General features: G+C 41.8%; 1 protein-coding gene across 1 annotated transcript; it reads right to left on the reverse strand.

Moving 5' to 3' along the window:
• Positions 1-31830: 31830 nt before the first annotated feature.
• ITPKA (inositol-trisphosphate 3-kinase A) lies at positions 31831-174040 on the reverse strand. The gene is made up of 7 exons (XM_089680262.1): positions 173463-174040; positions 73889-73979; positions 52611-52824; positions 40985-41189; positions 37747-37848; positions 34552-34623; positions 31831-32712 (listed from the first exon to the last, which is right to left on the reverse strand). The coding sequence occupies exons 1-7, from the start codon at positions 173973-173975 to the stop codon at positions 32512-32514; spliced, it is 1398 nt and encodes a 465-aa protein (XP_089536388.1). The 5' UTR covers positions 173976-174040; the 3' UTR covers positions 31831-32511.
• Positions 174041-269692: the final 95652 nt, after the last annotated feature.

A 269692-nucleotide genomic window follows, 5' to 3' on the forward strand; every position in this document is an offset into this window, starting at 1 on the left:
AACGGTTGGACTTTTGCCTTTATATAGCAAAAAAAAATAAAAATCCCAGTGGTGAATAAATACCACCAAAATAAAGTTTTATCTGTCTCAAAAAAATGCTAAAAAATTAATATGGGTACAGTTTTGCATGACCGTGCAATTGTCATTCAAAGTGTGACAGCGCTGAAAGCTGAAAATTGTCCTGGACAGGAAGGGGGTAAAACTCTCCAGAGCTGAAGTGGTTAATTGGGACATTTGGCAGGAAAAAATATTTTAATAATGTTCCTGTCCCTGTTTGATTGAATACCCCAGCTGCATATATTACTTCAATAAGTAAATCACCAAATTTAATTGGTTTCAGTGGCATTTTGAATGGATGCTCATCTTTTTTTGAAGATGCAAGTTAGCTCATAACTATAAATGTCAAGCTGGGTCGAGAACCCATTTAAAAAGTTTACCTTGACATTTTGAAAGTGGACCTCTCATAAAGAATGGATTTCTTAAAGGAAAACCCCAGGACCTATCTTCGAAAAGGAGAGGTACAGTATGTGCATTATTTCATTTACTTCCATGCTGTCTTTTCCAAGATACACTTCTCTGAAAACTCTATAGTTAAATATTCCTGAGTGGGATTAACAGAGGGTTTGTGACAACAACCTAAACAATCAAGACAGATACTTTGATTGTGTATTTTACATACAAGGGGCTTTAAAGGTGCCAAATAATCAACTTTTCATATTTGCTTTTTATAAGAAATAGTTTGAAATTATGAAATAACATTTTTACTTTTTTTGTCATTATGGTAAGTTGATTATTTTGCACCTTTAAAGCCCCATGTATGTAAAATACACAAAGTATCTCTCTGAAAACTCTGATGAGAATTCAGTGGTACCAATAGCTCACTGCTCAAGGAAAAAAATAAACAATAAATTTGTAAAGGAAAAAGCTGAAAAAAATTCTACATCATTTTGGGACCAAAAGTAGACCAAAATTCTGGTTTCAAAAAGCAAATTTTTAAAAGCACAAAAAGTGAGTGCCACACCAATTACAGTGTCTGTCAATTACAGAAATGTACAGTTGTTAGTTCTTAATCTAGATGACACAAAATGTTGGAGCCAATTAATGTTGCAGGTCTCCTCACCTGATAGCTGAAGAACTTCCATATTTAACAGGTTATGTAGTCTCTCGACCTTTGCAAACCCATTAACCACTTCCAGTCTGGACACTTTTACCCCCTTCCTGACCAGGGCAATTTTCACCTTTCAGCGCTATCACACTTTGGATGACAATTGTGCGGTCATGCAGCACTTCACCCATATGAATTTTTTTATTTTTTTTTTGAGACAGATAAAACTTTATTTTGGTGTTAATTATTCACCGCTGGAATTTTTTTTTTTTTTGCTATGTAAATGAAAATGTCCAAAAATTTTGAAAAAAAGTGTTTTTCTTATAAAATTTTGCAAATAAATAATATTTCATCATAAATCTTCGCCAAAATTTATTCTGTTATCTTTTTAGTAAAAAAAATAAGCCAAATTAGTTTATACCAAAAATTATAATTTTTAAACTTTTTTTTTACATTTTTATTTTTTTTCATATTATTTATTTATTTATTTATTTTTTTAACATACTGTCACCCTAGCAGTACAGTGTACAGTGTCCCGGGGAGCACGCACAAGCAGGGTGCGGGGAGGCCATTTATAAATGCCAAAAAATAAAAAAAAGATCCTCCTGCGCTCAATGGGATACCTGGTGTCTATTACTCAGCTGCTGTCACTCAACTTAAACCTACAAGTGCATTTAAACAGTGAAAATAAATAGTGAAGCGCTTGAATATCATGATATTAAAAAATTATTTTTACACTCACAAATAGTGCTGAATATATACTCTTTGTAAAATGAAATACATGAGAAAAAAATAATACTAATACACATTAATACCCCCTCCCAGTGAGGAAAGTAAGGTGGTGCAACAGATTGTTTCCAAAATAAATAAATTATCGCACACAGTGAAAAAAATTATTTAAAGTGCATATACTAAAAATAATCCACAAAATCTAAGTGAATAGTAAATGAACCAGTGCATAAAACCACTCATAATATATTAATTAATCCACTTATATTGGTGTCATATACAAAACAAACAGTAGATGAATCATAAGTGAAAAACAGTCCATGCATGTAAATCTGTGTTTCAACATCAAAACGTGTTTTCCACTTCTAAGTGCAAAAAATTGAATCCTCCGAATGGCAGCAATGCCTGCTCACCTCCCCTCCTTGACCCACACAGGGCCAACTGGCTATTTCCATCTCAGTGGTATATCCCTTCTGGCAAGCTCCTTATCCTCCTTATTGTATCTCCTTTCTTGTATCTCCACTCCAAGATATGTAAATGAATGCAAATCTTTCCATAGTGTAGTAATTTTATTGATTAAAGATGTAATCAGTAAAGAATTACACTCACATTGTCCTTCTTTGATAACAAGCCTTTTTACCACATCCTATGGGTAAAGCTGCGTGACACTGGGGGATCCAATATGGCCGCGGCGTCCGGACAAGCGTCACCGGAAATGACGAACCGGCCGGTCGGGAAGTGGTTAAAGTGTTACTAAACCCAGGAACTTGCATTCAATATATCTGGTCTCCCACAGTACACAGAACATGGAAATGCAGTTATTTTACTAAATATAAACTGCTAAAAGCCTTTTCTCATCAGCAGTTAGAGAAGTCTTGTGACTTCTATCAGTGTCCAGCCGAGCACTGGTTAAACTTGTAGGAGGAGTTTTCTTTCTGCTCTAGGAGGATGTAGAACCCCTGACCTCTGTCTGGACAGTGCTGATTGGCCCTGTGCTGAGCACATGCACTCTCCCAAGGAAAAAAAAAAACCTTTCTAGCAATACACACTAAACTGAGCATGTGCAGAGTGTCTCCACACATATGTCTTATCAGGAGATAAGAGGGGGACACTGGAAGAAGGGAAGGATCAGAGAAGTCAGAACCAAACAGCGTTTTTACACAATGCAGAGAATTAACCCCTTAGCTTCAACAGTGAGTATAACAAGAATGATTTACTGTATATACAGACCTATTTTACTGTTGTGGGTTTAGTAACACTTTAATGAGACCTGTCACTCAGTCTAATACAAGTTTCCAAAGCTCTGATGAAGGGAGGATATATGGGACCTTGGTAATAGATATTGGGGTTTATTTAGTAAAGGCAAACAGACTGTTCACTTTGCAAGGGAATTTTCCCCAGAGCCTAGTGAATGAGGTGAAGTTTTGCTGACTTCCATCAACCAATCATGCAGAAGCAAAATGTTTTCTTCTTTGCACTTAATCAGTGTTCTTCATCTCATTCACAAAGCTCTATGACAGGGTTTCCCAATTAGGGTGCCTTTAGAAGTTGCTAGGGGTTCCTTGAGCAATGAGCAATTTCTGCCTCTTACGTTTCCACTGACGCCATTGATCTTTTTACTATCTGTAAGGGGGTAATTCTTCCCCATGACCTCGTGTAAGGATCATTCATCCCAGGGACCATCACACTAATGTATCAGTTGTAGATAAAGTCATTTTTAGCAGGGGTTATGAGACCAAAAGTTATTTTACGGATGTTGAAAAGGTTGAGAAAGGCTGCCGTAGGATAATGTGCCTTTAGTAAATCAACCCCATTATGTCATCTAGGTTAAGGACTAACAAGGGTATATTTCTGGACTCCACAATGAATGATATGGTGCTAACCAGGGCTTTTTGTTCAGCTGGAATATGACGCAATGCTGTTAAGGTGGCTGGAAGATAGCTTCGGGGATACCCCCAGGAGGGATGTAACCTCCAGTAGTTCATTCCCGGATGTGTATCTGGAGGTAAGCCTGTGAGATGTTGTAGCATGTCAAGAGGGTGGAAAACCATGTGTCCATGTGTGCATGGACACATAGGATAACATGCTGGGGGGTTTACTAGCTGTAGAAAAAAACGTCAAAAGCCAAAAACAGCCGCTGTAAAATGTCCAGTGTGCATGAGGACTCAGAAGAGGTTGCCTTAACAGGAATCGCACCATTTATAACAGGTATTGCTGCAGCTCACAATATGTTGGTCAAAGTAGATGTAAACTCTCATTGATTGACATGTGGTTTGCTAAAGTATTTGTGTCAAACAATTGCTGAATTTTTTTTTTTTATCCTTTTCAATTCAGTGTTGCTGATCTTTTGCAGCCTCTGCTTTTCTATAGTGCAGGGGTGGCGAACACGCGGCTCTCGAGCCGCGTGCGGCTCCCGGCCAAAATGAATGCGGCTCTTTGCCTCTTATCATATTTTGTATACTGTGGCTCTTTGCCAAGTTTCATGTTTCTCTTATTTTTACCTGTTCCTCTATCCAGCGGCGTGCTGTCTTCCAGCTTCTGTAGTGTGGGCACTGGGCATGACAGCCGGGTGCCAAGTGAGCATGCACAAGAAGCGGTGCTTTTTGTGAATGGTAAGGCGGTACCTGGGACACATGACAGATCCCAGAAGCCGCCGGACCAATCACAAAGCGCAAGTGCTTCTCGCTCATGCGCACTGGGCACCCGGCTGCCATGCCGAGCGCCATTAGAGAAGCCGGGAAGACAGCGCGCGGCTGGATCGAGGAACAGGTAAGATCAGGTTTTTTTTATGAATGGAGGAGAGAGATACATTGTATCTCTCTTTCTCTTTCCTAGCATAGAGGGGGAAAAAAACTGTTTGTTAAAAAAAAAGATAAATATTAAAAAATAAAAAATAAAGAAAAAATACCTAGATCAAGGTTTGATCTAGTTCAATGCCAGGGTTAGTGTTTTGGGTCAAGGTCAGGATTTTTTTTTTTTAAATTGGTATCAGTGTCAGTGTGTTTTAGGTAACAAAAAACAAAATGCACACTATTGTTTCTGGGCTGTACTGTGGGTACAAATAATAAATAACATACGCATATATAGTATCACTGCGATCCTCAAGAGCTGGAAAATTTATTTTGGGTTGTTTTTTGGTGGCAGATTATGGTAGTAGCAAGAAACACATAGATAAATTAAAAAAAAAGATTTTTTTTTTTACTATTTTAGGCCAGTTTTCCTTTGATAATAAAAAACAAATCAGGAGATATCCGTTACCATTTACCACCAAATGAAAGCCCAATTTGTCCTGAAAAAAACAAGGTATATTCCACCTGGATGTACAAAATAGTTGTGATGATATGTACCGTTTTATTAACACATATCAACCTTGCAAGATTGTGCTTAGGCGTTAAGATTTGTTTTACCCTTAGATGTGAAGGGGTTAAGTTTGGGGGTCATTCATATTTTTCACAGGAGTATTAATGTATATTAATGTTTATTACATTAGAGAGTTGCGCTGCACTAGTAATTTGTGAGTATAAGGTCAGGGATAAAGTTGTGGAGCTTATAAAAAAAATATACCAAGCTTTGAACATCTCACGGAGTACTGTTCAATCCATCATCCGAAAATGGAAAGAGTATGACACAACTGCAAACCTACCAAGACATGGCTGTCCACCTAAACTGACAGGCCGGGCAGGGACAGCATTAATCCAAGAAGCAGCCAAGAGGTTCATGGTAACTCTGGAGGAGCTGCAGAGATCCACAGCTCAGGTGGGAGAATCTGTCTACAGGACAACTATTAAGTCGTGAACTCCACAAATCTGGCCATTATGGAAGAGTGGCAAGAAGAAAACCATTGTTGAAAGAAAGCCATAAGAAGTCCTGTTTGTAGTTTGTGAAAAGCCATGTTGGGGACACAGCAAATATGGGGAAGAAGGTTCTCTGTCAGATGAGACCAAAATGTAACTTTACGGTCTAAAAGCAAAACGCTATGTGTGGCGGAAAACTAACACACCATCCCCACTGTGAAACGTGGTGGCAGCATCATGTTGTGGGGATGCTTTTCTTCAGCAGGGACAGGGAAGCTGGTCAGAGTTGATGGGAAAATGGATGGAGCCAAATACAGGGCAATCTTAGAAGAAAACCAAAAGACTTGAGACTGGAGGTTAGGTTCACCTTCCAGCAGGACAACGATCCTAAACATACAGCCAGAGCTACAATGGAATGGTTTACATCAAAGCATATTCATGTGTGAGAATGGTCCAGTCAAAGTCCAGACCTAAATCCAATTGAGAATCTGTGGCAAGACTTGAAAATTGCTGTTTACAGACACTGTCCATCCAATTTGACAGAGCTTGAGCTATTTTGCAAAGAATGGACAAAAAACTTTCACTCTCTAGATGTGCAAAGCTCGTAGAGACATCCCCAAAAAGTAATTGCAATAAAAGGTGGTTCTACAAAGTATTGACTAAGGGGGGCTGAATGCACGCCACACTTTTCAGATATTTATTTGTAAAAAATGTTAAAAACCATATATCATTTTCCTTCCACTTCACAATTATGTGCCACTTTATGTTAGTCCATCACATAAAATCCCAATAAAATACATTTATGTTTTTGGTTGTAACATGACAAAATGTGGAAAATTTCAAGGGGTATGAATACTTTTTCAAGGCACTGTATGTACACTCCTGCAATGGCTGTGTGACATTTCTCAAGGTGGGTTTCCTGATTGGGACAATAATGGACAATGTTTGCTTAACGTGTGCTGAAACAGACACTTGTCCGTCAGACAGAGGTGACAATGCTGGAGCACAGTCGGGAGAAAGGGAGGTATTATCTTAATGAAAGCTGAAGATTTAAAAATATTGAAAATTAGTTTAGATGTTACATTACCATGTTAATGCTCATATGAGGGTTTAGTGATTGGGTTTATACACGTATACTTAAAGTGGAACTTTACTCCACAAAATTAAATTTTTTGTTTTTACTTTTTTCAGTGGGCCCTGCCACCTACTTTCATTCTTGTCTTGGCTGGAATAAAGTGTCTTAATCCAGCAGCCCCCGAGAATAATCACGTTGCGTAGTCCACTAGGCCGGTGTTTTTCAACCTTTTTTCAATCAAGGCACTCCTTACAATTCTGCACAATCTAAAGGCACCGTATTCCAAAAGTTATAAAACTATTCTTTACACATAGCAAACTAAACATTGGAGGTGATGTATTCTTCCAAAACAAATTTGCACACTGGTGCTGACTATTTATTTCAGGTACTTATATAGTGCCATCAATTTATGCAGCACTTTACATATATATTGTACATTCATATCAGTCTCTAACCCTCAAGGACTGTACAATCTAAGGTCCCTAATTCACATTCATACATACACATACTATGGCCAATTTAGACAGGAATCAGTTAACCTATCAGCATGTCTTTGGAGTGTGGGAGGAAACCAGAGTACCCAGAGAAAACCCACGCAGGCACAGGGAAAACATGCAAACCTGAGGTAGGTGGTGCCGTGGTTGGGATTCGAACAAACGACCCTAGTGCTGCCAGGCAGAATTGCTAACCATTTAGCCACTGTGCTAGTATTCCATTGTGTCTCTCTGTTTCTCACTCTGCTAATGTGACCCCAGTGCTGACGGAGAGGGGCAGGGGAGGGGCAAACAAGAATGATGTGCATGCACTCAACGTCCTCCTTATCAACTGGTGGTGTCATTGGTTGTTAGGTCCCTGGCAGCTAGAAGGTCATAAAAGTGCACCATGAATACCTGTGGCTTTGTGTATTAAAAAGCAGGATTGATCCACCTGCTCGCTTCTATACAATTTTTGGGCAATTTTTAGGCATTTTGCCAAGGCACCCCTGAAGAAGCTTGAAGGCACCCCAGGTTGCCTGGACTCCCTGGTTGAAAATAGCTGCACTAGGCCATGGGAGCCCATTCAGGGCTGCCTGAACATGGAAGAGGCAGCATGGTGAATAGGATCAAGATGGCAGCACAAGACACTGGCTAGCTCACTGCAGGTCAATGCTGAATCCAATGGGTAGGTGAGTATGTTTTTGTAAGAGAAGCCAGCATACCAGGTAAGGGATGGGGGTGGGGTCAGGGGAAGGAGTAAAGTTCCTCTTTAACCACATGCCGCCCAGCCACTGTATAAATACGGTGGCAGGGTGGCACGGCTGGGCAAAACCACGTTTTAAAACATGTGTTTGTAAACAGGTAGGGGGCACACGCGAGGTGTGCCGCCGCCCTACCTGTCCCACCGATCACAGCCGCGGATGTCAGTGGCTGGGTCACAGCCGGTCGTTACCGGCTATGTCCCGGCGATCGGCGGCAATCACTGACAGAGAGCACAGCTGCAGTAGCTGTGCTTTCTGTCAGTTCCCTGACAGCTCCAGGACAAGCTGATCGGGACAGAAGAGTTTCTCTCTCCCGATCAGCGGTGTCCCGTGCAGTACACACTCCTGCCCCCTAGTAAAACACTCCCCTCACAAAGTTAACCCTTTCCCTGAAAAATAAACTTAACCCCTTCCTACCCAGTGCCATTAGTACAGTGTCAGTGCTTTTTTTTTTGCACTAATCACTGTATTGGTGTCAATGGGGATGTCAGTGACCCCAAGTCAGTACCCCCCTATGTCAGAATGTCCACCGCAGTCCCGCCATAAGTTGCTGATCGCCGCCATATGTCACTGATCGCCGCCATAAGTCGCTGATCGCCGCCATTATTAGTATAAAAAAAAACCTAAAAATCCCAGTATCTTTCCCGCCATTTGTAAACGCTATAACTTTCACGTAAACCAATTAATTTACACGTATTTATTTATTTTTTTTTAGCAAAGACATGTCGCAGAATGCATTTTGGCAGAAATTTATGACTAAATTTGATTTAATTTTTTTTTACTGGACATGTTTTATAGCAGAAAGTACAAAATATTGTTTTTTTTCCTAAAAATTGTCAGCCTTTTTTTTTATAGCGCAAAAAATAAAAACCGCACAGGCGATCAAATACCACAGAAAGAAAGCTTGATTTGTGGGGGAAAAAAGGGATGTAAATTTCATTTATGTACCGTATTGCATGACCGCGCAATTGTCTGTTAAACGAGCGCAGCGCTGTATAGCAAAAAAATTGCCTAAATTGCAGTATCTATACCAGGGGTGGGCAAACTTTTTGACTTGGGGGCCGCAATGGGTTCATATATTGGACCCGGGGGCCGGACCAAGAGTAGATGAATGATGTGTATGTGTCATCCATAGTAAGTATAGTAATATTCCCCTATAGTAAGCATAGTAATTAATCCCCCATATAGTAATTCATCCCCCATAGTAATTCATCCCCCATAGTAATTCATCCCCCATATAGTAATTCATCCCCCATATAGTAATTCATCCCCCATATAGTAATTCATCCCCCCTATAGTAATTCATCCCCCCTATAGTAATTCATTCCCCCATATTAATTCATCCCCCATATTAATTCATCCCTCATACAGTATTTCATCCCCCACAGTACTATTCCCCCCCTAAGTAGTAAGCCAAGTCCCCCCTGTGTCAATTCACTTACCTTTGCTCCGTGCGTTCCTCTCGCCGTGTTCCCGCGCCGTTCCGGTCTTCAGGGCGGACTGTGAGAGGAGCCTAGCTCCCCTCACGTTCCTCACGCTGCCCCGCCTACACACATTCTGACAGCCGATGTTTGCCACGCTCCGCGGGCCGGATTAAAAGGTCTGCCAGGCCGTATACGGCCCGCGGGCTGTAGTTTGCCCATTGCTGATCTATACCATAGTTTGTAGACGCTATAACTTCCACACAAAACAATCAATATACACTTCTTGGGATTTTTTTTACCAAAAACATGTAGCAGAATACATTTTGGCCTAAATTTATAACCAACTTTGAGTTTACTATATATTTTTTATAGCTGAAAGTAAAAAATATTGTTTTTCTTCAAACTTTTTGGCCTTTTTTTGTTTATAGCGTGAAAAATAAAAAGCGCACAGGTGATCAAATACCACCGAAAGAAAGCTCTATTTGTGTGAAAAAAAGGACGTAAATTTCTTTGGGTGCAGCATTGCATGACCGCGCAATTATCAGTTGAATTAGTGCAGCGCCGAGTAGCAAAAAGAGGCCTGGTCAGGAAGGGGGGTAAATCCTCTGGAGGTCAAGAGGTTAAGCACAAAAATATATTCGCTAAGAGCAGAACGTTTTTTCCCATGACTATAGTTCTTACAGTAATGTCATAATACTAAGCTACAAATGCTGGAGGGGAAGTGGGAGTCACAGATGGTTCCCACAGTCATCTAGTGTGATTGACACCAACTATATGTTCCTAAACACAAGCAGCATACTCATGAAAAGTGAAAACCTTTGTTGTGATTCAAGTACGTGTTACAGCTGTTACATGCATACTGTCTCTCTTGGCTTTCAGAAAATTGTGTAGGTAGGATTGGTTCAAGGTAACGGCACTTTCTTTTGTATTGTACAAAGCTAAGATGAATCAGTACACTGCCAGTATTTCGTCATTGATCCATTGGCAACTGGAGGTGGTTAAAAGCTTACAGTGAAATCTGTGATGTAATTGGAAGAAACCTGTATTATTGCTTAAATATGCAGAGTATTCTCTCTCTAGGCTTCTATAGGCTGTATGGAAGACTTCCAGGTAAGGAACAGTTAATAAACTGAAATAATAAAAGTGGCGCTAAACACATTCAATAAATGAAAATCATTCATCAAAGCACATTTATCAATATAAGCAGGGTCATGCATATGGGGGTACCACCAGAACTCCTTTTGGAGCTCAGGCCAGCAGGGGGTCCAGGCTGCTAGGTGAATTGGATTTGAGCAGGGAGCGTAATCGGCATGGCAGGACGGGCAATTGCTGGAATCGATCCCCTGTATGGCTCTCTCTTCCTCTCCTCCCCTCCCGCCAGCTTTCAGCTGCTGCAGAGAGAGCCATACAGGGGATCGATTCCAGTAATTGCCCCGCTGTCGCAACTATCACCCTCCCTGTGCACCATACATTTCACCCTCCTACCCCCCACAGTACTGCTGGATTCCCTCCTCTTCCCACTGGCAGCTATAAGCACACAATAGGATCCTTAAGGATGGAGAGCGGGGAAGGGTCCAGTAAATATGTCACATTTACCAGCCCCTTCCTATCCTGAATTCAAGTGGTAGCCTCGTTTAAGCTGTGCATGTGCGTGCCAGACTCAGGCACTCAATTATGTGAGTGAGGTTATTGTGATTATGTTTGTTTTAAAATGAATACTATATTATGAGTTTTTTTGGCATATGTGTATGTCATTACGGATACGGGGGAGCGGTGACTGCTTGTCTCAAGATCTTTCCGAGTTCCTGAAGTACCAAACAGTTTGGCTGCAGGAATTATTAGCAGCGTTTATACCACAAGCACATTAAGCATTTCTTGGAATATAGAGGTCATGGAAATCCGGTGAGTGAGAATTTTTCACTTGCATGGGTGGTGTGGAGAAGAGAAGAAGGCAGATAATATAATAACTCTCAGGGGTGAGGAGATACAGCTACATGATAAATATACAGCATATGAACTCACAATATATTTGGACTTATATTCAGGGCAGCTAACCTGACAGGGTCCTCCCAAATAAACACAGTTTACCATGCTTCAGTTATGAATGAACACAGTGACTGATCGGTACCAATCACTCATTGTGTTCATTCAGGAAAGGAAGGAGCTGGTAAATGTGACAAATTTATTGGATACTTCCCTCACTCTCCATCCTGAAGGATCCTATCGTGTGCTTGCAGCTGCCGGTGGGAAGGAGAGGAAAGAAACTGGCAGCAGTGCAGGGGTAAGGGGGGCACACAGGGGGGCCTGGACAGCAGGGGAAAATGTATGGTGCATGGGGAGGGTGATCAATTTGGTGAGGGGGAAATTACGGGAACTGATCCCCTGTATGGCTCTCTCTGCAGTGGCTGAAAGCGGGCAGGAGGGAGAGGAGAAGCCAGATTATAGCCGCTGCAGAGAAAGCCATACAGGGGATCAGTTCTAGTAATTTCCCCCCAGCTGTGCTGACCACCCTCTTTGCCCACATCTGATTCATCCAGCTGCCTGGGCCCCCTGCTGGCCTGGGCCCTTACAGGAGGAACGCTGGTACCCCCTTATCCACGGCGTGTGTATGGACAGACAGTTACTGAAGAGCAGGAAGATCAATAAACTACAAGAGTACTCACCATCGCCCATACAGTTCATTAAGAACTACAAGCCATCTGCTGCGGTGGCAGAAGGTACCTTTTGTTCATTCACAGATTGCTGTGAATGAATGATGCGGCTGGGCGGAGCCCTGCACAGCCACACTATTCTTAAATTGTGACAGTGGGTGTGGAGAGAAGAACCTCCACCCACTGTCACGGGGGGGGGGGGGGGGTACTGCTGGAGCATGTTACACCCTTAATATAGGTGTAACATGTACTCAAAGGTGAACTTATCTCTTAAAGAGGAGGTCCAGGCTCCTCAAAAAAAAATTAATAGTCATCAGCTATAAATACTGTAGCTGCTGACTTTTAAAATAAAGACACTTACCTGTCCAGGGGTCCAGTGCTGTCATCACCCGTGCTAGTTCTTCACTAGTCTCCAGGTTCCCAGTGCCAGCATTGCAAGTAAGGGAAAGCCAAAGTGAAGCCTTGCAGCTTCACAGCCAGTTTCCTGCTGCACATGTGCGAGTCGTACTGAGCCTTGAGATTGGACCCGAGGTTTTCGGGGACCTGTGAAGTGTCCCAGAAGACTGACCTCCAGCTCAGTTCACCGTGGTGAACAGAGCCAAAAATGGGAGCGGGTACCTGTTAAAACCAGGTACCCGCTGCCCTCTCCCTCCCCAAAAAAAGTACCAAATGTGACAGTGAAGGGGGGAGGAGGCAGACAAGCAGAGCTTCCCCATTTGGCCGGAGCTCCACTTTAAGGTAATTTAGTTTCACAATGTTAATATTATTTAAACAGGCACGGTAATTTGTATTTGGTTTTCTTATAGCATTTACCAAACACTGAAATGGTTAGTAAAGGCAAAATTACTCATTAACCACTTCAAGTCCGGACACTTTTATCCCCTTCCTGTCCAGGCCAATTTTCAGCTTTCAGTGCTATCACACTTTGATGGCAATTGCGCGGTCATGCAACACTGTACCCATATGAATTTTTTAGAATTTTTTTGCCACAGATAAAACTTTATTTTGGTGTTATTTATTCACCACTGGGATTTTTATTTATTTTTTTGCTATATACAGTTGTGTCCAAAATTATTCAACCCCCACTGAAATTGAGTGTTTTGGCCAGTTTGACATTGCTTTTGATCATTCAGTCATCTTGCTTACATTTACATTAAAGAGGCACTTGTAGGTCAGACAAATATAACATAACAGTTATAATGAAATAACCACAAATGTCTTTTCTGTGCTCACAGCATTATCAGTTTTATTCAACCCCCAAGTGACATTCAATCTTAGTACTTAGTACAGCATCCTTTTACAGTTATAACAGCTTTTAAACGTGAAGCATAGCTTGACACAAGTGTCTTGCAGCGATCTACGGGTATCTTCGCCCATTCTTCATGGGCAAAGGCCTCCAGTTCAGTCACATTCTTAGGCTTGCGCACTGCAACTGCTTTCTTTAAGTCCCACCAGAGGTTCTCAATCGGATTTAAGTCTGGTGACTGCGATGGCCACTCCAAAATGTTCCAGCCTTTCCTCTGCAACCATGCTCTAGTGGACTTGGAGGTATGCTTGGGATCATTGTCCTGTTGAAAGGTCCAACGTCTCCCAAGCCTCAGGTGTGTGACGGACTGCATCACGTTTCCATCCAATATCTCCTGGTACTGAAGAGAATTCATGGTACCTTGCACACGCTGAAGCTTCCCTGTACCTGCAGAAGCAAAACAGCCCCAAAGCATGATTGACCCTCCACCATGCTTCACAGTAGGCAAGGTGTTCTTTTCATCATAGGCCTTGTTCTTCCTCCTCCAAACATAGCGTTGATCCATGGGCCCAAACAGTTCTAATTTTGTTTCATCAGTCCACAGAACACTATCCCACAACTTTTGTGGTTTGTCCACATGGCTTTTGGCATACTGCAGTCGACTCTTCTTATTCTTTGGAGACAGCAAGGGGGTACGCCTGGGAGTTCTGGCACGGAGGCCTTCATTACGCAGTGTGCGTCTTATTGTCTGGGCTGAAACTTCTGTACCCACATCTGACAAATCTTTTCTCAGTTCCTCAGCAGTCACACGGGGACTTCTCTCCACTCTACGCTTCAGGTAGCGCACAGCAGTCGAAGTCAGCATCTTCTTTCTGCCACGACCAGGTAGCGTTTCAACAGTGCCCTTTGCCTTGAATTTGCGAATGATGCTTCCTAAGGTGTCTCTTGGTATGTTTAACATCTTTGCAATCTTCTTATAGCCATTGCCCTTCCTGTGAAGAGAAATCACCTCTTCTCTTGTCTTCCTGGACCATTCTCTTGCCTTCACCATGTTTGTAACCACACCAGTAAATGTCTAGAAGGAGCTGAGTATCACAGTCATTTTAAAGCTGCCTAATTGGTGCTTATTATGCTTGATTGCTGCTCGGTGACATCCACAGGTGTTTTCAATACCTGATGGAAAGCACCTGTATGAACCTCTGTTCTTCAGAGTGGTAGTCTTTAAGGGGTTGAATAATTGTGGCAATGAAGAAACCACATAAGAACCATTTACTACTGTATTACATAAACAATTGATGTCATTTTAGTTGCATTTGGGTAGTTACAACGTCCTTGTAGGATTTGATTCTGAATACAATTCCAAATGTACACTATAGTCCCTAAACCCCTTTACAGCATTGGGGGTTGAATAATTTTGGACACAACTGTAAATGAAAACGTCCAAAAATTTTGAAAAAAAGTGTTTTGCAAATAAATAATCTTTCTTCATAAATCTTGGCCAAAATTTATTCAGCTATCTTTTTAGTAAAAAAAATAACCCAAATTAGTTTATAACCAAAAATTATCATTTAGAAGATTTTTTTTATAAACGGCAACCCGCTCCTGCACAGCTCCCGTCCAGCCGTTTATATACATGGGCCGGACAGGAAGTGGTTAAAGCCAAATGCAGGCTAAAACTTTTTATTGTTCTTTGAATTAAATGGAGGGGGAGGAAAGGTTAGACCTCATTTATTTATTTGAGGTACTTATATATAGCGCCGTCAATTTACGCAGTGCTTTACATATATATTGTACATTCACATCAGTCCCTAACCCTCAAGGGGTGTACAATCTAAGGTCCCCAACTCACATTCATACATATACATACTAGGGACAATTTAGACAGGATCCAATTCACCTACCAGCATGTCTTTGGAGTGTGGGAGGAAACCAGAGTACCCGGAGGAAACCCACGCAGACACAGGGAGAACATGCAAACTCCAGGCAGGACATGCCGTGGCTGGGATTCGGACCAACGACCCTAGTACTGCCAGGCGGAAGTGCTAACCATTTACCACTGTGCTGCCCTGCATACTACAAGATATGCCTGTGTGAGGGCTGTGCTTACCTGGCAATCCCATTCCTGTCAATTGGGACGCAGAGGCTGTATGGAACAGCCACTCCTCCCAATATGACGTCAATGCAGGTGGTTGGCCCCGAAAGCAGACTGTGTTCATGGCTGAGCACTTGCACAGATGTCAAATTGGGAGCAGTGGCTGGGTCCATGGAGCTGCCATGTGAATTAGGCCATAGATCCTGTCAGGTTTTCATTGCATCATGTTCCCATTGGAGAATTCCCTTCCCTTCCTGTCAGAACAATTAGCAACGTATTTCTAAAAAACAATTGCACAGCTACTCATCCTGTGAAACTGCATGTACATTCACTCTGTGCAAACAAGGGCAAAAATTAAAGTTAATAGACTATTATCCCCCCAGGTCGAATTATTTAAAAAATAGAGTGAATCTGGAAAATACTGCATTGTGGCCACTAGATGGAGCTGATGATCAGAAGAAACAAACACTTATTTACTATGATTGTGAGCACCATCTAGTGGCTATAATGCTGTATTTTCCTGATTCATTCCATTCTGTATGAATAACAACATTCAACCTGGAGAAAAAATAGCCTAATCACATTTGGTTTTGCTCCCATTTGCGCAGAACAAATGTACCTACAATACACAGGTCTACAGGACAAATAAATCTGATTTTTTTTATAATATACACTCCTAAGTGATGGGAAATCTCTCTTAAGTACAACACAGACAAAAACATTAGATTGAACTCCTGAAATGAAAGCAGTGTATGCTCCAAAACAGTTTGCGTTTTACTAAATTGAATACATTTCAGACTTTTGTTTTTCTAGTATAATTGTGATCCTCCTCCTTACTCCCATACGTTGCTGGGCTTTGGGTGGATATACAGGAATGATGCCTGCAGGAATCATCCCAGTATTTTTTTTTTCATTTGGTGGTTGACTTTTACAAGCAGCAGGAAGGGATATCCCTTCTCCTGCCACTTTCTGTGGTTCTCTCAGGCTCCCCTGTCCCACCTGAAATCCCGCGAGTGTAGCAGTTCTGCTGGCTGACCATAGAGCTGATCGAAAACTGGAGTGGCTTTGATCATCTTTATGACGGGAAGGGATCAGCATTTCATCATGTCCAGTTTTGCAGTTTTAAACAAAACCTTAGTGGTTTGAAAAAAGCATTGGATCATACCAATCTTGAAGCTTTTAAAGGCAGAGGAGAGATCTGGGGTCTAAAAGATCCCAGATCTCTCAGTAAAGAGTACCTGTGTACCTGTGATAGCCTATTGCTATCACAGGGGATATTTATATTCCCAGTGATAACCATAAAAGTGATAATAAAAAGGTACAGTGTAAAAATGAAAAAAAAAAATTAAATATTTTTAACCATTAGCCGCCCGACTTATAGCTGTTTGGCGGCCGCAAAAATGCTTCAGCTTTCCGGGTGCACACCATTTGGCGTGCTCCCGCACATGCGCAGTTCACGCGGTAGCAGAGCCGCGCTGCGGTGCGATCTATCACCGGCCGTGTACCTCGGACACGGCCGATGACAGATCTGAGTACCGGCCCCCATTGCCGGTACCATGTGACCTGCTGTGACCAATCACAGCAGGTCACATGACAGTTGTATACAATGGATGGCTTTATTCATGCCATCCATTGTATACTAGTGCCTAGCTGTGAATGGTCACAGCAGGTCACATGCACATGTCATGTGATTAGCTGTGGCCAAATCACAGCTAAGCACAAAAAAAAAAAAAAAAAACCTGAATGAATCAATTTCATTCAGGTAAATGCTTGCTTATAGCAAAGTAATTCTTTGCTATAAGCAAATTGTGTAAAAAAAAAAATACTGATCACTTCCCCAAAGTAGTACAATGTTACTATGGTAACATTGTACTACTTTGGTCATAGTAAAATATGAAAAAAAAATCTTAAAAAAAATGTAATAAAAAATAAAAAAAATTAAAAAATATATATATATTTTTTTTTCATACTGTCCAGTCAGTGTCCCTGTTCACCGCCATGCAAGTTATATGGTGACGCTGTACTGCACTGGTGACAGTATGTAAAAAAATAAAAATAATTTTTTTAATTTTTTCATTTTCCGAAAAATTATGACTGTCTACTCTGCAAAAAGGGGTCATTTGGGGGATATCTGTACTATTCTGACATTCTTGGACCTCAAGAAATTAGATTGGCTGTCAGTACTTCAGGATTGATCAATTTTCAGATCTATACCATAGTTTGTGAACTCTATAACTTTCCTACAAACTAAATAATACATCCTAATTCGGGTTATTTTCACCAAAGACATGTAGCAGAATACATCTCGGCCTAAATTTATGAAGAACAATTATTTATTTGTAAACTTTTATAACAGAAACAAAGAAAAACATATTTTTTTTCAAAATTTTTGGTTTTTTTTTTTGTTAATTTAGCAAAACATAAAAACCCCAGCGGTGATTAAATACCACCAAAAGAAAGCTCTAGTTGTGTGAAGAAAATGATAAAATTTTAGTTTGGGTACAATGTTGTATGACCGCGCAATTGTCATTCAAAGTGTGAGAGTGCTGAAACGTGAAAAATGGCCTAGGCAGGAAGGTGTAAAATTGCCCGGTATTGAAATGGTTAAAAAAAATTAAAGCATCCCTTTCCCCCGATTAAAACAAAGGCAAACATACGCAGCAGACCAGCACACATACATAAACAGCGCTCGCACCACACATGTGAGGTATCACCGCGAACATCATATTGAGGGCAGTAATTCTAGCACCAGACCTCCTGTGTAAATCTAAAGTGGTAACCAGTAAAACCTTTTAAAGAATCACCTATGGATAATAACATTTACATGCAAAACAACACAAATCAAAAATGCTATTTAATTCATTTGAAATATACAAAGCAAACTCCCCCATCCATCCATGTCTCCATGCTTTATTTTTCTGAAAAATCACTTTGTAAAACGCCCCCTAGCGTTTCTGGCTGTGGCCATCTTGAGTAAGGGTAGATGATTAATGTAGCATTTACTTCTTGGAATCCCTTTGCCCTTAGCTCAGACATGCAGGCAGGAGGGTGTGCTTAGCTAAGAAAACCCCTCCCCCTTCTAAACACTCCTGGGATATATGATATAATTTGCAAATAAAATATAAATAGATAGGCGCTACATTTGCCCAAACAATAAACTTCATATAGTGCAATAAGTACAAGATTAGTACCACCTGAGAGTTATCTCAGTTTTGGTCCATGCAAAATCTTGCAACTGTCCCAAAATAGGGTAATAGAAAATTCCAAAGAGGATCAAAAAATGCAAAAAAAAAATTTAAAAAAAAGTAAAAAAAATATACATAAAAAATATATAAAAAATAAATGTGACTGATCTTCACCGCATGTTCATAACCGTGACGTGTAGATGAGTCACTCGCCAGATCCTTTGACCCCAGTTATGGTGGTCAAATGCACCTTTGCTTATATAGGGAACCACCCTTTCTTGTTGGATTCTCCATTTTTCTCCCTCTAAATCTCCATGGGTTATAGCCAGATATAAGGGATTCCAATAGGTTTTCCAGTAATATACTTTAGGTTGGTTTTAAATATTCCTCCCACGGGAATGAAGCCGGCCAGTGAATGAATCAGTAAAGTGAATAGCTTATCTAAGTGTAGTACTTTAATAGGAATCAAAATCACATAGACAAAAATATTCCACTCACTTGTACAGGTGCTTGCAAACCAGCACCAGTGTTTCAGGCATATATGTTTTTAAAGATGGCCGCTTAGCACTTCAAACCTTCCTTTCACTTCGCTATTACCAGACCTGGAAGTGACGTAATGCCACTCCGACGTACGTTTTGCCAAAAAAAGTGTCTTCAGGAAGTGACGCCTACCATATCCGGGGAGGTTCTTATGAGGGCACCTGGTTCCTCATTGGACACCAGTCAGCAAGAATACTGAAAGTTAATTGGACGGCTCCAGAAACATGGCCGATCCCATATATCAGTCAAGAAACTTAGTGCTTGCCACAACCTATACAAAAACTAATTAAACATGCTATGATATATATAGCGCCTACCTATTCTATCTTTATTTCTATGTAGCAATGATATAATTTGCCTAGGCATAGAATCCAGGAAGTAACTAAAGAAATGTAAAAAAAAAAAAAATAAGTAAATATAATATACCATCTTTTTACTAATGCTAACAGCATAGGGTTTAATAATAGTCAACGTTGATTGAGAGAGTGAAGTTCCACTTTAAATATCTTCATAATGTATTGTGCAAAGGCATATAGCTTACATCATAAGAAAGTTCTCAATAACCACAAGTAACGGCTGGAACAGATATTGGAGATGTTTATATCGTGAAACAATTTGTAGTAATGAAAGTGAAACCATAAGTGGGCGCTTACACTCTCCAAATACCATGAACCAAATAAAAATAAATAAAAGAGATATGGCGCCTTTCCTCCAAGCTATATAACTGCCTGTGTAGAACCATAATACCATTCACATACAGTGGATATAAAAAGTTTACACAACCCTGTTTAAAATGTCAGGTTTCTGTGATGTAAAAAAATCAGACAATCAAAAATCTGTGGGGTGATCTGAAGAGGGCTGTGCACAGGAGATGCCCTCACAATCTGACAGATTTGGAGTGTTTTTCCAAGGAATAGTGGGCAAATATTACCAAGTCAAGATGTGTCATGCTGATAGACTCATACCCAAAAAGAGAGGAGAAGCAGTGTCGGATTCATGAAGCCAGGTTTCAGTAACCGCACGTTACAGAGTGGCATTTTAAAGAGCACAAGTGAAGGGGAGACTAGTTTTAGGAAGAAGAGGAATAGACACTAAAATGTGTGGATTGCGGCTACTGCCAGAGGGCGTGGGGTGATGGGATCACTGGGAACAGTTAAATGAAGTGGTCCCTAAAGGTGCAAATACTCAACACCCAAAAAGACTGAGTGCTGGAATCAAATCAAAAGGTGCTTCAACAAAGTACTAGTTTAAGGGTGTGCACACTTATGCAACCATATTATTTTAGTTTTTTATTTTTACTCCCCCCCTTAAAGATTTTAGTTTGTTTCTCAATTGAGTTGTACAGTGTATAGGTCACATTAAAGGTGAAAAAAGTTCTGAAATGATTTATAATTGTCTCATATTTACATGACGTTGTAGTAGGGGTATGTAGATGTTTTATATCCACTGTATTACCAAAAGTGAAATATAGTGAAACCTTATGTATACGTACACCATATAGGTGTGTTGCAATATCTTTAAGAACAGGTGCGTTGCAATTTTTTTTGTGTAGCTGCCCCTTTAAGAGCACCTAGTGGTGCTCCTAGATGTGAAACTGTAAGTATACACTCCCCATAGACACCCCGCACTTAATCTCCAATATGGAAATACTGTTTCTGTGCCACCGAATCTTCCCAAAGTGCTTCACCTCCTGTGTCACCACAATACACTCACCAAAGATCCATGAACACTTATACATTCACTATAGGATTTGTTTTCTGTATTCTGCAAAAAATCTGGTTGATCCTGTTGTTCTCTATCTCCCCCTTTTGATCATGTCCCCAGTGCATTTGGCGATTTTACAGAGCAGTGTCGGCAGCTACTGCACATGCTCAGTTTTTAATGTCGTTCTATGCTGTGCATTTCCTCCCTATCGCATCTGAACAGCCCATGTGACTACAGAGACACACATGTGGGTATATACACAGTGGTAAATAACAGCCCACTCCCTCCCTCCTCCTCCTCCATGCCCACTAACCAGTAAACACAATGGGGCAGGATATTAAATCTTGATTGATGGAGGCTTCACCTCTGTTATTCTAAGACACAGGTTGGAGGAATGTGACAGCCTGTGACTGGCAGAAAGCCGCCCTCACCATGTTATTGCCAAAAATATTAAAGATTTGATATCAGATATATAATTGTAAAACAATTTAAAATAGTTTATTGATATTAATTTATTTTCATTTTGTATTCAAAAGGCTGTTTTTTTTTTCATTTTGAACATGTGACCAGCAGCAGAAGACTAGAAGCTCCTCCTGCTGATGTTTCTCAGGGAAAGAGATGGGTCATGTGATAGCTGTATATCGATTAGGAAAAAGATACTTAGATGTTTTTTTTTCTATTAAAATAATTACAGTGCCATCATCTACATACAGAAAGAGCATGGACCAGGGGCACACTGACCATTTGGAAACTCTGGCACTGCCCGAGGGCCCGGGGTCGGTAGGGGACCCCATGAGATGCCCCTGGTACCTTTTTCATTGGCTTTTTTGAGTTTGGGCAAGGACACAGGGGCCCCTTGATCCCCTATTGCCCGCGGGCCCCATTATTCCCTATTGCGTGGGGGCCCCATGAGTTGTCAGTCTCCCCCTGGCATGGCCAATGTAAATTAAACAGTGTGTGTTTAGTATCACTTTAAACTCCACATTTTAGTGTTAAAAATTAATTTGGGCTAACTACAATTTTTATTCTGCAATCTCTCTTTTTTTATAAAGGCACTAAAATCAAATCTGATACAAAGCTTTTTTTGATGCTACAAATGTGAATAAGCACAAATTTAAAATGTTAACCTGCCAATGAATAATAGAAATTTAGCAAAAAGCGACCAACAAGACTGCTTTAGCGGTTTCACTTTATCCCTCCTATTTTCTTTGAGGAAAATTGCTTCTACCAGTTTTATTGTTTTCTCTCTATTCATCCTATTTTCTCTCTTCAGCTCTGCTTTATATCATAGCAGTTTTGAAAGAAACCATCAGTTAATCCTTTTTCCCCCTTCCTATGCTAAATAGACCACCAAATCTGCAGCACAGCAGACTCCAAGTTTCCTCTCACTTTCCTCCATCTTGATAAGAGACCAGTTCTGATTCAATCCAATGTTCAACGGCTTTCTCTGTCTTGTATTTTCTCATAGTCATCAGTTCCACTGTAGTGGCTCCTCTTTCCTTTCTCTTCCTGACATCTTCTCCAGTGAAGACCAATTCTGCTTTAACTCAGCTGCCAAGCTCCTTCTCGTTTCCAGTCATCTTCCAACGTAAAGAAGAATTCAGCTGCAAATCCAGCCTCCAAGTCCTTTTTTCCCACCATCCATCTTCTACAGTGACCACATCTTCTGCAGCCCAGCCTGCAGCCAGGCGATTACTAGTCGTTTTTTTAGTAGAACTGTTGGCCAGTGTACATCTACCTGATCAAAAATGTTCAATATTGGTCAACTGCCAACTCATCTTCAATAGACCTTTACTTTACCCAATGGTCATAATCTGATAGTATGCAATCTTAATTTTGGTTGGACTTGGCTAAAATTAAGTAAAAAGCACTTTTCGGATTGAGTTATGAATGTAGTGTAGTCATTGGACTATATTAAAAGTGAATAGTACCTGCTCCTAATAACCCAGAACCATAGGAAAAAAATGTGCCCTCTTTAAAGTGGTTGTAAAGGCAGAAGGTATTTTACTTTCATTCATTCTATGCATAAAGGTAAAAAGCATTGTAAATGCAGCTTACCATGCTGTCACCCCATAGTCACCCGAGCCCAATCCTGATCCAGCGATGTGCACAAGAGCTGATGCCTTCTCACATCTCATTGGCTTAGAGCCATGGCTCCCGCTGCTGTCAATCACAGCCAGTGAGGAGGGGCAGGGTCGAGGGACACAAAGAGACGGCTCAGGAGCGTGCACATACAAGCAGCTTGCTATGGGGGGCACTGAGAAGGGGAGAGAAACCATGAGTGCTGGCAGGGGAAAGGAGAAGAGGAAGATTGGGGCTGCTCTGTGTAAAACCACTGTAAGTATGACATGTTTGTTATTTAAAAAAATTTTTTTTTTAGAACTTTAAGAGCTTGTTCACACTACCCTCGAATGATCCATTTTAGCATGTCGGAGGATGTCTGTTTTGCAATGGCCGTTCCCAATACTTACTATTTAACTGTTTTATTTTTTACCTTTATTGAAATGTCACAAAGTGAAATGAATGGGGTCTTCAGCTGTGGTACAGAAAAATGTAGACATACTACAATTTTTCACCTCTCTTTGTTGTGGTGTGAATGGGGCACATAAAAAACAAAAGGAGACTTGTGTTGAGGAGCTGCATGTTCAGCTCCACACATGGTGTGAACAGGCTCTTAACCACCTCCCATCCGGCAGTTGTATATAAACGGCAGTGCAGGGTCGGGTGGCCGTTTATAAATGGCCTCCCCTCACCCTGCTTGTGCGCGCTCCCTGGGAGCGTGTAGCACTGCGATCTGGTGCCCGCTGTGTCCTCCGGACACAGTGGAACACCGATCATCGGACGGGACCTCTGTACGAGGTCCTGATCATGTGATCACTGACTGGCCAATCAGTGATCACATGCAGAGTAGTAAGCAAGATGTCACTTGTGACATCATTGCTTACTATGTGTGAAATCTGTGAATGATCACAGAGGTCACATGGTACAAGGCTATTCACAACAGTGTTGTACCATGTGACAAGCTGTGACCAATCACAGCTCACTCAGTAGTTCTCAATGGCTGCAAGAATGCAGCTAGAGAGAAGGAGAAATCATTGCTTTTACATCCTTTATGGGTGTAAAAGCAATCAGTGTAAAAAAAAAAAATCTTCATCACCCCCCACAAGTAGTAGTGTCACCAGTGTCATACTGCTAGGATGACAGTATGTAAAAAAAATAAATAAATAAATAATAATATAAAAAAAATAAAAAAAAAGTTTAAAAATTATAATTTTTGGTTATAAACTAATTTGGGTTTTTTTTACTAAAAATATAACAGAATACATTTTGGCCAAGATTTATGATAAAATACTATTTGCAAAATTTTATAAGAAAAACACTTTTCAAAATTTTTGGACTTTTTATTTACATACCAAAAAAAATAAAAATCCCAGTGGTGAATAAATACCACCAAAATAAAGCTTTATCTGTCTCAAAAAAATGCTAAAAAATTAATATGGGTACAGTGTTGCATGACCGCGCAATTGTCATTCAAAATGTGATAACACTGAAAGCTGAAAATTGGCCTGGACAGGAAGGGGGCAAAAGTGTCCGGACTGGAAGTGGTTAAGAACAATCTGTAAACTGTATGGGTTGGTTGGTTTGTTTGATTTTTTTTTTTTCAAAAAGCTCTCAAGAATACAGAATTTCAGGCTTGTGAATTTCAAAGAGTATTGTGAAAGGATTAAAATACTTGGGTTAGAAAATAAACATGGAAAAAATAAAGTCAACACTGAATAAATGACAAGCATTCAGTACTTCCAGAAAACAATTTATCAGAGTCACCCAAGGATGAACCTGTTTATTACACTTCAGGTCAGTGGCAGCTTTCCTTTCTGACTTGCATTACATCGTATGAATTCATACAATCGTGAACACAATGTATAAGAAGGGTTGGCTCAATAAAAGAAAAAGTGAACAGAGGAAATGTGGGCCACAGCCACCAGCACATTTTTATACCAGCTAGAGAATTAAGAAAGCAACAAGTTGATTTGGTGTAGGCATCACATTATTGTGCAGTTTTCTTCAATGACAACCAGTCATGACTGAGTTTATGAAAAAAAAAAAGGAATAATTTTGTGTGGGCTTCTTTAGGCTGGCCATACACTATACATTTTTCTTTAAAAAATTACTTTAGATTTACCAAAAACCATATAATATGAGGTCAAACCTAAACAACACTTTCAATTGTATCCAATTAGACCAGCCCTTGCACTACATAGTTATTATTATTACATTGAGTTTATATAGCCCCAAAGGATTTGCTCAGCGCTGTACAGTAGAGGGGGGGACAATACATGAAACAGTACAGCAACAACAAACAGCACACGAGGGGTTAGAGGGCCCTACTCTTTCGAGCTTACCATCTAGGAGGGAGGTAAATCTAAAGGAAATTGGGCAGAGATTAGACAGAAAATTGTATAGTGGATGGCCAGCCTTAGCTTTCTACCTTTGTCTACAGATGAGACTTCATTGTCAGGATTCAGAAATTCCTGATGTAGAGAAGTTTCTCACAAACCATCTCCTGGCTCCCATGAATGATGTACTACAGGGCAAAATAATAAAACCCTGTAGTTGTCTACATTCCTTTTGTAATTGGGGTTTTGTTACCTGACGCTGTCAAAGAAGAAAACTGGGCAAAAGTTGTTTTTTTTCCCCATTCAGTGGGGCTCTACCCCCACTGCATGGGTTAACTGCTCATTTTGTCCAGGGCCTCCAGAAAAAGCTATACTTTCCAGATCCTCCCCCACGTCCTGTTCCTGCCAGTCTATTGGCGTGATGACGTCAGGAACAGTCCATTCACATGACTGCTAGCATAGTGGGATGGGCAGGAGCAGCAGGGCCCGATCTTGCCCTCCGAGGATCAGCAGATTAGGTAAATATATCATTCCCTAGACAAAACAAGCAGGTAACCCGTGCAGTGTGGGCACAGCCCCACTGCATGGGAAAATAACATTTTTGCCTGGAGTTCTACTTTAAGCACTTATTGCACTCTCAGGCTGATGACAGGGCAGCAACTTCAAGTGAACTCTGACAGTAAAGATAATTTATCATAGTATGTGAAGCTAAATACATATTTCACAATCCTGCTTTAGAATAATAATTTAGACCTGAAACAACACATCCATGCATAAGCTCTGTAAGGATTGATTCTCTTTAAATGACCTAAACTATAGCTGGATGCCTTTTCTTTTAGTAAAGCTCTATGCATTAAATTAGCAGGTTTTTTTTCATTATTTATTACCTATTTGAATCTAATTGTTGCCAATCTCCTCCAGCCTCTTTCAGCCACTCCCTGTCTACATGCACGCAGTCAAACTTTAGCCGCACATGATTGCTTAGAGCAGGCTACCTGATAATGAGGTACATCACACCTTCTAGTCTTCATCAGGAGTGCGCATAACAGGGCGAGGACCACAATTTATTTCCTCCCCACAGCATAGCAAGGATCTTCACTTTGTGCTTTTTTTAAAGAAACCTACAGATTTCACAATATTGAAAATTTTTTTAAATCACATTAAAGTGGTTGTAAACCTCAGACATGAAATATGAACAAAGCATATCCCTCTATAGTGTGTACGTTTCTCAATTAAGAGCACTAAGTGTCATTTCTGTCTGCTGCTTTGTTCCTCTGCTAGCAGCATGAGTCACTGTAGACAAGTTTTCCTGACACCAACAGAAAAATGTTGACGGGGAGGGATCTTTCAGCAGATTAACAGCCTCAGCTCTGTTCCTGTGAGCTGTGTAGGGAGGTGTGTCCCTTCCCTCCAATCAGCTTTCAGAGCTCTTCTCACTGCGTTCTGCAGAGTGTAGCTTTAGCTCCCTGTCCCTTTTTTTCTGAACTCTCACACAAACATTATAAATTCAGCACTTTGAACAGATGTAGAGAAGACTGCAAATAAACAGGTGCAACGTATTTAGGAGAATTTGTTTCATCTCTGTGTAGCACCTGAGGCTAGTTACTTCCCTGAGTATATGTAAGGGTTTACAACAACTTTAATATATTAAAGATGAATTTCATGCATGTTCATTTTTACATAGTTATATTGGTCCTGATTGGACCAGCGTAGGTATGTATGTGACATATATGTGGGAGCCCTGTGGAAGATGGAAACCAGTGTAGTAGGAAGTGCTACTTTAGTGATCTCCATTAGCTTCTAGGTCCCAGGACTAGCAGCTGCCCTGCTGTATTGTGAACACAGGAGGTCACTTGCCCAGCACAGATGCCATTCAGGGACCACTCTGCATTTTCTCAATGAATACAAAGCATTCTGTGATTGGACAATGTGGAGAGGCAGGGCACTGATGTTTTCACTTATTCCAGTCAGAAAACACTTTGTATTCATTGAGAAAATAGTACTCAATATTTTTGGAGTCAGTGGCTTGGAACATGCATGCAAGTCAAGTTGATCTGAGTTTTGATCTGCTGATGTGCACACCTATATTTCATCATGTTTTGACTTCAGATGGTCTGCTAGGCAAATGGCATTTTCAAAAGTTGTTCAGTAATAGCTGTCCACATATTTACGTTTATGCTCTAAAGAAAAAATAAAAAATCAGCAGTGGGTGGGATTCCCCCATAAAACAAATCCACAGAAAAAATCTTTGAGCATACAACACTGTTCTTAAAGCAGAGCTTCACCCAAAAGGGGAAGTTCTGCTTTCAGCCTTTGTCCCCCGCTCCCAGGTAAGGGTTGGCACCTTTGGGGAATGGGTACCTGAATTTGACAGGTACTCGCTCCCGCTGCGATCACCTAAGGTGAACGGAAGTGGAAGTTGTCCTCCTCCCTTCCTTGCCGTAGTCTTCTGGGACATGTGACAGTTCCATTCACAACATGCAGCGCTAGTCACGCATGCGCAGTGGGCACCCAGCTGTGAAGCCACAAGTTGTCACACCCAGGTGCCCACACTGAAGATGCCATAACCGGGGAGATAAGACGGCCAGGGAAACCAGCTGTGGTGAGGACACCACTGGACCAAGGGACAGGTAAGTGTCTGTATTTTAAAAGTCAGCAGCTAGTTTTTGTAGCTGCTGACATTTATTTTTTTTTTAAATCAACTGGAACTCTGTTTTAACAAGCAGTAAATGAGCTTTACAACATGTCCTCACTGACCTCTCTAGCTGCTTTTAATGTAAAGTTATTAATGATCAAAATCACAACCAAGAGTCTTATTTTATTGGTTCTGACAGCTGTCAGGCTTGTTCATGCCAGAACATGGTGCGTGAAACCCTCATTCTGTTCAAAATGCACTGCAGTTGCGATCTGCAGCAGGTGTAAAGGTTAACTTTGATGTTCCAAATGCAGTGCATTTGCCTACACTAGATTGCATTGTACAGTAATATCATTTTATCTGGTTGCTACGAGTTTTTTAAGGCAGTGCATGCACTACTTTTAGTGCGGTAAGGCGCAATTTCAGCCTGTTCAAATTAATGGACTGAAATCGCACTACTCCCTGATTGAATGTGAATTGAAGAAAAAAAAAAAAAGCTAAGATTTAATAGCACAATTATTAGGCAAGTTGCATTTTTGAGGATTAATTTCATCATTGAACTACTACAGTGCTCTTTGTCAATCCAAAATGTTAAACATTCAGGTTTGAGGTTTATTAAGTAAAAGTGAGGTTTTGGTTTTCTTAGGAGAATATCTATATGTGCACAATTACTGGTCAATTATTAGTGTGCAGAATTATTATGCAACTAAATAAAAAATTAAAATTTTCCCATCTCGCTTGTTTTTTTTTTCATCTGTTAAAGTGAGAATAATAAACAACCTAAAATTTGCAAATAAACATTTCTGACATTAAAAAAAAAAATCAGTGACCAATATAACCACCCTTCTTTTAAATAACAGTCATAAGCCTTCTATCCATGGAGTCTTTCTTGATCAGTTGATGATCAACTTTTTGTGCACCAGCAACCACAGCCTCCCAGACACTGTTCAGAGAGGCGTACTGTTTTCCTTCACCATAAATTTCCCGTTTAAGAAGGGCCCACAAGTTCTCAAGTAATGAAGGGGGCCATGTCATTATTCTTTCATCTTTAAGGCCTCTACTGGCTAGCCATGTAGTGGAGTTCTTCGATGCATGTGATGAAGCATTGTCCTGAATTTATATCATGGTCTTCTTGAAAGATGCAACCTTTTTCCTGTACCACTGCGTGAAGAACGTGTCTTTTAAAAACTGGCAGTAGGTTTGGGAGTTGATTTTGAGTCCATCTTAGGCATGAAAAGATTCAACGAGCTCATCTTTAATAATACCAGCCCATACCAGTGCCCCACCTCCACGTTGCTGACGTCTGAGTCAAAGTGGAGCTCTGCTCCCATTACTGATCCAGCTACGGGCCCATCCATCTGGTCGTCAAGAGTCACTCTCACCAGTCCGTAAAACCTTTGAAAAATCTGTCTTCAGATATTTCTTGGCCCAGTCTTGACATTTCAACTTATGTGTCTTGTTCAGTGGTGGTCGGGTTTCAGCTTCCCTTACCTTGGCCATGTCTCTGAGCACTGAACACCTTGTACTTCTGTGCACTCCAGGTAGGTCAGTTCTGGAAAATGACAGCACTGGAGGATAATGGGTTCCTGGCAGCTTCACTTTTGATTCTTCTTAAATATTTGGCAGTTAATTTGCGACTTTTTTTCTCAACATGTTTCTTGTGACTCTGTTGGCTATTTGCAACAAAACGTTTGATGGTTCTGTGATCACGCCCCAATATCTTAGCAATTTCAAGAGTGCTGCATCCCTCTGAAGGACTCATTTACAAGTCAGTTAAATCTCTGTTTTGGCCCATTTTGCCTGAGGAAAAGAAGCTGCATAATAATTATGCACACTTTGATATAGGGTGTTAGGCCACACCCTCCATCATTCCACAAATATATATAACCTAATATGCTTAAATCCAATAAGCATTCAAGTGTATACAGCTTGGAGTTGTAATATTTGCATAAAAATGATGGTCAAAATACTTGCCTAATAATTGTGTACACAGTGTTATGAAAATTATTTTCTCCACATTGCTTATAGGTATAGAGATGAAGAAGGGCTTGTTTTAATGCAGTTTTACTGCTTGTTAAGAATATATAAGTACTTTTATGTGCATGATCTGAGCATAAAGTCACTTTAGGCTAAGTGAGATATTTGGAGAGCAAGTGGCTACATAGATGTGATTTCCAGATGGAGCCATTACTTCAATTATAAGCAAAGAAAAGGCTGCTTTTCTCTGCTTATATTCTTCCCTGATGTTCATGGATGACAAATATTCACATATACAATAGAGGTAGTCATACTAGAAGTATGCAGTGGGTATAGAAAATAATCACCCCACCCCCCCTTTAAAATAATCACATTTTATTGCTTTGCAGCCTGAACTGAAGACTGTCACAGTTTTTGTTTTATCCAGCTGTATTTACTTAGTGCAACTTATAATATTCAAGTGAAAGATATATCATCATGTCTGAAAAAAAGAAAAATCAAAAACAGAATCACTGAGTTGGAAAAAGTATCACATCCCCTCCTAAAAATGACTTGTTAACTTAATCAGGTGTAGCTAATCACCTTCTCAATGGCACACAAAGACATTTGACTTTTAACTGTGATCAGATATGGTCATTGTGATTAGCTCAGCTTGAAAACAGCTTTCCTGGAGCATTTCTGTCCTTGGCAGCGCAACTGAGACAAACATTCAACTATGGGTAGAAAGGCACTGTAAACAGATCTCCGGGACAAAGTTGTGGAGAGGCACAAGTCAGGAGATGGATGCAAAAATAATAAGTAATAATAATAAGTCTATTATTAAGAGGTGAAATGTATTTGGTACAACACAGACCCTCCCTGGATCAGGACATTGCTCCAAAATGGATGAAAGAGACAGGAGGAAATTGGAGAGGATACCAAGAGGCCTACAGCAACTCTGAAACAGTTGCAGGAATTTATGACAAAGAGTGGTCATTGTGTGCATGTGACAACAATATCACAAATTCTCCACAAATGTGGTTTGTATTGGAGGGTTGCAAGAAAAAAAAGGCACACCTTAAGAAAGGCCGCATGCAGTCACCACTGAGCTTTGGCAAAATACACCATGAAGATTATGAGGCCACATGGAAAAAGATGTTATGGTCAGATGAGACTAAAATTGAATTATTTGGCCTCAACACCAAATGATATATCTGGCGGAAATCCAATCCAGCTCCCCATCCAAATAACACCATTCCTACAGTAAAGCATGGAGGTGGTAATATCCTGTTATGGGGAGGGTGGGTTCTCTGCAGCAGGGACTGGAGCACTTGTCAGCATAAAAGGAAAACTGGATGGAGCAAAATACTGTAAAATTCTTAAGGAAAATCTGCTGCCCTCTGCCAGAAAGTTGTCAATGAGAAGAAGGTTTACCTTCCTTCAGTGATTGAAGGAGAAAAAGATGAATGTCCTTGCATGACCGACTCAGAGCCCAGACCAAAACCCCATTGAAAATCTGTGGAATGACTTAAAGACTGCAGTCCACAAATGCTCACCTCAAATTTAACTAAACAGTTCTGAAAGGAAGAGTGGGAAATATTGCAAATATTTGCAGATGTACAAAGCTTGTATAGACATATCCAGACTAAAAGCTGTAAATAAAGCAAAAGAGTTCAACAAAATACTGACAGCAGGGGGTTATCTTTTTTTTCCAACACAGTGACTCTGTTTTTGAATAAAAAAAAAAAAAAAACACATTTCTGAAATGTTGGTATTATATCTTTCACTTGGATGGTATAAATTGCACTGAGTAAATACAGCTTGATAAAACAAAAACTGTGTCTGTCTTCATTTACGGCTGCAAAATAACAAAATGTGATTATTTTAAGGGGGGGGTGATTCTTTTCTATACCCTCTGTACATGCAGTTCTAATATGACTTCTTTCATTGTCCCCAGCTCATTAGGCAGTTTAGTCTAGAGAAACCTAATAAAAAATACAGGACAGTTATATTGCTTGACCAGTGTATGTCCATTATAACTGATTTCACTGCCGCAGCTCTAGAGGTAAAAATTTATAGCAATCTTATATCAGCATCAACCCTGTATGGGGTTTTTTTTTTTATATATTCTGAAAGGACTTTTTTTTTTAACAAGGATCAGTGTTCCTACACCATCAAAAGCTGCAAAGCATTGTAAAATGACATTCCAACCATTTAAAACCTATTACATCAAACATACAGCTTATAAAAACTTACTGGGCTAACAAATAGGCACACCTGACAGCATAAAACACCAATGATCTAAGCCAGAATCCTAAGTGTACATGTAGCATAGGACTTCTAGTAGTAAAATTGATAAAAATACACTCTGTACAGTATTAAAGTAGTATCATCAATTGCAAGGTAATATACTAGTAAAACTATAAATTATCTAAGTAAAGGCAACATTGGAAAAATCCCATGATTAAAGATGTGTTTCATCATAATATAGCAGTAAATTTTAGTCTTGGTGCAAATCTTGTCTTATCAAAGAGAGGATCCAGGAGTCAATGGGTATAAAACATGTCCATGAATCTGCAGTAAAATGAGTGTATGGAGAAGCTATGTATTTGTAAGCATTGTGATTCCAAAGTTAAAAACATCTGTAGTTCCATCCCCAGAGATAAAATCCATCCCAGTAAACGTCAAAATGTCATAAAAATCCTAATGTAGTGATTGGGTGCTTAGTTGCTTTGCCTTAATCAGGATGCAAGGCTCGACAAAATATTGATTAAATTGTCAAATCCATAAAGGTATCCATCTTCCCGGTTTCCTTCTTGCCAAGGTATACGGTGGTTCAGGGTTTGGCCTTCTGGCAGGAGTGTTGTTTTTCCAAAATCAATCAGCCATACATTACACTTTCCTTTCTTGTCATGTACAAACAGCAAGGAGCTTCCAATCACCTACCAAAAAATGTTCATACATTAGTGGCATTATCAACCGACAATGTATTAAATATAAATGGCTGTAGGTAGGTAAACTTAGAAAACGAAGGGTGAGAGGTTCCATTAAATAGATGGAAAACAAAATACCTGGATATGTCTTAAAACTGTGAATATTAATAGCAGACCTAAAGAAAGTGAATCCTAAACTGGAACCATAGCCTTACAATTATACAATTGTTAACAAGCAAGTTCTTATTGTAAAGAGACTCTGTGGTGGAGATTTACTAAACCTGGTGCCCCTGTCCATGGTAGCCAATCAGCTTCTAACTTCAGCTTGTTCAGTTAAGCTTTGAGGGAAAAAACCTGGAAGCTGATTCATTTCAATGTGGCGTTTTTATTATTTATTTTTTAGTATATCAACCCCTGTATGTCTCTTCTAAAATAAAAACTCTTCTGCCTGTCATTCTCCGTATGTTTTGGGTTCATGAATTAACTCTATTGCACATGTCTGAAAGTCATGTCATTCTGGGCCAAAAAATTAAGATGGCTGCACATTTATAAAATCACAACAGTGAGCTTTAGTAACGTGCATTGGGTTCCTCTCGCTTAGAGATTCCAAAGCCAGTGAAGCACAATAAAATTTAATTAATGGGAGCATAAAAAGGAAGTCAAATTCCTTACACTCTTCAAATCTTGGCATTCTCTCTGCTGTGATAAGTAAAGTATCATAGGTTCAATACCACAGCCCACATTTTATCAATGGGCTGCAAGTATTGTAATCTTGTGGAGTATATCTGAAACTAGATGGTCATATCCATTCTTGTTATAAATCATGATATATCAGGAAAAAATATTTGGGATAAAATTCTTTAAAATGTATGGATACAATTCTTTAAAATTATTAGTGTTAGTGTTGTGATGTAGAAGTGACGCCTCATTTTTTTCCCCAAAAATTTAAAAAAAAAAAAAAAAAAAAAGGTCTTTTAGTTTCCCCAGACAGTAAAAATACAGACCTTGCTGTACCTCCATCCCCATTCACCAACATCAATGCTGCAGTGATGTTGCAATGCTTCGGTTTGTGAATGGTCACACGCAAATATGTTGTTTATTATACATGCAGTGCCGATGTAAACAGAAGATGGAGGGGCAAAATCTCTTTGGCAATAATTGGCACCCAAAAAAGTGTCCACATCCTGTGCTGGCATAATGGCCACACGATAAGAAAATCGTACAAAAATGTACGTATGAGGAACGATCGGCCGATCATCTGATCATTAGTTTAGTGCTGTCAACAGCCGACTCCGACTTTTTGGACGACAAAAACCGAGGGTGCAAGCTAGAAAATGTTTATCGTATGTGAGCACAACGTCCAATTTTTGCTTAATGTGTACAGTATTCGTACGGAAATAACTGATTTAAAAAAAACGTGCATGATCAGCAGCAAGGAACGACCCTACACCACTTCTACTATAGTACACACCTACGGTTGCCTAAGTTTGCCTTTGTCGACTGAGAATTTTCTTACAAGTCAATACCATTCCAACTACATCATGATACACACTTTTGTGGAAAATCGGATGATCAGTTATCTGATTTTCTCATAGTATGTACTAGGCATTATTCAAGATTTTGTATTTTCCCTCACTGTGTCCTGTTGTCCACTGTTGCCAGGAATAAAACTCACTCACTGAGCATTAAAGTGTAGTTAAATGCTGCATTTTAGCAATAGTCCACAATGAAAGTATTATTTTTTCTTGGAATTTTAATACTCTATTACAAAACATTATTTTTACCCCAATAATTTAACTCTGCAAGCATATGTAATATAAAAGGAAGGAAAAGCTGATGGCCCCTCACCTCATGATGTTTGAAGAAATCTGAAGACTCTACAATTGCTCTGATCTCCTGCAGTCGATTCAGATATTTTTGCTGTGGAAAACAAAAAACATGCATATTATAAACATACTTTGACTTTTAATTGAAAGCAGTGTCAAGAGCAGGGTTCCTCCAGAGGTTGCTAGGGGTTCCTTGAGCAATGAGAAATTTCTGCCTCTCAGATAAGTTCCCACTGACATAATAGATCTTTTTAGCTATCTGTAAGGGTTTGTCCACACTTGACTAAATTTCTAACTCTTAACAAACGCTGCTATAGCATTAGTATGGGCATTAGACAGGCATTAATGAGCTTTAGTATGGACGTTAGACTGGCGTTTTACAAGCGTTAATACTCCCTAAACATCCTATGCAAGGTTTTAAAGCGTTTATAGGCATTTTACAGGCATTAAAGCCACACCGCAAATGCCTATAATAAACTGTAATGTAAATAACTTGTCGCAACCGCACTGTAAAACGCCCAACAAATGCCTGCCAGCGCGTTTGCAGAGCGTCACTATAGACTTGAATGGGAGGCATTGAAAGGCTTCAGACTCGTCATGAGGCTTCAATTTTGAAGCGACGCGACGCTAATACTTCATGTTTTGATAATGTGCACAGCACTGTGTACTGTCCATAGTATCATTTGCATAGGTGTTTGAGGAGTGTTAAAAATGTCCTTCAGATGCCTGCTTTCAATGTCAGTGTGAACTAGGCCTAAGGGTGGGTTTCTTCCCAATGGCCAAAGTGTAAGGCACATTCTTCCCACTGACCATCAGACTAATGTATCATGTGTTGTAGATATAATAATTTTAAACAGGGGTTCCCTGAGACCAGAAAGTTATTTTAAGGGTTCCTTTGTATTGAAAAGGTCAGGAAACGCTGGTCAAGAGCATCAATGATGTACAAACTTTACATCCGAATTCCAGCTTTTGCTACACTTTACATAGTTCATTTGGGCCAAGTTCTTGTCAACTTTGTCTGTCACTAATATGTGAGGCCGCTGGATGTGCTGTATAATCTGTATGTAGCTGAGACTACATACAGAATACAGCCCTGTGTTCCAGGTGCGAGCAGAGACCTTCCTGTCTCAGACCCGGAACACACAGATTCTGCCTGAGCGACACTCGGCCAATCATAGAAAGTAATGTATTCTAGCAATGAATACAAAGCGTCCTCTGATTGGCTGAGTCAGAGAAGTGGACGGATGAGGTCACAACCTCATCTAATCAGAGGAAGCTTTGTATTCATTGCTAGAATACATCGCTTGCTATGAGTGGCTGAGCGCCGTTTAGACGGACTCGGGTCTTGTTCAGAAGAAGGCAATCACTGAAAGTCTGCTGTCCCCAGCTGCGGAATGAATCCTCCTGTATCAAGACACTCATGAGGGAGCAAGTGCAATGGACTACATACAGCTGTCTCCTAGGATGGATCGTCCTGTATCAAGACACTCATGAGGGAGTAAGTGCAATAGACTACATACAGCTCTTTCCTAGGATGAATCCTCCTGTATCAAGACACTCATGAGGGAGTAAGTGCAGTGGACTACATACAGCTCTTTCCTAGGATTTGCCACTGCAAGGCTGCATGTCTATTCCTGCAATGGAGAAGTAATATAGTCTTCAGAGAGATCTCTGTATAAAGCCCGGCTGATTTATATTTCTGGTGAGTGCATAGTGGTGGAGGATTGTCACGGATGTACTCTGCACGGATGTCACTTCAACTTTTTGGTCATTATTGATTTTTATCAACACTGAAGGACACTTCACTCTTTGGACTTTATTTATGGTTATTTCCACTTATATGTTTGATTTCTAAGTCTACATAGCGATTTTGTTTTTCACATATTTTATTGTAGAATATATAATCGCTGCACCTTTATACATATTTATATTTTTGTGGATGAAGTGGGCTCACCTATTTGTGCTAGCTGCTCTCTTGTTTGTTGTTTCTAGCGCTCACTAATATTTGACACTTTTTCCATAAATATATGGATGAGAGAGTTTGGGGTGGAGGAACTTGACTGGCCTGCACAGAGCCCTGACCTCAACCCAACAGAACACCTTTGGGAGGAGAGGAGACTGTGAGCCAGGCCTACTCGTCCGACATCAGTGCCTGACCTCACAACTGTGCTTCTGGAAAAATGGTCAAATAATCCCATAGACACATTTCTAAACCTTGTGGACAGCCTTCCCAGAAGAGTTGAAGCTGTTATAGCTGCAAAGGGTGGGCCAACTCAATACTGAACCCTACGGACTAAGACTGGGATGCCATTAATGCTCATGTGCGTGTAAAGGCAGGCCGACCAATACTTTTGGCAATATAGTGTATGTAAAGTGTAACAAAAGCTTGAGTTCAGCTTTAACAAAATCAGACTTCGGTTTACTGGAGTGAGAACAGTGAACAGTAAAGTTTTATTGGATGCCATAGATATTTGTACTTTGCATTCTGCTCTTTTTCTTTCTGAGTATACAGTACCTTAGGGCAACAAAAGACAAACTAAGTCATAAAATCCTAACTTTTCTTAATGTCACAGTTACCAGAACACTGGATACTCCTAGAGTGGTACAGAAAAAAAATGAGAATCTTCCTTGAATGAGGCATTGGGTTTAATTTACTAAAGGAAAATAGACTGATCACTTTGCAAGGGAATTTTCCCTAACGTGGTGAAGTTTGACTCCATTACCTTGTTACGCAGGACGTTTGACAGTTCTTTTCTGATCCCCATGGCTCAGTATCTAGCCTAGTCAGTGCTTCCATGTAAGAGCTAACAAACTCATTGACTATTTATACACTGAAACTAATTGCAATTTAAAAAGCCACAGATGTGGAACATTAACCTCTAATTGGCATTTTAACCCGTGTGTGTCACCTTTGTGTGTCTGTACCAAGGCCAAACATTCCAGGGTATGTAAACTTTTGATCATGGCCATTTGGGTGATTTCTGTAATTATGATTTAAAAAGGAGCCAAACAACTATTTGATAATATATGATCATCATCCTTCAATAAAAAAGCATTTTTGGCATGATCAGTCATATTTTCAATATCAATGCCAAAATATCACAATTTCTGCCAGGGTATGCAAACTTTTGAGCACAACTGTAAGTGTTATATTAACAGTTTAAGTAAATAAAAACACACAAGCTTTCCTTTTACACTGTCTATCAAGGTAACTTACCGGTATAACTTTGTTGTCATCAATAAATTCAAGAAAAGCTTTATGAATTTGGTCTCTTGATTTCGTGGTCTTGAAGTTTGTGTTGCATGTCCCATCACCTTTCTGCAAAAGAAAAGAAATGCTTTCAGATAAAAGTTTCTTTCCCAGTAATTCAAACAGCTGTGGGTGATGAGCAAATTTACTCACACAAAACTGCGCTGACACCCCTAAAGCCTGTGTTCCCATTCTAGCGTATCCTGTGTGTCGAGCTTGCGTGGGTACAGTAGCCTACTCATTTGAAAGGGCTGCTCTACCTTATGAAATGCAGGGAAAAAGTCCATGCACCTTTCCTAAAATGCAGCTGCACAGAGCACCTTGTGGTATCATGCACTCAAAAAGCTGTGCTTTCCAATGTAAGGGGTGCCATTAACAATCAATGGCACCTATGTATGTCTGCATAAGAGCAGCACATTTTGGCTGCAAGTGTGGTACAATGTGTGATTTATACACCGTCCAGCACCTGCAACAGTGTGAACCTAGCTCAAGCCCCAAGCAGCTAGAGAAGGCCTACCTCCTCTATATAAACCAGAGCTAAATGTTTATTTTCCTATGCAGTGGGGCTGTGCCCGCCATATTGTTCAGGGGCGCAAGGAAAAGCTATACTAATGTAGTGCCCCTTAAACACTTGCCAACTAGGCACTTATACCCCCTTCCTGCCCAGGCCAATTTTCAGCTTTCAGCGCTGTCGCACTTTGAATGACAATTGCGCAGCCATGCAACATTGTACTCATAAAATTTTTATCATTTTTTTCACACAAAGAGCTTTCTTTTGTTGGTATTGCTGCAACACAGGCAGCCATCAAAGCCTACACATACCTTTTTATGACCACTCTGATATCACTACTACTCTGAATCTGGGCCTGCTTTAACATGCTAGTTTTGATACTCCATGATCGCTTCAAAAGTTGGTTCCCCTCTTCCCACACAGTCCTATAGGTCAAAGTTATTCTTCATAATTGCAAAGCAGAACAGGAAAAAGCCTGGCTGGCTTTGCAGTGCGACATACACATATACAATACCAGTGGAAGGATTTAGGCCACCACAATAAACCCGTACAATCACATTAGCTTGGATTTGGCTGACCTTTAAATTTGCCATGAAGCCTAAAAGTAAAGTTGACATTTTCAGAAAAAGATAATAATAAAAAAGGGAGAGCTCTTCAGAAACAGCAACAGCAGATACAAAATGCTGATAACCAATGCTAGCATTTTCCTGTGGCTCAAGTATGTGCAGCACATTTGAATGTAATCTGAAATGACTCATTACTTGGCTTTTACTAAACAGCATAACAAAGAAAACCACTTCAACATTTAGGCTTGGCTCAGACTATTGCAGCTTTGCGGGCCGTGTTCGTGCGGGCACGGCAGCCCATTCTTTTTCATGTAGGAAAAAGGTTCCTGCAGCATTTTGAACTCTCCAGCCAGGAAACCAGCAAACCTTGTTGCATTTTTAGGTGTGTGGGGGCACCATTAGGGCTCATGTACACGGGGCATTTGGAAAACTCTTCTGAACGATGGAAATTGACTGCTGGAAAATGTAGGTCAAAACAATGTCAGTTTAGCCGCGTTTATGTGCATTTGCGTTTAGAAGCGTTGAGCCCTTAAGAATAAATGGCAGGTGGTTGAGGGTGCAGGAGCAATTTCCACACTCACAACCACCCACAACAGTGTGAACTTAGCCTTACCCCTGGTTCACACAACAGTGTCCGCGTTTTGCATGGGTTTAAAATGAATGGGCTGCAGTGTCTCCCAGAACACAGGAAAAAAGGTCCCTGCACCCTTTTTGGAATTGCTGCCCGCACGGGAATAGCAAGTGCAGTGTGGTTCCCAGTGCTCCTGTGATTTCCAGTGTGTGCTGCTGCCATTAGGATTATTTGCACCTGCATGCATACAGCGCACTTTACCTTTACTGTGCGGGTGGTTGTGGCTGCAGGAACAAGTGCGGCCTAAGGCCTCATTCACATCTGCTGTTTTGGGATCTAAGGCAGAATTTCTGCAATTGCATTGCATAAATGGCAAAACACGTGTTCAGGTGCCATTCATTTTCTATGGCACCTAAAAGCGGTGTGGTTCTGCTGTGACTGCTGCGAGATTAATTGCGGCAAATCAGAAAGTGGAAAAGCTTGTTGCCCAAAAAAGGAGCAGGAGCTTCTTTTGGGTGACAAAGTTTGCCACGATTCCAGCATGATTTATTGCACGATTAAGTGCGTATTGAACTTTTCCAGTACAGTTCAAATTGAGATCACGAGCTGAATCGCATCAATTCTACCAGAGATCCCAAAATGCTAGATGTGAACAGGGCCTTAAAGATACCATCAAGAGGTGTGCTGTTTGTAAGTAGCCATTTTATATTAAGTAATAGTTATTTCCCGTAAAGCTGAAGAACAATACTGAACATTGCCTAGAGTCTACTGTATATGTAATTATCAAATATTTCATGAACTGTGTAAATCTAACCACATATTGTAATCATATGAAATGCTTGCCTTCTGAGCTGATGCACTCTTCAGCCTCTCTTCTTCTTTGTGGTGATGATTCTTTACAAATATGTTCATTCCCACCACAATGGCACTAAAGCTCAGTCACAAGCTAGGTTCTTCTAGAGTATCTCTTAGGAGAATGGCAAGGTCCTGTACTAGAATTCCCAATTATGTCCAATAACCATGGCCACTATAATGGCTGGAGAGGGGCAGATGCGGCTGGCACTGGCTCTCAGCCATGACCTAAAATGCTGTCAACGTGGAAACCAGGTGTATCCCAACAACATAGCTCAGGATCCTTCCTGAACATGGCGTGGCTCTGCCCTGTCAACTAGAAGTAAGCAATGGCCCACTATCAGCTGCCTCTGGATTGCAGAAGAACACTGGTAAACGCAGCCCTGTGATCCAAAAGAGAAGTAGCACATAAAAAGGTTTGGCTACACTTCTCTTTGAAAACCATGTCATAAGCTATTTGCCTGAAATTAATGAAGTAAACAATATTTCCGAATCTCTCAGGACCCTTTATTTGCGATTAAAGTAAGTCCAAGTGGGACATTATTTTTCTTTTCATGCTCAAGACTGCTGATACTGAAAGCACCTTCTGCTAACTGCTTTCCTTTTGGAAAGTAGTGTAGGATCTTTAAATGTGTGACAAAGTTATGCACATGTGATCCCTATTAATGAAATAAGCAATAGAGTTGTGTCTTCTGAAAAGCTTACCTTTATTCCTTCAATCCGAAAGCCCAAAGTGGACGTTGAACTGATGGTCTCTCTCCACTGCATGTATCGGGGTTTAGTCACACCTTGCTGGGCCTTCTCCTCCTCTGTGGGGGCATGGGGATCCACCTCAATCATTTTCTTATACATATCCTTTCTTAGTTTTGGCTTTCCACGGGCTTTCGTCAACTCCTCTTCCAAATATGTCCTGCAGGAAATAGAAACAACATGGTTTATTTTTTTCTGCGGTTTGCTGTTAAACTGGATGTGTGAAGAACATGATTTGTGCTTGAATGTACATTATAGTGACCCCATACAACACGTCAAACCTGACATCACTGGAAAGGTAATACCCTCATCTTGTTACCGATAGGGAGGGAAATGCAGCTGAATCAGGTAGTGCTATTTTTTTCAACGTGTCTTAACGTGGCAAATCTAACCTAATAAAGAAGGTATTTATAAGTCATTACTTCCATCAAAAATCTAAAAACAAAGGGGTTTATTACTTCATTTTAAAGTTGTGGGTAAAGACATGCAAATCCTCCCTTTGTATCAATGGGACAACTGTTCATGTAAAGCTCCATGTACACGGGACACTTCTGAACAACGGAAACTGACTTCTGGAAAACGTAGATTAAAAAACGTCTGTTTAGCCGTGTTTGCATAACGCGTTTATGCGCATTTATGAGCGCTTGCGTTTGAAGCATTTTTTTAAGATAACCTCAGGAGACCTTCCAAAATGCCAAGAAAGCACTGAAAAACAGTAAAAAAAATTAACTATTTCAGACATTTTGAGCGAAATAGAGAGAGCAGAAGCAGAGAGAGCAGTATTTGTTGAGATTAGCTGTCTTTTTTTGTTGTGGTGTTTGGATGTGTTCCAGCTCATTTCTGTGCAGAAATTATTGCAGCAGTGTCTAACATATTTTCTTTCATGCGAAACCTCAAAGTATGGTGTACCAGGTCCATTTGAGTACCAGGAAACCGCTTTGCATGCATTTTTCATAATGAAAAAAGGCTCTGGACAGCATGTGGAAATGGAAGAGTTAAAAAAAAATTCAAACGCAAATGTCTATAAACGTGGTTAGCCGCGTTTACAAGCATTTAGCCATGTTTACAAGCGTTTTGCGTTTGAAACGCTGATAAAATCTGCTGAACGCAAGTTTGGTGTGTTAAAAAAAACGACTGTAAACTCAACTGCCTGTAAACGAAGATGTGTACGTGGACACATAGGAAAACATTAGGGTGAGTTCAGGGGCTGATGGAAAAAAAACCGCAGAAAAGCTCCTAAACGTGAGTTTATCAGCTGCAGTGTACATGAGCCCTAAAGGTGTAAAGAACAAATGCCGCCTAATATTCCAGTAGTCACTTACTATAAACTGCATACAGTTGTTAGGCATCATCAATCGCTGTTAGGTTTACTATAAAGGTATGTTCTTTTAATCCCACTACTTTGGGCTACTCCATAGAAGCCATAGTTCCCTGTTGGCCAATTTATCTGGCTAATATGACACTATAGAGTAGTAAGGGGATGGTACTGCAACCTCAGGAAATGTTATATGATGCTTTAGTGCTGTAATTCTATTTATTCAGTGTTGTGCTGATGGTGTCCCTATGCATCTAGTGATATGTAGGCTGCTCCTGTGTACCAATCAACTACCACAAAGACCCTAGGATGTAAAGATAATAATCTGAGCTACTCAACCAGCTGCTGAATGTCACAGAGATTTTATTTTTTTTCTTTAATAAAATACCGCAACCAGTATAAATTACAGTCAAAATCTGCTAGAATAGATGTTAGAAACTTCCATAGGCCCTGATGAAGGGGATGAAGTGTGGCCCCTACAACAAATCGGTTCTTGCTGGGTGTTAATATTTGGAATAAAACCTTAATCTGGATTTAACATTGCAGGGTAGCACTTCTATTTCAGATTCAAATAATCTGAAATTATGGCCATAATGCACATTACGTCTTTAAAGTGGTTCTAAAGTCATAAGATCATTTACCTTAATGCATTCTATGCATTAAGGTAAAAAACCTTTTAGTGCACCCCCCCCCCCAGATACTTACCTAAATCCTGAATCGTTCCAGCGCTGTGCTCATCTGCAGGTTTCCTCTCCTCCCTCTCGCAGGCTTGGCTCCTGCTGCTGTAAGTCAAATCCAGTGAGGAGGGGGCAGGAGTGGGGCCAAGATGCTCCATGTGTCAATAGACACATATTTGCCACCATAGAAAGTGGCTTCCTATGGTAGCACACACAGAACAGGAGGAGCCTACAGAGCTGGTAGGGGGCCCCACAAGAGGAGGTTCTGGGTTGTTCTGTGCAATTGAATAGCTGTAGAGAATAGAGGGCTGCAGATAAATACAAAGTCCATAATTTATACAGCTTGTCTGAGCTTTCTGGGCATTGAGCTGAAGTTCCACTCTGCAAAGTTTAGTGAGAGCTAACTGGGGGTAAGTCCCCACCTTCACACAGCACACAGAGCTGAGTGTCAATCACAGGGTATGTGCTGAAGCTTCCTTCCCTGTCACCTTTTTACTACTTGCTATCAGGAACTCTTGCATATGAGGAATGAGGCAGCAGAGAGAAATTACATTTAGTGCACTAGTTTGAGACTAGTACACACTATAGAGGGATATGCTTTATTCATAGTTCATGTCACAGGTTTACAACCACTTTAAATGGTTTACCTCATCCTTGTAAACTGCCACATCTGTAAGAGATTGTTCTTTTGAAAAACAGACTTACTGGCTAGATCACCAGATTAAAATAGAAGAAAGAAAGCATAAAAAGAAAACTAATGCAGCCATCACATCTAAGAACTGGTAAGCTGAAATATAATAAAAGTTTGCTTTTGGGTTTATTACAGCTTTAATTTCTCTTGTAGGCCTCAAGGGCTTTGGATTGTAGAAAAGCATTGTGTACAAAAACCTTTAACAAGACATCTGAAAAGTTTTCTGCAAGCTTCGAACAGCTTTTCTGAAGCCTTTCTTTAGCACCCCTTTGGCTCCCATTTGGGAAGTTTAACACTGATCATATAAGGGAACGCATTCAAACAAGCTGGTATAGTACGATTTCAGCAGGCTTAAAGTGGTTGTAAAGGCAGAAGGTCATTTACCTTACCACATTCTATGCAGTAAAGTAAAAAACCTTCCAAGCACAGTTCCCCATGAAGCCCCCCTAAAAAACTGAGACAGATCTCGATCCAGTGATGAGCACAAGAGCAGAGGCTCTCTTGCTCTTCATTGGCTCAGATACAGCAGCAGAAGCTATTGGCTCCAGCTGCTGTCAATCTGAGCCAGTGACAAGGAACGGGGGCAGGGCCAAGCCCCGCACTATGTATCTTATAGACACACACAGAGCAGGGCTTGGGAACAAGCACACACAAGTTCTCCCAGAGTAAACTGGGAGCCCAGAGTGCCAGTGGGGGACCTGAGGAGGATCGGAGTGTATGACATGTTTGTCATTTTAATAAAACAAAGTTTTACAGTCACTTTAAGAACCACTTAAAATTTACTGAAAGCCTACCAGCAACTTTCATTATGCAACTCCTTGTTTATAGGATATATAAAATGCTGTACGTAAATTGGGCACTTTAGTGATCACGTCTCAAGTCTTAAAGCCAGTATGAAAACACTTATCTTTACAAAGCAAAAAAAAAAGTTTTAATTATGTGACCGGAGATTCCCTGACAAAGGTCATATTTTCATAACATTCTCCACAATGGTAACCTTCCTTATAAGGCACTTCTCTTTCTCCATAGTAAACTTCTTACTATAAAGGGATGTTCCAGCTATTGTTTCACATCTACTTCTGTTTACACAGGCTGCACAGAATACAATGTGACCATTATGCCAGATATGCTGACTTCCAGTTATATGTATGTTACAATACCCCTACTGAGAATCATCAAAACATCAACAGCTACACATGCCAAACTATTTCACGAGGCAGTGAGGAGAAGTGTGCAATGTGCACCCATGCCTTGTAATCCTGGGCTCCAAGTCTGCAATAGATTTGCATTAAGATGCCAAACAAATTAAAGGGTCCTGTACCCCTCCCCAAAACACTGTCCTCTGCCCCCCTTCACATCACCTCCCCCCCTACTGTAGTGTCCTCTGCCCTCCATAGCAGTGTACTGTGCCCCCCACAAACTGTTCTCTGCCTCCTGAAAGCAGTTTCCTCTGCCTCCTGAATGCAGAGTCCTCTGCCTCCTAAAAGCATTGTCCTCTGCCTCCTGAAAGCAGCGTCCTCTGCCTCCTGAAAGCAGCGTCCTCTGCCTCCTGAAAGCAGCGTCCTCTGCCTCCTGAAAGCAGCGTCCTCTGCCTCCTGAAAGCAGCGTCCTCTGCCTCCTGAAAGCAGCGTCCTCTGCCTCCTGAAAGCAGTGTCCTCTGCCTCCTGAAAGCAGCGTCCTCTGCCTCCTGAAAGCAGTGTCCTCTGCCTCCTGAAAGCAGTGTCCTCTGCCTCCTGAAAGCAGTGTCCTCTGCCTCCTGAAAGCAGTGTCCTCTGCCTCCTAAAAGCAGCGTCCTCTGCCTCCTGAAAGCAGTGTCCTCTGCCTCCTGAAAGCAGTGTCCTCTGTCTCCCCATCTCCCAAAGCAGTGTCCTATGTCCATTTCTCCCCCCTCCCACCACCATAGTGTCCTCTGCCCCCCCATAGCAGTGTCCTGTGCCCCCCACAAAGTTTCCTCTGCTTCATCTCCAAAAGCAGTGTGCTCTGTCCCTTTCATATTCCATTCCTCCACCCTCCACTGTAGTGTCCTCTGGCCATCCCCATATCACCCCCCCCCCCCCCAACACACACACAGCATTGTGTAGGTAGCACTCTCCTGATAGCATTCGTACAGCAGAAGGCAGCATAGTGCTGCCTGGAGGATGGAGCTAACTTTTCATAGTAAGCTGGTGATTGATTGCTAGGACCACCCAATGTCTTAGCAACCAATCATCTGCTTATTAACTCAAAAGGTTAGCTGAGGAAGCTCCCGTCCCCGTCCTCCATCCAGCACTATGCTGCCTCCCGCTCTCCGCTCCACAGTGCACATGAGAGCAGCAGAGGCTGAGAGGAAGCAGAGCTATGTTCATGATCTACCTGACGGCTGCCCTTCGATAGGTAGATCACGACAGACAGCTTGCCAACCGTTATAGAACAAATCCAGTTGAATTTGACTGACTACTACTAGCTATGTTAGCTTGCAATGGGTTTCCCTAGTAATGGTGGGACTATGGATATTCTGTAGTACCTAAGATCCCTTGTACAAACAGATTGATCATTGACATGGTGTAAATGGCGTGTTTTGAGAAATGCATTCAGTTGTATGGTTGTAGCTTACTTTTCATTATGGTCAATCCATAAACAAATCACTAGAGCAGTGGTCTCCAAACTGCAGCTGGAGGCCAGGTGCAGCCCTTTGCTTGCTTTTATCCAGCCCTTGGGGCACTATTTCATCCACTGATACCAATAATAGGATATAATCCCCCATGAAACCAACAATGGAGCACGATTCCTACCAATGACACCAACAGTTGGGTCCAATGACACCAATGATAGAGCACAACTCCTCCCAATGACACAAAACAATGGGACACAATTCCTCCCACTGACACAACGATGGGGCACAATTTCTCACATTGACACCAACAATGGGGCACAATTCCTCTCACTGACACCAATGATGGGACACAATTCCTCTCAATGACACCAACGATGAGACATTTCCTCCCACTGACATCAAAGATGGGGCACAATTCTTCCCACTCACACCAACGATGGGGCACAATTCCTCCCACTTACACCAACAATAGGGCACAATTTCTCCCACTGACACCAATGATGGGGCATTGCTTTTTTCCCCTGCTGATGTCAGGACCTTTTCTACTCCCAATGGCCATAGTCTGCCCCCCCCTAAAGTCTAAAGGACAGTAAACTGGCCCTTTGTTTAGAAAGTTGGAGACCCCTGCTCTAGAGTAATCAATATAACGGTCCTGCAAGGATATTGAAACACGGATCATCGGTGACAGACAACATTCAGTATTTTATCAAGCACTCTGTTTTTAACTTTAATCAAATGGCAGCAGTCATTGGAGTGAAATAGGACCACATTTTCAATATAGGTTATCTTGTTAATGATGGATTGCCCTATTAAATTCTGTGGAATCTCCAAACTTAAAGCTCAGTCTGTAAAATTCTGATATTTAGGTATTTGTTAGATGCTGGAGAGTGAAAGCTGAACTTCTTCCACTCTACCCCCCATAAACCAACTCCTCCATCCCTCCCTCCCTAACTAATCCGTGGCATAAATAAACCCCTAATTGGTCCTGAGTCTATTCCCTTCTCCTATGTACAGGAGGTGGGGTCCTTCTTTGAGTGTCCATGTCACCCCCTGAAGAGTGTGTGCAGGTGATGGCATCACAAGGTACAGGAGATGAAGAGCCAGCGCAGGCCTATCTGCAGTGCTGGATTACCAATCGCCAGGTCCCAGAAACAACATTGGCAAAGTGGAGAAATTGATTTTGCCAAAAAAATTTACACCTTTTAAACTATCAGAGCTTCCTATATCACTCAGGAACTTTATTGGTGACATTTGGGTTCTGGTGTTTGCACTTTGGCAGTGGCCATTATGAGGGTTTTCCACTGGGTTGGATTTGTATTTATTCAGTGCTATGAAGAATGCAATAGGAGGAGTTATAACACACAACGGTAGACAGGAACAGCCAAAAATCCCAAGCGGACAGAAACAGTGTTGGCTATAATAACAGGAAGAGTTGAAGTATTCAAGACATATACCACCAACACCATTGTGCTGGCATGTCTTTCTATTCATTTTGAATGGCACACCAATGTGTTTAGAGTGTGCTGTGCTGAAAAAAAAAGAGCTAGACCAATTTCCCCTCCTTGGGGCCCATAAAAAAAGAATGGGGAGCAGTAAGGTAGCGCATTTCGGAGCATGCTTTACTGCATTACAGCCTAATGTGAATGTGCCCATAAAGTCAGGGGCTGACTCAGTCAACCAGGTTCCACCTGTAAAATACCACTTGTGGATGTATTAAGACTTTAAACAGAATGAGAATATCACAGCTGTATAGTCAATGAGAATTATTATTGTGACGAACCGTCCCTTTGTGATAACATTTTGCCCTTTCTCTTCCGGTTTTATCCCCTTGTTAAGTGGTCTTCCCATTCTACCCTTTTTAAAGCTGTATATGTTTAGCAGCTGGTATGTAGACAGGCATTCTACACTGTTTGTTTAGGGGAATGGAGACTTGTAGTCTTTCACTTCTCTAGATTTCATGCTGTGCTGATTGCTGTTGTGTTGTAGAGTTTTGTTGTGGGTGGGGAAAACCAGGTGCCAGACTGTCTGGTGGGGGTGGGCTGAAGAGGGCAGTGAAAACTGCCAGCATGTGCTGTATATACTGAGCTGTGTTCAATAAAGATTCATTCATTCACCCTACACGAAGTTCCGACTCATGGTTTGGGATATCGGGGAAGGGTTTTCTTTGAGCTCTAATACCCACCTTGGCAGAGCACTAGAAGACTTGCCGGAAAAGGGGACCATTGGCTGAGACGCATCGCTCCGCACGAGGACGTCCAGGCGGAACGATTCCGCCACAATTATAATTACATAATTATATTTATTACAGTTTATTATATTTATTACATAATATTATTGAATATATTAATATGATGATTACAGACTATCAGGGACTGGGAAAATGCATTAATGAGATATCTGTGTTAACTTACCCATAGTCCTTTGGTTTATTTACCATAGCTAGTATTTATTAATAAGGGATTCCCTATGTAAAAGTATACAGGAAACAAATTACACAAACAGCCTTAGCAATCTGTTTTGCAAGTTATGAGGAGCGAGATAAGGAAACACACCCTATCACATGTAATAAAAGTTATGTCAACAAAGGAAAGTATCTACGTTTTCCATATTGTTGCAATCAAAGTTAAGTTGTAATTGCAGGTGTCAGCTTGATAAAGGTTACCATTTGTTCCTGAACGTGAACTTTATGGTTGAGTAAGTTGTAGGTGTGATCCTACTACACCCAGTCCAATTACACTTAAACTACTTGGATGTTATTAATATAATCATTATAAATTGGGTGAACTGGGTACCTGGGACTCACCAGAGAAAATGCTAGTGGGGGCCCACCTTAAAGAAGCACATGCAGAGTTTTATCGGGAACAATCCGTGTGTAATACTGTATGTGGGGCAGGCAAACATTGCGGTATTTAGAGACATGCTTAGTGGTGACAGGCCTGCACATTATACAGTGCTGTCATGCACGGGGAGACTGAAAAGTTCTCAGCCTACCCATGAAGCATTTGTCTTAGCCCAATTTTATTTTTGCTACTTATAGTACATATCTTTGCAAGGCTTCATACCAAATTTCTCACAAATAGCTTTTTTTTTGTTTCAGTTATTGAAGACTGAAGAGCAGAAGGTCATCATTGTCTGAAAGATGGAGAAAGTGAGCAAACGTGCTGTTATCCAATACCTGCTGAAAAAGGGAATGAGTGGACAGGACATCCACAAGGACATGATGGAAACATTAGGTGAGGATGGCCCTTCCTATTCCACCATTAAAAAGTGGGTGGCAGAATTCAACAGGGGGAACCCCTCTGTCCAAGATGCCCATTGAGGTGGAAGACCAGCAACTGCCTGTACGGAGGAAAACATCACAGCAATCCAGGATCTCGTAATGGCAGACAGACGTGTGACAGAACATTTCATCACAGAGAAAGTGGGCATATCGCAGGAACGTGTTGGACACATTTTAACAGTAATGCTGGACGTGCACAAGGTGTCAAGTCGGTGGGTCCAGAGAATGTTGACTGTTGAAAACAAATGCGACAGACAGCAGGTATTGGATAATAGCACGTTTGCTCACGTTCTCCATCTTTCAGACAATGATGACCTTCTGCGCTTCAATCTTCAATAACTGAAACAAAGAAAAAGCTATTTGTGAGAAATTTGGTATGGAGCCTTGCAAAGATATGTACTATGAGCAGCAAAAATAAAACTGGGCTAAGACAAATGCTTCATAGGTAGGCCGAGAACTTTTCAGTAAGCAGCCAGATTGCGGACCTGTATATACAGCCCTGTGTGTTTGTAAACACAGGGCTCTGCTGTTATTGGCTACAGCTGATAAGCGTGAGTCAGCAGGGGGCACAGGAGACAAAAGTGCACTTCTGTGACCCATAAGACAAATATGATCAAACTTCCCTTTTAACCACATAAAGTCCGGACACTTTCACCCCCTTTCAGTCCAATTGTCAGATTTCAGCAATATCACCCTTTGAGTGACAATTACTAGCCGAACAACACTGTACCCATATCCTTTTTTTGAGACAGATAGAGCTTTCTTTTGGTGGTATTTTATCACCACTGTTTATGTTTATTTTTTGCTATATAAATAAAAAAATTCAGAAAATGTCGAAAATAATTTTTTTGCATAATTTGTATTAAAATTTTGAAAATAAATTTTCTTTATAAATTTAGGCCAAATTGTATTCTGCTACATTTTGGGGGTAAAAATAACCCAAAACAGTATATATTATTTAGTCTGTGTGAAAGCTATAGAGTCTACAAACTAAAGGATATATATTTGAAAATTGACCAGTTGAGACCCTAAAATGCCAGACGCTGGTATAGCATAAGTCAGTGATCAGGATGCTGGTATGGGGATGATCAGGATGCTGGTATGGGGTATGGCGGTGATCAGGACATTAGCATAAGGTATGGCGGTGATCAGGGCGCTGGTATGGCAGTAGCCAGGATGCTGGTATGGGGATGATCAGGATGCTGGTATGGGTATGGCATTGATCGGGATGCTGTTATAGAGTATGAACCTAGGAACACAATGAACTAAAATGGACACTCAAAACTTATACTGTATGTATGTTTAATTTGTTGTTTTCTGTAAAAATGTTATAGGAGCTCATCACTGGTTCACTGTGCTTCTCTATGCAATGCAGGCAGATCACAGGTGAAAGGAGGGGCTGGCAGGGTGCTGTACGTAGCTTTCTGAAAACATCACAGCACAGCACCCTGCCTCACCACTCCTCTTAGAAGCCCTCAGTCTAGATGAAAGTATTGGGCTGGTTCTTGGGAGGAGTTATGAGAATATCAAAATGGCTTAATGGGTGGATGTCAGTCTGGACAAATGGGAGTTCTTAGGCAGACTGCATTTACATGTAGACAACCCTCATGTGATGCTGAGGCTCCATGATTGAAATAATTGAAATTCCAATAAATGAAAGAGACAAGCCATAAACATTAAGGCTGGGGAGAAAAGAACTAGGTGATACTAGATGTCATTCAGCCAGGAAACGAAGTGGGCTCTGTATTGACGCAGCTTGCAATGTAAAGCTCACAGTGTGCAGTGAAATCAGGGTAAGGAATTTCAATAAAGGAGAGAAGCCTGTACAACTGTGTAAGACTGCAGGTATGGCTAGAATTTAGCTTGAACTCAAAAGACAGCATCCCTGATAGGTATAACATCCAGTACTCTGTGCAGATCAATCATGACATGTATTATCACTTGTGACAGACCCTACTGGGACAGAGGCTTTTGGAGGGGACTGCAGGCTATCCTCTTGCCTACTGACCATGGGATCTGGCATCTGAGTAGGCTCTACTCTTTGGGAGGTGTGTGCCTGGGGGGACCTTTGGATTAGTTTTACTTTGGATTCAAGTCCAAGTCTCCTCGAAACACAGACTGAGAACTGGAGGACCCAGATACAGATGTGGGGGCTCTGTGCCCAAACCAACATTGACTGCTTCACCCCCCCTCCTAGACTCAGAGCAGATGTTAATATAATCAGCTCAAAACAACCTGATGCTGAGTCCTCTTGCTGTAATCAGTTTATTAAGGTGTTATGTGTTTACTATTGTGTATTGTTCCATTGTTAATTGAGTTAATTGAGTCACCTATTGTTTCTATCTGTTGGCCATTCCTCCTGGATGTTCCTAGATGATGGGATTAGTATTGCTTCAACTTTATCTCATTATCTAATCAGTGTGGGATGTTTATCCCATTGTGTAATATTTCTTTTATTGCTCATGTGGGGAAACATGAAATACCTGTATTTCTGCTCAGTAAAGAGTTCCACTTGCACCTAAGCTAGTGTCGTCTAGTCCTTGGGTGCAATGCCCAGCTATAATACCTTGGTCCTGTGTCCCAGTGGCAAGGAAGCAGTTCTCTGACAGAGGCACTCAAGCAGAGTGCCAGGCAGTCCATCACAATTCTGAGAAAGTATTATTTGAAGAGTACTACTTCAACTTCTATAGTATGGATAATGGAAAATTGCACACTATATCTACAAAGATATAGTGTACAAATATGTACACTATATCTTTGTAGAAGAGATCTACATGAGTCACAACTAACCTTCTTCCCTTAACTGTACTTACTATGGCGTTCATGTCTAAGGTAGATTATTTATGTCCTTGCATTACAATATTCAGTGACTCTGCTATTCACAAACAAAAGTCTATAAAATGTCATTGTGTGGGCAGAAAAAGGAAATGATAGAGAAGTTGATAAATACACATAAAACAAATTAGCCAAACATGCGTCAAGAACACGCAGAGCAGAAGTGAAAAAGGCTTTACTAGGCTCCCACCTGATACCCATTTTACAGTCCATAACACATGGCTCATCAAAGTTGTTGAGAAGGTCATCTAACTGAATGTAACTTTCGTCATCCCTCTCCGTTACTCCGTGATAGGTGGGAACACAGGAGGCCAGAATGTCCTTCATTAGCAGCTCAAAGCAATTCTTCTCATTTTCAGAATAACGTTTTAAAATGGTTCCCCCCGCTGCCGCTTTGAAGCTCCCTAGGAAAGAACATTCAAAATAGTTATTTGGACTTCACAAATACCAGATGTAATGATACATGTATTACATACTTTATATAGACACACCTTCACAGCGACAAATTGCCCAGTATTATCAACAATGAATATCCAATTTAATGTATTTATGACCAATGAGTGGAGTGATTGTGATCAGTGATCCATCTCTCTCCCCCTACACAGCAAGTAGCAGGAGAAGGCAGATCTTTATGGCAACTCAACATTGCTTTGTCAGGTGGTTGCTGTCAAATGACAGCAATCATTAGCTATGGGTCTATGTATTCAGCTCCCAACTCCTTAGGTGGACCCTGAACTCAATCAGTGAAGATTTGCTGTTTTAGCAAAAATCTAGGAGTTACTGCGCCTAAACAGTACCCTGAAAAACCTAACTTTTTTCTTGATTTCCCCCTAAAATATACCAGTGCACTTCCTGGTATGTGAAGGTGCCTAGACATTCCTGCATACCTCTCAACTTTCTGAGATGGGAAAGAGGGACACTATTGGCAAAAGGTAGTTCGGCAAATGATACACCCCTGCCACATGGAAAATTAAAACACCAAAAATGATTAGTTACACCTGGTGTTCTCACCACTTCTGTACCTTTCTAATGGCTTCCTAAATCTACAAACACAATAATTTTGAATATGGATGAAAACTTTAGCATTTTTTGATAGATACATAAAGCATTTTTGATAGATACATAGTTCATATTTTACAAGTATATACATGAGACCAAAATAAGGGATACATGAGGAGGAAATAGAGACAGAGAAACTTTGTTGCAAAAGAGGAACAGTCTTTCCAAATCAGACAGTTGGGAGCTATGATCCTGGGTCTATAGCCTCTTAGCTGTATATCTGTAATTTTAAATTACGTAAATTATGTCATTTAAATGAAAGGCACAGCTGACTCTCCCATTGCGAAGTCTCGGGGTACGGCGAACGCTATACATAACTCCTGCCCATTCCATCTTAAGGATAGCTCTGTGGACCACTATGTTTTTGTGAAAGGCTTCATTGCCAGCCAGTTGTTCATGTTGGCAACACTTTACGCACCTAACACCCACCAACTCACTTTCTTGGATGTGATCCTGGAATGGCTGGCAGACTTCAGAGAGGGCCTTTTAGTTTTAAGGGGTGATTTTAATGTTAGTCCTGAGACCCTCTCATTGATATGTCCTATCACCGACGCATACAGTCCTATGCTTTTCTTAAGCAGGTTCGTAAGGCACTTCAGATTTACTTGCTGGTGGACAGCTAGAGGGCTCTCCATTTCTCAGATAGGGACTTTAGCTACTACTCAAAGGTGCACGATGTGTATACTCCCATAGATATCTTATATGTGGACCGTGGCACTCTAGAGCTGCTGCAGTCAGCTGAGATTGGAAACATCATGCTTTCTGATCATGCACCGGTCTCTGCAACGCTCAACTTGCCTCATGGTACCTTGAAGTCTTGGTCTTGGCGGTTGACCAAAAAACTGCTGGATGAAGTTTCCATAGTAGCCAAGGTTACTGACACTATTACACATTATTTGAAGGAAAATACAATTGATGATCTTGCGGAGGGGACAGTATGGGAGGGTCATAAGGCAGCGGTTCGTGGAGATTTGATTTATTTGGGGTCTAAACTTAAAAAGGAACATCAGGCAGATTTCCAATGGTAGTTGACCGCATTGCAACAGGCAGAGCTTCCACATAAGCATCACGGTACTCCCAAGGCTCTTTGATGTCTGCACATCATCAGGGAGTTGTTCTCATGCCTACTGGACCACTGCATCCGTAGACAGCTACGTTACCTGTCCCAAAAATAGTACGGACATGGTAACAAATGTGGTCGAATGCTGGCCAGAGCTCTCAGGAAGCGGAGAGCCCATACTCGCGTGCATAAACGTCTGACCCCCCTCTGGAGATGCAGCTCTGCATTCTTCTAAGATAGTCTCCCTGTTCCGTGATTATTATGAGAAGCTCTATAACTTTGGAAGTTGAAGCTATGGTAAAATCGCTTCTTGGTGGGAAGAGCCCTGACCCGTATGGCTATACTGAGGCGTAGTACGTTAAGTTCCTTCCACTTCTACTCAGCCTTCTATGCAGGTACTTCAATTCTTTCGCCAATGGTGGCCCTACTCCCCCGGAGGCTCTGTTGGCCCACATCACCGTGCTTCCTAGAAAGGGAAAAGATTCTGTTTTGCCACAAAGCTATTGGCCGATATCATTGTTCAATGTGGACATCAAACTTTATGCAAAGATTTTGATTGAAGTGCCTCCTACTGTCCATTATACACCCAGGTCAGACAGAATTTATATCTGGTAGGGAAGCAAGAGACAACTATCTGAACTGTGCAGCTTATCCATTGGGCTCATTCCCTCCAGGACCCGGTTCTCTACCTTATTTTGTCCAAAGACGTTGAGAAAGCACTTGATTGCGTGGATTGGTATTATCTCAAGCCTGTGCTGGAGAATCTGGGTCTCCCAGTGTGCAGGTTAAAGTTAACGGCCTCTTCCCTTCCCAGTTCCCCATATGAAATGGTACGAGAGGGTGCAAGGGGTGTCCACTTTCGCCCCTCCTTTTTGACTTGGTCTTAGAGCTGTTCCTCCGCTCCATCCAGGCACATCCAGATATAAAGAGGGTCACAGCAGGACCCACCAAACAAAAGCTCTTGACATATGCCGATTATGTCCTGTTCCACCTTACTGACCAGCTTGTCTTGTTGCTAACCTGATGAGGGAACTTCAGCTCTTTGGCAAGATATCTCATTTCAAGATCAATTAAACTAAGTCTGAAGTCTTGCCCATTACTGTATCCAGGCTGCTAGTCTCTACATTATGTGGGGGTTTTCCCTTTCACATGGGCTAAGTCCTCTCTGAAATACCTAGGAGTCCAGCTTACTGACCGCTTTGAGACACTATATTACAGTAACCATCCTGCTCTTCTACAGTGGTGCAAAAGGACTTGCAAACCTGGACTAAAGCTGCTTTCAATTGGCTGGGTCACGTGAATATAGTTAAAATGAATATACTCCATAGAAAGCTTTTTCTTATGCAAATGCTGCCCATGCCTTTACCTAAACATTTCTTTCTGCAGTTCCACAACATGCATATTGATTTTGTGTGGAATGGGTGGAAACCACGAATGGTGCTTTATTTGTTACAACAGTCCAAATGGGTGGGGGGACTGGGCCTCACTGATCTTCAGAGGTACTATAGGACTATTGTTCTCCAGAGACTTTTAAACTGACGCTTTCATACCAAAACTAAAAACTCTGGGTTTCCCTGGAGAAATACCTGGTGGGACACAATCTATCTTTTGCTCCATGGCAGCCCTGTGAATACAGAGGACTATTGACAACCACGTCTGCCCTGACAACCCATGCCTTACGCATCTGGGATAGAGTTAAACTTTTCGCTCTGTATCACCACTTTCTCCATTGGATAGTTACTTGTGGTTCCCCCTGGGGAAAGCCTAACTTTTTTTTTTTAGATTTTGGGTTGCAGACAGTACCCTCAGTTGTGGAGTTGAATTGTAAATACTTATTTCCAGTCTATAGACTCTAGGTTATGCAGGACATTAGCAGGTTAGTTTAAAAAAAAAAAAAGTCTGTTCAAGAGGTGCAACAGCTCAGGTTCAAATTACACACACAGCTGAAGGAGTCAGAGGAGTGACTCTTAGGATTATATATTTGTATGTAAGAAAAACATTCACCAAATAAAGTTTTTGTAAAAGAAAAAAAAAAACTAATATTCACACAACAAAATATATAAAACAATTGAAAAAATATAAAGTTAAAAAAATTAAATAAAATCTCCCTCTTGTGAGTTTGGCATGCCTGTCTTATACAAACATGTTGTCATCAAACATGGCTTCATGCACACTAAATGTATTTACAGCTGCGGTTTTTGGCATCAAGCATTTTTTCCAGCAGCCAGTAAACTCCCCATCAGGTTATCCTATATGTCCATGCACACAGGCTTTTATCAGTGGTTTTTGGCAGGGGCTTTTTCAGGATAGAAAAAAACCTAGAACTACTGCTGTAAAAACGCTCCAACTTGTGAAAGACGTAACTATCTGGCATTTATGAGCGTTTTTGAGACTATTTTTGGACACTGCCATTTTTCTACAGAAAATTCCTAGACATTTCCTAGTGTGTTTTTCTGCTCTTGTTTTCATTATCTGACCTGTGCTGTATACAAAACAGGAACATTTCCCAATGTCCTTTGCTGCCTTCATTGTCTCAGCTGACTGAACTGTGTGCAAACAGGAAATTCCTTTTATGGGCATATGGAGGATACACTACGGGATATCAAATGATGGGTCCAGAGTCATTGTTGATGGCTGCTTCTCTCCTTCAGCTGTCTGTCTCCTCACTATCTTTAACAGAATCAGTAGCATAGCCTCATCAATTTTCTGCATTACAGGATACATAATGGATGCAGCAAGAAAAACAAAGATAGCTCCGGAACAATACAGTGCTCTCTCTCTGCTCTGAAAATGGTGACTAAATAACTACACAATAACTATTCAGAGATGCAGTTGAAGTTAAAAATAGCGAGAGGGATTTTCTTGCTGAAAAACACTAAAAACTGCTAATGCAGCAAAACACTAAAAAACGCTAATGAAAAAAGCAGTAAAATGCTGCAAAACTCATGCAATGCTACTGGTGTTTTTATCACGTCCAGTGTGCATGAAGTCTAAAACAGTCTCTGACCTCCTCACCAGTTTCTTGGTTTGTGGGGGATGAACCTCACACCTACTGGAGTTGAAAATTGGCTCAGTGCCAAAGAAAGGGCACCCTGAAGTTATGGAGAATCCCCATCACTGCTGTAGCAAGGTGCCTTGTAAGGATGATGGTGCCACAGAAACATTTGCCAATGTGGGAGATTTTAGCATATTGATACAAAAAGTAGAAAGCACTCTTCTCTGCAATCATATTCTTCAAAAAACTATAACCAGTTGTAATAAATTGTGTCATGTCCTTGAAAAAGGTCAAGTATATAGTTATTTTTAATGTCACTGATTTGAATCAGATTGTTTGTTCCTGTATTCAATAGCATGGTGTAGATTAATTGCTTAGTTTCCTAAGCAAGATTTGTTAGAGTAAATAATTAACTAGCTAAGGTTACAACTATAAAATGACAGATACTTCCTAATGCTATTTATCTGTATGTAACACCTGAACTATGCATAGACCTGGAGCAAAACAATGAAACTAATACCAAGTGTGTCTTGTCTGGAATGAGAAGCAAATTCCACAACCATCACAAAAAAAAAAAGCATTAGATGAAAAGAGAATCACAGAGCTTTGTACAATATGATTGATCAGGAATTTTCCTTTTTCTATCAAATCTTATCAACTAAATGGCATGTTATCCCCTTGGTGCCTAAGGGTAAAACAAATCTTAAAGCCTAACAACAATTTTGCAACTTTGACATTTGTTAGCAAAACCATACATATCATCACAACTACTTTGAGCATCCAGGTGGATTATACCTTGTTTTTTTTCCAAGACAAATTAGGCTTTAATTTGGTGGTAAATGAGAACATATATCTCCTGATATTTGTTTTATATCAAAGGAAAACCGGCCCAAAATAGTGAAAACAAAAAAACACTTTTTTATATTTAGCAGTATATTTATTTCTGCTAACATAACCTACCACCAAAAAACAACCTAAAATGATTTCTCCTGCTCCTGACGATCACAGCAATACCACCATTGGGCTTGTTCCCTCCTGGATTCGGTTCTCTACCTTATTTTGTCCAAAGATGCTGAGAAAGCACTTGATTGCGTGGATTGGTATTATCTCAAGCCTGTGCTGGAGAATCTGGGTCTCCCAGTGCACAGGTTAAGGTTAATGGCCTCTTCTCTTCCCAGTTCCCCATATGGAATGGTACGAGAGGGTGCAAGGGGTGTCCACTTTCGCCCCTCCTTTTTGCCTTGGTCTTAGAGCTGTTCCTCCGCTCCATCCAGGTACATCCAGATATAAAGAGAGTCACAGCAGGACCCACCAAACACAAGCTCTTGACATATGCTGATTATGTCCTGTTCCACCTTACGGACCCGCTTGTCTTGTTGCTAACCTGATGAGGGAACTTCAGCTCTTTGGCAAGATATCTCATTTCAAGATCAATTACACTAAGTCTGAAGTCTTGCCCATTACTGTATCCGGGCTGCTAGCCTCTACATTATGTGGGGGTTTTCCCTTTCACATGGGCTAAGTCCTCTCTGAAATACCTAGGAGTCCAGCTTACTGACCGCTTTGAGACACTATATTACAGTAACCATCCTGCTCTTCTACAGTGGTGCAAAAGGACTTGCAAACCTGAACTAAAACTGCTTTCAATTGGCTGGGTCACGTGAATATAGTTAAAATGAATATACTTCCTAGAAAGCTTTTTCTTAAGCAAATGCTGCCCATGCCTTTACCTAAACATTTCTTTCTGCAGTTCTACAACATGCGTATTGATTTTGTGTGGAATGGGTGGAAACCACGATTGGCGCTTCATTTGTTAAAACAGTCCAAACGGGTGGGGGGACTGGGCCTCACTGATCTTCAGAGGTACTATAGGACTATTGCTCTCCAGCGACTTTTAAACTGGCGCTTTCATACCAAAACTAAACTCTGGGTTTCCCTGGAGAAATACCTGGTGGGACGCAATCTATCTTATGCTCCATGGCAGCCCTGTGAATACAGAGGACTATTGACATCCACGTCTTCCCTGACAACCCATGCCTTACGCATCTGGGATAGTTAAACTTTTCACTCTGTATCACCACTTTCTCCATTGGATAGTTATTTGTGGTTCCCCCTGGGGAAAGCCTGACTTTTTTTTTTTAGATCTTGGGTTGCAGACAGTACCCTCAGTTGTGGAGTTGAATTGTAAATACTTATTTCCAGTCTATAGACTCTAGGCTATGCAGGACATTAGCAGGTTAGTTTAAAAAAAAAAAAAAGTCTGTTCATGAGGTGCAAAGATACCACCAAAAAACAACCTAAAATGATTTCTCCTGCTCCTGACGATCGCAGCGATACCACATATGTGTATGTTATTTGTACCTGTAGTACGGCCCAGAAACAAGTGTCATTTTGCTGCTTTTTTTTAATCCTGCCACTAACTGATACTGATACAAATTTAAATAATAAAAAAAAAAATACTGACCCTGACCCTTGACCTTTAACCATGACTAGACCCAAACACTAACTTTTAGGTATTTATTTTTGCGCACACTTTTTTTTCCTCTCTGAAAGTACAGAGAGAGATACAATGCATCTCTCTCCTCCATTCACAGTGGGGGTAGGATTCACAGTGATTGATCACTGTGATAGCCAGTCAGAGGCTATCACAGCGATCAGGTGACCCAGAATCAGGAGTTCCAGGTCCCAATCTTTAGAAAGGGATCCAGGGCTTTCAGTGAGACCCCGTTCTCTGTGCTGGAAGCGTTTCATGTAGCACGCTCTCAGCACAAAGACAGGTATGCAAATTAGAGGCCCCATGGAAAAAAGCCCAGTCCAGGGGGGATGCAAATTTGCATACGGTCAGCGTGAGGAGGTTAATATTCATAACATATGAGAAAGGAGGCAAGACTGTAAAACAATGTCACTGAAGACAAAGTAATCTCAGCTGGGACTTTATCACCTTCAAGCCATGATTAGGATGGCGATTATTCACTGGAAAAATGTCTACATTGTCCCAGTACTGCACTGAGGGTTATCCAGCCTAAGGAATTGCACCTGGTTAGGATAGAAACTGCTGTTGTGTTAGGGTTGGATGCATGTAGGCTGAGAAGCCAAATTTGCTCAGAGCTCATATACACCAAGTTATCAGTCTGCATTTGGACTGGGCATCAGAAAGAAAGAAAATCCGAGTGCCTCGAACCACCATGTTTTGGCATAATGTCTATAGGTCCTCAATGAGAACTCAAGCCAGAGATTCAAAAGAAATTATAGCACAGCAATTAGTCCCAAAAGGGTAACGGGTCTCAGGTGGTATAGGCCTATTTATTGCCAACCTTATTCTGCTAATGATATTATCTCCACATAGAGACTACCAGTAATCACAATCTAGTGTGCATTAAAGAAAGAAATTGAGTTTTATATTTAAGTTTTACTAAACCAAGGACCCTGCATTCACTATACCTGGTCTCCCACAGTACATGGAAATGCAATTATTCTAGTAAATATAAACTGTTAAATACCTTTTCTCATCAATAGAGCAGTTTTGTGACTTCTAAGTATCCAGCAAAGCACTGGTTACAGCTTGTAGAGGGAGTTTTCATTCTCCCATGATTGTCCTGTGAGGCTGCAGGAACCGTGACCCTCTGTCAGCACTCATTGGCCCTGTGATGATCAAAAAAAACTATATGGCAATAAACACCAAACTGAGCATGTGCAGCTTGCCCCCAAGGCTCTGTGCTATCAGCAAATGGATTGGGGACTGTGGAAGAAGGGGAGGATCAGAGAAGACAGGATGAAATATCCGTAGGTTCCTCAGTGTATATAACAAGCATGATTTACAGCATATACAGATTGATTTTACTGTTGTGGTTTTAGTAACATGTTAACAAAAAAAAAAGCTATCAAAAATAAATAGAAGGTCCCTGGAGATGGCTGCATATGCCCGGAGTTCCAACTTTCATTTGTTAAAATTTTGACATTTCCTGTTAGGGTCAAAGCACGACCATTGTGGGCATACTGGATGATGGAGATCCTGAGATGAGATGAAATAATGTTTACTCTACTGTCTATCAGATTATTGCGATGAGTAGGGAGTCATCTATTGGGTGTTCACTGTAATTGCAGCATATTTTTTATTCCTTTCAAACAAGAACAGGAAGTACTTTGTTAATAGGTAGGCACCCCTCCTTCGGTTCCCCCTCCCAGGCTCCACACCAGCAGCACTTCCTCACTCCATCATCCACCCAACACCCCTGTTGACCAGGCTCTTTCATATTTAAGAGCTGACCTATCTGTGACGATCGCGGTGTCAGACCCCTGCCCTTCTCACCAAACTCGCAACCGTAGGACTAGCCAATCTAAAACCACGATGTCACGTGCATAACAATGCCACGCCCAGCTACACCCTGCACACCGATTTTCCAGCTAATGGACCACAACCTGTGTACTTGCAGCCTGAGCGCGATTGTTACTGGGTCAGGTTAATTATGCAATTAACCCTTCACACTGCCACCACCTCCTTTTTGTACAGAGAAAGAGGAAACTCGGCAATATCAGCAATAACACTAGGATGATTGAATTAATCGTCTGTATACCACTGTCACCGTAGACAGGTTATACAGAGGGTTAAACTCACATAGTAGCGCTCTTCAGCGGCAGGAATTAGTAAGTTGCATTAAAGAGCTTTAGAAACAGTTCAACACTTTCAGAAAGAAAGATTTATTACGGAAAGGTCAAAAGGGTGCAATAAAAATATTTACAGAAAAAAGATGTAACCAAGATGTATATATGTAAATATACAGAGAACAATAGCACAGCAAAGAGAAACATAAAGGAGTTTAAAGGGTTAAAGTACCGTATTTGCCGGCGTATAAGACGACTGGGCGTATAAGACGACCCCCCTACTTTTCCTGCTAAAATTTAGTGTTGAGCTATACTCGCCGTATAAGACTACCCCTCTTCCAATGCACACCAGTGGCAGGAATAGTGCCCCATCATTGGTATCAGTGGCAGGAATAGTGCCCCATCATTGGTATCAGTGGCAGGAATAGTGCCCCATCATTGGTATCAGTGGGAGGAATAGTGCCCCATCATTGGTATCAGTGGCAGGAATAGTGCCCCATCATTGGTATCAGTGGCAAGAATAGTGCCCCATCATTGGCATTAGTGGCAGGAATAGTGCCCCATCATTAGTATCAGTGGGAGGAATAGTGCCCCATCATTGGTGTCAGTGGGAGGAATAGTGCCCCATCATTAGTATCAGTGGGGGCAAAAGTGCCCCATCATTGGTATCAGTGGCAGGAATAGTGCCCCATCATTAGTATCAGTGGGGGGAATAGTGCCCCATCATTGGTATCAGTGGGGGGAATAGTGCCCCATCATTGGTGTCAGTGGGAGGAATGGTGTCCCAACATTGGTGTCAGTGGGAGGAATGGTGTCCCATCATTGGTGTCAGTGGGGGGTGGAATAGTGCCCCATCATTGGTGTCAGTGGGGGGGGGGGAATAGTGCCCCATCGTTGATGTCAGTGGGGGGGAGGAATAGTGCCCCATCGTTGGTGTCAGTGGGGGGGAGGAATAGTGCCCCATCGTTGGTGTCAGTGGGGGGGAGGAATAGTGCCCCATCGTTGGTGTCAGTGGGGGGGAGGAATAGTGCCCCATCGTTGGTGTCAGTGGGAGGAATAGTGCCCCATCGTTGGTGTCAGTGGGAGGAATAGTGCCCCATCATTGGTGTCAGTGGGAGGAATAGTGCCCCATCATTGGTATCAGTGGGAGGAATAGTGCTCCATCATTGGTATCAGTGACACCAATGATGGGGCACTATTCCTCCCACTGACACTTGCTGACCCTGTTCTCGTATGGTGCTGCTGCAGCCAGCATATGTGGTTGCAGCAGCACCTCTACACTGACCACTTACCTGCTGGTCCTGCACTCGATTTTCGCGGGGCCGCTCGGCTCCACCCCCTCGCCGGTGATTGGCCGCCTGTGTGCCTTTCCTGAGCTACAGTTCTGGCGGCCAATCACTGGTGAGGAGGCGGAGCCGAGCAGCCGCACGAACATCCAGTGGCCGAACTGAAGGCGCAGCCGCGCTTCCTGGACCGGATCGTTGTGGGACCGGAACCAGGTAAGAAACAGCCACTGCCCACCCCTGTACTTAGTGTCCCTTCCATTGGGGGAAGGGGGGGGGGCGGCGGCGGCAATGCGCCGCCCCCCTAAAAAGTGTCAGTATGCCGTATACCGGCGTATAAGACGACCCCCGACTTTTGAGAAGATTTTCAAGGGGTAAAAAGTCGTCTTATACGCCGGCAAATACGGTACTTGCCAGTCAGCCTTGTTTTAAGCAGTTTCAAGTCATGAGTTCAAAACGGATTTCTTGTCTCTACTGCTAGTTTCTATGTTAAAAGCAGGAGATCTTCTTCTCTTCTCTCACACACACACTCCAAGCATAACAGCCTTTTTCTAGCAAATCCCAGCAGGGTGTCTCTTTGGAGTAGTATCCAATGGTCTCCTTTTGGGGAGGGAAGTGTAGGTGGAGCCCTAAGTTATGATCAGAAACTTTCATAGCTGCTTTTAAGATTCATAACTTTTCCTAGGTACATGTAACATTCCACCCGCGGGTAGGTTAATATGCAGACGCATCTGCAAAACGGTTAGATATGAAATATACGCTTGAATGGTTCAAGAGATATACTTTTCTGCTATTCTATGTATGCCAGCTAAGGGGTATAACATACTAGGAGAATGGCCTCAAACTGAGCCTTCCGAATACAGGCTCCATGTTTAGGTAATTATGTCCTAAGTGAAGATATCAACTTATATGAAAAGTGAGTTTTTAAAAGTAAGTCTGTTTTTACGACCCCTTGGAAGGTCTTTTGAAGTTCAGTGAGGGACTTGGTTTATACTTTTACAACCTCCAGATTGCACAGTTTCTTAGACAGCTAGGCACCCAGCTAGTGAGGTTTTATAGCTCCGAGCTTCCTGCTGTGTTTTGGCTGACTGTGACCTCTCTCAGCACTCAGGCCACATGTCACCCAACAGAGAGGGAGGGGAATGAGGAAAGGTATAGTAGTACAAGATGGACGATCCTTTGCCAAGATGGAGGTTCGTATCCTTCTCTGTGTGCATGCTTGCTATACTATCCACCATGCCAGGCCTCCTGAGGATTAGCCAGACTCTCCTTAGTATGCAGATCAGCCCCTCCTCACTCCCACCTACTGGCTTCTACAAACTTCTCAAAGTCTCCAGAGCAGAGGGAGGTATCAGAGAACTGACATGTAGAGCACTCCAGATTTAACCTGAAGTAACCTTGCTGACTTCCTTCCAGGCTGACTCATACCCAGGCTTATAGCAAGCCTCTAACAATACACAAAAAAAAAACAACACCTATCTACACTGGAGGACGTTACAGTGTATGCATTTGTAAGAGACATGTTTAAAGCGGAGTTCCACCCAAAAGGGGAAGTTCCGCTTTAAAGATTGGTCCCCATTAAGGATTTGCACCTTTGGGGAGCAGGGGGGGGGGGGCGAGTACCCGAAATTCACAAGTACCCGCTCCCACTTCCACTGCAATCGCCTAGGCAATCGGAAGCGGAAGTTGTCCTCCTACCCTCCCTTCCCGTAGTCTTGTGGGACACATGACAGGTCCCAGAAGACGACGGGGCCATTCAGGAAGCGCGGTGCTACTCGCACATGCGCAGTGGGTACCCGGCTGTGAAGCAGCAAGCTGTCACAGCCGAGTGCCCACACTGAAGATGACGGCACCTGGAATACAGGACGGCCAGTGAAACGGGCTGCGGCGGGGGCACCATGGGATCGTGGGACAAGTGAGTGGCTGTTTTTTTAAAAGTCGGCAGCTACAGTTTTTGTAGCTGCTGACTTTTATTTTCTTACAGAGTGAGTGGAACTCCGCTTTAAAAGCATATTGTAACCTCATTGTATGTGATTGTATTACAGTTTTGAAATGAAACATAATGTTGCTTCTGTCAGTTTTTTTAGATAGCTGTCGGCCAACCGTTAGTAGGGCAGCATATTTGCTTTGAGTTCTGCCTTATTGTGTTAAGTTTAGTTTAATGTCAGATTTATAACAACGTAAAAGCAGATAAGCCAGTTACTTATTCGAAGGACAAGAAAGAATATATAAAATAAAAGTACACATAAGTTTCGGAAGAAGGCATCTCAATGAAGGACATGCATGAATTCTGAGTTGACAAAATATAACAGCAACCCATATACATAGCATCATAAGCTAATGTATGGTTGCATATTTAGGAAATAAGGGTTACAATGTACCACAGAAGGCAGAACAACCCTGTCCTCGCAGGAGTACCCAAACCTTAAACAAAACAAAAAACAACTTAAGTAAGTAGGGGTAATCTTCATCATATAATGTAACTGGTCATATATATTGGCCCATAGGAAGTACAAGAGAAGAGAAAAGTATAATAAAAAAAACCACAACACAGATAGTAGTGTTAATATAGAAATCCCATTGGCTCTGAAGAAACCCTATAGTGTAAAAAAAAAAACAAAACACAGTACTGTGCAAAAGTTTTAGGCAAATGTGAAAATTTTTTTTGTAAATTAAGAATGCTTTCAGCAATAGAAGTGCTAATAGTTTATTTTTATCAATTAACATTAACCATAATTTGTGGTTGATTGTAAAAGGGTCTATAGCTGCATAACTTCCGGTACATATGCCATAGTTTGTGGACATTTCACACAAACCAGTTAACCGCTTCCCGTCTGCCCTATAGCAGATGTACTGCCACAGGGCGGCATGGGTGCGCAAAATCACGTATATACAGGTGAAACTCAAAAAATTAGAATATCGTGCAAAAGTTCATTTATTTCAGTAATGCAACTTAAAAGGTGAAACTAATATATGAGATAGACTCATTACATGCAAAGCAAGATAGTTCAAGCCGTGATTTGTCATCATTGTGATGATTATGGCTTACAGCTCATGAAAACCCCAAATCCACAATCTCAGAAAATTAGAATATTGTGAAAAGGTGCAATATTCTCGGTTTAAAGTATCCCACTCTAATCAGCTAAATAAGCCATAACACCTGCAAAGGGTTCCTGAGCCTTTAAATGGTCTCTCAGTCTGGTTCAGTAGGAATCACAATCATGGGAAAGACTGCTGACCTGACAGTTGTGCAGAAAACCATCATTGACACCTTCCATAAGGAGGTAAAGCCTCAAAAGGTAATTGCAAAAGAAGTTGGATGTTCCCAAAGTGCTGTATCAAAGCACATTAATAGAAAGTTATGTGGAAGGGAAAAGTGTGGAAGAAAAAGGTGCACAAGCAGCAGGGATGACCGCAGCCTGGAGAGGATTGTCATGAAAAGGCCATTCAAAAGTGTTGGGGAATTTCACAAGGAGTGGACTGAGGCTGGAGTCAGTGCATCAAGAGTGACCACACACAGACGGATCCTGGACATGGGCTTCAAATGTCGTATTCCTCCTGAACAACAAACAACGTCAGAAGCGTCTTACCTGGGCTAAAGAAAAACAGACCTGGTCTGTTGCTCAGTGGTCCAAAGTCCTCTTTTCTGATGAGAGCAACTTTTGCATCTCATTTGGAAACCAAGGACCCAGAGTATGGAGGAAGAATGGAGAGGCACACACTGCAAGATGCTTGAAGTCCAGTGTGAAGTTTCCACAGTCTGTGTTGATTTGGGGAGCCATGTCATCTGCTGGTGTTGGTCCACTGTGCTTCAATAAGTCCAGGGTCAATGCAGCCATCTACCAGGAGATTTTGGAGCACTTCATGCTTCCTTCCGCACACAAGCTTTATGGGGATGCTGACTTCATTTTCCAGCAGGACTTGGCACCTGCCCACACTGCCAAAAGCACCAAAACCTGGTTCAATGACCGTGGGATTACTGTGCTTGATTGGCCAGCAAACTCGCCTGACCTGAACCCCATAGAGAATCTATTGGGCATTGCCAAGAGAAAGATGAGAGACATGAGACCGAACAATGCAGAAGAGCTGAAGGCCGCTATTGAAGCATCCTGGTTTTCCATAACGCCTCAGCAGTGCCACAGGCTGATAGCTTCCATGCCACGCCGCATTGAGGCAGTAATTGCTGCAAAAGGGGCCCAAACCAAGTACTGAGTACATATGCATGCTTATACTTTCAGAGGTCCGATATTGTTCTATGTACAATCCTTGTTTTATTGATTGCATGTAATATTCTAATTTTCTGAGATTGTGGATTTGGGGTTTTCATGAGCTGTAAGCCATAATCATCACAATTATGACAAATCACGGCTTAAACTATCTTGCTTTGCATGTAATGAGTCTATCTCATATATTAGTTTCACCTTTTAAGTTGCATTACTGAAATAAATGAACTTTTGCGCGATATTCTAATTTTTCGAGTTTCACCTGTATATTCTGTGTGCAGCAGCCCCCAACCCCCCTAATACTTACCTGAGTCCCATCGTTAACTAGCAACGTGCACAAGATAATTGGCTTTCTGGGGACTCTCCCACCTCATTGCCAGTGAGTCAATGAGGTGAAAGGGGGGTGGGTCCAAGCCACGTCTGTGTGTGAATGGACACAGAGCAGTGGCTTGGGATGCTGCTTGCTCTGGGGGCACTCAGCAGGATGGAGGGGCCAGAAGCTACAGTGGAGGACCTGAGAAGAGGAAGTTCGGGGCTGCTCTGTGCTAAACCACTGAGCATTTATGACCTGTTTTTTTTTTTTTTTTTTTTAGATTGCCTTTAGTATCACTTTAAATTTGTGCTTTACAGTGATGAATATTCTACCTAGAACATTAAGATAATATATACTGCTTGTACAGTTTTGTAGTGATCTCTACGTAAAGCCAATATAATCCCTACAAGATACAAAATCAAAAGCGTAGAGAAGGCATAATAATATCCTAACGTGCTTATATTTATTGATATATCTGGACAATATTACCTTTTTCAGAGGTTTTGCAAGAGGTCACATGACCACTCTGTGTTTCTCCTTCTCCTTCAGTGTAGCAGTGACTGTGGCTGGGAGAAAGTTGGCAACAAAAGTTCCAGCAATGTCATAATCAGGTCCTATACTGCAGAAGAGAAGCAGGTCTGGCCTTGATTAGTCTGATGTAAGGATGGCCAGTCTCCTCTTTCATGCTGAGCTGCTAGAAGAAGAGGTTGTGTGACCACATGGCAAGAGAATAGGGCGACAAATCTTTGGATAATATCATAGACACTTTACAGCATTGCCATCCCTTAGGTAGGAAGGGGATCATTGGTGCTTTCACGGACGAGATCAACAGGCATGAAAACTAATAAACAAAAGAACATGACAGAGAGCTCAGAGTTCCCTATATATGCAGTGATTTGATTTTTACATTTGAAATTTCTACCTACACTTACAATTTAAATGGTATACTTCACAGCAAGCTTCTTAATGTTGCTGTATGTTAAGGAAAAAAAAAGTCCCTGGGACTAAAAAAACTTCCCTTTTCTGGAGAAAATACATGTGTCAGGTTCCCTGTGGTGCTTTGCATGTTTTAAGTTTAACTCCATCTTTCGGAAAAATACACATTTTGCAACACAACCAGAATGCCAGTAAATCAACAAATATTGTTTTTTTCTACAGTGTTCCTGGGGTCCCTCTGCCTCGGTAAACATGACTATAACTCCATGACAATCTACAGTTTATGTTTTTTAATATAGTCCTACAAAATGGACAAAAAAGAAAAAATATCAATATCACTTAAAAAATATTAATTGTATTTTAATTTCTAAGGTAATAGCATCTTACAATTAAAGTATAATGCAGGCTGAAAGATTATATTTGGGGAATATACTTCCAGTTTGCATGTGACCTCTATGATTGGAAACCTTTCTCATTTGTCCCAAATGATTAGCAGGTACTGGATCACTAGCAGATACTGGAGCTGTCGGTTACAGCAGGGTCTAAAAGAACACAGCCATGCACAGTGTTCACACCCAGCTGTCAAAGTGGAAATGTAAATGAACTTTCTCTCTGTACAGGGCATTCTGTAGGGCACGGATGTTAAACGGGCGGCCCTCCAGCTGTTGCCAAACTACAAGTCCCATGAGGCATTGCAAGATTGACAGTTACAAGTATGACTCCCAAAGGCAGAGGCTGGAGGGCCACCAGTTTGACACCCCTGCTGTAGGGGAACACTAATCTACAGACAAGAAGGCGGTTAAACAGTCCATACATGTCTTTGCCATCCCTAGAACGGTCGTTGCCATCCCTAGAACAGATACTGATTGTAATCTGCAACATATTGCTAAAATCTTTGTAATATGCTTAAAAACAAATAAAAACAAATAAATAAATAAATCACACTTTTTTTGCAGGTTAAAAAAAAAAGTGCATTCATTATTATTATTATTTTATTTTAGGAGCCTGTAAACCATTGCACCCACAGACCGTCTGTGTAGCGGTCTGCCTGCACCTCCAATATGGGCAGGCAGTTACTGAATGACAGGAAGATCAATGCTTTCATCAGCACCCTGGTAGTTCATTGAGAACATTGAGAACTACAAGCCACCAACTGCTATGGCTGATCGCAGGGACATCCCTAGGGTTGGTGTCATCTGGTGCGATAACACTTGCTGACACCCTCTACGACGATCCCCCCAGAATGGATCGGATCTGCAGATTGAGCATAATGGATCGGACTCTGATCCATTATGCTCCCCAATCCGCAGATCCGATCCATCCTGCGGGGATCGTCGGCTTTCTTTACAACTTACCTTTTCGTGGAGCGGGTCCGGTCTTACCCCGTATAGGTTACATACCGACGATCCCCGCAGGATGGTTCGGATCAGTGGATTGAGCATAATGGATCGGAGTCTAATCTATTATGCTCCCAAATCCACAGATCCGATCCATCCTGCGGGGTATAGCTCAACACTGAATTTATAGTTGGACTTTTTGATTTAATATTTGGACATTTGATATTCACTACATATACATTTGTGTTCATTTATATGCACTGGAATATATTATATTATTTATAGTATGTGTGGAACATTTTTAGAGATCTTTAAGATCATGTGTATTATTATATAACTAGCGCAGCACTATTTTTTTTTATATATCACAGTAAGCAGCGGTGCTCCCAAGCCGCTGCTTTGTGTGTCCATTCACACACAGACGTGGCTAGGCCCTGCCCTGCACTCTCTCCTCATTGGCTCACTGGCTGTGATTCACAACAGTGGGAGCCAATGGCTCCTGCTGCTGTCTCAGCAAATCAGGGAGAGACTCGAGACATCCAAGGCCCTCGTGGGGCTCAGGTAAGTATTGGGGGGTGGGGGGCTGCTGTGCACATAGAATGCATGCATAGAATCAATGAAACACATTGATTTGAACATTTTATTGAACAAAATACAGCCAATTTCAAGCTATCTGGCCATATGTAACAGGTGCTCCTAAGTCTACACCAGAGCCAGGAGGATGATTGCTGTATTAAACTGAATTTGATTGTGTTTTTATAGGATGGCCAACACTACCTCCTGATGCTCGAGATGTGAAACTTTATCAGAGGGAAGTTGGGTGAACAGGGGACTTTTGGTCCAGGGATGACCTCAAAATGTACCTTTGCAATGTATTCTCATGGCACAGGTATATAGATGATGTATTCATTCAACAGGCGATTTGGAAGTGCTGAAAGAATTCCTCTTAGCTCTCAAAAGCAATGATTACAATGCTCATCCCAAACCTCTTTTGAAGAGCATCTCTTATGGGTCGTATATTAGAATCTCAAGAAATGCAGTCGAGAGAAGGGCTTTGAGAGAGAGGACAAAGAACTTAGAGATAGACTAAAAAGACAGTGGTAAAAAACTATGTGAAGCTCATAGAAGTGAAATACAATAAGCAGATTGAAGGACTAAGAAATGAGAAGAAAGGCAGAGGACAACAACGTGAATTTAGTATTGAAATACTGTAACCGACATAAAATGATTTTGTAAATTTTACAAAAATTTTGGAATTTACTAAAGAAGGACTCTTGGCTGACTACAATTACCACTGCATGACCACTGATTAATACTGATTAATTAACTGATTAATCTATAGGAGAGTGAGATACTTTAAAGACAGATTAGTGTCAAGTGAGTATAAAATTCATAAAAAGAGGGTATTTCTAAACACCAGGGGACGTTTCAGTGCCATAAATACGCATATATATTATAACTGGTAAACTATAACTACTTTCCTTCAGGAACACGGTGTGAAGTAGACACTTTGCATATAAACGACTCCCTGTTCCTCAGTTAGCAAATATGCAAATTTAATAAAGTTTACTGCAGAAAGACTAGAAATATACTGATAACATTTTTAGCCACTTCTATGACCTAGGTTTGTGGAATCTTAGGTCTCTGGTGGCAAGCCATGTGGTGTTTGAACACCATGGAAAAACTGAAGGACTCTGAAATTTTTTTTGGGTTAGAGTACATAAAAGTAACATAGCAGGAGACATGGATAAATTATTCTAAGGCCTGGTTCACATTACTGTGACTTTAGAATCGACATGTGAGTTGCATGACAAGGGAAATCACATTGTTTCAACGGTGTCTGTTCACATCAATGTAACTCAATATGGAGTGATTTTGGAAAAGGTTCCTGTACTACTTTGGTGCGATTCTAGCGCGATTTTGGCGCCATACAATATAAAAAACTCATCAAAGTTGCATGCAAGTAGCACTACATAATCACACTGAAATTTACATCAAAATTGTATAGCAGTATTGCCTTACAGAGTGCATAGATCCACCAAGTGAGAGCTTTTGTGGAACTAGGATCAAATGGTGTTTTAAAATGTTAGTTGCTTTCAATGAGAAAGTGTCATTCTTTTATTCAGTGTTGGAAATAGGAGGATCTTATGCTGATAGTTATCATTTTTGGTTCTAATTTGTCTTGTGTCCCCCAGGTTTCCCTATATTTGGTGATCAGAAGAGTTCCACTCCTAGGGTTCTGTAGTAATAGGCAACTTTTGGTTCAGGAGCTGTAGCTAACGTGATGAAATAGATGGGTACATTTATTTTTATTTATTACAGGTACTTCTATAGCACCAACAATGTACACAGCGCTTTACATATATATTGTACATTCACATCAGTAACTAACCGTCAAGGTGCGTACAATCTAAGGGGTACATAGTGGCATATCAGTGTATGTAATTAAAGGAGTTCTATCATCACAGCAAACATTTATTTTATAACATCAGCATTGTAATAATACAAAACTGTTATTTTTGACAATGTAATATAAGTTCTGTCTGTCTGCTGGCCATCTCTTTTCACAACTCCCTGGATTCTCTTCATGCTTTTCAGGTTTTCCTCTGTTATTTAATTTTAATTTCTAAGGACTACATGTCCCTTGATACCTTGCTGCCAGCAAGCAGTGATATCTGTACTGACTCCACCTCCTGAAACTCCTCCTCTCATCACCCCTGTAGTCGAGAAGGCAGGTAAAATGTATGACACAACACTGCCTAATGAATATGTGTCACAGAATTCAAGGAAGTAAATGTGTGGGGAGCTTCACAAAGTTTGTTTACAAACTTCTAGATCATTCAGATTATACACGGGCCGACCAATTGGATCCAATCCATCTGTCCTTTTCAGGTGGACCCCGATCAGACCATCCATTGCCCTCTAAGGAGCAGCGGATATAAACAAACGTGTCTGTTTACACAAGCCTACATCACAACAAAATCACAGAGTTGCCTTGCCACCCATAGTTGACTGTTTGCTTCAATTGCATTACCAGGGACTGAAATGTTCCAGAAAAGCGCTTTTCATGCTGAGCTAATTAAAATGGCCACAGCCGATCACAGTTGAAAGTCAAATGGTTTTATGTACCATTGAGAAGGTGATTGAATTTACAAGTCATTTTTAGGAGGGGGTTGATCCTTTTTCCAACTCAGTGATTCTGTATTTTCAATTTTTTTTTCCAGACATGCTGGTGTTAGATCTTTCACTTGGATGTTATAAGCTGTACTAAGTAAATACAGCTGGATAAAACAAACTGTGTCTGTCTTCATTTCAGGCTGCAAAGCAACAAAATGTGATTATTATAGGGGGTGATTCTTTTCCATAGCCACTGTATTAAAGAGGGTTGGTCTCTTTGCATTCATACACAAATGCTCACTAAGCAATAGGTAAGAAGTAGCAATAGGACAGTAAAAATTCATTAATTTATGAATACTTGAAAAAAAATATAATTAGTAGTCTCTGCAGTATTTCTGGAGTCCACTTGTGCCAGTCACTGTCATTCTGCAGGCAGCCCACTGTCTTCCCAGAATATTAGGATGATAAGTGTTTTCCCATCTCCTCTAAATAATAATTCATCATCTAAAATAACGCCACAACATACTTGGACATCTTTCTTACCGTTATGACCAGCAAGCTGCACCCAGCGCCTCTTAAACGGACTGATAACAGGAATGTTCACAATGGTTCTAAGCTTCTGCCATGATTTATTCTGCAGGGAAAAGGGAGACAAAATGTTAGTCAAGTAAAAAATGCCAAGTTACAGTCTATGCTAAAAACACAAAATGTCCTGAAAGTTAGCAACATATGTAAGAATCTCCTACACATTACCCAGTAGAAGTGTCCAGAGAAATCATTATTGGATTTGTGATGGAATACAAACTAATACCTCCTGGTTTAATAGGAAAAGAGTTGACTTGAAATAAATAAGCACTTATTTTAATTATACAAGTCTTATAATTTAATGGGAAAATAGATTTTTCAGTTTCAATGTTCTATGGGAAAAAGCACATAGCAGCCATAAAGTGCTTTATTTTTTTATAGAGTGGTAAAGACTTCTGTCAGTCTGTTTTTGTTTTTTTCAGCCGACTGTGTCCTGCCAGGGAGATTTTCTGTCACTTCCTGTTCCGAAGACAGCAGGAAGAGAAAATAAATGTCTCCAAAGAAAGGGGAAATCTCCTCTTGTGCACCTCTCCATAAAACAGGCCAATACATCTGAAGATTTCTCTGTACCTATTGTTCATGTTACATCTACAGTACTGTATTTCCCATCACTTTTTGCACCCATTCCCATCACTTTTCTGGAGACAATGATCATCAGGACAGAGAGGGGTAAATCTCTCCAGCAGGGAAAGACCCATCAAGAAAAATTTGAACACAATTCTGACCAATTCCTACCCTACAAACATTAAAGAAAATGTTTCTGGTTTTACATACATTTCAAGAGTGTAGGAGAGAAAAATACAATAAAAAATTGGATACACAATAAAGATTACATTAACCTCCTCGGCGGTATGATTCTTTCCGATTTTTTGTGCTGAAAGCGGTACCATTATTTTGCATGGAAATATGTAGTTTTTTATTGTAGGTTGTAATTTTTAGGAATAAGTCACTGAAATCTGTACGAACAAGAGTCTAGTAAACATTCCGGATATGATAAAACTTGAAACACGAAATCATAAATTATAATTTAATAAATAATCATAAAAAATAATAATATTATAATAATAAATTTAATTCAATAATATAATCAAACCAAAAACACTGAAATTTGAAATACAGAGGCAAATTCGCACATTGCTGAGCAAAGTCGCAAAATCGTTTTCAGTGTCTGATGACGAATTTCCCCACGAATCATTATCACTCAATTCTGCAAGTGGTTCTGATTTACTATCGCTGTTCTAAAACCGCTTTTGACGTAAAGGGACGTTTTTTGAATGCCATGGACTTTTCTAAGTTTCCAGGCAGAAAGAACAATCAAAATGCAGGCAGGGCACAGGACAAAGCAGTAGGGACAAAATATATGTGAAATGCATTGAAACAGAAATGACAGCAAAAATTACATTTTTTAAAAATTTCTAATTTCCCGCCGGTTCCGGCGCCCGTACATCCCGATGTCACAGGGACCGGAACATGGAAGCCGGCATCAGCCGGAGGAGATGTGCGGGAACGCTGCAGCGGACACATCGCGGGAGCGAAGGACAAGGTAAGTGCTGCAGGGACCCCCTGAGCAACGCCGCATGGTAAGCCAGAGTGTAGCTCGGGGTTACCGCTCTTGGTATTGAAATTGTACCCCGAGCTACACTTGGGAACACCGCTAAGGTGGTTAAACAAGAATGGATTATGACTGTTTTGAAAGTAGAGGCCAGAGGGATAGGTAAATAGTTGGTAAATATCTGTGTTAAATTAAAGCAGTTCCAAAGGCTCAAGGCTTTTTACCTTCATGCATGAAGGTAAATAAAAACTTATGTGTTCGGCTTTCCCCACAGCCCCCCTAATGTTTACCTGAGCCCCATCGTGATCCAGTGATGTGCACAAGAGGTTTGGCTCTCTGAGGACTCTACCATATCATTGGCTGAGAAAGCAGCGGGAGGCATTGCCTGCTGCTGTCAATCACTGCCAGTGATCCAATGAGGAGAAAGGGGTGGAGCTGAGCCACAACTGTGTGTGTGTGAATGGACATGCAGAGCAGTGGCTTGGGAGCGAGCCTGCTTGGGTGCCCCCATAGCAAGCAGTTTGCTCTGAAGGAACCCAGCAGGAGTGAGGAGTGCTGGCAGGGGACCCAAGAAGAGGAGAATTGGGACTGCTCTGTGCAAAACCACTGCACAGAGCAGGTACATATGAAATGTTATTTTTTTTAAACTTGCCTTTAACATCACTTTAAGGATCATACTATGTGTTTAACCTGCAGATATGTTCCTGGGGAAAGGCACTGGTTGGAAGTTTTTGCAAAACTGACAGATCCATCAACAATTTTAAAAAATTCAGGTAAAAGCACAGTATTTTAAAGGCTTACTTGTTGTGTTTTTCCATTCCATAAACAATTTCCTTTTCACTTGCAATGTGTGACTGAACTTGCTACAAAACTTGACTACTCCAGGAAAAGTAATTTTCCTACCACATCCCCTCCCTCCTTACATGTCACAGCCCTCTCCTCTTCTGGAAGTGTCTAACTGTTGTCTGTGCCGGCCTAGCTCCTCTGCCCCCTCCCCATAATTCACTACATAACCTTTTATGCAGCAACTGGTAAAGGAGTGAAAGAAAAATACTATAGAAAGCTACTTGAGTCTGCTGTGGCTAATGACATGACATCCAAGAATGCGGCATCTAGCAGCAGTCTCAGGGTTTTCGGAGTGCAATATACTGCCACATACACACTGCATATATTACATTAAACAAGCAAATCAGCTGCAAATACAGGTGAGAATACATAAAAAGGAAAATGGAGAGTGGACAAATTATAAAGACCTTTAGAGTAAAACTTTGTTATTATAAATATTGTCTATATATGCTGCAGATTCTGCAGATCAATCCTACTTTTCTTGACCTTTAACCAGTGGAACCCAAAGTCATTAATACATGTGTTATTGAACCCATACTTCTGAATTGGCCTATTAATATAGAAGAAAATAAAATTTTAATTGCAACCTCATTTTTTTTTAAACTAGTTTTCTATGATATACCATAGTATAGTAGCCTAATGACCAAGCTAAACAGACCATCAAAATATATTACCTGCTTTTACAGCAGATTTCCACTGATATACAACTCGATCTCACAGATGTGAAATCTCACAACCAATGCAGAATTCTGAATTGTGCTGGGGGAAATAGGTTGTGGGAGCTCCACATACCCAGGTAAACGAGGCTATCCAAGGTATGTATGGATCTTTCTTCCCCAACGTTCAATAACTCTCTTGAGGTACCCAATACGTGTATCAGTTACCAGCAGTTTCATCCATTTTAGACTCGGCACAGCCAATTGTCAGCGGATGTATAGTACAAGCACCTGCAGACTAGATTACGAATACAATGCTAGTATAATGGTGATGTCACGTTGTGTCAGCTAATGGATAAATGGGTTTTGTTTTGGATTAATTCGTTAAGTTAATCATTTAATTTTGTCATTTATGTTGGAATGATTTGTTTTCAGAATTTGTTTTGTATATTCGGATTTGTTTCATATATTTATTGATCCGAATCGATTTGTATTTTCAGAAAATTGGCTATATTCCTTTTAATTCATTATTTAAAGGAGAAGTACAGCCAAAGCTCTTTTGGCTGTACTTCTGTGAATCACAGGAGTACAGCTTGTTCTGCACTCCTCTGACCCATTTTCAGCTGACAGCGGGCTGAAGTTACTCCGCCGGCCCAGGCTAGGGAAAGATCCTGACTTTAAAGTCGGCCTCCACCCCAGAGTCTGGAGGTACACCTGGCTCAGCCTCTCAGCAAAGAGCTGAGAGCCTGAGCCAGCCGCTCCCTCCCCCTCCACAGTCCAACGCTCAAGTGAGTGTGGGGGGCAGATTATAGACAGTAGTGACTGACAGTCACCGATCTCTGCTCAGAGCGGAGAGAACTCAGTGATCTCACTCTTAGAGGCGACGGGGGACAGATGCTGCATCCACCTAGGTAAGTATAAATAAGGAAATAAAAGCCCTACTTCTCTTTTAACCGATTGCCCTCCACAGGATTTACCCCCCCCCCCATCCTGACCAGGCCATTTCTTGCGATACAGCGCTGTTATTTTAACTGACAATTGCAACCCAAATGAAACTTCCATCCTTTTTTCCCCACAAATAGAGCTTTTTTTTGGCGGTATTTGATCACCTGTGCATTTTTTTTTCATTTTTTACACTATAAACAAAAAGTCCGACAATTTTGGAAAAAAAAGCCTGTATTTTTGACTTTTCGCTATTAAACATGCCCAATAAAACTACATTTTAAAAATCTAATTTCATCATAAATGTGTGCCAAAATGTATTCTGCTACATGTCTTTGCTAAAAACAAATCCCAATACATGTAAATTAATTGGTTTACGTGAAAGTTATATCATTTACAAATGGCGGTGCATATATATAGTGGAATTAAATTTTTTTTTTCTTACTAGTAATGGTGGCGATCAGCAACTTATAGTGGGACTGCAGCGGACATTCTGACACTGGGAGGGAACTGACTTGGTGCGGGGCAATCAAAGGATTAACTGTGTGCTTTTTTTACTATGGGGGATGTGTGTTTGTTTCACTGTAAGCACACTGCTTTGTATGACTCTGCTATGCAGAGCCATACAAAGCAGTGTACAGGAGCTGACAGGGGAGAGATCTGTATTGTTTACAAACAGGTCTCTCCCCCGTCAGAAATACTCAGATCACCAGGTGCAGGCAGGGAATCACCACCCAGGATCCGGTGATTGACAGCCAAGGCCATGAACGGCGGAGCGGGTAGGGCACGTGCGCACCCCCTGAGACTGCAAAATCACGTATATATACATGTGATTTTGCGCACCCATGCCGCCCTGTAGCAGCATTTCTGCTATAGGGCGGCGTGGAAGCGTTTAAGGAGATTGCTTATGCACTCAGAGTCATCCCTGCTAGTCCAACCCACAAAAAGAAATAGAATGAGCTGATTGGCCGATAACGCATGGAGTCACATGCATCCAGAAGAAGGAAAGAAATTAATTTTGGATTTATTTGTTATGTTAGGATTGAGAGATTCTGATGGATCCACCTCCATCCAACCCAAACACTATAAGTAGGAATCATCTTATTTCACTTGTATACCTTTTATTGCAATACATTTCCATTTCCTATGTAGTGCATTTTTTATAATAATGAAAATTGTTAATGCAAAATAACAACAAAGTGGATCAAAATCAATTTGGATCATTCATTGTCATTACATTATTCTGAATGCTTCAAACACTAACAAAAGGCCAAAACTATTGCATTGTGTCATCCGAATTACACAAATGAATTCCTTGTTTCATTAAAATTTTGGATCCATTAAAATTTGTTGCTATTGTGATCCAGAGATTTTCATACATCTGAATCTCTGAACAGCGAAAATTTTGTCTGAATTTTGATTCATAACAAAACGAATCGCAAATGTCTACTAACTAGGGTACGAGTACCGATACTTTCGGTCAAGTACTCGCCGATACTGAGTACCGATACTTTGCGGTGTGATTTTCATCAATACAAAATGTGAAGCAATTACCTTTACCAATTAAGGAGAGGAGAGAAAGCCGTTTCACAAGTCTGGGGATTTGGAAATCCCCGTGGCTCTCTCTCCTTTCCTTGGAGGGATGACAGTACAGGCTAGAAGCTTCCACGGAGATTTTAAATCCCCAGCTTTTCCTTCTATGACAGCATAGGTTTGGTGCAGGGAGGTTTCCCGCACCGCTCCTGTGTGAACTCAAGCCTGGGTTCAGACAGGAGCAGTGGGGAAACCACATGCAATTTGGACAGGAATCGCATTCCTGTTCAAATCACATGTATTTTTATGGTGCAATTTGCATCCACACATTTTGTATTGATGCAAATCACACCACAAAGTATCGGTTTCAGGTATCGGAAAAATTTTCACGGGTACGAGTACTCGTGAAAATACTCAATATCGGTGCATCCCTACCACTAACCATAGCAAAGGAATTGGTTCCCATTAAAGCTGCCTTTCTTCCATTGCTCCACCACTCCATTCTGCCAGTAGGAGTGAGGAAAGGTAGACCTGTCAAAGCCCCCAAACTAAACAAATAGAATACTGTTAACCCTGAAAGAGTAATTCCACCCAAAACGTGTCACCGTATCCTATTCCTACAAAAATAGTTTTGTTACATTCCCTAGTAGAGAAATTGGTCTCTCTCAGTTCCTCAATAATGAGAAATTTCCCAAGGCAGAGAATCAAAGCCGACAGAATTTCTAAATTTGTCCCCTTCGAATGGCAATAAAAACAAGTTTTGGCTAGAGTTCCATCTTAAAGGTGAACCTGATAGAAGGATGGTAGATGTCATTGTTGACTTTGTTTTTAAAGATGCAAGCTCTAATGCTGTCAACATGAATTCTGTTTTCAATAGCTTTTGAATCACCAACCCCAAAATTGTATGTAGTTTTGTAAGGTCTCCTTTGTCTGAATTCACATTCTTTACATGTGTTCCAAGTCAATGTCTTATTAGGTAATGAAGCTGGGATGAGGAGGCCAGTCCTGGAATCTGCATTTAATAACACTAAAGGAGAAATGGCAGCTGCCATATGTTGTTTCATCTCACAGGTTAATTTCCATGTTTAAATGGATATTTGTAAGAAACATCCATGTGAACCCAGAAAAATGAATGCCAAAGGCTCTAATGCAATTTGTTCGGCATTGCCAGCAGACAGATTACTTCTGGCAAGAATAAACCGAAATAATTAGTGCGCTTAAGTTTTAGAAATCTGGGACATTCTGTTCACCAAGCCTTAGTGGGAGCCCTTCTGTTATTACAAATTGTTTTGGCATTAAATTGACCCTGAAAGTGAAATAAGGCCACCTTATAAAAAGAAGAATAGGAATACTTTACATCTTTGGTGGGCAATGAGCACATTTTCACTCATCTGAAGAGTTACAGTTGCCACTGTATTCTGACCCTTCTGGGTGTGTGGGTTAGGGTGCTCCTCAACATGGTCACTTGAAGGGGATAGTCAAATCTAAAATTTTCCAGAATTTTGATGTTCAGTCCAGTACTATTACCATTTCAAAATATTTACTAAGTAGTTAAATCTTAAGGGGGCATTTTTTACATGTTAACCCATCATCAGGGCATTAAGCTAGGATTACACAAGATACCTTTATTCTTTAAATTTTTTTTTTCATTTAGTAAAAAAATGACAAAGTAAAGGGGTAACAAAAGCAACCACATGTGAGATACACATAATTTACTCCCATAAACACTACCTGCACCCTCTCTTGGTGCACTGGTGATATGGAAAAGCCTCTGTGACAGACTTTTTTTGGGGGGTAGGAAGATTTTAGGAGACATTCCCCAGTGTTGTAAGGCATCAGTTAGTACTTGCATAGTGGGGGGGGGGGGGGGGGGGGGTTCCTGTATTCTCTTGGTTCATATCCCTACTGCTCCAGGCTGCTATCACTTGTGGGGATCGGTGCCACTTTTTATTTATTTATTTTTAATCTACTCACCGCTGCTGCCGCTTTGAGTAAAAAAATCTCAATTTCACGGTTTCTCTTCATGTAACTTCAGTGCTTAATACTGTACATAAAAATGACCAGTGACATGTTTCAGATAACAATTAGTCTCACCGGTACCAGGATTGTTCCAAATTTTCAGAAGAATGCTTCCACCATTTGAATAAATCCCTTTAAAGAGCAATTCCAAGCAACAACTGGAATCAGTCAGTAAATTAATAATTTCTCTCCAGCAGGAGACGGTTTTAAAATACAAAATCCACTCAATTTATGTAATGTGAGCGTACTCTAATTTACATAGTTACATAGTATGGCTGAAAAAAAAATAAAAGTTCATCTAGTTCAACTATTAAAAAAAAAAAATATATATATATTATCCTATACCCACAGTTGATCCAGATGAAAAAAACCCAGCAAAGCATGATCCAATTTGCTCCTGCAGGGGTAAAAAAAAAATCCTTCCTGATCCCCCGAGAGGCAATCGGATATGCCCTGGATCAACTTTACCTATAAATGTTAGCATCCAGTTATATTTTGTGTATCTAGGAAACAATCCAGGCCTTTTTTAAAGCAATCCACTGAGCTGGCCAAAACCAACTCTTGAGGGAGTCTATTCCACATTTTCACAGCTCTCACTGTGAAGAAACCTTTCTGTATTTGGGGATAAAATCTCTTTTCCTCCAGACGTAAAGAGTGCCCCCCTTGTCCTCAGTGATGACCTCAGGGTGAATAACTCCACACCGAGTTCACTATATGGACCACTGATGTATTTATACATGTTGATCATATCCCCCCTTAATCTCCTCTTCTCAAGAGACAATAAATTCAGTTCCTCTAATCTTTCCCCATAGCTGAGCTCCTCCATGCCTCTTATCAGTTTGGTTGCCCTTCTCTGTACTTTCTCCAGTTCCCCAATATTCAGTTTGTGAATTGGTGCCCACTGGAACTGCATATTCCAGATGAGGTGTTACTAATGATTTGTACCGGGGTAATATGATATCTCTCTCTGGAGTCTATACCTCTTTTAATACAAGAGAGGATTTTGCTCGCTTTAGATACCGCAGCTTGGCATTGCATGCCATTATTAAGCTTGTGATCTATCAGAACTCCCAGATCCTTCTCCACCATTGATTCCCCCAGTTGTACCCCCCCTAGTATGTATGGTGCATGCATATTCTTAGCCCCCAAGTGCATAACCTTACATTTATCAACATTAAACCTCATTTGCCACATAGTTGACCAATTACACAGTGCATTGAGATAGGCTTGTAAGTGGGAGACATCCTGTAAGAATGTTATTCCACTGTACTGCTTGGTGTCATCTGCAAAGACTGAAGCGATATTTTTAATACCAGACCCTATATCATTAATAAATATATTAAAAAGTAAGGGTCCCGACACTGAACCCTGGGGTACACCACTGAAAACCGTAGACCATTCAGACTATAAATCATTAATCACTACTCTCTGAACACAATCTTTTAGCCGTTTTCTATCCATTTACATACAGATTTTTCCAAGCCAGTAGACTTTACCTTACACATTAGCCGTGTGTGGGGAACTGTGTCAAACTCTTTTGCAAAATCCAAGTATACCACGTCCACCACCACCCCTCTGTCCAAGGTTTTGCTAACCTCCTCATAAAAAGAAATCAGGTTTGTTTGACAACTTCTGTCTTTCATGAATCCATGATGTCTGTTGCTTAAAGTATTTTTTTTTAGGTCTTTTAATAAACTCTCCAGTATCTTTCCAACTGTAGAAGTTAATCTATCAGGTATACAATTACTTGGTAAAGATTTTGACCCCTTTTTAAATATTGGCACCACATTGGCCTTACGCCAATCCAGTGGTACTATGCCAGTCATTAAAGAGTCCCTAAAAATTAGAAACAATGGGTTTGAAATGACAGAGCTCAATTCTTTAAGGACCAGTGGGTGTATGCCATCCAGGTGCTTTATTCACCTTTGTTCTACATATTTCTGGATCATATCAGTTGTAAGCCAATGTGGATCATCTAGGGCTGTATCAATACCATGCCCATTTTGGACAAGAGTTCCCCCATGCTCCTTTGTATACATAGAGCTGAAGAAGGTGTTTCATAAATTTGCCTTCTCTTTGTCCCCAGTCACCCACTCTAGATTATTTTATAAAGGGCCTATATGCTTGGACCGGACCTTTTTACTGGTAATATTTGAAGAATTTTTGAGGGTTTGTCTTGCTATCTTTTGCAATCTGTCATTCGTTTTAAATTTTTGCAGCCTTGATTACCTTTTTATATATTCTAGCGATAGAGCTCCTTGAGTGAGGGAGGGAAGAGTGTGTTTCCAGAAGCCTGAGCTGTCCAACTACCTGACTCTTCTTGATATATCTACTTGGTACAGTATATAGGGGGGTTAGACAAAACAAAAATGGAATCTTAATCACGAGACTGAGATTGAGCTCTGCAGCAGTTTTCTTATTATGTGTCACAATCCTACAAAATGTCCTTTTGGTTCTTTCGATCAGTTGACCAGGTCAACCACGTTTATGCTCATCAGACGTTTTCCTGGAAACTGTATATACTATCATAACCTTTGATACTGTACCTCGCAACACTGCACATACATTGGCAACTTCAGTCACAGAGGCACCAGCTAAGCAGCACCAACAATCTGCCCTCTTTGACGCGTGCGCAAAGTAAGCTTTGACACAACTCTGTATTGCTAGCAGCGCACGCAGTGAAAGAAAAAAGTGAGGTTTCCCACCTGTAAGCTAGGTGTCTCATCAAACAGCGGAAGCAAAAGAATGTTACATGACTTCCGCTTTTAATGCAAAACGTCCTCACTTTCACATCTGCAAATCATGTAGCGTTTCCATTTTTTTGTCTAACATTTTCTAGTTATTTGCTATTTAGTGAGCAAATATACAGAGTGATTTTAGTTCTGTCCTCAGTTGCCACTATCATTCCAAAGCTTTCCTTGCTCTGCATGCGATGTAAACCATAGGACCAATATAAAATAGCTAATCAGATGACAAACAGGTGACCTGTGCCCTCTATTCATAACCACATGCTTGTTCTATAACAAAATGATCATAGTTATCCCATACAAGCAAACTTTTATTCTTACTCTACTCTAGTCCTGACCAAGTAAAACATCAGTGGCTAATGGACTATCGGTAATGGTAAAATATGCGAAGCACCAATAATCGTCCACAACTTGAAATTGTCCAACTAAATTACAAGAATAGTCATGTTGAAAACATACCAGTTTACCTTATTTTCCAGGCTTTGTATCACACTCATGTCCATAACCCCAGGATCTACCTTCTCAACCGCTCGTTCAGTCTCCATTTTTTAAACTCCCAATTCTGTAAAACTATACAGGCAGACGAGCAGCTCCCCTTCCTCACCATCGCATATTGGTTCTCTGTCTACGGGAGACAACTGACCTTTTAATATATAACAGTCCCCCAGAGTCTAGAGCCTAAATAGGTCTCTGCCAATTCTGTTGTCCTATTAATCAAGCATTGTAATTATGGCTCTCTATTGTCAGAATTTAAAATAGTAGAGGGGATAACTGAAATAAATTAATGTAGTTCCCAATAGGACCAGAAATCTAGGCCTGGGTAAAATCTGTGTCGGCTAACATTTATTTGGGATGGAGCAAAGAAGTTCTGAGAACTCGCATAGGATTCACTTACTTTAACCTCTTCCCGTCCAACCCATGTACATATATGGCTGAACAGGAGACATCTTGATGCGGGTGGACGTTTCTAAATGGCCACCTGCGTCTGAGGCTCATGCGCAGCTCCTAGAGCACGCACCTGCGAGCCTGGTGGGACACGGCGGGTCACATGACATGGTGCAGGACCAATGAAATCAGTCCTATACCATGTGACCAACTGTGTCCAATAAGGACACAGTCGAAATGTCAACAGAAGCTTCATGGTGTGGCTTCTGGCTTCTTCTACTCACACGGAGTTCTGTCTGTGAGAGGAGAAGGAGCCGTTAGCTGCCTGAGTCAGCAAGCAAACTGCCCTCCACCTCAGTGTCCCTGATCGCCACACAGTGGCCCAGTCAGTGTACATGATCGCCACACAGTGGCCCGGTCAGTGGCCCTGATCGCCACACAGTGGCCCAGTCAGTGTACATGATCGCCACACAGTGGCCCAGTCAGGGGCCCTGATCGCCACACAGTGGCCCAGTCAGGGGCCCTGATCGCCACACAGTGGCCAAGTCAGGGGCCCTGATCGCCACACAGTGGCCCAGTCAGGGGCCCTGATCGCCACACAGTGGCCCAGTCAGGGGCCCTGATTGCCACACAGTGGCCCAGTCAGGGGCCCTGATCGCCACACAGTAGCCCAGATCGCCATACAGTGACCCAGTCATTGTCCCTGATTGCCATATAGTGGACTAGTCAGTGGCCCTGATCACCATACAGTGGCCCAGTCAGTGGCCCTGATTACCATACAGTGGCCCTGACTGCCATACAGTGGCCCAGTCAGTGTCTCTGATCGCCATACAGTGGCCCAGTCAGTGGCCCTGATTGCCATACATTGGCCCAGGCAGTGTCCCTGATTGCCATACAGTGGCCCAGTCAGTGCCTCTGATCGCCATACAGTGGCCCAGTCAGTGGCCCTGATTGCCATACATTGGCCCAGGCAGTGGCCCTGATCACCGCCATGCCAACAGGTCCTGATCGCCGCCACACCAGCGGGTCCTGATCACAGCCTTAACAGCAGGTCCTGATCACAGCCATAACAGCAGGTTCTGATTGCCACACCAGCGGATCCTGATCACCTCCAAACAAGTGGGTCCTGATCACCACATCAGCAGGTCCTGATCACCACCACGTCATTGGATCCTGATCACCACCATACCAGCAGGTTCTGATCACCGCCAGACCAGGCCTGATCACCATTGTCTCTGAAGAGAGAGAGAGCCATTACAGCAAACTGTGAGTAATTTTCAGCCTTTGCATGCAGTTTACCTACATAAAACATTGCCAACCAGCTCGTGGTGTCCCTGATCTCTGCCCAACAGTGTCTAGTGTGAACCAACCGCAGTCAGCCATCTGTCCCTCACTGCAGTGACGTTAGACGGCTGTACTCCAGCATCATCATCCTGACCACCGCCATACCAGTAGGTCCTGATCACCGTCATTGTCTGTGAGGAGAGAGATCCAGTACAGCTGAGTAATTTTCAGCCTTTGCACACAATTTACACACACTCACAAAACATTGCCTGCCAGCTCACGGTATCTCTGATCTTTGCCCAACAGTAACCAGTGTGAACCAACCACCACCAGATATCTGTCCCTCACTGCAACACCATCATCCAGATCACTGTCATACCAGTGGGTCCTGATCACCACCATACTAGTAGGTCCTAATCTCAGTGTCAAAAATATGTCCAAAAAAATTCTACACAAGCGAGCAGACATTTCAAATTCTGAGTATGACAGATGAGAGTAACGGAGAACTTTCACTGTCAGACTCAGATTCTGTATATGAACCTGTAGAGAGCAGCGGTTCAGTCTCTGATTCAGAAGAAGAACGTGCTCCAAGAAAAAGAATGAGGAACTACAAGGAGCAGCAAGCAACCACCAGCAGCTCAATACCTTCCTCTGACATGGCTAGTACCAGCAGTGTATGTGCAAGTACTAGTACTCGGGTGTTGCGTTAGCCAACAAGGATTAGGGCCCATACTGCTGTCCCAGATGCACTTTTAAATCCTGTGTGGCTACCTTCAGGATCAGGAGCACCTATAATTCCCCATTCATAGCCCAACCAGGCATTCAGGCAGAAACCCAAAAAGTTTAAAGCCATTGATTTTTTCCATTAATTTTTCATGGCAGATTTTTTTTAATTCAGTTGTGGACCAATGCAATCCTTTTGCCCAGCAATTTATCACCCAAAATCCCAACTCTTCTTATGCCCATCCATTTGAGTGGAAATGCCTCACAGTTCAAGAGTTTAAAGTGTTTCTTGGCCTCACATTTAATATGGGACAAACAGGAAAAAAAAAAAAGAACTGCAGGCTTATTGGTCGACAAATCCCATTCATCACATGCCGCTCTATTCTGCCACTATGTCCAGGACCCGCTATAAAATAATTATGCGCTTTCTACATTTCAATGATAATTCCCTGTCCCCCCCCCCCAGAGATCACCCCGTGTATGACAAACTTTAAAAAATTCGGTCACTGATCAATTATTTCAACCAAAAAGTTTCTGAAATATATTGTCCTGAAAAAAAAACATCTGTGTCGATGAATCCCTAATCCAATTCACTGGAAGGATGGTCATAAAACAATACATTCCAAGCAAACAGACCAGATACAGGGTGAAGATGAACAAACTCTGCGAAAGGGCCACAGGGTATGTGCACAAGGACAGTCAGCTAGAGCCCCATGAATGCCCAGCCTATATGGGAAGTAGCAGAAAAGTTGTCTAGGACCTGGTATTCCCCCTCTTCAATCAGGGGTACCACCTTTACGTGGACAATTTCTATACAAGCCTGCTCCTTTTCCGCCACCTTTATCTCAAGAACCCTGTAGCCTGTGGCACAGTTCGACCCAACCGGAAGGGCTTCCCACAACAATTGGTTGCCACAAGGCTAAACAGGGGGGAGTCAGCTAGCTTGAGAAATGAAGAGATCTTGGCCCTTAAGAGGCGAGATAAACGGGATGTGTATGTCCTTTCCTCTATCCATAACAGCAGCTCATTGGAAATTCAAGGAAGACACGGTCCCATCCGAAATACCCAATGCATACACGAATACAAACTGTTCATGGGGGGAGTGGATTTAAATGATCAAATGTTACAGCCCTACTTACCCACCAGAAGATAAATCCACTGGTATAAAAAAGTATCCTTCTACCTTTTCCATTTGGCCCTGTACAATTCCTATATCATTTACCAGAAGTCCACAAAAAGACCTGTCACCTTCTTACACTATCAGGAACAGATTATCACATCCCTCATCTATCAAGAAAGCCCTGTACCTGAACAAATTCGCTCTGATGCAGTGAGCCAATCGCATGAAAGACATTTCCCCCGATATCCTCCCTCTACCCAAGCAGACCGCCATCCTCAAAAAAAATGTTGTGTATGCTCCAAAAATAGAATTCGATGTGACACGCGATACTGCTGTCCCCAATGTCCCTCAAAGCCTGGTCTCTGTATAGGAGAGTGCTTCCATATCTACCATACCTCACTACATTACTAGTGATGTATGGTGAAGATATTTCTCTTTGTCCTCTATCTGCCATTTCCCTGCCACGTTTCAGCCTGTTCCCTGGATTCATTTTCCTGCCTTCCATCTAATCTGACCTCGGCCTGTTAATGGACCATGCCTCTGCCTGCTGCTTGAACTGAGCTCGGCCTGTTAATCGACCATGTTTTTTGCCTGCCTCCTGGACTGATCTTTTGCCTTTCCACTTTATTAGTGGGATTCAAGACAACACAGGTGTCTCACATATGTGAGGGGAGCCAGAGTAGTGTTTCCAAGTTGGGAAAACTTTTTTGTTTTCTTTGGGTTTTTTAATTCCCAGATCAGGGTCTGGAGACCAGAGGCTTCAAAGAGATTTGGGTGGGAAGAAGCCTCTACCCCTTTGTCCAGTTTTACCTAACCAAGGCCCTAAGCTTAATGTTTCCACCTGGACCAATCATTTGACCACATCTCTGCTTGCTGTCTGTGTTGACTGTGGGCTTTTTATGGACCATGTTCCGGTCTTCTGCCTGGACCACTGCTTTGCACGTTTGCTCATCAAGTCTATACATGGCACTGGTATTGACCCATCTGCACATCCCACTGGCTAGCTTCCTGCAAGACACTGGTGCCACTGGTGCCCATCCTACTGAAACCACAGGTACTCTTTGGTTTATCTTTTGTTCGACTTCCTGATGAGTGAACATAGTGCTATGTGGGCAGCCACGTACCAGTAGGTTAAGCTGTTAGGAGCAGGATGTAGGTGAAGCTACACTATGCTTTATTGATATACAGTGGGGATCAAAAGTTTGGGCACCCCAGGTAAAAATTTGTATTAATGTGCATAAAGAAGCCAAGGAAAGATGGAAAAATCTCCAAAAGGCATCAAATTACAGATTAGACATTCTTATAATATGTCAACAAAAGTTAGATTTTATTTCCATCATTTACACTTTCAAAATAACAGAAAACAAAAAAATGGCATCTGCAAAAGTTTGGGCACCCTGCAGAATTTATAGCATGCACTGCCCCCTTTGCCAAGCTGAGACCTGCCAGTGTCATGGATTGTTCTCAATCATCGTCTGGGAAGACCAGGTGATGTCAATCTCAAAGGTTTTAAATGCCCAGACTCATCTGACCTTGCCCCAACAATCAGCACCATGGGTTCTTCTAAGCAGTTGTCTAGAAAACTGAAACTGAAAATAGTTGACGCTCACAAAGCTGGAGAAGGCTATAAGAAGATAGCAAAGCGTTTTCAGATGTCAATATCCTCTGTTCGAAATGTAATTAAGAAATGGCAGTCATCAGGAACAGTGGAAGTTAAAGCAACATCTGTAAGACCAAGAAAAATATCAGACAGAACAGCTCGCAGGATTGTGAGAAAAACAATTCAAAACCCACGTTTGACTGCACGATCCCTCCAGAAAAATCTGGCAGACACTGGAGTTGTGGTACACTATTCCACTATAAAGAGATACTTGTACAAATATGGTCTTCATGGAAGAGTCATCAGAAGAAAACCTCTTCTACGTCCTCACCACAAAAATCATCGTTTGAACTTTGCAAATGAACATATAGACAAGCCTGATGCATTTTGGAAACAAGTTCTGTGGACCGATGAGGTTAAAATTGAACTTTTTGGTCGGAATGAGCAAAGGTACGTTTGGAGAAGAAGGGGCACAGAATTTAATGAAAAGAACCTCTGTCCAACTGTTAAGCATGGGGTTGGATCAATCATGCTTTGGGGTTGTGTTGCAGCCAGTGGCACAGGGAACATCTCACGAGTAGAAGGAAAAATGGATTCAATAAAATTTCAGCAAATTTTGGATGGTAACTTGATGCCAGCTGTGAAAAGCTGAAGTTAAAGAGAGGATGGCTTCTACAAATGGATAATGATCCTAAACACACCTCGAAATCCACGGGGGATTACATCAAGAGGCGTAAACTGAAGGTTTTGCCATGGCCTTCACAATCTCCTGACCTCAACATAATTGAAAATCTATGGATAGACCTTAAAAGAGCAGTGCGTGACAGACAGGCCAGAAATCTCAAAGAACTGGAAGACTTTTGTAAGGAAGAATGGGCAAAGATACCTCAAACAAGAATTGAAAGACTCTTGGCTGGCTACAAAAAGCGTTTACAAGCTGTGATACTTGCCAAAGGGGGCAGTACAAGATATTAACTCTGCAAGGTGCCCAAACTTTTGCAGATGCCATTTTTTTGTTTTCTGTTATTTTGAAAATGTAAATGATGGAAATAAAATCTAACTTTTGTTGACATATTATAAGAATGTCTAATCTGTAATTTGATGCCTTTTGGAGATTTTTCTATCTTTCCTTGGCTTCTTTATGCACATTAATACAAATTTTTAGCTGGGGTGCCCAAACTTTCGATCCCCACTGTATAATGTTTGCTGATTTTTGTGATACACAGGTTGCAATGTCCGGTAATCAGTCCAAACACTGAAAAGGTCTTACAAATGTATGCAAGCCCATACTCAGGAAAAGTAGAAGAATGTGTTTTAATGTGTTATTCTAAGAATGCCTATGCAGTGTGTTAGAAATATCTTATTATTCGTAACATTGTGTAAAAAAAATAAAAATAATTTTTTTCCACATTTTCTAAAAATTTGTCTTCAGAACACTCCCCATGTCTCTTTCCAAAATGGGGTCATTTTGTAGGTGTTTCCACTGTCCTGCTGCTCCAAGATAGGTAGTCAAGAAATTAGATGTGTAATTTTTGCCCTTAGTATGCCTAAAGGTGCTTATTGGATGTGGGCCCCCTCTATGTGGCTAGGCTGTGAAAAAGTCTTGCACGTGTCATCATACTCAGGAAGAGTTAGAGAATGTGTTTGGGGTGTAATTTTAGGTATGCCTATGCAGCGTATTAGAAGTATCTCATAGATTGACAACTTTGCGTAGAAAAAAACATTTTTCATTTTCTTTTCACATTTAAAAAAAAAAAAACTTGTGGCACAAAATGAAGTCTTCAGAAGACTTGCAAAATGTAATAACAAAAACTAAGAAAAACATTTTTATTTCAAAATTTTCAGTCTTTTTTTTTTCATTTTTCTAGAAAGGAATAAAAAAACCAGTGGTGATTAAATACTACCAAATAAAATCTCTATTTGTGTGAAAAAAATTCAAAAAATTTCATTTGGATACAGTGTTGTATGCCTGGGTAATTGTCATTCATAGTGTGAGAGCGCTGAAAGCTGAAAATTGGCCTGGACCGGAAGGGGGTGAAAGTGTCCGGACTTGAAGTGGTTAATCAAGAGTCCTGGCAAAAAAGTAAAACAAATAATTTAGTCCAGTCAAAATGCGGTCAATTTTTTTCGCAAGCACGGTATAAATTACCTAAAATGTTTTTATGTAAACTTCCCATGATCCCCTTCATACCTGATGAGGCTGAATGTAGACATGCTGGTACTATAAGTCAATTACGTACCATTGCATTGAAAAATGTGGCCATCCTTACATGTTTTAAGCAGTGGGAGGTTGGAGGGGAAGGTTTTGTAGACAGCTGACAGGAGGCGGAGAGCATGGACTTAATGGTTGGGTAAGAATGCAGTGGGTAGAAGCCAGACAAAATGCAGCCTTGGTATAGTAGTGTCACTCTCCTGGCTTTATAGCCCTGGTGCCCAACCTGTGGCCGAAGGGCCACATGACACTCTTTGGTACTTGCTGTGTGGCCCCTTTTAGACCCTAGCAGTCAGTTGTGGAAGCAATCATTAATAATGACAGCGATTTAGTAGTTTTATGTAGAATGTCTCTAAACTCTACCTCCTGTATTGTATCTTCAGTCTCCAATCATCTCCTCTACTATGTCTGACGTATCTGACAGTCTCCTGTCATGTACTGAATTTTATGTGTGGACCTTTGGAGCCATCGGGGGCCAAAGTTGAGACCTCCAACACCTTGTAAGTCAACAACCATAGCCTTTAGTAGGGTATGTGACTCAGTATTGCCCAAACAGTGAGGAAAGGTGACAACATACAATAAACCATGTCATGGGGCTCCAGAAAAATCAAAGCATGCCAATGGAAAAAAACAAAAATCTGCTTTCATGGCTTCTGGTTCTGACCAACCCCACCTCACTACTGGTGCATCCCTATGCTGGGCAGCCTCACCAACCATTAAATTGAGACAGAAAAGGGACAAGAAGTGGGGCAGATACAGCAACCATGCAGGCTTTCTTGGTGTTCCCTAAATTGAGTGCCCTGATTTTCTTGCATTTGAGGATACTCTACAGGAGCACAGACCTGGCAGGACCAACCATCGTATGCAAGTCTCTGTTAGATATTTGTATTTTGACACACATTTCTTTTTAAATATACACAAAGAACTACAGCTAAATGTCAATACCATTTTCAAAGTGTGGTGACCTTTTAAAAACCTTGTTCTATGTACAGTTTGTGACTACATTTGCAGCTGGGGACAGCCATATTTGCTCAGTTTTCTGTTCATTTTACCATCTCATGGAATACGTTTTTCTGACTTAAGACAACTACAAGCCATGTAATCATCCCTCATCCATGCTAAACCACCTGGATGAATGGACCGGCTCTGCTGCATACTGTGTTCTGACAGCTGCAGCAACTAGACAGTGGCTGCATCATTTTTCACCTGGCTTTGATTTATCAATTGAAGCTTGTTGAGCAGCAGGGAGCCAACCACACTTCGAATTTTGCTTGATTCAGCAGGAATCGGACATGATTTGAGTTGTTTTGGCTAGCCTTAAAAGGTGGTTGTAAACCCTTACATATAGCCAATAAAATGACCTGCCTCAGGTAATGCACAGAGATGAAACAAATCCTACATAAGTTGTACCCATTTATCAGCAGTATTCCCTTCTCTGCATCCATTGAAAGTGCTGAATTTTAAAGCTCGCCTGAGAGTTCAAGAAAAAGGGGGTGGAGAGCTGAAGTCAATGCAGAGCTCAGCGAGAGCTGATTGGAGAGAATGGACACATCCCCTTCCATACAGCATACAGGTGCAGAGCTGAGGCTGTCAATCTGCTGCTCTCCTGTCACCATTTTACTCTAGGTGTCAGGAATACTTGTCAGAAGTGAGGAATGGAGCAGCAGACAGAAATGAAACTTAGTGATCTAAATTTAGACAAGTACACACCATAGAAGGATATGCTTTGTTCATATTTCATATCTGAGGTTTTACAACCAGTTTAATGGAACTTAAAACCATATTCCTGAAACATGCCTGTTATACTTGTATGGAAAAGTATCCTGTTCTCTGTTTCCTTTGTGTGAAATCCCTGGTGTTCCTGTCAGTCCCTGACCACACTAGGCACGACAGCACAACATGGTCAGTTTTCTAGCTGTGCTGCACCTAGGCCTGCTCTCCTCCAATGCTCAGGCCTATCCTGGCAAGCCCCCTACTACACACACAGCCATATATACACACACATATACATATATATATATACATATACACACACACACACACCCTGTTCCAAATTATTATGCAAATTATATTTTTCTCATTTACCTAAATAATTGATGTAAATAACAGTCAGCATAATTCTCATGTTATCAACTATTAAGAGTACAATTCAAATTTTATTGAACAAACCTCCTAATGATAACAGTATTTTTTTTAAACATAAAACACTTCCAATGCACTGTGTTAAATTATTACGCACAGTAAGTTTCAAAAAACTTTATAGGTTGTAAAGAACTGAAAATTGTCATTTGTTGTGTTTGCAGCATATTTACTGAAATCAAAAGCTATTTCAAACTTTTAACAACATTTTAACTTTTTAAACATTTTAACAGGTCACGTTACATTGTAACATAGGACCCCTTATTTGATAGCATCCTCACAAGTCTTGCATCCATTGAACTTGTGAGTTTTTGGACAGTTTCTGCTTGAATTTGTTTGCAAGATGTCAGAATAGCCTCCTAGAGCTGCTGTTTGGATGTAAACTGCCTCCCACCCTCATAGATCTTTTGCTTGAGGATGCTCCAAAGGTTCTCAATAGGATTGAGGTCAGGGGAGGATGGAGGCCACACCATGACTTTCTCTCCTTTTATCCCCATAGCAGCCATTGATGCAGAGGTATTCTTTGTAGCATGAGATGGTGCATTGTCATGCATGAAGATGATTTTATTACGGAAAGCATAGTTCTTCCTTCTGTACCAGGGAAGAAAGTGGTCAGTCATAAACTCCACATACTTTGCAGAGGTCATCTTTACACCTTCGGGGACCCTAAAGGGGCCGACCAGCTCTGTTCCCATGATTCCGGCCCAAAACATGACTCCACCACCGCCTTGCTGACGTCGCAGCCTTGTTGGAACAGGGTGGCCGTCCACCAACCATCCACTACTCCATCCATCTGGACCATCCAGGGTTGCACGGCACTCATCAGTGAACAGGACTGTTTGAAAATTAGTCTTCATGTATTTTTCTGCCCAATGCAGCTGTTTCTGCTTGTGAGCATTGGTTAGTGGTGGCCGAATCAAAGGTTTATGCACAGTTGCAAGACTCTGGAGGACCCTACACCTTGATGTCCGTGGGACTCCAGAGGCACCAGCAGCTTCAAATATCTGTTTGCTGCTATGTAATGGTATTTTAGCAGCTGCTCTCTTGATCCGATGCAAGGATCTGGCAGAAATCTACCTCAATGTGCCTTTATCTGCACTAACCCGTCTGTGCTCTGAATCAGCCGCAAATCTCTTAATAGTGCGATGATCACGCTTACGTTTTCGTGAAATATCTAATGTTTTCATACCTCATTCAAGGCATTGAACTATTTCACTCTTTTCGGCAGCAGAGAGATCCTTTTTCTTCCCCATATTGCTTGAAAATGGTGCTCTGCTTAATAATTTGGAACACCGTCCTTTAGTCATTTTTCCTTAAATTGGGCTCACCGGCCAATCTAATTATCACAGGTGTCCGAGATTGTTTTCAGTGATCAAAAAAGCCCTGACACACAATGCCATCCATGAGTTAAACTGAAAAACAAAATATTGCATCTTTGTGACACTTAAATAGAATTTGCATAATAATTTGGAACAGGGTATATATATATATATATATATATATATCTCCTCATCTTGTATAACAACCCATACAGTTTAAAATAGAAATGAAAGGCAAAACATGTGTGTGTGTATATATATATATACACATATATATATATACACACATACACACACACACACACACACACACATATATATATACATACACACACAGACACACGTTTTGCCTTTCATTTCTATTTTAAACTGTATGGGTTGTTATACAAGATGAGGGTTTCATATAAATTTTAATGCATTGGTTTTTATTCATGACAAGAAAGAGGCATCTGCTCAGTCAAAAAGTATCATGTTGTTTGGTAATACTATTACCCCATCAAAGCGGAGCTCCACCCAAAAGGGGAATTTCCTCTAATGCTTTATCCCCCGCTCCCCATTAAGGATTGGCACCTTTGGGGAGTGGGGAGCGGGTACCCGAATTTGACAGGTACCCACTCCCACTTCCACTGCGATCGCCTAAGGTGATCGGAAGTGGAAGTTGTCCTCCTACCCTCCCTCTCCGTAGCCTTCTGGGACAAGTGACAGGTCCCAGAAGACTACGGGGCCATTCACAAAGCGCAGTTTTTGTAGCTGCTGACTTTTTTTTTTTTTCTAGCTGGAACTCCGCTTTAAGTCATATGAAGTTTGATTGTTAATGATGGGTATAAATCAATAATAAAAGGTGATTTTCTTGTTTGCACCCTACATATACTTTGCCTGCATTGGCTGCATTTATCATTCACTTTCTATTCTATTTCCAAGTAAATGAAATTCAGAGCCTGAACAATAGAACAACTGACGCAATATTTCAGGTATGCTTGCAGAGTTCACAATGGTTTCTGTGGGTATTACTTTGTATAGTTTTGTATTTGTACTAGAATTAAAAGCAGCACAACAACTACTGCATACACATACTTTCCATCGTTTTATACATCAGGTTTAGTAGCAAAAGAAAAAAAAAATGTTGAAAAGTACTTTAACCTGTGCTAGGCATAAGCAGAATTGCAACAAATTCACTTCAAAGTCGGTCCCCGCAGCAGTTTATACTTCCCTTTCATTCATTCTTGCTCTATTCTGATTCTATGCAAGGACAATGCACAGATGCACTTTAAAGTCAGCCCCCACGGCAACATTTTCTAATGTCCCTTCACTCCTCGGTTAGTCTACAAGAACAACACACAGGTTTACATTCAGGCAGTTTTTTTTTTCACTAGAGTTTATTTAAGGGTTTCATAAAAAAGAATAAATACAGTATTTATGCAATATAGCTGAGGTCTCCAAACTGCGGCCCTGGGACCGGATGTGGCCCTTTGCTTGCCTTTATCAAGCCCCTGGGGAACTATTCCCCCCACTGACACCAATGATGGGACACTATTTTCCCCACTGATATCAAAGATGGGGCACTACTCCTTTCATTGGCACCAATGATGGGGCATTATTCCTTCCACTGACACCAATGATGGGGCACTACTCCTTCCATTGGCACCAATGATGGGGCACTATTCCTCCCACTGACACCAATGATGGGGCACTATTCCACCCACTGACACCAATGATGGGTTACTATTCTTTCCACTGACACCAATGATGGGGCACTATTCCTCCCACTGATACCAATGATGGGGCACTATTCCACTGATACCAATGATGGGGCAGTAGAAGAGGTCAAGTTAAGGGGTTAAGAGGGCATTTGCCCAAAATGCTATTACTCCACGATTCTGACCTAGATCAGAGCAGGGCATGAAGTCAGTGTTGGCTGCTGGGTATTATATAGCTACTCACTGTCCATTCAGACCTGCTATTATGCCTTCTGGCAGAGGGATGTCTTCCAGCACAGGGAAAGGTTAAAAAACAAAAGAATGACATGGGTCTCAAATGTATGTCCCTGTACAGACTTTTTGACGCTCTCAAAGCCTCAAATACGGATTTAACATTTACAAACCTGTTCTTCTAGATTTAAGTAACTTAATGTACTCCCCAAAGAATTTAAAATATTGCCAGAGAGCTAACAGCTGATAGTAAAATGTTCCCTACAGGCTTTGTGTAAAGCCAACAAGTTTTGAAACAAGTTAGTCACGTTTAAGAAGTTTTTTCTGAAAGAAAAACGTACAAATTATCACCTACATTCCGCACAATAACTGATCAGACTGACCTCAGTGAAAGGGTCTCATGCACACAGGGCGTCTGTTTAGTCCCCCTGAACTCCAGAACTCCTGACAGGAGAAAAGCTGACCAGGCCTTTCCTAGCATGTTTTGTTTACATGTAACAATCACCGTTTCTGATAGAAAATTTCTTAGAACCCCTTAGAACATTAAATATTTTTAAAGCAGAGGCTCTGGACAATAAATTGGTGGATTATGCTTCTTTTTTATGTTACACGGTATTTGTGCATTGGTTTTTCAAACGCAATTTTTGGGGAAAAATACACTTTTTTGAATTTTAATGCAATACCAATTTTTTCGGTAAAATATAAAAGATGTAGATAGATACCAAACATGTCATGCTTTAAAATTGCTCACACCTGTGCAACAGCAACAAAAAAAACATAAATTTTACTATTCATAAGCAACGCTGAAAAAGCCTTTACAGGCTACCAATTTAAATTTACAGGTCTAGTGCTAGAATTACTGCCCATGATCTGACAACTCTCGTGGGGAACGATCGCTGTTTGCATGCATGTGGGACCGTCATGTGCATTTGCCTTTGCGCACAATCATGGAGGGGCGGGGACAGGGGGCACTTTAAGTTTTTTCATTTATTTTTACACTGTCGATTTAAAAACTTTTTTTTAAATATCTTTTATTGCTGTCACAAGGAAAACATCCATTGTGACAGCAATGGCCATGTGACAGGTACTCTTTATGGAGGGATCTGGGTCAATAAGACCCCAAATTGCACCTCTGCTATTAAAATCATTTAATCACACCAAGATCAGTGTGAGTAAATGATTTTCTTTTTTAAAAAGGATGTCATTTGTAGCAGAGTAAACTAGAAGTGACGTAAGGTCATCGCTTCTGGGTTACTATATCATAGAGCACAACAAAGCTTATGTGGACTGCTGGTGGGATGGGAGATCCTGTTAAATTGGCAGGGGAACGTCCTCTTCCACTGCTTGTACTAGCCATCAAGCGGCTAGTAAGCCGCTCTGATTGCTATTACAAGAGTGACATCTGTCGGCTCTAAAAAATGGTCTCGGTAAAGCCACTTGAAGTCCAGTGACATTCCAGGTAGGTGACTGGTCAGCAAGACGGGGCAAAAGCTGCGCATTGAGGTAAGTCAAGCTTTGAGCATCATTAGATTCCATATAAACCCTTCCACTCACATCAAGCTTCAGGTTTGCAGAGAAGCAGTAATAGGAGTAATCATAAGACAGAGGGCTTGGTCCTGTGTTCCTTTAAAAATGGTTGTAAACTTCTGACATGAAATGTGAACAAAGCATATCCCTCAATAGTGCTTGTCTCAATTAAGAGCACTGAGTGTCATTTATGAGTGTCCTCAGAACAGGAATATAGGAGAAACCTTCCAATGACTACACTAGTTCTGGTGATGACTAGGGATTCCCTTACTTTGGATTTCCTCACTTCAAGTTGTGAATACAGGACAGAAAGTGAAAGGAAATCTCCCCAATTGACAGGAGTTATAACCCTCTCTTACTCTATTCAAAATTAAATAAAATTGCCTTCCACTTAGTTCCACTTTAAGGGACACAGGATCAGAAAACATTCTAAAACAATGGGACATCCCAGAGCGGTCCAAGTGAGGTGTGGAAAATAAAGAAAACACGTGAACATGCCCATGAACAAGAGGGTAAATCTTAGGGCTACTCAGGTCTTAAAATGCTGCCTTAAGGACTTCACACCCAAAGCTTGCATGAGCAGAGGCCTAAACAACCACCTGGCAAAACTCAGAGAATCTAAATCTTTACAGAAAACCAGGTGATGATCTTGCAAGTCTGGGAACAGATGCTTGACGCTGAACAGCCTAAGCCTTAATGATCTAGTACAGTGGTCTCCAAACTACGGTCCGGGGGATGGATGCGGCCCTTTGCTTGCCCTTATCCGGCCCTTGGGGCACTTTTTCTCCCACTGATACAAGACACTATTCCTCTCACTGACACCAACAAGGGGGCATAATTCCTGCTACTGACATCAACAACAGGCACTATTCTTCCCATTGACACCTACGATGGGGCACTATTACTCCAATTTACACCTAAAGTTGGGTATTATTCCTCCCACTGACACGAACAATGGGGCTCTACTCTTCCCACTGACACCAACAATGGGGCACTATTTCTCCAAGTTACACCAAAAATATGGCACTATTCCTCCCCCTAATACCAAAGATGTATTGTTTACTCCCAAAGACGCAAGACAATTTCTACTCCCAATGGTCACAGTCCGGCCCCCGTAAAGTCTGAAAGCCAGTAAACTGGCCCTCTGTTTAGAAAGTTTGGAAACCCCTGATCGAGTAGAACATGCTTTGACAGGAAATGGCAAAATCTTATCCTTAAAGTGCCTGTAAACTTCAGATATGAACAAAGCATTTCCTGCTATAGTGTGTACTTATTCAATCAAGAGCACTAAGTGTAATTTCTGTCTGCTGCCTTGTTCCTCTGCTATCTGCATGAGTCTCAACTGACATGTTTTCCTGACACCAAGAGAAAAAAGGCGACGGGTTGGAGCTCCAGCACATAATCTGTGATTGACATCCTCAGCTATGTTCCTGTGTGTTGTGTGAAGTGCGGTATGTCCCTTCCCTCCAATCAGCTCTCACTGATCTTTGCAGACTGTAACTTCAGCTCTCTACCCCCTGCTTTCTGAAAGCTCAGACAAACTGTGTAAATTCTGGACTTTGAGGTAGAAAAGAAAGAACTACAGATAGACAGGTACAACTTATGTAGGGGGATTTGTTGCATCTCTTTGTATCACCTGAGGCCAGCCACTTTACTAGGTACATATATGTAAGGGTTTTCAACCACTTTAAGCAAAAAAACATGAAAGATGAGCGGTTTAAGCCACGTAGAAATGGTGAGAGATAGACTGACCCCTATGGAGCCCTCAGTAATGACTAAGAGGGAGTCAATTTGCAATATCTTACTCCTTGCCCCTGAGTGCTCCTTCCATCCATGTGACTGCTCCTATGAAGCCTCCTTGTTCAGGCACTATGGACTGTGGTTGTACTCTGCCTATTCCTTGCGCAATGCAGGATTCTTCGCATCAGAGGGAGAAGAAAAGAGCGCTGGGGTAGGGGTAATGTAAGTAATGCGGTCTCTTCAACTCCCCCAGACCCAACAAGCATTTCATTTAGATTCTGTCTAATTCCTGGAGCTGGGGTTTATAAACACAATACCAGACATTCACAGTGACCACAAATGTATTCACTTTGTATTAAATCTTAGCACTACCATATTTCATATTAAATGTATCAATCGCACCAAGTCATTCAGCTCAAAAACCCACAACTACCAATCTGAATGACCTTTACTAATGTAAAGGGAAAAACAAGATGCCGTTTTTGCTGTGGGTACTGCGTATGGCACTTTTGACTTTTCTTGTTTTATTTAATAAGCCCAACAGTACATCACCTGAGCCTTATGCAGAAACATATAAGCAACAGCATTAATGTCATGTAACACCCCAGTGAAATTTTAGCAGCCAATAATTTTCACATCTTCTTCTAAGTAAAGTATGCTTGGCTAATCAGATACATCAAAGGGTGCAGCCAGAATGAGTAACCCAAGGAATGCAGTCACAAACAAGATAGGACTTCTGAAATAATAAAGAAAATTATTTATTTCTTGGTAATACAGTACTCATCAACAACTGTTTGCAAAGGAAACCATGCAAGTATGTACCAACAGATATGCCATCCTTAAAGGCTTTGTTTGCAACAGCAGTTGAGCTGCACACATGGCTGCAGATGGGTGGTATTACTGCAATGTAGGGGGCCTTACATTGGAAAGGCATCCTCCCACTTGTTTACATCATTTTTGATAGAACTTGTCACAGGTGAAATGTCATTATGTTCTATTGACAGCAGCACAATGTGTTGTAGTGTATTGCATCGCATACACCCCCCCAACCTCACAATCACTCTGCCTTCCTCCACTGTATGATATGTTATGACATGATATACTCTGCTGTATGATATGTTTATGTTATGACATGATATACTGTGCTGTATGATATGTTTATGTTATGACATGATTTACTCTGCTGTATGATATGTTTATGTTATGACATGATTTACTCTGCTGTATGATATGTTTATGTTATGACATGATATACTGGACTGTATGATATGTTTATGTTATGACATGATTTACTGGGCTGTATGATATGTTTATGTTATGACATGATATACTCTGCTGTATGATATGTTTATGTTATGACATGATATACTGTGCTGTATGATATGTTTATGTTATGACATGATATACTCTGCTGTATGATATATTTATGCTATGACATGATATACTGGGCTGTATGATATGTTTATGTTATGACATGATATACTGTGCTGTATGATATGTTTATGTTATGACATGATATACTCTGCTGTATGATATGTTTATGTTATGACATGATATACTGGACTGTATGATATGTTTATGTTATGACATGATATACTGTGCTGTATGATATGTTTATGTTATGACATGATTTACTGGGCTGTATGATATGTTTATGTTATGACATGATATACTGTGCTGTATGATATGTTTATGTTATGACATGATTTACTGGGCTGTATGATATGTTTATGTTATGACATGATATACTGGGCTTTATGATATGTTTATGTTATGACATGATATACTGTGCTGTATGATATGTTTATGTTATGACATGATATACTGGGCTTTATGATATGTTTATGTTATGACATGATATACTGGGCTTTATGATATGTTTATGTTATGACATGATATACTGGGCTTTATGATATGTTTATGTTATGACATGATATACTGGGCTTTATGATATGTTTATGTTATGACATGATATACTGTGCTGTATGATATGTTTATGTTATGACATGATATACTCTGCTGTATGATATGTTTATGTTATGACATGATATACTGTGCTGTATGATATGTTTATGTTATGACATGATATACTCTGCTGTATGATATGTTTATGTTATTACATGATATACTGGGCTTTATGATATGTTTATGTTATGACATGATATACTGTGCTGTATGATATGTTTATGTTATTACATGATTTACTGTGTTGTATTTTATGTTTATGTTATGACATGATATACTCTGCTTTCTTCCTGGCATCCTGGCAGCATCATTTTGGCAAAGAAAACGCCTGATGCTTGTAAAAGTATAAAACTCATTTAGACGTGTTTAGCCATGTTTGGCAGCGTCAAGCATTTGGGCTTTAATTCGTTTAATTGGCCAGAATAATTACTTTCAGTTGCCAGAATAAATAAACGCTCAAGCGCCAAAACGCACCTAGCGCTAACATGCGTTTAGACGCATTTACACGTTAAGAGCCATGTGTTTTTTCTGCCAAAACTCTGCTACTTCTGGATGAACTGGCAAGTGTTTTTTTCCTGCCTCGAAACTCTCCTGCCACTGAACACCTCTAAAGGTTTGTGTGTGCATGGACACATAGGATAACATGCAGAGGAGTTTAGAGGTAGGGAAAAAAAAACATTGTCAGTGCATCCAGGAGCAGCAGAGTTTTGGCAGAAAAATCGTATGGTGCTTCTTAACCTCCCTAGCGGTATTCCCGAGTGTAGCTCGGGGTAAAATGTCTGTACCAAAAGTGGTAACCCCGAGCTACACTCGGGCTTACCATGCGGCGCTGCATAGGGAGTCCCTGCAGTGCTTACCTTGTCCTTCGCTCCCGCGGTGTGTCCCCTGCAGCGTCCCCGGCTATCTCCTCCGGCTGATGCCAGCATCCGGCTTCTGTGTTCCGGTCCCTGTGACGTCGGGACGCCGGCAAATTTGAACATTTTAAAAAATTTCATTTTTTTCCAAATTTTACATAGCAAAACATTGCTGTTTCAACCCATTTCACATACATTTTGTCCCTAGTGCTTTGTTCTGTGCCCTGCCTGCATTTTTACTGCTCTTTCTGCCTGGAAACTGAGAAAAGTCCATGGCGTCCAAAAAGTGTCCCTTTAGGTCAAAATTGGTTTTAGATCAGCTAGAGAACAGCGATAGTAAATCAGAACCACTTGCAGAATTGAGTGATAATGATTTGTGGGGAAATTCGTCATCAGACACTGAAAATGATTTTGCGACTTTGCTCAGCGATGTGCGAACTTGGCGCTCTATTTCAAATTTCAGTGTTTTTGGTTTGATTATATTATTGAATTAAATGTATTATTATTATATTATTATTTTTTTATGATTATTTATTAAATTATAATTTATGATTTCGTGTTTCAAATTTTATCATACCCAGGAGGTTTACTAGACTCTTGTTCGGACAGATTTCAGTAAATTATTCCTAAAAATTACAGGCCTACAATAAAAAAACTACATATTTCCATGCAAAATAATGGAACCGCTTTCAGCACCAAAAATCTGAAATAATCAGACCGCTAGGGAGGTTAACACATGCCCCTAGGAGCAGCTGTAAAAATTCTCAGTATGCATGAGTGGTAAGAATGTGGAACTCCATTCCACAGTCAGTGGGAAGTGTTGATAGGTGGGCATATTAGCAAATGCAATGTACGGGGATATGGGAAATCGTATTGATTTAAGCACACACGTACCCACAGAGGTTGAACTGGATGGACTCAACCTTACCAAATATGTAACTATGTAAGAAGGTATGTAGGAATATATTTACAGTTATGGCCAAAAAATACTGGCACCCCTGCATTTCTGGCAGATAATGCACCACTTTGCCTAGAAAATTGTTGCAATTACAAATGTTTAGGCATTCTCATGTTTATTTCTTTTGTTTGTATTGATATGCCACACAAACATAGAGAAACAAAAAGCCAAATCTGACACATTCCACCCAAAACTTAAAAAATGGACTGGACACAATTATTGGCACTTTCTCAAAATTCTAAGAAATAATTGCATCCTAATGCAGGCCATACATGGGCTGAATCCCGAACAAATTTTCTTTAGAAAATTGGACATTTTGTAATCCAATGGTGCCACGATTGATTTCGAAATCTAAACCAAGCCTTTAATTTCAAATATAAAACCGTGATTCTCGTGAGATACTATGGTGTATTTTATAATTTCTAAAGTAAAAAATAATATTAAAAATAATTAACTAAAAATAAAAAATATAAAAAACATTTTTTGTATTTTTTTTTTAATTTTTATATATTTTTATACGCATAATAATTTAATATTTCATGGATTGTGTAGTGGAAATAAGCACAGATTTGCAGTAGGATTACTTATGTATGCTATATAAAAACTATACTGTTTGAGATATATATATTTTTTATTATATAGGGTTTATATATTTTGGGAGCATGACACGCTTTTGTATTTTGAAGCCTTTAATTTCACCTCTTGTTGCTACAGAAAAGAATAATCATGGCCAAGAATTTTCTTTTCTTTCCAGGTCACAGCTCATGCTCATTTCTTTTTCAGTTACATTTCTTAGACAATTCTCCCATCATTGATTAGAAATTAGTTAATTTTTCAAAATGTTTCCAACTTGCCCAATCACTCAGATTCGATGGTCCCTCAAAAATCATCCGTTGCTGTGACCCATTAATGGTGCAAAATTCAAATGAAAATTCTTAGAAAAGATTTTCAAAAGAAAATTCTTTCGGAATTTCACCCATGTATAGCCGGTTTCAGTTTGTGATGCTCTTGTAATTTGTCATTAAACTCACCTGTATCAATTAACAGGTGCTGACAATATAGAAATCACTCCTGTACATATAGCACTATTTATAGTAAGTTTTGGGTGTATTTACTATTGCATATTTGAGAGTCTTTTACTGCAAATTTAAAAGAATATATATAAAAATAACAATACTGGAAGCTGTACTGTTTCCCAGTAAGCTGCAAATATAATGCAGAAGATGAAAAGTACATATCTGTATCAGAAAACAAAGAGGAAGTGGTTAGGAGGATTGCCAATTCTTGAAGGAAATCCCTTGTTTTGTGGCATGGCATGTCAAAATGTATTTCTTAAAAAACAGACATTGTACTGACCTATTTGTGTAAAATAAGTAACATCTCACCATCATATAATGCTGGGGAATACATAACCACAACTAATAATAAACACAAGAATCTTTTAACACTCTTTGAATCATTGGTGGTTTAAAAACCATACCAGAAAGTGTACACACGTCATACTGCACAAGGTAAACAGATACGACAAGCTGTGGCAGCAAAACATTGCACCATGAGTGGCATCAACCTTCATTCATCTGTTTTCCCAGATCTTGGCCTTGATCAGAGGCTGCAAGGACATGACTGCAGTGATGGTCTCCGACAGTCCTGTTTTCTTCTCTACAGCCACAGATAAAACAGAATATAGCACAGAATGCAGATATAATGCTCAGGATACTTCAATAACCCCCAATTGGGTTCTAGGTCAAATCCACTGGGCCCCTTCCACAGCCACTACCAGAAAATCATTTTTGAAAGAATATCTGCACCATTGACCTCTTTAATGCAGTAGTAAAGTTTGCCTAACCACTTCAAGTCCGAACACTTTCTCCCACTTCCAGTCCAGGTCAATTTTCAGCTTTCAGTGCTATCACACTTTGAATGACAATTGCACGGTCATGCAACACTGTACCCATATGAATTTTTTTAGCATTGTTTTGAGACAGATAAAAATTTATTTTGGTGGTATTTATTCACCACTGGGATTTTTATTTTTTTGCTATATAAATGAAAAAGTCCAAACATTTTGAAAAAAAAGTGTTTTTCTTACAAAATGTAGCAAATAAATAATCTTTCTTTAGAAATCTTGGCCAAACTGTATTCTGCTGTCTTTTTAGTGAAACAAAAATAACCCAAATTAGTTTATAACCAAAAATTATAATTTTTCCCAAAAAAATTTTAAATTTTAATTTTTTTTTATATTATTTATGGGTTTTTTTTTTACTTTTTTTTCTACACCGATTGCTTTTACACCCATAAAGGCTGTAAAAGCAACAATTTCTCCTTCTCTCTGGCTGCATTCTTGCAGCCATTGAGAAATACTGTGAGCTGTGATTGGTCACAGCTTGTCACATGGTACAAGGCTGTCGTGAATAGCCTTGTACCATGTGACCGCTGTGATCATTCACAGATTTCACAAGTAGCAAGCAATGATGTCAGGAAGTGACATCTTGCGTACTACTATTCATGTGATCACTGACTGGCCAATCGGTGATCACATGATCGGGACCTCACACAGAGGTCCCGTACAGTGATCGGTGCACCTGATCGTGGTACCGCGTGCTCCCAGGGAGCGCGCACAGGCAGTGAATGCGGAGGCTGTTTATAAATGGCCACCTGCTCTTGCACTGCTCCCGTCCGGCCATTTATGTACATGGGCTGGACAGGAAGTGGTTAAAGAAAAATATGGTCCCCTGCAGGTTAGTGTCACAATGTGCTAGTATGCACCGACAAAGGTGCCCCTGTCCCTGGGTTTTGTTGCTGAGGGCTTCCCAGGCAGTTCAGGGTATACTGGTGCAACCTTTGATAGAAAAGATGTCACTCTATGCAGATCATACCCTCCTGTACCTTAATGACGCTCAACAGTCTTTGTCAGCAGCCTTGGAAGTTTTGAATCTCTGTATTTCATCTTGGGTATTAAAATTAATTGGTATAATTCAGTGTTGTTTTCTTCGATCCATCCAGTGCCTCCTCTGAGCTTACCTGCCCCTCTCACCTGATTTTATTTATTTCAGGTACTTACATAGCGCCGTCAATTTAGCGCTTTACATATATATTGTACATTCACATCAGTCTCTAACCCTCAAGGGGTGTACAATCTAAGGTCTCTAACTCACATTCATACATACACATAGTAGGGCCAATTTAGACAGGAGCCAATTAACCTACCAGCATGTCTTTTGGAGTGTAGAAGGAAACCGGAGTACCCGGAGGAAACCCATGCAGGCACAGGGAGAACATGCAAACTCCAGGCAGGTGGTGCCGTGGTTGGGATTCAAACCAAGAACCCTAGTACTGTCAGGCGGAAGTGCTAACCATTTAGCCACTGTGCTGCCCACCTTGTTTTAAAGTGTTACCATACCTACAACTGTAAAATCAGTCTGTATATGCAGTAAAGCATATAGTGTTGTACTCACTGTGGAACCTAAGGGGTTAATCCTCTGCATTTTGTGAAAACACCATTTGTGCCTGCCTTCTCTGATCCTTCCCTTCTCCCAGTGCCCCCCTCTTATCTCTTGATGAGATATATCATGTGGAGTCACTCTGCACATCCTCATGTTTAGTGTGTATTGTTAGAGAGGTTTTTATCTTGGGAGAGTGCATGTGATCAGCACAGGGCCAATCAGCACTGTCCAGACTGAGGTCAAAGGTCCTGCATCCTCCTAGAACAGAATGAAAGCTCCTACTACAAGCTTTAACCAGTGCTCGGCTGAACACTGATAGAAATCACAAGACTGCTGTAGCTGCTGATGAGAGAAGGTATTTAGCAGTTTACATTTACTAAAATAATTGCATTTCCCTGTAGTGTAGTGTAGGAGACCAGAATGCAGGGTCCTGGGTTTAGTAACACATTAAATATCTGGGCAAGTATGTCCACAAGGATTTGGTGTCTTACCTGGAAGACATTTTTCAACAGTTCCTTCAAAAGCACACAGTGTGAAAAAAGTTGTCCCTGGCTCCTGTGGGTAGAGTCAATATTATTAACCACTTTCCTTGTTCCGGGTGGAGTCATATGGCATTTGCCTGAGGGCACAATCTGTCACCTGCTGTGTCCACCAGACACAGCTGATGACAGATCACTGTACTGCCCCGCTGCATGTGATCACTGTGACCAATCACATGACAATCGTATACAATGAATGGCTTTCTTTCATGCCATTCATTGTGTACAATTGGGTTGCTAGCTGTGATTGGTCACAGTGATTACATGATACAGACTGGCCACTCACAGCCCATCTGTACCATGTGATTAGCTGTGGCCAATCACAGCTAATCACAATACTTACCGAATGAACTGAAATTTACTGCTATAAGCAATCATAATGTGTAAAACTATCATTACTATGGTAACATTGTATTGCTCTGGTCACAACATGTTAAAAAAATTTTTTTTTGTTTTCTTCTGTACGGTTACCAGTCAGGGTACGTGATCGCCACCACACCAGTTATATAATGACACTGTACTGCACTAGTGAAAGTATGTAAAATAAAAGTGAAAAGAATTGTGACTTTTTATTTTAAATTTCTTCATTTCCAAAACATTATGACAAAAAATTACAACTTCGCAAAAACTTGTCATACCTCTTTCGAAATACTGTCTGTCTACTTTCTAAAAAAAAAAAAAAAAAGATAATTTTGGGGATATTTGTACTGTTCTGACATATTTGGGGCTCAAGAAATTAGTATCCATCAGTGCATCAAGATTGATTTTCAGATATATATACACATACCACAGTTTGTGGATGCTATAACTTTCCTACAGACTAAATAATAAAATTAATTTGGGTTATTTTCACCAAAGAAATGTAGAAGAATATATTTTGTTCTAAATTTATGAAGAATATTTATTTATTTGCAAAATTTTATACAATAACAAATGTTTTTTTTTTTCAAAACTTTCTGTCTCTTAATTTATTTAGCAAAAAAAATTAAAAACCTAGTGGTGATTAAATACCACGAAAAGAAAGCTCTGTGTGTAAAAAAAATGCTAAAAATTTTATTTGGGTACAGTGTTGCATGACCGCACAATTGTGATTAAAAGTGTGACAACACTGAAAGCTGAAAATTGGCCTGGGCAGGAAGGGGGTGAAAGTGCCCGGTATTGAAGCGGTTAAAATGTCCAATCTTCCAAAAATTTTATACTTACTCAGACATACTCCTGTACCTATACCTCATGCTTTTTTTCAAAACTAGACCAAGCCATCACCTCTTATCTGGGTGGGTTCTGTTCCTAGAGTGGCAAGGTATAGTTTGCAGCTCCCTTTGTCTAAGGGTAGCTTGGATTTACTTTCTTTGAAGAAATACTATTGGGCGGCTGTCCTTGTTATAATCAGGTAGGGGTTTGCCCAGGTGCAGTGTAATGTCACGGTGAATTTGGAGGCTTCTGCTGTTGTCAAACTTCTGTGAAGAGGGAGCAAGGGCATAGCTTATCGGTGCTGTGTGTGCCTATGGATGCACACAGCCCTGATCAGAAGTGTGCCTGTATGGGTGTCCCCTTAGCACACAGCTTGCTGAGGAGCACTCGGAAGAAGAAAAGAAGGAGCGTAAAGTGCCTGTGGGGGACTCTAGAAGAGGAAGTAAGGGGCTGCTTTGTGCAATGGCATTTCTAATGGCAAGTATGACATCTTTTATATATATATATATATATATATATATATATATATATATATATATATAGATACACACTCTATCTCACATGTGTACACCCCTCACATTTTTGTAAATATTTTGTTATATCTTTTCATGTGACAACACTGAAGAAATGACACAATGTGACGTAGTGAGTGTACAGCTTGTATAACAGGGTAAATTTGCTGTCCCCTCAAAATAACTCAACACACAGCCATTAATGTCTAAACCGCTGGCAACAAAAGTGAGTACACCCCTAAGTAACAATGTCCAAATTGGGCCCAATTAGCCATTTTCCCTCCCCGATGTCATGTGACTCGTTAGTGTTACAAGGTCTCAGGTGTGAATGGAGAGCAGGTGTGTTAAATTTGGTGTTATTGAACTCTCTCATACTGGTCACTGGAAGTTCAACATGGCACCTCATGGCAACGAACTCTCTGAGGATCTGAAAAAAAGAATTGTTGCTCTACATAAAGATGGCCTAGGCCAGGGGGGGGGGGCAAAGTGCGGCTCTCCAGCTGTTGTGGAACTACATTTCCCATGAGGCATTGCAACATTACAAAACTGACAGTTACAGCTATGACTTGCAGAGGCATGATGGAACTTGTAGTCCTGCAACAGCTGGAGAGCCGAAGTTTGCCCACCCCTGGCCTAGGCTATAAGCAGATTGCCAAGACCCTGAAACTGAGCTTCAGCACAGTGGCCAAGACCATATAGTGGTTTAACAGGACAGGTTCCACTCAGAACAGGCCTCGCCATGGTCAACCAAAGAAGTTGAGTGCACGTGCTCAGTATCATATCTAGAGGTTGTCTTTAGGAAATAGATGTAAGAGTGCTGCCAGCATTGCTGCAGAGGTTGAAGGGGTGGGGGGTCAGCTTGTCAGTGCTCAGACCATACGTCGCACACTGCATCAAATTGGTCTGCATGGCTGTCGTCCCAGAAGGAAGCCTCTTCTAAAGATGATGCACAAGAAAGCCCACAAACAGTTTGCTGAAGACAAGCAGACTAAGGACATGGATTAGTGGAACCATGTCCTGTGGTCTGATGAGACCAAGCTAAAATTATTTGGTTTAGATGGTGTAAAGCGTGTGTGGCGGCAACCAGATGAGGAGTACAAAGACAATCGTCTTGTCTACAGTCAAGCATGGTGGTGGGAGTGTCATGGTCTGGGGCTGCATGAGTGCTGCCAGCACTGGGGAGCTACAGGTCATTGAGGGAACCATGAATGTCAACATGTACTATGACATACTGAAGCAGAGTATGATCCCCTCCCTTCAGCGACTGGCCCGCAGGGCAGTATTCCAACATAACGACCCCAAACACACCTCCAAGACAACCACTGCCTTGTTAAAGAAGCTGAGGGTAAAGGTGATGGACTGGCCAAGCATGTCTCCAGACCTAAACCCGATTGAGCATCTGTGGGGCATCTTCAAATGGAAGGTGGAGGAGCGCAAGATCTCTAACATCCAACAGCTCTGTGATGTTGTCATGGAGGAGTGGAAGAGGACTCCAGTGACAACCTGTGAAACTGGTGAACTCCATGCCCAAGAGGGTTAAGGCAGTGCTGGAAAATAATGGTGGTCACACAAAACATTGACACTTTGGGCCCAATTTGGACATTTTCACTTAGGGGTGTACTCACTTTTGTTGCCAGCGGTTTAGACATTAATGGCTGTGTGTTGAGTTATTTTGAGGGGACAGCAAATTTACACTGTTATACAAGCTGTACACTCACTACGTCACATTGTAGCAAAGAGTCATTTCTTCAGTGTTGTCACATGAAAAGATATAATAAAATATTTACAAAAATGTGAGGGGTGTAAACAACACCTCCCTTATTGCTGGTTAATATTTTAACATTTTTACAGCATTTCAATTATTGCCTGCCAGGCTTACCCCTCAGGCTTTTATTGTATACAGGAATAAAGGGAAAGTAAATACAGCCTATGGGTAAGTTAACACATTTCTAATAGTGTTACATTAACCTTCCTTTATTGGCTTGCAGTTACCTGATCAAACAATAGCACCAGGTTGTGATGACACAGAAGCCATAACTGGGAGCTTACTGCAGAAGCCTGGTCAGAGCTGGTTTCTTACTAAAAGCCCAGCAGGTGTTAGCTGCCGAGTTTCCTTTCTTCTTTTGTTCGATAAAGTCAACCAAGGTCATTTTCAGAGCACATCAGTAGAAGCTCTGCTCATCTGTACCCGACCATACATACTTTAAATTCTGTGTATTAATATTATGTAACTAAGAGCAAAATTTTTTTTTTTAGCTTTGGACAGAGAGCAGAGGGATTAGAACTCCCATTGTTTTTCATTGCGGTCTGTTCACTTGTTAGCGAGATTCATCCTATTTATCCTTATCACTTGAAAAATGACTGGGGTTATAACCCTCTCATACGCTATCCAAAATGAAAAAAAAGTTTTGCCTTTAGTTCTACTTTAACTGGAGCATCTGTGGCCATATTATTAAAGAAAAAAACGAAAAACACAACTACCTAAAAAACAGCCTAAATAAAAAATTCAGTGGACAGCATGTGCAGCTCCTTCATTTTTAAAATATAGAGAGATGTCGGGGGGCGGGTGCAAAACAAGCATTTTCAGTGTAGGGGGAGTCCACTGCAAGGATCAGTGATGTGCAATTCAGATTGCCGGGCAGGTAGTTCTTTTTGCCTTTAGCCCTGCTGCAAGCAAGCAGCAGGGCTCATCTGTCAGGGGGAAGCATTCGGGCGGCTTCCACACAGCCCACAGTGCCAGCCGCCACCACCCTGCCCGCTATATGACCCAGGCTCCATTTGCCCATGAGCGGGCCGGGACCAGTCAGTCGGTGCCGGCGAAATGTCGGGATGCGGGTATAGAGGAGGGAGGAGAGCAGACACGTCCGCTCCCCTTCCCTTTCTTGTCCTGATCCGGAGGTGCTGTGACATCACTTCTGAGTCCCCGTTGACAGATTCCCGGCCATCGAAGACAGGAAGGAATGTAATGCAGTGCGATGTGCATTACTGCATTACATTCAGAGGAGCACAGGGGACACATGCAGGGTCTTTTAGACCCTGGATATCTCAAAAAAGAGAACCTGTCACCAAAAAATCATCACATAGGGGACTTTTTATCCCCTATGTGATTAAAAAAAAAGTAGAAAAATGTTTTTATTTTTTTTTTTTAAATGTAAGTTACACCCAAGCATATAACACCCCCCCCCCACCCGGGTTTTGCCAAGGCCCCCACCTCTCCATATGTACGCATGCACAAACGTAAAAGCAAGCACTGGGACTCCCACACATGATTGCGATACAATCATGTGTGGGCAATTGCGATACACATGTTACATATCGCTCAGCACGCTAGAATATGAGCAATCATTCCAGCACCAGACCTCCTCCGTAGCGCTAAACTGATGACCTATAAGAGGCTTTAAAAGCATCACCTATAGAAAATATAGGGTACTAATGTTTGTTGCCATTTCACGAGCACATGCAAATTTAAGGTTTGACATGTTGGATATCTATTTACTCGATGTAACCTCGTCTTTTATATTTTACAAAAAAATTGGATAATTTATTGCTTTTTGTAACCTAAAATTAACTTAAGTGTATTTTTAACTTACTTACCTTTGTGATAATATCATGTGACATAAAAAATTGGAACTAACGCTATCTTATTCTCCAGGGTCTCGGATTTCAGAAAATATATCAGGTTTTAGAGTTTTGTGTAATCTTCAGGCCTTGAATGATTTTTTAAATGTGTGACACTCCCCTTTCGTCACAAGCAGCCAATCGGTGCTCATTACACTGCAAGGTCTCTCCCCTCCCTGCTAGTCCCCAGGGGAGGAGGAGACAAACAGCGCAATGTTAAAAATATTAAACGTTTAAGTCTCCATAAAGCCCTTTTCATTTTTAAAAGCCCCATTCCATAAAGCACCTCCGATTTAAGTACGGTTTGGTACAAAAAAACATGAGGAACAAGTAGATTGGGACACCAATTTAGTCCTTGGAAAAGTAGTTTTTTTCAAAAATTTCCACACCCCTGAAGGGTAGTTTTTTTTCTTGTGCCTGTAATTGCTAACATTCGTAAATAGATAGGAAAGTATATAATATTTATTTGCGTTAAACCTTTTTTTACTTTTATCCAGTTACTTCCTGGTTTCTGTGCCTAGGCAAATGATGCCATACATCCCAGGAGTCTTCAGGAGGAAAGAAGAGGTTTTCGCAGCTAAGCACACCTTCCTGTCTGCAAGCCCCAAACTAAGAGCAGATGGATTCCAGGAAGTAAATGCTACGGGAATCCTCTGCCCTTACTCAAGATGGCCACAGCCAGAAATTCTTGGGGATGTTATTCAAAGTAATTTCTCAGCAAAATAAAGCATGAGAGTTGGATGGATGGGTGATTTTGCTTTGAATCTTAAAAATGAACTAAACAGCGTATTCAGTCTCTGGTGAACAGATGCAGTGTAGTTCCACTTTAATTACTTAAACGGCCTCCAAGTCAAAAAGTTCACCTCTGCTCCATGGCTGTCCTCTACATCGAGGACCACCCACCAAGGGAGAAGAGGAAGATCCACCACCACAACTATCTTATGTAATTCTGGAAAAGGTAAGTATTAAAGAAAATCATTTTATATACAGAAGGGGAGTGAGTCTGGCAGTTCAGGCTTTAAAGCAGAGTTCTTAGTCAGTTTTGTATTTATTAAAAGTCAGCAGCTACAAAAACCTGTATAAAAATCTGTACAATTCAAGAACATGAATCAGCAAAAACTTGCACATCATTAGATGTTAGACTGCATTATTTGTCAAAAGCATATTGCTTGAAAAAATGTCCAGACTATATAAGAGGAGGGGTGAAAGGAGGGGAGGAGGGAGGTTTACCAAAGGGAGAGTGATCCCATGGCCCCCAAATAGAGTGGAAATGACCTGAATGTTCACCAGCTAGCTGCTGACTTTTAATAAAACACGCACTCACCTGTCCCGGTGTCCAGCGATGTACTCACCCGCGCTGTCCTTTCTCTGCTTCTTCTCTCCTCGGCATCACAACTGTGGGCACCAGGCTGTGACAACTTGTGGCTTCACAGCCGGGTGCCCACTGCGCATGCGCGAGTCACGCTGCACATTCTGATTGGTCTGGCAGTCTTCTGGGACCTGTGAAGGCTCCCAGGAGATTTCAGGAGAAAGGAGGGGGCCGAACTTCTGGCTCACTTTGCCATGGCAAACTGGGGTGGAAGTGGGAGCAGCTACCTGTCAAAACAGGTATCCGCCCCCCCAAAATGTGCCAAACACAACAGTGTCGGGAGGGAGGGGAAAACAAGCGGAGCTTCCACTTTTGAGTGGAACTCCACTTTAAGGGACCTTTAGGCCCCATGTACACGGGACACTTCTGAACGATGGAAACTGACTGCAGGAAAACGTAGGTAAAAAACCGTCTGTTTAGCCATGTTTGCATAACATGTTTATATGCGTTTGCATTTAGAAGCGTTTTTTAAAGATAAGCACAGGAGAACCTCCCAAATGCCCAGAATGCACTGAAAAGTGGTAAATTATTAACTATTTCAGACTGTTTCAGAGAAATATGGAGAGTAGAAGCAGAGACAGCAGTATGTGTTGAAATTAGCTTAGGTGTGAGTTGCTCATTAACATTTCTTTTGTTTCCAAGGGTGGGAAGGTGTCTGGTGGAGTGAGTCATTAAGGCCACCTGGCAGGGGGTCTTCATGAGGAATTTGAGGTGTGAATGGTCATTAACATATCTTTTGTTTCCAAGGGTTGGAGAGGTCTGAGGTGTGAATTGGTCATTACAATGTGTGCCAAGCTTGGTAGGAACATCCTGTGTTCAGTGTTCTGTCCATCTGAGCACCTTGAAAACGCTTTGCATGCATTTTTCATGATGAAGAAAGGCTCTGGACAGCATTGGAAACTGGAATAGTTAAAAAAAAAAATTTCAAACGCAAATGCTTATAAACGCGATTTTCCAAGCGTTTTGCATTTGAAACGCTGATAAAAATCGACTGCTGAACGCAAGTTTGGTGCGTTAAGAAAATGACTGTAAACTCAAATGCCTGTAAACAAACATGTGTACATGGACACATAGGAAAACATTAGGGTGAGTTCAGGGGCTGCTGAAAAAAAACGCTGAACAGCTCCTAAACGTGAGTTTATCACCTGCAGTGTACATGAGCCCTTAGACTCTCATCCCACCTTCAGTGCCCAACTACTGATTACTGTGCATAATGAGTGAGTTAAATCATAGGCATAGGAGGTGGTTGGAGAGGAACTTCACAATTACCTTTCCTGTAGTCAGTATTTGTATATTTGAGCACCCAGCTTTTGGGAGTTCTAATCAATTTAGGTACAGCTACCCTTTTGGATTTTACATGCGATTATTGCTAGATGCTTTTATAGCCACTAGCAGTAATCACTCCGTTGGAGGGATTCTCCCAGCAACAACTGTGTTTCGGGAGGAGTCAAGCAATTTTCTTTCCTGCAACCCGTAGTTACAGGAAAGAAAATTGATGCATCTATGGCGGGCTTAGGAAATGTGGCATTCCTGTGATGTCTTCCATACATCCTTAACAAGCATTTCCACTGAAGAGTATCATTTTGTTACTAGAGCAATACTAAAAGGACACTGACTGTAATGAGATTATTCAGTTTCTAATCTAAGAAATCACCAAGGGTGTATACTACTGTACAATATGAAAAAAAAAAGAAAAACAGGTGTATCCTTTCTTCACATCCTGTTTGTACCACAAAAACAGCTGCTGTTAGTTATAATGTAACACAAGGTATGCCGGAATGGTCTCTGCTCACCTTCCAGGCTTGCTGACACAATTTTGTACAAAGGTTACTAAAAAAGTCAAAATCCAAGTAATACAATTGTAGGAAAATCCACCTTTGCAGAAAATGCACACAAGAAAAATAAAAAACGCCTGCCAGTTTGTTACCCATAATACACTTTTTTCACTAGTGTAGGAGGAGGAAGGCAACAGCAATGCTGTCTAATGTCTTTTGATCGTTTGCAGAAAGGTGGATCCTGTATGTCACAAAACCTCCCCTACACATGATGGGTGGATGTAAAGGAATTAATAGCCAAGGGACCTCCTGCCCCCAGCACAACTGAAAATGTGTAAGCTTGAGACCTTCTAGCATACATGTACATTCTGACCTCTGTGAAATAATTCACTCAAAAATTCAAACATACCTGACAGTAATTTTACTTAACCACTTCAAGTCTGGATACTTTCACCTCCTTCCTGTCCAGGCCAATTTGCAGCTTTCAGTGCTATCACACTTTGAATGACAATTGCGCGGTCATGCACCACTGTACCCATATTAATTTTTTCACATTTTTTTGAGACAGATAAAACTTTATTTTAGTGGTATTTACTCACCACTGGGATTTTTATTTTTTGCTATATAAATGAAAAAGTCCAAACATTTTGAAAAAAAAAGTGTTTTTCTTACACAATTTTGCAAAAAAATAATCTTTCTTCATAAATCTTGGCCAAAATGTATTCATCTATCTTTTTAGTAAAAAAAAAAAAAAAAAAAATAACCCAAATTAGTTTATAACCAAAAATTATAATTTTTCAAAAAATGTTTTTACATTTTTATTTTTTTTTTATATTATTATTTATGGGGGGGTTTTTTACCACCATAGTGACACTGTACTACTTGTGGGGGGTGACGAAGATTTGTTTTTCTTTTTTTTACATTGATTGCTTTTACACCCATAAAGGCTGTACAAGCAATAATTTCTCCTTCTCTCTGGCTGCATTCTTGCAGCCATTGAGAAATACCGTGAGAGCTGTGATTGGTCATAGCTTGTCACATGGTACTGTTGTGAATAGCCTTGTACCATGTGACCTCTGTGATCATTCACAGATTTCACTAGTAGTAAGCAATGATGTCATGAAGTGACATCTTGCTTACTACTATCCATGTGATCACTGATTGGCCAATCAGTGATCACATAATCGGGACCTCACACAGAGGTCCCGTACAGCGATCGGTGTTTCGCTGTGTCCTCCAGATACAGCAGGCACCGGTTCGTGGTGCCGTTCGCTCCCAGGGAGCGCGCACAGGCAGTGCATGCGAAGACCATTTTTAAATGGCTACCCGCTCCTGCACTGCTCTCGTTCGGCCCATGTACATAAACAGTTAAAGAAATACATGTTTTCTGGCACAGAGGTCGTGGCACTGTGAGATCCCGATTATGCACTGTGAGATCCCGATTATGCACTGTGAGATTTTTTTTGTGCCATTGCCTCTGCAAACCTAATAGCAGGCAGAACTGTAAGGTTAGGGTTAGAGCCATTACATTGCTGGATTAAAGTTATGGCTTATAGTATATTCATGTGAAAGCCAAACCCCAGACTCCGCTCCCTGCCAATGTAACAAACTGGAAGCCTGACAACCATCATGCACATTGTCTATGAAGGTTCTTGCTTCACCAGGCCATGGCATAGCTGGTAGTAGTTAGTCACATTCAACTGGACTTTTTTTGTAAAGTTGAAGACATTTCGTAGGTTACCATGTTACTTCTTCAGTCTCAGTTTGTGCCAGGAATACTCCAGCATTTAAACTGCTCAGCCATAACTTTATGACCATCTACCTAATATTGAGTAGGTCCTCCTTTTGCCACCAAAACAGCCCTGACCTGTCAAGGTATTAACACCACTAGACCTCTGAAGGTATGCTGTTGTACCTGGCACCAAGCCATCAATAATAAAAACAAACCAAATCATTTCCTTGCACTAGCAAAAACAGAAAATAAAGACAGCTGCATCCACTACACAATCTAGATCACAGGTGTCAAACTGGTGGCCCTCCAGCTGTTTTCAAACTACAAGTCCCATGAGGCATTGCAAGAGTGACAGTTAGAAGCATGACTCCCAAAGGTAGAGGCATGATGAGACCTGTAATTTACTACTTGTAAAAAAAAAGGGGGTGCACTGTCTCTTAAAAATTCCAAAGTGAAATTATGCATACAATATTAACCATATTATTATAGAGATAATAGATAATGTAAGCTCAATATATGCAATAATTTAAATTAATAAAATGAGGTTGTGCCAAAACACCATAATCAACTTTCCAATTTTTTTTTTAATAAATAAAAAATAAACCTAGAAGAGTATATATATCCATATAGATGGACAAATGTGTGAATGGACAACAGTAAGCTAGATGCCTAAATATGTCAAAAACACGCAAACGTAAAAGGAGTACAGATGGGCAAATGTACATATGGACAAAAGTTAAATGAACAAATATTGCAAACAAGGTTGAAGATGAATAAGACAACCAAACGTTCAAATGTTCATACAGATGAATAAATATCCTGGTGAACATTCTAAAATCAAGATGGAAAATCCCAAAGGAAAAGAAGACACACTTTAAAGTGTAAGATGGAGAACATTCAGTGCTGCAGGAAAAGAGGGTGCCAGGAAATCCCACCACGCATATTTAAGGTGAATTCCTTACCAGAGACACTGATCCCACATAGAGATCATGAAGCGCTTTGCTGTGCCACAGCACAAAATATTTAGACATGCCACTCCATCTGGATACAATCCTGTATAAGTGTGCTCAGTACAGAGGAGTTAAAAAACAAGGGACCACCATAGTGTAGTATGTTAAAACCATTCATATGGTAATGTACTTACAATAAAAAAACAATCACAAGCATATAACAAACAATGAGCATCACTGGACTCCGCCAGCATGCATAATAGCATCACATGTTTGGCCCTGTCCTAACGCATTTCATTGTAAACAGCGTCTTCAGAGCTTAGAGGCAAGATGCATGATTTTGAAAGTGGAGTACAGGGTTATATCACATAAACCTTTTAAGTTTGTGTGTTTTTGACATATTTAGGCATCTAGCTTAGTATGGTCTATACACACATTTGTCCATCTGTACGGATATACAGGTGAAACTCAAACAATTAGAATATCGTGCAAAAGTTCATTTGTTTCAGTAATGCAACTTAAAAGGTGAAAACTAATATATGAGATAGACTCATTACATGCAAAGCAAGATAGTTCAAGCAGTGATTTGTCATAATTGTGATGATTATGGTTTACAGCTCATGAAAACCCCAAATCCATAATCTCAGAAAATTAGAATATTGTGAAAAGGTGCAATATTCTCGGCTCAAAGTGTCCCACTCTAGTCAGCTAATTAAGCCATAACACCTGCAAAGGGTTCCTGAGCCTTTAAATGGTCTCTCAATCTGGTTCAGTAGGAATCACAATCATGGGAAAGACTGCTGACCTGACAGTTGTGCAGAAAACCATCATTGACACCCTCCATAAGGAGGGAAAGCCTCAAAAGGTAATTGCATAAGAAGTTGGATGTTCCCAAAATGCTGTATAAAAGCACATTAATAGAAAGTTATGTGGAAGGGAAAAGTGTGGAGGAAAAAGGTACACAAGCAGCAGGGATGACCACAGCCTGGAGAGGATTGTCAGGAAAAGGCCATTCAAAAGTGTTGGGGACTTTCACAAGGAGTGGACTGAGGCTGGAGTCAGTGCATCAAGAGCCACCACACACAGACAGATCCTGGACTTGGGCTTCAAATGTCGTATTCCTCTTGTCAAGCCGCTCCTGAACAACAAACAACATCAGAAGCGTCTTACCTGGGCTAAAGAAAAACAGACCTGGTCTGTTGCTTAGTGGTCCAAATTCCTCTTTTCTGATGAGAGCAACTTTTGCATCTCATTTGGAAACCAAAGACCCAGAGTATGTAGGAAGAATGGAGAGGCACACACTGCAAGATGCTTGAAGTCCAGTGTGAAGTTTCCACAGTCTGTGTTGATTTGGGGAGCCATGTCATCTGCTGGTGTTGGTCCACTGTGCTTCATTAAGTCCAGGGTCAATGTAGCCATCTACCAGGAGATTTTGGAGCACTTCATGCTTCCTTCCACAGACAAGCTTTATGGGGATGCTGACTTCATTTTCCAGCAGGACTTGGCACCGGCCCACACTGCCAAAAGTACCAAAACCTGGTTCAATGACCGTGGGATTACTGTGCTTGATTGGCCAACAAACTCGCTTGACCTGAACCCCATAGAGAATCTATGGGGTATTGCCAAGAGAAAGATGAGAGACATGAGAACGAAAAATGCAGAAAAGCTGAAGGCCGCTATTGAAGCATCCTGGTCTTCCATAACACCTCAGCAGTGCCACAGACTGATAGCTTCCATGCCACGCCGCATTGAGGCAGTAATTGCTGCAAAAGGGGCCCAAACCAAGTACTGAGTACATATGCATGCTTATACTTTTCAGAGGTCCGATATTGTTCTATGTACAATCCTTGTTTTATTGATTGCATGTAATCTAATTTTCTGAGATTGTGGATTTGGGGTTTTCATGAGCTGTAAGCCATAATCATCACAATTATGACAAATCACAGCTTGAACTATCTTGCATGTAATGAGTCTATATCATATATTAGTTTCACCTTTTAAGTTGCATTACTGAAATGAATGAACTTTTGCACGATGTTCTAATTTTTTGAGTTTCACCTGTATACTGTTCTAGGTTTATTTTTTATTTATTTAAAAAAAAATTGGAAAGTTAAGTATGGTGTGTTGGCACAACCTCATTTGTGATGTTATCTTTTTATTTATTTAGATGATTGCATATATTGAGCTCACATTATCCATTTTCTCTATAATAATATGGTTTGTCAATATGGTTAATATTGTATACACAATGGCACTTTGGAATTTTTAAAAGACAGCACCCATCCCCCCCCCCCCCAAGTACTAAGCCATCAAAACCAGATCCTTTAGGTCCTAGTTGCGAGGTGGCGCCTCCATCGAATGGACTTGTTTTTCCAGGACATCCCACAAATATTCGACTAGATTGAGATCTGGAGAATTTGGAGGCGAAATCAACACCTCAAACTTGTTGTGTTCCTCAAATATTCTTGAACCATTTTTACAGTGTAGCAGGGTGCATTGACCCTATTAATGAGGCCACTCCTATCAGGGAATACCATTTTTATGAAGGGGTGTACTTGATCAGCAACAAAGTTTAGGTAGGTGGAACATGTCAAGTAACATCCAAATGAATGGCAGCACCCAGTGGGGTTGATTTACTAAAACTGGAGAGTACAAAATCTGGCGCAGTTCTGCATAGAACCCAATCAGCTTCCAGGTTTGTTTGTTTTTTGTCAAAGCTTAATTGAACAAGCTGAAGTCAGAAGCTGGTTGGTTTCTATGCAAAGCTGCACCAGACTTTGCACTTTCCAGTTTTAGTAAATCAATCCCAATGTTTCCCAGCAAAACATTGCCCCAAGCATCACACTGTCCCCGTAGACTTGCCTTCTTCCCATACTACATCCTGATGCCGTCTCTTCCCCAGGTAAGTGACACACCCGCACCCAACCATTCACATGATGTTAAAAAAAAAATTGTGATTCATCAGACCAGGCCACCTTCTTCCATTGCTTCGTGGTTCAGTTCTGATGCTCACATGCTTATTGTAGGTGCTATTGGCTGTTGACACGGTCAGCATGGGCACCTTGGCTGGTCTGCAGCTATGCAGTAACATACATAAAATGTGATGCCCATTTTTCTGCTTTTAGCATCAATTTCAGGGACATGTTTGCTTGTTGCCTAATATATCCCATTGACTTTCAAATACCACTGTAATGATAGTCAATCATTGTTATTCACTTACCCGGTCAATGGTCCTAAAGTTATTGCTGATTGGTGATACTGAAAGACAACATAATCCAATCACCACTGAAAAAAAAGTGTAGATGCTGATTTGCAAAAAATTGGCCATCTATATCAGGAGGGAACAAGAAGTAGGTGTGAGGTCTGCAACACCATCAGTCTTCAATACATAATGCAATTTTAACATCTCTACTACCGTGGAGACGGAGATTGAGCTCTGCAGTCAGTCAATTTTGCAGCAGTTGTTGACTTATTCTGGGTCACAATCCTGTGCAATGTCCTTTTGTCTCTTTCAGTCAGTTGACCATGTCGACCGCACTTATGCAATGGTTTCCCAGAAACTGTATATGCTGTCATAACCTTTGATATTGTACCTCGTGACACGGGAAATAAATTTGAAACTTCCGTCACTGAGGCACCTACTAAGCGGCACCAATAATTTGCTCTCTTTGAAGCTCAATAAGCTCTAACATGAGTCTGTATTACTAGCAGCACACGCAGTAAATTACAAAAATGAAGTTTCCCACCTGTTAGCTAGGTGTCTCATCACACAGCGAAAGCAAAAGAATGTTACATCACTTCCACTTTCAAAAAGAAACATGTGGCCACTTTTACACCTGCAAATCATGTACGGTTTCCATTTTTTTTTGTCTAACGCTTGTGTGTCTTGCTGACACCAGAGTATGTAACTAGAAAAGAGTGATTCTACAACCTGGATACCTCCCATCTTGTTCTCAGAGAATCAACTTCTACATACAGTGCTCTATGGTGACTGGATTAAGGGGTCTTAAAGCTGAGGCACCTTCCTGAAACACATTGAAACTGAAAACATCTTCAACATTACAGAAGTCCATTTGAATGTGACCATCTACTACTAGCTATTATGTGCATTCTACTACAGAAAACATTAAAAAAATATTAGTATTAATGATGGTAAGGATGACAAAGATTTAGCAACTGGTCAGTTAAGCTACTATTTGCCCAAGCCCAAGTGCCTGCATTGGAGCAATATTTTTCAAAGGCCGGGCCCAATCCTCCCTCTTGCCAGGCCATAGCTTAACAGCTGTCACAGTCACAGCCAGCAGTTAAAGTGTTACTAAACCCAGGACCCTGCGTTCACTATATCTGGTCTTCCACAGTACATACAACATGGAAATAAAATTATTTTAGTAAATATAAACTGCTAAAATACCTTTTCTCAGCAGTTAGAGCAGTATTTTGATTTTTAACAATGTCCAACAGAGCACTGGTTAAAGCTTGTAGGAGGAGTTTTCATTCTCCCCAGATTGTCCTATGAGGCTGCAGGACCTCTGACCCTCTGTCTGGACAGTGTTGATTAGCCTTGTGCTGATCACATGCACCCTCCCAAGGAAAAAAAACAAAACACCTCTTTAGCAAGACACACCAAACTGAGCATGTGCAGCTTGCCCCCAAGGCTCTGTTCTATCAGTAGATGGATTGCGGACAGTAGAAGAATGGGAGGATCAGGGAAGACAGGATCAAACAGCCGTTTTATACAATACAGGGGATTAACCCCTTAGGTTCCACAGTGAGTATAACAAGCATGCTTTACTGCAAATACACTTGATTTTACTGTTGTGTGTTTAGCAACACTTTAAGGCTCTATGCACACTGGATTTATAAAAGCTGCTCTTAGAGGAGTTTACCGTTTTGCCTATAAAAGCAACTAATTAGTTATCCTGTGTGTCCATGCACACAAGGCAGTGTAGAAGAGTCTTTAAGCACAGCGTTTAGAGACAAAAAAAAACCCTTCTGTTGTGTGGTTTTGAGAGCATTTTTCTGGCAGAAAAAGAAAACAAAAAAACGCTAAACGCTCCTAAAGGCTAGAACAAAAATATGCTCAAAATAAGTGTTTTTTTTCTGCCCAGAGCACTGGCATTTATTTAAGCCAATGTGCATGGAGCCTAAGTGTGTCTGCATTGCTGTTAATGATTGCCAGCTACTGCTGTTACAGCCTCGTAGTTCATTACGCCATCAATTACAAAGCCACACCATTCACAACTGTGCCCTGTGTGGTAACTTCAGAATGTAGTCCACCGCTTGCTGTTGCTGGCCAGGAAAAGAGATGAACTTTGGTTTAAAAAAAACAGGCCACCAAGCAGGCTGTAGAGCAGCCAAGTGAACCAAGCTGGGACTAGAAAGGGGGTCTGAGAGAGAGCAGATGCTGAGCAGGAGGAAATGGACAGAAGAGCAGTAAGATAGGACTGAACATCAGCAGTCCTCTCACAATCCATGGCATGACTGTCTTGGTGAATAGTTCCAGTGGTAATTATGTAAACGTTTCCCCAACTCTGGAGAGAGATTTGAATCCTCACACATACAGTAGGCGGAATCTCTTGTTGTCATTGAACCTGCAGCAGTCACCTCTTCCACTACTCTACATGTCATCTTGCTCTGTGCCCACGGTGCACCTAACAGACAGCCCTCGATGTGGCTGTCAGAATGTTCAAATAGTGGCTGATTAGATGCAGCAACCGGTCAGCTGATAATTTTCCAGCACGCTAATTTACAATCGACAATTGTAGAATAGAGTCAGACCGGCACGGCCAGTGAATTTGGTTGAGATCATCAGTAACCGGCCAAAATTTGCACAGTGTATCGTTAGCCAGTGTGTAAAGGTGTAAGAATGGGTGACAACGCTGGCTAAAAATTTATAGGGTCTGCATCATTGTTGTCACTTGTCTACAGAAAGGTACATAGTTAGTCTGGCTGAAAAAAAGAAAAAAGTCCATCCAGTTCAACCATAAAAAAAAAAAAAAAAAAAAGTTATAATCCTATATCCACAGTTGATCCAAAGGAAATCAAAAAAAACCCAGCAAAGTATGATCCAATTTGCTCCTGCTGGGAAAAAAATTCCTTCCTGATCCCCCGATATTCCCTGGATCAACTTTATCTATAATTGTTAGTATCCAGTTATATTCTCTGTATCTAGGAAAGAATCCAGGCCTTTTTTGAAGCAATCCACTGAGCTGGCCAGAACCAACTCTTGAGGGAGTCTATTCCACATTTTCACAGCTCTCACTGTGAAGAAACCTTTCCGTGTTTGGAGATTACATTTCTTTTCCTCCAGACGTAAAGCGTGCCCCCTTGTCCTCTGTAATGCCCTCAGGGTGAATAGCTCTACACCGAGTTCACTATATGAATCACTGATGTATTTATACATGTTGATCATATCCCCCCTTAATCTCCTCTTCTCAAGAGAGAATAAATTCAGTTCCTCTAATCTTTCCTCATAGCTGATCTCCTCCAAAGTACGGTAGATTCCAATGCATTTTTCTAGCAGAATTTTTTTTGTGGATTAAATGGGTGCAAATGTTAATATAAACATGGCTGAACACATTGAAAGAAATGCTACAACAACATTCAGATTTTTGCTCATAGATATACTTTACTGGCTGACTGTAGGTGTGATGTCGCAAGTGCAGCCCTACCTCCCTCACATTAAAACCCAAGCACCTGCTGCTTACACTGTGTACTAGGCAGTACACAAGACTGGCATACTACTATCGTAGGACACATGAAGAGTGTCAATAAAAAGTGGATGAACCATGACTATTGCATAGGGTTGGGGTTTATTCACAAGGTAAGGCATGTTAAACTCTCCTAAAAAAAAAGTTCTCACAGTATAATTTCCAATACTGAAAATGTGTAGTCATAAGGACAAAGAAAAAAGCAGAAATGACTTTCTTATCAGTTCCCAAGTACGGTACAAAGTCCTCGGCCACATCTTATAATTTCCAAAACAGCACATTTTATTCAGTGAATTAAGGCAGTAAGAATGCAGCTTGCCAGGTTCTGTGTAATCAGGCCCAGCCTCTGGACAGCTAGGTAATGTCAACAGAGCTTATTACCTTCTTATCTACATAGGGCGTAGTATTTGCCTTTAGAAAAAGCCACATCCTTCAGTAATCACCCTCTCCACTGAGTAAGCCACCTTAAATGATAGGATTACCTTCAGGTAGACACGTGTTTACAAAAAAGCCTAATCTCTTCTCACTTTCACAGTTTTGCTTATGCCACAATATTTTGACAAATGGCTGAAAGATTCTTAATGACCACATGTAATGTAAAGTGAATTGTCAAGATAAACTGATAAAGGGGATCTGCAATTAATAGAAAGTTCCCAGGTGCACCTGGAATTCCTCCTTGGATTAATAAAAAATAAATAAATAAATAAAAAGTTTTTAAATAGATATGCAAAGGACTTCTTTAATGACATAAAACATGCATAACAGTTTTGAGTATAATTTAAAATGCTACCTTCAGTTTTTAAAACTGATTATTTGTGAAGGTGCGTGTGCCATGGGCTCCCACTTTCCATCCTGCATAGATGGGAGGACACAGAGTCCCAACATCTCACAAACAAGTACTTGGCTGTGACAACTTGGCCTTTCTAACCACGTGTGCGCAATCCACTCTCACTCAAGCAGCGTTCAGCATTCTACAAGTGAGAGAGTAGACTGAACATTGCCAGATGATCGTTTGTGGGGTGCTGGGGTTGTGCATTCAACTTTTTTTTTTTTTTTTTTTAATTCAAATCTTAAATAAAGTTTTTTTAGAGTTTAATAACACAAAAACAAACCAAACACACACGGCAGAAGACAAAAAAAAGCACCAAAATAAAAAACCAAAGCAACAATAGAAGAAATAAAAATTCAAAATACACAATACTTAGGCCAGAGCAAAGGATGTATCTCAATCAGCCATACAGATACGAAAGGTTCATAGCAAATACACCTATGAGAAGTCATATGAGGATCTAAGAGAAAGAAGGAAGCATAGTGTCTATTTCAACCATTGGTACCTTAAAATTACACATAGGAGTTTCTAAAATAATTAGGTACATTTTTCATAGGAGATATATTTATTTAGATCCGCTATCCATTGAGACCTTACATTTACACATAGGAGTTTCTCAAATAACAGGTATGTTTTTCATAGGAGATATATTTGCTTTGATCCGTTATCCAGTCGGAAAGAGCAGTCAGGTGAGGTGAGGTCCATTTAAATGTGTTAGTAAACCCCAGACGCTGCATTCACTATATCTGGTCTCCCACAGTACACAGAACATGGAAATGCAATTATTTTAGTAAATATAAACTGCTAAACACCTTTTCTTCTCAGCAGTATATCAGTGCCTGGCCCAGCACTGGTTAAAGCTTGTAGGAGGAGTTTTCATTCCCCTCTGTCCTATGAGGCTGCATGACCCCTGACCCTCTGTCTGGACAGTGCTGATTTGCCCTGTGCTGATCATATGCACCCTCCCAAAAAGAAAAAAAAAAGAAAAAAAAGTTGGGATGCTGTGTAAAATCTGCATAAAAACAATGCATGGATTTGAAAATATTAAACCCCATACTTTATTCATAACAGAAAATATATCAAATGTTTAAACTGAGAAAATATACATTTTTAAGAAAAAAAATAAGGTAATTTTGAAATTGATGGCAACAACACATCTCAAAAAAGTTTGGACAGGGTCATGTTTACCACGCTGTAGCATCCCCTCTTCGTTTAACTACACTCAGTAAATGTCTGGGAACTGAGGAGACCAGTTGTTGGCGTTTTGAAAAAGGAATGTTGTCCCATTCTTGCCTTATATAGGATTCCAACTGCTCAACAGTCCTGTGTCTTCTTTGTCATGTTTTACATTTCAAGGTGCACCAAATAATTTCAAATGGTGAAAGGTCTGGACTGCATGCAGTCCAGTTAAGCACCCAGACTCTTCAACTACGAAGCCATGCTGTTGTCATAGACGCAGTATGCAATTTAGCATTGTCCCGCTAAAATATGCAAGGCCCACCATGAAGATTTCTCCAGATTCTTGGAATCTTTTGATATTTTGTACAGTAGATGATATATTTAATGTTCTTGCAATTTTACAATGAGGAACATAATTCTGAAATTGTTTGACAATTTTTAGACAAAGCTTTTCACAGGTGAACCTGTGCCCATCTTTACCTCTGATACACTCTGACTCCGTAAGATGCTCTTTTAATACCAAATCATGTTAATGACCAGTTGCCAATTAACCTAATTAGTTGTAAAATGTTCTTTACGCTCTTCCTTGTTAGTACCAATTACTTTGGCAGCTTTTTGTTGCGCTGTTCCAACATTTTTGACACGTCTTGCTGCCATCATTTTCAAAATTACTTTATTTTCTCTTAAAATTATACATTTCTCAGTTTAAACATTTGATATGTTTTCTATTTTAGTGCCTTCTGTTTCCAGTTGGCGAGATCTCCCTTCACTTCCTATCCCACAGTCACAGCAGGAAGTGAAAGAGCATTTCTCCAAAATGAGGGAAGGTACTTCTCAGACAGTTTTCACAAGAACTATTTTCAACAATTTCCAATCTATAATTGTTCTTTTGGGAACTTAAAATTTCTAGATTTCAAATCACATTCTTAGTTAGTGACAATGGACATTAGGACAAAAAGAGGGTGATATTCCCCAGCAGAGATACAGACAGTAATAAAAACATGACAAAGGTGCTAATCCTTCCCTACCCCATTATAAATTCAGATATAGAACATTTGGTTAACATACAGCCGTGACTAAACGTTTTGAGAATGACACAAAATTAGTTTTCACAAAGTCTGCTGCCTCATTTTTTATGATGGCAATTTGCATATGCTCCAGAATGTTATGAAGAGTGATCAGATGAATTGCAAATTCCCTCTTTGACATGAAAATGAACTTAATTCCAAAACAACATTTCCACAGCATTTCAGCTCTGCCACAAAAGGATCAGCTGACATCAGGTCAGTGATTCTCTCGTTAACACAGGTGTCAGTGTTGAAGAGGACTGGGGACAAGGCTGGAGATCACTCTGTCATGCTGACTAAGAATAACAGACTGGCAGCTTTAAAAGGAGGGTGGTACTTGAAATCATTGTTCTTCCTCTGCTAACCATGGTTACCGGCAAGGAAATGTGCAGTTATCATTACTTTCCACAAAAAGGGATTCACAGACAAGGATATTGCTACTATTAAGATTGCACCCAACCGTTTTTCAGATCATCAAGAACTTCAAGGAGAGAGGATCAATTGTTGTGAAGAAGGCTTCATAGTGCTAAAAAAAGTCCAGCAAGCACCAGGACCATCTCCTAAATTTGATTCAGCTGCGGGATCGGGGCACCACCAGAGCAGAGCACAGAAATTGGCAGCCAGCAGGTGTGAGTGCATCTGCATGCACAGTGAGGTGAAGATGTTTGGAAGATGGCTTGGAGTCAAGAAGGGCAGCAAAGAAGCCACTTCTCTCCAGGAAAAACATCAGGGACAGCCTGATTTTCTGCAAAAGATACAGGGATTAGACTGCTAAGGACTGGGGTAATGTCATTTTCCCTGATGAATCCCCTTTCCAATTGTTTGAGGCTTCTGGAAAATATCTTGTTCGGAGAAGAAAAGGTGAGCACTACCATCAGTCCTGTGTCACGCCAACAGTAAAGCATCCTGAGACCATTCATGTGTGCAGTTGCTTCTCAGCCAAGGGAATGGGCTCACTCAAAATTTTGCCTAAGAACACAGCCATGAATAAAGAATGGTACAAAAACATCGTCCAAAATCAACTTCTCCCAACCATCAAAGAACAGTTTGGTGATGAAAAATGCCTTTTGCAGCATAATTGTGTACCTTGCCATAAGGCAAAAGTGATAACTAAGTGGCTTGGGGAACAAAACATCAAAATTTTAGGTTCATCCCCAGGAAACTCCCCAGACCTTAATCCTAGGTTCATCCCCATTGAGAACCTGCGGTCAGTCCTTAAGAGGTGGGCAAACAAAAAACCTCCCACAAATTCTGACAAACTCCAAGCAAACTCCAAGCATTAATTACACAAGAATGGGCTGCCATCAGTCAGGATGTGGCCCAGAAGTTGATTGACAGCATGCCAAGGTGAATTGCAGAGGTCTTGAAAAAGAAGGGTCAACACTGCAAACACTGACTCTTTGCATAAACTTAATGTAATTGTCAATAAAAGCCTCTGACACTTATGAAATACTTGTAATTATACTACAGTATACCATAGAAATATCTAACAAAAAGATCTAAAAAAAAATAAAAAAATAATGAAGCAGCAAACTTTGTGAAAATGAATATTTGTGTAATTCTCAAAACTTTTGGCCACGGCTGTATAAACAGTCTGTGCATCCTCCTTAGCAGTAGTGCTCAGTGATTGCACTTTATTGTTCCTTTCACATGCTCATGCTTACTGAAAACAATTTGTTCTTTGGCATTACTCCTATGGGTCTACTCCATAAGGGTTTGAAGTCGGGAAGAACACCCAGTATGGGAAGTGAACACATATACTGTATGCTTCCCAGAATAGGAAGGGGGGGGGTAACAGACAAGCAACTCAAAATCATCTGATAAAACAAGGTTAGTAACAAAACACAACTGATAAAGTCAGCTCAAAGCCACTCTTGCTGTTGGCTGGCCATCAAATCATAAGTAACCATGTCGTACTACCTCATCTTCTGGCCTAGGGACTGGATAAGAGCTCTATAGAGAGTTCAAACGATTAACTGACCACCTATTGATCCCCAGACATTGACTGAACCCATTTTGACCTACAGCCATGTCATCAACCCCTTGAAGAGTCCCATCGACCATTGGAGGTCAATATTGACATCTCTGCCCTAGATGAAGAATGTTGAAATCTATAAACAAAATACCCTCATAAAAATACATGAACACAAGTGAAGATGTAAAAGTTACACCAAATTGCTTATTCATATTATTATATTATTATTATTATACAGTGTTTATATAGCACCAAAGGGTATGCTCAGCGCCGTACAGTAGCAAGGGGGACAGAACATGAGACAAGACAGTAACAATACAATACACGAGGGGTTCGAGGGCCTTGCTCTTTCGAGCTTACAATCTAGGAGGGAGGGGAAGGTGATACAGGAGGAAATGGCTGTGGGGGATGGAGTGGTGGGAGGAGTGGAGGAGGTTAGTTGTTAGGTGAGGTCAGATGATAGGTGAGGTTGGGGTAGGCTTCCCTGAAGAGGAGGGTTTTCAGGGTGCGCCTGAAGGTGAGGAGGGTAGGTGACAGTCTGATGGATTGGGGTAGGGAGTTCCAGAGGATGGGGGAAGTCCTAGAGAAGTCCTGCAATCGGGCATGGGAGGAGGAGACCAGGGAGCCAGAGAGTAGGAGGTCCTGTGAGGAGCGGAGGGCACGTGTAGGGTAGTATTTGGGTATCAGGTCAGTTATGTAGTTTGGGGCGGTGTTGTGAATGGCTTTGTAGGTCAGAGTTAGCAGTTTGAATTTGATGCGTTGGGCAATCGGGAGCCAATGAAGGGATTGGCAGAGGGGGGAAGCAGATGTGGAGCGGTTGGTGAGGTGGATGAGTCTAGCCGCTGAGTTTAGGATCGACTGGAGTGGGGATAGCGTTCGTTTGGGTAGGCCAGTGAGAAGGGAATTGCAATAGTCCAGGGGTGAGATGATGAGGGAGTGTACGAGTTGTTTGGTGGTGTCTGGGGTGAGGAATGTGCGTATCTTGGAGATGTTACTGAAGATGGTACTAGGAGATTTAAAGTGCTTTTGTTATTCTGAAGAATAACTTTCTCCATCCCTTTCTTCAGAATAACAAAAGCACTTTAAATCCCCTAGTACCATCTTCAGTGAATGTACCATCTTCAGTGATTATCCCAGCACCCCGGAAAGGTTTGACTACTGGCACTGGCTATCAACTCTCAGTGTTACTGGGAAGATCACCCAATCCCCGGCTACACACCTGATTATACCTGAGGGAACAGGGCATGTCCAGGAGCTTATGATACAACGCGCTTTTTATTAGTGCTTCCGGTGAGTGCGCATTCTATATGTTTATATACATTCATCCAAATGGAATCAGTATTCTGGGACCATATAGAAGTTTTTTGAAGATATCATCAGCTTTAAGAAGTTCATACCATTTTGGACATTTTATATATTTTTGTACTTGTCATGACTATATGTTTCTCATAGATATTTGCATTATTTTTATATGTTTATTTTCTGAGTAACATTTCTCAGTATTATTTGCGTCACAAAAGGCATCAATCATACACATGCGTTTGGGAGACGGTATTCAATATTCATTTAGCGCTGCACTATTTTTTATTGATTAAATAAACAAGGCTAAAAGCAAACATGAAGCTCTTGCTTTTAGCCCATCTACCATTTTTATGTGATCACATGTCATATTTCAGTACATACATCTGAGAAAAGATACCAGTCCAAATGGTCAATTTCCCAATAATGTACAGTACATATCAGTTTACTTACCCTACTAAGTACAATGTAGAAATACATAAAACTCATCCGTAATGTGGATGGTGAAACGATTTTGTTAATGTCACAATTAAGAGTCATTTGCCTGTGGTCAAACTCTGTTGGTTACCAAAGCATGTAGTAATAGGAATTGGCAGTCAGATACGAGCTATGCAAATAATCTCTGATTATCATGCACCACAGCAGAAAAAAAGTTGCAAGTTGTCCAGTCATTAAAAACTCACACTTCACATGCAAAAGATCACGCAACCCAACATTACCAGGAGCACTGCATGTATTCTTTTGTCATTAAAGACTTCAGAGTTTAGTCAAAACATTTTTTTTAATCAGCACAAGGTCAGTAGTTAAAATCAGTGTGAGGTGTCCCTTGTGCTAATGGTTTAGTTTAGTTTTTCCATACTCCTGATCCCCACCTACCATCGTAGCCATATTCTTCTGGTGTGCCGTTAAAAGAGCTGAGGAACCTGCGATGGGCATTCATCAAGAGTGCCAATTATGCCCATACTTTCTGCCTCTTTCCTTCAGTCAAAGAAGATGGCTTCCATGAATTAAAAGTGATCTATGGACAGAGGAGGCGGACCTTTCATTCATCTCCCCTTTCTCCATTCATAGATCACTTGAGACTCCGTTCACACCTATGCAGGTGCAATAGAGCTTGCATGTTTTTGCGCATTTCTGTGTGTCATTTTTATGGCAGCTGATTGATTTTAATGGACTGCCCTATGCATAAAAAAAACAAAAAAACAACATGATATGCATGCCCCTTTTGAAAAATTGTGCTGCACCAAAACGCATGGTACTTTGTTACGCTTTGTGGCACGCACAAACACATGCTCGCTACTAGATGCGTGCCAGGTGCCGTTAGGAATTATTATAAACACCATGCATATGCAAAAAGGTTGCAATTTTTTATACATTGCAGGAAAGCATGCAATTTTGTGCTCATTCCCACAATGCACAATTGTGAACCAAGCCTTAAGGAATGGTAAGCTATAAAATATTAAATATTTGTTTTTGGGTTGAAAACTCCTTTAAGGGTTTTGATCTGTTCCAACAATGACCTGGAACTATAAAGGCTTCCAAAATTAAAGTGGTTCTACAGCCGTAAGGTATTTTACCTTAAAGTGTTACTAAATGCACATTGTTTAACCCTTTCATGCCTAAGGGTAAAATAAATCTAAATGCCTAAGCACAATTTTGCAACGTTGACATGTGTTAGTAAAACCGAACATATCATTACAACTACTTTGTACATCCAGGTGAATTATAGCTTTTTTTTTTAGGACACATTGGGCTTTCATTTGGTGGTAAATGGTAATGGATATCTCCAGATTTTCTTTTTTATTATCAAAGGAAAACTGGCCCAAAATAGTAAAAAAAAAAAAATTAGTTTTTTTAATTTAGCTGTGTTTCTTGTTACTACCATAACCAACCACCAAAGAACAACCCAAAATAAATTTTCCAGCTCTTGCCAATCGCAGCGATACCATATATGTGTATGTTATTTGTGGTTTGCACCCACAGTACAGCCCAGAAACAATAGTGCACATTGTGTTTTTTGTTTTTTTAGCTAAAAACACACTGACACCAATTTTTTTTTTTAAACCATGACTTTTGACCCTGACCTTTTGACCTTTGACCCTGACCCAAACACTTACCCTGGCACTGAACTAGATCAAGCCTTGATCTAGGTATTTTTATTTTTTATTTTCTTAAATTTACCATTTTTTTTTTATACAAACATTTTTTTTCCCTTTATGCCATACGATACATGCTATACAATTTATCTCTCTCCTCCATTCATAGAGAGAGAGAAAAAAAAAAAAAAACAAGGGTGCCAGGCTGTACAGTGACTGATCACTGTGATGGCCAATCAGAGGCTATCACAGCGATCATGTGACCCAGAATCGGGAGTCCCAGGTCCCGATTGTTAGAACGAGACCCGGGGCTCTCAGTGACACCCCAGTCTGTGCGCTGGGAGCACGTTGTGTGTTGCGCTGCCAGTAGAAAGACATGTACGCAAATATGCGGCCCCACGGAAAAAAGCCCAGTTCTGTGAGGCCGCATATTTGTGTTACGTCGGTATCAAGGGGTTAATTTACAATCTCCCTTTTCTTTCTGTATGTGGATGATGGCACTGCATTTATTTTAACTAAAAAAAAGAAACCTTTTCCTTAAAACGATTTACAGCTGTCACATAACCCAGCTTATTCCCAACCGGTCTGTATAGAAACAGTGGCAGGAGGAGCTTTTATTCCTCTGCTGCCTGTATCACAAACAGCCTTTGGGACACAGCGTAAAAATACATCATTCATATCAATAAACCATTTTAAATTATCATACAAATATATATTTGAAATCAAGTAATTTTTTTGCAGTTACATGACGTGAGCAGATTTCTGTCAGTCACAGGCTGTGTCACGCCCCTCAGCCTGTGTCTTAGAATAACAGGGAGGTAAAAACTTCATCAATCAAGATGTAATATCCCACCCCCATTATGTTTAGCTGGTTAGTGGGAGTGGAGGAGGAGGGGAGGGAGTGGGCTGTCATTTACCACTGTGTATACACCCACATGTGTGACTCTATAGTCACATGGCCTGCTCAGAAGTGATAGGGAAGAAATGCTCAGCATAGAAACTCACTGAAAACTGAGAATGTGCAGTAGCTGCCAACACTGCTCTGAAAAATACCCACTGCATTGGGGACATGAACAGAAGGGGGAGAAAGAGAACAGCAGATCAACCAGATTTTTTGCCGAATACAGAAAACAAATCCCATAGTGACTGAGTGAGTATGGACAGCATGTAATACGGCATTTAGTGATAGTTTTTTATGATGTGGGTTTAGTGACACTTTAAAAGTTGTTGCAAACTCTTACACATACCCAGTCAAATGATTGGCTTCAGGTGATACATAGAGATGAAACAAATCCTCCTGCATAAGTTGGACCTGTCTATGCGCAGCCTTCTCTTCATCCATTCAGATTGCTGAAATTATAAAAGCTTGTCTGAGAGTTCAGGAAAAAGGGGGTGGAGAGTTGGTATTACACACTGCAGAGCTCAGTGAGGAGAGCTCTGAGAGATGATTGGAGGGAAGAGGCACACCCCCTCCACACAGCTTGCAGGAACAGAGCAGAGGCTGTCACCATTTTTCTTAGTGTCAGGAAACGTTGTCAGAAGTGATTCCTGCTGATAGCAGAGGAACCAGGCAGCAGACAGAAATGACACTTCGTTCTCTTAGTTGAAACAAGTACACAAGCAGTGGGAGCCATTGGCTACCGCTCCTGTCAATCAAATTCTATGACGAGGGAGCGGGGGGCAGGGTTGAGCTTCACTGTGTCAATAGACGCAGACAGGGTGTCTCAGGAGCAAGCCCTCACAAGTGCACCCATAGAAAGCAGCTTGCTATGTAGGCACTCGGCAAGGGGATGAGCCATGAGCAGCAGTGTGGTACCTGAGAAGAGGAGGATCAGAACTGCTCTGTACAAACCACTGCATAGAGTATGTAAGTATGATATGTTTGTTTTTTGTTTTTTTTTAAGCTGGAATCACTTTAATTAGTTGCCAAAAAAATGTCATCATTGTGCACAGGGCGTGTGTAATACATCGAGTCTTTCTGCCTTGCTTCCAGGACCTCCCCTGACACAGTACTGGGCAATTCAGCTCTAATCAATTAAACCGGAATTCCCCAGTACACAAATAATGTTCTGACAGCTGGAGTTGTCACAGTCTGGCAATGTCCATCAACAACATTGCTCAAAAGAAACAATGTTTTATTTTGTATCTGTTTATCTACAGATCAAAGGGATGAGCTTCAATCTGCAGATGAAGACAGCAACCTGACAAGTAGAAAAAGTCTTTGTTTTTTGTGGTTTTTTTTGATGCAATGCTCCTCTGTTTAACCCCTTATTAACTGTTTATTCTAATCAGCCCTAATACTCCTTTTTCTCCTACTCCATACAACTGTTATTTTCCTGACGATTTGTTGGTTTCTATTTTATTACCGAATATGATTTAAAAAAAAAAAAGTTATTCGTTAATATTTTTACACCTTTATCATATATTTACAAATTTCACATTTTAAAAAAGCGCAAAATTGAAAAAAAAAAAACTTTTATTGCATTTGCAAATGACTTTGCAATGCTTTGTACCACAATCATAATTTTAGTGTCTTTTAAAAAAGGATAAATTACACAATAATATCTGCACTTTTTATGTGCAGTAACACTATTGATTTTTAAACTAATACTGCTCAAAAATAGAAAATGTGCGTTTCGTTACGTTTAATGATTGTGAAAAAAAAAAAAATCAAGACTATATTCACGAAAAGAAAGCCTTATTTGTCCTTGATAAAACAATATATATGTATTACGTTTTTATCTGTATTGAATTGTCATGTAACTGTACTGTCTGCCCTCATGTTGTAAAGTGCTGCATAAACTGTTGGCACTATATAAATCCTGTACTATAATAATAATAATAATAATAATAATAAGCAATGACAAAGTTATTGCCGAATAAACAGGTGCATAGCAGAAATGTAAAATTGCTCTGGTCCATAGGGGGTGAACAGGTGGGGGAGGCAATGTGGTTAACAAACATGATGCACATTCACACATAAAAAAATAAAGAGAGAGCCAAGTAAATATCATGAAGGAATGTATTTAAGAAGTCACTACCTTCTATTGCTTATTCAAACATCAGAACATTTCCAGTCATACCCTAAGGGCTGGTTCACACTTGACTACAATTTCTAACTCTTCAAAAATGCCCCCTTAGTATGGGCGTCAGCCAGGCATTAATGAGCTTTAGTATGGGAATTTTACAAGCATTATAAATGCTCCCAAAACGCCCTATGAGCGGTTTTGAGGCGTTTTACAAGCATTAAAACTGCACCACAAATGCCTATAATAAAACTCTAATGGCATTAACACCCCAAAAACACCTGCCAGGGTGTTTGAGGAGCATCGCGATAGACTTGAATTGGAGGCATTGAAAGGCTTCAATTCCTCCTTGACTCGACATGAGGCTTAAATTTTGAAGCGACGCCAGCACTTCATGTTTTGATAAAGTGAACAGCACTGTGTGCTGCCCATAGTAACAAAGATTCATAAAGTTATACAATTACATGAAGCCACATTATTTTAATATGCTCATTACCAATATTACAAAATAATATTTTAATATGCTCATTACCAATATTACAAAACAATATTTTAATATGCTCATTACCAAGATTACAAAACAATAATCAAAAGAAAAAAGCCTTATGCATATACAGTGATGGAAATAACTATTTGATCCCCTGCTGATGTTGAATGTTTGCCCACTCACAAAAAATGACCAGTCTAAAAATACAGCAGGTGTACTGTAACACTGAGAGACAGAATAGCAACAAAAAATTCAGAAGAAATGCATGTCTAACAAATTATGCACTGATCTGCATGTTCATGAGGGAAATAAGTATTTGATCCCCTTCACAAAACATGACTTAGTACTTGGTGGCAAATCCCTTGTTGGCAATCACAGAGGTCAGACGTTTCCTGTAGTTGGCCACCAGGCTTGCACACATCTCAGGAGGGATTTGGCCCACTCCTCTTGGCAGATCCTCTCCAAGTCATTAAGGTTTGAGGGTGAAGCTCCTCTTTAAGAAAGAATTCATAAATTTGAGTACCTGTTAGTACAACAATTCAGATTCAGTACTCAGCAAGGCAATCAGAAAAAGGAATTCACACAAAGCCATGTAATATATATACCCTATCATTATGTAAAATTGCTTCACAACTAGTAAAACCACTTCTGCACTGAGCCTAAAAGGCAAGATGTAACCGTGTCGGAAAACATTGGAAGTGTACTTTTAGGAAAATAGTGAAAATAAAATACTTCAGATAAGAATTTAAAAACCATAAGGGCTGTGAAGATTTTATTTTCTCTCATCACAACAACTAGGAGTGGGGTTACCGTACTTGCTGGGAACCACACAATCATGTAAGGAAATCTACAGCATAAAGAATTAGGCTATGACAGCTTTATCAGATATGTTTGTGACCATGCCTTCACATACTTGATCAATATCTAAAGTGTTTAAAAGTGTTACCCAATTTTGAACAGAGGAGAACAATTGTTCCAAGATAAAACCACCGCTGCCCATGTCACTCTTGAAGACAACAACCTCATTCTGTCCTGTAAGCTGGTTCTCATGGGACAAAAAGTTAGGATAAAATTTCCCCAATGGGCCCACAAAGAGCAACAGAGGATGACAGAGCCTCTAACCCTTCCAAAATTCTATCCAAAACGGTATGTCCCTAATGGAAGATTCATTCCTTTTTTTCCCTGATGACTACTGTCACTGAAACAGAAAGTGAGAGGAATGCATATTTTTATAGAATTGTCACCAGAACAGGTCATGAGGGCAGTTCTGCCAATAGGGACACCTGTTCCAGCCACAACTGTATTAGAAGAGAATTTTACTCATTCCCCTTCACACCTATGCAATTTCACCTGTCACATGACAATACAAGACAAGTGGAATTCCATTATTCTATGGAAGCCATTCACACCTATGCAATGTTCTTCTGTGCATCTTGGAAATGAGTGCTTCTTTTGGTGCAACATAATGCATTTTTCAGCCCTATTGACTTCAATGAGAACGCATGAAAACACATGAAAAATATATGAAAAAAAACCCATAAAAAATGTATTAAAAAGCAAACACAATCATGCATCTATCTTAACCTCCCTAGCAGTCTGATTATGTCCATATTTCTGTGCTCAAAGCAGTACATTTTTTTGCATGGAAATATGTATTTTTTTTTATTGTAGACCTGTAATTTTTAGGAATAACTAAAATCTGTCCGAACAAGAGTCTAGTAAACATCCCGGGTATGTTATAATTTGAAACATGAAATCATGAATTATACTTTAATAAATAATCCTAAAAAATAATATAATAATAAATTTAATTAAATAATATAATCAAACCAAAAACACTGAAATTTGAAATAGAGCGCCAAGTTCGCACATCACTGAGCAAAGTCACAGAATTGTTTTCAGTGTCTGATGACGAATTTCCCCACGAAACATTATCACTCAATTCTGCAAGTGGTTCTGATTTACTATCGCTGTTCTCTAGCTGGTCTAAAACTGCTTTTGACCTAAAGGGACGCTTTTTGGACGCCATGGACATTTCTCAGTTTCCAAGGCAGAAAAAACAGACAAAATGAAGGCAGGGCACAGGACAAAGCACTCGGGACAAAATGTTAAATGGTTTGATACAGTAATGTTTTACTATGTGGTTTTAGTGATTTTAGTGAATGTCACTTTTTGTCATTTTCAAATTTCCCGCCGTTCCGTCCCCGTACGTCCCGACACTCACAGGGGACAGAACCCAGATGACAGATGCCGGCATCCGCCGGAGGACAGTGTCGGGGACACTGCAGGAGGGACATCGCGGGAGCGCAGGACAAGGTAAGTGAAGAACAGATCCCGAAGCAACGCCGCATGGTAAGCCCGAGTGTAGCTCGGGGTTACCGCTTTTGGTACTGAAACTTTACCCCGAGCTACACTCGGGAATACCTCCAGGGAGGCTAATGTGGATCTCCCAAACAGGAGACAGATGACAGAAATAACCTGAAAGACTCTTAGGGTTCATGTACATGGGGAGTTTGAAAAACTTTTCTGAACGCTAGAAACTGACTACTAGAAAACCTGGGTTAAAAACGTCAGTTTAGCCACGTTTACCTACCACGTTTAGAAGCGTTTTTAAAAGATAACCTCAGGAAACCCTCCAAAATGCCCAGAATGCACTGAAAGATAGTAAATAACTATTTCAGACATTTTGTGAGAAATAAAGAGAGCAGAAGCAGAGAGAGCACTACTTTCTGATGGGTGTTGCAACTGTAGCAAATGTGGCTCGCGAAACATGCTTGGCACTGTGGGAGGAGCTACATAGTGCTGTAATGCCTCTAGATGCATTCTGGAGTGCACACAACACTACCTTTTTGCTGTGTTTTGATGTGTTCCAGTACAATTCTGTACAGAAATAATGCAGCACAGGGGGCTGCCCAAGATGGCCGCGATCTAAGCTAGCTCTGCTTACCCCAGGCACTTTACCTCCTCTCCTCCCGGGTAGAAGGAGTCCATCATATCCCCACTGGCGCACACTGGTGTCGGAGTGTGCAGGGGAGAGATCTGTGGCCATGGCCCCTCCAGATCGGGCCAAATCAAAGCAACAGACTGATCCTAAGCCACAGCACCGGCTCCCAACCAAGATGGCGTCGGCTTCACCTGTTGATGAGACCATGCAGCATTCACTAGGGGACTCAGAGGATTCCATTGACAGCTCTTTGCAGTTCCCCTCTGCCCTGCAGCCACCTCGTATGGATCAGGACTCGGTTCTTTTGGGTAAGATTCGGGGGATTGTCCGTGAGGAACTTGTCGAAATATCTCATAAATTATCAGCTGATTTACATACAGAACTTAAATGTGGGTTAGAGGGCTGCTCTTTTAGTACACAGAATGGATGATGTTACTACAGTTCTGGATGGCCATGAGGGTGATACAGAAATCATTCAGGATGAATTACATTCTCTTAAGAATCAGCCGGAAGAGGCAGAAAATAGCGCTCATCGCAGTAATATTCATATCAGGGGCCTACCTGACACTATTACAGATCTCCATGGCTCCGTGTTATCCCTATTGCAAGAGCTGATCCCTGATGTTCCACTGGATTGTTTGGAGATAGATAGGATACACAGGGCCCTAGGCTGCAGACCACCTGAGGGCCCACCTCAGGACATCATATTGAAATTTCATTATTACAAAACAAATTAACGGGTGATGCAAATGGCTAGAGAAATGAAAGCCCGCTCGTTTCAGAGTCACCCCTATCAGATTTACTCTGACCTCTCGCAGACTTCCTTAACGAACTCTTCCAACACATTTGCCTAGATTACTTTTCAGCCCAAGACGATCTTCTAGTCGAGAAGCTGATAAAAGACCCCAAGCAATGGCCCGGCTTCATTTAACTTTCCAACCGGTTGGGACGGGCTGACCTGAATGACCTTTTGCAGTTGGTTTGTTCTTTTCATTTGCTGTCCCAGTGGCTTCTTATTGGAAGTTTACCTGTTGGGTGATTTTGTGCGGGGGTTCGGGGGGTGAGGTTGGTTTTTTTTTTGTAATTTATCAGGTCCATGCCCTCAACTGGGGTGGTTTGGTGTAATGCTATATATTTTGAATTGGCTTAGGGGGTCCTGGAGTTGACGGTCGACTGAGGACATCTAGTTGCCAAAAAAAGTACTGTGGGGAAATCTTTGTATTGAAGGAGAATACTGCAGTCAACGCTGGTTTTATTTCTTCTTTTAATGGGACTTTCATTTTTTTTTTATTTTTATTCTTTGGCTGAAACTCGGTTTTAATAAACAACAGAGCTTATTTTCAAAGCTATTGTCCTGAACAAGCCAACCACGATGCTATCGGAATTTCTGCATGTGTTCCAGGTCAGTGAGAGTCTCAGACTATAGATGTTACTGAATAAGCCTGACAGCCAGGCAATCAGAATTTTCAGAAGAGGTTAGAAATGTCAGGGTACACTACAGGTTTCCTTTAATAGAACTGATTTAGGTATTGTTGCTGAATATTTGTTTGCAGACATGTAACAAAGACTTTGTTTTGAATGTACACAAACTACTCAAATATGGAAAACATGATCATCAAACATAATGCTTCATGGATCACTGCACAGAAACCAGCATGGATCCTGGAAGATTCTTGTAGGAATGCAAAGACTAGTGAAAGGACAGGGCTGGCTGATTAGCTTCCCTTCCATCAGGAAAATGTCACCAATCACCTACAATACAACATGTGAGAGCATTGTTGTATGTATTTAAACTAGGAAAGAAGGCTACATAAAAAATGTAAAAATATTTTATTAAATAGTTAGTTCACCTTTACAAAAAACTGCCTGGGCAGAGAAGGTTTTTTTGTAGATATAAAACAAGCTATGCAGCTCTGACTAAAGCTGAATAACGCCCCTGCTATAGGTGTAGGCCATTTACGTACTTCATGGACGCTGACTGGAAAACTCCCAGGACGTTGCTAAAGGAAGGCCCAGCTATTGTTGCTTACATTCACCATCACAGGAGTAGGTTCTTTCTCCAATTCAAACCTCCTCACAAGCGTGCTCTCTCCTCTGATGCAGTAGCTCTGAGCTCAGAGTTTGAGAGCTCGCTCCGGTGATGGTGGAGGGAAGCAGTAATAGCCGGGCCTCCCTTAGCAATGTCTTAGTAACATTCTGGGAATTTTCCAGTCAGGCTTCATGAGGTACGTAAATAGCCTACACCTATAGCAGGGTCATTATTCAACTTTGGTCAAAAGAAAAACACAGTTTATTGTTCTCTCCAGCGACCCCTTATCTGCATTAGCAGCTTTTTAGTAAAAGTGAACTGTTTAATGAAAGGCTCCTGAAACCACTGACTAAAACAGGCCAACATTAAGGCCCCATGACCACTGTGCCATCTAGCTGCTGCGCAGCATTTGTTTGCACCCTCAAATGTGAGTATCACTCAGTACACTATGGCGGTGTGTCCCTAATCACTACCACCCATTTACAGTGTCCCTAATCACCACCACCCCAGTTACAATGTCCTTGATCACTGCCACACCATTTATTGTCCCCAACCACTACCACCCATTTACAGTGTCCCTAATCACCGCCACCCCAGTTACAATGTCCCTGATCACTACCACCCCATTCATTATCCCTAACCACTACCACCCATTTACAGTGTCCCTAATCACCGCCACCCCAGTTACAATGTCCCTGATCACTGCCACACCATTCATTGTCCCTAATCACTACCACCCATTTACAGTGTCCCTGATCACCACCACCCCAGTTACAATGTCCCTGATCACTGCCACACCATTCATTGTCCCAAACCACTACCACCCATTTACAGTGTCCCTAATCACCACCACCCCAGTTACAATGTCCCTGATCACTGCCACACCATTCATTGTCCCTAACCACTACCACCCATTTACAGTGTCCCTAATCACCCCCACCCCAGTTACAATGTCCCTGATCACTGCCACACTATTCATTGTCCCTAACCACTACCACCCATTTACAGTGTCCCTAAACACCACCACCCCAGTTACAATGTCCCTGATCACTGCCACACCATTCATTGTCCCCAACCACTACCACCCATTTACAGTGTCCCTAATCACCGCCACCCCAGTTACAATGTCCCTGATCACTGCACCCTCAAATGTGAGTATCACTCAGTACACTATGGCGGTGTGTCCCTAACCACTACCACCCATTTACAGTGTCCCTAATCACCACCACACCAGTCACTTGCAGCCCCATACACAACTGCAATGTAATGTGTGTTCTGTCAGAACCAGCATTAACTTTTTCAGTAACTTGGTCTACGGTAGCTCTTCTATTGAATCCGACTACATAGGTCTTTGCTTCCTGCATGCATCAATGAGACTTGGCTGCCCACGAACCTGTTGCTAGTTTGAGGGATTTCTTTTCTTGGACTACTTGTGGTAGGTCCTTACCACTGCAGACCCGAAGCATCCCACAAGTGCTACAGTTTTGGAGTTGCTCTGACCCAGTGATCTAGCCATTACAATTTGGCTCTTGTCAAAGTCATTCAAATCCTTAGGCTTGCCCATTTTTTCTGTTTTCAACACATCAACTTCAAGGACAACATGTTTACTTGCTGCATAATATATGCCATCCACTTTCATGTTCCATTCTAATGACATAATCAATGCTATTCACTTTACCTGTCAGTGCTCATAATGTTGAGGATCGGTGTATATTGTTCTGCTATTAAAGCTAGCTTATGAATGACAAATCAAGTAATCAACAGCATGATTCAGAATCACGCACACCTATATTGAATGATGACATAAGCCCATTATTGTGAAGCTGATAAACATTTATGGACAGGCAGACACTATAGTATTATCCTAGATAAGAAAAGAAATGACTGAATCTGTTACAAAGGAATCCTCTATAATCAACACATTCAGCAGGAGGAAGTCAATGAAAGTCAATTCATCACTGCAGAAATGATCATTTGTTGTTACTACTCTTCATGTTCTACTGCTACTGACAGAAGATAAGCAGCACTATGTGAGTCATTTATAAAAGGGGGATTGAGAAGTACATCTAGTACAGAAAAAATGTTTCCTTTTCATGAGAATTCCGACCTTACCTCCTACATTCTTCATAATAACTAACAAAATAACTTGATGTTTACAAAACTCAAATCCCTCCAACTAAAGCAAACCTACAGATAAATTACCCTGATTCCTGCAGGCTCCAGTTTCTTCCTCTCTTTTCCTACATACTTCCTCAGTCACCGTGTTTTCATAAAACAGAGCAATATGTAGTATCAATTTAAAAAAAATATTCATGCTAATAGAAAACATTTTTTTAAAGTATGGCCACAAATATGAAATGCTTGTTCAAAGAGAAGTATGGGTTTAAAAAAAAAAAAAAAGAAAAAAAAAGAAACATTTATAGTCATCTAGGTGGATGCAGAATCACGCACAGACCTATGTTTAATGATTATGACATAAGCCCATCAATGTGAAGCTGATAAACATTTATGGACAGGCACACACTATAGTATTATCCTAGATAAGAAAAGGAACAACTGAATCTGCAGATCGAGAACCAAGTGATCACATGACTGCTGATCGTTCAAGTTCTCAGTTTTCAGTGAACAGAGAGAAGTGAATGTCAGTCACCGGCTCTCTGCTCTTACCCTCCAGCGCTCACTGGAGCACTAGGCTGTGGAGGGGGAGGAAGCGGCTGGTTCAATTTCTCGGCAGCATGCCAGGAGGCGAAGTTAGTTGCTGGTCAGGTATCTGAGAGGTTCCCAACATTACTGTCATGATCCCTGCAGAGTCTGGACTGGCTCCTGGTACAGCTGCCTGAAGAAAGCACTGTATGTAGCTGACAGTGGGGTTTAGCCGGTTATTGGCTGAATCTGGGTCACAGGGGTGCAGAACCTGTGAACTACAGGAAAGAGCTTTGTCCATACTTCTCCATTAAAACCTCTAGCGTATGCTGTGCACATCACACTTGTCTCCATCTAATCTGAGCAGTGGTTATGAAACAAACCAACATTTTTATTACTGTCAGGACTGGTTCTAGCTCCTCCCCTGGCTGAAGCCAAAATTATGGGCATTCCTATGGAGGAGTTACAGTCAGCACTGAAGCCCCCTCTACATCCTGCAGCCCACCATGTAATATTGCAGCCCAGTCTGTGCCTCCTCTCCATACATGTACATAAAACACTAGCTTGACAGAGCCCAGAGCCTTCTGCTATTTCAAAGGAGATTGATTATCAAACTGTTGGATTATTCTGTTGTAAATTAAAGTGGTTGTAAAGGCTCAAAGTTTTTTACCTTCATGTATTCTATGCATGAAGGTAAAAAACCTTCTGTGTGCAGCTGCCCCCCCCCCCCAATAACCAGAGCCCCATTGCGATTCAGAGATGTATACGACAGCAGCAGTCAATCACAGCCAGTAAACCAATGAAGAGAGAGAAGGGGCATGACCGAGCCACGGCTGTGTGTGTGAATGGACACCCAGAGCAGTGACTCAGGAGTGAGCCTACTTGGGTACCCCCATAGCAAGTTGCTTGCTCTGGGGGCACTCGGCAGGAGGGAGGGGCCAGAAGCACCGGCTGGGGACCTGAGAAGAGGATTTGGGCTGCTCTGTGAAAAATGACTGCACAGAGCAGGTGAATATAACAGGTTTGTTATTAGTTAAAAATCAAAAAGTTGCCTTTAATATCACTTTAGAGCTGCTGCAGTATTCACAAGGAAAAAAAAGAACAAAAAGAAGTCAACAGCTTGATAATCTATTGTCAGCTACATACAGCATATGGTGCTATGTTTCAGTAGCAATATGAAGAATTCCCATCCCACTCACACTGTACTTTTATGAATGAATATAAGGCTTCCCCTGATTGGCTGACAGAGATCGTGACATCATCCGAAGGCCTCACTACCCCAGCCAATCAAAGGAAGCCTTTGGTAAAAATACATTGATAAGATACAAACCTTCCCGTAAATGGTTGAGCAGTGCTCAGCCTGACTCTATTCTCCAGGGAAGTCCTGGTACAGCTGCCTGAAGAAAGCACTGTATACTGTATGTAGCTGGTACTACCCACAGTTTATACAGTGCTGCCAGAAGCTGCATTTCTTAGTGAAGGAAATAGATCATTTGGGCCAGCATGGCTCAAACTATTTATTTTAATTTTCTTTTTTCTTTTCATTATTATTACTTTATTTGTTATTTAAAGTAATAGCAAAGTGTGGCCATAGATGACTTGTTTTTCTTTTCAATCAGCCAAAATACATGAACTGATTCCACCATTCACACAAGTGAAGTGGAAAGGTGGAATGAGGATAATTGGCTGACGTAGAGATCGTGACATACCCCCCAGCGAGACATTGTATTCTGCTGTCCGAATAACCTGATCAGCGGCTGCAACCGATTGACTTCTGTTGAAATTGACTTCTGTGGAAATTCAGCCAATCCCTGCTGAACCAGCCAAATTTCAATCCATCTATGGCCAGTTTTAGGCTTTAACCTTAAATGTATTTAAAATGATCTGTGCTGCAAAACCTTAAAAAAGGACACTTGTGTCAAGAGAGGGGTTAAAAGAGGTGGTGAGGAGGCAATATAAAGCCTCTGTCTCCTGTCAAATGACCTCTGAAGAATGATATAGTGCAAATTGCCCTTCAGAGATCACCGCTAGTATAATCAAGGTCTAAATGAACTCTGAAGCATCTTAAAACTGAACTTTATTCATGTTGGGTACACCTGGAAGAAAGCAGCGTTTTCCTGGCATTATCCTTAACAGATTTAGAACAAAAATGCAAGTAAAGTGATTACTTTTGATATGAATATTTGTTTCAGGTCACTGGAAATCAGTGCAAAGCATGTCCGGGAAATACCATGTTCAAAAGATCAGCAATGGCAGCTCCCGTTTAACCCTCATTAGGGATTCCCCTATCTATATTTCCTTTCCAGAAAAACATTCAGAAAAGCATTTTCATCATCGAGCTCTTTCAAAACAAGAAATATTTTAGGAAATAGGGGAAACAGAAGAGTAGAAGCACAGCATAAAATGAAACCATCTCAAAAAACAAAAAGGGATCCACGCAAATTAAAAACAATAACATACCTCTATAAAGCAATTTAAAGAAAAGATCTCGAGTTGATTTTTAATGAATGTTCTTCGCGAGGGAACAAAGTACATGTAGCACATTGTTCTATCTTCCTTGGTGCTAAGGGTAGCTATTAGGTCAGGCAGGGAATCCCCCTATGGCTGTGTGAATACGCTGCTAGCAAGGAGATGGCTGCTTGGACAGACAGCACTTTTCTCCATCTCTAAGCACTTACCCCCTTCCCTCGACATTTTAGCTGACAAGCCCCCTCTCCCCTGCATTCCTCGTGAGGCAAATTCTAAGACACAGAGAAAATGAGCTGTCTCCTTGTAAACTGCGTTGTTGGTCAGTCATGAGGGAGGAAGGGCACCCTGTTTACGATATGTGCCTTCTGTACCATGTACTTGTATAAGAAAGCATCCTGTTCTCTTTGTATTGCTTTCTTTTGTGTGAAATTCCTGTTGTTCCTGCCAGTCCCTATTAAAAATGGACCACATTAGGCATGAGAGCACAGCATAGTCAGTTTCTGGCTGTGCCAAGAGCTAATCCAATGACCAGGCTTCTGCTGACACAGCCATTCATTGGGGACATCAGTGTACTGCTGTTTCTCCTTTACCAGCTCTCAAAACTAATTATGTAAACGGAGAACAGAACAGAGTATGTGATCAGTTATTTAAAAAAAAAAAAAAAAGGGGGGGGGGGGGCTATATTTATGCTTTTTATATGTATACACAAAAGTGTTGCCTTTCATTTAAAAGGGTTGTTTTAAATTTTAACAACACTCCCGCTCAAGAGAAGCCAATTGTTAGACTTAAGCGAGAACAGCTATAGAACTATATAGCTTTAAAACGGCACCATTAGCTAACTAGCGTTAGACAGGACCTAGGAAGATGGGCTAAAGTACTATGTGTACTCTGCCCCCCCTGGGAAACAGAGCACACTCTTAAACATCAAAGTAAGGCTTATGCTTTAAAGAACAATTGTGTCTTTAATGAATTGCCTACTATAGAAAAGAATAGGCAGGACCTTTTTTTTGGATAAAAGGCTGTGCCTCTTTGGTAACAGTTGCAGAGGGAATATCACAAGGACTGGGGCTGAAGGTAAGTATTTATGCCAGTAGACTGCACTCAAGTGGGACAGGCAAGTACACCTATATTAAAGGCTTTTTGAATATTTATTGAAATTCTGCATGGTCGTTGTCTATTTAAACTACCTACAACAAGACATATTCTTGTACAACATACATGAAGCTTCAAAAGATGATGCGCCAACCTAACAACTGGTAACCTCAACTCAGAAGTGCAGTAGATTAGAGGTGATGAAGACTTTCAATAAAGCTCATACTATATAAACAGTACCTCTGTTTTGGATAAAACATTTACTACTGCCTGGTTATCCTGCGGCTTAAACAGTGCTTTCTTCCAGGGAATTGTAGTTATCCACAGCAATCCGGCATGACAGCCTAGCAGAGGGCAAGGACAGGCTGTACTACATAAGGCCAAGGTAAAGGCATGCACTTATCTCCCAACAAGAGGTTTGTAAATACATATTCGTAAAGTAAAAACCATCCTTTCATCATTTTCATATTAGAAGGTTGAGAACACATTCCAAAAATGAACTATGAGTCACAAAGTCCTGACTCCTGCCCCATTTAAACAGATGAGAGATTTGCGCTCGCACTCTCGGGAGTTTCAGTAAGATAATGAAGCTTATTTGAAGACCCAAATGATCTAGAAGTCAAGGTCATAAGTAGTAACTTTTGTCATTGGCATACTGGAAGCAGTAAAACTACTGAAGACATTCCAAAAACCATTTAACATATGTATTCTGTTTTTTAGAGGGACACATATAAACAATTTCTTCATTAATATATACTGTACAATATTAATTAAAGCATTCAATTTAAACTAAATGCACTCTAGTCTCATTCCAACACCAACATAGATATTTGAAAGTAGTTGGTCTTTGCGGGCACATAGTATTTTTTAGTGTGGGACTGATCTTGAGGACCAGGACACGCTGCTCTGAAAACAACTGTTTACAATATAGAACAAACACCTTGCTAAAGTGCTTCTTAACTCAAAAGGTTTACTTAACATAATGTATTCTCTGCATTAAGGTAAAATAAAAAACACATCTTGTTCTAAAAACCAGTCTCTTTCACCATCAGAGGAACTTCCAGAACAACCCCCAGATTTTGGGGCACCCCTATTGAAAGGCATTCATCTGGGGCAATGGGACAATGCCTTATACACTGGTAGTGTGTAGAAAGAATAGAACCCTTACAGTGTTGGTTAAATTGCCCCCCTACCGTTAGCTAGAAAAGATTATTGCTGTCACGTTACTGGCTTTCCCATATGGATTTGGTCCTGGAAATTTGAAGGCACCATCAAGTGGAAGGTCAATCAGCCGCAGCTCAAGGCAAGCACTAACAAGCTCTGGAGGAACCCTAGGTTATTACAAGGAACCCTGGATGACAACGGCTGCGCTAAACACTTATTATTCCTGTCACCAATTCAGCACTGATCTGGCTGCAGCCCCGCTCTACTCCCTTTCTAGTCTCAAAAGGAGACATTGAGGGCAGAGGGAGCCACATGTTCCTGCTGCTGGCAATCAAACTCCTATGAGGAAGGAGTGGGGGAGTGGGTGTCCAGCACTGTATGTGTCTATGTACACAGCCTGGTTGGAGGCTCACCTGCATAAATGCTCCCATAGCGCTCCCCATATGTACCGCTCTGTGCAATATTATTGCATGGAGCAAGTAAGCATAACCTCTTTTTTTTTGTTTTTTTAAAGCCTTAAATATCTATTTAAAGCTGAACTCTGAGAGAAGTTAACAAAAATCCTCCCTTGCAATGATGCTGCCCTCTTCCCCACTAGTCTAGGGGACCAGAAAAAGCACTTTATGTACCCAACCCTCCACACTGCTAAACTGGTCCACACAGCCTTATCTTTCCTATGCTTTGGTGGTCGCAGGTCCTCGGACTTCATAAAAGAACAATGCAGAGCCCAAAGCCTTCTGTGGATATGAAGATGCCGAGGGACAGCTCACCATCGAAGCATAGGGGAGCACATGAGAGATCTGGCCACCATAAAAGCAGATGATCAGGTAAGTACAGATGCTTTCTCTAGCCCCAAAGTCCTAAGGAAAATGAGCATTTAACCCTTGCAGTGCAGGGGCAGCCCCACAGCAAGGGAGGATTTTATCTTTCCCCAAAGATGGCTTTAAAGCAGAACTCCAAACAAAAACAAGATAAATATGAACTATTTTTTCTACTGTTGCAAAATTCACCTTCAATTGAGAGATATTCTTTTTCTGCTGCAAGATGTCCTCAGTCTGGCCAGCATCATTCAACCCACTTCTTCCAAGTCCAGTATATCTGGAACTCACCCCAGTCTACTTTCAGGGCAGTGAAAGCAGAAGCAGCACAATGATGAGCTCATCTCTAGGTCACTCTGCTTTCTCCTTCTATAAGCATGCTCTTATATGCACATGCATAGTTTGGCTCCTTATGCTACTTCTTCCTTCCACTCTCCAGTCCTGCTGTCCAGTTTATGACAAATTTTCTTTTGATTTGCCCACACAGAACAATGAGCATGTGACTGAATGTCTCTTTGTTCCACACTTTAGTTTGCTAACAAGAAGAAGAAGAGGTGCAGTGTAAGTTTGTGATTTGGAGCTTTTACAAAGATGGGGCTCACTACTTGCCACCATGTGACAGAGCCAAAAACACACGTGCTGTCACATGGGAAGAAGAGTCATATGCTCCTTATAACCATACATCTGTGCATGTCACTTCATTTTGCAGAACAAACAGAAGCCAGCATCAAAGAGAATGTTTTGCTTTACCCTGAATCCTTATTAAAGTAATCCATGCCATTCCTCTTGCTATCCCATCGTTGCAGGCCTTTTATTGCTCCTTCTCACGTGTAATACCTAGATAGCAGCTGTGAAAACTCTGCTGCTTTCTTACTGCCTATTCGCCAGCAGGTGGCAGGAAGGTAACCAAGCCATATTGTTTAACTGCAATAGAAAAGAGTATGGTCACCAGCTTGACTCTAGTGTCTGACGGGGCAAGTCAAAACCTAACCAAGCTTAAATCCCACCCCCATTCTAAGCCTGTGAAAAGGAAAGATGTCTATACTTATCTATTCTGAAGAAGCTCCAGTCCAGTCACATGATCTCTCCAGCATCAGCTTCAGTGTAGAGGAGAGATCGTCAACAATGGCTGCAGAGCCTATGGGTGAGGTCACCCAGAGGCTTACCAAGGGGCATCCATTATCAGCTGTCCCTTCTCTACACTGAAGCTGGCGCTGGTGGCCAGTCATGTGACTGGACTGTCTTCAGAACAGGTAAGTACAGACGTCTTTCCTTTTACACGAGTAGATTTAAACTTAGTAAAACAAATCTTAATGCTTAAGCACAATTTTGCAACGTTGACATGTGTTAGTAAAACCGTAGATATCATCACAACTACTTTGTACATCCGGGTGAATTATACCGCGTTTTTTTTTCAGGACAAATTGGGCTTTCATTTGGTAGTAAATGGTAATGGATATCTCCTGATTTTTTTTTTATTATCAAAAAGGAAAACTGGCCCAAAATAGTAAAATCATTTTTTTAAATTTAGCTGTTAGTTTCTTGTTACTGTATAACAGAACAGCACTCACCTACCTATCCCAACAACCCAAACAAATCATTTAACAGTCCTTCCCCTGAAGTATACAAAAAATATTACAAAAATAGTGATTTAGTTAAAACAAACCCATATACAGTGTCATTACACCTAAAATCAAATTAAAGTCAATTTACAGTCCAAAGAAAAAAATCTTGCAGGTGATTTCACAATCATTGATATCCCCGAATAAGATTGATGGTATACTCCAGAAAATCTTCATATACCTCAAAAACAAAAGATTCTCAACATAGTGTATTATCCAAGATATTATGATATAGTGCCACGCGTGTCACATGCACACAAACTAAAGTGCCACAGCAATCATGAAATGTCAGAACTCCAACACCTCTATAAATAAATCCACTGCACACAATATAAGAAGTGCATAATTACCCTAACATAAATAAAATCAGCATAGGGTCCATAATATAGATGAGAAAACCTCCAGGCTTTAGTCTAAAATCTTCTCCACACACTTCCCATAGACATTAAAATTCAATGAGAACAGCTTCCATATAATGAGGACACCATGCCATGATTCCTCAGCAGTAGCAATATGGTCAAATCATACCACTCTGAAGGAGGGCCAGGTGGTAGATGGAAGTTTCCAGGATGAGAACAGCGGCGTGTCCCGAAACCCCAAGAATGGCCGCCACGATACTTCCGGAAAAAAAAGTTGATACGTCACCAAGTCACGTGCCCCGGATGCGTTTCGTCACATCAATAACATATCAATGATTGTGAAATCACCTGCAAGATTTTTTTCTTTGGACTGTAAATTGACTTTAATTTGATTTTAGGTGTAATGACACTGTATATGGGTTTGTTTTAACTAAATCACTATTTTTGTAATAGTTTCATGTTACTACCATAACCTACCAAAGAACAACCCAAAATACATTTTCCAGCTCTTGCCGATTGCAGCGATACCATATATGTGTATGTTATTTATGGTTTGTACCCATAGTACAGCCCAAAAATAATAGTGCGCATTTTGTTTTTTGTTTTCCTAAAACACACGGACACTAAAACCAATTTTTTTTTTTAAATCCTGACCTTTGACCCTGACTTTTTGAACTTTGACCCTGACTCAAACACTTACCCTGGAACTGAACTAGATCAAACCTTGATCTAGGTATGTTTTCTTTATTTTTTATTTATTTATTTTTATAAACTTTTTTTCCCCTCTATGCCAGGAGTTAGAGAGATACAATGCATCTCTCTCCTGCATTCAAAGAGAGAGAAAAAAAAACAAAAACAAGAGGGCCAGGCTGTACTGTGACTGATCATTGTAATAGCTAATCAGAGGCTATCACAGCGATCATGTGACCCAGAATCAGGAGTTATTAGAACGGGACCTGGGGCTCTCAGTGGCACCTCAGTCTTTGTGCTGGGAGCGCTCAGTGCGACAGGCACACAAATATGAAGCCCCACACAAATATGAAGCCCCAAATATGTGAGGCCGCATATTTGTGTTACATCAGTGTCAAGGGTTTAGACAAGAATGATGGATAGCAAAAAATTGCAAACAATTGGTACTGCAAAAAAAATCCTCAGTGACATACCAGCAGAGCAAACTAGATATTCACACAATGAAATGAAGATATATTCCCATCACACTGAAGATCTATAGACTATAAATAATTTTTTAGCGCTGTATAAACAAAGACAATGATCATAAGAATGTTTCAATACATTAAAATTGTTCAGATACAGCATGCCAAGCGTGGTGCATTCAGCTACATGACAGGTGGTTAAACTTCAATCGCTTCTCTAATTTGCCTGTGCTAATACGGGCTGTTCTGTTCCCTCAAAGAATTGGCGTGAGTATGAAGACAACAGATTGTCAAGTAGACGCTTTGTTGCTGGCTATATACAAATAAAATGGAAATCTCTGCTGAACTGAGGAGTTCCCTGAGTTCCCCGACATTCAAATGCTCTCAGTTTACAAATATTTGAACAGTAGCGGCTCATGGCACAATCGTGCATATGCAGCAAGTGGCCTGCATTGGAGGCAATGAATGCATTCCCATCAGCAGCAATAGGAAACCTAAATGCGATTCCAAAACGACAAAACAATTTTAACTCCAGGATTCTTGGATATACTTCGGGTAAAATTTATAAAAACATTAACATTATAAAAACTCTGCTCCTAGAGGAGTTTAGCATTTTGCCTGTAGAAGCAACTAATGTTATCCTATGCGTCCATGCACATTAGATTGTCTAAAAGCATTTTTAAAAGTTCAGCTTTAGAGGCAGAAAAAAACCCTCTGTTCTGCATTTTTTATAGCATTTTTCTGAATAAAAAAAAAAAAACAACACTGAATGCTGCTAAACAAGCTCAAAATTAGCATTCTTTTCTGCAAAGACCACTGGCGTTTTTTTAGGCCAGTGTGCATGGAGCCTTAAAAAGGGACACTATAGTCAAAGGCATTTAAAAAAAGTACTCTACATATTGCAGCAGTTTTAAAAATGTGCTGGCTTTTAAGAGGTTAATTCCAATGAAATATATGCCACCTGGATGACTTCTCTGTTTTATTTACCATTTACCCGCTTTGAAACCAGGCCTTTTCTGACACTTTTTGTTTCCATGTAAAAACCAGTATTTTTTGCTAGATTACTTTGAACCCACAACTATTATATATATTTTTAAAGCATAGGCTCTAGATAATAAAATGGTGGGTGTTGCACTTTTTTATCCTGGAAAACTGGATGTGATGAATGCTCATTTCTTCTGGTTTCCTATACCATAGAGGTGATCAGAGCTGATCCGGTCTCTGATTACCTCTATGGTCATCCAGCGGAAATGCTGGCTGGTTGCTCAGATCTCCAGTGGGACAGGAGAGCCTGAGAGACGTGGAAGGCGGCAGGAGGGGATAGAGCGTCTTCTCCAGCTGATTATAAAATTTAGCCGCTAGGACTGCTTTTACAAGCAAGTTGATCGTTGGCACCATCCCAGTATAACCACTTGAAGTCCAGCGATGTACGGATACATCACTGGTTGTTAAATGGTTACTAAGCACCAGGACTTTCGTTATACTTCTGGTGCTCTGAAGTTGGACCTTCGGGTCTCTAATCATGCAGCTACTCTATCTGCCCTTCCTCTCCTCTTGCCAACCATGGAAGGCTTTTTACTATGCACTTCTAAGGCCAGAGGGTCTAGAGTACAGTGATAGCAAGGACAGACCATGTAAATCCTGCATGACAGGTTTTGGAGAATTCTACAGGCAAAAAACAAGAATGGTGAGTTGCGGTCAGGGAACCAAGGGAAAAGCCTAAAACAGTGATGGCAAACCTTTTTAAGCCTGAATGCCCAAACTGCAACACAAAACCAACTTATTTATTTCAAAGTGCCAGCACTGTAATTAAATCTAAATACTGAGGTTTTAGTTTAGAAAATTGAACTCATACAGTTGAACTAATTAACATCTTTTGTCTTAAAAGAAAAATACAATAACAGAGCTTTCAATGATACAGTTTTTTTAGTGAAAAAAATAATTCTACATTTGCATGTATTTTTGGATATGGGATGCTCTACTTATAATATGATTATATGTCTATATTAAAGACTGAAATTGTATGGGTAAGCCTTACTCCAGGCCCTTTCCCTGCTCCTAGAGGTGTTGGATTAGTAAAAGTCCGCAATGACAGCGGATGCAATGCTGTGCCCTTAATAAGGATGAGCTGACGCGTTTCGGGAGATGAACCCCCCTTCCTCAGAGCTCAGGGCTCCCAAAACGCGTCAGCTCATCCTTATTAAAAGCACAGCATTGCATCCGCTGTCATTGCGGACCACATTTTCTGCTTTTATTTCCGTTGGTTTGTGAGTATACATCCATTTGTTTATTCAATAAATACGTGGGTTACCACGGTAATGCACGATGAGAGTGCGCCCTTGTCTGTTTTTGTTCACCAGTGTCCAGATTTCCCGATCTTTGAAGGGCAGCACCTCTCCATTTGGCATTCTCAATTTCCTATAATCTGCATGAAGATTTGAGCGCTGGTTTCGTTTGTTTGACTTTACAAAGAATACCCAATCACATGCAGTGTAAATGTAAAAAAAAAACTGCATTTTTGCTTGCAAAATGAAAAAAAAAAAAAAAACTGCATTTGTTTGAATGATGGAAGCTTCCCTTCATTTACTAAGCTTTGGAGCAACAGCACTTGCAAAGTGCTCAGTCTATTTATCATTAGTAAAGCAATGGAACTCAGCATGGCACGATTTTTGAAGTTTCTTGTACTACTTTGGTGTGATTCCAGCACAATTGTGGCCCCACAGAATGTGAAAACCACATCAAAGTAATATCCAAGCTGCACTGCACAATCACACTGAAAGTCAGCTTGCAGCAATGTGAACCTAGCCTAAATAATTGGTCATTCTTCTCCTAACAATCAAGGTTTATTTAAGAACAACTCTCTCTCAGTGCATGCCTTCAAAATATTCTTTATAGAGCCAAGTACCAACTATTGGCATAAATTAAAGTAAAAAAAACCAAACAGTATTTAAACATGATGAACAAACATTAACACGCGTTTCATGCCTCCTGTGCAGTGGCTGGTGACAGCCTGCCTCCCTCCCCCATCCCATTTATCAGAGCTAAAGAGCTGTCATTCTATTGACTGGTAACTATTCTTCAAGTGACCTGGATCCAGTGACATGAAGCGAGGGGAAGGGTACTTCTCGTACCTGGCAGCCAGGCACCTTGGTCCTTGACATCTAGTCTAAGATTCAGCTTGCTATGGAGGAGTATGTGCAGAGTGAACATTATGACATCATGCACACAACGGTTTTGCTCCTTTTTTTGCTTTGTACCTACAGGTAAGCCAATAATAAGGCCTACGTATAGGTATGGTAAAACGTATTTACCTGTGTTGCCGCTGAAGATCCGATTTCCTGTTAGAGGTGGCTACATTTGTTCTCCATGGTCTCACTGTATGTAGGAATGTAGCCACCCAATGCGATTTAGAGTGTGCTATGAGTAGTGCACATAAACAACTAACATGCATGGATCATTCCAAACATTATGAAGTGGGGGGAGAAAAGGCGTTTGGGAGCTCACGGAGGACAATTTCATGAAAAATAGATTACAGGGCCATTATATAGTGAATGTGTGTGGATCATTTTTGGAGAAGAAGTATATTGTCTATCAGACACTTTTCCCCTAACCTGTGTACAAGGAAGCACAACAAATCCCAGCCAATGTAAAGGTTCTTCATCCAGCCCAGAGTCCCCGAGCACATATCTGAATGGATCAAATGCCAACAACTGCAGTGTGCCAAACCAAGCTAATTACTGTGCATGTCAATACACCTCACACTACCCCAGCAAACTGTATGTTCAAGGTGTGTCTTACTGTATAAATGATGCTGCTGACAACAGGAATTCCAGCTTATTCAGTGATTGTTTGAACTATATCCTCAAATGCCGAAAGTCAACACTATATATTTATATATTTCCTTAAAGGGTTACTAAAAGGCAGATTTTTAAAAAATTAAAATAAAAAACATGTTATACTCGACTGCAGCCTTGATCCTCCTCTCCTTGGGTTTCCTCCTCAGGATCCTGGCTCCTCCTCTTCTTTGTGTGTCCCCATAACAAGTGGTTTGCTAGGGGACACACTCTGTGTGCTCACTCCCGACCTGTGGGTCTATGGAGCCGCGCTCCATAGACAAACACAGCGGGACTTAGCCCCGCCCCCCCACTCTTCACTGCATGTGATTGACAACAGCAATCCTGCTGCTGTTTGCTTCCCGTGTGTGGAGGAAGCAAGGGGAGAAGAGAAGCAGCCATGCACAGAACTCTTCTGTGGAAAGAGGAAAGCAAAACTTAGCGTTGTTCACAGAAAAAAATTGGGAAATCTTCCATTGGGGGTACCTATCGAAGAGAGGAATCACCCTCACATTGGAAGCTTATCTCTAGCTTCTTGTTGCATCTCAACGTGCAGCACAGAATTTAGTATCATATATACAGAATTTTTTATTTTTTTTTTATTAGGGATGTGCCGATACCGAGTATTTTCACAACTGCTTCTGAAAATGCTCCCGATACCGTAAACCAATACTTTGTGGTGAGATTTGCGTCAATACAAAGCGCACCACAAAGTTTAGCATGCGATTTGAACAGGAATGCGATTCCTGTCCAAATCGCATGTGGTTTTCCCACTGCTCCTGAGTGAACCTAGGCTTGTCCCGGCAGGGATACCATGCTGATCGGAGAGTGGGCACGTGGGGATGTATACTGTGGAGGCAGATGCTGCATATTCTCAGCGGTAGGAGAGGAATGAAAGCGGCAGGGATTTGAAATCCTCTATGCTTTCGCTCCTCTCCTTGCAGGGATGACAGTTCCAGGACAGGGCTAGAGGGCTTTTCATGTCCATGTGACGGTGCTGACTAATCAAACGCCCTCTAACCCAAACTGTCCAGTTTGGGTTTCTTTCCTCTCCTACCAGTGATAATACGGAGCATCAGCCACCAGGTATACATCCCCATATGCCCACTCTCTGCTGCAAGAAACTTCCCTGCACCGCTCCTGTGTGAACTCAGGCTGTGACAGCCTGGGTTCACAGAGGAGCAGTGGAGAAATCGCATGCCATTTGGACAGGAATCGCATTCCTGTTCAAATCGCATGCTATTCTTTTGTATGGATTCAAATTACACCGCAAAGTATCGGCACTTGCAAGTATTTGACCGAAATTATCAGTACTCACCGATAAAAAAAAAAAACTGTATCAATGGATCCTATACATATATATATAATTAGCATCCAAAAATGTGATCTATGATGATGAATATATACAACCAAAATAAGTGTTCTGGAGTGCACAGTGAAATCTTTCAAGGCAAAGTGGTGAAAACATTGGTGACTTCTGTGACCATGTTCATCATAAGGAGATGAGTGTAGATTGCACTAACCGGAAAGCGAAATTTAATGCGCATTTGAGTAATAACCAACTCCTGGTCATCCACATATGGAAACTGGATCTCAGCGGGGATCGTCTGGCTTGCATCAGCTAAGCAAGTATCACACCCTCAGGATCTCCAGGTACCAGGGGGAAATCAATCTTCTCACCAGCAGGGGGAGCCTGTCTCACCATACATGCAGTAGCCACCAGGTCATCCATTTATGCCTTGAAAAGGGGGGGGGGGCTCGGGAGTAACGAGCCAGAACACAGAAGAATCTGATAGTCTAGTACTTTATTGGAAACCACGGGGGTATAATGTACAAGCATAAACTCACATGTTGCAGTTGAAAGCTGGCAGGGAGAAATCAAAATGGCCGCCGGCCGTCCACGAGGGCCGTGCGGTGTGACGTCACAGGATTAAGGGCACCTCTCTAACGCGTTTTGTACTCTTGCACGTTCTCAAAGGGCTTGTACATTATACCCCCGTGGTTTCCAATAAAGTACTACACTATCAGATTCTTCTGTGTTCTGGCTTGTTACTCCCGAGCCCCCCCCCCACCCCTTTCAAGGCAAAAAAAAATAAACTGTGCACTCCAGAACACTTATTTTGGTTGTATATATTCATCATCATAGATCACATTTTTGGACGCTAATTATATCTTATCATCCCTGTTATGTATATAATCAAGCAATGATTAGTTTGTTGTTGTTTTGATCATCGCATTTAAGATCACGTTTGATTTCTAGATTTCTACTAGCGCTGCATGTTCTATTTATATATTTACTATGGAGGCTTCTGGTGTTCGCCTTTCATGCTAGTCGCTCTTTAGTTTTTATCCAGCGCTCGTACTTTTTCTATATATACACATATACATACACACACGATCTGTTCAGCCACTCTTCTCATTACATTTCTTCTATTGCCTGTGCCCATATTAATGCCACTCAACCATATATCCACACTCCCCCTGCCCTGTCACCAGAAATAATCATCATAGCCAGCAGAGCAGTGAAGTTCTGCCAGCATGGGACTGTAGGCATATGGCTGACAGGCAGAAATATAGGCCATTTGTGCTCAAAGATTAAAAGAACATGACAGGAAAAGTGTCTGGACAGATCTTTACAAAGCTACAGAACTTAAGAAGACCAGATCTGGTTTAAATAGCATGACACATATATCCCGAAAAATGAAAGTAAATGGTAATGTCATTTATTATTTATCATTTGCTGGCATATAGTACCAGGTATGGGCAATTGCATACAGAGCCCAGGGACATGTGCACACAATCAATATACGATAGTAAAGTTGGCCACACACTGATAGCTTTTTGTCCAGTCTTAAATGTATTCATCTATGCTATATAATGTGAATGGACCAATCTCCGTTTCTGCTCATTGTATTTTTGCAGCCAGATAATTTTCCACCTGGCTCCTTTGACTTTTCAATCCAGGGAGGATGGGTGGGAAGAAGACACGAGGAAACTGGTCAAAATTGTCACCGTTCATGGCCCCCCTCCCAAGCTGTAATCTTCCGGTGATGCAAGAATTAATACAAGAGCTGAATCTGCCAGAGGCACTTATCAAGAGTGCTAACTATGCCCGACCATTCTGCTCCCCTCCTTTATTCATATCAGCTGTACTATGGCTCCAATTAATAAAAAGTGATCTATGAATGGAGTATAGGATGAGGAATGAAAGGTCTGCTTTCTCCATTCACAGATTGCTTTTCATTGATGGAAGCTACAGTACAGCTTATATGAATGAAGGAGCGGGGGCAGAAATAGTCAGCACTCTTGAGGAGTCTCTGTGACAGTTTCAGCATTTGTGTGCGCTTCCATAGCACTAGAACAGGGGTCTCCATACTATTGCCCTCCAGCAGTTGAAGTACTACAAGTCCCATCATGCCTCTGCAAGTCTTGCCTGTGGCTGTCAGAGTCTTGCAAGACCTCATGGGACTTGCAGTTCCTCAACCCCTGGAGGGCCATAGTTTGGAGATCCCTGCACTAGAAGATAAGAACTGTTCGGGTAAAGGGGGGGGGGGGGGCTGGGGATATGGAGCATTTTGAACAACAGCTAGGAGAGCTGGCACCAACACAAGGGACATTATTTTGTATTGAACCAATTAAATTGTTGCCTTTTTTCAACCTAACTGTAACCTATAGTGAGTGATAACATGAAAACAAACAGTGACAGAAGGAGGGAGAGGATCAATACACTTCAATGCAAAAATGACTAACTAGTTCTCACACATATCAAACAAGTCAGTGTGGTGTAATCTAGCCATCTTCACAGACGACTGGAATGTAATATACCTGGAATGACCTTACCTCCTAGTACCACATCCTCTGCTGTAACCTGTCCTGATCATTTTATACAGAATAGGAGAACTTCAGTACCTATCATTGCATGTATGTAGATTTGGTAGCACTGCTCCTACTTCCCCCACATGGCACTTGTCATGTATACAATGCATGTTTTACAACAACAGACATCAGGATTCCACCATACATCACACCTTTATTTCAGACTAACTCCGTCATCATATAGGATTAATGAGAATGATGATTTTTTTAAGTAACCAAAAGAAGATTATTTGTCACCAACTAGAGAGAACTTGGGTCAAAGAATACGTAACATCAGAAATGGGAATGTAGAAGTGCTTATTCATGTTGCAACTACTTATTCCTTTATACGGTAGCCTTATACGCGTCGATAAATGATCAATTCTTTTTTTTCTAATCAATGTTTCCCAATAGGAATAATCCCACCAAGCATCTCTCACCTGCCCAGTAATGATCAGACACTGCCGCACCTCCCATCAGCTCTTGGAGGCTCCAGTATGTGCTTTGGTCACACCTCTTGATGCGTTTCATCTTTGTAATGGACTTTCTCCAGGGATGAGGCGGCCTGGGCATGTCACACTACTTATACCTCTAAATGACACACCTCGCTTTCTATTTAAAGTGGTTGCAAATCTCAAGACAAGAAATATGAACAAAGCATATCCCTCTATAGTGTGTACTTATCTCAATTAAACTCAAATAGAACTGTGTGTCGTTTCTGTCTGCTGCTTTGTTCCTCTGCTATCAACATGAATCACTTCTGACAAGTATTCCTGACACCAAGAGAAAAATGGTGACAGGGGAAGGAGCTCCAGCAGATTGCCTGCCTCAGTTCTGTTCCTGGGAGCGAGCTGTGTGGAAGGTGGGGGTGTCTTTTCCTTCCAATCAGCACTCGGAGCTCTTCTCACTGAGCTCAACAGTGTGTAATGTCAGCTCTTCGTTCCCTTTTTTTCTGAACTCTCAGACAAGCTTTATAAATTCTGGACTTTGAACGGATAGGGGGAAGAGAGGATTGCAAAAAGACAAGTACAACTTATGTAGGAGGATTTCTTTCATCTCTGTGTTTCACCTGAGGCCAGTCAAATCACTGGGTATGTGTAAGGCTTGTTAGATGTTACTGCACTTTAGACTTCCTCACTGCCTTCTCACCTCCTTTACAGAACATGAATTACAACTTAGTACATTTACAGGATGTCATACTCGAGTCATGTCATTATATGTCGTACAGCAGTCAGAAATGTCATCATGTACACATTGCATGCTTTACAACAAGAGACGTCAGGATCCCACCATACAGCACACCTTTATTTCAGACCAGCCCTGTCATAATAAATGACTAATGAGAATGATGATTTTTTTAAATAACCAAAAGAACATTATTTGTCAGTAACTAGAGAGAATTGGGGTTAAAGCATTCGTAACATGAGATATGGTAATGTAGAAGTGCTTATGCATGTTGCAACTACTTACTCCTTTATACGGTAGCCGTATACACTTTGATAATTGATCAATTTTTATCTAATCAATGTTTCCCAATAGGAATAATACCATCTATTCTCAACGACCTCTTTGATCGAAATGCCACACTTAGGGAAGTGAATTTTGATCGATAATCAGATGGTTTGATCATTAGTTATCTCTTAATCTGATCAATCAAAATACAATTGATATCCACACCAAAGCATCCCAGTCAGGGCCGTGGATAAGGGGGTACCACCAGTCATCCTGTACGGGACCCAGGCAGTTGGGTGAATCAGATGTGAACAGGGAGGGAGATGGGTGCAGCGGCGGGGCTATTACTGGAACCCATCCCCTGTATGGCTCCCTCTGCAGCTGCTGGAATCTGGCTTCTCCTCCTCTCACTCCTGCTGGTTTTTAGCTGCTGCAGAGAGAGCCATACAGGAGCTCTTGTTCCATTAATAGCCTTCCACACCCAAAACCCTCCCTGTGCACCATATGTTTCCCCCTGCTGTCCAGGCCCCCGTGTGCTCACCACCCCCACAGTGCTGCCAGCTTCCCTCCTTTCCTTTCCTCCGGCAGCTGCAAGCACACAATAGGATCCTTCATGATGGAGAGTGGGGGAAGGGTCCAGTAAATATGTCACATTTACCAGCCCCTTCCTTTCCTGAATGAACACGAGTGATCTGTATTGATCACTCACTGTGTTCATTCATAACTGAAGCATAGTAAATTGTATTTTTTTTGGGGGGGGGGGCAGGGGGCCCTGTCAGTTTGGCTGTATGGGGCCCTGTGATTTCTAACAACAGCCCTGATCCCAGTGCAGACAGGTAATGCAAAACAAAGGAAAAATCTTCAACCCTGGCCAATCGACACAGGGCAGATCTAATCTGATCTGAACTGAGTCAGAATCAATTGGAAGGGAAGCCATTTCTTTTGCCAACTCAATCATTTTCAATTTTGGAGAAGGCTTTCATGTTATGGTAGATGTTGATGTTGTCTGACACAGATCAGCCCCTGCAGTTACTTACTACAAATTTACAGTGTTCTGGTCAGAGTCATCAATGGGTTAGGGGCGACTGAAAAATTGCTTCTTCCTGCAACAGATCTAAAACATCATTCCCCAGATTGCACTTTCATCGATTGGTAAGAAAAAAAAAATGATACATATACTGTACACATGTGATACGATTACTGTTACTTTAAGAAGATCCAGACGATGCAAGGAAGTGTTCATCTATTTATTCTTACGGTTTAACCTGACTGACAACTTTCTTTCCAGCCTATGTCTGCAGCCTTAGATCATACAGCAGCCTGTCTAGTTTGAAACAGTATAGATAGCAGTTATCTGAGGACTAGCACCTTCTACCACCCAAATACAATATCCTCTATGCAAATGAGACGTCATTTGTCAGTTCTGTCACTTAGTGACCTTGGGGTGTTCTACATCAGAAGAGTATAACAATTAGCACTCCTGTGCACACATAGTAGGTGTATGCACACATAGTAGGTGTTGGTGTACGCACACGCGGTAGGTGTCGGTGTATGCACACATAGTAGGTGTTGGTGTACGCACACGCGGTAGGTGTTGGTGTACGCACACGCGGTAGGTGTTGGTGTACGCACACGCGGTAGGTGTTGGTGTACGCACACGCGGTAGGTGTTGGTGTACGCACACAGTACGCCAGTTCCTGTTACACACACATACAATGTACAGGTTACATAATCTCAGGCATTGCTTGTTACTTGTGTGCAATGTATGCCAACTGAACTGTATAGTATTACTGCTAACTCAACAGTATTTGGATATGGCCAATCCAAAAATATTTATATATAGTTTATATAATAAACACCAATATATCTTTGCTTGTCTACAAAATACAAATGCCAAAACAAAAATAAATTGTTTTTTTAATGGCCAAACATTGGTTCTCTACCCTTTGATCGCTCCAGATGTTAACCCCTTCCTGCCCAGTGTCATTAGTACAGTGTCAGTGCTTTTTATTAGCACTGATCACTGTATTAGTGTCAATGGAGATGTCAGTGGCAGTTAGTCAGTTCCCCCCCCCCCCCCCCAGTGTCAGAATGCCCACTGCAGTCCCGCAATAAGTCGTTGATCGCCACCATTATTAGTATAAAAATAAATAAAAATTCCAGTATCTATACCGCCATTTGTGGATGCTAGAACGTTCATTAAACCAAATAATATACACTTATAGGGATTCTTTATAGCAAAGACAAGTAGCAGAATACATTTTGGCCTAAATTTATGAAGAATTTTTTTTTCTAATTGGATATGTTTTATATTGCATTTTTCCCAAATTGTCAGGTTTTTTGATTATAGCGCAAAAAATAAAAACCATAGAGGTGATCAAATACCACTGAAAGAAAGCTCTATTTGTGAGGAACAAAATGACAAATTTATGTACAGCGCTGCATGAGCGCGCAATTGTCATTTAAAATAATGCAGCGCCGTATTGCAAAAAATGGCTTGATCTGGAAAGGGGGGGGGGAGTAAGTCCTCTGGAGGGCCAGTGGTTAAAATTACCTTTCCTATTAAATCTGCAATATGGCAGTCTGGAGGTGTTCTGTACACAGATGGTGTACAGAATGCCCCTAAATATGTAATTTCCTGCTTGAGTGATTAGCTTACTGATTTTCCCAAAAGTTTGCACTAAGATACAAGTCAGATTTTAGGCATCCCCTGCAACAAAAATGTCATTTTTGGCGAGATAGTTCCAAAGAGAAATTACATCTAAGCCCTGCTTCACACGGTTGCGACTTGTCATATGACTTGACAGATCCAAGTCGCATGACAAATCGCACCCTATTGCTGGCTATAGAACCATTCAAATCAGTCTGACTCCAATTTGCACTAACTTTAAAAAGGTTCCTGCAATATATTTTGCAATTTCATGTGCAACTTGCATTAGCATCTGTGCATAAAGTCACACAGATATTGTCAAGCTGTACATGAAGTCGCACTGATCGGCGGCTTTGAAATCAAGCTAAAATAGTGTGATTTCAAAGCCGCATTTGGTGTGAACCAGGAGTAAAGGAATGCAGACATTGCCAATTTCCTCATTAGAGCCCTGGAAGTGCAGCCGATTGATAATTGTAAAATCACTCCCATACAGATTCACAAACAGCCAGTTATTTCTTCTGAAAAACAAAATGTGGGAATCTACCAAGGTTTGTTAAAATCCTTGCAATGCTCATTGATAACCCTGAGGGGAATGCGGAGTTACTATTTAAGCTTTGACAATAAAACCTGGCAGCTGATTGGTTTCATTGCAAAGCACCAGATTTTGCACTCTCCAGTTTTAATAAATCTTCATAAAAGTGTCAGTATGGAAACATACTGCAAACTGCCACATGCCATTTGATCTGATTTTTCAATTTAAAGTGTTACTAAACCCCAGACCCTGCATTCACTATATCTGTTCTCCCACAGTACACAGAACATGGAAATACAATTAGTTTAGTAAATATAAACTGCTAAATACCTTTTCTCATCAGCAGTTAGAGCAGTCTTGTGACTTCTATCAGTGTCCAGCAGATCCCTGGTTAAAGCTCGTAGGAAGGGTTTTCATATTGCTCTACAGCTGGTCTCCAAACTTTCTAAATAAAGGGCCAATTTACTGTCCTTCAGACTCTGAGAGGGCCGGACTGTGGCTGATGAGAATAGAAAATGCCCTGGGAGTAAACAATGCCCCATCTTTAATACTCATAAGAGGAATATTGCCCCATTGTTGATATGAAGAAATAGTGCCTCATCATTGGTGTCAGTGGAAAGAAGCGTGCCCTGTCATTGATGTCAGTGGAAGGAATTATGCCCCGCTGTTGGGCATCAGTGGGAGGAATAGTGCTTTGTATTGGTGGGAGGAATAGTAAGCCAAGGGCCGGATAAAGGCAAGCAAAGGGCCATATCTGGCCCCCGAACCGCAGTTTGGAGACCACTGCTCTAGGATGCAGAACCCCTAACCTCTGTCTAGACCAGCAATGGGCAAACTACGGCCCGCGGGCCGTATACGGCCCGGCGGACCTTTTAATCCGGCCCGCGGAGCTAGGCTCTCGCGAGGCTCCTCTCACAGTCCGCCCTGAAGACCGGTGTAGCATGAAAATCTGTCTCCTATGAGGATCTGTCCCCCTCGACGTATCTGCGCATGTGCCGGAGATCGCCGATCAGCTGCTAATGCCTGAAACTGGCGTGCGGAGCAAAAGTAAGTGAATTGACACAGGGGGGACTCGGGGACTTAATATGGGGGATGAATTAATATGGGGAATGAATTACTATATGGGGGATGAATTACTATATGGGGGATGAATTACTATAGGGGGGATGAATTACTATAGGGGGGATGAATTACTATAGGGGGGATGAATTACTATAGGGGGGATGAATTACTATATGGGGGATGAATTACTATAGGGGGGATGAATTACTATAGGGGGGATGAATTACTATATGGGGGATGAATTACTATAGGGGGGATGAATTACTATAGGGGGGATGAATTACTATATGGGGGATGAATTACTATATGGGGGATGAATTACTATGGGGGATGAAATACTATATGGGGGATGAATTACTATGGGTGATGAATTACTATATGGGGGATGAATTACTATGGGGGATGAATTACTATGGGGGATGAATTACTATATGGGGGATGAATTACTATGGGGGATGAATTACTATATGGGGGATGAATTACTATATGGGGGATTAATTACTATGCTTACTATGGGGGAATATTACTATACTTACTATGGATGACACATACACATCATTCATCTACTCTTGATCCGGCCCCCGGGTCCAATATATGAACCCATAGCGGCCCCAAGTCAAAAAGTTTGCCCACCCCTGGTCTAGACAGTGCTGATTGGCCCTGTGCTGATCACATGCACTCTCCCAAAGGAAAAAAAAAAACTCTAGCAATACACACTAAACTGAGCATGTGGAGAGCGACTCCACATGATATGTCTTATCAGGGGATAAGAGGGGGACACTGGAAGAAGGGGATGATCAGAGAACTCAGGATCAAACAACCTTTTTACACAATGCAGAGGTTTCACAGTGAATATAACAGGCATGATTTACTGCATATACAGACTGATATTACTGTGGGTTTAGTAACAATTTAAAGAATGCTTAAATATGTTATTACATGACAAGGAGGTGACATTGCAAGATAAAGTACATGTGTAACCTTGACTATGTTCTTAGAAGTGGAATTTTAGCAGACAGCAGTCGCTCCAGATGAAATGATGCAGCCAACATGTGAAAAGGTGACAGAACCTGGCTGACACTTCTATAGACACCCCCAGCTATTATGGAACTACAACATCCAGCCTGCCCTGTTCATCTGAGAGTCACAAGTTGAAAGAAATGAGATGAGACAGATGAGATCACTGACCTCAGGCCAGCCTGATATACAGCAATGACAGAAGATGGCAGTGCCCAGGCAGCACTCAGACCATCTGTGATTTTTCAGATATTCAGCACTTACAAGACCAAGTCTTGGGAGGCTGAGACTTTTAGTCCCACAAGTACTGGAGAGCTTCTGTTTTCCCAATCTGGACATAATTTCTAAATTCAGACATCAGTTCTAAATCCGAGATGACAAAAAAAAGGTCACTGTGGCCACTAGTTCTTCCCACCCGGCACCCCCTGGAAACACGTAGCTCAGCAATACTGTGGTTAGCATGGGCAGGCTGGGACACATTGCCACAACTGCTATAGGGTCACAGACTGCATCTTCCAGACAGTGTTCCCAGGATGGCACCTGTCCAACCACAGCCAGTGTGACATATTACATACAACAAAGTATCGTTGGGCAGGCATCACTCACACAACCTCTGCCTATGTCAGACTTTCTACACTCAAAATAAAGCAGAGCTGCTGGTTTCCCCAATCTCTGCTACAGGGATCCTGCCCATCTGACAGCATTCAGGCGATACATTGTCACTGACACCGCAGCATGTCCCCACACAGCTTCCCCTGATAGTCCAGCTCAGTAGCATAGAGAGTGTTTGGCAGGGCAGGCTGTGATCCAGGTGTCAGATCTACTGCACAGGCACCGGCTGTCTCATCTACTCAGTGTTCCCAGGGGGACCTAGGGGCACCTGTCACACCATGGCCAGCCCATCACACCACACACAGTGTGTATTGTCAGATGCTGGCAGTGCCCAGGCACCACTCACACACAGCCTGTGACTTCCCAGCTATTCAACACTAACAAGACTAAATCTTGGCAGCCTGACACATCATGTTCTACAAACACTGCGGGCTCCAGGTTTGCCAATTAAGGGATGGTTTTAGTTCTTTGAGGAAACTAAGGGATTCCAGCACCAGCCAATCTGGGTGACACAGTGTCACTGACACCTAAACCATGCCAGGGAGTACTTGTCCAGCACCCCCTGATAACCACCCCGATAGCAGCATTGAGAGAGTTCGGCACGGCAGGCTGGGACCCAGGTAGCTGTTGTAGAGTCACTGACTACCCCCTTCTAGGGGTACCTGTCCAAACACAGCCAGCCCATCATATCCCATACAGTATGTATTGTCCGGAGCTGGACAACCACAGCCTACCCATCGTATCCCATACAGTATGTATTGTCCGGAGCTGGACAACCACAGCCTGCCCATCGTATCCCATACAGTATGTATTGTCCGGAGCTGGACAACCACAGCCTGCCCATCATATCCCATACAGTATGTATTGTCCGGAGCTGGACAACCACAGCCTGCCCATCATATCCCATACAGTATGTATTGTATGGAGCTGGACAACCACAGCCAGTCCATCATATCCCATACTGTATGTATTGTCCGGAGCTGGACAACCACAGCCTGCCCATCGTATCCCATACAGTATGTATTGTCCGGAGCTGGACAACCACAGCCTGCCCATCATATCCCATACAGTATGTATTGTATGGAGCTGGACAACCACAGCCAGTCCATCATATCCCATACTGTATGTATTGTCCGGAGCTGGACAACCACAGCCTGCCCATCATATCCCATACAGTATATATTGTCAGGAGCTGGAAAACCACAGCCTGCCCATCATATCCCATACAGTATGTATTGTATGGAGCTGGACAACCACAGCCTGCCCATCATATCCCATACAGTATGTATTGTCCAGAGCTGGACAACCACAGCCTGCCCATCATACCCCATACAGTATGTATTATCCAGAGCTGGACAACCACAGCCTGCCCATCATATCCAATACAGTATGTATTGTATGGAGCTGGACAACCACAGCCTGCCCATCATATCCCATACAGTATGTATTATCCGGAGCTAGACAACCACAGCCTGCCCATCATATCCCATACAGTATGTATTGTCCAGAGCTAGACAACCACAGCCTGCCCATCATATCCCATACAGTATGTATTATCCAGTGCTGGACAACCACAGCCAGCCCATCATATCCCATACAGTATGTATTATCCGGAGCTGGACAACCACAGCCTGCCCATCATATCCCATACAGTATGTATTGTCAGGAGCTGGACAACCACAGCCAGCCCATCATATCCCATACAGTATGTATTGTCAAAAGCTGGGCAACCACAGCCTGCCCATCATATCCCATACAATATGTATTGTCAAAAGCTGGGCAACCACAGCCTGCCCATCATATCCCATACAGTAGGTATTGTATGGAGCTGGACAACCACAGCCTGCCCATCATATCCCATACAGTATGTATTGTCAAAAGCCGGGCAACCACAGCCTGCCCATCATATCCCATACTGTACATATTGACAGGAGTTGGCCAACCACAGCCTGCCCATCATATCCCATACTGTACATATTGACAGGAGTTGGCCAACCCCAGCCTGCCCATCATATCCCATACTGCATATATTGGCAGGAACCCAGAGCCTGCCCATCACATCTCATACTGTACATATTGGCAAGAGTTGGCCAACCACAGACAGCCCATCACAAACAGTACATATTGTCAGGAGCTGGCCAACCACAACCAACCCATATCATATACAGTGTGTATTATCAGAATCTGGCCAACTACAACTATCCCATCCTATACAGTACGTATTATCAGGAGCTGGCCAACCAAAGCCCATCACATCTTCAGCAGCAGTCTCCAAACTTTCTGAATATAGGGCCAGTTTACTGTCTCTCAGACTTTGAGGGGGCCAGGCTGTAGCCAGCATGAGTAGAAAATGCCCTGGCATCAATGTGAGCAAACAATGTCCCATCATTGGTCTTAGTGGAAGAATTGTTGGTATTATGGGAAGAAATAGTGCCCCATCATTGGTGTCAGTGGGAGGAGTAGTGCCTCATTGTTGGTGTCGGGGGACGGAATAGTCCCCCTTCATTGTTGTCAGGGGAAGTATAGTGTCCTGTCATTTTTGGCTGTGGGAAGAATAGTGCCCCATCATTTGTATCAGTGGTGCCTCATTGTTGGTATTGGGGGACGAAATAGTCACCCTTCATTGTTGTCAGCGGGAAGCATAGTGTTCTGCCATTTTTGGCCGTGGAAAGAATAGTGCCCCATCATTGGCATCAGTGGTGCCTCATTGTTGGTATTGGGGGACAGAATAGTCCCCCTTCATTGTTGTCAGTGTGAAGTATAGTGTCCTGCCATTTTTGTCAGCGGGAGGAATAGTGCCCCATCATTGGTATCAGTGGGAAGTATAGTTCCCTGCCATTTCTGTCACTGGAAGGAATAGTGCCCCATCATTGGTATCAGTGGGAAGTATAGTTCCCTGCCATTTTTGTCAGTGGGAGAAATAGTGCCCCATCATTGGTATCAGTGGGAAGAATAATGCCCAGTTTTTGGGATCAGTGGTAAGAATTATGCCCCATTGTTGGTGTCAGTAGAAAGAATAGTGCCCCGCATCAGTAGGAAGAATAGTGCCCAATGGCCTGATAAAGACAAGCAAAGGACCACATCTGGCCCCCGGGCCGCAGTTTGAGACCACTGATCTACAGAATGTATTATCAGAATCTGGGCTTGCAGTGCCCGGGTGGCATTGACAGACAACTTGGGACTTTTCAGGACTAGCATGGCCACATCTTGGCAGGATAGCACTTTAGGCCCCATTTGCACCTGCATGTGCTGGGAATGAACACAGCAATGTGCATATACATACTCCTTCCCAAAGTGTGAGATGTGCTCGCGGTGCCATAGCTGTTGCAGGTGGTCACAGGTGGGGGACGGCGTGTAAATCGCACCAGATCCCAGAACCACCAGCAGCCAAAACGCTCTGTCCTTCTGCAGATGTGCAGGGCTGTCATTCATTCCTAATGGCGCCCCCACACATCTGGAAACGCAAAGCACCGTGCGATTTCCCAGGTGCAGGGAACTTTTTCCTGCGTTTCCAGCAGCCTAGTCAATGAATGGGCCCCTGCAAACGTCGCAGCCAAGGAAGGGGTATGAACCTTATATCATTTGGAACAATTCGATACAAAACGTTCCACAAATGCGTGGTAAAAAATAAAGCCGCAAAGCTCGAGGAGTCTGGGAGCTTCTTTGGCGTGTTTGTTCTGCATAGGGTGGTCCACTGAAGTGAACGGAGCGCCCTGTGTGCGTCGTGCAGATAAAATGCACATGTGAACGGGACCCTGGTCGCAAAGATTGGGGGGGTCCCGGATTGTACATGTGATGTTGGCACCCCAGGTAGGACATGTCCCAGCCCCATGTAGTGTGCTGTGCAGGGCACACTGAGCCTCCCTCCCCCGCACTGACCAGGCTGTGCTCCTCGCTGTGCTCCAGGTCCACGTTCCCTTGGCTCTTGCTCTCGGAGTCGCTGAGCAGGTCATCCTCGGAGTCCTCCAGGGCAGATGACGACCCGGTGGAAGAGAGGGACGTGCTGGACACGGACAGCTTCCTCTCGGCCAGTTTCAGCAATCCCTCCGTCCTCATGCCGTCCCATACCGGTAGGTCCAGCAGTACCGGGCTGGGAGGCGGCGGCTCCTCGGAGCTGGTCACCATCAGCTGGGGGATAACGTGGCTCTGCCAGCTGCCTCTCCTCAGCTCCTCGGACACCTCCCCGTTGCTCCGGTGCCAGCTCCCGCTGCGCATCCTTCTCCTTCTCCGGGGCTCTCTCTGTCCGTCCCGCTCCGCGGAGCACCGAGCCTCGAAGTACAGCCGCAACTCCCCGACACTCAGCCGCTTCCGAGCGCTGGGAGAGATAGGGGGCTCCCCCGAACCCCCGGCATGGTTCATCCCGGTGCCACTGGTTACCTCTGTGGGAATCATCCAAAACTTGGTTGGCGGGGGGGGGGGATCGCAGGCAGCGTGCTACACGGGGCTGGTTAGAAGAAGTGACAGTTCCAGCCTGGCGAAGGCTGCACAGGAGACGACAAGACTACTTACTACTCACTTCCTCCTTCACAACCTGGGACTGGTGTATGTGTGTGGGGGAGGGCACAGCCTGGGTTCCTGTACTCACAGCTTACTATACAGGTCCTACAACTCATCACTGTACACAGGCTCATCTCACACAGTCCCTCTAGGACAGGCAGCTTCAGCCACAACCAAAGGCTCAACCTCTTTTCCTGTTCTTAGATACAGTAAGGAAGGGTTGGAACACCTACCACACATTTTTATTTTGTTCCCACTGGGGAGATTTCCCTTCATTTTTTGTCCCATCGCCAAAACAGGAAGTTAAAGGAAATCCCTGCAAAGAGAAGGAATCTCTAGTGGTCTCCAGAACTAGTGTCCCCATTGGGGAATTTTCCCCTTCACTTCCTGTCCCATTGCCAAAACAGGAAGTTAGAGGAAATCCCTGCAAAGAGAGGGAATCTCTAGTGGTCACCAGAACTAGTGTCCCCATTGGGGAATTTTCTCCTTCACTTCCTGTCCCATTGCCAAAACAGGAAGTTAAAGGAAATCCCTGCAAAGAGAAGGAATCTCTAGTGGTCTCCAGAACTAGTGTCCCCATTGGAGAATTTCCCCTTCACTTCCTGTTCCATTGCCAAAACAGGAAGTTAAATGCAATCCCTGCAAAGAGAGGGAATCTCTAGTGGTCACCAGAACTAGTGTCCGCATTGGAGAATTTCCCCTTCACTTCCTGTCCCATTACCAAAACAGGAAGTTAGAGAAAATCCCTGCAAAGAGAGGGAATCTCTAGTGGTCACCAGAACTAGTGTCCCCATTGGGAAATTTTACCTTCACTTCCTGTCCCATTGCCAAAACAGGAAGCAAGAATCCCACCCATCAAAAGTGAGTTGTCACCAGACCTCCTGCCCCATTGGAAGATGTTCCCTTTGGTCCTGTTCTGGTGACAACCAAACACTTGGGATTTTCTTTCCCTTTCACTCTGAGTCACCATGACAAATAGGTGGAATCTCCCAAACAGGAGCACAGACAGCAATAAAAATGGACAGGGTTTTATTCTCTCTACGCTTCATCCAAATCTAATGGCCCACTCTTGTCTGTGCATTGTAAAATAGAAGGCTCTGTTCACACTGGGACACTTTCCCGCAGTAAAAGGAACCTTTCCAGCATGACAAAATCACATGAAAAATAGTCCCCTCTAATTCTCTATCCTGCCAATTCTGACATTTCTCTCCTACATGTAAAAATCTGTCATTTTTTGCTAGAAAATTACTTAAAAACCCCCAAACATTATATGTTTTATTTCAGCAGAGGCCATAGAGAATAAAATGGTGGGTGTTGCAATTTGTGTACGTCACGCAGTATCTGCGCTGCAGGTTTTCAAACGCAATTTTAAAAAAATACGCTTTAAAGAATTGTATTACATACAAACACTATATAATACCTAATTGTTAAAATATTAAAGATGATGTTACTCGGAGTAAGTAGATAGTGAACATGTCATGCTGTAGAATTGCGTATTGCCCATGAAGCCGCACCAAACTATGGTACCTGAAAATCTTCAAAGACGAAGCTTTAACTACTTCCCGCCCTCCCTATAGTAAAATGACGGCCGGGCGACCCTCTCGTTCCTCCGGTAGGGCATCATGTGACGTGATGTGATGAGCAGGGGCGGACTGACCATTTGAGGACTCGGGCACTGCCCGAGGGCCCGGGGTCAGTAGGGGGCCCCATAAAATGCCCCTGGTACCTTTTATAGGCTTTTTTGGGTGTGTTTTGAGTGTGGGCAAGGACACAGGGGCCCCATGATCCCCAATTGCCTGGGGGCCCCATGAGCTGTCAGTCCGCCCCTTGTAGTGAGATCTGTCACCTGTGTACTTCGGACGCGGACGATGACTGATCTGTGTACCGGCCTCGTTGCCAGTACCATATGACCTGCTGTGACCAATCATAGCAGGTCACATGACAGTTGTATACAATGGATGGCTTCCTTTCATGCCATCTATTATATACAAGTGTATCTAGCTGTAAATGGTCACAGTGATCACATGCACAGACTGGGCCAATCACAGCCCATCTGTATCGTGATTAGCCATGGCCAATTATGCAGGCCATAGATGGGGAGAAAAATGGCAGATTTTTCTTTTAAAAAACGAAAAATCGGTCGTTCAAGTGGCCGACGTTACCATCAATGGTAAAAAAAAAATCGGCCAATTTTCATCCCGTCTAGAGCCGGCAAAAAGTGTCCCTGCAGAGAGCTCTGCTATTTCTTTAACAGTTCTCTGACAGTTCCTTGACATTTATAGAGGTTGCAACAATGTATCTATTTGTTTCCATTTAGGATACAGATGTTTTTATTTGGAAACAAATAGATACAATGTTGCAACCGCTGTAAATGTCAAGGAACTGTCAGAGAACTGTCAAAGAAATAGCGGAGCTCTCTGCAGAGACACTTTTTGCTGGACTGAAATTCCTCCTATTTTCATCCTCTTCTTCTTCTTCTTCATCCTCTTCTTCTTCTTCTTCTTCATCCTCATCCTCTTCTTCTTCTTCATCCTCTTCTTCTTCATCCTCTTCTTCTTCTTCATCCTCATCCTCTTCTTCTTCTTCTTCCTCATCTTCTTCTTCTTCCTCATCCTCTTCTTCTTCATCATCCTCATCCTCTTCTCATTCTTCTTCATCCTCATCCTCTTCTTCTTCATCGTCCTCATCCTCTTCTTCTTCTTCATCCTCATCCTCTTCTTCCTCATCCTCATCCTCTTCTTCTTCCTCATCCTCTTCCTCATCCTCATCTTCTTCCTCATCCTCTTCTTCCTCTTCTTCATCCTCATCCTCTTCTTCCTCTTCTTCATCCTCACCCTCGTCTTCATCCTCCTTCTTCCTCATCCTCATCCTCTTCTTCTTCTTCATCCTCATCCTCTTCTTCATCCTCATCCTCTTCTTCATCCTCATCCTCTTCTTCTTCTCCTTCTTCATCCTCATCCTCTTCTTCTTCATCATCATCCTCATCCTCCTCCTTCTTCTTCCTCATCCTCCTTCTTCATCCTCCTTCTTCTTCTTCATCCTCACCCTCTTCTTCTTCTTCATTCTCACCCTCTTCTTCTTCATCATCCTCACCCTCTTCTTCTTCATCCTCATCCTCTTCTTCTTCCTCATCCTCTTCTTCATCCTCATCTTCTTCTTCATCCTCATCCTCTTCTTCTTCTCCTTCTTCTTCTTCTTCTTCATCCTCATCCTCTTCTTCATCCTCATCCTCTTCTTCTTCTTCTTCTTCTTCATCCTCATCCTCTTCTTCTTCATCCTCATCCTCTTCTTCATCCTCATCCTCTTCTTCCTCATCCTCATCCTCTTCTTCTCCATCCTCATCCTCTTCTTCCTCTTCTTCATCCTCATCTTCTTCTTCATCCTCATCCTCTTCTTCATCCTCATCCTCTTCTTCTTCTCCTTCTTCTTCATCCTCATCCTCTTCTTCTTCTTCTTCTTCATCATCCTCATCCTCTTCTTCTTCATCCTCATCCTCTTCTTCTTCTTCATCCTCATCCTCTTCTTCTTCTTCATCCTCTTCTTCTTCTTCTTCATCCTCTTCTTCTTCTTCATCCTCTTCTTCTTCCTCTTCTTCTTCTTCATCCTCTTCTTCTTATTCTTTTTCTTCTTTTTGTCTTCCTCTTGCAGGTCACTGCTCATGCGCAGATTTTTTATCGGTAAAAAATCGGCCGATTTGCCCACTAATTGCCGCGAAAATCGGCTGATCGGCAAAATCGGCCGATTTTTTTCCAACTTTACCGAAAAAAAAACCCAGCCAAAATCCCGAAAAACGGCCGACCAAATAGCCCACTAGCGATCCGAAAATCGGCCGATTTTATTTTTGGCCGAAAAATCGGCCGATTTTCGACCCATCTATGGCCTGCATTACAGTTAATCACAACAAAAAAACCAGAATGAATCAATTTCATTCAGTTAAATGCTTATAGCAAAGAAATTCTTTGCTATAAGCAAATTGTGTGAAAAAAAAAAATACTGATCACTTCCCCAAAGTAGTACAATGTTATTATGGTGACATTATACTACTTTGGTCATAGTGTAATATGAAAACAAAATCTTAAAAAGGAAAAAATCAATCAATAAAAAATTAAAAAAAATTAAAAAAAAATTATCAATTTTTTTTGTAGTGTCACCAGTCAGTGTCCCTGATCACACCCACACCAGGTATATGATGACGCTGTACCGCACTGGTGACAGTATGTAAAAAAAAATAATGTAAATAAGTTTTTTAATTTCTTAATTTTCCAAAAAATTATGACAAAAAAATAACTTCAAAAAACTCGCCATGCCTCTTATAAAATACGTCAGACTGTCTACTTTGTAAAAATGGGTCATTTGGGAGATATCTGTACTTTTCTGACATGTTTGGGCCTCAAGAAATTGGATTGGTCATCAGTACTTCAGGATTGATCAATTTTCAGGTATAGCCCATAGTTTGTAAATGGGCAGCACAGTGGCTAAATGGTTAGCACTTCCGCCTGGCAGTACTAGGGCCGTTGGTTCGAATCCCAACCACAGCACCACCTGCCTGGAGTTTGCATGTTCTCCCTGTGCATGCGTGGGTTTCCTCCGGGTACTCCAGTTTCCTCCCACACTCCAAAGACATGCTGGTAGGTTAATTGGATCCTGTCTAAATTGGCCCTAGTATTGATATGTATGAATGTAATTTAGGGACCTTAGATTGTACACCCCTTGAGGGTTAGGGACTGATGTGAATGTACAATATATATGTAAAGTACTGCGTAAACTGACGGCGCTATATAAGTACCTGAAATAAATAAATAAAATAAATAAACTATAACTTTCCTACAGACTAAATAATAAACACTGATTCGGGTTATTTTCACCAAAGACATGTAGCAGAATACATCTTGGCCTAAATTTATGAAGAACAATTATTTATTTGCAAACTTTTATACCAGAAACAAAGAAACTTGTTTTTTTTTCAACATTTTCAGTCTTTGTTAATTTAGCAAAAAATAAAAACTCCAGTGGTGATTAAATACCACCAAAAGAAAGCTCTAGTTGTGTGAACAAAGTGATAAAATTTTAGTTTGGGTACAGTGTTGCATGACAGCGCAATTGTCATTCAATGTGTGAGCACGCTGAAAATTGGCCTGGGCTGGAAGGGAGTAAAAGTGCCCGGTATGGAAGTGGTTAAACGCCTTTACAGGATACCGGAACAAAATGCAGGAACAAATGCAAACAAATACTTAGATGTTATAGACATTTTAAGATCCAATATGACAATAAAAAACAACAGTCCTGGCTAAGTATCCTAACTACAAGCAAGTGGTCCTGTCTATGCCACTGGACAGTGGGGCAATATATAGTCTTCTGGTGTTGGGGCCCTGGTTTTCCTGTTGGAGCGCTCAATTAGAGCACAGCAAACTTGGTGGCTAGGTAGTCTTTCACACAGAAGATGGTCCTGACTGGTCCCCCCCAAAACCAGGCGAGAGATCACACCACACACAAAGGTCCCCCCCTCAAGCTAGCACCCATTCAGAATCAGCACCCTGCAGCCTCTTCCATCCGGTGTTAGAAGTTCCACCTTCAGAGGTCTTGAACATGGCTCCACAGCTCAGGTCTGTTCTTGTGGCTCTGCCCCTTTCTCTTGCACCATCACTCAAGGAGGGAGGGGGCTGTGGAAGGGAACTGACACTTCCAGAAGAAGTCAAATTTGCTAGAAAGTTCAAAAGGCAAATTGCAAGAGAATTAAAATCATTTATGGAAAGCAAGCATTTAAAATACTTGGTGCGCTATTTATACATTTTTGTATACAAGATTTGAGCAAATTTCACCCAGGGTTCACTAAATTTTCCAATTTAATCCAGCCATAAACATATGCGAGTCCTGGGTTAAAACTGTGAATAAATTAATAAATGGACCCCTTAGTTTTTCTGTGATTTTACTTGATAAAAATAAATGGCTGAGTCATGGTTTTACTGCCCCTTCAGCTGCCCTCCTAAAGTGGACAGTCAGAGGAAGCGGTTTACATGCCACAGCCATGATGCTTTACGTCACAGCTGGGGCAGACTTAATGCAACAACCTGTCCAACTCAGCTATTCAAGGCAATGGGACCATGCTGCTGTGCAAGAAATGCTTGACTTCTGGTTGCGGCACATTAGCCCTATTAAAAACTGCTGTTTGTCTCCTGAATGCATGACAGAGGCTGCTTAGCCATTCTCTAAAAAGCAATCCACAACAGAGTATGAATTTAGCCTATTGGTTAACCACGTTTCCTATAGTAAAATTACTGCTACAGGGCGACAGGGCTGCGCAAAATCACATAAATACACATGATTTGCATTCCCGGGTAGGGGGCGCTCATGCACCACCCTACCTACGCCACCATTGGCGACTAGGCATGTCAATCACCGGGTCCCGGATGGAGATTCACCGCCGGCACCTGGCAATCGCTGTGCAAAGCTGACAGGGGAAAGACCACACAGGTCTCTCTCCTATCAGCAAGGACATGTTGCTGTGTATTTTTCTGCACAGCAGAGAAATACACAACAGCATGTCTCCCTAGTAAAACACACACAGCACATTATGTAAAACAGCACACAGCACACAGTTAACCCTTTGATCACCCCAGATGTTAACCCCTTCCTGCCCAATGTCATTAGTACAGTGTCAGTGCTTTTTATTAGCACTGATCACTGTATTAGTGTCATTGGGATGTCAGTGGCAGTTAGTCAGTTGCCACCCAGTGTCAGAATGCCTGCCGCAGTCCCGCTATAACTTTCACGTAAACCAATTAACTTACATGTATTGGGATTTTTTTTTTAGCAAAAACATGTCACAGAATACATTTTGGCCTAAATTTATGAAGAAATTTAATTTTTTAAAATTTTTTTACTGGATATGTTTTATAGCAAATAGTCAAAAATATTGGGGTTTTGTTTACAAAAATGTCAGTCTTTTTTGTTTATAGCGCAAAAAATAAAAACCACAGCGGTGATCAGATACCACTGAAAGAAAGCTCTATTTGTGGGGAAAAAAGGACATACATTTAATTTACAGTATGTACAGTGTTGCATGACCATGCAATTGTCAGTTAAAGTAATGCAGCGCCGTAGAGCAAAAAATGGCCTAGTCAGGAGGGGGGGGGGGGGGGGTAAATCCTCTGGAGGGCAAGTGGATGTTTTCGATACTTCTTGATATGTCACCACATACAGCAATGGTATAATTTATTATAAAAAAAAAGCTGATATTTTTTTCTCTTCCCCAGTGATATCTAGATACTAGACTATTTTGCGCCTTAGACAAGACCAGCTACTTGCACGCCCCCCACCCCCCCCCCAAAAAAAAATAAAACTTCACCTGTAGTTCTATTTCACCCCTCCTAGCACAAATCCTCTCTCCCAAATCCCCCCTCCTAGCATAAATCCTCCCAATTCCACCTCCTAGCACAAATCCCCTCCAAATTACCCTTCCCAGCACAAGTCCTTCCTCCCCACCCAAATCCCCTCCTAGCACAAATCCCCCCCAATCCCCTCTCCTAGCACAAATTCCACCCAATCCCCACTCCTAACACAAATTCAACCCAAAATCCCCCCTCCTAGCACAATCCCCCCAAGCCCCCAATTCTCCCTACTAGTACAATTCTCCCTCATCCTCTCTCCTAGCACCAATCTCTCCCTCCTAGCACAAATGTATCCCCCAAATACCCCTTCCAACACAAATCCCTCCTCCCTTAGCACAAATCCCCAATCCCCCTGCCTGCACCAATCCTCTTCCTTCCACCAAATCCCTCCTCTATTCTGAAACCCCTCCTAATTCCAAGCATAGAATCCTCCCACCTTACCAAACCCCCCCCCCTTTAGCACAAATACCCCCTCCCCCAAACCTCCCTCCTACACCTAGTACATATCCCCCCATTTCATTCTAGCACATGTTCCAACCAACCCCTAGCCCCATCATCCCCATTGCCCTTCCCAGCATAAATAGCCCCTATCCTCCCTCCTGCAAAAACTTCTCATCTCAGCACAAATGATTGTCAGCTACCTATTACAAAGATTTGGAGAAATCAATTAGGAGTGATCAGGGTAAACTAAGGCTTAATAATGGGTTAGAGACAAATTTAATGTGATTTTTTTTTTTTACTTGTCAGATTGCTTTAAGTGACATCATATGCAGATCAAAATGTATCTCTTTGATCTGCAGGGGAGTGAAACAGAGTGAATACAAAGTAACACTGCTGCTTCCCATCTTTCTATTTCTCACCTGAGCAGTGGTGATAGCTGTGTTAGATGGTCCTAAGTTTTGATAGGAGCAACTTCTAGAGCAGGTGTGTCAAACTCCATTTCACCGCGGGCCGTATCAGCATCATGGTTGCCTTCAAAGGGCTGGTTATATCAGTAAGACTAGATGTCCAGAGGATCCCCCCCCCACCAAACATAAGATGTCAAGAATCCCATACCCTCCCTAACATCACGTGCACCCCCTTTGGGGGCAGAGCTGGAAAGTGCAGGGTCTGGAGGAGGGCCAGAGGAGGAGTGGAGTCAGTTAGCAGAGTCTGCTGAATGCTGAGACCAGGGAAGGCAGAGATAGGGGGTGCTGCAGCTGCACTGAGAGGTGCAGGATTTGGCAGAGGAGTTCTATTCTCCTCTCTGCTGCTGACTGCTGAGACAAGGTGGGTGGGGGAGACAAGGGGGGACCTACAGGAGAGATGCAAGGGCCACATGAAATGGCCTGGAGAACCTGTGTTCTAGAGCTTATCTACAGAGCTACGTCTGTTAAGCATTAATTTCAAAGTAGCTGGGAATTGCCAGCAAGGATTGGATGTACTACACACACCCAGTGTTCTCAACTGGTTGCCACTCCCCTATCACCCACTGCGAGTATGAGCGAACCGTAAGATTTTTGCCTGTTTTAGACATACAAGGTACTGCTACAGGGCGGCATGGGTATGCAAAATCACATATATATATATATATACGTGATTTTTCAGTTATGGGTAGGGGCGCATGCCAGCCCTACCCACGCCGCCATTCGCGGCCTCGGCTGTTAATCACCGGGTTTCGGCTGGTGATTACTCACCGGCGCCCGGTAATTGCCGAGCATCTCTGATGGGGGCAAGAACTGTTTGTAAACAACACAGTTCTCTCCCCTGTCAGCTCCTGTGCACTGCTTTGCATGGCTGTCCATAGCACAGCCACGCAAAGCAGTGTGCTTACAGTGAAGCACAAACACAGTCACACAGTTACAAATGGCACACAGCACACAGTTAACCCTTTGATCGCCCCACATGTTAACCCCTTCCTGCCCAGTTCCATTAGTACAGTGTCAGTGCTTTTTATTAGCACTGATCACTGTATTGGTGTCACTGGGGATGTCACTGACACCAAGTCAGTTCCTCCCAGTGTCAGAATGCCCACTGCAGTCCTGCTATAAGCCGCTGATCGCCGCCATTACTAGTAAAAATTAAAAGAACACCAGTATAAATACCGCCATTTGGAAACGCTATAACTATCACGTAAACCAATTAATTTACATGTATTGGGATTTTTTTTTTTAGCAAAGACATGGATCAGAATACATTTTGGCCTAAATTTATGACAAAATTAGATGTTTAACATTTTTTTCTGGACGTTAATAGCAAAAAGTTAAAAATGTAAAAATGTTGTTTTTTTTCACAAAATCGTTGCTTTTTTTATAGCGCAAAAAATAAAATGCACAGGCAATCAAATAGCGCCGAAAGAAAGCTTTATTTGTGGGGAAAAAAGGCCGTAAATTTAATTTGGGTGCTGTGTTGTATGACCGCGCAATTGTCAGTTAAATTAACTCAGCGCCGTAACAAAAAAAATGGCCTGGTCAGGAAGAGGGGTTAATCCTCCAGAGGGCAAGTGGTTAATTTCATTAGGTAAGATCCTGAGATCTAACTTCATTCCTTTTACATTGAAAACATCATAGAGTTTAACAGCCTCCCTAAAGCCAGCCATAGTTGGTTCAAATCCCAACCAGTTAAGTAGGGATGGGCCAAGATTCGAACCTCTCTGGGCAGGCTGATTGTATCAAAGTTGATACATTGATTGACTTGGGTACTGTACAATCAGCATGTCAGATTTTTACATATGAATATTGACAACGGCTATAGCCACTAGCAGTAATCACTGTGGGGTTTATTTACTAAAGCTGGGAATCTCATGCACTTCTGCAAGAAACCAATCAGCTTACACGTTTTATTGCTAAAGCTTAACCGCTTCCCCGCCGCCGTATTGCAGATATACTGCTACACGGCAGCACGGGTGCGTAAAATCACGTATATATATATATGTGTGTGTGGCTTTGCATTTCCAGGTTGGGGGTGTGCACCCTACCCGTGCTGCCATTCGCAGCTGCGGATGTCAATCACCGGGTCCCAGCCGGTGATTACCCAGCGACGCCTGGTGATTACCGACAATCACTGACGGGGAGGAAGACAGTTTTGTTTACAATCACTAAAACAGATATATGTGAGCGCACACACAAAAAATACATATATAGCAGCTGTGCACCAGGTAACCATAAAAACCTCAAAGAACAATGTAAATCAAAAGTGCAGCGCTAAAAGGGAAATACAGTATGAGTAGTACGTGTATCTACATCGTTAGATAAACAGTTCATTAGGTGACTTGAAGTGACTTCAGGTGCTCTCATGTGACTGTATCCTCCTATTAGTAAGGTGCTGTGATATAAAGTGCGGAAAGAATGTGCATTCACCAGAACGCGCAATTTAATGAGCGTTTGTATATATTTGTCCTGATGTCATCTGCTAGTCTGGGTAGTGCCTGGAATCCAGTATATTCCCTTCAATGGTCCTAGATGTTGTTAGTAGGACATCAAGGTGGTCCAGGGTTCCCCTCAGGTGATAGCTCAGGTACTGCCCTATGGGGGTTGTAAGGGCTCCCTCTCCGGTGGTCAGGTGGGTGGCTGTAAATTAATACTCCCCAGGGGAGTCATCCAGTGCATAAGATGGCCGCCGGAGCTCCACGATGCTCCGGCGGCGTGATGTCATGGTGTTGCTGGCCCCTCCTGCGCGTTTCGTGCACACGCACGTCGTCTGGGGGGACTTGCCAATCAGTTTTGTTTACAAGCAGTCTTCCTCCCTGTCAGCTCAGGCACACTGCTCAGGATGGCTGTGCACAGTACAGCCATCCCAATCAATGTGCTAACAGTGAAGTACACCCCCCCCCCGCCCCCTAGTAAAACATTAGTATTAGTAAGGTGCTGTGATATAAAGTGCGGAAAGAATGTGCATTCACCAGAACGCGCAATTTAATGAGCGTTTGTATATATTTGTCCTGATGTCATCTGCTAGTCTGGGTAGTGCCTGGAATCCAGTATATTCCCTTCAATGGTCCTAGATGTTGTTAGTAGGACATCAAGGTGGTCCAGGGTTCCCCTCAGGTGATAGCTCAGGTACTGCCCTATGGGGGTTGTAAGGGCTCCCTCTCCGGTGGTCAGGTGGGTGGCTGTAAATTAATACTCCCCAGGGAAGTCATCCAGTGCAAAAGATGGCCGCCGGAGCTCCACGATGCTCCGGCGGCGTGATGTCATGGTGTTGCTGGCTCCTCCTACGCGTTTCGTGCGCACGCACGTCGTCTGGGGGGACTTGCCAATCAGTTTTGTTTACAAGCAGTCTTCCTCCCTGTCAGCTCAGGCACACTGCTCAGGATGGCTGTGCACAGTACAGCCATCCCAATCAATGTGCTAACAGTGAAGTACACCCCCCCCGCCCCCTAGTAAAACACTCCCTGCACATAGTTAATCCTTTGATCGCCCCTCACATTAACCCCTTCCTGCCCAGTGCCATTAGTACAGTGTCAGTGCTGTTTCTTAGCACTGATCACTGTATTGGTGTCACTGGGGATATCAGTGACACCAAGTTAGTTCCCCCCAGTGTCAGAATGTCCACCGCAGTCCCGCTAAAAGTCGCTGATCACCACCATTACTAGTAAGAAAAAAAAATCCCGGTATCTATACCACCAACTCTATAACTTTCACGTAAACCAATTAATTTACATGTATTGGGAATTTTTTTAGCAAAGACATTTCGTAGAATACATGTTGGCCTAAATTTATTACGTAATTTGATTTTTAATTTTTTTTTACTGGACATGTTTAATAGCAAAAAGTTCAAACTATTGCTTTTTTTCTCAAAATTGTCGGTCTCTTTTTGCTTCTAGCGCAAAAAAAATAAAAACCGCACTGGCAATCAAATAGTACCAAAAGAAAGCTCTACTCATGGGAAAAAAGGACATAAATTTAATTTGGGTGCAGCGTTGCACAACCACGCAATGGTCAGTTAAAGTAACACAGCGCTGTAATGCAAAAAATGGCCTTGTCAGGAAGGGGGGTAAATCCTCAGGAGGGCAAGTGGTTAATTGAACAAGCTGAGGTTAGACGTTGGTTGGCTACCATGCACAGGTGCATGAGTTTCTGAGTGAACCAACTTTAGTAAATCTCCTCCTGTATACTATGGGCAGGAACGGCTCCCCGCGCCCTCCCAATCCCTGCAGTGAGAACACAATAGCGATGCGGGAGGGATTCCCCCATCTACACTGAGTTTGGTGATTTTCGGGGTGCAGGAAAGAAAATCACATAATCTATGGCCTGCCTAAACCATCCCAAAAACCATACCGTATAAGGTCAAACCTAAATTCTTGCAGTTTGTATGCAGCCAGACAGGCTCTTGCACTACATAGTTGAAGGTAAATCTAAAGGAAATTGAACAGGATCATTGTATAATGTATGGCCAGCTTTATGCCCCCTCCTGCTTTAGCCTGTTGTCGGCTGATTCTGGGTCATAGGAGAGCAAATGTTTAGTGCATACACACAGCTATGAAGGAGCCCTTACTCTATGACACCCATAATAATATACATATAGATGTTTATCCTGGCTACTTTTCAAATGGCTTTTGAAGCAGGCTTTAGCTGCATCTGGAGATTATATCTTGTAGACAGTAGACTGGCCGCTATTCAGTATGGGTTAATGGAGGAATCTGGTTGCTATAGGGATCAAGAGCAGTTCTTGCTTTAGACATTTAACCACTTGCCCTCCAGAAGATTTGCCCCCCTTCCTGACCAGGCCATTTGTTGCGTTACAGCACTGCGTTACTTTAACTGACAATTTATGTCCTTTTTTTTCCCACAAATAGAGATTTCTTTCAGTGGTATTTGACCACCTGTGCAGTTTTTATTTTGTTAACAAAAAAAGACCGACAATTTTGAGAAAAAAACAATATTTTTTAACTTTTTGCTATTTAACATGTCCAATAAAAAAAATCCCAATACGTACAAATTAATTGGTTTAAGTGAAAGTTATAGCGTCTACAAATTATATATACAGATCCTTCCAATCCCATCTGCGTTGCTCCTCTAGACCAATGGGGAGCCAGGGCTCCATTTTCAGATATCAAGGGGTAAAGAAAGCTCTGCCTGGGGTTATCCCCTCTGCATTACCACTACTGTTTTTCTCTAAATCCTATTCAACCTGTCCAGACTCAGGCAATTAGTTACAGATATGCACTGACAGGGTAGATCAACAACTGATGTAAAATATTTCTCAGCGAGTAATGGTAAGAGTTACATTATTTATGTAGCACCCTCCTTGGTGGGTGCTAGGATTAGATAGATGGAATTAGTTATGTTTTGATAGGTAAATTTAGTTGTCACTCTGTAGGCAGAGTGGCTGTAATACTTGCTAAGTTAAAACCTTGGCGCCGGCGCCTCCCGGCCCTTTAAGGGTTTCAGAAGCCGGGGGGGTGGGGTTTTAAGATCATGTGACCGTCGTGATTCGCCGTCACAGCGGTCTCATGATCGGGAAAGGTCCCGATCGAAAGGAGATTGGGACCTTTCTGTAAGTACCGGACATGTGTGCTGGGAGCGTGCAGGGCACGTGCTCTCAGCACATATGTTTTTCTTAATTGCACGCAAATGTGCAGCCGCTCGGCGTCAATCAAGGCCCAGACGCTGGGAGTCCACACATTTGTGTGCGGCCGGCATGAAGAGGTTAAAGTGTAGTTAGTTGACTTTACTGAGTGAGCTGTGATCATTTAGTGAGGTCTGATCTGTGTGCTCAGCTGCTGCTAGTCTGCCTAGCTTCCTCTGTATCCTGGAAACTGCAGACATTTCTGGATGATAGGTGTGGAGCTATGCAGATGGCAGCATGAATATTGATACAGCCTCAGCCTATCCCAAGGAAAGGGATTCTAAGGCATGCTGGGTAACTATATATTTAGTGATCACACAGGGCTCTGGGTTTATCCTGGCTAGGATTGCCCAAGCCTGAAAGAGGGCACGTTGCCCTCCCAGGCAGTTGCTGCCGTTGGCCTCAGATGGGCTACCTAAGGGCTTCGATTGCTGAGACCCGGGTCTGCTATGCTGACTGAGGGGCTGTCTCCTGAAGATCTGGTCTGGTATCATGGAGGAAGGTATTCAGTCCCTCTTGGGCCTTGTGAGTACAGACATCCCTAAGGATCTTAGAGACTGTGTGCTGTTTAACCTCCTCTGGAGCTAGGAAGTCAGCTGAAGGTTTAGCAAAGGGAATACCGGCTGCTGTTCCAAAGAGCTTTGTCCATGTGTCCACTACCACTTAAAGGGACACAGCTTTGGAGCTCTAAGAAGTTACTGCTGTTACTTCTACTACTTGTTGCTACTGCCTTGAAGTGTTACTAAGCTCAGGACCCTGCATTCACTACCCTTCCCACAGTACACAGAATATGAACTTGCAATTATTTTAGTAAATACTGCTAAATACCTTTTCTCATCAGCAGTTAGAGTAGTCCTATGACTTCTTTCAGTGTTCAGCAGAGTACAGGTTACAGCTTCTAGGAGTTTTCATTCTGCTCTAGGAGGATGCAGAACCCCTGATCTCTGTCTGGACAGTGCTGATTAGCCCTGTGCTGATCACATGCACTCTCCCAAGAAAAAAAAAAACCTCTCTAGCAATACACACCAAACTGAGCTTGTGTAGAGTGTCTTCACACCACATGTCTTATCAGGAGAAAAGAGGGGGACACTAGAAGAAGGGGAGGATCAGAGAAGACAGGATCAAACAGCCTTTTTACACAATGTAAAGGATTAACCCCTTAGGTTCCATAGTGAGTATAACAAGCATGCTTTGCTGCATATAAAGACTGATTTTACTGTTGTGGGTTTAGTAACACTTTAAGCTAAAGTCCACTGTTTGATTCTAGCACTGACTTTGACATAGCTTGCCCTGAAGATTAGACAAATTTCTCGATCAATATTGTTTGGAGTATCCCACTCATCTCTCTCATCCCTATCCTAATTCTTCTACAACAAAAACAAAACACCCCTAGACTGATTATTGGAGAAACGTGTGAATTTGCCTTTGTGCCTGGCTGCGGGGCAAAGTAACTGGGGGGTACTTAGACAGTATTCCTGCAGCTCCTATGTGAGTAGCGCTACATTCATCATAGAAATGCAGCCTTGTCCACGGATTCTAAAATTGTCTAAACCAACTGAAAGACTTTTAGAATCTGTTATATTCCATAATGTAAAGTACAGTGGGGATCGAACGTTTGGGCACCCCAGCTAAAAATTTGTATTAATGTGCATAAAGAAGCCAAGGAAAGATGGAAAAATCTCCAAAAGGCATCAAATTACAAATTAGACATTCTTATAATATTTCAACAAAAGTTAGATTTTATTTCCATCATTTACACTTTCAAAATAACAGAAAACAAAAAAATGGCGTCTGCAAAAGTTTGGGCACCCTGCAGAATTTATAGCATGCACTGCCCCCTTTGCAAAGCTGTGACCTGCCAGTGTCATGGATTGTTCTCAATCATCGTCTGGGAAGACCAGATAATGTCAATCTCAAAGGTTTTAAATGCCCAGACTCATCTGACCTTGCCCCAACAATCAGCACCATGGGTTCTTCTAAGCAGTTGTCTAGAAAACTGAAACTGAAAATAGTTGACGCTCACAAAGCTGGAGAAGGTTATAAGAAGATAGCAAAGCGTTTTCAGATGTCAATATCCTCTGTTCGGAATGTAATTAAGAAATGGCAGTCATCAGGAACAGTGGAAGTTAAAGCAAGATCTGGAAGACCAAGAAAAATATCAGACAGGACAGCTCGCAAGATTGTGAGAAAAACAATTCAAAACCCACGTTTGACTGCACGATCTCTCCAGAAAAATCTGGCAGACACTGGAGTTGTGGTACACTATTCCACTATAAAGAGATACTTCTACAAATATGGTCTTCATGGAAGAGTCATCAGAAGAAAACCTCTTCTACGTCCTCACCACAAAAATCATCGTTTGAACTTTGCAAATGAACATATAGACAAGCCTGATGCATTTTGGAAACAAGTTCTGTGGACCGATGAGGTTAAAATTTAACTTTTTGGCCGGAATGAGCAAAGGTACGTTTAGAGAAGGGGCACAGAATTTAATGAAAAGAACCTCTGTCCAACTGTTAAGCATGGGGTTGGATCAATCATGCTTTGGGGTTGTGTTGCAGCCAGTGGCACAGGGAACATCTCATGAATAGAAGGAAAAATGGATTCAATAAAATTTCTGCAAATTTTGCATGGTAACTTGATGCCATCTGTGAAAAAGCTGAAGTTAAAGAGAGGATGGCTTCTACAAATGGATAATGATCCTAAACACACCTCAAAATCCACGGGGGATTACATCAAAGGCGTAAACTGAAGGTTTTGCCATGGCCTTCACAATCTCCTGACCTCAACATAATTGAAAATCTATGGATAGACCTTAAAAGAGCAGTGCGTGACAGACAGCCCAGAAATCTCAAATAACTGGAAGACTTTTGTAAGGAAGAATGGGCAAAGATACCTCAAACAAGAATTGAAAGACTCTTGGCTGGCTACAAAAAGTGTTTACAAGCTGTGATACTTGCCAAAGGGGGCAGTACAAGATATTAACTCTGCAGGGTGCCCAAACTTTTGCAGACGCCATTTTTTTGTTTTCTGTTATTTTGAAAGTGTAAATGATGGAAATAAAATCTAACTTTTGTTGACATATTGTAAGAATGTCTAATCTGTAATTTGATGCCTTTTGGAGATTTTTCCATCTTTCCTTGGCTTCTTTATGCACATTAATACAAATTTTTAGCTGGGGTGCCCAAACTTTCGATCCCCACTGTAGCTGTGAAAGTAAGATGCATTTGTATTGGCTGTATCAAGTTGGGAAGCAGGTATTTAACAAAACCTGAAGTATAATTTTGGAAGGAGTTTACTTCCTCACAGACAGATTTCTCTTCTATTTAATTGTAACACCCTCCAGGTCAGCCAGATAAGCTGGTTTGTTTTTTTTAGGCAGAAGCTGAGAAGCAGCCTGGAATGAGTCAGCCTGTGAGTGAGGCAGGAGTTCACCTCAGGTCAGGCTAGGAGGCTCTATTGGGTCAGGGATTCTGGAGCCCTCCCACCTCTCCATAAACCTGAGAGCTTTCTGGAGGAGGGGAGGTGGCCCAGATCTGCATGTCTGAGGAACCCTGGCAAATCCCCTGGCAGGAGGCTGGGTATGGTGTCCAGGGCAACCCTCAAAAGTGGCAGAGCTTGTGCAGCAGGGAAAGAACATTGGGTGGAAGATGGAGTGAGAAGCTAGAGTTTGGAGCCTGGGAGGATGCCCCAGGGAGGAGTCTATCTACGAGGAGTTACTGGAGAAGAGGATCTCCATTGTGCCACCGTCTCCTTGGGAGGATATCCTAAGCAGCAGGGAAAGAGCCAGCCCAACAAAAGGCCTGAAGGCAGCCACCTACCCACCAAGCTGACAGGGAAGGACAGTGTGAGTACTCTTGCACCCGCTAGGCCAGATAAGGGGAGAGGGCAGTCAGGTGGAAAACCCAACTAGCTTCTCATCCGGGACTGCTGCATGAAATTGGCAGTTTCTGTGCCCCCTTGCTCAGCAAATACACTCAGGCAGCTGGGTGAAGAGGAGGTGAAGAGGAGGTATACCTCCTCAGACCAATTCATCTGTGGTCTGAGGAGGTATACCAAAGAACTTTGGATTGTCTTAGAGGAGAGACTTTTTTGCAGTTTCCTTGGGCATCCAGAATACAACTAGACCCCATCCAAGTTGTTAATCCCTTAATAAAACAACAAAACAAAGCTCAAGGACTGTTTACTGTCTCCAATGTACAAAGTGTGGAAGAAAATGCATTTTGCCTGGCTGTGCAGAGCTTTAGGGGGATCTAAAACTCAGCACCTCCTAAGGGGGTAGTGCTACATAATAACCTGAAACAGGTGAAGATAAAAAAATGACAGAAGTGCCAACCCATTAGTAACTGTCCAGAATGGTCTTTATTAGCTGTAGAAATCAACAAAGGAAAGCCTTCATCTGTATCTAATAAAAACCATTCTGGACACTTACTACTGAGTTAGTGATTTTGTTATTTCTGATCTTCAAAGGTTTCCAAAAGGACAACCTGTGAGGCGCCTGTATGGATGGGGAGCTGCTCATTTACCACCGAAATCCACAAGCTAAACCCATGAATGAACACTAAGATACATCTCTACCACACCCTCTACCCAAGGGCCCAGTTCTTCTTCTTTGTCTATTACAGAAATGTTAAAACAGGTGAAAGTGATGCCTTGACAATAATTTTCAGAGTGGAAAAAAAACAGCTAAGAAGTGAAAGAACAGCTCAGTTTAATAGGTGTAGTTGATTTTTATTTGCCAAACTGAGGCTCAGAAAAGTATCCACCAGTCTCCCTTTATTAGAGCTCTGTGGTCCAGCCTGCACCTCGGCAACTTTCTGAGGTCATCTATGAACTCTCCTGACTTCACTCACCACCTATTTTCTTTGCCAGAAGAGCGAGGATTTGTTGGCCACCTGTGTTTTTTGCATGCTTTGTAAATACTGTATTTAATATTTTACTAACTGAAATGTATGCTTCTGTTGTTAGTCTTTTTTTGTCTAGTTTCAATGGTAATTTGCCACCGGTGAAGAGATGCAGAGAAGCAAGGAAAGAAGTGGTATATATACAACTGTCACTAGGAATCGGTTCATTGATCCGTCATATCTAGAGAGAGGTCACTTTTTGTTGTTTATATTATTTTTATTATATAGTTATTTGTCACTCACAATATTAACATGTTCCCAAAACATAGTTAAGCTAATGCCTAACAAATCTGAAATGCCTCTGAATTATAAAGGTAATTTAGGTCATACAGAAAGAATCTGCACTATGTATTAAGTCATTGTTAAGAAGTTATTTATTGTTAGTTAACCACTTGCCCTCCGGAGGATTTACCCCCCTTACTGACCAGGCCATTTTTTGCATTACAGCGCTGCGTTACTTTAACTGACAATTGAGCGGTCATGCAATGCTGCACCCAAATTAAATTTACGTCCCTTTTTCCCCACAAATAGAGATTTCATTTGGTGGTATTTGATCACCTGTGTGTTTTATTTTTTGCACTATAAATTAAAAAAGACAGACAATTTTGAGCAAAAAACAATATTTTTGACATTTTGCTATTAAGTATGTCCAGTAAAAAAATTTAAAAAATCAAATTTCGTCAGAAATGTATTCTGCTACATGTCTTTGCTAAAAAAAAATCCCAATACGTGTAAATTCATTGGTTTACATGAAAGTTATAGCATTTACAAATGGCGGTATATATACTGGACTTTTTTATTTTATTTTTAATAGTAATGGTGGCAACCAGCAACTTATAGAGGGACTTCGGCGGGCATTCTGACACTGGGGGAACTGACTTGGTGTCACTGACATTCCCAATGTCACCAATACAGTGATTAGTGCTAATAAAAAGCACTGACACTGTACTAATGGCATTGGGCATGAAAGGGTTAACATCTGGGGTGATCAAAGGGTTAACTGTGTGCTGTTTTACATGATGTTCTGTGTTTGTGCTTCACTGTAAGTGTCTGTATTTTAAAAGTCAGCAGCTACAGTTTTTGTAGCTGCTAACTTTTATTTTTATTTTTTTTCAACTGGAACTCTGCTTTAAGTATTCCCAACCACCCATGGTGAACTGAGCTCATTGATGGAATAGCAACTAAGCAGCTTGGAAAACCCATATTTTCATAAGGGCCAACTCTAGTCAACACATTCTATTTTGGTAAGTATCTAAAACAATCTGGGCTGCAATAATTGGATTATATTGAACAATGAAACAAACAGACTTTTTAACGTTTAAATACAAGCAACTGCAATAGAAGGTGAGTCTTGTAGCATGTTGTCTGGATGCAATCTTATAGTTATGAGGGAATTAGCAATTAACTTACCACTATTTTATTCTGTAGTAATGGACTTTCCTTTAAAAGTTAGTCATGTTGTGAAATCAATACACATTAGTATACATTAAAGCTGAACTACAATTCATCTGAGCACCACAAACAAAAAACACTATTAAATTCATTTTTAATATTCAAACCAAACTCACTCATCCATCCTTGTCTCCATGCTATGTTTTGCTGAGAAATCACTTGAAAAATAACCCCTAGCAATTCTCCCTGTGATCATCTTGAGTAAGGACAGATTATTCATGTTGCATTTACTTCCTGGAATCCATCTGTCCCTAGCTGAGGCATGCAGGAAGGAGAGTGTGCTTAGATGAGAAAAGCCCTCCTCTGCTCCTGAAGACTCCTGGGATATATGACATAATTTGCCTAGGCCTGGAAACCAAGAAGTAACTGAAGAAGTGTAAAAAAAAGTTTCAAACAAGTAAATATAATACACCTTCCTATCTATTTACTAATGCTAGGGGCATAAGGATTAAAAATAGTCAATGATGAATGAGAAAGTGAAGTTCCTCTAGTGGAACTTTACCCATAACAACTTGATACAAATAATGTTCTTTAGCAAGAAACATACATTCAACATTAAAAATGATGCTACAAAAAATAATGTGAGCTGTAAATTACCTCCGGCAATGCTCCTGTTTGTTCTTGCCAGAGGCTGTCATTTTGCTGAAGCCCAGAGCCTATGACCAGCATTAAATCTTTAGAGTGTCAGCAGATTAGCATGTATGAATTCGGCACGGTGCCTAAAAATAGAGAGCAACTGAGCATGTGCAGAGTAGGGGGAGACATGACTTGATTTTAAATAGTATAGACACCTATTTTTAATATTTTACATAGCTGTACCTACATAAGTGACCAGCTTGAAGTGGTCTAGCAGGACTTCATTCTCTGGCTAAAGATTCACCTTAATGCAGGTTGGAGCATTTACTATTTTTTCATAAAAGGTGGACTATGTCTTTAATTTACTGATTTGTATACTATATATAATATACACTAGCAAAAGTGGGCCATTGTAGAACAGACAAGATTGCGGACATTACAAAGAATCTAAAATGTAACATAATTTCTAGTGTAAATAATTGCAACAAAACTTATTGTACCAACTCAAGGATAGAGGGCTTCTGTGTCTCCACCTCAATTGTCTCAAAGCATTTGATAAAACAGGTACAAACGTACCGAGTTTTAAAAAAATATTATCTGTCTAACAATGACTGCAATCTGAGAAAAACACAAACTTTATAGGAGTATAGAGCAGGAAGGTGACAGTTTTAGAGCAATCATACATTAACAGATTTGCATTCAAAGGCGTGCGCAGGGGGTATGCCAGATGTGCCTGGGCACACCCTAATCACCCTGTGCACATAAGCATTATGATGGGAAAGATCTCCCACTGACTGACTCTGCCATAAAAGTGTGCGTGTGTATGTGCATATATATATATATATATATATATACACACACATATATACATACATACACAGTATTGTGGCAGTGCGTCCCAAAGGAACCCTGGGAAAGTCCTGTTCGGGGTTTATAGATCTCCCAGGTTCCTTTCCTATACCTTTAGGTATCTCTGATATGAGGTCCAGTGCAGGGTTTACCTCTCTCTGTGGTGAATTAAATCCACCTGGGACCTGTAACCAGAGCTCCCAGCCTGGGGATCAGACAAGCACTATCTGGAGAGCTGAAAGGTTTGTGGAAACTAACAAGCTGTGTATGTTGTGACTGACAAGCAGTAGGCTTGATCAGTTTGATAGTTAGGACCTGCAGTACTGTGTAGTGAGAGCTGAAACACAGCTAGTTTTTTGTTTGATATTTTCTTGCCCTGTTTATTTTGGTTAAACACTGTACAGCACTTTGTATATAGTTTTGAAAATAGCACTAATAAACACCTTCACTGTTTTCCACTAATCTCACTGGATTTGGTATCTGCTTACCTCAGGAAGCATATATCCCGGCTGCCTATCACCAGCTCACATATGGTGGAGGATGCGGGCACTCATAGCAAGGAACTGCTATTTACAGGCCAGTACCTAGAGTTGCTAAAACATGAAGGAAATCCTAAACAGTTGGTGCTATGTAACGCTGCACAGCAGAAAGCAAACACTGCACAACAGCAAGCCAACGCTATTGCGCAGGAGCAAATGGGTGCTCTGCGAACAGATTAGTGCTGTACAGGGGCAAATGCAGAGGCTGTTTGCACAGCTAGCCACTGCTGCAGCAGCAGATAGGAAAATCCTGACTGAGGTCGTGCAGACGCTGGCGCAGTGGTCACCGGCCAAAAGTGAGGATGTTGGGAGAAAGGCCCTCAGTCATCTATGTAAGTCACTTCCATTTTAAGATGACTGCAGATGATGACCCAGAGGCCTTTTTCCTGTCGTTTGAAAGGACCGCCGAGAAGGAAGGTTGGTCGAAAAACCCAGTGGGCCGGATTGGTCGCCCCTCTACTTACTGGAGAATCGCAGAAGGCCTACTATGATCTAGAGTCTGCAGAAGCAAGAGACTACAAAAAGGTCAAGCAGGAAATCCTGGTGCATCTCGGTGTAACCTTGGCCGTTTGAGCGCAACGGGTCAGCAGCTGGACCTTCCAAGATGAGAGGCCCTCAAGATCACAGATGTTTGACCTTATCCACCTGGTGTGAAAATGGCTACAGCCGGAGTCCCTGTCCAGGCCACAAATAGTAGAGCTTGTGGTTATGGACCGATTCCTGAGGTCACTACCAGTTCACCTGCAAAAGTGGGTGAGCCAAGGGAACCCTAAGTCAGTGGACAACCTGGTGGAGCTGGCTGAGAGGTACTTTGCCGCAGAGAGCCTGGTCGCCATCCCTTCAGCCACACGGATGTTCTGCCCAAAGCCACGGTTTCCCCAGGAAGCCAGTAAGACTGTTCCAGGGGAAGTGGGTGGTAAGCCTGGCAAGGACACGGGGAAAGTTTTTTGGTGCTAGATCTGGAGTTTGGCATCCCAAACAAGGGAAGCCAGTGCCAGTCAGCAAACCAAGCTGGAGCAATATCAGATGTTTTCATTGCCATGAACTGGAACATGTTGCAGCAAACTGTCCATTGACAGATGACCCAATGCAGTGTGACTTTTCTCTCAGACGGCAGTCTGTTTGCTGCTGTTTCATGCATTGCAGCACCAAGTGTGGGAAGACAAATGCCAAATGACTGTTAATAATAAGCCTATTATATATAAACAATAGTGCAGCACTAATAAACTAAATCACCATAAATTATACTTCATGGGCTAAACAAGCCAAACACACCTACATGTGAATAGTGACTGAAAGCATAAAAAATTCTATGTAAAAAATATAAAAAATATGACATATCTTAAAGTGACAAATTAATCTTCGTGCCCTACACACGTGCCGGCAAATAACTCAACAATATTAAAATAAAAGACATATATCATGTGATAGTGCCACTTCAAATCTCATAAATGAACACATAAATATATAAGTCCAGTGTTTGAATAAGTGATAGGACATACACATGCAATGTGCAATTGGTGCTCAATCGTGTAAGTGCCAACACACTTTTCCACTCCAGCTGCAGTGCCTCCTCAGCTCCTTTCTGCGACCCCTAAGGGCCAGAAAACCTTCAGGATCACCCTGGATCCTCAACAATCCCATCTGGTAAATCTCCTTCCCAAATAGTTCTCCTATTATTCCTCCTCCAAACTTTCTCCTCTGTGACCTTTAAGGTCTCCTAAGCAGATTTTCTGTGAAGTCTCACTCACATAATAGTGAGCAAAGAAAGAGATCCTCCATAGTGTAGTAAATCAAGCTTGCAGTTCATTTATTTTATGAAAAAAAGTAACTCACATTACAATGCAGCCTCTTCCTCTCCCCTGCATGGGTAAACTGCATTCATGTGGTACTTCCTGGGAGTTTACAAGATGGCGTCCCATACCAGAAGTGCGTCACTTCAAAAACTGGAAGCTGCGTATCGGCGTACCTACGCGTTACGTCACGTGGTCTCGTGACTTCCTCGGGGTCTATAAGACCCATGCAGGGGAGAGGAATAGTGACTGGTCTAGTCTTGTTGTATTGGTCCCAAAACCAGATGGCACCTGAAAGTTTTGTAATGACTTCAGGAAGCTGAATTCGGTGACAAAATTTGACATGTACCCAATGCCTAGGGTAGATGAGGTGATAGACAGACCTGCTATCTGACCACGTTAAACTTGACCAAAGGATATTGGCAAATGCCCCTGACTGATAGAGCCAAGGAAAAGACCGTGTTTGTGACCCCAGAGAGTTCTTTTCAGTATAAAAAGATGCCTTTTGGGTTCCAAAATGCCCCTGTGACCTTTCAGAGGCCCATGGACAGAACCCTAAGACCTCAGCAACAATATGCAGCCGCCTATCTGGACGACATTGTAATACATAGCACTGACTGGGAGTCTCACTTGCCCCCATGTCTAGGCGGTCTTGGATGCCCTTTTCAAGGAAGGTTTTACAGCCAATCCAAAGAAATGTGCCATTGCGTTAGAGGAAGTTGGCTACACTATTGATTGGGGAATCATAAAACCCAAATTAAACAAAGTAGAAGCCATCCAAGAAGTCCACGTCCAGCAAATAAGAAGCTGGTCAGGGCGTTTCTTGATATCATGGGGTATTATAGAAAGTTCATCCTGAATTTTGCCACCCTAGCAACTCCACTGATTGACCTGACAAAGGGGAAAGACTCAGTAATGGTGAAATGGTCCACAGAAGCAAAGGAGTCTTTTAAAGTCTTGAAGAAGGCCCTTTGTTCACAGGCAGTGATATACTCTCACAATTTCTCTAAAGCTTTTTTGGTGCAGACTGATGTTGGCATTGGAGTGGTATTGTCTCAGGTACGCAATGAGGAAGAACACTCTGTGGTGTAACTGAGCAGAAAGCTCAATGAACATGAGAAAAAATATGCTGTCATAGAAAAGGAATGTTTAGCCACAAAGTGGGCCTTAGATGCACTAAGGTATTATCTGTTAGGATACCAGTTTGAATTGATAACTGATTATGCTCCCCTCAAGTGGATGGCTCAAAAGAAGGAAACAGATGGGTGAACCGGTGGTTTCTGGCCCTGCAAGACTATGCCTTCACTGTAAAGCACAGGCCTGGACTTAAGATGGGGAATGTTGGTGCCCTGTCCCGGGTTCATTCCTGTTGGGCCACAGGTGTTCCAACCCTGGGATTTTAGTAAATAACCCCCACAATGTTTAATTACCATCATCCTTTCTATTTATGTATAACGATCATGCCACTGTGTTTAATTTATTATAAAATATAATCTGAGTACCTTACTTAATCATTGGTGTTTAGAGGTCACATGATATTTGCCAGGTCTTTTCTGTCCTCGGGGAAAGTTCTGAGGGAGGAGCATCTAGTGTTCTGCTTATGTATGAATCTGTGTCTACACATTAATTGCTGGTCACATTACATAAAAAGGCTTTCAGAATAGATAATTAAAATAAATAATTGATAGCAAAAAAGTGTTTTAAAGCTTATTACAAATCTATATTTCAAAGCAAATGTTTATTCTTTCACTTTGTTCACACTGTAAAAATATCTGGAGGAGGTTCTGCCAATCACAGGCTGTATCATGTCTTTCCAGCCTGTGGCTATGCTGTGTATGTGCTGGGATTAACAGGGAGGTGAAGCCTCCATCAATCACCATTTTATATTCTGCCTCCCATAATATTTAGCAATATGAGGAAATGAGAGAGGGGTGTCATTTACCACTGTGTATACACCCACATCTGCCACATAGGCTACACAGATAAGAGAAAATGGAGGAAATGAACAGCTTAGAAGGGAACTGAAACTGGAACATGTTCAGTAGATCAATATATATTCATATACAGACTGATTTTACTGGGTGGGTTTAGTAACACTTTAATAACACTTTAAAGTGTTACTAAACCCACATCAGTAAAATCAGTCTGTATATGCAGTAAATCATGCTTGTTATACTCACTGTGCAACCTAAGAGGTTAATCCTCTGCATTGTGTAAAAGGCTGTTTCATCCTGTCTTCTCTGATCCTCCCCTTCTTATACTGTCACCAATACATCTGCTGATAGTACAGAGTCACACTGCACATGCTCAGTTTGGTGTGTATTGCTAGAGAGGGTTTTTTTTTTCCTTTGGGAGGGTGCAGGTGATCAACACAGGGCCAATCAGCACTATTCAGACAGAGGATCAGGGGTTATGTAGCCTCATAGGACAGTCAGGACACAAGACTGCTATGTACCGCGGATGAGAAAAGGTGTTTAGAAGTTTTATTTTCCATAAATAATTGTATTTCTGTGTACTGTGGGAGACCAGATATAGTAAAAGCAGAGTCCATGGTTTAGTAAAACTGCTCTTGGGTGTGCTTTCATTACTGTTTTTTAATTGTATTGTTGAAGAATTGTGAAATGATAGGGGGAACTGAGGAGCAGTATACCTTTTAATATCATTCATTAAACTGGAACTGAATTCAAAAATTAATATTTTCTGTTATAGGGAAAATTTAGAAAATTATACTTCTGTGTAAGCAGTAACCTGAGAAATGTACCTTTTTTTTGTCTGGAATTCTCATTGAAAATAAAGCAGTGTACTCATGGTGTGTGAGTGTGCCTAGGCCGTCCTGTGCCTTCAGCCTCATAGCTGTATATGTGCAGTGTGAGATGCAAGGCTCTGTTGTCTGACTTCTAGTTTCAGGAGACCTGGAGTGAGATTTGGTGATGTCAATACAGTGCTGCTCACTGTTCTCTTTGCTGGAGGCTGTGACATGACAAGGTAAAGCATACCTCACAGCTTTAGAACTTCAGAATGAGGGACACTTGAGGGAGGAAGTGACCTGAGGCATGCATCGCGCGCCATTGCAAAAATGGGTGTGGCCAAATGCTTAAAAGTTGGTGCTCCCTAAGGGGTGTGGTTAAACAAAACCTATAAAATATGCTTTGATTGCTGTGCCAGTAAGAATCTCTGACACAAACCCCAGCACAGTCATTTACAAAAAAAAAAAGATAAATAGCTTCCATTACAAATGGTTTTGCACAAACTGTGGAAGAATGTGTTACACACAGTGTGCAAAGATTCAGGAGTGCGCTACGCACAGAGTGCAGGACGCAGAAGTGCGCTACGCACAGAGTGCAGGACGCAGAAGTGCGCTACGCACAGAGTGCAGGACTCAGGAGTGCGTTACGCACAGAGTGCAGGACGCAGAAGTGCGCTACGCACAGAGTGCAGGACGCAGAAGTGCGCTACGCACAGAGTGCAGGACTCAGGAGTGCGTTACGCACAGAGTGCAGGACGCAGGAGTGCGTTACGCACAGAGTGCAGGACGCAGGAGTGCGTTACGCGCAGAGTGCAGGACGCAGGAGTGCGTTACGCGCAGAGTGCAGGACGCAGGAGTGCGTTACGCACAGAGTGCAGGACGCAGGAGTGCGTTACGCACAGAGTGCAGGACGCAGGAGTGCGTTACGCACAGAGTGCAGGACTCAGGAGTGCGTTACGCACAGAGTGCAGGACGCAGGAGTGCGTTACGCACAGAGTGCAGGACTCAGGAGTGCGTTACGCACAGAGTGCAGAGTTCAGAAATTAAACCGCAAAGACACCAATTAACCTCTTGGCGCTGGCCGAACGCAAATGTGTGGCCTCCCAGCGTCTGGACCTAGTCGCCGAGCGGCCACACATTTGCGTTCTATTAAAAAAAATCATATGTGCAGAGAGCGCATGCCCTGCACGCTCCCAGCACACATGTCCGGTACTCACGGAAAGGTCCTGATCTCCTTTCGATCGGGACCTTTCCTGATCATGTCATGGCAGTCACATGACCCTAAACCCCTCCTCCCGGCTTCTGAAACCCTTAAAGGGCCGGGAGGCACCAACGCCAAGGGGTTAAACATACACTTACATTCTAAAATCTTGATTAACAGGATACAGGAGCCGAGGCATGAATGCAGGAATCAGATGGATAGCAAATCAGTGCAGCTGAGCAGGATCTGCAGCAGTGTAAACAGCTAGCACAGCCAGGGATCAGCGAACAAGCCAGTGGGGGTACGGCTGCACTGAGAGTGCAGCTGTCAAGTCCAACTTGTGATGTTGGGGATGGGCGGGGCCGATATGCATTTTAAAAACAACCCGCTCATAGGGAAACAGCCGAGATTTATACAGTGCCAACCAGAAAAAGGTGGCAAGGGGCAAGGCTAATTGGAACTACTGCATGTGCACCCGCAGTGGTGTATAATGCAGGTTTATTCTACACTGCTGCGGGTGAACATGCAGTAGTTCCAATTGGCCCTGCCCCTTGTCACCGTCTTCCCTGGCCAACAATGTATAAATGGCTGCTGTTTGTCTATGCAGTGCTTGCTTGACAAAGGGGGTGGAGCCCCTGAAACGCATATTGGCCTGACATCACTGGTTGGAGTTGACGGCTGCATGCTCTCGCTGGCTTGTCCACCAATCCATAGCTGTGCTAGATGTTCACACTGCTGCAGGTCCTGCTCAGCTGGAAGTTGGCATATAAAGAATAGAGTAATGCAGGACAAAGCTTCTGTACACCGGGACTGCGGTGAAAATGAGGTGAAAATGCAGGAAAGTCCCACCCAATCCGGGACTGTTGTGAGGTACGCGTAAAGCCCTGCCTCCTCCAATATGGCTGTCACCACACAAAGTCCCAATTAAGAACAAGCTATGGTAAGTCAGCAATGGGAGAAAGATCAGTTGCAGGGAGACCACAGGCAATACTGGTGACTGGTCTTTTGCTCTCTGCCTGACATTTTTTAAAATCAAAACTTACAGAATTGAGTTCCTCTTTAAAAGTATCATCTATATTGCTTGCTGAACACACCAGCTGAAACTTCCATGGGCTATCCAGGCCATAAGCTCCTCTTGATTATATGGCTACGTGACAAAGACACAGGCTACTCTGACTTTGTCACTTTAAAACTACAAGAAGACTAAGTCAGGATTTAAAATTGAAATGAGACACAGGCCATGCAAATAAACTGAGGAAGACAGGATGGCAATAAACAAAATAAGTATGAAAGTAAAATCTCTTAGAAATATTGTCAGGACACTTTACATGTCTGCACAGCTCCGGTAATTAGAATAAGGCATATATTATACTGGAAGTAAATTACACCAGCTGAAGTGATCTAGAGAAGCCACTAATAATTTTATGCCTTTCAGAACTTTGATTATGTTCCCGGAATGCAATAATTGAGGCAATTATACTAATATAAAAACAGTGCTGTCTATTGTTATACCATCCACACGCAAGTTCTCCTTAGGAACTAGACAAATTCAGTTTTTATAAACATGTACTTATTGTTATGTGCTTATTTTCTACTTGAAAACAGATTTGTTTAATCTAGCCATGAGTAGTGGTATGGTAAACTCTTAGGTCTAAACCAAGTAACTATGACCAGATTATATCAAAACCTTTTCTTTCACTCTTCACCACCAACCCTAATACCCTTCCTATACTTCAAAATCTTCCAAATACAATTCAAAAATATCATTCAAAGTATTCACCAAATGTCCCAAATAAAGTTCAAAATTAAAGTCCAAAAGTAATCCGCCCAATGTCCACACTATTCAATCTTCCAACCGTGATAAGATGTCCAATTTGTTATTCCAAATCCAAGATACCTCAAAAAATATAAACTGAATATAGTGCATTACCTCTCAAATAATATTCTGTGATACCATGCAAACACTCATGAAAAAAAAAAAAATGATATAGACAAAAATTAAATAAATAAAATTACAAAATTCTATGTGACTATCAAATACGAATAAATAAAGTGAATAGAGAAGGTCCCCCTATACACCCCCACTTGTGAAGTGGGTATAATTCACAGCAACTGGACTAGTGATAATACACAGTATTTAAAGATGTCATCACTCTAACCAGGTGAAATTCACAAAAAAACCACTCAAACTGTGATTAGTGCACCATTCCAAACACGTGCCACCACACTAGTAGGATAACATACTATTCCCCTCTTGCAGCTTAAAAAAAAGAGTTTCCAACATTCCAGGATACAAAGAGTATATCCAATATACACCTTTCCCCTTGTAAATTAATCCAATGGAGTCTTCCCCGCTCCTCATAAGGCAGAGAGGACAAGATTTAGTGGAGTGTACAAGTAAAAACACAGATTTTATTAACTGCTTACATTGACAGCCCGTCCATCCTGTTCCATCAGTTCCAACAGACAAATTCCCACAACAAAGATGGCTGCGCTGCTCCTTCCGGTTATGCGTCCTGACGTTACGACCCTGACGCGTTTTGTCACTTCCGACTTCTTCTCAAGGTGATTGTCCAATCACAAAGGTCATTTATTAGTAACTAATATGATTGGTTAAAGTGTATGTCTAGCCAAATTTTTTTTTTTTTGGGGGGGGGGGGGGGTTCTGACATTCTTATCCTACATGTAAAAATCAGCATTTTTTTTTTTGCTAGAAAATGGATTAGAACCCCCAAACATTATACACTGCTCAAAGAAATTAAAGGAACACTTTGAAAACACATCAGATCTCAATGGGGAAAAATATCATGCTGGATATCTATACTGATATGGACTGGGTAATGTGTTAGGAATGTAAGGATGTCTCATCGTTTGATGGATATGAAAATTATCAACCTACAGAGGGCTGAATTCAAAGACGCCCTGAAAATCAAAGTGAAAAAATGATGCAGCAGGCTAGTCCATTTTGCTGAAATTTCATTGCAGCAACTCAAAATGGTACTCAGTAGTTTGTATGGCCCCCCAGGGACAATGTCGGGGCATGCTCCTAATGAGACAACAGATGGTGTCCTGGGGTATTTCCTCCCAAATCTGGACCAGGGCATGACTTATCTTCTGGACAGTCTGAGGTGCTATGCAACCTGGCGGGTCAGATGGACCAAAACATGATATCCCAGAGGTGTTCTATTGGATTTAGGTCAGGGGAGTGTGGGGACCATTTAATGGTACCCATTCCTTCATCCTCCAGGAACTGCCTGCATACTCTCGCCACATGAGTCTGGGCATTGTCGTGCACCAGGAGGAACCAAGGACCCACTGCACCAGCGTAAGGTCTGACAATGGGTCTAAGGATTTCATCCCGATGGCATTCAAGGTGCCATTGTGTAGAGGTCTGTGCATCCCTCCATGGATATGCCTCCCCAGACCATCACTAACCCACCACCTAAATGGTCATGCTGAATGATGTTACAGGCAGCTTCTCTAGACCCTTTCACATCTGTCACATGTGCTCAGGGTGAACCTGCTCTCATATGTTGAAAGCACAGGGCACCATTGGCGGACTTGCCAATTCTGGTGTTCAATAGCAAATGCCAAATTGAGCTCTATGGTGCAGTGAGCACAGGGCCCACTAAAGGTCGTCGGGCCCTCAGGCCACCCTCATGAAGTCGGTTTCTGATTGTTTGGTCAGAGAAATTCACACCAGTGGCCTGCTGGAGGTCATTTTGTAGGGCTCTGGCACTGCTCATTCTGTTCGTCCTTGCACAAAGGAGCAGATACCGGTCCTGCTGATGGGTTAAGGACCTTCTACGGCCCTGTTCAGCTCTCCTAGAGTAATTGCCTGTCTCCTGGAATCTCCTCCATGCTCTAGAGACTGTGCTTGGAGACACAGCAAACCTTCTGGCAATGGCACGTATTGAGTTGGACTGCCTGTGTAACCTCTGTAGGGTCAAGGTATCGCCTCATGCTACCAGTAGTGACACTGACCCTAGCCAAATCCAAAACTAGTAAAAAACAGTCAGAAAAGAGGAGTAGGATAAAAAACTGTCAGTGGCCTCCACCTGTAAAACCATTCCTGTTTTGGTGGTGGTCTCATTGTTGCCCATCTAGTGCACCTGTTATTTCATTAACGGCAAAGCAGCTGAAACTGATTAACAACCCCCTCTGCTACATAACTGACCAGATCAATATACCCGGAGCTTAATTGACTTGATTCTATACTCTGATTAAAAAGTGTTTTAATTTTTTTTTGAGCAGTGTATATTGTTAATCAGAGGTCCTAGAGAATAAAATGGTGGGAGTTGCGCTTTCTGTATACTCTGTATTTGCACAGCAGTTTTTCAAGTTTTTCATATGCAATTTTTTTGGAAAAAATACACTTTAATGAATTTTAGTGCACACCTACACAATATAATACCTAATTACGTGGTAAAATATAAAAGATGATGTTACGCCGAGTAAAGAGATACCAAACGTGTCACGCTTTAAAATTGTGCAAGCCTGTGGAACAGAGTCAAACTACGGTACATTAAATTATCCTTAGGGGATACTAGAGATGAGCGAATTATTCAAAAATTCGATTCGGCTGATTCGCCGAATTTGCGGAATAAATTCGATTCGATGCGAATTTATTTGCTGCGAATTTAACTTATTAAAAGGGTTTCTAGGCTTCAGAGAGCCTTTATATTAGTGCAGAACACTGTACCTTTAATTTAAATGCCCTTGGAGTCTGCTGGGGAAGAGAAATAATACTGTCAGTCAGTATGACATGCAGATGAGTGCCGTCGATCTTAGAATCACCGCACACTTCACTCATTTGGGCAGTCACGGGGCACGACGAAGAAGATGAAGATGAAGATGAAGAAGAATGAAAAGAAGAAGAATGAAAAGAAGAAGAATGAAAAGAAGAAGAATGAAAAGAAGAAGAAGGAAAAGAAGAAGAAGGAAAAGAAGAAGAAGGAAAAGAAGAAGAAGGAAAAGAAGAAGAAGGAAAAGAAGAAGGAAAAGAAGAAGAAGAAGAAGAAAAAGAAGAATGAAAAGAAGAAGAAGAAGAAGAAGAAGAATGAAAAGAAGAAGAAGAATGAAAAGAAGAAGAAGAAGAAGAAGAAGAAGAAGAAGAATGAAAAGAAGAAGAAGAAGAAGAATGAAAAGAAGAAGAAGAATGAAAAGAAGAAGAAGAAGAATGAAAAGAAGAAGAAGAAGAAGAAGAAGAAGAATGAAAAGAAGAATGAAAAGAAGAAGAAGAATGAGAAGAAGAAGAATGAAAAGAAGAAGAATGAAAAGAAGAAGAATGAAAAGAAGAAGAATGAAAAGAAGAAGAATGAAAAGAAGAAGAAGAAGAATGAAAAGAAGAATGAAAAGAAGAAGAATGAAAAGAAGAAGAAGAAGAATGAAAAGAAGAAGAAGAAGAAGAAGAAGGAAAAGAAGAAGAAGAATGAAAAGAAGAAGGAGAAGAAGAAGAGGAAGAAGAATGAAAAGAAGAATGAAAAGAAGAATGAAAAGAAGAAGAAGAATGAAAAGAAGAAGAATGAAAAGAAGAAGAAGGAAAAGAAGAAGAAGGAAAAGAAGAAGAAGGAAAAGAAGAAGGAAAAGAAGAAGAAGAAGAAGAAGAAAAAGAAGAATGAAAAGAAGAAGAAGAAGAAGAAGAAGAATGAAAAGAAGAAGAAGAATGAAAAGAAGAAGAAGAAGAAGAAGAAGAAGAAGAAGAAGAAGAATGAAAAGAAGAAGAAGAAGAAGAAGAATGAAAAGAAGAAGAAGAATGAAAAGAAGAAGAAGAAGAATGAAAAGAAGAAGAAGAAGAAGAAGAAGAAGAATGAAAAGAAGAATGAAAAGAAGAATGAAAAGAAGAATGAAAAGAAGAAGAAGAATGAGAAGAAGAAGAATGAAAAGAAGAAGAATGAAAAGAAGAAGAATGAAAAGAAGAAGAAGAAGAATGAAAAGAAGAATGAAAAGAAGAAGAATGAAAAGAAGAAGAAGAAGAATGAAAAGAAGAAGAAGAAGAAGAAGAAGGAAAAGAAGAAGAAGAATGAAAAGAAGAAGGAGAAGAAGAAGAGGAAGAAGAATGAAAAGAAGAATGAAAAGAAGAATGAAAAGAAGAAGAAGAAGAAGAAGAATGAAAAGAAGAATGAGAAGAAGAATGAAAAGAAGAATGAAAAGAAGAAGAAGAAGAATGAAAAGAAGAAGAAGAAGAATGAAAAGAAGAATGAAAAGAAGAATGAAAAGAAGAAGAAGAGGAATGAAAAGAAGAAGAAGAATGAAAAGAAGAAGAATGAAAAGAAGAATGAAAAGAAGAATGAAAAGAAGAAGAAGAAGAAGAATGAAAAGAAGAAGAAGAATGAAAAGAAGAAGAAGAAGAATGAAAAGAAGAATGAAAAGAATGAAAAGAAGAATGAAAAGAAGAAGAAGAATGAAAAGAAGAAGAAGAAGAAGGAAAAGAAGAAGAAGAAGAAGGAAAAGAAGAAGAAGAAGAAGGAAAAGAAGAAGAAGAAGAAGAAGAAGAAGGAAAAGAGGAGGAAGAAGAAGAAGAGGAAGAAGAATGAAAAGAAGAAGAAGAATGAAAAGAAGAAGAAGAATGAAAAGAAGAAGAAGAATGAAAAGAAGAAGAATTCCAGTACAGCAAAAAGTGTATCTGCAGAGAGCTCCGCTATTTCTGACAGTTCTCTGACAGTTCCTTCACATTTACAGCGGTTGAAACATTGTATCTATTTGTTTCCGAATAAAAACATCTGTATCCTAAATGGAAACAAATAGATACAATGTTTCAACCGCTGTAAATGTGAAGGAACTGTCAGAGAACTGTCAGAAATAGCGGAGCTCTCTGCAGGGACACTTTTTGCCGGCTGTAGAAGGGATGAAAATCGGCCGATCGGGAAAAATTTGATTCGTGCATCCGAAGTTTGCTAATTTTCGGATTCGGTGCGAATCGAATTTTTCCTAATATTCGAAACGAATTCCACTTCGCCAAGTTCGATTCGCTCATCTCTAGGGGATACTTAAAAAGCCTTAAACAGGTTACCAATTTAGATTTACAGTACATAGGAGGTCTGGTGCTAGATTTATTGTTCTCGCTCTGGCATTCGCAGTGATGCCTCACGTGTGGTGTGATTGCTGTTCACATATGTGCGCAGAACCAACAAATGTGAAGAATGAAAAGAAGAATGAAAAGAAGAAGAAGAAGAAGAATGAAAAGAAGAAGAAGAAGAAGAAGAATGAAAAGAAGAAGAATGAAAAGAAGAATGAAAAGAAGAAGAAGAAGAATGAAAAGAAGAAGAAGAAGAAGAATGAAAAGAAGAAGAATGAAAAGAAGAAGAATGAAAAGAAGAAGAATGAAAAGAAGAAGAATGAAAAGAAGAAGAAGAAGAATGAAAAGAAGAATGAAAAGAAGAAGAATGAAAAGAAGAAGAAGAAGAATGAAAAGAAGAATGAAAAGAAGAATGAAAAGAAGAAGAAGAAGAAGAAGAAGGAAAAGAAGAAGAAGAATGAAAAGAAGAAGGAGAAGAAGAAGAGGAAGAAGAATGAAAAGAAGAATGAAAAGAAGAATGAAAAGAAGAAGAAGAAGAAGAAGAATGAAAAGAAGAAGAAGAAGAATGAAAAGAAGAATGAAAAGAAGAAGAAGAAGAATGAAAAGAAGAAGAAGAAGAATGAAAAGAAGAAGAAGAAGAATGAAAAGAAGAATGAAAAGAAGAATGAAAAGAAGAAGAAGAGGAATGAAAAGAAGAAGAAGAATGAAAAGAAGAAGAAGGAGAAGAAGAATGAAAAGAAGAATGAAAAGAAGAATGAAAAGAAGAAGAAGAATGAAAAGAAGAAGAAGAATGAAAAGAAGAAGAAGAAGAATGAAAAGAAGAATGAAAAGAATGAAAAGAAGAAGAAGAATGAAAAGAAGAAGAAGAAGAAGGAAAAGAAGAAGAAGAAGAAGGAAAAGAAGAAGAAGAAGAAGAAGAAGGAAAAGAAGAAGAAGAAGAAGAAGAGGAAGAAGAATGAAAAGAAGAAGAAGAATGAAAAGAAGAAGAAGAATGAAAAGAAGAAGAATTCCAGTACAGCAAAAAGTGTATCTGCAGAGAGCTCCGCTATTTCTGACAGTTCTCTGACAGTTCCTTCACATTTACAGCGGTTGAAACATTGTATCTATTTGTTTCCGAATAAAAACATCTGTATCCTAAATGGATTTTTTTGTTTTTTTGCTAATTTTCGGATTCGGTGCGAATCGAATTTTTCCTAGTATTCGAAACGAATTCCACTTCGCCAAGTTCGATTCGCTCATCTCTAGGGGATACTTAAAAAGCCTTAAACAGGTTACCAATTTAGATTTACAGTACATAGGAGGTCTGGTGCTAGATTTATTGTTCTCGCTCTGGCATTCGCAGTGATGCCTCACGTGTGGTGTGATTGCTGTTCACATATGTGCGCAGAACCAACAAATGTGTTCACGTTTGCGTGCAAGCACTGGGGAGTGGGGGCGCTTTAAATTTTATTTCAGTTTTATTTTTAAAGTTTATTTCATTAAATTTTTTACCGTCTTTTTACTTTTTTTTTTTTTAATCCCTTTTATTGCAATCACAAGGGATAAACAACATCCCTTGTGATAGCATGAGCCATGACAGGTCCTCTTTATGGAGAGATCTGGAGTCTATAACACTCCAGATATTTCCTCTGGCCTCCAAAGCAGCAGGTAAAACAGAGATCAGCTCGATCTGCTGCTATGCAAGTTGGCAATGGCTAGTAAACTAAGGAACAGGAACCAAAAGTGACTAAATCCTTGTTGCTTCCAGTTTCTGATGACACACACTGGGAGTAATAAGATCAGTTCCTGTCATTGTGTTGGGGGAAGCCGATGCCACTGGTGGCATCCTTACCAGGCTCCCCGATTGCTGCGGCAGGGGAGGGGGTGGGACCCCTTTCTGCCACCTGTAAAAGTAATCCAGCAGCTTCTTCGCCACAAGGATTATGAAGGGAATTGCTGGCAGAAGAAAATAATATCTTGGCCATTGCTGCAGCTATGAACCAATAATTTACCCTTCCAGTCCAGCCACTTACTGGTATGTCACTGGTCATCAAGTGGTTAATAGCCTTTGCTTTGAACTAGCAGTGGGGGTTATTTACTAAAGCTAAAGAGTGCAAAATCTGATACAACTCTGCATACAAAACAATCCGCTTCCAGGTTTTATTGCCAAAGCTTAATTGAACTAGCTGAAGTTGGAAGCTGATTGGCTATCATGTACAACTGCACCAGATTCTGAGTACCCGAGTTCTGGTAAATCTCCCCCAGTGTGTAAACACCATGGTGCTCAGACATTCTTCACATCTTATATAGATCAGAAAGAGGGGGGAAAATATCATTTTAAAATACTAAATTTTCTAGGGCACAGTTCAACCTCAGCTCAAGTTTATGTAAGGTAAGAAGAATCGAAAAGATATTCAGAGACAAGTCCTCAAAACACAATTAAATTTATTGGTAGATTAATGGTAAAAACACAATCCATTTAATCTTAGAACAAGGTGAAGACTGTGTATTATTGGCTGGTGCAAACTCAGTCTCAAAGAGGACTACCCAAAGAGACATTGATATGGTCCAGTTCCACTTGGCACATCTACCTGTAATAGACCGTTCCAAGAGTATCCACGGCACTCTATGTTGGAAGTAAATGCCCAGGTACTCACCCACAAAGAAACCCATAAAAATCCAAAACTGGCACTCACAAGTCATGCAGAGCAGGTAGAGCAAAAACAGCAGTGTCTTTACTGTCCACATTTCGATGACACTCAGTCCATATTTCTCAAGAGAGTCTCAAACAGTGGCTATATGGTTAGCACTTCTGCCTGGCAGTACTAGGGTTGTCAGTTTGAATCCCAGCCACGGCACCTCCTGCCTGGAATTTGCATGTTCTCCCTGTGCCTGCATGGGTTTCCTCTAGGTACTCCGGTTTACTCCCACACTCCAAAGACATGCTGGTAGGTTAATTGGAACCTTTACTCTCACACTCCAAAACATGCTGGTAGGTTAATTGGTTCCTGTCTAAATTGGCCCTAGTATGTGTATGTATGAATGTAAGTTAGGAGCCTTAGATTGTACACCCCTTGAGGGTTAGGGACTGATGTGAATGTACAATATATATATAAAGAGCTGCATAAACTGATGGCACTATATAAGTACCTGAAATAAATTAATAAAAAGATGGGCTGAGCTTCATTGAAATGTTGACAATAAAAACACTGCTGTTTTTTATCTTCCTCCTCTGCAAGACCTGTGAGTGCCTCTACACCAGTTTTGGATTTACCATTTAATAGGCATTAATTAGCATTAATTAAATCTAATTAGCCATAGTTTATATGAAACTAATTTTTCGTTTTATACCCATAGATCTGGACTGACAATGCATATCTTTTGTGCCAATAGGCTTTTCTACTGACTGCTCAGCCTTAATCAGCCTTGCTCTAATATGACTACCTTTGAGAGTTTAATATGAGGGCAAAACATTGTCTAGTTGGCCGTAGACATGAACTGTCGTTCCTCCTCAATGTAGGCAGGAATAATAGACTATGTTTTCTCCTCGTGTAAGAATGTGCACATCATAACTCCCAGGAGTAACAAGTAGTGAAGGGGGACAATTGGGGAAGATAAAGGATAAAGAAAACGCACTCAGCATATTCTGCACACTCCCTCACCTCAGCTTCCATGTCCAACAAGTCATGGTTCATCAAATGTCAACTTGTTCTTGAGTACCGTAGTTTGAGTTTGGAAGGCTCAGATCAAGGAAGTTGTAGTAAAGTAAATTCAGGAATGCACAACAAAATAAATTCTACATGGCCAAAAAAGTTTTGGCTACATGTATACTATGGGGTCTAGTTAAAAAAAGTTTTCAGATTCACATAACTTTTACCCAAGAGTCACACATTTCTAGTTGGATTCAAGTACAAAATATATGTGAATCCTGGGTGAATTTAGTGTGAATATTGTGTAAAAACATTTAAAAATAGACCCCTTTAAGTTGTCCTGTCCCCATATACTTCAGAACTTTTTGACAGTTGTTTGAACATTTGCCCATATTGTGGAAACAGTCTTCTTCCATGTTTGGTTTGCTCAGCAAGCCAGCTAATATTAGCCTGGTTTCTCCTTCCTTCACTTCCGCATCTTTCCCTCTTCATGTTCATCTTCTGTTTCATTAATCTTACTCACTCATTAAATTCACACAAATACATAATAACGAGAGAAGATATACTTTTTACTTGTAATAACGTACACCCACGTTTTCCTCTAAACTTTTAATATATTAATAATGTGGTTGATTGTCACACATGCACGGATTTTCACAAAGCCAAGGTATTTTTCACAGTTTAACAAAACAACTGAAAGAGGTAGAATGAAAAAGAGAATCATAACTCATTAAAATACATCGATATCAGAGGTGTCATACATATCCTGATCTGCAGTGCTCCTTGTTTCACTCCCCACACACATGTGGGTGCGCTAGAAAAATTGCCTCCCCCACATTTCAAACCCATCTTATGTTACCATGGTAACTGTACTGCATCTGCCTGGGGGGGGGGGGGTTATTGTTCACACATATTTCAAGAATAAATCTTTTAGTTAAAATAGCTTATTGTTAAAAGTAGAGAACTATTTAGAGGGCATGCAACATATTTCTGTTTTTAGTACTTTAATTGCCTTTTTGCCTATTTTAAAGTGTAAAAATGCAGGTGGAGGAAACAAAACGCTAAAGAAAAGGAGGAAACCAACCCAAAGACAGAAAAAGCAGAGAAAACAATGGTAAAAAAATGCATCCACTTTGCAGAGTGTTAATACTCCCATTACTATCTAATGAAAATAATAATGTATGATTCACTTAGATTGGTGAAAAAAAGCATAATTCCTATATGAAAGTATGTGTAAAGTTTTGACGAGTATATGAGTTGTAATGTTGGGGGGTCTCGCTCAAGTGTAGGCTTGACATTAAAGAGGATCTTCAGCTCATTTGAAAAAAAAATAAGTCAGCAGCTACACATACTGTAGCTGCTGACTTTTAATAAAAGGACACTTACCTGTCCAAGGATCCAGTGCCGGTTTCACCCAAGCCAGTTCTTCGCTGGTCTTCAGGTCTTCAGCACCGTCATGTTTTGTGTGGGAAGCTGGCTGTGACTCCCTGTGGCATTACAGCTGGGTTCCCACTGCGTATGCACAAGCCATACTGTGCTGTGTGAATGGCCCCACAGCCTCCTGGGACCTGTGACATGTTCCAAGAGGATGCAGGCCTGAGTGAACTTCCGAAGGAATTGCTTCCATCCATAAGTGAAGCAGGTACCTACAAAAACTAGATACTTGCTCTCCTCAAAAAAATGTCCAAAGTGTGAGGGGAAGGGGGGAGGACATAAAGTGGAACTTCCTTTTTAGGGAAAAGTTCCCCTTTAAGCCCAATTCAGCCAGGAAATACACCTATTGGCCCACTGTTAGAAATTCTGTATATAGCCCTACAGAACAGACAGTGCACAGTCCATATCTGCTGCACTGCAAACAGGAAACAGGAACTTTTATTACTCAGAGAAAAGACATAGAGTTTTATCATAGATTCAGCTACAAACATATAAACACTGCCATCTACTGGTTGAAGAATATACCTCTACAGAATGCTGCTGTAGTTGCCGTACATAAACATTGTATTCCAAAACCCACTTTTATTTAAGAAGAAAGTTCAAAACAAACCACTGGGTTACCCTCACTGGGGTTTTCACCATCACCATGACAGAACACAAACTGTTCAGCCTCCTGATTATTCAGACTTTGTGGTTCCGGAGGAGGCTCTCTCTGCACAGACTCATTGTTTTGTTTCAGTCCGCTCAGCTTTCTGACAAAAATGCCCATCTGGAATGCACATGTTCCTGCCTAAAGACACGTTTCTCTATACCTCTCAGGTAATGATTTGGTCAAACAGTCTCTCCTTGGGGCTAGCACGGATACTCTACCATGGTCTGCTTGCACACCCATATGCTACTCCTGCAGTTGTTGGTCTTTAGGGGAAAAAGGAGCCCTGAATCACATCAAGCCCTTTGATGAAGAAAGCTGTCCACACCTGCATAGTCAGGCTGCTGGTCTTCAACAAGTTGCGGACTTTGGGTTAGAGGCTTCATCCCTCCCAAGAATCTTCAAAGCCTCTGGACTCCAGGACCCAATCCAGGATATAGCAATCCTGGAAAAAACTGTAAGAACCAGTCTTATGCTCCTCATCCTGTATCAGTGAGAACCCCATGTGACAATGACTCCTTCTAACACAGTGACAGGCACAGCACTGTCATGGAGTATAAATGATGACTTTCTTTGCCCCTTGACCTTTATTGTAAACACAGGTGCATGCCAGGAATGAGCAATGTCCTATGATGCGTTTCGTGCAGATACACTAAGTCATACAGTCATAGGTCATTTATTACTAACTGCATCTTCTCGAAACGCACCAAAGAGTTCCTGTCATGCACCTATGATTACAATAAAGATCAAAGAGCTGAAAAAGCAGTGTGCTCATCCATCTACCATGCTTCATGCACACGGGCACAAATGGCCATATTTTGTATATATTACAGCTGTAGTATCTCTTCCATGAGTGACAGGTGCAGCATACCACGGCCTCCAATCAGCTTGTACAAATCAATGGCAGGCAGTGGCTGTTTTGATATTATTACATAGGATTTGCAAAATGGAGGGCGATAGTGCAGTTACAATACAATTCGATTCAAGAGGATTGTTAGGGCCACAAAAGAAAAAACTAGAAAAAACGCCCCATGGGATTGTCAGCCCTATTACCCATTTGTTTTTTTAATAATTTATTCTTAATAGAGGGCGATGGTGACTGTTAAAAAAGAACTCATCGTTTGTAGAAAAATGAAAAGTCAGCAGGTAATCACCTGCCCAGGGATTCAGCGCTGTCATCAACGTGGTTGGTTCTTTACTGGATTTCAGATCCTCCATTTTGAGTGTGGGAAGCTGGCTGGGACCAGTGACATCCTGGTTTTTCACAACTTGCTCCTCACTGTGGATGCTGTGCTTTATGAATGGTCCTGCAGTCTTCTGGAACTTGTGACATGTCTAGGGGGTGGGGGTAAACTTCCACTCATTTCACCTAGGCATGCAGAGTGGAAGTGGGAGCACATACCTGTGAGAAATAGGTACCCACCCCTGAATAAAAATAATTGTTTACATTAATGGCAGGGGAGGGGGGGGGGGCAGATTAAGAGGTTGCTTGATTTAAAGTGGTAGTAAACCTCAGACATAAAATATGAATACAACATGTTCCACTATAGTGTGTATTGTCTCAATTAAGTGCACTAAGTGTAATTTCTGTCTGCTGCCTCACTCTTCTGCCATTCTTTCCTGACACCAAGAGAAAAATGGTGACGGGGAGGGGCCTCCAGCAGATTGACAACCCCAGCTGTGAGCTGTGTGAAAGTGTGTCTTTACCTACCAATCAGCTTTCAGAGCTCTCTCACGGAGCTCTACAGAATGTAATTTCAGCTCTCCGCCCCCTTTTTTCTGTACTTGCAGACAAGCTTTATAAATTCTGGACTTTGAACAGCTATAGAAAAGAGGAGACCACAGATAAACAGGTACAACTTATGTACAGTGGATATAACAAGTCTACACACCCCTGTTAAAATGTCAGGTTTCTGTGATGTAAAACTAAAAGTCAAAGATAAATCATTTCAGACCTTTTTTCCACCTTCAATGTGACCTATAAACTGTACAACTCAATTGAAAAACAAACTGAAATCCTTTAGGGGGGGTGGGAAGTAAACATAAAAAAAACTAGAATAATGTGGTTGTATAAGTGTGCACACCCTCTTATAACTGGGATGTACCGTAGCTGTGTTCAGAATTAAGCAATCACATTCTAAATCATGTTAAATAGGAGTCAGTACACACCTGCCATCATTTAAAGTGCCTCTGATTAACCCCAGATAAAGTTCAGCTGTTCTACTAGGTCTTTCCTGACATTTTCTTAGTCTCATCCTACAGCAAAAGCCATGGTCCACAGAAAGCTTCCAAAGCATCAGGGGGATCTCATTGTTAAAAGGTATCAGGAGAAGGCTACAAAAGGATTTCCAAGGCATTAGACATACCATGGAACACAGTGAAGAGAGTCATCATCAAGTGGAGAAAACATGGTGCAACAGTGACATTACCAAGAACTGGATGTCCCTCCAAATTTGATGAAAAGACGAGAAGAAATCTGGTCTGGGAGACTGCAAAGAGGCCTACAGAACATTACAGGAGCTGCAGGAATATCTGGCAAGTACTGGCTGTGTGGTACATGTGACAACAATCTCCCTTATCCTTCATATGTCTGGGCTATGGGGTAGAGTGGCAAGATGGAAACATTCAAGCCCGGCTAAATTTAGCAAAAACACATATAAAGGCTCCCAAAATCATGTGGGAAAATGTGTTATGGCCTGATGAAACCAAGGTTGAACTTTTTGGTCATAATTCTAAAAGATATGTTTGGTGCAAAAACAACACTGCACATCACCAAAAGAACACCATACCCACCGGGAAGCATGGTGGTGGCAGCATCATGCTTTGGGGCTGTTTTTCTTCAGCTGGAACTGGGGCCTTAGTCAAGGTAGAGGGAATTATGGACAGTTCCAAATACCAGTCAATATTGTCACAAACTTCATCTTTCATCATGACAACAACCCAAAGCATACATCCAAATCAGCAAAGGAATGGCTTCACCAGAAAAAGATTAAAGTTTTGGAATGGCCCAGCCCACTGGCTGGGCCATTCCAAAACTTTAATCTTCTTCTGGTGAAGCCATTCCTTTGTTGGCTAAGGCCCCAGACCTGAATCCGATTGAAAATCTTTGATGTGATCTGAAGAGGGCTGTGCACAAGAGAAACCTGACATTTAAATAGGGGTTTGTAGACTTTTCATATCCACTGTATGAGAATTTCATCTTTGTGTATCACCTGAGGCCAACCCCTTCACTGGGTATATTTATGGTTTACAACCACTTTAAGGCCCACCTTTTCTTCCTGGAATTATGAAAATGGCAGTTTCAAGTTTCTACCATGCTTCATGTCAATTACGGTAGATTAATAGGTCCTTTGGGGTCATATGACCTTGGAAAATTCTGGAAGATTTTCGGGGTCATTAGAGGTCATCTGATCCCCCCCCCCCAAGAAGTTTCTAGAAGGCCTGGGGTCCCTATAAATAAAGCCAGACAGAGGGGTCCAGTCTCAAGAGAGGGACTACCTGGGGAGCCCCATGAGTGGAACTTCCGATTTTAAGTGAAGCCCTGCTTCAAGTACCTGTCTAGCTTTTCTGGTTCTTTCTGTTTTGCGTTTCAGGTTGCAAGCTGTCTGCTGCTGCTAGGAAGTGAGCTGTGGGGCAGATCTTCAGTCAACTGAGCACTGGATTGGTGACAAATCTTATGGTGGGAAACAGCTGGCCAGCGGGTGTATCCTATCACTTGTATGTCCTCACTTGGCGGGGTTAGTAGTTACCACCAGTTCTGCGGGGGATAATCTGAGCCACTGTACATGTCATAGGCACAGGTGAAAAGTGCTGACATTGCCCATTCTCCTCCATTCATAGAAGCTGTACTATAGTTTCCAGCAATGAAAAGTTAGGAATTGAGGAGGGGGACCTTTCATTCTCCTGCCTGTCATTCGAGAGTGAATATAGAGTACAGCAGTGAGGACTATGTAACATAACAATGTAAAGAGTTCAGTGGACTGAAATACAGTATGTGTCACAATGAATGCCCTTTGGCCAGTGGTCAACTGGGATAAAAAATGCTGCAGTATCAGTGGGAGAAACTAAATTCCTAGTATCCACAAAAAAAAAACAAACAAACAAAAAAATGTCAGTGGGAGGAAAAAAGCCCCAGTGTGATAGGGGGGACGGTGTGTCAGGGGAAAACACTGGAGTTTAGTGTGTTGTGGAAAGCAAACTGGGGTTTTTAGCGTGTTGGGAGACAGTAGTGTTTGGTGTGTGTGAGGGAAAACAATGGAGTTTAGCATGCTTGGGGAAGGGTAGGGGCACACTGAGGCAGTGTCTCCAGAACAAGCTGCTTGCTCTGGGGTCACTTAGCAGGAGGGAGGGGCCAGGAGCGCACGAAGGGGAGGATCAGGGCTGCTCTGTGCAAAACCACTGCACACATCCTGCAGGTACTCATACATGCTGGATGTTTATGTGGTCACTGTTTGCAGATAGTGGAGGAGTACTGTAAATGTTCTGGAGAAGTTTTGTCGCAAATGATTGGTCTAGAGGTGTTTCCACTGTGGAGTCTGTCATCAGTGTATTGATGTATCAAGACCACGCAGACGGCCATCTTTCCTGCAGGAGAGCGCTGCAACATCTCATGCGATATTTGACCTAACATTCCAAGTGGTCAGTTATCTGTGGTGAGTGGGGCTCTGGAAGGGAGCACTAATTGGAGTACTTCACACAGAGAATTGCTATGGATAAGAAGATTTACTACTGTATCACTTAGTATTCATATTGAATGCGGATGGGGATTATATATATCGTTTTATACAATTTCACTGTATACACAGTTTGATGGCATTGTATATGTGCTATTGTCGTTTAAGCACGTTGAATTTACATATTGGTTTATTTATGATTTAGTCACTGGGGAGGAGGGATATAATTGTCGGCCCACAGGGTGTTGTAGTATATGCACATTTGTAGGGTTCCTTTATGTAGTAGAGAGTTCATTTATTTATTTAAAGTATTCTTTGGTAGAGGCAGCGCAGCAATTTTTATGTATTATCCTGCAGGTATGACATGTTTATTTGAAAAAAAAAAAAAGACTTTATTATCACTTTAAGGAATAAAAAATAGTTCACGATGAAAGAGGTAATTTAATGTTCTGCTTTAAGTAAATACTGGTTAAAGCTGTTGTAAAGGCTTAAGGTGTTTTCCTTTCTTGCATTCTATACATGAAGGTAAGAAAACCTTCTCCGCACAGCAGCCCCCCTAATACTCACCTAAGCCCCATCTCGATCCAGCGATGTGCACTGGAGTCTTGGTAGTCCCGGGACTTCCTCTCCTCATTGGCTGAGACAGCAGCAGGAGCCATTGGCTCCAGCTGCTGTCAATCACAGCCAGTAAACTAATGAGAAAAGAGAGGGGACAGGGTCAAGCCGTGGCTCCATGTATGAATAGACACACAGAGCAGCAGGTGCCTCCATAGGAAGCTGCTTACTGTGGGGGTACCCGACAGGAGGGAGGGGCCAGGAGCACCCCCGGGGGAACCTGAGAAGAGGAGGACCTGGGCTGCTCTGTGCAATACCACTGCAGAAAGCAGTATGATGTGTTTGGTTTTTTTTATTTTATTTTTTTTTTATTTAAGCCGTTAATATCACTTTAAGAAAAAGGTACATATGCATCACAATTTTAACCAGTGGCTGTCATTTCTAACTTGCCAGTAAGTAAAAACCTTTCTCTATTCACTGCTGCCAGCCACATGATTACAGGGTAATCACAGACAAAATGATTTAACCACAGACAGATGCTCCAGCTATTGACATGCAAATCTGCACACTTAGCACTGTGTTTGGCTTCCTGCATTGAGAGGCAGTATATATACATAATATATGAAATATAAAGAAGAACTCAGATGAAATATGAAAGCGGTATTAAAGCCAAATCAAGATGTAATATACTGCAGCTTACAAATCAATAGATGTGGTGGCTGCATTTGTTTTCTTTTTTTCAGGCTTTTTACCTTTTGTTTTCACCTGGTGATTGTGCCAATAACACACCAGCTGTAGTAGAGCGCCTGCAACTAACACTTTATAAGCAGTAGTAGAAAACATATTTGTTTCCTTTTGGGATAAAGGTTTTACATATATAAATTCTGGCCCTTGTAAGCACCCCTGTCAGTGGTACATGGTTTGGTCTGTTGAACAACAACAGAGTTACTGGCTGGATCACCAGATAAAAATAGAAGAAAGCTTAAAAAAGGCTAAAAGTCACATGACGAGTCTCACAAGTGTGAATGGAGCCTTAACCAACTCGGCTCAATGCAGTACTTTTCAAAGTAATTGATACTACAAATATATAAAAACATTTTGGAAGATACCATATCCCGTACCCACCAACTGAAGGGGTCAACAGTCATGGAGGTAAAAAAAAAAAAACAAGTCACGGAACCGAAGAAGAAGAGGAGTTGCCTAGCGTGACATCAGAACTACCTAAACTATTTCAATGTAATATATATGAACCAGACCCATTGAAAACAATGGGGTGCAAGTAACACTGTTTTAATTTGTTGTAACAAATTTATTTTACAGCTTTATTAACAACATCTACATAAACATTATGGTAGTTTTAACACAGCATGGATAAACTGGCATTATGGGGGAAATAATGTGGTCTACTGTCCTGTTGTTTGGGTTATGACTGGAAGGAAGGCTTACGCACATACAATTATGCTTTTCCTAATGCTTTTATTTAAAGCTGAATTCTAAGTATGGTTTGTATTGTATAATTACATTGGCACAGCTTGAATCAGTGTAAAGTATAGATGTGCCATACCTGTGAGATCCCAGGGAATGTGGAAATCACTGTATTCATAAGTCACTTCTACAACGATCGCTGCTGCCTTCCGGGTCCCATGCTGAGCAGTCACCCTGCATGCTGCATGTTACACACAGGGGGTCCCTCCTTCAACACAGGCATCATTCATAGAACGCCTTGCACTTTTCTCAATGAATGCAAGACATTTCCTGATTGAAAGAGGTGGACAGCCAGGGTGATAACGTCATAATCTGCACCTCATCCAGTTACAGAACACCTTGCATTCATTGAGGAGAAAAATCAAGACATTCTGGGGATGGTGTCTCTATTGAGAGAGTGACTCCCACACAGTGGTGTATTTAGGTTCCGTGCTGCCCTAGGCAACACAAAAATTGGTCCCCCCCACGGAGAGACCCTGACACCGGCCAACACCCTCCTCCTGCACAAAGAAAGCCTGACATTGACCAACAACACCCCACCGCCTCCCGAGAGAGATAAGACTCACACCTTCACAGCTCCGGACATCCCCAAGAACAAGAGTCAGGCTCTGCATACACCATCAAGCAGCCTGCAGCCTCTCTCAGATCCCACCTGGTCCCTGTGCTGCGTATGTCCCTTCTTCCTTTCCTTCTTTCGGGGGATGGCGCTGCCCCCCTGAAAAATGCTGCTGCCCTGCTGAAAAATGCCGCCTTAGGTAAATGCCTTGTTTCCCTTGTGATAAATACACCCCTGCCCCCACCCCCTTCCCCGTGGTTACTATGCAATAGGGCAGCCGCTCAGCATGTGAACCAGAAGACATCAGTAATCATTGTAGTAGCAGCAGTGATTTTCAGCTTCCTCAGTGGTCCCACAGGTATGGTATATGCACACTTACATTGGTCTAAGCTAGAACAATATTATCATGCAATAAAATCCATTTCTGGGAATTTAGCTTTAGTCAGAGGTGGAAGTCAAGCATTGTTTTCTGTCTGTAGCATTCCTTACCCCTACTTAATGGATGTTTCCTTTTTGAATTATTACTCTGGAGCCAGCTTTCCTGATATAATTACTTACTAAATTATGATCTTCAGGTAACAGTTCTGTTGGTTATAGTAGTAGCCATAAAATAAAATGGTGGTTCTAATGGTGGTCCCCACAACTGAGAGTTTCCATGGACGGCAGAACCCTCCAGTGACTTCAGTGCCTCTCCACCTCTCGCCCTGCATTTAGAGGCTAATTGTCAAAGTACTAGCTCCCTGTGTAGGGCTCCTTGAGTTTTTTTTTTTCAGAACAAATCTCCTTCTTGTATATCGTATCACAAACTTCAGCTTCTGCGAGATCCTCTCTCCTACGCTGCATCTTTATCACTAGATAGACAGGTGGAACTTGTTTCAAGTCTGTGCATCACCAAAGGCCAGTCACTGGGTATATGTAATGGTTTACAACCACTTTAAATTATAACTAAAAAGGTAAAACTTTTTTTTAGTTCTACAAAGAGTGGAGAGGTATTCGAACAGCTGAAAGTTTTTAACTCTGTCTGTACTCCTATAAAGGAGATTCACCCTCTCTATAAGTCCTGCATACTGCTATCACCGAAAGTGAAAGAAAATCCAATAGAGGAGAAATCTTCCATTAAGGACACTAGTCCTGGAGACCCTGGTGACAACTAGAAAATTATTTCATATTAGAGGGATTTCCTCTCACTTCTTGTTTTGGCTATAGAAGAAGAAGTGAAGGTAAAACTCCTCAATGGGGCACAGATGACAAAAAAAAAACTGACAGGGGTTTTACTCTCTCTTCAAAATGAAAAAAAACAAAAAAACAAAAACCTGTCTTTAGATCTACTATAATAACCAATCACAGGGCCTCATTTTAGAAAACTGTTTTCATAATTTATTTGAATAAGTACAGGCAGGGGCGGACTGACCATTTGGAAACTCGGGCACTGCCTGAGGGCCCGGGGTCAGTAGGGGGCCCCATGAGATGCCCCTGGTACCTTTTTTCATTGGCTTTTTTGAGTTTGGGCAAGGACAGAGTGACCCAATGCTCCCCTATTTAACACTCTAGAACTGCTTCCCGAATTTCCATTGTAAGATGAGCGTGATATTATAGACCTTCTAACACAACAGGTGACGTGTGATGCTCTGCTCACAGAATGCAGTAGTAGCTGAGATAATTCACTATCAATTATGTATGTATAGTAAACCTAAGCCATTACATAATATCTTTCCGTGACTGCTTGACACGTTGATAGCTATGATTTACCTGATCTGACAAAACAAGTTCTCAAACTTGACAGTGGAACTACTGCAGAGTAAAGTACTTCTTGTTACAGTAATATTGGACATGAAGTTTAGATAAACTAGCATTTTGATCTGGTTGGCTTTAAAAAGAAACTAACAAGAAGTAAATTATTTAATCACCTGTGAATAATAGACAGAAAAAGAGTATATAAAAGTACATGGGCTTTTTGAGGTACATTTCTGTTTTAAAATACATACTTAATCATGTATTATCTCTATCACATATAAACAGTGTTAAATCACTCCTCTTTTACAAATGTAGCATAGTTGGATAACTTTAGTTTTGGCTCACAAGTAGCTAAAGTGAGCATGTCTGTGGGGTTCAAGCTCAGATTAGGCTGGAGTGCTCTGCAGGTCAGGCCTCTGTCACCTCCTCCTGGTTCTGGAAGTTTCCTAGAAACTTCTAGAACAGGGGTCTCCAAACTTTCCAAGTAAGGGGCCAGTTTACTGACCTTTAGGAGAGCCAGACTGTGGCCAGTGGAAGTAGAAAATGCCCTGATACAGTGCCCCATCATTGGTTTTAATGGGAGGAATAATATCCCATTGTTGATATCAATGAGATGTATAGTGCCCCATTTATGATGTCAATAGGAGGAATGGTGCCCCATCGTTGGTGTCAGTTGGTGGAATAGTGCTCCAAGGGCCAGATAAAGGCAAGCAAAGGGCCACATCCGGGCCGCAGTTTGGAGACCAAAGTTCTAGAAGCTAGTGGATGGAGGTACACGGGCAGGGATCTGAATATTCATAGGAGTTTGATCAATCCTCCGACAGGAGGCCTGGTATGGTAGTAAGATCTGCCCTTAAATATTGAAGAGCCTGGCCAGCAGGGGTTCATTGCTGGTCTGAGGATGGAGTTCTGAGTCGAGGTTCTTAAGGCTTGGAGGAAACCCCTAGGGTGGGGGCTCTGCCTCCAGGTGGGAGCTGAGGAAGGAGGGAAAGGAGCAGTTTGATCAGAAGGATTTTCACCAACCTTCAGTCTCATCCAAGAGACACCCTGTATTGCAAGGGAAGAACATGTACAGCAGGAGGCCTGAACATCAGTTTGCACCGAGCAGATTTCAAGTGATAGTGTGAGTACCTCTGCTTCACCACCCAAAGCCTATAAGGGTAAGGCAGCCAGGTCCAATACCCAGCTAGCCATCTAGGAGGAACAGCTATTGCCAATATTCACCCCTCCTTGGGATAATCTTGTGCTAATGTGCCAGTGCTGGGATCAGTATTGGAAATGCTTCTCCAGTCTGTGGGGAGTAATTTCCCCTGGAAGCACAGTCTTGATTTTGAGCGAAAAAGACAGTGTAGCCACATTGGTCCTCAAAGTTTTCTACACTGTTCACCCCCCAAAGCCTACAAGTGAGATTGCAGCAGAGTGCAATATTCAACTAGCGTACAGAGGGACAGCATACTGTTATCCTTCGCCCTTGCTTGAGGAATTCTCAGTTGAAGCTGGAGCTGGGGCATGGAAGCCAAACACCCCAGAGCTATTTGGATGTAGGTAACTACTGCTACCTAACAGGCCTGAAGCACCAGTGATCATGGGAAAGAGGAATATCATGCTTGTATGATACATAAGCATTGGAATGTATGGAATCCTTAATAGTTTGAACCATTATACCTCCATGATGGTTGTACCCCATTGGTTATAATCCGCTTATATTTGGAGAATTATTCTTTGAAGCCTGTTTTGCCAACCACGAAAGTGGGAGGCAACAACTATTGATGAGTGCACATCTGTATGGCGGACACTTTGAGGCACCTGGTTATCAATAGACAGCATGTGGGAGAATGTAAAGTGAGCTGCACATGTGCACTGCATGTGTGCCAGGCTGAGTGCGCTCCTATGTATGCGAGGAAGTGATGTCATCTCGAGATGGCCAATCAGGATGGCTGAACAGGAGCCAGGCGCTGTGTAGTTTTGTGATAGAAATAATACACCTTGTATGGAGGTGTGCCTTTAATAAGTCATATGGTAAAACAATAATAAATAACCAGCCTGTGGCTTTAGGAAGCCAGGTTCCAAGATGGACGGCCCGTCCGCTCAGAGGGAAGCAGTGGAGTAGAATGCCTGTCAGTGCAGGAACCACGTTTACCCGACGTCCCAGCGTCCTGGATGACGTCACCACGATGTGGAGAGACGGAGGGGGGGAACTCTTGCTGGAGCCGCAGCTTTAGAAGGAAGAGGCCGGTTGCTGGGACAACATGTTTCGCGCACATGCGCTTTGTCAAGTCTCTGCGGCTCCAGCAAGAGTTCCCCCCCTCCATCTCTCCACATCGTGGTGACGTCATCCAGGACGCTGGGACGTCGGGTAAACGTGGTTCCTGCACTGACAGGCATTCTACTCCACTGCTTCCCTCTGAGCGGACGGGCCGTCCATCTTGGAACCTGGCTTCCTAAAGCCACAGGCTGGTTATTTATTATTGTTTTACCATATGACTTATTAAAGGCACACCTCCATACAAGGTGTATTATTTCTATCACAAAACTACACAGCGCCTGGCTCCTGTTCATACCTCCCACAAACCGATGTGTTTTTACCATGGCAGCAGTGAGTTTTTTCCCCACCAATCATAGTTGACATATACCATTCACTTATTTCCTTTGGGACACATCTGTGCGCTTTTATCCAGACCGTTCAATCAAGATGGCTGAAGACCAGTACACAAAAGCAGTTGGGGAAAAGATGGCAGATCTAGCAAGGGAATTATGAAAAAAAGGTGAGTATTTCTACCTTTAGACCCCTTTCACACAGAGGAGACTCTGCCAGGAGTCCACTTGCTCAACGGAGGTTCTGTCTGCTGAGCAGAGCTTTGGGCCGATGACTGGTCCGTTGTCTGCTCCACTTATGCAGATTGAACACTGACTGTCAGGGCTCCGGGTATGACCAGAGATGTGTGGACTGAGACAGGGAAACGCAGGCTTCAGATATGGTATAAACAATATGATTTATTAAGACTAACAATACAAAACACAGTGCAAACAAACCAAACCAAACCACCTACAGATAACAATACATACAATGCAAGAGTCGTCAGGCAGGCCGGGTCAGTAGCAAACGGGCAAACGGAGTACCAGGAACAGGCGGGAGAGTGGTTGGGGTCACAAGCTGGGTTCAGTAACTCACGGGCAGCACGGTGCAGAGGGTCAGGCAGAGAATGGTCAGGGTTACAAGCCAGGGATCAAACAGGAGAAGTCAGCAGAGGTCAGGATCAGGCAGGGTTCGGCAACAAGTCAGGCAGGAACAGGAACACAGGATACAAGCTACAGGGGCCCATGGAAAAACACACACCAAGGACCTGACTGTGAGTCTGGCCATTCCTTAAATACAACCCCTGCAATCAGCTTCAGGTGTTTGGCTGACTGCAGGGGTGAGCCTCTGATTGGTGAGAGCACCCGCTGGCCAGCCCTGGTACTGCAGCCCACAAGGCAGGTGAGTCCCACCATTATTGGCAAGTCCATTCCTGACACTGACACAGCTTGCTCTCTTCTGTGGGTGATCAGATGTAAGCGGACCATTATCCATTTACACCCGACTTCCATGCAATCTGCCCAGATGGAGGGGAATGGATCTGTTTGTTTGTAACAGATCTAATTGGATGTAGGTGGCTGTAGACGGACACATGTCCGTTGACACCCATCGCTCCATATAGGAGAATAGAGGTTCTGATTGGGTCCACCTGAAAAACGGACAGGCAAACCTGCTCAGATCGGTAGTATGTTAGAGGGCTAAGTGTTTTGCTTTGATTTGAGCCTTGTAACATCCATTTCAGGAAGAGTCAGCTGATGTCTCTGAAGTGCTAGGTTATATTGAGCCAAGCAGCCAGTGTGACAGATGTACTATGGCTTGCAGACAAAGAGAAGCATGCTAAGAGCAGCAACCAATGAAAAGTACACAGAAATCTTTGGGTCTCTGACTATAGCAAAGTAAAAACCTAGATGGTTGCTATGGTTACTAGATTTTTTCAGCAGCGATGCTCTTTGCCCTGCCTAACTGAAGGTTTTATCATTCACAAGCCTAACTGAAAGGAAATTCACAATGTTAACAATTATAGTATCTGAAAACCTAACTTTTCTTACATGCACATATTTTAAGCTGTCATATTAGTTCAAACTGCAATTAATAAAACATGTCAAGCTTTACGTGACTCCTAAGAAATTCATATTGTAAAGAAAAGTCTTTGTAGCTGATTGATCGATACGTTACTTGTATTGTTCAGCCTAACCATGACTAGAACTTCTAGGAATGACATCATGGGGAACAAATACTGACCGAACTGAGAATACTGAACTAGGAATGACTGAGACATAAAAATATTCATTTATTATTGAGTTTATTCTTTGCTGCATATGCTTGGCAAATATTTAAAAACACACCAAATAATACTGTTAGGTAGGTGTGTAGGTGTGTATAAAGAAGAAAGGGATGTACTGATATGGGCTGTAACATGAGATTGCTGGGATAGGATGTTAAACTACCTACTTCAAATGACAATGATATGGGTGATAGTGGGGCAAAGAAGGGGTTAAAAGTCCATGCAGTAACTAAAAGTCCAAATTATTATTATTATGATGATTATTATTTTTATTATTATTATACAGGATTTATATAGCATGAACAGTTTGCACAGCACTTTACAATATAAGGGAGACAGTACAATTACAATACATTTCAGTACAGAAGGAATATGAGGGCCCTGCTCGTGGAGCTTACAATCTAAAGGAAGGGGGAGGTGATACAAAAGGTGATAGTCGTCGGGGGGTGATCCGGTGGAGGTGATTCAAGTACAGTTCTTAGGTGGAGGTGGGGTAGGCTTCCCTGAAGAAGTGAATTTTCAAAGATCGCCTAAAGGCAGACAGGGTGGGGGCTGACCGGATATGCTGTGATAGGGAGTTCCAGAGGATGAGAGAGGCTCTGGAGAAGTCCTGGAGGCGAGCGTGGAAGGAGGTGATGAGGGAGCTAGAGAGGAAGATGTCTTGGGAGGAGCAGAGTGGGCGATTTGGCTGATATCTGTGGATGAAGTCGGTGATGTAGCTAGGGGCAGTGTTGTGGATGGCTTTGTTAGCTGTGGTTAGTATTTTGAATTTTATACGCTGGGTTAGTGGAAGCCAGTGAAGGGATTGGCAGAGAGGGGCAGCAGTCGCTGATCAGTTGGTAAGGTGTATAAGTCTAGCAGCAGCATTCATAATAGACTGAAGGGGGGATAGCCTGTGTAACGGTAGACCAGTGAGGAGGGAGTTGCAGTAGTCAAGGCAGGATATAACCAAGGCGTGGATAAGTTGTTTTGTGGTGTCATTGGTCAGGAAGGGGCGGATTTTGGAGATGTAATGAATGTCCATAAAGACTAAGCACTGGCGGTACCTGTCCCCAGAGTGAGCCAGCTCTGTAGTGAATTAGGGAAAAAGAGAAAAGGGAGCATGATACTCTATCTTGTGAGTTTTTATTACTGCTACTTTATTAAAGGTTGCTTTTATCACTGCACCTGGATGGTGCTTTCCTTTTCTTCTTTACCAACATCGAATGCCAATACATAAGCTTCGTATCAACACAAATAAGGCAACCAGATGTGGTGGGACTTTGTTGAGCAACTATACCAGTGCAGTCCCACTGCATGTACAGTATGTCAAGGCAAAATGCCTTGTCTACTGCGTGCCTGGATCACACCACTGTGTTGTGGTGGTGTGCAGGCAGTGTGTGCTGAAAACAAAGTACTGTGTGCAGTAGTTATTTCAGTGCAGCGCAGTGCAAGGCAATCCACCACCTCGCACCACACAGCAGCCAATTGAAATTAATTAAATTTCTGTGAAAAAAAAAAGTGAACAGTTCGATGTGCTGAGAATGCATTGGCACCCCAGTGATCCTGACACACTGCGCTGCATACCAGCCGCTGCATTGTAACACATCAGCTGGTGTGAATTAGTCCTAAGGCCTCATATAGATGGAACAAAGAAAAGGAGAAAAATGGTGCTGCGCTCTCCCACAAATACCTATATACTAAATATACTCAATAAAGAAAATATAAATAATACACAAATAAATAAAATAAATATTCCTCTTATAAAGTCCGCTGTATGGGATGTATAAACATTTACTATAAACAATATCGTGCAATCATGTGCAAAATCTACACATATATGAAAAAAAACAAATATATAAATGCATGTCAAAGGCTAAAAGGAAATAGTGCAAATACACACAAGTCCCTTAAACAAGGGTAAAGGTGACAAAAATCACAAAATCACAAAGTGATGGACACTTGGCATAAATTATGCCCACAACTGTGCAGTGAAAATAGACTGACAACTGGCATAAATGTTGCCTTTAAAAATAAACAGTAAGATGGTCAGGATGAAACCTGACTAATGACAAAACATAGGACCAAAGTCCTTCCACATATATGTGTATCAGAAACATGATAGGTGACCATAAAAAAGAAATAAATATAAATACAAATGATGTGCTCAAGTCCCTAAATTGGGACTAAAAGTGCTATTGGATGAACAACACAAATTAATTACAAGTGACACACTGTGCTACATAAATAAAAAGCACTACTAGGCAGAAAATGCCACAGATATGTGCCACCAATAATGATAATAAAGAACAAATGTCCACTTGTGGAATCCTCAAACAGCTGGATATAGTGGAAATTCCAGCAAAGAACATGTGATGCAGGTGTAGGGAAATAGGATCCATCACCGGCCAGATTGCCCCCTCACCTTCATGTAGCAACCCCAAGGGGCCAAAATGCCTTCACAATGTTAGACACAGCTATACGACCAATCAGCAGGTACGGATCCGGGTCAGCAGTGGTGGTGGTATCCCCCTTATGGAACTAAAGATATGACCAATCCTGATATCCGGGTCTCATTCATATAGGATGATAATCTCAGCCATGCTCCTTCTCTACTCACGTGTGGCCACGTTCTTCCTGATGTGCATTGAAATTTGAACACCAATTAATGCACCTATTGCATTAAGAGATGTTTTTATGCATTTATGTTGCTTTTTTAATGCATTTGTCACTTTCCAGATGCTTCTCTGTGTTAGTTTTCAATCGTATGGATTTTTATACTATCATCTTGACTAATAAAGCTTTCTAAATGAGTCTCAAGCACACTGTATATGAGATAAGGGGGTTTGTGATGTGTTTGCAGTGCATTTACATTATCAATGGAAGCCTTTGGGGAACAATAAAGCCTCCCAAATAACACATATTGGGTCAATTTTGACACAGCATGAAGTGGCGGAAACGCTATCATGTGAACAACAATGGCTGCTGCAATGCACGCAATTTCAACAGACATCCATGGGGCTTCAACAATACCCATGAAGCATCTGCTTATGAAACTGCTGTAAACGTAGCCCATAGCTCAATTAGTATCTATTCATGTATAATTATTAACCGCTTTAGGACCGCCCTATAGCAGATATACTGGTGCACAGGATCACGCATATATATGCAATTCTGCATTTCTAGGTAGGGGGCACGTGCCCTACCCACGCCACCATTTGTGGCTGTGGATGTCAATCACCGGGTCCCAGACGGTAATTACCAACCGGCGCCTGGTGATTATCGAGCATCTCCGATGAGGAGATAGATTGTTTTGTTTACAAACAATCTTGCTCTATGTTAGCTCAAGCACACTGTTTGGGATGGCTGTGCACAGTACAGCCATCCAGGTTAGTGTGCTTACAGGGAAGAACACCCCCCGCCTCCTAGTAAACCACTTCCAGCACACAGTTAACCCTTTGATCGCCCCTCACATTAACCCCTTCCTGCCCAGTGTCATTAGTACAGTGTCAGTGCTTTTTTTTTTTTTTAGGACTGATCACTGTATTGGTGTCAATGGAGTATCAGTGACACTAAGTTGGTTCCCCCCAGTGTCAAATGTCTGCCGCAGTCCGGCAGTAAGTCGTTGATTGCCGCCATTCCTAGTAGAAAAAAAAATCCCATTTTCTATAACGCCACTTGTAAATGCTATAACATTTACGTAAACATATTAATTCACACGTATTGGGATTTTTTTCAGCAAAGACATGTCGCAGAATACATTTTGGTCTAAATTTATGACGAAATGTTATTTTTTACATTTTTTTATTGGACATGTTTAATAGCAAAAAGTCCAAAATATTACTTTTTTTCTCAAAATTGTCTTTTTTTACTTATAGCGCAAAAAAAAACAAAAAAAAAAAAACACACAGGCGATCAAACGATCAAATACCACCGAAAGAGTTCAGTGAAGCCAGTCGTGTGTCCCTTATCAGGAATCCCTCGCAATCCTCCTATTTCCAGATTAGGAATGTATATCGCCTAGCCGGTGACGTCATGCCGCTCGGGCCATGTGGAGGGTGGCAGCCATCTTTATTCCTGTCTTATGCTGATGTGAGTGTACTATCTTATGTGATTTATTAATAAATTGGAAATTCTACACTATCGAGATCTTGGCTTGGGCTCATTTTGTTACGAGCACCCCCCTTTCAAGGTGGATCCCTGTTTTGGTGCCCTATACCTATCATTGTGAGGTTTTCCATGGTGGATGGCATAGTATCTCTGATACTTGGATTGTGACCCCCTGCTGGATGGTTGAGTAATATCACCTGGAGAAAGATGACACAATGATCACCTGTCGTGCTGTCGGCTTGCCAAATGATCTCCTGCCCCTTTTCCTTTCCAGACCTAGATGACCAGGAGTGGTCAGACAACTCAAAGGCGCATATATATGCGCTATCTGGTTAGTGCATAATTTACTCATTCGCAATCACGGGAGTCACTGATCTCACCATTGTTTTGAATTTTGGACATTATTTGATTATATGTCACTTACTGCACTATTCAAGTCATATATAGACGTTTGACACATGTCATTTATATAGCGCTCCACAGCGCATTTATATGTATGCATGTCACGTTATTGCTTAGTTATACCTTTTGAACATAGCGTTGCATTTTTTCACTATTTTCACATCAAAGGTTTTGAGGTTATACCTGTATGCTAGCTGCTCACTTTTTACTTCTGCCTTTCCATCTGCAGCTAACAGAAGTACACCGGCGGGTCCTGCAGGACAGGGATGAATGGTGGTGCCCCTTTCTCCTTATTATTGTGATGATCGATCATTCTCACCATATCCTGTGAGTGTTTTTAACCATGGTCTATTAAACATTTTTTTTATACTGCACTTAGGCGACGCTTCCTTCTCTTCTTCCTTGTTACTATGAAATATGGATATGTTACTTGACAAACAGCAGCACCACTCTAAGTGTAGACAGTTAAAATCAGGCAGAATTAATGGTAACATTGCACTCACATAGGTAGGTGACTGGCATGTCAAGTAATGGAGGTCCAGTGGGAGCATCAGGTCCTTTGGCCACGCTCTGGGTGTTTTCCTGCCGCACCAGTGGTGTCCAGAACTCGGGGAGTAGCAGGGAGGCACGCGTTCGGAGCATGCTCACTCCTTCGTCAGGCCGACAGGCTTCGATCGGCCTGACGAAGGAGTGAGCATGCTCTGAACGCGCGCCATCTTGGAAACCCAGTCTATGCGGTGACATCATTCCTGTGAGCCTCCCTGCGCCCCTCTGCTACTCCCCGAGCCCTGGACACCACCAAAGCGTCAGGAAAACACCCAGAGCGTGGCCAAAGGACCTGATGCTCCCACTGGACCTCCATTACTTGACATGCCTGCCTGTTACCTACCTATGTGAGTGCAATTTTACCATTAAATCTGCCTGATTTTAACCGTCTACACTTATAGTGGCGCTGCTGTCTCTTCTCTACCTGCATATCTACAAGCTCTGACAGCCAGCTGCCTCCTCAGACAAGCCCCCCACTACAGATGGACTTGGACGCCACCTCCACATGGACCTTCTACTAACCCCCATTGCTGATTGTCCGTCCTCAAATGCACACATGGTAGATGTGTCTTAGTGCTCCCTCCCCCACACTCACCTCTGATTTGACAAACATACTAATTAAGATACATATTGCATTCTTAGTGTGTTTTCCATACAATGCCATTGACTCCTTTTGGTAAATTTTGCCAATTTGTAGGGCTAATAGGCAAAATGCTTGCCAAACATTTATGGGAAGCTGGGCAATGTCATGGGGAACATGTACCAATGCAAAAATATTTTTAAAAATACTGTACAATGAGGAGAGGGTCTCTTCATGCAGCTTTGAAGGCAACATGAAAGTACACAACTTTTAAATAACGTGTTTTACTACAAGAATTAGGAGACAGCAGAGGACACAGCAGTGTATAATTGGCAAGCAGCAGGACAATTTTAAATAGCAAAGTTAGAGCATGGACTAGTATGAGCCTAGCCTAACTGTGTTGAATTCTGGAAATGTGACTTGCTTTCTCCAACAACTGTGTATCCTCACCAGGTCTTTTCTGTTACGTGTGTGTTGTGTTTCAGGTAACTGTTACTGATTAATATTTATTGAATTATTCTTATCAAGTCTACTTAATGTATAAACCTGTCCTTTGCCAACATGTTGTTAACCACTTGCCAACCGCCCACAGTACATTGTTACTATAGTGACAATGAATGACTCTGGTGGAAGTAAAAAATATAAAAAAAGTAATAAAAAAAGTAAAAAAATTGAATAAAAAGTATTATTTATATTTTTTGTTTGTTTTTACTGTCACCACTTAGTGTCCCTGATCACCACAACAGATGACGCTGTACTGCACTGGTCACAGGCTATAAAAAAAAAAAAAAAATTCTAAAAAAATTACAACTTCAAAAAACTTGCCATGCCTCTTACTAAATAGCTTGGACTGTCAACTATCCAAAAAGAGCTCATTTGGGGGGTATTTGTACTGTTCTAGCATTGTAAGGGCCTCAAAAAATTAGATCGTATGTACCAGATCTGATATACCATAGTTTGTAGATGGTTTTGTAGATGGTTTCACAAAAACCAATTAATATACAATTATTGTGATTTTTTTTTTTTACCAAAGACATGGAGCAGAATACGTTTTGGCCTAAATTTATGAAGAAATGTGTTTTTAAAAAAAAACAATTATATGTTATAGGATATGTTTTATAACAGAAAACAGAAGATATATTTTTTTTTTCTAATACCAACAAAAGAGAGCTCCATTTTTGAGAATAAAATATATATACATTTTATTTGGGTACAGTGTCGCATGACTGCACAATTACCAGTTAAAGTAGCGAAAAATGGCCTGGAAATGAAGGGGGTAAAACTCTCCAGAGCTTAAATGGTTAAAGAAAGCTGGCAACAATACGTTTAAAAGAAAATAAGGAAATGCAAAGTATTTTCTAACCACAATGACACTTAATTACAGGTATTATGGGAAGACAAAATGCTCTATGCTTAGAGGATTAGTTATCCCATGTAGTTCAGGTATATAGTAGTTCTTTATCTGAAATCTCATGTAACTACCATTAGGACTCATGGTGACAGGTGTTGTTTCCCTACATTTGACGTGTGCTTGGAATGTACCTCCAACGCAGGTCAGGAAAATCTATTGGCTTTATGGAAACAGTGCACATGGCAACTCACAGTACATTGTATTTCTTTGCACAAAGCAAGTCCTATTAAAGGTGCATTCAGCCACGATAGCCGGCAGGAAAAGCAGGTCAAATGCAGCCCTTTTCTTGTCAAACACTATGTTCTCCATTTGAATGCAGTTGCATGTGTTCAAATGAAAAATACAGCATTTGCCTAGGACACCCATTAACCTGAACCCCTAAAGGCCCTTAAAGTGAAAATGTAAACTCTAAGGGCTCATGTACACTGCAGCTGATAAACTCACGTTTAGGAGCTTTTCTGCGTTTTTTTTCAGCAGCCCCTGAACTCACCCTAATGTTTTCCTATGTATCCATGTACACTATGTTGTTTACAGTTGTTTACAGGCAGTTGAGTTTACAGCCGTTTTTTTGAACGCAGAAAACTTGCGTTCAGCAGTAGATTATATCAGTGTTTCAAACACCAAACGCTTGTAAACTTGTGTAAATGCGGCTAAACGCAGCTAACCACGTTTATCAGCTTTTGAAAAATGTTTTTAACTCTTCCATTTCCAGACGCTGTCCAGAGCCTTTTTTCATCATGAAAAATGCATGCAAATCGTTTTCCCGGTACTCAAATGGACCTAGTACACCATACTTTGAGGTTTTGCATGAAAGAAAATATGTTAGACACTGCTGCAATAATTTCTGCACAGAAATGAGCTGGAACACATCAAACACCACAAAAAAAAAGACAGCTGATCTCAACAAATACTGCTCTCTCTGCTTCTGCTCTCTCTATTTCTCTCAAAATGTCTGAAATAGTTAATTTTTTACTGTTTTTCAGTGCATTCTGGGAATTTTGGAAGGTCTCCTGAGGTTATCGTTAAAAAATGCTTCTAAATGCAAATGCTCATAAATACGGCATGCAAACACGGCTAAACAGACTTTTTTTACCTACATTTTCCAGCAGTTTCCATCATTCAGAAGTGTCCCGTGTACATGGAGCCTAATAATCCAATACTCTTATTTTCTCCCTTTTGGTCTATTCAATATACCATGGAAAGCATTTGTTATATCGTTTGACAAGTACAAAAAATAGCTGCTTATCCATACGGAAATCTTGTGAACGAACAACTTCCTACGCTCTCTTCCTCTGCAGACAATTATCAGTTAGGATTGTTCCCAGCTATCTCCACTGACCACAAAACACCTTCCCTATGCTATAGGGAGGGGGAGGTGTTCTATAGACCTAACACACTCCCTTCCTACAGTGACAATGCTGCTATGGTTGGCGCCCTGGGACAGGAAGTGTGTTCCTGGCAGGATCACCAGGTGAAAAGAAAAAAGAAAAATATGTGAACAATGAAAATGATTGCAGCCACCACATCTAAGCAAAGGTAAGCTGCTATACATTACCTTTTTGTTTTTGGGTTTAGATATGATTTAACATTTACCTGTGTTAAAAACAAACCATTGAAGATTAACTGCTTGCCTACCGGGCACATTTACCCCCTTCCTGCACAGACCAGTTTTCAGTGCTCTCATACTTTGAATGACAGTTGCACAGTCATGCAACACTGTACCCAAACTACATTTTTGTAATTTTTTGGAGACAAATATAGCTTTCTTTTGGTGGTTTTTAATCACAACTGGGGTTTTTATTTATTGCTAAACAAACGAAAAAAAACCAAACATTTTGAAAAAAAAAATGTTTCTTAGTTTTTGTTATAAAGTTTTGTAAATAAGTAATTTTTTGCCTTCACTGATGGGCACTGATAGGCTACATTGATGAGGAGTCACTGATGAAGTTGCACTGATAGGCTACACTGATGAGGAATCACTGATGGGAACTGATAGGCTGCACTGATATGTGGCACTGATGAGGTTGCACTGCTAGGCGGCAGTGATGGGCACTGATAGGCAGTACTGATGGACATTGATAGGCGGCACTGATGGGCACTGATTCAATTGATAGGCAATGATTGCCAGCACACATGGGCACTGATGGGCACTTGACCGCACTGATGGGGCTACAATGATCGTCAGGGCATTGATGATCAGTGTAGACGTCCCCCTGAAAAATGCCGCTTACCGGCTCGGCTCTCCTCTCCTCAAGCGTTGTCAGTGTGAGGAGAGGATTGCTGATAACTGGCATTTCCTATTTACCCAGTGATCAGCTGTGATTGGACACAGCTTGTCACATGGTAAAAGCGTCTGTGATTGGCCCGTTCCTCAGTCATATAATCAGCTGTGTCCGAAGGACACCCGGGGGGGTGTGATTCTTGGAGGATGCCCATTGGACACCCTCCCAGAACTACCCGACCGCACTGTAGCCATCTTTTGGCTATAGTGCGGTCAGGAACTGGTTAAGTGAGTGCTTGGTCATACCTGTTTGTAAGAATAAAGGATAGCTACATCAAACAATACATATGAATTATAATGCAGCTTTTCACTTCTTAGATGGGGGTGAATTAGTGGATTAGTTTTCATTTTTCAAGCAAAGGATATTTTTATAGTACAGAAATGTCCTTGCCACTTCCTGTGACCTTTACTGGAAGCATAACACAATGTTCTTTTTCTTTTGTAAACAACTAATCTCCCCATCCCCCATGCAATGAAGATGAGCAAAGGAAAATATATTTGAGTTCAGCCTGGGTGGCACCTATGGCTCCCTCCATAGATACAGTGAAGGAGGGAGTGTAGCCACCCAGGAACAGGAAGCTTGTTATTCACAGTAGTATCAGGTTAAAAGAAGGGACAAAAGCCTGATAAAATAATGTTTTGCTTATTCCACCAATTGTGGGAATGTCTGCATGTCTCTACCTACTGGGAAAATGCGCTAACATAAATCGCAAAAGTCTGCAAAACTAGGCTGCCTAAGGACCCTCTGATTTGTCTTTTTGACTACGAAGAACTTCTGTCAGGAGAAAAGACAAGGAAGCCCTGGCAAATGCGCCAATGCTCAATATGGCCGTGCCAATTCATGCAAACGTGTGTGCATGTGCATAGGCGTGTAATCGCGCATTCCTGTGTGCAAAAGCGCACCCGGCACACACAGGGCGCGATAAGTACTGTTGCTCAGTGGCCTTTATAAGGACTGCAACTCTGCTCAATAATTGCCGGATTATCATAAGCCCTCTGTTACTGTGTATACTGCTGATTACTCGTTATCGACCCGGCTTGACTCTGACCTTGCTTTGGCTTTCTTCCTGGCTGTCTACCCTGGCTTGATCCTGACCTTGATCCTGTCTGCTGCACTCTGTGTATGACCCCGGCTTGATCCTGACTTTGCTCCTGTCTGCTGCTCTGTGTATGACCGAGATTTGACCATGACCTTGCTTTGGCTCTCTTCCTGGCTTTCTACCCCAGCTTGATCCTGACCTTGATCCTGTCTGCTGCTCTGTGAATGACCCCGGCTTGATTCTGACCCTGCTCCTGTCTGCTGCTCTGTGTATGACCCCGGCTTGATTCTGACCCTGCTCCTGTCTGCTGCTTTGTGTATGACCCCGGCTTGATTCTGACCCTGCTCCTGTCTGCTGCTCTGTGTATGACCCCGGCTTGATCCTGACCCTGCTCCTGTCTGCTGCTCTGTGTATGACCTCGGCTTGATCCTGACCTTGATCCTGTCTGCTGCTCTGTGTGTGACTCCGGCTTGATCCTGACCTTGATCCTGTCTGCTGCTCGGTGTGTGACCCCGGCTTGATTCTGACCCTGCTCCTGTCTGCTACTCTGTGTATGACTCCAGCTTGATCCTGACCTTGCTCCTGTCTGCTGCTCTGTGTATGACTCCGGCTTGATCCTGACCCTGTCGGCTGCTTTGTGTATCACCCCGGCTTGATCCTGACCCTGCTCCTGTCTGCTGTTCTGTATTGACCCTAGCTCTGGCTACTGACTACTCTACTCATCCTCAGGGATTCACGTGTCCTCTGGAGAAACTCCTGTATCTGGAGCACCCACTGGTTCTGTCTCATCAGGCATCACCAAGCAGCAACACCACTGGCAACCCATGTTTCTTTGGGCACTGCACCTCCTGTTTCCACCTTCAGGGTCGCACTGCACTTAGCCGTAAGGGGAACCCCCTCTCTATTATAGCCTCTGGCCAGGTACGTGACTACTGCTGACTAACTCGTAGTCTTCTTCTAACCCGAGACTTCCTCTGTGGGACCATTTATGCCTGTTAGTAGCCCGCAGGGTTATCCTTGGGTCCAGTCCACACCACCTCTTTTGTCTAATGTAAAGAAGACATTGGTAAACTTATTTCTTCTGGAAAAAATGGATACTGTTCTGATGAATTACAAGTCTTTACAGCGCTTCTTTGCCAGGTGGCGTTGTTTCATGGAATATTCCTTCTCTCCAACGGAGCTATCTGCATGCATGCAAGCCTTCAAATACACGAACTAGTATCTAAAGGCAGAGCTCTCCTATTCTTTGGGTAAATTGAAAATCATAGAGACACCTCAACCCCTTGATATACCCCACGTGTCTCTCCCTCACTGTCTACCTGCCCAATAGGGTGAACTCTTAATTTAGCATTGTTTTCCCTTATTATTGTAAGGTTTGTCTGTGCTACTGAAGTCATGGAAATTTCTTTAGACCTACTACTTCCACTGCAGGTAATTTGTTAGTACAGTTTCTGCTGAATTGTGCCATCTAACACTGCAATGTTATACTCTATTCAGAGAGTTCTTTTGGCGCTACATTGTTACACATTATTCTTAGGTTTTGATCTGTATCTCCTTGCTTGTTGTACCTTGTACTAAGTTTTTCTTATTGCGAAGGCTCTTACGCGAGGCCTTCGCAACTCAGGTTATACCTTGTATGTTTTATATTATATTTTGTAAAAGACAATAAAAATATATTTAAAAAAATTTATAACTTTTTGAGGGTTTAGATACATTTTAAATCCTGCTGCCAGCAAAGCTAAACTTTGCATAGTTTCCTATGCAAATAATAACAGGAAAAGTGGTAATTTCATAGCCCTCCTTTTCATATCACTTAAGACTTTCAGACAGGTTTTTCATGCCCAAAGGGTATTGAAAGAGGTGGAGCGATATGGATCCATGGAAAACTCTGAAGTCAAGCTAAATTTCACAATTGGTGGAGAATGTGGGCAAATGTGAAGCTGCTTTTGCATGTCTGCTGATCCGATCCCTGCTGAGAATTAAGCTCACTTCTGATGAACTTTGCATACATATTATGATAAGCAGCATTGGTAGACACAGTGTATTGTGGGTGACAGGTGTATGTCTGTAATTTAATGGGACAGTACCCTTAGGGACTGTGGAGATATGCTAGTGGTTTTTAAAAAGTGACAGTGCATCATTTACTGGATGTGTGCAAATTGTCGTAGACTGAGTGAGCTGTCTCCAGTATGGATGTTCAGTGTTTGGTAGTGTCAACTTGGGAAAAAACTGGTGTCTTGTGGCAAACTGAGGTCACCCAATAACAATGTGGAGGCGTTTCTACATAAGTTTGGTTAGGTTGCTGTGCAAGTGGACTGGCCTATGGTAATCTAGATCAACCTTTCTCAACCAGGGTGCCCAGGCACCCTGGGGTGTCTTGAGGTTTCTCCAGGGGTGCCTTGGCAAAATGTCTTAAAATCTCTCAAAATTTGTATACAAGCCAGCGATGGAACAAGCCTGCCTTTTAGTTACACAAAGCCACAGGTTTTCATTGTGCACCATTAAGACCTTCTAGTGTCAGCATTCTGACAACTAATGACATTATCATTTGATAAGGAGGAAGTCAGCTTCCAGCACAGCATCCTAGTTTGACCCTCCCCTGCTCCTCTCCATCAGTGCTGGGGTCACATATTTTTTCACATTTTAGAATGCAGTGCCCTTTTAAAATTATGGACAGTTTGGCGGCACCCCATTTTAGAATGGGGTGCCTCCAGACTGTCCATAATTTTAAAGGGTGCCGTGACTGAAAAAAGGTTGAGAAGCACTGATCTTGATGGAGATTTTGGCACATTTCCTTTTGCTAAAATGGCAAAAAAATCTATCTTCTGGTAGAACTGGATGGTAAGAATTATGATATGAAATATATGATATAAATGAGGAAATTCTGCAGTGTGTGAAGTTCAGTGAGGCGCTCCACTGCCTGCACTGCTGGGTGGACCCAGAGGATACTAATGATGTGCACAAGTGAATAAAGCAAATTCTGTGCCTTTATAAAGTCTCAGTGGCTGTGCTCAGCTCTCTCTCCTATTAACAGGCATAAATTGTTTTAAAGTGGTTATAAAGTCAACATTTTTTTTAACCTTAATGCATTTCCTGCATTAAGGTAAAAAACCTTCACCTTGCTATTGATTTCCATTTTCTCCCTAATTGCTTATCCAGAGTCCTCTCTGGATCCATTGCTCTGCCCAGCTGCAGCATCACTGGAATTTCTCCCAGCTCTCAGAGGACAAACTGATGATAGTGGGAGCCATTGGCTCCTGCTGCTGTCAATCAAATACAGCAAAGAGGGGGTGAGCCATGCTGTGTGTATCTATGGACTCACACAGCTCGGCTCAGGTGCGCTCAAGCATGTGTGCTCCCATTACATGCTGCTTGCAATGGGGGCATACTCAGGAGGTAAGGGGCTGTTCTGTGGAACGTCCTTGCACAGAGCAGGGCAGTGGCAACCACTCCAAAATATAACTAGCCTTTGCAGTAAGGTGCACATGGAAGCCAAGCAGATCACAAACAAACAAAAATCTACCAACACACTTACCAGCTAGCCTGCAAAACAAAAACAGAAACAAAACCCCCCCCAAAAAATGTTTCCCCGTCTAAGAGTTTATGTTAAAAACAGAGGGTTTACTTGCGCACATTTGCAAATATATGTGTAAGCTGCAGTGCCTACTCCAACGCTCCTCTGTATAGAGTTGGAGCACATATAGCAGTTCATATATTATTATTATTATTATTATATTATTATACAGTATTTATATGGCGCTAAAAGGTTTGCTCAGCGCTGTACATTATAGTGGGGGACAGTACATGAGACAAAACAGTAACAAAACAAAACAGGAGGGGTTCAAGGGCCCTGCTCTTTCGAGCTTAGATTAGGTGAAGGTTTGCCTGGAGTGAGCACACTCCTTCTTAAAGCCACAGGGATGCACAGGAAGCCCAGCAACAGCAAAATGGCAGCTGAAGGCATCCAGTACATCCCCAATGATATACATATATTTTTGTTTGTGATGTTTAAAAATTCCAGCCTTTATTATCACTTTAAAGTGGTTGTAAACCCTTACATATGCCCAGTGTTGTGACTGGCCTCAAGTGATACACAGAGATGAAACAAATTCTCCTACACAAGTTGTACCTGTTTATCTGCCACCATTTGTCCTCTATATTTATTCAAAATACAGACTATATAAAGCTTGTCAGAGTTCAGAAGAAAGGGGGTGCAGAGCTAAAGTTACACTCAGTGAGGAGAATTCTGAGGGCTAATTGGAGGTAAGGGACACCCCCCCCCCCTTTGCCCTTCGCACAGCTCACAGGAACAGAGCTGAGGCTGTCAATCTGCTGGAGGTCCCTCCCTGTCACCATGTTTTTTAATTGGTGTTTGGAAAACTTGCCAGAACTGATTCATGCTGATAGCAGGGGAACAAGGCAGCAGGCAGAAATGACACTTAGTGCTCTTAATAGATACAAGTACACACTGTAGAGGGATATGCTTCATTCATATTATATAAGTCGCTGCCATGCCCAGAAATGAATGTAACAGAATAGCTCCCTGCGGAGGCACAAATTCTTTAATTTCTGATTAGAGCATTCAGAAATTCAGCTTAAAGTGGTCCTTCACCCCAGAAAGGAAGGACAGCTCATTCTATTCTCTCCCCAAGGCTCCACCAAACTTGCAGCTTATTTTTTTTTCAGGGAGTGAGTACCTTTTTTGATAGTATTTGCTCCAACCTCCTCAATCCCTGCCTAGGTGAGGATGATGGAAGTTTGATCCGTCTACCCCCACTTGCAGCTATAATAAGACGTCTCACATCCCAGGAGGCTGCAGGACCAGTTTTACTGCACTGCTGGGCCTTGCACAGGCCAGTATGGAGCCAGCTGTGAGACCTCAGAATGTCAACACTGACTCAAATAATCAAGGTGGCGATGCTGGAAAGCCAAAGCCAAGCAAAGAATAGACTGCAGGGAAGATGGAGCTGAATGTCAAGGGCTGGTGAATATCTGTTTTAAGTCAGACAGTAGAGTATTTAATGCTGCTGACTTTTATTTTTTTATAAATTGGCTGAAGTTCCTCTTTAATCATTTTAAAGCAGACTTTCACCCTCCCTGACAACTTTTTTACCTTCTGCCCAGGGGCGGACTGACCATTTGGAAACTTGGGCACTGCCCGAGGGCCCGGGGTCAGTAAGGGGCCTCATGAGATGCCCCTGGTACCTTTTTCATAGGCTTTTTTGAGTTTGGGCAAGGACACAGGGGCCCCATGATCCACTATTGCCCGGGGGGCCCCATGAGTTGTTAGTCCGCCCCTTCCCCTCACAGCATTGGATTATTTCATCTTTTTACGGGGAATGAGGAGGATACCTTTCTTGAGGACCCTTCCTTGTTCTTCCTGGTTTCTTGCCATTCCTTCACTTGGAGAGAATGATATTTTCAGTGCGCCTGTCTCCTGGAATAGCTGTGTCATGAATTTCAGAAGACTGTGGTGTACTCTATGGTGCATGGCCTATGTCATCAGGAGAGTCTGGCTGGCACGTATCTGTTCTGTCCCCCTGATGGCATGGCATCATCATGGGGACACTGTACAACCCAGAAGAGACAGCTGGCACCCCCTGATGGCATCAAATGAACATAGCAGCAGTGTCCTGTGGCAGATCACCAGTCATTTGAGTATGCTTTCTGTGCACAACCCTGCTATATAGCTATGAGTGGAGGGGAAAAATACGGGGAGAAGGCAAGTTCCTCTTTAAATATTGATTTAATGAGAAGAACAGAGAAACAATGCAAGAAAATATTTACAGAAGAATATTACAAAACAGACATAAATACAGTAAAATAAATTAGATTACAGGATAAAAATACCTAAGTAGAGTTCACCTGTCTTTGGTTGTTTGCAGAGTAAGGCGAATCTGAGGAATCACGAGATCTGGAGATCTGTGTATCAAGTGAACTGAATCTCCCTTTGGTGTTGGACATGTCCTGGTTTTAAAGGGCACATGCTCTGAATGACCTTTTGATTCAAAGGTCTGTTTAAGAATGTGAGAGTATACCTACTGGGGAAGGTGAAGGTCACATCCGTTTTGGCATATTGTATATTTTAGACTTCACATATTACACAACAATATTAGAGGATGCAATTTATGAACACTGTCATTTGCTTGCAAGATATTGACTTTAAGTTTTTCATTTTTTATGTTCACATTTGATGATTTATTATTGTATTTTGATTTTTATGTAGTGCTAAACTCGCAGGAGCTGCTGGAAATTGCCCAGGTTCTTTTCCCAGCAGATTGTTCTGCAGCCAGGCACACAAATACTATTACTCTTTGGCTCAAAAGCAAGTCTAGGGGTGTTTTTATTTTTGGAGTACCTGGGATAGGGTTGCGGGAATTGAGTTGGATACTCCAAAAAGAGAACTACTGTATGTACACGTTGAGGACAGTAAACTCCATTCTGAAAAGCTGAAACAGAAGTCCTTGCAATAGCAAACTGTGGACTTGGTTTGATATTAAAATCAGTTAAAAGCAAGTTCCTTTCTTTAAAGCAACAAGAGCAGAGTCCCTTCACATAGAACTAGATAGACTGAGCTCTTCAACACACCAGCCGATGTCCCCTTTAGACAAACACACTGCTGACTCTCTAGCACAAGAGGGGTGGCAGCAGTCCAAAAGTCTCTAAGATCTCTCACAGCAGTCTGTACTCACAAATGTCCAGGGAAAGTTGGTTGCCTCCTTCCAACATCCATGCGACACCTTTTTCCTGTGATTCCAGACTAGATCTTCAGATAATAGCCCTTCAGTAAGCTCTCTGTAGCTTCAGCATCCAGACCCTCAGGTTGCTCACCTGAGGCCTCTCGAACAGCAAGCTCATGGCTGCAAGAGCCCTCCAGTCTGGACTTCCCCTCTGCAGACCCAGAAGCTTGTCTCAGAGTATTTATACAGAATACCAGCAGCCTACAGGGCCACCCTCCCTGGGATTGGCCAGGGCTGTATAAATATTCATATTGCTATTTAATAGTTGCCAACATTTGAAAAAAAAAATGTTAGAGTCACCTTTTGTGCATTGCTTCAGGGATTTGATAACAATGAAAGGGTTAATCATGTCCAGCCACCAGGGATCTGCTAGCAATGAAGGGGTAATTATCTGCAGCCAGCAAGGATCTTCTAGCAATAAAAGGGTTAACCATATCTCTAGCCATCAGGAATCTTACTAGCCTAATGCAGGCCATAGAAGGGTCGTTTATCGGCCGAATTTTCATCCGCACAAAAAATCGGCCGATATTCACGCCGATAGTGGGGCCAGCCCGTCGGCCGTTTTTCGTGAATCTTCTCATTTAGTTTTACCAGTCATGCTGGAAAATCCACAAAAAACGGACGATTTTCATGGACATTGGTGGCAGCATCGGCAACAGGGCCGACCGATTTTTCGTTTACCGGTCGACAATTTGGCCGATAAACGGCCTGTTTATGGCCTGCATAAGATCTCTGGTGGCTAGAGACATAATTAGCCCTTTTATTGCTAGAAGATCCTTGCTGTCTGTACATAATTAACCCCTTTATTGCTAGCAAATCTTTGCTAATTGTACTAATAATCTGCAATTACTGTATTCCAGTCTAGCTCATCAATCAGATCACGCATCAATCAGATTTTTCTAGCACGTTATTCTTTGCAGTTGGAATTAGCATCAACTAACATACCTTGTCAGTCTGGTTAGGTCCTTGCTCCCTCTCTTACTCTGTTTTGCTGCACCTCCTTTAGTAGGGTCTTATATATATATATATATATATATATATATATATATATATATATATATATATATACATATCTGCAGCCAGAATCTTGTGAGTGCAACCCACCCTGCCCTGCGGCAGCACCTCTGTTTTTGTGCCCAATGCACTAAGTTCACAGCTCAACTGTCTGTGACAGACCTTCATTTCTGGGACTTAGCCAAGGACAAGGTGACATCAGGACAGCTGTCAAAAATTCATGAATGTCCCAGGCAATTCAGGACTGTTGTCAACTATGCTATTTGCATTGCTCCACACCTATGTTCCAGACGATTCCACTGCTTTCTTGAAAACGGAGGAAACAATCAAACCAGCAGCAGCTGAAACACTGAACAGACCTAATTAATCACACACAGCTGCAGTGATTACAGTGAGCACAACTACATTTACCTAACATAACATTTACAGCCACACTAGTTACAGTGAGACAAGCTAAATTTGCCTAGCAACATAAACACAGCTCCACTGAAGACAGTGAGCCAGAACTAAATCTACCTAATCCTATTTTCTATCTACGAGGGTGATACATTTATATTAACCAATTGCCCTCCAAAGGATTTACCACCCTTCCTGACCAGGGCATTCTTTGCTCTACGGCGCTGCGTTACTTTAACTGACAATTGCACGGTCATGCAATGCTGCACCCAAATGAGATTTATGTCCTTTTTTCCCACAAATAGAGCTTTCATTTGCTGGTATTTGATCACCTGTGCAGTGTTTAGTTTTTGCGCTATAAACAAAAAAAGTCTGACAATTTTGAAAAAAAAAAACCAACACAATATTTTTAAATTTTTGCTATAAATTTAGGCCAAAATGTATTCTGCTACATGTCTTTGCTAAAAAAAAATCCTAATACGTGTAAATTTGTGCTAGGAGGGGGGCTTGGGGGGATTGTGCTAGGAGGAGGAATTTGGGGTGGAATTTGTGCTAGGAGGGGGGATTGGGGGGATTGCTAGGAGGGGATTTGGGTGGGGAGGAAAGACTTGTGCTGGGAAGGGTAATTTGGAGGAGATTTGTGCTAGGAGGTGGGATTGGGAGGATTTATGCTAGGAGGGGGGATTTGGGAGAGAGGATTTGTGCTAGGGTGGAACATTTGAGTGGAATGTGGATGTGTGCTAAGAGGGGTGAAAATTTTATTTACAGGTGCAGTTTTATTTTTTTTAGGGGGGGCGTGCAAGTAGCTGGTCTTGCCTAAGGCGCCTTTCACTTTTTAAGTTGCAGTCTGAACACTGGGGAAGAGAAAAAGAAAATCAGCTTTTTTTAATAATAAATTATACTATTGTTGTATATGGTGATGTCAGGAAGATATTGAAAACATCCACTTTAATCACTTGCCCCCCAAAGGATTTACCCCCCTTCCTGATCAGGTCATTTTTTGCTCTTCGGCTCTGACAATTGCACGGTCATGCAACACTGTACATAAATGAAATTTATGTCTTTTTTTTCCCACAAATAGAGCTTTCTTTCAGTGGTATCTGATCACCTCTGTGGTTTTTATTTCTTGTGCTATAAACAAAAAAAGACTGACAATTTTGAACAAAAAACCCTAATATTTTTGACGTTTTGCTATAAAACATATCCTGTAAAAAAAATTAAAAAAATAAAATATCTTCATAAATTTAGGCCAAAATGTGTTCTGCTACATGTCTTTGCTAAAAAAAATCCCAATACGTGTAAATTAATTGGTTTACGTGAAATTTATAGCGTCTAAAAATGGTGGTATATATACTGGGATTTTTCAATAAATTTCTCTAATACTAGTTATGGCGGCGATCAGCAACTTATAGCGGGACTGCGGGACTGCGGTGGGCATTCTGACACTGGGGGGAACTGACTAACTGCCACTGACATCCCAATGACACTAATACAGTGATCAGTGCTAATAAAAAGAACTGACACTGTACTAATGACACTGGGCAGGAAGGGGTTAACATCTGGGGTGATGTGTGTACTGTGTGTGTTTTAATAGAGAAACATGCTGTGCAGAGAAATACACAGCAGCATGTCACTGTTGGCAGGAGAGAGACCTCTGTTGTTTACACACAGGTCTCTCCCCTGTCACTGTTCCTCGGCGATCACTGGGTGCTGACGGGGAATCTCTAGTTGGGACCTGGTGATCGACATCTGTAGCCACCAATGGAGGCGCAGGTAGGGCAGCACGCGCACGCCCCCTACCTTGAAGTGCAAAAATCAAATATATATATATATATATATATACACACACACACATGATTTTGCACAGCTCTGCCCAGGGGCGGACTGACAACTCATGGGGCCCCCAGGCAATAGGGGATCATGGGGCCCCTGTGTCCTGGCCCAAACTCAAAAAAGCCTATGAAAAAGGTACCAGGGGCATCTCATGGGGCCCCCTATTGACCCCAGGCCCTCGGGCAGTGCCCGAATTTCCAAATGGTCAGTCCGCCCCTGGCTCTGCCGCATTGTACCAGTAGTTCTGCTATATGTCAGGGCAGGGCTGTGGAACGGACAGGTAGGCCTAGTGGCAGGGTAACGCACTGGCTGACGACAACCACCACCAACAGACCGAAGTCCCTCAGGGCGCGGAGTCTAAGTCCCAGGCTGCCCTTCACCAGAGCCCCTGATGGTGGGGATGGACCTGACGCAGCCAGAAACCAGGTCGCGGCCCCCGAGACACCCCGGCTGCGGTAATGGCCACCGCCAATGGCGTGTAGCTGGTGAGAATGACAATAGCGTAGTCAGGCAAGCCGGGTCAACAACAACGGGACAAAACAGTACAGAACAGTAGACAGAGAATCACAGGTCACGGGCCGGGTTCAGCAACGGAGGGTCAGATCGAAGGAAAACACAGAGAATGGTCTTAGTCACAAGCCGAGTCAGAATACCAGAAGAGTCACGAGCGTATATACAGAGCTGTAGCAAGACAAAGACACAAGACACAAGTGCAAAGAGCATGTGCAGATCCCAGGCTTATATGTACTCAGCCACACCCCTCTGGGGGATGGACCTCAGAGACCTGAAGGCATAAAAGCTTCCCACCATGCTCAGCCGAAATCCAAGATGGATGCCAGCACATGGAGTAACATAACCTCTGGGAAAAGGTAGGACCTTGACACTATAGGGCAGTCGGGAAGCAGTTAATGTGATACACATATTTATCGATTAATTTTTTTTATGCAATACGCTTGTAGCCGCTCTGCTCTAAGCAGGAGTGTCTGTTGAAATTTAGTGGTGCTACGCTGCAGTCAGCATGGCTGAATTGATAGTTCAGTTCCTCCGGCTTCTCCTGGGCTCTGGTTACTGTATGTGCCCTTCAACTTGCTAGTAGGTGGCACTGCTGCCTCTGATAATAGCATGAGAGCTGCACTAACCAGAGTCGTGAATATTTATTTGTCCAAGGCAAACCAGTAGGAATTGTCTTGCCACTGATGCATGCTGGGAGAGGGTATAAATGGTCAGGGAGTGACCCTAGGAAGGGAGTCTGTTCTCAACTGGGTCTCCTGTCTAGGGAAGGAGTGCCTGGACAGGGGCCTGGATTCAAGACCTAGTCTGTGGAGCCTGGGAATTGAGGAGACATGGAGGACCTCCAGATGTCCTGAGGGGCCAAAAGATGCTCAAATGTGAAGTTTAGATCTCATTGGAGTATGGTGTCTTCTACACAGGGTGCTAGCAGCTGATCCAACAAGTGCTTTACAGTCTGGAACAAAAGTCACAGAATGCTAGGTCAGCTTCACGGTTCTTTATCCACTTCCCAGCCACCCTATAGCAGTTTTACTGCTACAGGGCTGCCAAGATGGCAATCACCAGGCCCAGTGATTCATGGCCGGGACTCTGTGATCGGCAGAGCAGCTGCCAGGGGAGAAATTGGAGGAATACATATTCATGACTCTGGTTGAGTGTAAACAACACAGATCTCTCTCCAGTCAGCGGGGACATGCTGCTTTCTATCTCTCTGCAAAGCAAAAAGATAGAAAGCAGCAGGTTCCCTAGTAAAACAGCACACCACAAAACAGTACAGTTAACTTGTTGATCGCCCCAGATGTTAACCCCTTCCTGCCCAGTGTCAGTACAATGCCAGTGCTTTTTATTAGCACTGATCATTGTATTAGTGTCACTGGAGATGTCAGTGGCAGTTAGCCAGTTCCGACCCAGTGTCAGTTAGGGGTTTATTTACTAAAGCTGGAGAGTCCAAAATCAGACTCCCTTCTGCATAGAAACCAATCAGCTTCTAACCTCAGCTTGTTCAATGAAGCTTTGGCAATGAAACCTGGAAGTTGATTGGTTTCTATGCAAAAGGGAGTCTGATTTTGGACTCTCCAGCTTTAGTAAATAAACCCCTTAGTGTCAGAATGCCCGTTGCAGTCCAGCAGTCCCACTATAAATCGCTGATCGACAGCATTACTAGTATGAAAAAAAAAAACGAATAAAAATTGTAGTATTTATACCACCATTTGTAGACAGTATAACTTTCTCACAAACCAATTAATTTACACTTATTTGGATACACGTATAAAGAAATTTAATTTTTTTTATGGGGTATGTTTTATAGCAAAAAGTGAAAAATATTGTTTGTTTGTTTTTTATTTTTCATTTATAGCGCAAACAAGAAAAAAACCAGTGATTATAAAATACCACCAAAAGAAAGCTCTATTTGTGTGAAAAAATATATTTAAAAATCATTTGTGTACAGTGTTGCATGACTGCGCAATTGGCAGTTAAAATAGCACAGCGTCATATAGCAAAAAATGGCCTGGTCATGAAGAAAGGAGGGAGGGTGGGTCTTCCGGAGGTCAAGTGGTTATCTCTGAGGACTGTGAGAACTTTTTTTTTTTTTTGCACCTGGCGTCTATCTGTTCACATCCCACTTTTGCCTAAATTATCTACATCCTGAGGTGAAATGTCAAACCAAGCTGTTTCAGGGGGGTTTCCACCATGCCTCTACGGGTTATGGGGTGCTAAATACTTTGTCATGTATTATTGCTTTTGGTGATATACTGTAGGTGCATGGGTATGTAGTATATGATTTGATTAGGATTGATTTATCTGCATGTAGTGTGGCATATTTTATACACATTTTTGGGGTGATTTTTGTTTTTCACTTCAATTGCTAGCTGCTTGGAGTTGGATAATATTTAAACCCATAATAAGCCTTGTCTGACCCTAATGAACCCTTATTAACTCTATCCTCCCCATTGTTAATTTTTGTTTATTTCAAAATGTTTTCCTACTATTCAAATGCATACTTTTTCTCAGGTTTCTTTTTTTTGTAGTGTTGCATTTGAAATGTATACAATTAAAAAACAAAAACGAAATAACTTTTTTTATATTTGCGCATAATTTTGCAATATTTTGTATTAGAAACCTAATTTTAGTCCTAATATTTTAAAGGGCAAATCGCAGGTAAATTTTACACCTTTGCAAGAGGGAACTGAGGCACTTAGTTCCCAGACTGAAAACATATTTGGGAATCATAATATTGAACAACCTGACTTTGTTTTATCATGCTCACAGTCTCATTTTGGCTAAACCTCACTCTCTGAACTATGCCTACTGAGTCATGTGTACTTTGGATAAGTCATGCCTCCTCTTATGCCATAGTGTGCCGAAACTTCTACCACCCCCAGTCCTGTTTATCATGGATCCAAAGATGGCAACCCTAATGCACAGTATACAGTTGCAAGAAAAAGTATGTGAACCCCTTGGGATTACGTGGAGTTTTGCATAAATTGGGCATAAAAAATGTGCTCTGAACGTCATCTAGGTCACAATAGAAGAACACAGTCTGCTGAACATAATACTACACAAATATTAGATGTTGCCATGGTTTAATTGCACATAACATGTAAACATTCACAATGCAGGGAGGAAAAAGTATGTGAGGCCCTAGCTTAATGACTTCTCCCAGAGCTAATTGGAGCCAGGAGTGAGCCAACCTTGACTCCAATCAGTGTGATGATATTGGATGTGTTGCTGACAGCTGTCCTGCCCTTAAAAAACACACACCTGTTTTGGGTTTACTGGTTTCAAGAAGCACTATCTGATGTGAACCATGCCTCGCAGAAAAGAGCTCTCAGAAGACCTACGATCAAGAATTGTTGACTTGCATGAAGCTGGAAAGGGTTACAAAAGTATCTCCAAAAGCCTTGATGTTCATGTGTCCACGGTAAGACAGACTGTCTACAAATGGAGAAAGTTTAGCACTGTTACTACTCTCCCTAGGCGTGGTCGTCCTGTAAAAATGACTGCAAGAGCACAGCGCAGAATGCTGCATGAGGTAAAGAAGAATCCCAGAGTGTCAGCTAAAGACCTACAGAAATCTCTGGCACATGCTAACATTTTTGTTGACACATCTACAATAAGGAAAACATTAAACAAGAATGGAGTACATGGGAGGACACCACGGAGGAAGCCATTGCTGTCCAAAAAGAATATTGCAGCATGTTTGAAGTTTGCAAAAGAGCACCTGGATGTTCCACAGCACTACTGGCAAAATATACTGTGGACAGATGAAACCAAGATTGAGTTGTTTGGGAAGAACACAACACTATGTGTGGAGAAAAAAAGGCACAGCACACCAACATCAAAACCTCATTCCCACTGTAAAACATGGCGGAGGGAGCATCATGGTTTGGGGCTGCTTTGCTGCCTCAGGGCCTGGACGGATTGTTGTCATTGATGGGAAAATGAATTCCAGAGTTTATCAAGACATTTTGCAGGAAAAATATGACCATCTGTCTGCCAACTGAAGCTCCACAGAGGATGGGTGATGCAACAGGACAATGATCCAAAGCATACAAGTAATTCAACAAAACAATGGCTGCAACAGCACAGAATACGCCTTCTGGAGTGGCCCAGTCAGAGTCCTGACCTCAAGCCGATTGAAATGCTGTGACATGAAATTAAGAGAGCGATTCACACCAGACATCCCAAGAATATTGCTACACTGAAACAGTTTTGTGAAGAGGAGTGGTCCAAAATTACTCCAGATTGTTGTGCAGGTCTGATCTGCAACTACAGGAAACGTTTGGTTGAGGTTATTGCTGCCAGAAGTCAACCAGTTATTAAGTCCAAAGGTTCACATACTTTTTCCTTCCTGCACTGTTAATGTTTACATGTTATGTGCAATTAAACCATGGCAACATCTAATGTTTGTGTAGTATTATGTTCAGCAGACTGTGTTCTATTGTTGTGACTTAGATGACGTTCAGAGCACATTTTATGCCCAATTCATGCAAAACTCCATGTAATCCTAAGGAGTTCACATACTTTTTCTTGCAACTGTACATGAAAAAAAGTCTCAGAGGTCTGTACGGTGCCCAGACAATATTTTTTAATGAAATGGGTGAATATAAATGGACATTGAATGATCTTAGATTTTCTGTACTGAACATGTTATATCCAGAAGGACATCAGGCTACTAAAAGAGTTTTCACATAAATGGCAATATTATTGGCAATTTAGTCGTGGAGATCCTTAGCTTGCCATGACAATTTGCTTACTTTTGGTAATGCTTTGCAGATATGGTAACTCTCCTGATTTAGATGATGCTCTATCATTTTCAATGGTTAATTATTTGCTGTTGGAAACACATTTTATACACATTCAACCATAATAAAGAAAGCAAGGAGCAATGTCCTAAGGGCAAAGTACAGTAATCCACCACAAACAATTGTTGAATTTAAGGCCCTTATAAAGTAGATTTTACTTCTTTGTAGTTATTTATCCTCCATCTAGGTCTCCCTGAAGAATGCTAGGATTGGAAGACACTGCCCCCTTCAGGTGAAAGTTGGAATTAAGTAGAGACATTGTTTAGTTTTAAAGCTGGGCTCTATTCAGGAGTTTTAAGAACACCATTTTATTATGTATCAAAAACCCCTTGATGTATTTTTTTTTTATATTAATAGGGTATTTACTTAAATCTGTCCTACAAGAAGGGAGAGCAGATTAGGGTTGCCACCTGTTTGAGTATGAGTGGGGCAGTCTAGTTTTTATAACAGATGTCCCATTCTTTGATAGCAATGCATATTCTGTAACTTGGCCTAGCAAATCACCCCACCCTTAACCTGTCCAGTGTGCCTGCTGAGCATGGCTGTCAGTTTTACACCCAAAAAAGGAAATTATGTGCAGCAAAGAACAGAGGTTCTCCACCCACAGGTGACTAAGTCATTGTAAACCTCAGACATGAAATAGAACAAAACATATACCTCTTTAGTGTGTACTTGTCTCAATCCAGAGCACTAAGTGTTCTTTCTGTCTGCTGCCTCATTCTTCTGCTATCAGCATGAATCTGTTATGACAGGTTTTCTTGACACCAAGAGAAAAATGGTGACAGGGAAGAGACCTCTAGCCAATTGAAAGCCTCAGCTCTGCTTCTATGAGCTGTGCGGAGGGGGGGGGGTGTCTCTTCCCTCCAATCAGATCTTCTCATTGAGCTCTGCAGTGTGTCACTTCAGCTCTCTGTCCCCTTTTTTCTGAGCTCTCAGACAAGCTTCAAAATTCTGAATTTTGGATGGATGTATAGAAGAGAAGACTGCAGATAGACAGTTACAACTTATACAGGAGAAATTGATTTCTCTTTGTGTATCACCTGAGGCCAGTCACTTCACTGATATATATAGGAGTTTACAACCACTTTAGAGTGTCCAAAGGGAGTCCTACTTTTTACAAAAAGGTGGTTATGGCATGAGAATTCTGCCCATCTGTTACATAGGTGCCCAAATCTATAATTGGAAAGTAATATCCTTTCCTTTCATACGTCATGCTATTCAATGTGTTCCACAATACATCAGAAATTGAATATATGTGAACCGAGGCTAATTGTACCTCTTGTCTCCTTTAGTGCTGTACCACTTACCAGAAATGTCCAAAGGTACGTGAACAAGGCAAATGTTAAGATAAAGGTAGTGGTGCAAAATCAAAAATCAAGGTGTAAAGTGTAGTTACCTATAGTAATTGATATATTTTCTGATTATTGAGTGTAGGCAGGTGGAGGCTGTAGTATATCCTCCAACCTAAAAGGTGGCAGTGTGCTGTTTCAATAGGGTTTCAGGAACCCATTGAGAACTAATTGTCCACTGCTATCGGCTCCAGGCAGCCATGTTGGGAAGGACTGCAATCCTATTGGATATTGAAATCCTGCAAGATTTGGGCAGCTATATTGTCTAAGAAATTCTATAAATGGTGGAATTCTGCGTTATTCAATCTGCCCCAAAAGTGGGGGTAGAGCTGGGTACTGATTTTCATTCAATCAGTAGGTTGAATACCATAACTGACAGATCCCTGCATCAACACAAGTGATGCTGATGCAGGGATCTCCCCCTGGGGAGACATTGGGGAAGATTTATTAAAACTGGTGTATGCAGAATCTGGTGCAGCTGTGCATTGTAACCAATTCATTTTATTGTCAAAGCTTAATTGAACAAGCTGAAGTTTGAAGCTGATTGGTTACTATGCAGAGCTGCACCAGATTCTGTGTGCACCAGTTTTAGTAAATCTCCCCCATTACATTCTGCCGGAATACACCGATCAACACTCGCAGCCAACGGCACTGATTGAATGTCGGCTTTACAGCATGCCCATGCGACAGAAGCCAGTCTTGTGTACCGGGATTAAGATAGGGACAAAGCCCGAGTAGGAATAGCAATTGGGAGAGGTAACTGTTAAGAAGGAAAAGGTTTCCCATTACAGGGCAGGGTTGCCAACCATCCATAAATTTACAGTTTCTAAAAATCAACCTATTTTCACCCTGTCTGTAAATGTTACAGTAAAAAAAAAAAAATCAAAAAAAAAAAAAATCTAAATTTCTGAAATTGCACTGAGCATGCACATTGTGGCAACGGTTATGGTCTGTGCATGCACAGAGGGCATTTTCTTGATGTAATCGCTCATGAGGCTCGGACTTTAAGAAACATTGGCACCCAGTTTCCCACCTGCCGCCATTTCCAGATGGACCCCAATGAGGAAGGACCACTCCGGCCGCTCTGCTCAATATCTCAGCACGTTTTCCTGCCCAACTCCTCTTGCACAGGCCACAGCATGACTCTCGCAGTATGTATAGTGGAAATTGTGAGATTATTGTGTGCAAGACAGCAGACAGTGAAAGTTTGAGAGCATAAATGCCAGCCAGCCAGGCCCAAAGTATTTGGATTGGAATGGATGGAAAAACTATGGGAATTATTATAGATGTGTGCTGCACAAAGTGAAAGCTACTGCAGACAGCAAGTTTGAGTGCAAACTCCAGGCCCCACTGCCACCCATCACCAGGACCAAATGTATTTGGATTTGGAATGGAAACTATAATGGAAATTATTATGGATGTGTGCAAATAACTGCTTCAGTGTTAACGATTACTGTGTGTGTGTATACAAAATAAAATAGAAAACCCCTCATGCTATTAGTACTCAAAATTAAAAATAAATAAATAAAAATAAATCAAATTGAATCTCGAAAGCAGCTATCACCCAACTGTGTAATCACTCCACTGTGTTAATGAATCAAAATCAAATGCTGGTGAAGTGCTTCCAATATAACATAACTAATCAAATATCATATAACCTCATACCATAACCCTTTATCATGAACAGATCCTGTCAGTATTCAATATCCTTTTGTGAATGTGCAAAAAAAATATACACCATAAATATACTGTATATACACCATAAATTTACATAAGCTTCGCCCAGCGTGATGAGGTCACTGCCTATCTGACACGTTGCACCCCTGTCGGCTTTCTCAAAGGCTCGATTGAAGATTGCACAAAGGTTGCTTGGTGTGTGAAACTTTCACTCTGGACTATATGTTTTTATTTTTTTTTAATGCTTTAAGCGCTATACTGTGTGTATGTATGTATGTATGTATATGTGTGCATGTATGTATATGTATGTATATATATATATATATATATATACAGTTGCAAGAAAAGGTATGTGAACCCCTTGGGATTACGTGGAGTTTTGCATGAATTGGGCATAAAATGTGCTCTGAACTTCATCTAAGTCACAACAATAGAAGAACACAGTCTGCTGAACATAATACTACACAAACATTAGATGTTGCCATGGTTTAATTGTACATAACATGTAAACATTCACAGTGCAGGGAGAAAAAAGTATGTGAGGCCCTAGCTTAATGACTTCTCCCAGAGCTAATTGGAGCCAGGAGTGAGCCAACCTTGACTCCAGTCAGTGTGATGATATTGGATGTGTTGCTGACAGCTGTCCTGCCCTTAGAAAACACACACCTGTTTTGGGTTTACTGGTTTCAAGAAGCACTGTCTGATGTGAACCGTGTCTCGCAGAAAAGAGCTCTCAGAAGACCTACGATCAAGAATTGTTGACTTGCATGAAGCTGGAAAGGGTTACAAAAGTATCTCCTTGAGCCTTGATGGTCATGTGTCCACGGTAAGACAGACTGTCTACAAATGGAGAAGGTTTAGCACTGTTGCTACTCTCCCTAGGCGTGGTCGTCCTGTAAAAATGACTGCAAGAGCACAGCGCAGAATGCTGCATGAGGTAAAGAAGAATCCCAGAGTGTCAGCTAAAGACCTACAGAAATCTCTGGCACATGCTAACATTTTTGTGGACACATCTACAATAAGGAAAACATTAAACAAAAATGGAGTACATGGGAGGACACCACGGAGGAAGCCATTGCTGTCCAAAAAGAAGATTGCAGCACGTTTGAAGTTTGCAAAAGAGCACCTGGATGTTCCACAGCACTACTGGCAGAATATACTGTGGACAGATGAAACCAAGACTGAGTTGTTTGGGAAGAACACACAACACTATGTGTGGAGAAAAAAGGCACAGCACACCAACATCAAAACCTCATCCCCACTGTGAAACATGGCGGAGGGAGCATCATGGTTTGGGGCTGCTTTGCTGCCTCAGGGCTGGACGGATTGTTGTCATTGATGGGAAAATGAATTCAAGAGTTTATCAAGACATTTTGCAGGAAAACGTACGACCATCTGTCCGCCAACTGAAGCTCCGCAGAGGATGGGTGGTGCAACAGGACAATGACCCAAAGCATACAAGTAATTCAACAAAACAATGTCTGCAACAGCACAGAATACGCCTTCTGGAGTGGCCCAGTCAGAGTCCTGACCTCAACCCCATTGAAATGCTGTGGCATGACCTTAAGAGAGCGATTCACACCAGACATCCCAAGAATATTGCTACACTGAAACAGTTTTGTGAAGAGGAGTGGTCCAAAATGACTCCAGATCGTTGTGCAGGTCTGATCTGCAACTACAGGAAATGTTTGGTTGAGGTTATTGCTGCCAAAGGAGGGTCAACCAGTTATTAAGTCCAAAGGTTCACATACTTTTTCCTCCCTGCACTGTGAATGTTTACATGTTATGTGCAATTAAACCATGGCAACATCTAATGTTTGTGTAGTATTATGTTCAGCAGACTGTGTTCTTCTATTGTTGTGACTTAGATAACGTTCAGAGCACATTTTATGCCCAATTCATGCAAAACTCCACGTAATCCCAAGGGGTTCACATACTTTTTCTTGCAACTGTATATATATAATTTTTTTTTAATTATTACTAATTTTTTTTTTTGCACATTCACAAAAGGATACTGAATACTGGGTGGATCTGTTTATGATAAGGGATTATGAAATGAGGTTATATAATATTTGTTATGTCATATTGGAAGCACTTCACCAGTATTTGATTTTTCTTACTGTGTGTGACTGTGAGTCAAAAATGGTAAATTTAAAGTAAGGCAAAATTGTAAGTTGTCAAGTGACCAGACCACCTGTTCCCACACTGCCCACCACCTGTCACGTACCTGGTGGAGATCGAGCTGAAGAGGGGTCTTCTCTTGCACCTCTTGTCCAACACCCCTGGTAGTGATGACAGGGAGTGTCAGGACACAGAGTGGCAGGAGGTAGCAGGTAGCGCCAGCTGGGGTTTGCAGGAAGCAGATGACCGTAGATCACTAGACAGGAACTGGAGCACGTTGACACTTGCTTGTTAGACAGGAGTGTTGCCGGGACACAAGCCAAAAGGTCATCAACAGCCAGGCAGAAAGGTACAGGAACATCAGGCAGAGACAGAGTCGGGACACTAGCCAGAATCAGTACACAAGTGGGCAGCAAGATACAGGAACGCAAGACAGGAGCAGAGTCAGAATACAAGCCGAGGTCATGGTAGGCAGGCAGAAATCCAAGGACAGGTCAGGGGCAAGCTGAGTCTTACACAGATAAACAGGTATGGCAGGTCAAGGCTCAGGTAAAGCAGGAACTAGCTGAAGACCACTCAGCAATCCATCCATGTCAGAGTCCAGCTTAAATAGCCCATTTGGTGCAAGTGCCCATATGTGTGCATGTGCACATGCGCATATGTATTCTACACGTGCTAATACGTTTGTGCAGATATGACAATGCCTGTTTTGCATTGAGCTTTTGCTCAGGATTATGTGCATGTGCAGAGCATATGCTAGCCTTCTTGTTCCAACATGTACTGAGCTTCTCTCACACCACCAGTGCCTGACCACTATTAGTTTGGTTTTTCTCCTTCTCCTTCCCTCCCTCTTTGTGCAGTTAGGTTGCCTTTCTGGACTCTTAATCATGCCTGCTTTAAACAGCCTATGCTGCAGTTCCACCACTGCCGCCAACACCTTTGCCTGCTGCATTCTTGGGATCAAGTGAATTGCACCAAACACAAGGTCAGCTGTCAGCCTACAAGCAAGTGCCGCCTGCCTGCCTGCCTGCTGCAACTCCTCCTGAGAAGTATTCCCTTAGCTTCATATCACGGTAAGAAAATACACAATTTGCTGCAGTGTGCTTTGTCAAGAATGTATCTGCTCTAGTGAGTCTCATGATCAGAGGCAGACTGACAACTCATGGGGCCCCCCCCGGGCAATAGGGGCCCCTGTGTCCTCACCCACACTCAAACCACACCTAAAAAAGCCTATGAAAGGTACTAGAGGCATCTCATGGGGCCCCCTACTGACCCTGGGCCCTCGGGCAATGCCTGAGTTCCCGAATGGTCAGTCTGCCCCTGCTCATGATGGTCTTCTTCTCTCCCTCTTTGTGTTGTAGGCTCCACTCGCTCACTCAGCACACTGTCCTGATCTACCTCTGCTTGCACAGGCTACAGTATGACTTCGTATATAGTATAGAATTGGAAATTGTGAGATCAATTGTGTGCAAGACATTGCAACTGCAAACAGTGCAAGCGCCAGGCCCCAGACCCCACTGCCATCACAAGGCCCAAATGTATTGTTTGGAAAGTAATGGAAATTGATATGGATGTGTGCAAACTAGTGCTGCAGTGCTGATAACTGTGTGTGAGTCAAAAATGGTGAATTTAAAGTAAGGCAAAATCGCAAATGGCTAAGTGACCAGACCACTGTGTCCATTCTGCTCACTGCCCAACACCAGTGCCTGGTCACTATCATGTTTGGTTTTTCTCCTTCACCCTTCCTTTCTTTCTGTGCTGTTAGATTGGATCTCCCTAGACTCCCAATCAATAAAACCTGCCACCACTGCCGCCAACGCCTTCGCCTGCTGCATTCCTTGGGTCAAGTGAACTGCACCAAATACAAGGTCAGCTGTCAGTGAGAGTTACTCTGCAACACTGTACCCATATGAAATGTTTAGTGACAATTACCCAGTTATACAACACTGTACCCATGTGCACCACTTGGTTTATTATTGTTTTGCTATATAAATGAAAAAATACAGAAAATTGTGAAAAAAAAAATTTTTTGCTTAGTTTTTGTTGTCAAATTTTGTAAATAAATCATTTTTCTTCATATATTTAGGCCAAAATGTATTCTGCTACATTTTTGGGGTACAAATAACCCAAAACAGTTTATATTATTTAGTCTGTGTGAAAGCTATAGAGTCTACAAACTTTGAAATATAGTACTAGGAGTGGGAGTTCACAGCAATCTAATTTTTTTGTTTCTTTCCTAGAAAAGTCTACAGTATTGAAAAACCAGTTGTATGGCTCTACAGACACCACCACCAAGTGGTTATCTTCCATACCAGTACAGCACACACATATACACATTTTGCCTTTCCAGCCTACTGTTTTAGGCAAGTGGGCAACACGGACAAAGTACATGATTTTTTATTTTTTTTGTAGATACCTTCCAAGACTCCAATCTTCACACGTGATGAATCTCTAATTGCAGCTACTACCTTTTATTAAGATTTTTCACAAACATCCAAAAGATCTTTTTTTTTATTAATCAGTTTTCCTGACTTTCGTTACACATACAGACGTCTTCAGCACAGAAGGCAGCAGTAGGTTAGGTTATACAGTCGTGTCAGCTACTGAAATTTAAGAAAACTAATTCTGGACTGGTTTGACCATCGTTTTCCCAGAGAATTGTGACAAGTTTTTAAAGGGCTCTTTAATTTCAGTTTAAACTTTAAGTTTTGACACATTTAACAGCTGCTGTTGGTAACAGAACAATTCAGGGTGAATGTTTTAGGTTACAGCCTGTACAGTTACACTTTACAAAATGGAAGGGGCAATGCCTGAGCCTACTTTCAAAAACCCAAGAAATGAAGGCATTGCTTCTTCTCAGGCTCATGGCTAACAGATCTACACTTCACATACTGATTATCAGGCGATGATGATTCCAAACAAAATGCAAAGTGTCTATGGTGCAAAAAATTGTTCAGCGTAGTACATGGTGGTGTTCGTGAGGTCCGTAGTCATGCTGCAAATTACAAACCCTAGGCTATTACTGCAGCCAAGCAAGCCAACTCTGGATTTGTTACGTTTGCTAAACAGAGCACAGAATCAGTGTTGGCTCATAAAAGAAAAAAAACGTGTTTAACGGAGTTGAAAATAGTTCATTTTATTGCACAAAAAAAAATTTGCTACTACGGTTACTAGATGAACTTACTACTAGCATGGCTGACTGGGTTCCGGACTCCAAAATAGCATGTCACCTCTGTTGTAAGTGTACCAAAGGACATATTTTAATTAAAAACATTTGTCACAATCAGGTGTCAGGCTCATAGACCAGTAGCTATTGCAGAGGAAAGCTCCCACCAACCAGCAGGATGGTATACAAGCAGGTCACCCTCAGGGGTGGACAGACAACTCATGGGGCCCCTGGGCAATAGGGGATCATGGGGCCCCTGTGTCCTTGCTCAAACTCAAAAAAGCCTATGAAAAAGGTACCAGGGGCATCTCATGGGGCCCCCTACTGACCCCGGGCCCTCGGGCAGCGCCCGAGTTTCCAAATGGTCAGTCCGCCCCTGGTCACTCTGGCAGATGACACAGGCTCACCTGAGGTGCAGGGTCTACGCAGGCATTCACCAGATCGCCCCACCAGGAGGTGAGCAAGCCAGGGTCCAGTAACAGAGATAGCAGGTAGGAATCATACAGAAGCATAGCCAGTAAACAAGCCAAAGGTCCGTAACAAGTGGTTGCAGGTTGGGATCGGGCAGAAGCATGGTCGAGGAACAAGCCAAAGGTCGGTAACAAGTAGTTGCAGGTTGGGATCGGGCAGAAGCGTGGTCAAGGAACAAGCCAAAGGTCGGTAACAAGTGGTTGCAGGCTGGGATCGGGTAGAAGCGTGGTCGAGGAACAAGCCAAAGGTCACTGTCATGCACCGCCCGGCAGGATCTCTAGTGACCCACAGAACAGGATTCCCCAGGACATGGAGTCTAAGCCCCAGTCTGCCTTTTCACCAGAGCTCCTGATGGTGGGTATGGACTTGGCGCAAGAGTGAGACCAGGTCTCGGTCCCTGAGTGCACCCAACTGTGGTAGAGGGGTCCCGCTGAGGGTATGTGCCAGGGGTGAGCCTTACGTGAAGAGGTTGACAGGTCCTGGACCCGTGCGGGATGGATGACAGTCAGGAGTATGCGTGGTCAGGCAAGCCGGGTCGGTAACGGTGGAGGCAGATCGGTACAGAGCAGTAGGCGAAGAGTAAACGGGTCACAAGCCAAGGTTCAGCAACAGGAGGTCCAACAACATAGGGGTAGGCAGAGGAGTAGTCAGGGACGAGCCAGGGATCAGAGCAAGAGACGGTCAACAGGAATCAGGACAGGCAGGGTCGGCAACTAGGAACTTCACTTCAGAAACATATACACAGGAACTAGACCTTGCGGCAATCTGATCACCATCTGGCTAGTTTAAATAGCGCGCCCTGCACCGTCATTGGTGCCAGGCGTGCTCCTGCGTGCGCGAGTGCACATGCGCGGCAGCAATTGCTGCCGCGGGTGCCCAGGTCCTAGTGCCTGCACATTGGTGCGCCTAGGCAATCTGCACACGCGCAGACCCGTGCGCCGCGGCGAGCCCCGCAATCCCTGACAGTCGGTAACAAGTGGTTGCAGGTTGGGATCGGGCAGAAGCGTGGTCGAGGAACAAGCCAAAGGTCGGTAACAAGTGGTTGCAGGTTGGGATCGGGCAGAAGCGTGGTCGAGGAACAAACCAAAGGTCGGTAACAAGTGGTTGCAGATTGGGATCGGGCAGAAGCGTGGTCAATGAACAAGCCAAAGGTCGGTAACAAATGGTAGCAAAAGTATGGATGGAAGCAGGAGGGACAAGAGTGAGATATTGGCTGGTGAAAATATTGGTTATGGTTACGGCCACTCCAGGCCTAAATGTTTTTCTATGTATCTCTTGCAGCAGTTCTCAGTAGAACAGGTGGTGAGGGGAAACCTTCACATGGGGACACCTGTTCCAACACTGCTGCAAGGTCATTAATAAATTATTATTTTATCCATGCATTACTGTCTCTTTGGTAACTATTATGCCAGTTTTTTTTATAGATGTCTCTGTGCTCCAGCTGGAGGGATTCACCCTCTATTTGCCCTTTTTACCATTATCACCAAATTCAGGACAGAAATCGAGGGGACCTCTTTTCTATTGATCCTGGTGACAACCTAGGATTTCCCCTCACTTTCTGTGGTGGTGGCTAATTGTCTATGACAGTCTTTTTCAACCAGGGTACACCCTGGGTTGCCTTCGGGTTTCTTCAGGGGTTCCTTGGCAAAATGCCTAAAAATTTCCCAAAAAGTGTATAAAAGCCAGCAGATGGATAGAGTCTGCCTTTTAGTTACAAAAAGCCACAGGTTTTCATTGTGCACCATCACAACTTTCTAGGTGCCGGCAACATAACAACCAACCAAGTCATCAGTTAATAAGAAGGACATTAGGCACCTGCACGGTATCCTTGCTTGTCCCTCTCTGTCAGCCTGTACATCTTGTATGGGCAAGCAGATATAGCAGATCTACTGACAGATCTGCAGGAGATCTGCATGGCACCATCGATCTACTGATGCAATGGTTTCCAGGCTCCTGCAACCAAAAATAATTAAAAAAAGTTTTTACCTGCAAAAAAATGTGTATTTATTATTTTTTATACAAAGGTGAACTTATCCTTTAAATGTTCATATTTTTACTGTTTTGCACTGAAAATAGCCATTCTATGTACTTTTTTGAAGTGTCAGCCAAAAATATGGATCTGCCAGTTAATTTCATGAGTTTTGTCAGTTAAAAAAAAAGTGCTGTCAGTAAATTTTGGGCATCATGTCAGTAAATTTCACTTGGGGGGTTTGGCAACACTGTTACAGGGTGTCTCCTCTGTCAGTTTCCTGAAACAGTTTCCCACTGGCAGCACGATATCTGCAACGCAACATTTGGGAATTGCAGTGTGACCAAGCTACAGTATATCTCCGCTGCCTCCAAGACAGATGCTCCTCTGGCATTCTGTGATATCTAAGGCCGGCCATACATGGGTCGATTTTTAAAATTATTTTTCGTTCGAAAATCAGACCTAAGTATAATTGGCCGATTTTCGCTCTGCTAGTGAGGCAATGGCACCGGCCAATTTTCGTGGTTCCTCCCCATTTCGTTTATTGAGCATGCTGGAAAATTCATGAAAAACGACCGAATCATTGGTGGCAACATCAGATTACAGAACAAACGATGTTTTGGATTTTCGATCGAAAAATTCGACTCACATATGGCCTGCTTAAGGGATGTATTTATTAAAGGTGGAGCACTCAGAATCTAGTGCAGCTGTGAATGGTAACCAATCAGCACCTAACTTCAGCTTGTTCAAAAAAAACCTGGAAGCTGATTGGTTTCTATGCAGATCTGCACCAGATATTGCACTTTCCATTTTTAGTAAATCAACTAAGTGCCTGATAAAATATATTACTCCTGGAAGGTGCTTTTTGGATAAACAGTGCCCTCTTCTGCTGATCACGTGTATGACTTCCAACATACTGTTCGTAGTGCTATTGCAGTCAGCTGCCCTATTTCTGAGGTCATTAAATTTTTACAATATATGCAAAGTTTACGTATCCACATGTGTTGATTTAATTCTAATGTACACTGGTTAGGCCCCACCTATAAGAACAGCAATAAGAACATTCAGATTAGTCCACTTGGGTTATTGCACAGTAAAAAATATTTATAAAGAATCTGGAAATTGAATCAGATTTGAAATGTATTGGTTTGCTGAGGCACTGAGTGAGTCCACAAATCCACAACTCTTCACATTTTTTTAACCGCCTCCTGCCCACCCACCATATAAGGAAATGACAGGCACAAGGCGGTTCTCTCGTTCTGGGAGGACATCATATGACATCCTCTCACTCTAACCGCATGTGCACGTCCCTGGGGGCACGCAGCGTGGCGATCGTTGGTGTGCTGTGTCCCTGGGACACAGCGTATCACCGATCAGTGGAAGGAACTGATCATTTCGGCTCTGTCATGTGATCAGCTGTGTTCAATCACAGCTGATCGCATGTAAATAAAGAAATGCCAGTTATTGGCATCACGTTGACAGCTCGAGAGGAGAGCCGGTAATTGGCATTCCTCAGAGGGGACATGTACACTGATCATCAGGGCAGTCGGTGCTGCCTATCAGTGCCAGTCAGTGCCACCTATCAGTGCCAGTCAGTGCTGCCTATCAGTGCTGCCTATCAGTGCCATATATGAGTAATGCCTTTCAGTGCCTATCAGTGATGTCTGTGAATGCCCACCAGTGAAGCCTGTCAATGCCCATCAGTGTCACCAACCAGTGCCTCCTCATCAGTGCAACCTATCAGTGCCCATCACTGCAGCCTCATTAGCGCACATCAGTGAAGGAGAAAAATTACTCACTTACAAAATTTTATAACAGAAAATAAGAAAAAAACTTTTATTTTTCAAAATTTTCAGTTGTTTTGGTTCGTTTATCAAAAAATAAAAATCCCAGAGGTGATTAAATACCACCAAAAGAAAGCTCTATCTGTCTCAAAAAAATGATAACAATTTCATATGGGTACAGTGTTGCATGACCGCGCAATTGTCATTCAAAGTGCCACAGCACTGAAAGCTGAAAATTGGCCTGGGCAGGAAGGGGGTAAAAGTGCCCTGTAGGTAAGTGGTTAATATTGATATGTTTGTCTTACTTTATCTTGAGATAAATTGCTTCCTGCCACTTTTGTGGTCTTTATGCACTCCATTTAGTAGGGTGACAACACTATAAAATATCCTTCTAATGCTGTGCAAGTATTGTCACCCTCTTCTGTACGCTCCTGCTGTGTAGTGACAGCACACTTTGCTCATGCACAGCATACCTGCAAAGCCTCCTTGTCACCCCTACTGGGCAGCCCCAATGTTCTTGAGTCCAGAAGTTTTCAGTGGCATTAACATAAGTGATGCACCTCTGCCCACTAACAGCCCTAGCTCAGCAGAAACCAGATGATTAGATTATAGTGAATGCAGAAAAAAAGTGGGTAAAAAACATTTGCAAGCTTTTTTTTTTTTTTTAAATGCTAGTAGATAACAAAATAAAGTGCTACACACTATATGGCTGGGCAGTCAGGGTTCACATATAAAGAAAGGAATTTAGAACATAAGACCTACTACATGATGATGACTGGTGTGAGGAATACACCGTATATTTTGATCAATCTCTTGGTTGTCACCATATTCCTTTTTTCTATGTTTAAAACTTTGGGTACAATAAAGGTATGGTTTGATCTCCCCCTAATGGCGCTTAGAGAAATGACATGTTATATTAAAAAGGTGTTGAGCTTCTCATTTGTTTTATTGAGTAGACTTGGTCTTTTACATGGTAAAATGGTTTTTCATATAGTTTTATATTGGTAGTTGTACAAACGGGAATAACCTAAGTAACACATTTCCTGGATGGTTTATTCTGCACTGTCATATCTTCCATGCTTATGGGATTAGTTTACTGAGGCCATTAAAGATCAGTTCACCAAAATGAATATTTTACTTTTTGGTGGACAATGGAGAGCTGAACCGCTAGTAGTTTCTGGTCTCTTTCAGTGATTTTGGTTCAGATTTTTATGCCTTTAAAACAGAATAACTCCAGTTATTTTATTTTTTTTGACTGAGGACTAGGCTCATACTTACCTGACCCACCGATCCTATGGAAAACCGTGCTCCCCCTCGGTCCAGCGGTAGACTGTTCCTGTCTGTGGAACATGCATTGAGTGTGCTGATGTTAGGAACAATCCATTTACAAAACCGCGGGGGGGGGGCAGGAGCTGAAAGGAAGGGCCCTGTGCGGGGAGGATTGGAGGGTCAGGTGAGTATATTTTTGGTGTCCTCTCCCCTTGAATAAAAGGAGCATTTAACCCATGCAGTGGGGGAGCAGCTCCACTCCACAGGCAAAAAGAAAAAACTTTCCAGAACCTGCTTTCTGCTTTAAGTTTCCAGATCTAGCAGGCAATATAATTCTGAGGAATTTCAAGTCTCACTGTGGGATATTCAGTTTATATATCATTGAGAAGTCAGTAGGAGGACTAGGAAATTCCCCCTTCTGAGAGGAATAATGAGAATACCAGGTAGGCATGAACTGAATATATGGGTATGGATATATGGTGGGATCTGGAACTCTCAAGAGATATATAAAAAGGGTGACTTAGCCAACCAAGCAGTACCTATTACTGAAAGGTCCAAATCTTTGTATAAGCAATGTTTCTGCTTGTCTGCCTACAAAAGTGGGAAGGCAGTCTATAGGCATGGAGAGTTAATTAAAGCAGTGTATTCCTTGGCTCTGTCATTGTTTTGAGGTAACAAATGTTGTGTAATGGGGGAACACATTAATCCATTCTTGCCCAGCACTGGGTGACTTCCATGATCTAGTGGATTACTGAATACTATTAGCATAGGTTCCTCAGGATCTCAGTACTCCTCACTTAGGTGATTCCTGCAGGGCAACCCAGCCTGGCCTAACCAACAATCCTCTGAGTCTTCCTCGTACCTGCTGCAAGCTTAGTGGGCAGTGTACCCCAAAGTGTCCCCGTTGGCACAAGACTGTTTTGCAGAAGATGTCCCCATATAGGTTAGTGGAAGGCAATAGTCAACAGACAAAGTCTCTTTTATCGGTTATTGAATTAATAGGTTCAGCAAAACAATTCAACCACCCATGGGGATTACGGCACATGGCATATACAGTATATTCCAACAGTTCCGGCATAAGGAGAGTAAGATGAGAAGTGAGAGACCCGCTTTTTGAGAAGGCGTGTCCACTAAACATGTGCGATTCATTTAGTTACGAATCGAAGTTCAGACTAAATTTTTATTATTCAGAGATTCGGATGAATTTCAATAAATTTATAGCCATCTTCCAAAATTAGAATTTCAAATTTTGAATGTCGAAATTATAATTTTGAATGTTGAAATTCAGATTCCACACATTTCTAGTGTCCACAGTCCCAACATCCCCCTGAGGGATGTTAACAGACCCATTCTTGAAATTGCAAAGAGTCCTATGGCTTCCTTTCCTAAAGGAAAGCTAAAATGATACTCGCCTTCTGCCTACATGGTGCTGTATCTCTAGTCTCTGGACAGAAGAATACAGAATTCATCCCCACAGCCTGGCAGTTTACTTTGGGCTAGACACAGGTTCTAATCCATCCCAGCCTTTCCAAAACTAAATAATATTTTACACTTAAAGCTTAATATCTGTAAACTCTTGGGATTAAAAAAAAAATGCTCTTTTAATCACCTGAATCCATGGTCACAAGCCGTTAAGGTCCAGAGTCTTCTTTCTTCTTCCATACACAGGAAATAAGGCCCTTCATTGGGTGTCCATGTCACCACCCACATGATACGAATACTTCCCATTGACTATCCAGCTCCAGGGTCTTATTGGGGTCCAGAAGAGTGTCTGTAGGCAATGATGTCCTTTTAATTGCAATTTAAAGTAATATTAAAAGGCTATTTAAAAAAAAAAAAACCACACACATCATACTTACCTGCTCTGTATAATGGTTTTACACAGAGCAGCCCTAATCCTACTGTTCTTGGGTCCCTTGCTGGCACTCTTGGTCCCTCCCTCCTGCCCAGTGCCCCAACGCAAGCAGCTTGCTATGCGGCACCCAAGCAGGCTCGCTCCTGAGCCACTGTACTCACACATAGAGCTATGGTTTGGCCATGCCCCTCTCTCACCTCACTGGCTGCAATT

Source organism: Staurois parvus, unplaced genomic scaffold (genome assembly GCF_062004578.1).
Source record: "Staurois parvus isolate SC_StPar_1 unplaced genomic scaffold, SC_StPar_1.0 ptg000237l, whole genome shotgun sequence".
NCBI lineage: Eukaryota > Metazoa > Chordata > Amphibia > Anura > Ranidae > Staurois > Staurois parvus.

Coding starts and splice junctions, on each gene's coding strand:
- ITPKA (XM_089680262.1), bottom strand. CDS start 173,975: ATGATTCCCACAGAGGTAACCAGTGGCACCGGGATGAACCATGCCGGG. Junction 73,980..173,462: donor ACAGCGAGGAGCACAGCCTG/GTCAGTGCGGGG, acceptor TTTTCCCTGCAG/AATAAATCATGGCAGAAGCT. Junction 41,190..52,610: donor GACTGTAAAATGGGTATCAG/GTGGGAGCCTAG, acceptor TATTTCCTGCAG/GACATATTTGGAAGAGGAGT.